Source organism: Myotis myotis, unplaced genomic scaffold (genome assembly GCF_014108235.1).
Source record: "Myotis myotis isolate mMyoMyo1 unplaced genomic scaffold, mMyoMyo1.p scaffold_m19_p_23, whole genome shotgun sequence".
Classification (NCBI taxonomy): Eukaryota; Metazoa; Chordata; class Mammalia; order Chiroptera; family Vespertilionidae; genus Myotis; species Myotis myotis.
Window position 1 is genome coordinate 3739761 of NW_023416328.1, and position 250240 is coordinate 3990000.

General features: G+C 46.7%; 1 protein-coding gene across 9 annotated transcripts; it reads right to left on the reverse strand.

The window, feature by feature from the left end:
• Positions 1–103000: 103000 nt before the first annotated feature.
• MCTP2 (multiple C2 and transmembrane domain containing 2) lies at positions 103001–233287 on the reverse strand. 9 transcript variants are annotated; one of them, XR_004975155.1, is made up of 24 exons: positions 233140–233287; positions 209014–209509; positions 204313–204375; positions 202609–202717; positions 193472–193614; positions 192628–192704; positions 191969–192080; positions 187108–187143; positions 176856–177020; positions 173732–173862; positions 168360–168546; positions 165051–165144; positions 161121–161223; positions 160219–160321; positions 151984–152085; positions 151001–151075; positions 148592–148711; positions 129747–129869; positions 126766–126807; positions 115780–115889; positions 113178–113287; positions 109213–109310; positions 105231–106617; positions 103001–104585 (listed from the first exon to the last, which is right to left on the reverse strand). XR_004975155.1 is itself a non-coding variant. In XM_036355545.1 (23 exons), exons 2-23 carry the CDS (start codon positions 209440–209442, stop codon positions 106549–106551), a joined length of 2601 nt encoding a protein of 866 aa, XP_036211438.1. In that variant the 5' UTR covers positions 209443–209509; positions 233140–233287; the 3' UTR covers positions 104996–106548. The 9 variants fall into 9 exon arrangements, 7 of the variants coding, with proteins under 7 accessions (XP_036211438.1, XP_036211439.1, XP_036211440.1 ...); XM_036355545.1 differs by lacking the exon at positions 103001–104585 and having other exon boundaries at positions 104996–106617; XR_004975156.1 differs by lacking the exon at positions 103001–104585 and having other exon boundaries at positions 106566–106617; positions 113138–113287.
• Positions 233288–250240: the final 16953 nt, after the last annotated feature.

Below are 250240 nucleotides of genomic sequence, written 5' to 3' on the forward strand. Positions count from 1 at the left end.
ATCGCTATCGGAAAGAGTTCTCTGAAACACAAGAGAATCACAAGTCTACGTTGATGAAATGAGCCAGAATCCCCTGTTTGACTTTTAAGACCCACCCCCTGTGGCCTAATTGCACCCCTATGTCTATCTTTACCTCCAGACCACCCTCCACTCTGAATTTCTTGCCCCTTTTTCAGTTCCCATATGCCTCATGCCTATCCTTTCTCTCCACTCCTCCCCAACAGTCCCTGTTGTATTAGTGCCTGGCTTCCTTACTGGGGCAACTCCTATTCATCCTTTAAGAGGAGAAGTGGAAATAGAAGACATTTCACCCAGGAAATGCCATGCTGTTGGCTGACATGGATGCCTGAGCCTCTGTGCTCAGTAGGCTTTATGAGGCTGTGTCTGGGGTTTGGGGAGAACAGTGCAGAAGACTAGCCATGTGTACCCAGGGGGAGGAAAGGATGGTCTGGCTCAAATGTTACCCCACCTCCATGCAACCTTCTCCAAACTGCCCCCAAAGGACTCATCACCTCACTCCTGTGTTCCTGCAGCATCTTGAAAGCCTCTGTTCGCACCACCTATAGTCATTGTGATTAGTTTCTGATGTATCTGTCCTCTCCATTAGTCTGTGAGCTTTTCTGGAGCGTATATTAGACATTGCACACTACATATTTGTTTGAGTGGATGTCTGGTTATTCATTGTTCTCTGATCCCACCTTAGTGTGGATCCAGAGCAGGTCTCATAAACTTCTACCCATCCAGCAGACCACCCATTTGTGTAAAGCAGGGGTGGGGAACCATTCTTCTGCCAAGAGCCATTGGATATTTATAACATCATTCTCAGGTCATACAAAATTATCAACTTAAAAATTAGCCTGCTTGCCCGGCCGGCGTGGCTCAGGAGTTGAATGTTAACCTATGAACCAGGAGGTCACGGTTCGATTCCTGGTCAGGGCACATGCCCGGGCTGTGGGCTCAGTCCCCAGTGTGGGACGTGCAGGAGGCAGCCGATCAGTGATTCTCTCTCATTGATGTTTCTATCTCTTGTTCCCTCCCCCTTCCTCTCTCTGAAGTCAATAAAAATACATGTTTTGGTTTTTTTTAAGGTAGCATGCTCTATTTGGTCAAACATGTCATTAGCTCACCCCTAATGCTTTGGTAGGGCCAGACTACATGATTTCAGGACCCATAGGCCAGACGTTCCCCACCCCTGGTATAAAGTATGACTGAAGTAGAACCATGCCAGACCATTCATTTATTTAGTATCTATGGCTGCCTTCATGCTACAACAGCAACAGAGCTGGGCGGTCACAATTGAGACCCTGTAGCCTGCAAAACCTAAGATATTCACTCTCTGACCATCTATATATATATATATATATAAAAGCCAAGCGACCAGAACAACGGAATGACCTGACCAACCAGAACAACCGGTCATTATGATGAGCGCTGCGGTGGCCAGGGATTGGTCCTGCAGCCGAGATCTGAGGTACGTGCCCTTGACCAGAATCAAACCCACAACCCTTCAGTCCATGGGCTGATACTCTAACCACTGAGAGAAACCAGCCAGGGCAAGGTGCCCTACTTTTAAGCTATAGGGCCAATCCAGTTGCTGTACATGGATTTTGTCAGCGCCCAAGGCCTCTAGCAGCTCAAGTGGCTGTGTGATCTTGCTCTAAAAGTTTTAATTCTAAGTTGATTGGCCCAGAATCAGAAAAACAAGAGGCCAGAAAAAGAACAGATGTATTTCTTTCTCTCCCTCGAGTATTATTTTTTTTCTGAATCCACCCTGGAAACCGAAGAAAAGCATGTTTTGATTATATTTACAAATTGATCTAATCATCCTGGAATGTTGGACTACATTTTCTCTTTGGAAAGGGACATCAATAGCGTGCCGCTGGGCATGGAGCTTGCTAGCCACCGGGGACTTGCTCCGTGGGGTACCAGGCACAAAGGGGCAGCCAGGGCAGCGATGGCTCACTCCTGCCGAGCACGTGGTCCACCAGCACGCAGGGGTCCTCCCTCACGGGTCTCCATGCACAGCGGGGACTTGCGATATTTGCCTCTTTAACAACAAACATTTATTGGAAGCCGGGATGACTGCAACCACCTTCTAACGGCCGTCAGTGCCGAGTTTCCTGCCCCTCACTCCATCCATCTTACTCGGCTCCCGGAGCCATCTATCTAAAACACAAATCTGATCATGTCACTTCCCCTTTTAAAAACCATACGTGCCTCCCTGCTGCTCAAAGGATAATGTCTTAAACCCTTTAGTAAAACTCACTGGTGTTCATGAGCTCACCCACCAGGTACCCCTGGCCAACCCATTATTTCCTTTAAGAACCCAAACTCAAGTCGCTGCCCTCACTCCTTCTTTAGAACTGCATCACAACGGATATATGGGTGTAGCCCCAAAATACTTAAAATGTCATGAGATAACGGGGAACCTAACTGCCTGTCTCTGCTTCTCTATTTTACACAACATGAAGGCGGAGTCTATGGCCCAATTTTGCATGGTAGGCGTCTGGTACCATGATCGGCAAAACGTATAAGCTCCGTAGATATGAATGGCGTACAAGACGTGGTGCTCCCACAGACACCGGACTGCCTCTCACTCTCAGAACCTTCGTGTTATACTTTAGCAACCAGTTTCTACTAACAGGCTTCACAGCAATTCCATTCTTTATCACCTGCAGCCAGGAAGGCATCATTCCTGCATCAGGACAGAATTAACCAATGGGGGGAAAGAGTCGCCTGAGGTGTGGGTGGAGCCCTCGTCAGAATCGGTGACCCTGGGCACAGTGCTTCACTGCCTGCGCCTTATTTATCTTATATTTTTAAATATATTTTTATTGCTTTCACCGAGGGAGGGAGAGAGGGGAAGGACAGAGAGATAGAAACATCAACGAGAAGAGAGAATCATGGATCGGCTGCCTCCTGCGTGGCCCCTACTGGGGATCGGGCCAGCAACCCGGGCATGTGCCCTGGATCAGAATCGAACCCGGGACCCTTCAGTCTGCAGGCTGATGCTCTATCCACTGAGCCAGACCAGCTAGGGCTATTTTTTTTAATCTGTAAAAGAAAACCCATATGACCACTAGGAGGAGCACAGGCAAGAAGGTAACACAGCACCTAATGCAATGCCCGGCACCCATGGGTCTTCGAGCAATATTCGCTCTTCCCCCCATGCAGCAGGGAGACGCTGAGTAAAGAACCAACCGGGGGGTGGGGGCGGGGGGGGGGAGAAATGTGTCGAACATTCGCGTCCTTGTGCCCCAAGGTCACGGGAATTCCTTCCTGCCTGGCCCTGGCTGCCCCCGCAGGGTTCTATCTGGCCTTTCTAGCACATCTGTCATTGTGATTTCTCTCTTCCTCTTTCCTCTTTCCTGGCCGTGAACTGGAATGGGTTCAAGAAGTTCTTTGCGGACAGAAGGCTCCAGTAAGGTGTCAGGCACTGAGGTTTGGGGCCCTGGGTGCTAGATTTTGACATCAGGGCAGATTAAAAGTCGGTTTCACTTGGGGTAGGCGCCCCCCGCCCACAGCCCCCCGCCTGACTCCAGCCCCCCGCCCCCCACCGCCCCAAGATCCTGCTGGTACAATTCAGGGCGGCGATGAAGGTCAGGATGGTCTCCATCCCAAACAAACCGAAACCCGCACCGATCAGCATAAGGTCAGGGGCCACAAGGAAGGCCTGACCATTTAACAGCGATATTTAAACACACAGACACACACAAAAAAAAAAAACTTGAAAAAGGCAGAATTGTTTTTCCCACACATCCAGGCACATCCCCGAGCTGGGAGAAAACGCCAAGTAAGCAGGAGAAACTTCCCTCCCATTATCATCTCCCTTCATCTGCTCCAAGCCTGGGAGCTGTGCGGGTTGCCATGGCGATGCCGGGCTGACCTCTCACTTTTTCCCTCTTTGCAGGAGCGGAAAAGGTAAAAAAAAAAAAAAAAAAAAAAAGGAGCCATTTGGTCTGCAATGAAAAGCAGCCCCCCCTCCACTACCCCCGTTAAAAGATGTTAAATCGCTTTCCCTTCGTCAAACCTAATGTTCCATAGCCAAGTTTAAAAAAAAAAAAAAGAAAAAGAAAAAGAAGAAGAAGTAAGGAGGAGGGGTGGGGTGGGAAAGAGGGAAGAAAGGAAAGGAGGTGTCAGAGGCAGAGACGATGGGCCTTGCAAGCAGCAGCAGCCACAGCGGGGCAGCCAGAGAGGAGCCTGCGGCAGGCCAGCCTGGTCCAACTTCCTCCCGGCTCACAGCTGGTGGCTGTTGCATTTCCTGGGACTTGCCCTGGCCCTGGGGTGCTGCCGGCCTCCGCTCCTTGCTTTGCAGTGGGAACTGGTATGGCTAGTCCCTTGGCTTTTTTTTTTTAACTATGTGGAAGGCAGTTGGATCAGAAAATCAAAATGTTGCTTGAACCCAGGGGCACAGCACAAGCCCATCGTTAGTAACGTGGTCCATGCACGAGCAGGCCCGGCCAGAACATGTGCTGTGGTTAACACGCCAACATGGCTTTCTCCAGCACCCCAGGCTGCTCCGCCCACCTGGCTGCCTTGCACTTGACCATTCAGAGGCCTGACAGCAGGACCGCCCAGGCCAGGGAGGCCTCCTGCCTGATGAAAAGCACAGGTTGGGCCCTGGCTGGTTTGGCTCGGTGGATAGAGCGTCGGCCTACGGACTGAAGGGTCCCGGGTTCGATTCTGACCAAGGGTACGTGCCCGGGTTGCAGGCTCGATCCCCAGGAGGGGGCGTGCAGGAGGCAGCTGATCCATGATTCGCTTTCATCATGGATGCTTCTGTCTGTCCCTCTCCATCTCCCTGCCTCTCTGAAATCAATCAATAATTTCTTTTTTTTAAAGCACAGGTTGGGCAGGTGGGAGGGGTGTGCAGTGTGTGCTGCCCAGCCTGGTGTCCTGGTATCTGGCAGGGCAGCTCCCAGGTGAGCCGATCTCAGACCGTCCACCTGGGGAGCACGGGCAGAGATGCGGGGGCCTTGCTCCGGCTCTGATGACTCACTGGTTTCACTTTGATGCACGTCTCTAAGCATGTGGGCTGGAGCTGCCAAACCCTCCTCTGATGAGACGGATGACCCTTCGTTATGAGCTGGGCAGGAGCTGCCCATTTCTCGCCACCAGGCGTGTGTCTAATCCTGTAACTTCTTGAGAGTGGTAAAATCAAGAGAACATTGGGAAAGAGTGAGAGTGGATTTCGGCAACAGGATGAATTCTCGTCAAGGAGCTATCCTCACAAGAGCCTGGGGCAACAGGCTTGGTTTTTTCAAGAAGGACGTGAGAAACCTCAATGGTCAAACGTGCGGAGCCAATTACCGATCAATTTCAAGAAGTCCTCCCTCAGAATGAACGAGACCAAGTTAGAACATGCACGCCTGGAAGGGAAAGAAATGCTGTCTGGATTCATTCACTCATTCGTTCCTGGATTCATTCACTCATTCATTCCTGGATTCATTCACTCATTCGTTCCTGAATTCATTCACTCATTCATTCCTGGATTCACTCACTCACTCATTCATTCATTCATTCATTCAAAGCATGTAATACATCTTTTAGTCGTATCTCTCCTAACACGGACAGCATTTGGCAAAGACTTGCTAGTTTAATAATCCCGGCTTCCTATATCATCAGTTTCCTACGACAATAAAACTTGCAGAACTCATGACATCTCTTGGATCCTACCTGAAATATGCTGCCCCTGAAATGTAGGCAGCAGGCCTACACACACACACGCACGCACACACACACACACACACACACACACACGTGTGCACACACATGCACACTTACCCTCAGCTGCGCATACGCACGCACACAAGCACACACACACACACACACACACAGTCCATATTTCTAATGAGGTCTCAGTGGTTGTTTTCCTCTCAGGGCCCACTGCTAAGCCCATGCTCCAAAGACAGCTTTCGTTGCATCCGACTCTCTCACTGGCTGGCAGTGCACAAAGTGTAAAGGGTTAATGCTTAATGCGCGTGCGTTTTGATCTGAGGTTCAAAACATACATGCAGACGAACACGGCCAGCCCCCTCGCCACGCACAATCCCTTCCTCTGCCTCCCTGCCCCCTGGGCGCCTTCCTCTCCACAATCTTACAGATCTCGGTGCGATGAGAGAGAGAGAGAGAGAGAGAGAGAGAGAGAGAGCGAGAGAGAGAGCGCTGCAGATACGTGACCGGCCAATGGTATTCTATGGCTTACAGTACAGCCTGAAGACGAAATCCCTATGAAAATAATATATCTCGTCCCCCCACCCCTTGCCCTCCCTCCCACTCCCCACCGGAAGCTGTATGCTTTTCACATTGAAACGTCGCCGGGGTAACCAGAGCCCCCGTTATCAGGGACCCCTAGTCACAAGGCATTCAAATAACATGCCTCTTCTGAGTCCCTCGTGCAGCGCCAAGGGGCTGGAATCATATGCATCTTTGAAAAGTGAGCTGGTGGAAAGCAGCCTCTACACCAGCGGTTCGCAACCTGTGGGTCGCGGCCCCTTTGGGGGTCGAATGACCCTTTCACAGGGGTCGCCTAAGACCATCAGAAAACACATAGATAATTACATCTTGTTTTTGTGATTCATCACTATGCTTTAATGATGTTCAATTTGTAACCATGAAAATACATCCTGCGTATCAGATATTTACATGACGATTCATCACAGTAGCAACATGACAGGTATGCAGTAGCAACGAAAATAATTTTATGGCTGGGGGTCACCACAACATGAGGAACCGTATGAAAGGGTCGCGGCCTTAGGAAGGTTGAGAACCACTGCTCTACACCGAATCAGTCCCCGAAAAGCCGCTCTCCCCCAAGGCCTGCATGGAACGGAACAGGAGGCCCTGACCCCGGGGGCACCCGGCCTCCCCCCTCCAGGGCCCAGTGCTCCAGAAAGAGCCCTGAAGTTTGTTGAGGAGTCGCCCATGCAGCCGGCCTGGCAAGCTGTCCTTCCTGGCCTGCTCTTTCCCGCCCCCATCCCAGCCCCATCTCGCAGCCGCACAACTTGGCAGGGTGCAGCACCTCTTCTGGGAAAGGCTGTTCTGCATCAGCCAATCGGAACTGCTGAGCAAGGTCACTTTCAGAGGCAGCTCTTTCCTCAGGCGGGCGGAGGCCCCTGGAATGAGGGGAGAGGGCCTGGGGCAGGGATCGGGTGGGAACGTCACCTGGGCTTCTCTGGGTGCAGAACTGGGACTTTCCACAGCCACCCACAAAGCGGCCTGGTAGCCAGGGAGCTGACAGGAACTAACACAGCAACACGATGTATTTGTATGACGTTTAGATGCACACACATGCACACATCTTTTTTTCTGCATAAGTAACAGCACTGGTTCCATGGACAATCACCTGAAACCAGTGTTAGAAGCACTGTTCAAACACAGGGAGGGTTTAAAATACAGACAAAATAAACACCCAAGTATAGCGTTAATTCTTGTGATATTTCTGTTGGAACTAGTTCCCTAAAATTACCTCTTTCTTATATATTTATTTTTTTAAATAATTCTTTATGGTTGAAAGAATTACATATGTCCCCTTCCCCCCACCCCCCCATTGACCCCCTCCAGCCAACCCCTGCCCTCCCCCCTTCCCCACCCCAGGCCTTCAGCACTCTTTCTGATATGTTTAAATTAAAATAAATTTGTGAAGGAAACTTGGGGGGGAAATATGGTTATATATCCATATTCCCCCCCCCCCAAGTTTCCCTCACAAATATACCTGGTTTTCTATCTTCAGTAAAAAAATTTTTAATTCAGTAAAATCAGTGGCTTCCGGTCTTTGGAGTTATTGCTAAGGAAGAAGAGAAAAAAGGGGGCAGACATATTTGCGATGCTTTGCGTTCCGCTGTATGCTTGTTTTCATTGAGAAGATTATAGAAAATACTTCGGAAGAAAAAGTGTGTTCTATTCTTCTAACACTGTTTTTCTCCATGTTCCAGTTTAAAGGTGCAATTGTTTTTTTTTTTTTCCTCAAAGCCAGTAAGTATTGCTGGAAAGGTTCTACGTTTCTCTGGCTGTGAATTTTTTTTTTTTTTTCTCTTTCTGTCCTCTCTTGATTTGATGCCAAAGTGTAGATGGGTGTTCTTTGCCTTGTACCCTGTATTTCTTTTTACTTATAAAAGGTCACAAAGTTATAAAAGAAGGAACGCTATCTGCTGGATAAAATTTGCCCTCCTCCCTTCCCTCCCCCACCCTCCCATCCCCCCGCAATGCACGAGATAAATGTTGAAAAGGACTGATAGGAACAGAAAAAAAAATGTATGGGTGAGTGAACTGTCTAAAATGTATCTTGCAACCTCATGTCATCTCTTTGTAGAAAGTACTATTTCACAAAGGTTGTAAGTTGTTGTTTTTTTGTTTTTTTTAATAAGAAGAGAAAAATTTCCAGGTAATTCTCAAGACCCTTGAATACCATGAAAAGAAACTTAATTCCAATCACTGAAAATTTTGCTTTCTGGGGTAGTGGCGATGGCGACCGAACCGTGTAACCTGACTGCCCTCTTGTGGATCTAAAGAGAAATCGTAACAGCCTGAAAGAATTGAGGGGCCGATCCAAGTGGTTGATTATTCTATCATCGAGGATAGGAAATCTACAATGATAAAGAAATGCCCACTTTCATACTAGAATCTGTGCGTGACTGTGAGTACTAATGAAGGAATTTGATGTCCCCATACCCCAGAACGAGATGCCTCCTAATTTATTTTTGGAAGGGGCAGCGCTTCTGATCTTTGAGGCCCCCATGTCCGGTCCAAGCGTGCAAATACAGTTGACGTGGGGAACAAGAATGACTTCGATATTTCCACTATTTTGGAAACACTGCTAGTAAAGTGAGCCAGACATCCATCCACCTTGCATACAATGTGAGGGAGGGACTTACAGTTCTTGAAACCTCTCCACGCAGCTTGTCAATAACCGACACCAGTTTTTAGAGATTTTTTTTTTTAAAAAAATTGAAATCATTTTTTCTCAAATAAGATAAACACGTAAGAAAATAATGATGTTTTAATGTTGTAATCAGGTAGGACCTTGCTTGGTATTTGGTTGGGAAACTGTCAACCGAATAATCATAAATCCACCCATTTCTTCCCTGTCTCTGTATTAGGCGATAACCATCTTACATATCCGTATCGTAATTAAAGATCGGTGGTTTTCTCTCTTTTTTGGCCGTGTAGGCCTGAAAAAATGGTATAGCAAATTCAGGATGATGGATAATTCTGAAGAGAGAGTCATTAAATGCCAACAGGGAAAAAAAAAAATTTCCCCTCAATTATGATCGTTGATACTACGTCAAACAGACAGAGGAAACCCTAATTCTGAGCTCTATTAAAATGCACTTATTTCAATTTCCAGTCGCTATGTATGTCCTATTAGCAGCCTGACATTTTGAGTAGGACACTAATTCATATGAATTGGGTTTTAAATGGAAGCTTTCAAGTCAACCTTCATGGAACAGTGCGTGTGCGATAAGCCCCGAATGAGCAGGAGAACAGACGAGGTGAGCCTTTCCCTGCCACGCGAGCCCCATCTCTAAGAGCGAAACCCCCGCACACGGCAAATTATAAGACGCGTTCATTTTCCAGGGCCTCGCCCATAAGGAACGGGCGTGCCGATCTCATCACCGTTTTCTCCGGAGACCTATTAAGTCCAGAGAAACAGATATAATTCCAGTCGGCAGTGAGAAAATTAAAGGTCAGGGGTGAAGTGTGTGTGCGTCTTGCTAGGTAGGTCTCGGCGGGCACCAGAGTCGGGGGCAGATGCCGAAACAACGCACAAAGTGGGTTCAGAACACACACAAAGTGACCCTGGCCGGTGTGGCTCAGTGGATAGAGCGTCGGCCTGCGGACCGAAGGCTCCCGGGTTCGATTCCAGTCAAGGGCATGTACCTGGATTGCAGGCTCCTCCCTGGCCAGGGCCCTGGTCGGGGGCTCGTGCAGGAGGCAACCCAACGATGTGTCTCTCTCACATCGATGTTTCTCTCTGTCTTTCCCTCTCCCTTCTACTCTCCCTAAAAAGCAATGGAATAATATCCTCCCGGGAGGATTAACAAAAACAACAAGAATGCATGTAACTGGGCAACGATGACACAGACCAGGGTTATCGGGAGAAGCAGAAGAGGGGTTCCCTGATCGGCTGTCTGAAAGGCGGACACGCTCAGGGGTTCAGCGGGGTCCTGTGTTAGAGTGGAGAGCCCCTTCCCCCCTGTGGGGCTCCTTGAACAGGAAGAGGGGAGAGAGCCTGGGGGAGGGGGGGGGGCTCATCCCCAGGCAGTTGGCCCCCAAGACACCCAGACTTTACAGTTAGCGGGGAATGTTTGCTCTGCACACACAGAGAGCTCGGACAGAGGGTGCTGTGGTTCCCCATCCAGCTGGGAGAAGGAGTCCCTGCTTTCAGCTGGTGCATTGCCTAGGCAACCAGAAAGCCATCCTGAGGTCCCATTTGGCCCATCCTGCTCAGGCATCTCGAGGTATCCACCGAAGAGCCCTGGGCTAGGAGTTCATTTCTTCACCCCATGCTCTGCCATCTGGGACCACCACGTCCACCAGGCAACCATTTCTTCTCGACCTCAGTTTACCCATCTGTAAAATGAGGGGCCCGGATTGGATGCCACTACCTGGGGCTCTTCCTCCGTGTGAAATCCCAGTAAAGGACGAAATCCCTTGTCACTGCCATTTAACGGTGTCACTACATCGGGGACCCAACTACCTCCATGAGCTAAGGGCATTCGTTAATTGTTTAGAGTTATAAAATGTTTTATGTCAATTCCTCCCACCCACCCCGATTGTAGACTGCACAAAATGACTGCAAATTGTTAGGTTTTATAGCTTGCTCACTTATGTAATAAATCTGGCATGACCTGAAGTCCGTCTCTCTCTCTCTCTCTCTCTCTCTCTCTCTCTCTCTCTCTCTCTCTCTCTCCTTTCAAGTGAATAGGTCATTGGTTTCTATTCCCACAGAAAACCCGGGAATAAAAGTCAAGTCACTGTGGTCCAGGGCTTCAGGGGAGAAATGAGAGACTCGACAGCATCTGCCGATGTGACGTGAACCAGGCAGCAGCGGGGATACTGGGTCCTCCGGTCTGGGGGCGGAAGCGAGGGTGGGATTGACGCTGAGTCCTTCGGAAGGAGGCCTGTCAGGTGTCGTTTCCTCCTGTTCTGCCGGTCAAAGACTTGTGACAATAGAGGCTGCGGGCTCAGCTGTTAGCTGTCTTGTGCCAGTGAGAACTCCCAGAGCCATGACAGCTGCGGGGGAAAGGGGGCCAGAGCTAGCGAAGCAGAGAGAGCGGGGAATCAATACAGATAAAAGATAATGCAAACCAAGCCGCCGTGCCTGCCTCGGTTCCGAAGCAACACCCAGGCCACCACTTAATGTGCTTGCCCTGATCCACTTCAATCAGTGGCTCCCAACCTTTCTGTGGCCACGCCCCACCCAAGCATCTCTAACATCCTGATGCCCGCCCCCCGTGACATATAATTCTTATTATTCAAAAAGTGAGCTCCTCGTCACGTGGAGGAAGCCTCAAAGGCCATGAACTTGGTCTAAACAAGCTTCCAAAGAACATGGCATCCACGAGAGAGAAAAACGAAAGAACGCAAGGACAGTGGAAGGACTGAGGAAGAAATCACTAAGAAACGATTAAAATAATAATAATATGAAGTGATTGAAAATATAGCAAATAAAGTTTCAAAACATATCATAGAGAACTGACCTGCATAAATATGTCATAATATGTATTTATAGACTGTCTAGGAGGCCCTTAGAACCAGGAGAAATGTAAAATATTCACTGTTAATAACGCATTCTCCAATTGCCCCCCTTAAACATCAAATTGCCTCCCTGTGGGAACCAATTCGGGAACCACGGACTTAAATCCATTGTGACTTCCCCTGATGGAGTTACAAGAGAATGTGCTATAATTCCTCAGGCCAGCGGTCGCCAACCAGTGGTCCGTGAGGTCCGAAGGGTTGGCGACCGCTGCCTTAGAACTTGTAAGCTCTACAAGGGCTGGTCTTTGTGTCTGCTTTGTTCACTGCTCGGCCTCCTGCAGTTCCCAACTAGTTGATGTGCAGCAGATACTTATGGTAGAAGTGGAGGTGAAGGTGGTGGTGGAGGTTGTGACGGTGATGAAAGTGGAGGTGAGGGTGAGGGTGATGGAGGAGGAGGTGGAGCCGATGAAGGTGGTGGTGATGGAGGTGGTGGTGGAGGGCAGTTAGGTCCTGCAATCTGGTAGTGGGGTGCGAGGTAGTGTGGGGGCTCCAGGAGGCATGCTGAACGGTTTCATTTGCTCAGCAAAGGGTTCTCTTGTCCAGAAGGCCTTTCATTTGTGTGCTTGGGGGCAGGGGTGGTGTGAAGGGTTCTAACACATGCCTAAAGCTGCAGTCTTCGGTGCCACCTGCAGAGGGACCACAGCGATGAGCAGAGATGCTGTAAGTATACATCTTGGTAAGAAGCAGGGATCTGGCCCTGGCTGGTTTGGCGCAGTGGATAGAGTGTCGGCCTGCGAACTGAAGGATCCCGGGTTCGATTCTAGTCAAAGGCATATGCCTGGGTTGCAGGCTGGATCCCCAGTAGGGGACGTGCAGGAAGCAGCTGATCAATGGTTCTCTCTCATCATTGATGTTTCTATCTCTCTCTCCCTCTCCCTTCCTCTCTGAAATCAATTAAAGGAGGAGGAGGAGAAGGAGGAGGAGGAAGAGAAGGGATCTGCCATCAAAGATACTCCCTCTGGCTTGAAATTTCCTAGGGACAAGGGTTGGCACATGTATGTGCAAGGAGAGGGAACCCAGGATATGTGAGGTGGGCTCTTGGGCTGCCTACAGCTATCAGATGAGGGCTCTGAATTCAAGGGTTACTAAGAAATGGTACCTTGGGGAGGTGAGAACTATCGCAAAGGTTCTCAAGGGCCTCCCCGAAGCTCTCCGTTGTCTGTGGCCATAGACACAATAGAACTCCACGTTTTAAAAAGTGGAGAGAACGCAGCAGGCCCAGATGTCTATAAGGAGCCAGATTATAAGGGGCAGGAAGTGAGTGCACCATGTCCGAGTGAGGACAGAGGCCTTTTTCAAGACGACAAGCTGCTTTTCATGTCCCTGAAGATGGGATCCACAATGTGGTGCCCACTGTGGGGATGAAGGAAGGCACTAAGATAGCAGAGTCCCTGGTAAAGGCAACTGGGGGTGAAGGTTGGGGTGAAGAGGAGAACAGAGACAGCAAGACAGCAGGGCAGGGAATTAAGTTTTCAGGCAAAGAGATGTGGCTTGGGGAGGGGGGGATTTCATATTTCATTGCTTTTCTTCTTCTTCTTCTTCTTCTTATTATTATTATTATTATTATTATTTTACCTCTACATTTTCTTCATTGGGATTCTTGGCTCCTTATAAGAGATGTAATCCACCCATATACTGTATATCTTTTGTTGTTGTTATTATTATTATTAATATTATTATAAAAACAGGAGCAAATGGAAAGAGGAATAAAGTTGAGACCGAAATTTTTGGACAAGGGAAGATGAAAGACCGACTGTCTTTTTTCTTTAAATAATATATTTTTATTGATTTCAGAGAGAAAGGGAGAGATAGAAACATCAATGATGAGATAGAATCATTGATCGGCTGCCTCCTGCACGCCCCCTACTGGGGATCAAGCCCGCAATCCAGGCATGTGCTCTTGGCCAGAATCAAACCCAGGACCCTTCAGTCCGCAGGCCAATGCTCTAACCACTGAGCCAAATCAGCTAGGGCCGACTGTCTTTATATGTGATGAGCAATGAGAACAGCAGAGAGAAGGTAAAAGACAAGAGTGCTGGGAAGAATGAGAAGAACCCAGCAATGCAAAGACCTAGGGCTGAGCTACCGGGAGAGATTTTTCATGCCAGAGAAGTTGTTCTACGTGGTCAAATTATGGGAGCACACTCATCTTTCCATGTTGCTCCAGTCCGCTGGAAACATGAGCACGGACAATGAACTGTCATAAAAAACTGCACACAAAACCTTTCCTCTTGGAGATTATAGTCATCACGGGCTCAAGGGATTAGCAAGAAGGGGGGGGGGTGCTTGAGAAACTTCAATAAGAAGAAAAATTACACTTACTTACACTATGCCTTTATAGCATCATTTCCACAGATTTAATGTAATGTGAAATTTCAAAAGGATGGTTCTGTTGGTTGACTAGAAATAGACTGTATGCAAAATACTGAGCTTTGTGCTAACACACAACCTTTTTTGTTGTTGTTAGTTCTCCTCACCCAAGGATTTTTTTTCCCCATTGATTTTTAGAGAAAGTGGGACAGAAGGGGAGAGACAGAGAGAGAGAGAGAGAGACATCGATTGGTTGCCTCCTGCAGGCTCCCAACCAGCGTGGGGATGGAGCCTGCAACCGAGGTCCATGCCCTGGGCCGGGAATTGAACTCGAGACCTCTCGATCCCAGGGCCGAAGTTCCTACCACTGAGCCACCAGCCAGGGCCACAACATTTTTCTAAGAAAAACTCTGAGGAGCTGGAAACCACACATGCACACTTCACAAAAAGAAAACGTCCTATGAGAGTGACAGGACACACACTCGTGTGCCAGCATCCGCCTCTTTATCTTTCCTCAAACAGCCCTGGAGCCCTGCTCTGTGCCAGGCCACACACTAGTAAGTGCTGCTGAGGAAGGAGTGTTACCCACACGTGATCCCAGCTGCCCTCGGACGTCCAGAAGGAAACGAGCTACTTCCTGGATGAGAGCTGGGATTGCTAGAGAGAGGCCATCACCTGTGCATCGCAGTAGAGCAGCGGTTCTCAACCTGTGGGTCGCGACCCCGTGGGCGGTCGAACGACCCTTTCACAGGGGTCGCCTAAGACCATCCTGCAGATCAGACATTTACATGACGATTCATCACAGTAGCAACATGACGGTGATGAAGTAGCCACGAAAATAATGTTATGGTTGGGGGTCACAACATGAGGAACTGTATTTCAAGAGCCAGACGGTTGAGAACCACTGCAGTAGGGCCTTTGGTTTGTGGTTTCCCAGCAGTCCACAAAAGGGCAGCCTCGCTAACCCGTCCTTCAGAGGCCGTGGAGGCGGGGCCCAGCCCCTGCCACAAACCATCTCCCGGTTTCTCCATGAAGACAGCCCCTCCACCCGGTACACACGCCGCGAGCGAGGTTCTCTCTGCTTCCGTATGTTTTCCTAGGGGCGCCCTCATCACAGCACGTTATGCAACCCGTATCAACATCGTGTCCCATCTGGTCAAGAGATATTTCCGACCCACTGCTCCCCTCTGCTCTTAGGGGAAGTATAATATGCACGTACCCGTGACCGTGCCCTGACAGATCAAATGAGAAGGTCTTCTAGCCAGAAAGCGCTAAAAAGTGCATGACAAACCAGGCCACTTTCTCTTATCTCGACATTTCTGTAATAGGGCCCGTTAAGGACCCCTCTTAAAGGTGGTGCACCACATCCCATATCAGCTTCTGTCTTGGAGTCCACTCCACGCATATCGGGATTGTTGCGTGCGTGGCTAAGCGGGCCGTGCCCGGTTTCCGCGGGATGGTAAGTGGTTCGGGTGGGGGTGGAAGACAGAGGCACAGAACTAGACCCACGCGGGAGGACAGGACAGGAGCTGAGGGCTGCAGAAATGTGATCTCCCGTCTTCGAGGCGAACAGAGCCCTGGGGAGATAATCCAGAGTGACGATAAGACAACCAAGTAGATGATCTTAGACGCTGATCAGTGGGATCATAGAGATCTATCAGTGGCCCTCAACCAGGAAGCCTAGGCTCGCAAGCTCACTCCTAGAATTTGAAAGAAAGACCAGCAGGACTCAAGATATGGAAGGAGGGAGGGAGGACCACATGGGCGCAGGAACCCAAAACACATGTCCATCGTCCACGTGGACCACCCAAGATCTGGGAGATGCCTGCAGCGTCCCCAGGAGGAAGGGGAAGCCGGCAGCCAGGGCAGGTACTGTGAGGACAGACCTGTGTGATGGCCCAGGAGGTGGGGCCCAGCCCTCCAGGGCATGGCGCACGATGCAGTGAGCCTGCCTGTGTGTGTATCTGTGCGCGGCAGCGATGGTGAGGGCAGGAGAGCCGAATCACATAGTGTTCACTCACGCAGATGACAGTCTTCTGGGAGCTGGGGGGAGGCTGAACTTGCAGGTGGCAATTCCGCTGTCATAGAGCCGTGGGCAGCAGCGTGCGAGGATCCGGCTGGTTTCCCTTCGCTTGGGTTTAATCCTGGGCTCTGACAAGTTATCACTAAGCCCTCTACCAGCTACCAAGTAAGCTTCCTTTTTCCTTTTCTTTCTTCTTTCTTCTCCCTTCTCTCTTTTTCCTTCTTGTTAATCCTCACCCAAGGGTATTTTTTTTCTATTGATTTTTAGAGAGAGCGGAAGGGAGAGGGAGAGACAGAGAGCAACATCGATGTGAGGGAGACACATCGAATGGTTGCCTCCTGCACAAGCCCCAACCAGGGCTGGGGAACCTGCAACGGAGGTACGTGCCCTTGACGGGGATTAAACCCGGGATCCTTCAGTCCGTAGATCAACACTCTGTCCACTGAGCTAAACCAACTAGGGCTCTTCTTTCTCTTTCTCTTTTTCCTTCTCCAGCTCCTGCTCCTTGACCTCCTCCTTCTTCTTTCTTAGATTAAAAAAATGTTTTTAAAATTTATTTTTCAATTACAGTTGACATACAACGCTAGAGTGTTCAACAGTGCGTAGACATCTATATACCTCACAAAGTGATCACCATCTAGCACCCATCGGGCGCCATACAGAGTTATTACAATACTAGAGGCCCGGTGCACGGATTCATGCACCGGTGGGGTCCCTGGGCCTGGCCTGCGGGGATCAGGCCAAAACCGGCTCTCCGACATCCCCCGAGGGGTCCCAGATTGCAAGAGGGCACAGGCCAGGCCGAGGGACACCACCAGTGCACGATCAGGAACGGGGAGGGACCGCAGGAGGACTCCAGGGCGTGGCCAGCCCATCGTACCCAGTCCTGTTGGGCCGGACCCCAGCAGCAAGCTAACCTACCGGTCGGAGCATCTGCCCCCCTGGTGGTCAGTGTGCATCACAGCGACTGGTCAAATGGTCGAACGGTCGGACATTTAGCATCTTAGGCTTTTATAGAGAGAGATTGTTCACTCTATTCTCTATGCTGTGCTTTACATCCCCCCACAAGCCAGCTCTCTTCTTAAAGAGTAAGGGTCCTTGTTAGTTCCTAGCTCCTTCTTGAGTAGCATTGGGCGCAAATATCCTTTTCTGGTAAGGACTCAATAAAGGTGTCCACTCCTGTCAGCCCACCATTGTTCATCCATGAGAAGATGACCAACCCTCTCAGGCGGTTCTATTTTCTTTGGCTTTTGGTCAAGCTCAGTTCTTCCACGCAGGAAGCATTGACAGAATCCTACTGTGCGCTTCACACTGTCCTAAATGCCAGGGTAACTATGGCAAACAAGGCATGTCCCTGCCCCTATGGACCTTCCCTGGTTAGAGTAAGAGGCAAAATATAAACATATTTTTTTAAATGGACAGGCAGTTTCAGTTCAGTGTGAGAGTGTATGCAAAAGTCCCTTTTTCAGTCCAGGGACAAGACTTGTTCAGAACAGCTTTCAAGAGGGATTAGGGGCAAATGTAGCTTTGCACACGCACTGCCCTTATTACGGGAGGGCCGGTGCCCCCAGGGAACAGTGGGCTATTTGAGAAATGGATTTTTGATTCTTTCAATGGGATAATACTTAATGGGAAATTCTCACAGACATCATGTGATGTACAAGGCTCATGTTACCTGATCTACGTAAAATGAAAATATGATTAATGTTCCGGTATTTGCGCCTCCTACGAACAACGCTCTCGGAAGAAGATGTATGAGTCTGCGATTACTTAGGCTGGCTAAGAAGGTGATCCCACAGAACCCCCGTTAGAAATAAAATTTTACTGTACTCATAAAAATCTATGTCAAACTTAATGCCGTTGAGCCGTGAGGGAAGCGGGTCAGAAGTGAGGATTCCCGATTTGCCTCTTCCGGTTTTGTCACTGAATGTCCCTTACTGCTGGCAGATCAGGTCTGTGGCCTCCGTTTCCTTATTTTTAAAAATAAGGGATCAACCTGGGTTTCCTACGAGTTAGCAAGGGCTGCGATCCTGTCCTAAAGTTATTCTGAGAATGGTGCTATCATTATTCATGATGAACTATGACTAAAAAAAATGACTGGGAACATCATGTTCTTTTTGATAAACCACTTCAAAACAATGGGTAGGACGTAACAAATTATTTGCTGTGGGGTAGAAATAAACTCCAGTCAAATGTAGGTGTTTCATGCCCGGGTGAAAGGGCGTCAAGCTACTTGTCTATTTACACTAAACACGTAATGACGAGGCCCATACAAGCAGGCATGTTGAAATGATACGCTGTTTACTTCACGTGGGTAAAAGAGACATGGTGTCCATAAGGTGGACTGCTTTGAAGAACAGAAATCAAAGGTCCCTCTGGCCAACACCTCTCTCCCCGTGTCCCACTTGGCCCCTAAAAGTCCCACCATCGTCTCTCGGGGATTCAAGAAAAATCCTAAACTCCTTACCTTCCTTCAACCTGAGCCTCACGGAACCCTGGGGGTTAGCCGAGATAACTCATGGACACGTGACTGGCATGCAGCAGTCAACTGAACATGAGTTCTGTCTTTCCTTTCTTGCTGTGGCATTGGGCTCCCTCCACAGCCAGGCCCTTGTCCTCGCTCTTTTTCCATGGTGCCAGTAGACGCCATGCCAACTGTAGGCGTGGCTAATGCTGCTTCCTCTATGTGGGATGTTCGTCTCCCTCCTCTGTGTTCATCCAAACCCAGTTTTGTCTGCCAAGGCTCCCGTCAGCAAGCGGCAAAGGCCTGCTCTGGCTCTCTTGAACTAAAAGAGGATGCGTGCCTGGCTGGTGAGGCTCAGTGGTTGAGCATCCACCCTTGAACCAAGAGGTCACCGGTTCCATTCCTCATCAGCGCACATGCCCAGGTTGCAGGCTTGATCCCCAGGAAGGGGCCTGCAGGAGGTAGCCAATTGATGATGTTTCTCTCTCGTCCATGTTTCTATCTCCCTCTCCCTTCCTATCTCTCTAAAAATCAGTAAAAACTATATTTAAAAAAGAGAGAAGAAAACAAAGTTCTTATGGGACAGTAAAATGATACCTACCACGCTCTCCCATAAAGGGGCTTTGAGCAACGATAGAAGAGGATGCTTCTGAGAAGGGGTTCTCATGAGAAGCTGGGAGGCTAGTCATGGAAAATGGGGTGGGACCCCAAGCTCTCCAGAGGCCCAGGCCACCCTGTAGGAACACTCTGGTCTGTACACCACAGCTTCAGCCTCTACAACCACCCACTGGCCCTGTCTCTGGACCTTGGCTCCACAGTCACAGCCCATGGATCATGCATCTCTTCGTACACCAGCCTCTTTTTCTCCCCCTCAAGGTCTCTTTCTTGCTACCCTTCCAATAGCTGTGCTGATACATGTTCTTCTCCCCGTGTGTGGGTCACGGGAGAGGCAGTGTTATGGCTGACGGAGTTCTCAGGCAGGAACGCAGGTCTAAATTTGGGTCTAATGAGTTGACCCTCTAAAAAAATAATAATAATAATATGGTCATCATAACAATAGGAACAGTCATCATAGCAGTAGTATTGGTAATAATAATAATAATGCACCTAAAATAATGCAGGTACAACAGATTACTTTTCACGACAGGGGTCACTGGGGGAAAAAAAAGAAGAAGCAAACACTTACTTCTAGAAGAGGTAAGAAGATTAATATTCTCTTACTTACAAAGCTACAAAGGTTATTTTGGGAAGCGAGGACCCATAAAATTGGAATCGGAGGCATTCTGTGACCTTGAAATCAAGCCAGAAGAAAGGTGACTTGGGGACACTAACCAAAACACATTGAGGCAGTCCCAGGGATGGCGGTGATGCCGGGGTAAGTGAGCTGTTGAGAGCAGGGGGAAGAAATAAGGCAGGAAGAAGGCTCCGGTCACCTACGGTGGATTCCCAAAGATCTGAGCTTTTTAACTCGAATGTTAGAGCTTCTAGTTACATATCATTTTGGTGGTAAATCAGAACCTTGTTTCTCTCAGTAGCTGTTCAATACAGGCAAATGGTAGTCGCCATGTTGACGACAGCACCTCTTTCAGCCAAGGTGCTCAGTGGCACCGTTGCTTTTAACTTGCCAGCAGTTCCTACTTCTGCCGACGTCATTTTATTTATTTTATTACTAGTGGCCCGGTGCATGAAATTCGTGCACATTAAAAGGGAATTGATTAGAGGAAATATTTTAATATTGCTATTTGCCCTTTCTCTATAATAGAAGTATCAGAGATGAAAGAAAATTAGTAAAATATATATGAAAATAATATATAAATTTCATAAATAAACAATAACAGTGTCATGTCCCCCGGCTGGTGCCAGGCAGGGGACACAGCCTCATGTCCCCTGGCCTCGCCATGCATGCAGTCCCGCCCACTCACACCTGCTGCACAGGCAGCCTCCTGCTGATTGATCGTTATAGTGTGAGGGTGTCACGACCATTTGTATATTAGCCTTTTATTATATAGGATTATCATTTTATTTACTTTTTTTTTTTTTTTTTTTTTTTTTAGAGAGGGGAAGAGAGAAAGAGAGAAACATCAATGTGAGAGAAACGCATCGATTGGTTGCCTCCTGCATGAGCCCCAACCAGGGCCTGAGCTGGGGAGGAGCCTGCAATCAAGGTACATGCCCTTGACCAGAATCAAACCCAGGACCCTTTGTTCCAAAGGCTGATGCTCTATCCACTGAGCCAAACCAGCTGGGGCTGCTGACATCATTTTAAATTCCCTTAGAAACCAAGCCTATTAGGAAGCACTCACCTTTATGAAGCATGCTGCTAAGCTCTTTGCATGCATCGCTCAATGTAATCCCATGGGGAGTGTTACTGCACTGTTATCATGATGTCTTCTTCCAGCCGCTCTCAGATGTTCTGGGAGACCCCAAAAGGGCTCCTCACTGGCTGGTCAGCTGCGCTCACCAGGTCTACACTACGCTGTTGTTTTTCTTGCCTGGGCGCTCCTATGTCACAATTCATCATCCACGTGGCTACTGGAAAGAGCTTCACCCTGATGCCACTGATGGTGCCACCAGGAGCACCCAGCCCAATGTTTAGGCTGAGGGTGAGACACTCGGATAGCCCATAGCCCTCCAGCTGGCAGACCCATGCCAGGTTTGAGGACATGGCGGGGGGACCGGCCCTCTTATCCACCCTGTGCCGTATTATTATGGGGGCTGGAGTACCTCCTTGTCACTCGGGAAAACAGCTGCAAGCTCCTCTTCCCACCCTTGACCCAAAAGGGTCCCCAGCGCAGAGGAGGAGAGCAGCAAACAATGTCCGCCCAGCACCAGGGCGGCCTCCCACCCTTTCCCAGAGGCGGCTGCTTGGCCTCTGGTGCCCCCGCCCTTTCCACAGAAAATCTCCCCTTTATCACTCGGAAGCCTGTTTGTGAAGCCTTCTGAGCCATATCTTTGTCTCAGGAAAGTAACCGGGTTTTGCTTGTGTGTGACACAATAGCTCAGTTAGCTGGGCTTCTGCAGAAGAGAAAGTCTCACCAACGATCAACTCCAGCGTCCATGTCTACGGAAGCAGAAATGGCTCACCGTGTGTGAGTGGCAGTTCTGCACGTGTGATGGGCAGGAGAGGTCCTGTGCTGGGTTTGTCTCCTTCGTCTCTTACCCACCGGGTTTGGAAACCCAAAGCCCTGCACCCAGGGCTTCTTGGAGGGCCAGCATCAGCACCCGTCTCTCTGGGTGACCTCCCCAGCTCCACGCCTCCCCGCTGGCTCCTGCAGCGTCATCCCCGTCCTTCTTGCTGTTGCTCATCATTTCTGGGATCATCTCCAGCGTGGCCTCTCGAGCAGCTTGCTTAGCCGCTGGTCCTCTGATGTAAACCTTCATTGAGAATTTTCTTCTGCCCGTTCCCCAGTCTCCTGGACTTGCTTCTAGGAATCATCACGGCTTCTTCTTTTTTAAAAAGATATATTTTTATTGATTTCAGAAAGGAAGGGAGAGGGAGAGAGATAGAAACATCAATAATGAGAGAGGAGCCCTGGCAGGTTTGGTTCAATGGATGGAGCGTCAGTCTGCAGACTAAAGGGTCCCAGGTTCGATTCCGGTCAAGGGTACATGGCGGGGTTGTGGCCTTGATCCCCAATAGGGGATCATCACTGATGTTTCTATCTGTCTCTCCCTCTCGCTTCCTCTCTGAAATCAACAAAAATAATAATAATAATAATGAGAGAGAATCATTGATCGGCTGCCTCCTGCATGCCCCCGACTTGGGATCGAGGCTGCAACCTGGGCATCTGCCCCGACCAGGAGTTGAACCAGTGATCTCTTGGTTCCTGGGTCGATGCTCAACTGCTGAGCTACACCCGGCTGGGCCATCACAGCTTCTTGAATCTACCTTCACGAAGATGAAGCCCTCAGCGTCCGTTGATCTATGCCCAGAAGATGCCCAGCTGCGCTGTCTACAGCCTCTTTCCATAGGCCACCTTCCAAGGCTCTCAGTCCAGACCTGAGCTCTGAGATTCATTGCCTGTGAGGGGAGGGGCTGGGTTTGAAGAAGCAGGGGCATCTGTAACTACAGTCCCTGTGTGTGCCAGCCAGCCTATCTGTTTGCTGGTGACAAGATGAGCCAGAATCTGGGTCAACCTATGAAATTCCATGAGGGGAAAGGGGCCAGGTACACACAAGTCTGTCTCCATTGCAGGAAATGTACATATCCTGCGGACAGTATGTCAAGAATATTATTCAGTTTACGGAAGGGAGCCTGCATCCACTCGTTCAGCCCATAAGTATCTTTGCTCTAATAAGCAGCAGTCATCGGACTAAGTGCAATGGAATGACTATGACTATGACTATGACTATGACTATGACTATGACTATGACTATGACTATGACTATGACTATGGATCTGTGAGGCTCCTGCCCTGAAGGTGCTGAGCATGAGGTAGGAGGTACCCGTCTCACAAGAGACCTTCAACGCTGGCATCAAATGGCAAACATGTGATCTGTGTAAATACCGTAGCTTTTAATTAACGCTCTACATCTCCACGTAGGTGACGCACAGCACAAAAATAAACAAAAGGCAAAGTCCCTGAGTTGAAGCTTTTAAGACTACAACCCACAACTTGGTGGCCAGATTTTCAAAAGGAAGCCATCATGAACCGGGGACTGGGAGGACGCCCATCAGATAGCGTGCTTTGTGCTGCTCACCTTACCAGCGTGAGATTTGCTTTCCTGGAGGGTAATTCCCACGTGAGTGGACGACCCGGACAAACCAGTTTAAGCGGCTACCAAGGAACATGCAAAGAAAACATCTGCTTCTCGCCGATCCCCACCCATTATTTTAGCTTCAGAAGAAGGAAGGTTAGGAAGTGTTTAGGACCATTTGGATGCCAACCGCGTTGGTCCCGCAAGCTGTCGGGGGGTCCCACGAGCCAACGGGTGGAATTTTGAACAGGTGACATCCCTCAGAGCTTGGAGACAAGTGCAATACAAACAAGATGACAAGCCTAAGAGAGTGGACACTCGAGGTGGAGACGTCTTAAAAAAACACACAAACTAAAACAAATGAGAATTTGGGGAGATATGATGTACGGCAGCAGAGGGAGGCATAAATGGGAGACATAACTCAATGTGGGAGAGAGAGCCAGGGAGGGAAAAAATCTCCTTCGTGTCGAATAGATCTTCTTTAGAGACCCAGCAGTCATGTTGAAATAAGTGAGTCAATGCAAGGAGGCCCCTTGGATGCAGAGAATGGCTGACAGGTACAGGAAGCCAAGGAAATATAGGAGGACGGTGCGACCTCATGATAAATATACGGAGAAGGGACAACGCCGCGCAGGCAAGGTGGGTCATGGCGGACACTCGCGGTTCCATCGCCGTCCTCTTGGTCCCGGTTTCCAAATTATCCAGTGACATGTGAAAGGCTGGAACAATATTGATGGTTGTCATCTCTGGAACTCGCTGCCCATTTTTGTTGTTTTTTTTTTTTTTTTTTTTGTCCAGTGCACTCATCCCTCCAAAATAAAATGAGATGGAGCAGAGAATCATAACACATGTGAGCTCCAAGCTCAGGGCTGCCATTTGCTGGCCATGTGGCATCGGACACCTTACTCAGTCTCCGAACCATATATTTTCTCCTTTCTTCACGAGCAAGCAGGGGTGTGGGAGTTTGGGCATGGAACGTGCACGAAACCTAGTAGTTGATCATTAAATGTTGCTACTGGCGTTGTCATTATTAATTCTTTTTTAAAAAATATATTTTATTGATTTTTTACAGAGAGGAAGGGAGAGGGATAGAGAATCAGAAACATCGATGAGAGAGAAACATCGATCAGCTGCCTCCTGCACACTCCCTACTGGGGGTGTGCCTGCAACCAAGGTACATGCCCTTGACCGGGATCGAACCTGGAACCCCTGAATCCGCAGGCTGATGCTCTATCCACTGAGCCAAACCGGTTAGGGCTCATTATTAATTCTTTTACGACGATGGGCTTGGGATTTTTCCAGAGAAGGAGTCAGGAGGATACTGCCTTGTCGCTACAAAGCGATGCTAATCGAACAAAATCGATTTGATCAGATGTTCTCCATTTTTGCCCCCCAAATATTTTTAAATGGGACAGGAACTCTTTGCTCCTTGAAGGTTTTTCTAAAATTTACCTAATACACCATCTGGAGTGAGGGCCTTATTCTTTGGTGGTACATAAATGTGACCTGAACTAGTTTATTCACTTTTTGTCTCTGGAATCAATTTTTAGCCACACTTTCATTTTCCTTAACAATCGTCCTTTTTTAAATGTAGGTTAAACTGGAATGTATCACATTATATAGGTTTCAGGTGAACGATATTATAAATCGACATCTGTATGTACTATGAAGTGAACACCACCCAAAGTCTAGCTGTCATCCATCCACATAGAATTGATCCCCTTCACCCATTATTCCCACTCCCCAACCCTCATCTCCTCTGGTAACCACCAATCTGTTCCCTCTCTCTCTCTGAGCTTGCTCTCGTTTCATTTTGCTTGTTTTGTGTCTTATTTTCAGATTACACCTATGAGTAAAACCGTAAGGTATTTGGTTTTCTCTATCTGGCTGATTTCGTGTAGCATCATACCCTCAAGTTCCCTTCATGTTGTTGCAAATGCCAAGATTGTCTTCTCTTTTTTTATAGTTGAGATGTATTCTATCATATCGATACCTATATCTATCCACCTATCTATCTATCCATCCATCCAGATACCACATTTCCTTTATCCACTCATCCATCAATAAATGCTCAGAAGTGGATTTGCTGGGGCATATGGTAGTTCCATTTTTTACATTTTTTTTAAGGAATATCCATACTGATTTCCATACAAATTTTAGAATGATTTGGTCTAGGTCTGTGAAAGATGCCATTGAACGTTTGATAGGGATCACATTGACCCCTGTACATTTCTTTGAATAATTATCCATTTTATAAGACTGGGTATGGGATTCTTGATTTTCCTAAACTGCCTAGTTGTAGTTGCACTCCCTTGCAAAAATTCTAATATTGTGCATTTTGGCTTTTATTCTAGATTAAGTCTGGCAGAAGTGTGTCTCTTATCGTGTGCCCAGAATCAGGCTTAGAAGTGTTTCAGAGTCAGCCCTGGAATTTATCAATTATATCACTTGAATTTCTTCTTTTCTAGTAATCACTGCTTTTCGCTTAGTTCTCAAATCCTTTGATGACCTTTTTACTTTAAAAAAAAACAACAAACACAAAAGACTCCACAAAACCCACTCAATTACAGCGGTGCTTTCAGTGTTTGCTGAAACAGTAAATAATAATTAGCATCCCTTATCGCTTACTTACTTCATACTGGGAAGTCTTCTAAATATATTATACGTGTTACCTATATAATCCTCACAGTCATCGTTAGGTAAGTACTGTTATTTTTTCTGTATTATACACGAGGAAACTCCGTCAAGCCAGCCTGCCCAAAGTTATAAGATCATAATAAGTGGTATAACTGGATTTCAAATCATCTGGTTCAAGGGCCCACGATTAGAGCCAACCTGTTATAAATTCAGTCTTATCTCTCAGCGATACGATTGCTTTTCCTTTGCTCTTGCTCAGTGCGGAACTCTCCCGACACAAAAACGCATTGAGATCCCATGGAATCTGAGAGCCTTCCTGCACCTCTGTTTGATTGCACGATCCATGAACGTGACCCATAGGATGCTGACGTTTCATCCTACAAGTGAGGAAGGCCGACAAGAGAAAGCCTACTCCGTGTGCGGTCATGCAAGCGATGGCGTGGGCTTTGCGAAGGCTCTGAAACCTCCTCAGGGTCTGCATCTGTGGTGAACCTCGAAGATACACGCCGTGTTCACCAAAATGCCAAGCGCTCTTGGATGGCTGGGATAGATAGGATGGAGAGGAGGGTCCGTACTCTCAGATCGTAGGGAAGTGTTTAATGAATTGCAGCTATCTTAGAGGCCCCCTTGCTGTGAAAAATGTTCGTTTGTATACTGTAATATTTCTTCGCGCCGTAAGTGGGGACCCAGTAGAGCGAGCAGTTGGGATTTAAGTTAATGAAACATACATGATGTGACTAGGATTTTATATTCTTAGTTGTGGAGATATTTGCCAATGTTTGCTGGAGGTTTGTGCACACAAATAAATAGCCTTCCAATTTGTTGTTGCTGGCCTTAAAACAGCAACGGCTTTAGAGCTTACTTAAATGTCTCTATTCACCCAGCACACACGAGTGGGGCAACAGAATATTTGTTATGTGTACGAAATGCTGTTTTCCAATACGTATGAAGATTTGTTGATTAGCAGTTGGAATAATGATGGATGTTGACTAATGGGATCTTTTTTAAAAAATATATATATTTTATTGATTTTTTACAGAGAGGAAGGGAGAGGGATAGAGAGTTAGAAACATCAATGAGAGAGAAACATCCATCAGCTGCCTCCTGCACACCCCTTACTGAGGATGTGCCCACAACCAAGGTACATGCCCTTGACCAGAATCGAACCTGGGACCCTTCAGTCCGCAGGCCGACGCTCTATCCACTGAGCCACACTGGTCAGGTCATGGGATCTTCTTTTTTTTTTCCTGGTGGAATGCGATCTTACAGAAAGTTCGGTGATGGGGCAGGAGGAGAGACATAGATGAAGCCCACTGTGGTGCAAATAGAAAGATACATGGAGGGTATTTAGGGAATTCTCAGAAGTTCACAACCATTTGCCTACCCCCCCAGGAAAGTGTGTGCCTCCTGGCTTCAATGCCCGTCTCACTCCCATAACTCAGTCCTATTTTTCATTATCTATCTTTAGAAGGAACAATAATATTATAAACCACAGAGCTGAGAAAGTTTAGGTTGTCTAAATCAATCCCTCCCCTTCCAATGAAGAAATGGAAGCCCAGAGAGGGCGTGTGGCTTGTCCAAGGTCACACAGCAAATGTCTCACAGTTCTACGCCAGCCATGGTCCAAATAGCTCTAGCACAAATTTCATCAGAAGAAACCATATTGAGGGTCTATGAAGGGGTAAATAGAAAGAAAAGCCCCTTTTCTCCCCCTCTTACTTCCTAAAAAAAAAAGAAAAAGAAAGGAAAAAAGAGGGCATTTTAGAAATGCTCTTTTGATGTTTTTAAAGGTCCCTGTGAGAGGAAGGAGTTTCTGTCAGAGTGGATGGAAGTTCCAGCCACAGGAGAACACTCTAGTTTGTAATAACTATTAAGGAGAAGAATAACATGATTTACCCACAGTGGGAGAGAAATGCTTTAGATTACTCTCAGTTTTTTATTTCGAATTGAATATTCCTATTCCTGCTAACTTTGAAATTATTCAAAATAGGGGAGGTGGGGTGGTCCATCAGGTCTTAAGAATGGTTCATTTCAGGACAATTTCTGAATTGGGTTTGAAAAAAAATTACTCCATCTATTCCACTTAATTTTGGCCCTGGGAGGAAATACATTAAAAATTTTCCACTCTACAAAAAAAAAAAAGATATGTTTTCCTCCCTAGGACACATAACTTTAAAGGGAACAATTACTTTCGACTTCAAAATAGAAAATCAGAAATTGCCTATGGAAGGGGGTCCATGCATCTTAATGCTATGGGGGAGATCTAATACAAACCTGAGACCTTTTGGCCACTTTTAATCACCATTTTGTGAAATGCTTTAAGAAGATAGGTGCTGGGATATGATGGAAAATAGTCTTTCAATACCTGAACACGTTGTGCAATTTTTTTTTAAAATCCTCACCCAAGTATTTTTTTTTTCCCAATGATTTCCAGAGAGAATGGAAAGGAGGAAGGAGGGGGAGAGAGAGATGGTAGGGAGGAAGAAGAGGGGTGGAGAGAGAGAGAAATGTCAATGCGAGAGAGACACATCAATTGGTTGCCTCCTGCATGTGCCCCGACCAGGGCTTGGGACGGGGAGGAGCCTGCAACCGAGGTACGTGCCACCCCCAACTCGTCCCCATCTTGTTTGATGCCTCACCCATCTGCATGGCCTGCCTGGACCAGCACACATTGCTTTTATGACCCATTAGCCCACACCCCTTCTTCCCCTCCTGCGTGGCTTTACCTGTATCCTCTCCCTTCCCACAGTTAGTGACACATGAGGTTGCAAGGTCTGAGGGAGAGAACAATTTTTAAAAATATATCTTTATTGATTTCAGGGAGGAAGGGAGAGGGAAAGAGAGAGAGAAACATCAATGATGAGAGAGAATCATTGATTGGATGCCTCCTGCACGCCCCCTACTGGGAATCGAGCCCGCAACCCAGGCATGTGCCCTTGGCTGGATTCGAACCCGGGACCCTTCAGTCTGCAGGTTTTATCTTCCTTGTACACTAGAGACTTTATAATCCTGCACCGCCCATTCCTTCCTTCCATTTGCCACTTGTTTTGTGTATAGACCTATGCACATGTTCATGTCGGTATGCACAGGTTCATGTCGGTATGCACTGACCTAGGAGATTCAGCGTGTCTTCCGTGAAATCCCCGCTTTGCCAGGGCCCTGCCTTCCAAGCTTCGCCATTTTGACAGGTGCTTCTAACACATCTGATCCGGCGGCAATCATCAAGGGAATAACTCACGTTGATATTCGAGGTAAAAAGCAAGGGGCTGGGTTACCAGGGACGGGGTGCTTGGTAATTTTGTATGATCACTACTGTAACTATTCCCAGGGATTGTCTGGGAACGTTTTGTGTTTTTTTTTCTCACCTGAACGCAAACATGTGAGATTCTAGAAGACATCCGGGGCTAATTATATAATGAAGCCTCGTCTCCAACCCCTCCCATTTAGATCCCTTATACTTGGTGGAAAGGTATCGCCTAGCAACAGTCAGCAACAAACTGCAGGGGGGAAAAATAATAGAGATTGCGCGCTGCACCTCTCTCTCCACTTGAGTCAAACTTGACAGCCAGTTGTCTGTGCCCTTTCTGTTCACATGGAAAAGCTGTGGTCTGCAGGCAAAAGGTACAAAGGCAGGCATCGGAGGGAATGGCCCTTGCTTAGACATAACCTTTAAGAGAATGAGCCAAAAAGTGAAGGACGCTAACACCGACGAGCCCAGTGCCGAAACCCAAGAGTTCTTGTGCAGTCGACTGGGGTTAAGGCTGCTGGGAATGATGGGGAAAATAAGACATTTGGTGGTGGGGGGCGGGGCGGGGGGGGGCTAGCAATCTGAATCTGTGCCACTAATTTACCCAAATATTCCCATTTTACAGAGGCCATAAACCATGAGCAATACACAACCCCCAGAGAGGGTTATCAGCGCTGGCGTCAGGCCAGGCCTTTAGGTGCGGTCTCATGCTCATGGCCCCCATCGCAATACCCGGAGCTTTTTGCAAAGCCCGGGAAAGGTCCGGAGGTCCCATCCATATTTGGGGGACAAGGAAACCAAAGGGTATAAAGGAAGAGCTTCCTACATATGGGTTGGCTCAGGATTCGGAGAGAAACCGTCTCTCCTGAGTTAGCGTACTAGTGCATGCGAAACATCCTATATAATAAAGATGTAATATGCAAATGGTTGTTAACGACCGGATCAGGGATCAGCAGGAGGGTGGGGCAGTGAGCTACAGGAGGGGGCAGCAAGCTATGAGGGGGAGAGGGGGGAGGGAGGGGGAGGGGAGCTACAAGAGGGCAGGGCAGCAGTCCGTGAGCTACTGGCACATGGACTCATGCACAGGGCTACTAGTCTGAAAATAAATGGGTTTTTCCTGTATCTCCAAGTATTCCTGTGAATTTTTCGGTCGCCTGGTAAGTTCCGTAACAGGAAAGCCAGCTTTGGATTGTGTGTGTGTGCGTGCCTTCTGGGTGTTTGAGATCCAGATGCTCAGCTTTCCCACAAAATGAATCTTGCAAACGCACCCTCTTCAAAGACTGGAGACACGGGAACCCTCCGCCCATCTACACAGCGGAAAACTTTCCAGTTCCCTGTCGGTTACACCATCCCTGCCCCTAGCAAGCCGGGGGGGAAGACTCAACCCAGTCATCTCGAGGTTTTCCCAGCTCTGGGCTGAGGGCAGGGGTCCCTTATAGCATAAAAGTAAACCTAACTTCTCCTGTGTCCACTAAGCAATGTTTTATGGGAACCCAGAGGCGGGAATTTAAATGTACTCTTTTTGACAATAGCCCTACTTAATCAACTCTGTACCATTTTTGAGTAAAAATACCCAAAATGAATATTTAAGTTAGATTTTTTTTTTTCTAATGGGTGTGGTGTGTTTATTGAGAAAAAAAAATGTGGCTGCCATTCTGAATAAAAAGAATAGAATGAATGAATGTTATATATCCAATGTACCTCTGTGGTTAAAAAAAAAAGAGAGAGAGAGAATATGTAAATGCATCCTGTTCTAAGTCACAAAACTGTGCTGTAAAGAAGTGTTTTTATATTTTGATAAAATAAATGGATAGATGCCGTGATGGCTAATCAAAAGCATTGCTACAGGGGAATGGAACTCTCCAGGGACTTTATCTAATAAAATCTGATTTTTCACTTTCTTTCTAGAAAGAAAGCATAGACTGTCTAATAGAGGATGGAATATTTCTTTCTAATAATAAATGATAGTATATTTATGTATATATATATATACACACACATATATATAAACACATAATCATTGTCATCTATTATTCAAAATACCATGAAATTCTTAAACAAAACCATTTAAATCGATGTCTATGTATTTTGACGTGCACACATTTCTGCTTCTGTGCTTGAGTGTGATGAATGAATGCATGCAGGGATCATGCATCCACACCTATGCACACACATTCGGTTCTCCTCACACTTTGTAGAGCTGTGTGTGGTTTTTTTTTTTCTTTTTAATTTAAATAAAAAGGTTAATCCGGTGTTCTTAAACTGGTGGCGTTCTAACCTCCCGTAGCATGTGTTTATCGTGAGTTTCCACCACCCTGAATCGTTCTGACCTAAGGTTACAGCACCGGCTCAGACTATCTCCAAGGGGGTGGAAACGGATGATAAGCAAAAAACACTTCATTCCGGTGTCTCGGGAATATGTAAGACTCTTCAAGTCCCCAAGAGGATTTTTCAGCATATCCAGAGGGTGAGGGGAAGGGGGGTGTTCAAAGCCAGAGGGTACTGCCAATCACAGCCCGTGTCACATAGCAAAGAGTCGAGCCCGTCGCCCCTTGCATCATGAGTTGGCTGCACATTTGGCTGGAGTCAGTAGAATACTCGGGGCGTCCCTCCAGGCGGTGCACCATCCAAGGTAAGGTTCAAGTCTTAATTGGAAACACTCACCTCTCACACAAGCCCACGCCCTTCCCATCCTGATGTCACAGAAGAGGGAGAGAAGGGTGGAGGGCAAGATACTTCCTACAACCACATTCTTAGAACATTCAAGACACCCGCCCACCTCAGCTGGGAGCTCAGTTTAATTTCTGACGCGCATGGGAACGGTGGATGTGGAGAGAGCAGGAGAAATAAACATCAAGCCTTGCAAGGGCTTTGTGTCATTGCCACCGCTTCCACACAGGTAAACTGAGGAGGGCGGGAAGCCAGGGAGAGGCCCCCTATGGGACGGCGGTTCACTCTTTCCCTGGTACAGATTACGCCCCCCGGGGCAGCTCTGACACCACGCGGGTGTGGCCAGCATCCCCGGAGGAAGGCCAGTTTGAAACTGGGATTAAATGGGAAGGAGGGCTCAGCCGCTGTCAGTAGTAAATGAGGGTCATTTATCATGCACACCCGTTTGCACAGCACACTCGTGCCCTTCAACTTTTCCTCCTCCTGAAGGCCAGCTTCCCGCCCCATTAAACGTTTAACTCTTGGGTGGCTGGCGTTTTTCCAGACTGACAAACGGATGAATGCATGCGTGTCTACCCCCTCCTGCCACCCCCCCCCCCCCCCCCGGCCAACCCACTCTCCCACTCGGCCCCCACCTTCCGGAAGATCCACGGAGAAAACTAATTATGCTTTCCTAAGTAGGCAGAGCACTTCTCTGTAGCAGAAGCGGGGACCCTCTGTTGACCTAACACGGAGCACTTCAAGTAAACTGCCAGGAGCCCCCATCAAATCGCCGGGAGTCATTTGGAGTATGAAACGTGTTAAATTATTCAAAGGGCTGAATAAGCATAAACAGGCGATGCCGGGCTGGCATTTAATACATCGTATGAGCCGCTCCTGTTCGTGCCAACCGCCCACCGCAGGGCACACCGAGGTGCACGCTCACGAGCGGGCGCACAGAGCGCGTCGCCCCCCGTCAAGACTTCTGCTCACCGTTCCCATTTCCAATAACGCGTCCCCAACCTCCACAGCTGTCTTCTATTCTGAAGCCAAGCGTGTTGAGGACTCTCTCCCAACTACGTCCAGAAACGTTCATGTTTTAAGTCATAAAGCATTAGATTATTTCTCCCCTTTCAAAGCCAGTGCGTAGTCCAGCGCTAACATCAAAAGGAACTTGTTCAAAGAAAGAAAGAAAAAAGATGAAAACCTCTAGGCTTGAAACCCTCAGCAAGTCCTACAGTTTGCATTCCCCCAATCTGGAACAAGTCTCCAACAAAATGAATTCTGAAAGAGTTCCCACGGAGGAGGAATTACGGTGACGCGGGCCCAAAATAGACATGTTGTTTCTATTTCTTCAAAATGGATGGGAGCAAGTCATCCGCTCAGCACATTTTTGTTTCAGGTCCATCATATGTTTACGAATAAGGAGGTAGAATAGAGGGTGGTATAGAGAGAGGTGAGTCGCAGGGAAGAAGGTACCACCAGCAATGGGCGTTCCCAATGACTTAGGTCATATGCATGTCAGTTACACCCAGATTCACCTACGTGCCCCTCCCGTGGGTACAACACACAACGGGAAAGGGTCTTGAACCTTTGTTTTGCGGTATAAGCATTGGCAGCAACATTTACCATTTACCAGGTTTAGCCACTGGAGGGTTAACCAACTCTCAACCTGTACTCCTGTAAAGATTAAGCCAAAAGCCGGGCCTGCCAGCATGGCTCAATGGTTGAGCGTTAACCTATGAACCAGGAGGCCACAGTTCGAATCCCGGTTGGGACACACGCAGGCCTGATCCCCATTGTGGGGTGTGCAGGAGGCAACTGATCAGTGATTCTCTCTCATCATTGATGTTTCTATCTCTCTCTTCCTTCCTCTCTGAAATCAGTAATACAAATTTTTAAAAAGATTAAGCTAACAGACACCAATGTAAAGTGGAGCCTCTAGCCGCACTAGATATTTTTGTTGTTTTTCTTTATAATCTATCCAATCAATTATTTTTCCATTTGCCTTGCTGGTTACTAACTTCTACACGTTGTAAGATGGGTTCTTTGTCCTTAAAAATACTTTTTACCTCTGAAAAATCCATCCCAAGTGCAATGCATTTGTCATGCGTTTCATCATTCTCAGTGTTTTTAATCATCTCTACTAATTATAATTATACATTTTCTTACTTTCATTTACACCAGTTCTGATCAAACCTGATAGAGTTCATATCTTTTTCAAACATCTCCAACTTGTGCCAGGTGCAACAAAAATGCTGTTAATTGCCTAGACTTACATGGTCTTGAATTATTTCTAGAACCATTTTCAGTTGTGGGCAGAGTTCATTTATTTTTGCTCTAGAAGATGGTTTTGCTTATGTCCACGAAAATGTATATGGTGAGAGCTAGTAAGTAGAGTCTGGGTTCAAGTTCACCCAATTGACTAGAAAGGAATTCTCTCTAGGTGAAGTATATATTATTAGCAAAAGGTCCAAAAGATGTACTGAAGAGTCACAAAGGTCCAACTGAGACTTGGCAAGGAGCTGACCTTCATACAAGCTAAAATGAGGGATTCTTGTTTCTTTTTTTTCCTCTCTGTCCTGTCTTTGCAGTCTTCTTTCTTCCTTTCCAACCTCTTCTCCTTCCCATTTCCATTGTTACAAATGCACTCAACTCCACACCTCCCCTTCTCTCCCTCCCGGCCCCCCCTCACCCCCCACCATGTCCCCTTCTCCCTGATCTTCAGTATTCTCACTGTGCCCCCTGCATTTCAATGTTGTTTCTTGCTTACATATTCTACATGGCTAACCTTCTTACCCCTGCTAGTAAGTAGCTCAATATTCCAATGCTTGGTTGCTCGAAGATGTCATTATCAAGCTTCTTTGTTGTAATAATATCCCGCGACTTAGAATATATTTTTCTACAACATTCAAGGTCTTAAAAGTTTACAAAATATCTTATAACATGTTTTCACATTAGTTTGCTATCTGGCATGTGAAGACCACAGAACTTGAATACATCAACCCAATCCACTATAGTTATTTTTTGTATTAAAATTATTATTTTTCATTTTCTTTTCATCTATTTGTATTGATTTCAGAGAGGAAGGGAGAGGGAGAGAAAGATAGGAACATCAATGATGAGAGAGAATCATGGATCAGCTGCCTCCTGCACACCCTCTACTGGGGATGGAGCCCACAACCTAGGCATGTGTCCTGACATAGAATCGAACCGTGACCTCCTGGTTCATAAGTCAATGCTCAACCACTGAGCCATGCCGGACACGCTTAAAATTATATTTAAGTAATTATTATACTATATAGGGCAAATAATGATAAACTTACCATTTGTTATATTAAATTATGTGATTTATTGACATTGGGTGGAATCGTAACCTCAGAGAGATAAGTATTTTTGCTGTGTTTACCCCCTTGGGTCTGTCCTCTCATTTTTGGCATGCTCAGGGCTGGGCACTGTGTCACTGCTTGTTTTCCTCGAATCTCCATCATAAAAATGATCCTGCGCTGATGAAAATAGTATTTGTTGCTTTTCCTCTTGCACAATGCAAGCCTTGGAGGGCAGGATCTTTTTGATGCCCCATTTACTGACCATTCAAGACGGCGGCATGACCTGTAAAACGTGTAGTCCAGTATACAGCTCACAGAAAATGGTCATTCACGATTTTTATCCAGGAACTGATGGTCGAATAGTGGTAGAAGGCCGGGCAGGCTAGGGGATGGGCTGCGAACGGTGTGGAAGAACGAAAGAGCCAAGTCCTACCTGAAGCATGACCCATCCATTCCTGAAAGCCCGCACATGGCTAACTTGGAAGGGGCTTAGGGTCATGAGCAGGTAAAGCCAGATTCGGGGTGAGGGCGGAGGGGAGGGGGACAGTAGATGTCCCCTGCGACACTTAGAGCAAGGAAATGACAAGCTATGACGATGTGTGTTTTAGGGGAAGAGCTTTGGCAGCACGTGGAAGGTTAGAAGCTGGAGGGCTGGGGGATGAGGCTTTTATCTGAGGCAGAGGCCAAGGGGGTGGAGGCAGGGGCGAGGGTTGACAGCCATGTTGACCGAACCCATCAAAATCAATACATTCTGATAAACCACAATCCCTGCCTTTCCGTTAGAGAAAGACGCCATTACTCTTGGTCTTTAGGAAGAAGGAAACGTGGTTTTTTGCACGGTCTTTTTGATTCCTGGTGGGAATACGCGTCGGAGATAAATGAGACTGTGGCTAGGCCGGGAGCTGGGGTTCTCCCACCCTCACCCCCGCTTCCCCCAGCGCCTCTTGCAGTTGGGAATTTTTCGAGCTTTGGAACAATCTCAGATTCTAATGAGTCGGGCCTGGCAGACAATTCTCTGATGCTTGTCTGATCAATTAAAACAAACAACTTCCAAAATCCATACAGTGAGTTCACAGCACAGAAATAAAAAAGATATCCCAAGAGGAACGGTAGAAACTCTATTACTGAATTTATTAAAAAGCGAACCAGACAGATCCTTTGCGGTTTCCTGCGGGGACCAGACCAGCGCTGGGAGGAGTGCAAGGGGGGTTTTCTGATACAGAGTGAAGGCTGCCAGGGAGGCGCCCCGAGCTCTTTGCTCCCGAGCAAAGCTGGCTGGAACCACTCTGGCATCCACATGGGCATGGCTGCCTTCTCTAAAATGCATACACAGGCCGCCCTAGCCGTTGTTGCTCAGTGGCTAGTGCACTGGCCTGCAGACTGAGGGGACCCAGGTTCGATTCCAGTCAAGGGCACATGCCCGGGTTGCAGTCTCGATCCCCAGTAGTGGGCATGCAGAAGGCGGCCGATCAATGATTCTCTCTCATCATTAATGTTTCTATCTCTCTCTCTCTCTCTTTCCCCCTCTCCTTCCTCTCTGAAATAAATAAAAGTATATTTTAAAAATAATAATAATCTATACTAATAAAAGGGTGATATGCAAATGGTCGGGACGCCCTCACGTGTAACGACCGATCAGCTAGGGGCTGTGTGGGCAGCAGGCACGGGTGGGCAGGGACTTGCAGCGTCAGGGACGGGGGCGGGGCCATGGCAGAGGCCTCCGTGTGCCTGCGCCAGGGGCCCGCAGGCCTCCACACACCTGCCGTGGCCCGGCCTGGCCTACCTCTTTGGGGCAATCCATCAACGAGCCCCAGATGGGTGGGCAGGGCCTACCTCTTTGGGGCGATGGATGGTGGGGCTCCCGCACTGTGACAGGGCACAGGCCAGGCTGGGGGCCCCCCTCCAAAGTGCATGAATTTCGTGCACTGGGCCACTAGTAATAAAATAAGATGCATACACAGGCGATCAGAAGGTATGAACCCTGACTAGATCACATCCATTTCACATGCAGGGCTGGCTCTTTCAGACACACACCAACATGTAGACACACGCCTGAGGGGTCCAGTTCCCCTCTTATTGGGGGCTGGTGGAATGGATGTTCCCTCAGGTCTCTGCAATGGTGCACACTGCAGTGTGCGTAGCTGCTGTCACCTATTTAAACACCGGTATCTCCCCTCCTGTGCTTGTTGTCCTCAGAGACGCCCTCTTCTTTGTCCCAAGAATGGAAAGGCCACCTTTCCCCACAGTCCCCAAAACAGCACCATGGCCAGGGCACTGAGGGAGGGCGAGGGCATGAGGCAGAGAGGGTTTAGCACAGATCAGGACAGGAATGAATGTGAACCTGAATACCTATTAGATCTTGTTTCCCTCCAGCGAAGCCTCCTCTTGGGAATGATGTGCTGTTTGGTTGGAGGGGCTTACTCTCCTCTGGGATTCGTTCCCTTTGTCCTCTTACCTCTCTCCCGTCCTTCTGAAAACCAGGCCATGTTGCCAAGGCAGATTTCATGCTGCTATAATTTGCATAAGCAGACAAATCCAATGGCCTTTGTCAGGACCCTCTCCTACAACTCCGTAGCGAGAGAGAGGAGGATGGGTGTTGGCAAAAGGTCCAACAGCTGGTTTTCCTAAACATAAAGCAACCAACTCCACAAGTTCCAGGCTGGAATGCTATTCCTCTCCTAGAATTCTACAGCCCTAACCGGTTTGGCTCAGTGGATAGAGCGTCAGACTGCGGACTCAAGGGTCCCAGGCTCGATTCCGGTCAGGGGCATGTACCTTGGTTGCAGGCACATCCCCAGTAGGGAAATGTGCAGTAGGCAGCTGATCGATGTTTCTCTCTCATCGATGTTTCTAACTCTCTATCCCTCTCCCTTCCTCTTTGTAAAAAAATCAATAAAATATATTTTTCTAAAAAAAGAATTCTACAGTCATTTCCTCCTCTTAAAAAAAAAAAAAGTTATTCTCTCCCTAGCAGTTTGGCTCAGTGGTTAGAGTGTCAGCCCATGGACTGAAGAGTCTTGGGTTTGATTTAGATCAAGGGCACACACCTCAGTTGCAGGCTCCATCCCCATCCTGGTTGGGGCACAGAGGCAACCAATCCATGTGTGTCTCTCTCTCACATCGATGTTTCTCTCTCTCTCTCTCTCTCTCTCTCTCTCTCTCTCTCTCTCTCTCTTCCCCCCCCCCCCGCCCCTTTCCACTCTCTTTGGGGAAAAAAAGTAATTCTTGATTTTAATTCTTCATTATTGATTCCTTGAACTCAGTCCAATATGGCCAACAGAGAACAAGCAAAAACATCCCCAGCCACCCCAGCGGGAAGGGTCATCTTCCCTCTGGACCATGACTTTTGGTTGAAACTCCTCATTCCCAGGGCCCATGACTTCTCTACCATTAGTTTGGGATTTTGGTTCTTAATAAGTCAAGGTATCACTCAAGTTTCTGATCACCCATCAGATTCTTGCTGGGACTAGCTGTGCTCACTCATTCATTCACCAGGTGCTCTTCTCCCTTCCGCCGGGAAGGGTCTTTGCACCCTTGAGGGCAGACTGCATGGGTTTCTCCTCTTGTGTGTGTTCCCAGGCACCTGCCGCGACTTGCATTAAATGCCAATTCGCCTCTAAATATGTTAAAATACGGGGCAGGGCTTCAGATCATCAAAAATTAAATGCACAAATAATTAAGGTAAAGTTTTTGTTTGAGAAGTTAGCACCTCAAAGGCCACATTTCAACACCAAGCTCACTCCGTTGTGAGCAGAGAAAATGACGATTTAATTATCCCCATATTGTCAATTAGGCACCTGTGACCTGTATTTTTTTATGATTTGAAGAAAACTCATGTAAAGCCAAGTTGAAGCTTAGTGACTGGGGGAATCTGAGTCTTTATGAATTAAAGAGAGAGAACTCATGCTTATAATCCTACCAGGTTATAACAATTTGTCTGTTGGTTAAATGCGGTGTCAAACTTACACGGCAGTTCCTTTTAAGTCTCTCTTTAATTTTAACAATAAAAGAGATTGGCGTTTTGATCCAACATTTCCAGCTATAACAGTGCAATGTTTTCAGAAGTCATTTGATCATTTATTTTGTAGTGCCTTTTTTTTTTTTTTGGATTCCCTTTGATGTCTCAGGTTGATTCTTCAAACAGAAATTCAAATTAAATTTAAATGAGACAATCTGATTTCCCAGGCCTGAGAGAGTTTTCACAAATATGAAAGAGACAATGAGGCAGCAGCCCAGTTGTTCAGCGGGACGGGGGCTGGAGGAAGAAGGTTGTAGGGCAGAGGATAAAAAAACGCTATCAGCTACAGTGAGTAGAAGACTCAGCATAAAGTGCTGAGTGCCAAGCCCAGGGCACTCTCCATTGAGTACTGGGTCTCTGTGCTCAACAGAGATCCCAAGACCACAAATCCCTATGACCTCCTGCTGTTCTAGAACCAGCTACAGTCTTTAATGCTTCAAAAAAAAAAAAGTGACTTGTCTAATGGACTCACAGAAAGTACCATGTCCTGCTGCTTAGACCCACGTAAAACAAAGGAACATCCATGTTCCAGGCTTGGCCAATTGCCTTCCTAGCTGTGTTTTCTTACGCAACCACTTTGTAGTAGATTAAGCATGCAAACCTTTTGCTACTCCTCTCAGTGAGATGTGGAGTTTAACTACCCATCCCTGAAATCTGAATTGGCCTTAGTGAGCAGTGGCAGAAGTATGACTTTCAAGCTAGTTAGAAGGAGGTTTCTGCCTTAGTCACATGGGACATTCTTTCTGGAAGAAACCAGGCATCGTTGGGGAAAAAATTCAACTCCCAAAGACTGCCACGCTGTGAGGAAGCCCAAGCTACACACGTGGGAAAGTCCCATGGAGAACGACACATGCCTGGCCAGTCCCACCTGCTCTAGCCATCCCAGCTAAGCTGCTAGTCGAGGGGGTAAGTCAGGTATCCAACTAATGCCAGAAATGAGGCCTCGGACATCTGGTCCCAGTCAAGTCATCCCATCCATATCTCCTCCTTCAAGCCTCCCCAGATGAGACCATAGTCACTGTGGTACAGAGAGGAGCCATCTCTGTAGAATTCTACCCAATTTTCTGACCCACCACATCTTGAGCATAACAAAATGTTTGTTGTTTTAAGTCACTAAGTAACACATAGAGAAGCAGAATACACTTGACAATCGACAAGCAGAACACGCTAAGTTCACCAGGCCTCCATTCCCTCTCCTCAAAAAAAGTGAAGGCAAGGATGCCTACCATAGCAGGCACTCACAGCTGCTCATAGCATCCTTTCTTCCCCTCTGGCTGAGCTCGCGTTGCCCAGCCAAAAGACTACATTCTGCAAACTCCCTTGTAGGTAGAGGAGACTAACTATGAGACTAAGTTCTGGCCAAAGAGATACAAGAGGAAGCCACAGATTACACACCTGGGCAATACTCTTAAAAGAGAGAGGATGTGGCCTTTATTTCAGCCCATTTGTCTTGCGTAGAATAAGATATGATAGCTGGAGCTCAAGCAGCTATCTTAAACCAGGAGGAGATATGCTAAGAATAGTGGAACATCAACATAGAAGGATGCCTACAGAGCCATCATATTTACTACTCTTCTAAATTTGTTTCCAGGAATGAGAAATAAATCCTTATCTTGTACGAGTGATTGCTATTTTGTGATAGAGGAGTCTATCATATGTAGTCATACCTAATGCTAATAGATGCATCTATCTCCCAGGACACATATGTTTCTCTATGTCCATTGTTATACCAGCATCTGGCATACAAGTAGATGCTCAAAAGACGTTTGTTGAATGGGCGGTTGGTTGGATGGATGGATGGATGGATGGATGGATGGATGGATGAAAGGATGGATGGATGAAAGGATGGATGGATGATGGATGGAAGGATGGGTGGGTGGATGGATGGATGGATGGATGGAAGGATGGATGGATGGATGGATGGATGAAAGGATGGAAGGATGATGGATGGAAGGATTGGTGGATGGATGATGGATGAATATATGTCTATTCCTACCTTCACTTACATGGACCAATGTAGCACATCTGAGATTTGCCCAGAATTGGTTGTCACTGTCATAGACTCCAATGTCCATCGGCCCTTAATTGCTCCGGAATCCCAATGCCGCTCTGAAACGTTTGTCTGTGTCTACTTCTTGTGCCTATTTCTCTAGTTTCCTGTCCACTCTCTTTTCCAGGTCCTCCAGAGCTTCTCTGGTAATGGACACTCTTTAAACAGAAAGATCACAGCATATACATTCTAGTTAAACACACCCTTCCCATTAAAAGACGTCCGGGACTAAACCAGTGATTGCTACCCACCCCTAAGTGTGCGATCTAAAAAAATGAGTATTATAAAAAAAATAAAAACAACAATAAAAGAGTATGCTACTCACTGGCAGTCATCTGGAGGGCAAATCATGGACAGGGGTGTGCAAGTGACTAAGTTGAAAAATAAGGTTGCCTTCCAAGGGTTAAACTAATTAAATCAGTGCATAATAGGAGGCGACAGAAATGACTTTGAGGCTCAGGGGAAAGTCACTTCGCTGCTGCACGGTTAGTAATATTAACACATCTGTGAGGAAGAATGTGTCAGCAGGAGGAGGTTCAAATAGAAATTGGAGTGTGTGAGTCTGTCGGGGGAGGCGGGGGAGGGAGTATGTGCATGCTTCTCCAGCAGTGTCCGGCAGCCACTGTAATTACTTGTTTAATGCTTGATTTATGCCAACGGTAATACTGAGATTGACTGACCAGAGTGGTCTTCACACCGAGCAGGCATCAAAGCCCTCACCCAGGGAAGAGATCGCTGGGCCCACCCCCCAGTTTCCCATGCAACAGGTCGGGGGCACCCAAGAACTCTGCACGTCTAGTTGGCTCCCAGCAGGTGCTGCTGGCCCAGGCATGCTACTTGGAGGACGACTTGGCGTCACTGGATGTTTCTCCAAGGCTCTGGCAAAGCTTAAAGCTGCAGCTCCACTCCAGTCGGATTTCAGAGAGTTTAAATGAAATCCCCCTTCCCAGCCACAATGGACACCACACGTGTGAGAACGGACATAAATCAAACACAAAAGGACTTGCAGGCCCTATAAAATGTGAAGCACTTACAGGCTTAGCATTTCAATTTCAACCTCTATAAGACTGATTATTTCACCCCAAGCACTGAGCCTATCACCGTGATTGCTGCCACCTGGTACGTAGTAAAATCTAGATATTGGCAGGCAAAATATTTAGAGTATCCATCAGTATAAGTCAGTGATGGCGGACCTATGGCACGCGTGTCAGAGGTGACACGCGAACTCAATTTTTTTGGTTGATTTTTCTTTGTTAAATGGCATTTAAATATATAAAATAAATATCAGAAATATAAGTCTTTGTTTTACTATGGTTGCAAGTATCAAAAAATTTCTATATGTGACACGGCACCAGGGTTAAGTTAGGGTTTTTCAAAATGCTGACACGCGGAGCTCAAAAGGTTCGCCATCACTGGTATAAGTAGTAGAGAGAGTACTCCAAAAATTTTAAGTTAGTTAGATATGCTTTTAGCACACCCAAAAATTTACCTGTGATAGATAGTTGTATTATTTACTGTTTATTAATTATTAGTTAATTTTATTAGTTTGTATTCTTTTATGTTGTATTCATTTGCTGCTTACCGTTAGTTTATTATTTATATAACCAAAGGATTATTAATAATACCTGATACCCATGTTTCAGAGATTGTACAAAGAAATTTATATATGTGTGTGTGTGTGTGTGTGTGTGTGTATGTTAACTTACTCCTCTCTACAACCTAATTTCTATTTTGTAGCTACGGAAACTGAGGACCAGAGAGGTTAAGTGACTTGCCCAAAGTCTCACAGCCATTAAGTGGCAGACCTGTGTTCCAATGCTGGCAGCCTGGCTCAAACATCTATTTCATTAATGACTGCAGAGTATAATAATTCAAAAAATTGGGAGAAGTGCTTGTGAGCATCAATTACCCACTAGGTGCTAATCCTTGTTTAAGGATTGCTTTTAAAATTCACACTTGGCGAGACCGTTTTATAAAATAAAACAAGCTGTAAACGGGCCTTATTCATATTCAGCATTATCTGTTATCAATTGCTCTTTAATATCACTTTGATGGTTTTATCTGCCTAGATGAATCCCTTTTCTTTTCTTTTCTCTTCTTTTCTTTTTCAGAGAACATGTTGACTCTAGCTAAGTCAATCTCCCCTGGCCTAAATGTACCCTCCTACTTAATCATAATTTGTGTTATTATCATATAAAGCAAACATTTATGGAATTGTACGGCTATGAGGTTAAGCCAGCCGTGGGCAAACTATGGCCCGCAGGCCGGATCCGGCCCGTTTGAAATGAATAAAACTAAAAAAAAAAAAAAAACCGTACCCTTTTATGTAATGATGTTTACTTTGAATTTATATCAGTTCACACAAACACTCCATCCATGCTTTTGTGCCGGCCCTCCGGTCCAGTTTAAGAACCCATTGTGGCCCTCGAGTCAAAAAGTTTGCCCACCCCTGGGTTAAGCCCTTAATTCAAGCATGTCAAACTCAAAGGCTAACACGGGCCAAATAAATGAGGCATGTGGCCCACGGCCCAGGAGTTTGACATGCTTACCTTAATTAATCCTCACCACACGTAGCCGCAGGGGTAAGATGCAATATAGTGTCAGTTTGCCAATAGGACATGTGAAGATTTCAGAGTTCAGAATGATGTCCTGAGATGATACGGCTGGTAAGTGGCACAGCTGAGTTCTAAACCCATCCTCTCCTCTGACTCAGAGGTACAAGCCTCTCCCCATCGCCCCTGGGAACCACACACACAGGCTTCGGAGAGGCATAACCGGGGCAGAATGGTACCCTAGAGGAGAGAGAGGGCACTGGTTCTGCCTGCATCCCCTCTTCCTTCTGGGGCCTCTGCAACCTGATGCACGGAGCATCCTTCTCTAGAATCCACTGTCTTGTGGTTAACAAAGCAGCAATTCATATGCCCTCTGAGGTCTAGCCCAAACCCAAGCTTATGTCTCCCCTTCTGGGCTGTTATGGAAGCCATCTCCCGTGGTCTTGACCTCCTTCCCTACTCATTCAGATAGGTCACCTCCATCCATGACTCATCCCTCCCACCTTCCTTTCCCCAACACACTGGCTCTGCAGACCCTTGCTACCCCTGCATTCCAGCAGCACATCGAGGCATACCATAAAAGCTCCATTACTGCCCTGACCGGTTTGGCTCAGTGGATAGAGCGTCGGCCGGCGGACTCAAGGGTCCCAGGTTTGATTCCAGTCAAGGGCATGTACCTTGGTTGTGGGCACATCCCCAGTAGGGGGTGTGCAGGAGGCAGCTGATCGATGTTTCTCTCTCATCGATGTTTCTAGCTCTCTATCCTTCTCCCTTCCTCTCTGTAAAAAAATCAATAAAATATATATATTTTTTTAAAAAAGCTCCATTACTTTGCAATGATTCAAATGTGGCTTTGCATTTTTCTCTCCTTTTTATCTACAGGTCTTTCTTCCAAACGTATTAGTAAATGCTTCCATGAGTGAGGCCTAACCTTTTCCTTTTTTTTTTAACCCCTAAGTCTCAATGAATTTAGCAGTAAATAACACTGCACATTTTTAAAGGAAGGGCTACCATTTCCTGTTCATTTCTTTTTTTAAATGGAGTTGAGCTATATTACAGTTTCTACCAAAGAGCAGCTAACACACTAACGTTTGTTAACATGTGCTGACTTAAAAATATACTTTTTAAAGAGTTGATTTTTAGAGAGAGAGGAAGGGAGAGGGCGGGAGGGAGGGAGATAGGGAGAGAAGGAGAGAGGGAGGGAGGGGAGGAGAGAGAGAGAGAGAAAGAGAGAGAGAGAGAGAGAGAGAGAGAGAGAGAGAGAGAGAGAGAGAAACATCAATGAGAGAGAAATATCAACATTGACGACTGGCTGCCTCCTGGACGCCCCCTACTGGGGATGAAGCCTGCAACCCAGGCATGTGCCCTGACTGGGAATCAAACTGATGACCTCTTGGTGCATGGATGGACGCTCAACCATTGAGCTACATCCGGCTGGGCCAAAACGTGCTGATTTTTAAAGCAAGCTAGAAGAGTGATGCCAAGCGTCCATTTCTGCCTCACCACGGAGGTCCCTGGACATGCATCTAAACGAGGTATCTGAAATTCTAAATACGTCCAAGGATCTGTTTTGCCCTCTGGAAGGTCTGACTCGGAAATGCTTCTCTCCCATTTTTTTTTTTTTCCATGAAGGTCATGAAGGACCAACGTGAAGACGAGGCTGAGGATTGGCTGGTGGGAGGAGGAGGAAGGGGGTAAAAAAAGGACTTTGCACGTCGACATTCAGATCGGCTGGACGGAATGTACAGGCAGCGGGGACTCCACCCGCTGGGGTCTGTGACGGCAGAGGAAGCAGCTGTTTTGTGGTTGTGGGAACAAAGGAAGTGTCAGGCCGGAAGGAGGGCAGGAAGCCACTCCTGCCACTCCTCCTCCCAGTGTCTGTCCCAACTGTTCCTCCTCGTACCAGACCTGTGAGTCCTTCACTCCATGTTCCCTGAGACAAATTAACGTGGTCAAAGAAGAAAAGGACAGACACAATTTTGGGGAACTAGTGGTTCCTGCTTCCTCCAGCTCCAATCCCCACCCGGCTGCCTCCTGGACGTGTCCCCCACCCCCACCCCACGCCCGCAACCCTGGCAGCAGGCCCTGAAACATTTCCAGACCAACGCCCCACTGTGGGAACGACATTTCTGTTCATTAGAGACATTGCATTTTCAACTCTCTGCCTCCCGCGTACAGCTTTAGCTTTCGCCCACACAAACGCCTCTCGCTCTCTTCTGCTTCCCCTTTCTCTCGCTCAACGTAACAAAAAATTATGTTAACGTATCAAGTAATTAGAGCTCTTCATGGGTGAACTCACCCATTGAGAGGAATTCTCTCGCGTATATGAAAAGGTGGCTCCATCACAACCTCAATTTTTTTCAAAACACATGATTTTCTGATTTTTGGCAGTAAGAGAACTAATTTTGTTCCAATACAATAGAACGTGTGGCCCAGCGCATGAAATCGCAGGCAACAGGCCACCTGTCGCCCACGGGTGGCCTATTTTTTTCTTTTTCCTTAGTAGCTTTATCTTTTTTAAGCTACCTTTGGAAGAAAAATCCCACTGACCAGAACAAGTCAGAGAGAAGTTAGATACCAATATTTAAATTTTTCTTCTTGTCTCCAATTTGTAATTTGTGTTTCTGACAAACAGAGTGAGAAGCCAGAACTAGAGAAAGTGAGAAGAGACGATGATAGGAAACTAGTAGAGTTGCCTCTTTTTATTTTTTTTTTAATTGCCTCCCTGTTACTTGAAGTGGGGGGTGGGGGGACCCTAGACAACACACTCAAGTGCATGTCTGCTAATCGAGTGGTGATGTGTTTGACTTTAATCTGTGCAACCAGCCCCCTCGCGTGCCCTGTGCAGATGCCAGGTCCTCTTAACGTCAGCATCCACTGGCCTCATTCTCATCCTCCGAAACACGTTCCCGGGGACAGGCTCCTAACCAGCCAGGACAGGGAAGCAGGCCTGAATTCAGGCAAAAGCACCGTTTGGTGCTTGTGCCCAAAGATTTAGGCAATTTTTTTCTTTCAATGAGGTGCTTCCGTTCTCCTGGCTTCGAGCTTACCCCTAAAGGAAGGTTGTGTTTAGGAAGTAACCGTGGAGAAAAGCCGTGGTCAGAGCCGAATGCGTCCATGTCGGGGCCAATTTCAGTCCTGTCTCCTGGAGGGGAGCAGGCACCGTGTGTCATTTCTTTTTCTTGTGAAAGAAAGTGAGGAAGCCAGGTCTCTCATCATTCTTGCTGCTGAGGAACCCGGGTGGACATTCAAGTGAATCCCTCGATGACAGTCGTGAGAATGCTGGCTACAGGAGGCTGGGTGAGGAGCTGTCCACTCAAGGGCCCCGGGGGAGAGAAGTCCATCTTGGCATCGAGGCAATGATCAGGATTCAAGAACACACACGTTGAGAAAGTCACCTCCTTCCTCATAGGTGTATCTGACGATTCCCCTCTTTGCTTAAGGGTCATGTCTCTTAAAGGCAAGGATACCCATCCTTAGCCAATCCTATATAATAAAAGGCTAATATGCAAATGGCTGTCACACCCTCACGCGTAACGACCAGTCAGCAGTAGGCTGCGTGTGCAGCAGGCGAGCACTGGTGGGTGGGGTTATGTGCGCAACCGGTCACCAGGAGATGCATGGAGCACCTCTGGGTCCCTCTCCCCACCCCCCGCCTCCCGCAGGCGGTGGTGGTGGCTCCTTCCCGGCTCCCACGGGCGACAGGTGGCCTATTGCACGCGATTTCATGTGCTGGGCCACACATTATTGATAACTCTGAAGTTGCCTCAAGGTTGCAGATTTCTCAAAAAAAGTAGAGCCCTGTGCCTAGGGCTCTGAGGGACTTTAGATGCCCGGTCCAACAGCATCATCTTACAGAGGAAGAAAGGGGACCAGGGAAGACTGGAGGCTAGGTCAAGGCTGCAGGCCTGGATGGCAGGGCTAGGCAGGACCCACCTAGCCATGAACCTTTGTACAGCACAAGGTGCTTTTCTCAACCAGTTTTGTCCATGGGGGGGTCTCTCGGAGGAGCCTGTAGGCTAAAACTGTGGGCCAAAGAGATGGATGAATGGGGACAGGAGAGGTTAGAACAGTGGTTCCCAATCATTTTTTGGCCACGTCCACCTAAGCATCTCTAACATCCTGATGCCCACCCCCTCCTGTCCCATATAGTCCTTATTATTCAAAAAGTGAACTCTTATTCACGTGGAGGAAGCCAAAAAAGCCAGTAACTTGGTCAAAACAAGTTTCCAAAAAACATGGCATCCATGAAAGAGAAAAATAAAAGCACAAAAGGACAGTCGAAGTACTGAGGAAAAAATCACTAAGAAATTGTTTTAAAAATAATATAAAGTGATAAAAAATAGCAAATAAAGTTTCAAAACATAGAGAACTGAAATGCATAAATATGTCACAATATCGATTTATAGACTGTATAGGAGGCCCCTAGAACCATAAGAAATGCAAAAAATTCACTGTTAATAACTCATTCTTGAATTGCCCCCCTTAAACATCAAATTGCCCCCCTGTGGCGGGGGGTGTGCCCCATGTTGGGAACCACTGGGTTAGAGGGAAGAGGGAAGAGGGAAGAAAGACAAGAAGGGTACAGAGGAACCTGTGTAGAAAAGCCAGAGCAGAAGTTTAAAGAGGAAAATACATAAATTTCCCTTTTCCACTCTCCCTTTTGTCCATGATTACTTATAATGGGGAGAATTGGTTAAACTACGTCTTTTTCTTCTCCTTGGACAGCAATAATTAGTTGTGTCAAAAAGACTGCTCAGATGACAATGAAGTGTCAATGAGAAAAAGTTGTGGAGAATAAACTATAATTATTCGAACAGTCATCTGATGAGGTGTTCTCTTCCTTGTCACCGTTGAAATGATTCATGAAGTTATCTGTGGGTGACTGCTGAAGAGGTTACTTCACATGTCTTAAAGCCCCTTTTTTCTTATGCCTTTCCATTTCCAGGATACAACAGTTGGTGATTTTTTTTTAAATGTTCAGTTTGGTTTAGATAGAAACATAGGCCAGTTAAGCTAATTTAAACTCCACGGTCACTTGCTCCTAACATTAACCATCTTAAAAAGTAGCAGCTTTCTTAAGTGGCCTAAGATATGAGCCATGACACCTAGCAATGCATTGCCTAAGTAAGTTCCTTAGAGCATTAGAGCAGTGAACATGCTCCCAGAAAAAGAGATTCATGGTTTTTAAAAATATATGGAGAAACAGCAATAGGTATATCTTCCACTGAGAAATCACCCGGGCCCTAGCCAGGTAGCTCAGTTGGGTAGAGTGTTATCTGGATACATCAAGATTTCGGGGTCCTTTCTGGGTCAGGGCATACATCTGAAGCAACTAATGAAGCATAAATAAGTGAGACAACAAATTGATGTTTCTCTCTCTCTCTCTCTCTCTCTCTCTCTCTCTCTCTCTCTCTCTCTCTCTCTCCCTCTCTCCATTTCTCTCTCAAAAATCAATGAATACATTTTTTTTTTAGAAAAATACAAATCACATGTTGCTTTGCATATTCAAGGTTCTGGGACGTTCCACATTTAATACAATTCTCTGACTCCATTTAATTCGGCATGTCTCAAACTTATTTTCCCCACTGCCTCTTTATTTGCCTTTGGGATCTGTGTGTCCCAGAAAACATGTTGGGAAATGTTGATTTAGCTGATGTGTACATAGTTATATAACTATGATCCACTGTCTTCCTCCAAACAAGAAAACATAATAAGCTGAAGAAGAACTGCATTAAGGGCAAGTGTTCTGAAAACTGGAATACCATTATTTTTTTTTTTTTTTTTTACCATGGAGGGAAATCATAGCTTTAAAGCAGGGTTCTGAGAAAATATACCTTGAAAATATCTTAGAGGGGAGTACTCTGACATAATTTAATGTTAATTCTCCACACCCATCACATACAGCTCTCCAGCTCCAACATCTTGCTCTGTAATCCCGGATTCAAACAAGTTCTGCAACAGGAGAGTTTGAGGTGGCGGATGGAAGAGGCATTTATAATCCCTACACATGGAGTTCAGTATTTGGGATGCATGTACTGGTTGGGAAGGTCATGTTACAAGGTTGTGTCTGTGAGCAAGGCACGGGGTGGTCTTTGAATGGCAGGGAATTCATTTCCCTTTTATCCTTTATTATAAAGGGGATCAGGTGTTTGCCCGTAAGAATTTCACTTGAAGCAACATGCAGTTCTATTCTGGAATATGCCCGTAGACTACAGACATGTCTGTTTAAATAAACATAAAACCGTGACTATCCTATAGCCAATGAGACAGTGGCACTTAGGAGCAGCGGCTAAAAAATCCACTCACTTTTTTTCCCCTCCTGAATGAACAACTCAACTTTGAGATGATCCAGAGATTCCAAGAATAAAGAAGAAATAATCCCATAAATTCTGATATTTACTTAAACGTTCCTAGGTACAGTTTGGTTTTGTGTATCTTTGGGGTTTTTTTATTGATTTCAGAGAGGAAGGAAGAGAGATAGAAACATCAATATTGAGAGAGAATCATTGATTGGCTGCCTCCTACACGTCCCCTACTGGGGAGGATTGAGCCTGCAACCCGGGCATGTGCCCTTGGCCAGAATTGAACCTGGGACCCTTTGGTCCGTAGGCCAATGCTCTATCCACTGAGCCAAACCAGCTAGGGCTAGATACAGTTTTTAATTTGTACGCTGTTAAATAGCACGTGAAAGAGGGGTTTTGTTTTGTTTTATATTTTGGTTTTTTTGTTTTTGTCAAAATACTCTGAGTATTGTTCTGAAATAGCACAGAACTAAAGAATCCAGGCCAGCCTTCCTTGCTTGGAATAATATGTATTCTTTACTTTTCAGCGTTTGGTTGTTCCCTCGCAGGACTGGAGGGGAATTATTAGTTGCACTAGGCTGGGCGTCCTGGCATCTACTTATTTTGAAACCTTTCATTTGTAGCGACAGCTGCAAGGTGTACCTTCAAGGATTTTGCTTTTTTTGATTTATGCTTTTATACGCTCAAATCTCAATTGAGATATCCTCGCTTCATTCCGTTTTCTGACCTTACACAATCAAGCTGGGGTGACCCCCAATCTCTTAGGACTGGGCTACGTTCCAAACCAGGTTACGGAAGGACAAGGGCAGAGAATCAAAGCCACACATCACCCCGGCCCCAAGGAGACACTTCACGGGAAGCCGCGTGAAGGCCGGCCAATCCGCAGACCTCATTTATTTGCCCGCGTGAGAATTCTCCACTCTCCACCCTTTTGAACTTCTGACATTATTTTTGAGTGAGTGAGTGTGTGTGTGTGTGTGTGTGTGTGTGTGTGTCCTGTTTATACCACACACAAAAGCCAGACAGATGCTCCGTTTGGCATGGAAATGGGCTTCGTGGAAATCAATGTTCTCTCTTTTCCTATTTCTACTTTATTTTATTTTTCTGTTTTTCCGTTCCCAGCGAGAATGCACACCGCTGACATGCGTCGCAGCTGCTGACACAGGAGTGCAGATTCCATGCATCTGTTTCTGGTGATTGTTCTCCTCCTGACACCGCTGTCCCCGGGGCCCAGGCAGTGAGGCGTGGCGGATAGTAAAAGCCCCTCCGCGCCTGGTCAGATGGAGACACAGTCCGTAAGGCTGTGTGCGGGTGTCTCTGGAAATCAGGCGAGCATGAGCGTAGGAGCACTTCTGGGCCCGACCCAGCTCCCATGTCCGTCTGTGGGGAGGACGGTTTTCACTTCGAGAGAAGCTCTCTGGAACAAACTGGGAAATCAACTGGATCTGTTTCCAACAAAAATCTTTTCAAAAACTCTTCTCTCCTACAGAATGCCCCGTCTGATTCGGGGGGAAGGATATTAAACCTGGTTCAATATAGATTTTTAAAAATGTGATTCACGTCGGTGTCAGAATGGCGCTTTCGGCAATTTGCAGCGCATCCCAGTTTGTGGCTGAGTGTGGAAATGGACGTTGAACACCGAGTCCCAGGCGTACACAGGATAAGCCTTCAATACCCTACGTTATTCTTTGTGTTGCTATCGCATTGAGCCTAATAACGCCCACTGTGAAATGAACATACAGTGGGGCCTTGACTTATGAGTTTAATTCGTTCCGAGACCGAGCTCGTTAAGGAGCTCGTTAACTCAACTTACTCTATCAACTCAATGCAAAAAATCAGCCAAGAGACAGCTGGTATCTCAAAAAACTCGTTAGTCAGGACACTCCTAAGTCAAGGCCCCACTGTATTTTTATAGCCCGGGTTCACACCGAGAAAACCGGCAGCTCATGGGGAACAAGGGTCTTGCCTCACCATGTCACACATCTAGGAAACGGAAGGACCTGCCACCATCTCTCTCCCATCAATGAGAGTGGCAATGACATCACTGCTACAGGGAGGCGGGCCCAAGGGTGAGCACCAATCTTTGCAGTTGTAAACCATGTTCCTGGTAGGTCTATGGTGAGCTGATACATCCATCACTACATGATCCCTGACAGGTGTTAAGTAACAACTCAAGTTTTGGCGCAGGCTATTTCTAAACCCCAACTTACGTCCTATTGAAGAGCTATTCCCCACAGTGAATGAGAACAAAGGAAAATTTCACCCTTCCCCTATTCTTTTTTCCCCCAAATATATTTTGATTGATTTCAGAGAGGATGGGAGAGGGAGAGAGAGAGAGAGAAACATCAATAACGGAGAGGATCACGGATCGGCTGCCTCCTGCACGCCCCACACCCCTGGGGATCCAGCCCAATTTCCTGACCCAGGAATCAAGCCGTGACCTCCAGGTTCATAGGTCGCTGCTCAACCACTGAGCCACACCGGCCAGGCAACACCCTTTCCCTTTTCAATCGTCCCTTGTCAAAGGTGTAAGGTCTGCTGAGTTGTTTTATGTATAAGGCCTTTGCTTTTTCTTACTGCTCACTCTTAAGGACACTCCGGTGCCAGGTGCAGTTCACTACAGCTGAGCTCACGGGGTCTTGATCTCGGCACACGGTGCACCGCGGCAGTGATTTATAAACCACAGCCCCACGGCATCCCAGGCCCCGGGGTGGATTGAGGCTGCTAAGTGAAGACAAGTGCTATGCATGCCAGCGTCAGGCCCGCACTGGAAACGTCCCTGAACTCATTTCCTGCAAGTGAGAATGGGAATGTGGTCCGAGGGAGTGTGAGGGGGGTGGGGGACGGCAAACCCCGTAAGGAATGAGGTTGATACCCAATTAGCTTCTTTTCATATGATGGGCTTAGGGAGGCCAAGTAATCCCAAGATGGCTCCGGTTATTTCCACGTTGGCAAAGAGGAACACGATCTCTTTTTAATCGTGTGAGGTCGGAGGAAGGAAGGGCAGAGGAAAGAAAGGGGAGAGAAGACCGAGGGAGGGTTGTGAGCCCAGAGAATTCCCTGGGCAGGAACACGTCTGCCACCACAACAACAACAAAAAGAAAGAAAGGAAATTAAAAAATTAATAACTTCAAGGCCTGATCGATAAAAATAATTATCATCAAGTAGGCCAAATTTTTCATGCAGCACTCAATAACCTCTTGACATGGATATAGAAGCAGAGCACTTGAAATGCACAACTACCAAAAATTCCCTCTTTTTAAACAAGACTTCCCCGCGCAAATCTCAGTGTGTCTTTTTTTTTTCTTCCCATCTTCTACGCTCAGCCGTTTGGTCTAAAGACAGTCAGGGAGCTAAATATATATTAATTAGAACTCTTGGGGCTGGCATCCGTGAGATACAATTATACCAAGCGGATGCCATTCCAGGCTCTGATAGCTTCATTTAAATTCCTGAATAAAACATGAAATATCTTTAATGAGAAACGAATAGAGTTGTCAGGAGGGAGTCGTTCCGATACTGTTGCTAGCTGGAGATGGAGAAGATGAAGATGTAATGTGAACACCTTCCATTTTATATTTAAAAAAATGATGGTTGTTGGAAAAGACCGATCCCTCTTCTGAGACGTCGGGTGTGCAACAAAAATCGAAACATTACAGAGCCGAACAGCACCGCCTCCTCCCGGGGACGTGCGGTCCTGGCACGCCTGTGACTCCGCAGACACAGACCTGCTCTGTGTGTGTTTCCAGGCACACACTCGCCGCTAACAGCATTGGCGAGAGCGGGCGCATCTCGCTCCCTAGAGCCCATCCCGGCTTCCTTCTGGGCACAATGACACAGCCAGAAACATATTTTGTTGAGAGTAAAAGAGACGTACAGATGTGCGCACTTATCGCCAGTTTCTGCCCTCTTCAAGACGGCCTCTGCTCAGTACGGAAGGACATGGGTTAGTGAGATCACAGGGCCAAGGAGATGAGGGCCACACATCTTCTTGCCTCCTCTCTCATCACGGGCCCTGGGAAGCCGGAGCCCACGCCCCAGGCTCCAGGGAAAGCCTATTCACCTGTTGGGCTGTGGCTGGGGTTTCCATCTCTTCTTTCCAGGGGCTGCCCCTTAGTCATGGTGTCTTTCATAATTAAAAGAGCAACACGCCACCATCCATTCAGGCTGCTCCTGTCTTAATCCATGGTGACCCTCAAGCGCTCTAGAAATGTTTGCAACCATAAGAGGTGCTTGCTACGCGTGCCATTAAAATGGGTGGGCCAGCCCAGCACCATGGTCAGTGGTTGAGTGTCCATCTATATGAACCAGGAGGTCACAGTTCGATCCCCAGTCAGGGCACATGTCACACCCCATGAAACTGATAAAGGAACAAAGGCACCACAAAGAGGTATCTCCGCAAAGATCAAAGCAAGAATATGAATGATAAAACTGCAAAACAAGAGACTGAACAGACATCCGGAAGAGTTCCCTTGTCCTGACACACTGAAGCAGGCTGCTCACATAGAAGAGCCTCAACATCAAAAAATAGCAAAGAAAATATCTTCAGTAATGACGTATGCCTAATGTTAGGCATTTGCCAGCCAGGTCAAGAGATTGGGAACGTGAACACCTGGTCCTAACCGGTGATTCCATGTTCTCATCTCTCTTATGTCCACAGGGTGGAAATTTAGTATCAGTGGGTCCCACAGGGTTCAATGTGAATGCCCCTTATTGACGGTTTCTTAGGAGACACGCCTCAAAATAGTCACTTGGGACCAGATTCCTCCCCTCAGCTCACTATCCTCTAAGCTTTCCTTCAAGTCTTCTCTTGGGTCCTCTGCATCCAACCAGCTAGCAAGCAAACAGTAAGAGCACAAAGAGAGCTCCTAAAACGGGGTGTTTCAGGAACCTCCATGGGTGTCTTTGCCAGGTGGGTATCCATCGTGTCCAGGCCCCTTTGCTCAGGCCCATCCTCCATCTGGACTCAGGGTGGGTCGGGAAACGTGGTTTACATTGAACAGGGGAAAGGGAGGAAACCAAATTTGAAAAATACTTGCAGTCTCCCCTCCACTAGACTTGGCTGTGGTTTTAGAGCAAGAAGCGCACCTCTCCAACGATCCTAGAAGCTGGACCTGGACGACCTCCAATGAGGGGACTGATCACAGTGATCAATTACTGCACACCGAATTACCTCAGAATGTAGTGGCTTTGTACAGCAACACTATTATACCACAGTGTCTGTGGGTCAGGTCCAAGTGTGACGTAAATGGGCCCTCTGGCTCGGGGTCACTCCCAGCTGTAATCAAGGTGCCAGCCAGGGCTGACATCAACTCTAGGCTCATCAGAGGGGTGGAGGTGCTTCCAAGTGTGCCGCACCAGCACGCCAAGGGTGAACCTGAGCGGGGAAGGGGAGGGGGGGTAGTGGGGGGGAAAGGTGGTGGTGAAGGATTTAGAAAAGGCAACAAGAGGATAAAAACTGGGTCTTGGTAGGATGCTGCCTCTCTGATGGAGAGACAGTGAAGCTCCTGCAAGCCAAGTCTTTATTTTATAGCCAGATTCCATGAGCTAAAGTAAGGGCGTGGTCAGTTAACAATCTTCTAATCTACCCAATACATGGACCTGAACTCTATCAAGCCCACATTACTCAGACAGGCGGGACCATGTGTTCGGACCATCGGTTCAAGCTGACAGCTATAGCCTCTGCCTATACTTGTGCTGGGAGGGCTTTGCCCTGCAGGCTGGGACTTGCACATGACTTTGCCATGAGAGGACTGTGCCCTCTCATTAGTCGGAGGCTTGAACCTGTCCAAACACTAGCCGTTCTCCACACCAAGTTCACTACTCAGCGTCTGCTGGGAGGATTTGGTTCATTGAGTTCTCACACTGAGGCCCTCAGTTCCTTACTGGCTCATCAGCGTTAGCCACCCAAGAAAGGCCTGGGAGAAAAGGGTAAGCAAGACAGACGTCACAGTCATTTATAACCTAGTCTCCCAAGGACATCCCTTCACAGGTGCCATAATCTGTTCATGAAAAGCAAGTCACTAGGTCCAGCCAAATTCAAGGGGAGGAGATTACTCAAGGGTGTGCATGCCAGCAAGAGGGGATTGTTACCAGAATAAAGGGGTCCTTTTGCCTGTGCGCATCAGGGCCCAACCAAGAGGAGTTTGCAGCCAAGAACGCAAGGGTTTATTAGTTGAGGAAATGTCGCCGAGCCCGGAGTCACAGGTAAGCTCATGCTCAAAGACCTGTTCCCTTTTCCCTGCCCTGATGGCTTCCAAGGGGTGGGTTATAGAGAGAAAAAAATCATTAATCATGGTGGCTAAAGGAGTTCGGGGTCATGAGTTCCCCTGATTGGCTGGGGCCAAGGCAGGGAGTAGGTGATCATTGCATCACGTCCGAGTGGCAGCCATGGTGTTGTTCTGTAGGGTTTTGTGAGGGTGGGATGCATAGGGTCACTCAGCCTTCAAGGGTTTGGGGTTGAAACACAACTGGAGTTAAGATGATTTCTTGCCCTGGCCGGTTTGGCTCAGTGGATAGAGCGTCGGCTTGCGGACTGAAGGGTCCCAGGTTCGATTCCGGTCAGGGGCATGTACCTTGGTTGTGGGCACATCCCCAGTGGGGGATGTGCAGGAGGCAGCTGATCGATGTTTCTCTCTCATTGGTGTTTTTGACTCTCTATTTCTCTCCCTTCTTCTCTGTGGAGAATCAATCAAATATATTAAAAAAAAAAAAGATGGTTTCTTCCACTTGACCCACACTCTGTTTTTGTGGTCAACAGACATGAGGCTTTGTTCTTAAGACAGCACCATGGATGCTGACCGGAATCTGTTGTCATAAGGGCTTAATGATTAAGAAAGGGAGTGGACAGTCAGAAGGAAGAAAGGGTCCTAGTAGAGAAGTAAGGTTTCTATACAGTTACAGGATTACCGAGAGCTGTTTTTAGGCGCTGCATACCACAGAGACCATAAAAAAGAAAGAAGAAAGCAAGCTGTAAATGCCCACACTATGGGAGTCCAGTTATTGAATAAGTCACTTAATAAACAGTGTAGGAAATTTGGTGATGGAAGGGAGAATGGCAGAGAAGATTTAGGGAAAGAGAGAAGTCAAGCCAATAAAAAAAAGTGTTTCCAGCCAGTGGAATACATGGGGTTAAACGGAAGCTTGACTTGCTGCTGATCTCCTGGAAAGAGCCAAACTGAAGAAGAAAATACAATGGAAAGCAAACGAGTGATTTTAGAGGGGGAAAAAAATATATTGCAAAGATTTCCATGGCGATAGTCACATCTACCTTGTGGGTAGCCGGGAGGATTCCGCAGGTCTCAGGGGGCGCTGAGAGTCATTTAACAAGCTCTCGGGGGACCTGCATGCTGCTGGTCTGAGGACTCGGCAGAGTGCCTGGCCCATGAAGACTCAATTAAAACGGCTCCTTTATCTCTGGGGTGCTCACACCTCAGCGGGCATGACAATGACCTGCAGGCTGTGTCCCCTTAGAGCTGAGAGTTTCAGATTCAGCAGTGTGGGGGCAGGGCCTGGGCTCTCTGAGGAGAGTAAATGAGGAAGCTATGCCATCTTCCCGCCCTCAGGACTGCACAATTGATAACTGAAAAGGAAAGTTTCCCCTCTCCTTTTTTTGGGGGGGAGGCTGTTTATAAACCCAGCGACCTCTAGTATAAGATACCTTGGAGCTATTAAAGCGCAGTAACAAATGCCTTAATTAGGGCCCAAACAGGGAGCGCTGTAAATCTCCAAGGTCCCTCCGAAACACCTTCCCTCCCTCACTTCTGCAGCCACAAGTCCCCTGTTCCTTTATAAACATCCCTGGAACAACAAAATTAAAGTCCTCCAAAAATGAGCTTATGAACATTAAATGCTATTTACGACTCCCCCGACAGAAGCTACAGTAGAACTCATTGTAATCTTGCGGCTTACTAAAAGTACTGCAGGTGACCGCTGGCACCCCCCACAAATTACTTCAAAGATCTTCAAAATATCAGCTCAAAAAATGGGTGAGCTCATGCTGTGCGTAGCAGGGACTGGGGGAGGCACAAAGTTCAGTAAGTCCTAGGTAATCCCTGCCCCACCCCACCCCTTAACAACCCCAGGAGCCCAGACCTCAGAAGGTAGCCAGATGCCGGGACTGACCAGCAGACCCTGAGCGACAGTTGAATGGATTACTCTGACACACGTTTCTGTGAAAGAGAAGGCTAAGGGGCTGTTTGGCAGGAGGCACCAAAACAGCCCCAACTGCCTGCCTCCTTGGGCTTTTATTGTCACAACAACTTGAACTCAAATTAATCTCTAGACACAATTAGCAGGGTGAGTATCCTTGAGAAAGCACATGCTTCTACAAGGTCGGGTCTGAAAGACTAAACAGAGAGATTCCTGCAAAAGACCCGAGGGCTCGGACTTTTTTGAAAAAGTCAAGGCAGGATCTGTCGCCTTCGGCAAGGTCTTCCTAAGAGGCCCTCGACCTTTAGGAGAATCCTCCTTCCAGACTTTCCAACCAAGTCCCGTGCTTCCCCTCAGCCAGGCGAACGGGAAATCGCTGGATCAAGTTCACTTCCAACCCAGGCCTGTGCATTGCTGTTTTCTCTGCGGGCATACTCTTCCCTACCAAGTCTGCCTGGCCTCCTCCACCTTCCCTCCAGTCTAACACTTCCACCTGGCCAGGTGTCCCACCTGTAAGAGGAAACATCTTTCCATGAGACAGGGAAATGGAGAAGGTTTCCCAAAGGCAGCTGGTGGCAGCTTGGAGTGGCAGGTGAGGAATAAGGAAGCATCTCCTCAGTGCTGAGGGAGGAGGACAAGTGCTCCAGGCAGAGAGGAGGAGCCAAGTGAAGGTGTGGGAGGCCTGCCAGGCCTTTAGATGTGTTGGTGGGAACGTGGTGCCTGGCCACACGGACTCTGAGGCTTATGGGGGGCAGACCATGAGTGTCATGTGGGCTGACCTAAGGGTTGGGACTTCCTGTGGAACTATGAGGCCCACTATGGAGCAGGAAGGAGGCATCATGGGTGTGTTTGGGGGAGGTGACAGTGAAGCAGTCGAAGAATGGAATATCGGGGCTCATGGTGGAGGAAGGGCTCCTGGCGGGGAGCCCACTGCACCCACGCAGGCAGGAGGGGGTGGGTCCCAAGCAGAGACTTGGGCAGCAGGTGCATGGGTATCGTTTCTCATTTCTAGTCCACTCACCGGAGATGAAGTCATGACCTCGCACATGTCTCTTTCATGTCTGCCAGAATGAGACTATGCCTGGACGCTTTGATCCCAGGTTGGAAGAGTAATTCTCAGCCCACATCCTTCCCTACTCCCGGGTTCCCTACATCCTTAGGTTCTTTCAATGGCCTAGTCATTCATCACCTGCCTATTTCCCCTTCTCTTAGCATAGAGACCTTCCTCTGTTTCTTGAAGAAGCCGCCAGCCCCATCTGCTGTTCCCTCTGCTTAGAACACTGTTCCCTGCGATTCGGGCATCAGTGCCTCTTTCCCGCCATACACCTCCCTGCTCCACTGTTACCTCCTCAGGGAGCCTTCATGCCCGGGGGACACCCTATCACCAGTGCTTTTTTTTTCTTCTCTGAACTCCCATCATCTAAAATGACCCAGCATCCTTCCTTATCTGTTCAAGTCCTTATGTATTCCCTCCCTTCCTTCAGTAGAATGGCTGGGTCATGAGAGCAGAGATTTTTTTTCCCTGATGGCTTTACTGCTTCCACCTCCGTCCCGACCACAATGCACCGCACACAGTAGATGCTCCAAAATTCCTACTGAACGAATGACCCGAGGAATCGGAAAGAGGGAGAGAATTAGAATGTGATGGGAGAGAGGGAATTCCCCAGTGGGGCCAGGTGGGGTGAGGTGAGGGTTAATTCTGCTGCAGGTGCCTCCCAGCGGATGGCAGTCCCGGCAGCGGGCACGCTCACATTTTCTCTGCGCGAGGAACGCATCCATGCGACAGCCTCTGCCTATTACAGCTACTTCAGAGACCAGACAGGAGGCATTAAAAATTAAACAAGAGAGGAGTCAATTGGCGGCCCATCTCGGGTTTATAGACAGGAAAATGCTTCGTGACAGGTGGTCTCTGGAACACGCGGTGGCCTGGGAGAGACGTTGCTCTGGATTTTATTTTTTAATTAACTTTTATTTTCAGTATTGAGTCCCTTTTTTTTCCCTGCCCCTGCTGGAACGGATATATAACATGATGAAAGGCTCACCACTGTTTCTGGAGCCGCCCAGGCCACCTCACCCCCTGGCGGCAGCGGCGGCGAGGGGAGGGAATCTCTTTAAAGATCACGGTCTCGGAATTCTAATGTTGCCAAGCGGCTGGCGTGCATTCCCATAATACGGTCCCCGACTTCAGATCTTAGGGCTGAAGAGGGCCGTTCTTCGCCGCTTCGCACTGACAGTCTCCTCATTACCCATTCCGAGCCCTGTGAAGTAGCATTTCTGCTAAAGATCGCTGCCATCCACTGCCAGACGCACCAGTGGGTTGAGTACATTTTATTCAGCATCTACCCACTGTGCATGAACAGAACAGCAGGCACAGTCCCAGTCTTCCTATGTGGCAGTAAGCTGGATATGTTCTGACTAACAGCAGAGCCATGATGAAGTTTTGAAGAACGTATACACACATACACATACATAACGTAGTCATTAATGTCAGTAAGCAAGTCATGCCCTTCTTTCCTACAAGTTCAGCTCTCCCAAAGCCATGATCTCGCCTGATTCTCACAACCACCCTGCGAGAGGCTGGGGCTCAGAGATGTTGAGTAACTTGCCTGAGGTCACCCAGCTCGTAAGCGCCAGGGCTGAGATTCAAACCCAGGCATTCCGACTCCGGAGATGGTGCTCTTAACTCCCTCACAAGACAAAAGCATATATGGGTGTGTCTTGGGAAATGAGGTCAGAAGAAAAACGAATAATTATAATTTGGGAAATGGAGCAAGAACCAGATTGCACAGGGTCTTAAGAAATCATTTGGACTTTATGCTGCAATAAGGAAATGTCGACATCTGAAGGAGAGAGGTCTCTGAATAAAAAGATTGACAGGACTCCACTTCATCACTGTATTTTTATTAAAAATTATGTATTCTCGTGCCCATGCGAGCACACGCGCACACACACACACACACACACACACACACACACACTTATTATTTGGCTATTATGTCCCTTCCTTTACTAGAATATTGTGTCACATGAATAGCTTCTAGTTCTCTGCCACATCTTCAATGCCTACAACAACATCTGACACCTATAAGGCGCTTTACTGAGGGAATGAACCAAGGACATGATGTTAAAAGTCTCAGTGTCACCCCAAGCTTGGATCCCTGGGTCCCTTGAACTACAATACGCTCCAGGCTCCCAACAAAACTCTCCCACAGTGATGGTGAGCAACATGGCGCCTGCACCCAGCTCCGTGCCAGTGTCCTCACCCCTTACCCCAGACCTAGAACACAGGTAGCCCAGCCTCAGGTTCCCTTGGTAGACAAGATGGCCTTGTTCAGGGCTGCTGACTTCAGTATGCTTCTCTGGACGACCTGCCCTGACAGGGACTCATCCTTGCCTGTCTTCTGAGCAGCCTCCCGTACTATATGCACCGCACAGCTGCATTGGAACAGTAGCAGCGGGAAAAGGGAAAACGAAAACCCCTCATCGGAACCCACCCCTCCCTCCCGACGCCAACCCTCGCTTCGCTGCCTCCTCTGTACCCGCCGCATTTCCTACAGAGCACTTAACCTTCCGGAGTATTTTTTATGCTCCATTTTCTGTGCTATGATGAAGGAGATGAAAGTAAATGGAGTTCACTTCGGACGGGCGCTGCCATCCCCCCACTGATGTGCGTCCCCACAGAGAGAGAGAGAGAGTGAAGGTGTTTTCAAATTAAAGGCATCTCAGAAAGTCAGGTAGGCAGCAACAGATGCCTTCGCAGGGAATGCCAAACGGGTAAAACATCTACCATTGATCTGGCCAGACAAGAGCATTTACTTAGCAACAAAGCAGACGGGGACAAGACGAGTGAGCCCCGTCTTGCTGACACCCCCCTGGGGGCCTGTGCTGCCCTTTTCCTAGCACTTATCACACTTAGCCACTTGTTTAAACTCTGCTTGCAAGGATGCGCTTATGGTTACTTATCCCCAATGCCGCTTAAGGCTTAAAACAAACAGTCAGTTACTGTTGATCACAAAGACACAATTTGGGGTGAGCTCCTCAGCAATGACACAGGTCTGCCCAGTTATGTTTGCCCCACTGGAGAGGATGGAGGGCCAGCCACCAAGAGGACCACTCACAGCTGGTGCGTTGGTGCTGAGGAACCAATCAGGGCTCCTGGCTAAGAGGCTCATCTCCTCTCAGGATGGGCCTCTTCACAAGGCCATTAGGTCTCCTCATGACATGAGAGTTGGTTTCCAAAAGCAACGTTCCAAGAGACAGAAGACAGAATCTGCTAAGACCTGGGCTCAAACGCTTACTGTTAAGAGTTGAATAGTGTCCCATTAAAAAAATGACAACAACAACATCAAAGCCCTAACCAGTTTCTCAGATTGTGAGAAACAGGATCTTTGCAAATATAGTCCAGTTAAGAGGAGGTCATGAGAGTAGGCGCTAACCCAGGGATGGGGGACCATTTTTCAGCCAAGGGCCATTTGGAGATTTATAACATCATTCAAGGGCCATACAAAATTATCGACTTAAACATTAGTCTGCAGCCCTAGCCAGTTTTGCTCAATGGATAGAGCATCAGCCTGTGGACCGAAGGGTCCCAGGTTTGATTCTGGTCAAGGGCACAAGCCCAGGTTGCAGGCTTGATCCCCAGTAGCAGCGATGCAGGAGGCAGCCAATCCATGATTCTCTCTCATCATCATTGATGATTCTATCTCTCTCTCCCTGTCCCTTCCTCTCTGAAATCAATAAAAAATATATTTAGAAAAAAAAGAAGAAATTAGTCTGCTCTATTTGGTCAAACATTTAATTAACTCTCCCCTAGTGCCTTGGCAGGGCCAGACCAAATGGTTTCTCAGGCCTTATTTGGCCTGCGGGCCGGACATTCCCCACCCCTGCTCTAAACCAATCTGACTGAGGTCCTACAAAAGGGGGGAATTGGACACAGACACACACATGCACCCAGAGAAGATGATGTGAGCACACACCAGGGAAACACCTTGCAAAGATAAAGACTGGAGTGACACGGAGCTACAAACCATAGCTTGCTGGTAAACCATCAGAAGCTAGAGGAGACGTGTGGAATAGATTCTCTCCCAGAATCCTCAGAAGGAACCCGCCCAATCAATGGCTTTCCTTGGACTTCTGACCTCCAGAAATGTAAAAAGGAATACACATCTGTTGTTTCAGCAAACCAGTCTGGGGTGCTTTGTTACAGCAGCCCCAGCGAACTAATACACGGAGACACATCAACCGTGGCCAACGCAGTCAGTCCCAGAGCTGGCCCAGATTCAAGGGAAATCTTAAGAGAAGCACCAAAAAATTCTTGGCCACCATATATATTTAAGGGGTTCTGGCTACCTTGATGTTCACTATTTCACCAGTGCATGAGACATAAATGGTGTACCATGACTATTGAAATAGGCTCCATGTTTTCTTTGTTTTTCTGACTCAAATTGATTTAAAGGTATACTTCTTAGTGTAGCAAGCTTTCTGAATAATCCTAGCTTTCAGTAAACAGACAAAAGGATACCATTGTGACCCGTGGTACTGCTTCATGTCTGCATTTCAATCACAGTATTTCTAAGGAATGTCTGGCCCTCCCCCCCTCTGAGACCTCAGCCACTGTGTATATACAGAGGCCAGAGATGGGTTGAAACTCTAGGGAGTTAGAAACTGTCAGAGCATCAGGTCTGCAGTGTTTCTACCTCCCCTCCCCATTAGTGACACAGGCAGCCTCTAGCCACCTGAGACGCTCCACTTGCAAAGCCACTGGGTTTCCTTGTAACTTGAGAGCTGGTTTCCGAAAGCCATTTCTGATCTGGTGTGCATACGATCACACCCAATAAGAAGACATTTGGTGGAATCCTCCTCATAAACTGACTCTTATTCTCCACAGTTCCCAGAATTAAAAAAAAAAGAATGACAATAATGAGACAATTAATTAGGCCTGACCAGTGTAGCACAGTGGTTGAACGTCGACCTATGAACTAGGAGGTCACGGTTGGACTCCAGGTTGGGGCACACGCCCAGGCTGTGAGCTCGATCCCCATTGGGGAGCATGTGGGGTGCAGCCGATCAGTGATTCTCTCTCATCCACGATGTTTTTATCTCTCTCCCTCTCCTTTCCTCTCTGAAATCAATAAAAATATATATTTAAAAAGAATGAGAAAATTAAGAGGAACAAGAATAGAATGATGAAGATGAAGAAGAAGAAGGAATAGGAGGGGGGAGCAGTTACGATGAATTAGGCCACTACTCTCTACCTGTTGCTTTGCCTAAGTTGCCTTGTTTAATCGCCACCACACAATTTTCACATCATAGGTATTATTCTCCCTCTGAGTCTTCCACCCAAAGCACGGGACTAGAAAATGGTGAGACCGGGATTCAAATTCAAGTTCCTAACCACTCTAACGCGTATGTTTCTCACCCCTGCCCTGAGCCGCCCAAGCAGAGCGGATGAACTAGCCTTCTACGACAGCGCTGTGCTCGCGTGGGGTGTCCGGAGGAAGGCAACCCAAGAAGGAGTCATTACAGGTGATGGAAGACCTGGGACTCCGGAATCCTCCTTCTCTATTTTGGGACACTCTACCTTATCCTCCCAAATCAAAGAGCAACGTTTCCCCACAGCGCATGCAGTCCAATCCCGCAATCTCATCCCCATTCACACACACACACATATCCTCAGTGCTATTCCTCTTCCACATGCCATCGGCGCTTGCTTAATAACTGTGGCCTCCTGGGGAAATCATGTGAAATGGATCCGTTTCTACAGTTTCTATTTAAGACGGACAAAGGCAGGACGAGAACGGGGGAACCTGTCCTTCCAGGAGCGGGTGGCCTTTTCCTGGCCAGCGTTTTTTTGTGTTATTTTCACAATGGTTCAGGTCCGAGAAACGTTATTCATTCTGCCCCCTCCCCCCTGCTTCATCTTCTTGGCTTGATACTTGAGGCTGCACAGTCTGGAGGAAGAAGGAAGGGGCAGAGGGAGGGATGGGAGACAGGAGGGCATCACTGATAAGAACAAAAGCCCAGCGAACTCCGGAAGCCCCTGAAGCCAGCCGCCAAGAGGAGCTGACTTCCAGCAACATGAAAAGGCCGGCGAGGAGGAGGATTACGGGAACTTCCTCTCTGCCCGGTGTGGCCTGGTCATAATGGTGTTGTGGTTACGCAGCAGAGGCTCGTAAAACAATAAATAAACCACAACCACTATGAGGAGGAGGTCTGCTTTCCAGCGTGCTCTGCTGAAAGCCAGGGAGGCAAGATTAACTTAGAGCAGCGGTTCTCAACCTGTGGGTCGTGACCCCTTTGGCGGTCGAATGACCCTTTCACAGGGGTCGCCTAAGACCATCCTGCATATCAGATATTTACATGACGATTCATCACCGTAGCAACATGACCTTTATGAAGTAGCCACGAAAATAATTTGATGGTTGGGCCACAACATGAGGAACTGTATTTAAAGGGCCAGAAGGTTGAGAACCACTGGCTTAGAGAGCAGTGAGCAGGAATCCTTACACCCAATGACACTGGGCAGGATGAGGGTGAAGAGAGGGGTGTGGGTAGGTAAGTTTTTAAGAAAAAGCACGGTCGTTGGGTCTCCCTGGATAATAAGCGGGTCTTGATTGAGAGTTAAACGCTGTGTTCAGAGCACAATTTTCATAGCAATGTCTGAGCCCAGTGGCTTCCAACCTTTCTTTAGCCACTCCCCACCTAAGCATCTCTAACATCCAGATACCCCCCTACCCCCACCTCCTGTGACATAGAATTCTTATTATTCAAAAAGTGAGCTCCTAGTCACATGGAGGAAACCTCAAAGGCCATGAACTTGGTCTAAACAAGCTGCCAAAGAACATGGCCATCCATGAGAGAGAAAAATAAAAGAACGGAAGGACAGTGGGAGGACTGAGGAAGGAATCACTAAAACATTGCTTAAAATAATAATAGTATGAAGTGATATGAAAAAATAGCAAGCAAAGTTTCAAAACATAGAACAGAGAACTGAAATGCATACATATGTTCACAATAGTATTTATGGTCTGTCTATGAGGCCCCTAGAACCGTAAGAAATGCAACAGAAAATCACTGTTAATAACTCATTCTCAAATTGCCCCCCTTAAACATTAAATTGCTCCCCTGTGGGTGCGTGTGCCCCCCGTTGGGATCCACTGCCCTAGCCCATGCTATCACGGAAGAACTCCTGGTTGCATCTTCATAATGCTTCCCTAGGTAGTACATGCATTTGAATTAATGAAAGAGGCGGAAATGAAGACCCAAGGCAGGCAATTCGACGTAACCGGTTGGCCCTTTAAAATCCCTCACTTTCCTAGCACCGTTTTTCTTTTTTCTTTTTTTAACTCATCTAAAATTTCAAAGAGCCTCTTCTAAGATAGACACAAATGACCCTATCATTTTAACAGTACAAGATGATAGGAGGGTTTAATCCTAAATTGTCCTTTTCTGAAATGTAAGTCTAACCAAACTGTAGGTCATTCGAGCTCTTTCTCAATTATCATATAAATGTACCCGGCAAATACACTTGTTATTTCAAATCTCCAAATCCCAATGGTTTCCCATTCAGTACCAAGTAATAGGCAGACTTTTTCGCCTGCCCTTCAAGACCCTCCAAGGTCAGGTTCCGGCCCGTCCCAGCTCTCAAGTTGTTCTCTTATATACTTTCCTAGGCTGCCTGAGATCACGTGGATATCTCACTGCGCTCCTCACAGACCAAGGGCCTCTGCTCACGGCGGAACTGCCCTCACGCCATGCCCTCTACCCCACGGTGCTTCCCAAGGTTAAGAGCATGAACTGTGAGATCGGAAAAAAAAACCTGGGATTCAAACTCGGTCCCACCCCTTATCAGCCAGGTGATTGTGGGCAGAGAGGGGCCTGACTCAGTTCAAAATGATGATCAGTCCGTCTACCTCAGAGGATTCTCGCACGGATGACAGGAGAAGGTGAACGCAAAGGATTGAGCAGCTCACTTGGCATAGAGACTACATAAAGCGAGGTTATTGTTGCTACACACAGTATCGCTGGACGCGGCCAAAATCCTTCAATCGGGTCAACACACCGTTCAAACACAGCCTTCAAGGTTACTCTAGTTGGAAGCCATTTCTTCCCCCTGCAAACGGAATGGCTTGAAGTTGCATCTCTAGAGATTTCTCACAGCCAGCCTTTTCACGTCATCACTTCGGTATATTCATAGAAATACCGAATGCTGACTCTGGTGTGGATCCCTACTCTAAGCACTTTGTCTCATCTCCTCTGTCCCCACGTAGAGCCTTGAACGATTACATTCCCCAACTGGCAGATGAGTAAACTGAGATACAGCGAGAGCAAGTCATTTGTCGAAGGTTGCACAGCTACGTAACGGTGACGCTGGGATTCGAGCCAACCAAGTAGGCCCCAAGGTCTCCCCTCTTAATTGAATCTCTGCCTACGCCTTATCGGGGTGACAGCGAGCGCACCGGGCATCTGTCCACAGGAGTCCTTGTACCACAATCTTACTGCGAAGGAAAGGAAATGGAGTTTAAGGTCATAGACTTGGCCTCAAACTCCCTTTTAGCCACTTGCCAGCTGTGCAACTTTGGGCACGTTCTTTCTTATTTCAAAATAGCCCATTTGCACAGCTGGAAAGTAAAAAAATAATCCTTGAAAGATTAGAAATTATATAGATAGATAGATAGATAGATAGATAGATAGATAGATAGATAGATAGATAGATAGATAGATAGATAGATAGATATCAAACACTTACTATCCAACATATGGTAGGTACTCAGCTAATATATTTTATTAATACCAGTGTAAAGGCTTTGGGTAGTAGGGATCATATTTTATACATTTTCTTTGTTCCTCTTCAAAGAGCTTCAGAAACCATCCCACACATTCCCCTGCCCAGAAGAGCAACTCAATATATATTTATGGCAGGAATAAATGAATGCATAAATGAACGCATGAATAAAGGTAAACAGATCTAGAAGAGCATGCAAAATGGTCCTGTTCGGCCGAGTCTGTACCTAAAAAAAACCTGACTGATGAAACAGCACACGCTCGTTTATGTTACAGTGACATTTAGAGTTTCCCTTCATGTAACAAGGGATCGCTCCCACCCTGAGGCTGCCCCGGTTCAAGGCCAGGGTCCGGTCTGAGGCGGACTGGAAGGCAAACAGCACCACCTACTGACCCGTGGTGTGCCACATCCCAGAAGGAGGCCCAACGTGCGATCTGTCAGGGCCACGCCAGAGCACTGAACGCCAAGTGTAAACAGAGCTCAAGAGAAACCTGTGTGATCACAAAAAGACAATGTCTGCAGGAAACAGAGGGTTCTTCTGCTTACCTTGACCTCCATCCTCTGCTCAGTCAATAACCGTCAGCCCGTGTCGGGGTGTCGGCGTGGCTGTGGGAGGCAGGAAGCCCCGCGCTCTGATCTCAGCCGCCATCGAGAGGCCACACTGGCGTTCTCTGGGCCTTGCTTGCTGCATAATTCGGCTGCCCTTCAGTGAGGAGGGTGCACAGCAGTGGAGGTCACAGCGATGGAGGTCAGAGCCTCTTCTTTGTTGTGCAGACTTTCAACGACAACTTGCAACAGCCGGCGATGACCTTGGATAGAAGGAAAAGACCATCAGAGCCTGGACTTCTCCGTGACTCACAAGCAAGCCACATTTGGTTCTGACCTAGGTGACAGTTCCTCTCTTTAGCATCTGCACATCATTCGCTGAGGAAAATGGTGGGAGAACCCAAACTCCAAGTTCTACTTCTGTTGGATCTAAATGAATCACATACAGCATCTGAACCAGGTCCTGGTGTGTCGTAGATGCTTCATAAATGCCCGGGACATGGATGAATGAATCACACTGGCCATCTGGCCTGGAAGTGGTGGGTGGTTCTCTCCCTTGACTGGTGTCCAGCGCTGCAAACCCCACTCAGATTCTCTCTACACATCACCCTGGTCACCTTTCAATACATGGGTCTCTGGCTCCACCTTTCTGCCCAAACAGTCTATGAAACGTGACCCCGGCCACCATCCTGTGTGATGCTGGAGGACCCAGACAGTAAAACCCTTCAGTAACATGAATCCCAACTGGTTTATTTCGCTGATTTATTCCCAGGGTCTAGAGCAGCGGTTTTCAACCTGTGGGTCGCGACCCCTTTGGCGGTCAAACGACCCTTTCACAGGGGTCGCCTAAGACCATCCTGCATATCAGATATTGACATGACGATTCATCACAGTAGCGACATGACCGTTATGAAGTAGCCACGAAAATAATTTTATGGTTGGGTCACAACATGAGGAACTGTATTCAAAGGGCCAGAAGGTTGAGAACCACTGGTCTAGCGAAAGGCTTCGAATATAGCAAGTTCTCAATAAATACTATTAGAATGAGGAATGGAGCGCCTTTACAGAAGGAGGTTCCAGGAAACGACCGGACGAGAGGACTGGAGGGGAGGAGAACGTGGAGGAAAGAAAGGCAGGCCCCTGAGGAGGAGGGTTGAAGAGCTGATGGGAGGGAGAGAAAAGGCCAGCACAGGTGTCCTCAGCTCAACCAGGAGGACGTCTCATCTTTACCACCTTCACATGCCCTGGCCACCCTGCGGTCCGTCCCCAATCCCATACTGAGTCCCCTTCCCTAGGGGACACCCCAGCAGAGCAGGGTGTCTTCGCTTCACACCAACCACCCTGTGGCCCAGGCCCTGCCTTCCAGATCGCCGTGAGCTCCCTCCACCTCGTGCCCCAAAGGGTCTTTCCCATCGCAAGCTCGTGGCTTCCCGCTGTCTTCCCATCTCTTTCCTCTGCTTTCCTCTGTCTCCTTGTACCTTTGCCTCAGCGCCTCTCTCTCTCTCTCTCTCTCTCTCTCTCTCTCTCTCTCTCTCTCTCTCTCTTTCCTCCTCTCTCTCTAAATCTTTGTCTTTTCCTGTCTCAGTGTCTGCCTCTTCTCTCCATCCCTCTCTGCCTTTCTTGCTCTTTTATGTGTGTGTGTCTCTAATGCTCTGTGTCTATCGTTGTCTCTATGTCTGTCTGTCTCAAACTGAGTAGCTCTATTTGTGACTACGCATTTCTCTCTCGGTCTGTCTGTCTTTGGGTCTGTTTTCTTCTTGTTGTCTCTCGGTCTCCGCCTGCCTGCCTTTCAGCTCTTTATCTGTCTTTCTTCTCTTTGTCTGTGTCTCTCCCTGTCTCTGTTCCTCTCCGCCAACTGGCTTTCTCTCTAGGTCCAGCCTCGTGGCGTCCAACACGCAAACCCCCTGTGTCTTCACTCCCCCTCCCTGAGGAAGATCCCCGGGGAAGGTGCTCCACACCCACTACTTTAGATGACGGGGTCGCAGCGTTCTCAGGGTGGCAGCCACACTGTGGGGGTGTGCAGCAGCACCCTCTCCACTCCGATCGCCCCGTGAAGGCCTGAGAGACAAGGCTCTGTGAACAAGTTAGTCGGTGACTGTCCGTGGAACGTGCAGGGAAGTCGCGGGCTCCCAGGTCATTGGGAAACTCCCTAACCCGTGCACACGGGCGGGCATGGCCTCGGGGCTGCCGCAGAGGGGGCCTGAGAGAGAACCATTAGGAAGATACTGTCTGTGTGCCCCCTGCTGATGCAGTCCAGGCCTTGGCGCGCTGACAGATAACTGGCAGCTCTCCCTCCCTGGCACTCCGCCTCCAGCCTGACAACAGTTTAACCCAAGGGTCAGAGGGCAGCCAGGCGCTATCTACCGACTGGCTGCGTCCCCTCCGCCTGGCTGAATTCCGCCTTCCCGTATAGACGCTGACAGGAGGGCCAACCCGCAGGGCTCCCGGCCAGGACCCAGAGGTGCCAAGAACCAGTTCAAACTGCCCCCCCGCACCTGCCCATGTTCTAAGGGAATGAAACTCAACACAGATTCCTTATTAATAACATACACCAGAGGGTACATCCTGAGACCCAGGAGATGAGAGTGACAGCACATCAATTTGGGGTGCGCCCCTCCCCACCCCCACGCACACACCAGTGTGCCTATCAAACCCGTGTTGCGATTCCGCAGCTGATTAAAGGCGAGGATTGAAACGCATCTTAATAACCAGAAAAATAACTTACCATCTAACATCTTGATTGTACTCGATTTCAAAGGGCAGCAAGATGTGTGGAAATGCACATATCTAATCACCAGTGGAATTAACAGATTTGCAAAAGTTATGCTTGAGAACATTATGTGTAGCTGTAACTCAGCATAATCAAATTCCCATTTAATTTCATTAATGCTAAAAGGCAGGCTATTTGCACAGTACCATTTTTTTCCCCCCGATATCAATTTTGGGGTTATTGTATAAGCCCATTTTTAAAAAAAATGCTTTCTTTCTCATAGATATTTTTAAAGCAAAATCACCTGCTTTCATAGCATGTGGTTCATCTATGTAAGACCATCTTCTTTCTTTTTAAAAATTTTTTCTATTGATTTCAGAGAAGGAGGGAGAGGGAGAGGGAGAAGAAGAGAGAGAGAGGGAGAAACATCAATGATGATGAGAGAGAATCATGGATCAGCTGCCTCCTGCACGCCCCCTACTGGAGACTGAGCCCGCAACCCGGGCATGTGCTCTTGACCGAATCGAACCTGGGACCTTCTAGTCCACAGGCCGATGCTCTATCCATTGAGCCAACCCAGATAGGGCTCCCCTCTTTCTTTTAACGTTGATCTTACAAACCAAGTGAGATATATGGAAACCAAGTTGGGACGCTACAAAAGCCCCGGGCTGCTTGTCCAGGAACTTGTGGCGTGCATGCTCTTTGCTTTGTGCTGCTCTCCTGTCCTTCTCCTCCCTCCACCACCACTCCCAGCCTCACTGTCAGCGATGTTGACGCTTTAGCCCAGTGGTTCTCAACCTTCTAGCCCTTTAAATACAGTTCCTCATGTTGTGGTGACCCCCAACCATAACATTATTTTCGTTGCTACTTCCTAACTGTCATGTTGCTACTGTCATGTTGCTACTGATATTTATATCGTAATATAAATATCTGATATGCAGGATGGTCTTAGGCGACCCCTGTGAAAGGGTCGTTCGACCGCCAAAGGGGTCGAGACCCACAGGTTGAGAACCGCTGCTCCAGAACAACGTTGTTTCATTGTCATGCAGCACAACGGTTAAGTGTTTGTGTACCTGAATTTTCAAAGGACTGACAGCCCTGTAGGTTTTTTTCTTATATCAGCATCACCACAAACACGTGAGTCATGTGTTGTGCTACAGACTATGATGGCACTAGGGGATAGGAATTGTTTAGCTCCGGTATAATATAATAGAGGCCCAGTGCATGAAATCTGTGCACTTGAGGGTGGGGGGGTCCCTCAACCTGGCCTGTGCCCTCTCACAGCCCGGGAACCCTGGGGGGATGTCCAACTGATGGTTTAGGCCCACTAAGCCGGCAGTCGGGCATCCTTAGCATTGCCACGGAGGCGGGAAAGGCTCCCACCACTGCTGCTGTGCTCACCAGCCACGAGCCCAGTTTCTGGCTGAGCAGTGTCCCCCCTGTGGGAGCACATTCACCACGAGGGGGCAGCTCCTGTGTTGAGCGTCTGCCCCCTGGTGGGCAGTGCGTATCATAGTGACAGGTCATTCCACCATTCGGCCATTTGCATATTAGCCTTTTATGATATAGGATGGGATTACCATTGTATACATGGTCCATCCTTGGCCACAATTAAGTAGAGCAGTGATGGCGAACCTTTTGAGCTCAGCATGTCAGCATTTTGAAAAACCCTAACTTAACTCTGGTGCCGTGTCACATATAGAAAGTTTTTGACATTTGCAACCACAGTAAAACAAAGACTTATATTTTTGATATTTAGTTTATATATTTAAATGCCATTTCACAAAGAAAAATCAACCAAAAAAATGAGTTCGCGTGTCACCTCTGACACGCGTGTCATAGGTTCGCCATCACTGAAGTAGAGTATTGTTGTGAGCATATATAGGGATGGGGGATGGGTGGGTGTGTGGGGGATGGGGGGGGGGGCAGAGAGAGAATAAGAAACCCTTAGGCCAGTCTGACTTTCTCCCTTTGATAGGGACTGGATCAGTTTTACTTGGATTTCCAAAAGATATTTGTTTCTCATTGAAGTGCAGTAGCTTTATCAGTATATATCTTGTTGTTGGGTTGTTCTATGTGAATCATGTTTCTAGGCACTGGGTGCTTCTTAAATCCATAGATCCGGGCCTATTTTACTCATGGGATGTGTAAAAATATTTCTCTTCCAACCATTTTTATTTCTTCTATTAACTCAGCTTCCTTTTTTAGAAACACCAATACGTGGACTGGATCTTCTTCTTGTATTTTTATTTATTCCTGTTTTCTCTCCTCCTTTTAAATCTTCATTCATCTCTCCTTTATATTGTTCATTTTAATCTATGCTCATCTTCGTTTATGTATTTTCAGCAAGGCATCTTTCCCCTTATGTTTTTGACAGGGTAGCCCTCATTTTTGTGATAATTTTCTTTCTTTTTTTTTTCTTTTCTTCATGCCACCCCCAGGGTTTGCCAGCTTAATGTCTTACCTGTCCCCTGTTGCCTTTCTACATCTTCCCTAAACACCTCTCTCCCTTCTTGACAGGCTTTACTTAAAAAGTGAAAGACCACAGTTTTACTAAAGTTTATTATTATTGTTGTTGTTGTTACTTTATAGTAATGTACTTTGTCAAAAATTTAACCTGCTTTAATTCTTGTGGCCAGTGTTCCATAAGTGCCATTTGTATTTCTTTTTTTTTTTAAATATATTTTATTGATTTTTTTACAGAGAGGAAAGGAGATAGAGAGTTAGAAACATCGATGAGAGAGAAACATCAATCAGCTGCCTCTGCACACTCCCTACTGGGGATGTGCCCGCAACCAAGGTACATGCCCTTGACCGGAATCGAACCTGGGACTCTTGAGTCTGCAGGCCGACGCTCTATCCATTGAGCCAAGCCAGTTAGGCCATTTGTATTTCTTTAGCATACCTTTTCATCCATTCATCCGACAAGTACCTGTTGACTCTACCATGTTCTAAGCACCGTACTAGGTTTTGAAACAGGTAAAACTCCTGAAAGTATAAGACACCATCTTCTCCCTTCCATCCCTTCCACTGTCTGTTCATGACATATGAAGAGGAAAACTGGTCACTGGGAAATATGCGATTTTACTTGAAATTTATAATGATCTTGTCCCTGACCTCCCTCTCATCTCTCTTCTCAACGGGCAACTCATATGTCCCAGGAAGAAGCTTGACTCTGCTCGCGATGATATGACAATGAGAGACAAGAAAGGAAACCGACGTTACAAGTGCTGGTCTTTCGGGTCAAGTATGGAAGAAATACTCATCATTTCTGGCTTCAAAGAGCTGTAAAATGCTTCTTTACCAACATTATGTTGAAATGCAACATCAGTGATTTCACTTTTCATTATGAATACAAAGCAAACCATCCAGAAAAATAAAAAAATAATAATAATAATTCCCACCATACTCTGCCTGTGAACTGTAGTCTGTGCTACAAAACCCACACCCTTCTTTTGACCCAACCCTTCTAACAGAACCCCGCGTTGACTTTGAGATTTATCTCCAGGATTCTGGTAACAAAGGCAGGGCCAGTGCATAAACTACAACCGCCATGACCACAACGTCTGGAGAAAGACTTGTAGAACGGACTCTCCCTATTCAATGTACACAACTGGCTGGACACGCTGGCGATTTATCGAAAAAATTAATCGGCCCTCCGTGTGACATTAATTAGCCTTTCAACAACAGTGCACTTTTACCCCACACCAACGTACACACAATAAATAGCACCGGCTTGCCTAACAATCAAATAAGGATGTGTCTTTCGTCTCGATTCAAATGACTCTGAAAGATAAGCAAGCCTAAAAAGCTAAACGGGGGAATAAATCCCCATCGATTGTATTCGATCTGACACACGGTTGTCTTTGGGAAAATAAAGTCACATTATTTATCTGTATTTCTCCATACACCAGGCATTAAGGCATTCTCCGCAAAGAGCATTAAGTGGAATACAATAAGGTTATAATGCACGCACAAATGAGACGTGGATGTGTCCAGAGAGAAAAACACTTCTCCTCGTGCTATGAAGGGTGAAGGAGTAAGGTGGGGGGGGGGCGGTGCATTTGGAGATTTGGAGATAGCAAGGAACTGTGATCTCAAATCACAAAGCTTGAAATATCTTCCTATATCCAAAGACAATTCCATCCACTGAAATGAAGACAGAGTGGTAGAGACACAGAAAGAGAGAAAGGTGGCGGTGACTGTAATGGGTCACGGACATATGCACTCTGACGTCAACAAAGTGTGGAAGAAAGACGATGGCAGTGAGAGCCTCGTAAAGTTATAGCCACACAGTGGACTCAGTCAATAATATTGCTGTTCGCTTCCCCTTGATTCATCAATCACAACAATCACAGGAATAGAAAAAAAATATGTCGAGGAGGTTAACCAAGGATGAGCACCTACGTGATGGAAATGGCACATAATCAAGTGTTTGAATGCCTTTACATGACGTCCAAGAAGGTACGGGGGTGAGTGACAGCAACAACATACATGATGGAATAAGTAACATACATGATGGAATAAGTAACATACATGATGGAATAAGGAAATAAGGGAGGCTCAAGGAATTCACATCATCATGGCAGATGGATTTGCCCTCCCTTTCCCCTAAGAGAATTACACATTCTTGCCCGTCACTATATGTCTAGCAGAGTCCTACCTGCCCCCACCACTCTTGAGAGGGTATAGTCACACTCCATTGATGTTGGGCCTGGTTATGCATGGACTTCATTGGGCCAATGTGAAGGAAAGAGAGTCAACAGAAGGCATAAAAGCCTTTGCTCAATTGGCTCTTGCATTTTTCCTTCTGCCAGGAGGATGTTCTGTCCCAGAGAGGGGCTGCCTAGCAGCGTGCACCCTGGAATGAGACACAAAACAGAGCCACGACCCCCATAGCCACCACAACATGGGGACGGTCTCTCATGATTGGGTCCAAGAACGGGGAGAGTGCCAATGACTTTGGGGCAGCGGCAGGGGTAGGAGCAGACTTCAGCAGATTGCAAATGATCGGGAGGTGGTGATGTGGAGGTAGCACACATAACAAGCTCTTGAGAAACGTGCCCATGAAGGTTAGGAGAGTGAAATGGTGGTAACTGGGGTGATGTGAGGCCCAAGGAAGGATTCTGGTTTCCATGCAAGGTGGTTCTCAAAGATGAGAGAGTATCAGGCTAGCTTATATACTAAAGGGGAGGTGGGAAAGTAGGGGAGATCATTAAGATATTGGGTAGGAAGGGAATAATAAGGCAGTGCTGTCTCTGGCAGCCAGAGCACGGGCAGATGGGTCTTCCTTTGATAGGATAGTGAGGTAGGAGCTGACGAGAGAAATAGAATGTTTGCTAGACTTTAATGGCAGCCCAGCTGAGGCAGGTGATTAAAAGATTATGAATTCATAATGATTCTAATCTGCCTAATTGTGTGATTCTCATCCCCCAGTAGGGCTTAATTTGGGGGATGGATGTGAGATGGAGAACACAAGTGGCTGGGCTCTCCCTGGACTGAGATGTTTTTGCTCACGCCGAATGGGCCAAGAGGCAAGGAGATAGGCATGTTTGCAATAGAATGCTTGCCTCCATGGAGCAGGATGCAAACACACTGAGTACAAGAGAGGCTAATTGACTGAGAGCATGGCGAGGGATCAAGGTTTGGCAAAATGCTGCAGTCGATGGACTTGTCAGAGTCTATAGGGCAGCGGTTCTCAACCTGTGGGTCGCGACCTCTTTGGCGGTCGAACGACCCTTTCACAGGGGACGCCTAAGACCATCCTGCATATCAGATATTTACATGACGATCCATCACAGTAGCAACATGACAGTTATGAAGTAGCCACGAAAATAATTTTATGGTTGGGTCACCACATGAGGAACTGTATTTAAAGGGCCAGAAGGTTGAGAACCACCACTGAAGGGTGACTTTAGGAAAGTCAGCTGTTTGGATTGGTGATTTCAGAAGGCTCCGCTAATAGGGTGCAAGGTGTGAGAGCGGATGTGGGCGGCTGAGGTGGGGAGGATGAGAACTTCATTGGGAGAAAGATAGGTCAAGGACGCGAGGCCAGGATTTTCACTGGTGAATGGGAAGGATGTAAGATGAAAGGGGAGGCTGGACTCCAGTCTCTGAAGTGGTCAGTGTTTGCGGAGGAGGGACCAGGAGGACAGTTAACGTTGAAATGGGGAGGAAGAGGGGGAAGTCTAGACAAGCAGATGGAGCCTCAAAGCACCAGAGGTTTAGGGAGGAAACGGAAGGAGAATCATCGTGGAGAAGCCGTGATAAGGCGCAAGGCTGACTCACATGCACCCCAGACTCTGTGTCCAAATGAGATCCACTTCACCGGGACTGAGTGTTAGAGCTTCGCCGTCTTTTGGGGAGGACACGATCACGGCCCCTTCTCAGTCACGTCCCCAAAGCCCTGTGACCCTGCCTTTCTAATCTATACCCTCTACACCTTACTCCTCAGGCTACTTCCAGGCCAGGTCTGTGCCTTCGTCTTTGCTGGTTATCAAACTTGATTCTTGCCCTGACCGGTTTGGCTCAGTGGATAGAGCATCGGCCTGCGGACTGAAGGGTCCCAGGTTCGATTCCGGTCAAGGGCATGTACCTTGGTGGTGGGCACATCCCCAGTAGGGGGTGTGCAGGAGGCAGCTGATCAATGTTTCTCTCTCACTGATGTTTCTAACTCTCTATCCCTCTCCCTTCCTCTCTGTAAAAAATCAATAAAATATATTAAAAAACAACTTTATTCTTGGTTCTCAATACTGCAAGCTCAGTGCCCACCTCTTCTTGTCTCTCTGTGTTCATTCCATGGACCCAGACCCAGTTGGTCATCATATCCAGTCCACCCCCACCTGCTTCTTTTTGCTCCCACACACCACTGGGTTCCGGACCCCCGACAGCCCACCTGTACTTAACAGCCCCCCAGCTTCAACTAACCTCTCGGCCATGAACGCCGATGGCTCAGACCCTCAATAAACCCCTGATGCCTCTGGCTGAGAACGGCACTACTGGCTGCGGTATTGCCTCACATCTTGTCTTCTTATTCAACTTCTGCCCAACCAGCTCAGAAAAATGAAAATGTAACACCACCATGTGCCAGGCAGGATGTTTTATTTTTGCACCTGATAAAACAGCTCCCACTTGGAATGAAATTCTTTTTACCCGTGGCTCCCCGAATTGGCTGCTGGAGGGGACGCTATTGTTTCAAGCAGAGGGTGGGATAGGAAGGGCTTAGCAGGCGGATGCCCTCCTCAGAAGCCCATATCCAGCTTCGCTGCACAGCTTCTGGGAAGAGGGGATAGAGAGGAAAGCAGGGCAGCTGAGAGAATCTATGGAGAACGAAGTGGCTCTACCTTACCTACCTTTCAATGCATTGAAACCGGTATCAGTAGCTTGTTAAATAAATTTACAAACTCTGACATGGTGGGAGGGGGAATCAGGGGCCACAGAGCTGGGACCACTTGTCAGAAGAAAAACAAAAACAAAAAAAAAGTGGCTTCCAGCAAAAGGTTCACAGATGCTGCCTTGTAATTAAATTTTTAAAATTTTAGGGTACAATCTTACAGACTCCGTACCTTACACATGAACGCCTCACGCCACATGGCGCCTCCCTCTGTGCTGGGAAGGCAACAGCCAGGGCAGCATTCGATGGCCTGTGATTCACTCTGTGCCCCCCACCCCCCGATCCTGTGCTTTGTGTTGCCAGAAACCAAAGAAGGGGAAATTAAAATATAACACGAGGTGTCCTGTACGGGTTTCAAACAGTTGTCTGAGCCAGGAAATGAGCCTGTGCTCTGGCAACTGGCAGAAGTGCGTTTCACAGGCTGTCTCTTCTGCTTCTGAGAAATCGGGAGTCAGTAAATTCAGAGAGATCTTGGGCCAGGAGCCCAGGGAACTGGGAAGCAGGGGGTTGTCAACCTCATCCAGAGAAAGGTTGTTTGAAAAAAGGACAAGGAGGAGTGCGTGAAATTCCTCGTAGCTTTCATGCCTGACCAAAGCACACGTTCCCCCTGAGCCCAAACATGACATTGGAACTCTCAAGACTACACTCCAGTGGCCACAAATAGCTGATCAGAGTTTGCAAATTAGATGGAATGCATTGGCCCTTCTTTGTCTAGACCAGTGGTTGTCAAACTGCGGCTCGCGAGCCACATGCGGCTCTTTGGCTCCTTGAGTGTGGCCACGAAGTTTCCATCGCACTGTACGTGCGCGCCCGCACATGGTATTTTGTGGAAGAGCCGCATTCAAGGGGCCGCAGTTTGCTGACCACTGGTGTAGACCAGTGTGGTTCCCCACCTGGGGCACACACCTCACAGGGGGGCAATTTGATGTTTAAGGGGAGCGATTCGAGAATGAGTTATTAACAGAGAATTGTTTGCATTCCTTAGGGGTCTAGGGGTCTCCTATACAGGCTCTAAATATATTTTGTGGCATAGTTATGCATTTCGGTTCTCTAATATGTTTGGAAACTTTGCTATTTTTTCATGTCACTTCATATTATTATTTTAACAATTTCTTAGCGATTTCTTCCTCAGTCCTTCCACTGTCCTTTCGTTCTTTATTTTTCTCTCTCATGGATACCATGTTCTTTGGAAGCTTGTGTAGACCAAATTCATGGCCTTTGAGGCTTCCTCCACGTGACTAGGAGCTCACTTTTTGAATAATAAGAACTATATGTCACGGGGGGTGGGGGGGGGGCATCAGGATGTTAGAGATGCTTAGGTGGGCGTGGCCAAAGAAAGGTTGGGAACCACTGCTCTAGAGGGTTAGTTTGACTGAGAAAAGCAAGCGGACCCTGAGGATTTAATATTGTGAAGAAGAGATCTAACCACCTTTCCTTTGAATATGAAACAAGGACACGATTTATCCTTTTGTGGTGAGGCCTGTGTTTCCCAAAGGGAGCCAAATTGCTTTCATCCTGAATACGAACCTATCGAGGGCGACCTGACACGTGGTTGACGTGGCTTAAGAAGCGGCGTTGGAGATTATCTGGGGGTAAACATGTACCTTGCTTTAGTATCCGGGTCAATCAGGGGCATGGAGGTGAAGAAGAGTCTCTATCTGGAAGGAGTTATTCCTAAATTTGGTACAATGCAAGGGAGGTAGGAACTCAAATTAGGATTTTAGTTCGGGGATGTCAGAATAAGAGGCAAAGCCTGACACTCTGAGGTGCAGTGGTTCTCAACCTTCCTAACGCCGGGACCCTTTCATACCGTTCCTCATGTTGTGGTGACCTCCAACCACAAAATTATTTTCGTTGCTACTTCATCACTGTCGTTTTGCTACTGTTATGAATCGTCATGTCAATATATGATATGCTATATGTGTTTTCCGATGGTCTTAGGCGACCCCTGTGAAAGGGTAGCTCGACTCCCAAAGGGGTCGCGAACCACAGGTTGAGAACCGCTGTATTAGAGGCTAGAAAACCCATCTGGAAAATTCCATGCCTCTACTTGTGAGTCCAAGGAAATGAAGGTCCTAACCTGAAGCCACTGACTTCCCTCCTTGACTCATAGGGACTGGGAGCCAGGAGAAGGCAAGCTGCTACACTGGATCATCTCATGAACTAAAAGCTAATGGACATCTTCTCTCAGGGACTGTCAAAGGGGTAGCATGTTGACAGGGGGCTAGAGGGCCCTACTGACGTCATTCGTCAGCTTGGTCTCTCAACCCAGGTCTTACTCTAGAGTGGAGCCAACTGTTACAATATTGCTGTTTTTCTGTGAACCTAGAGCCGTGGTCGGCAAACTGCGGCTCGCGAGTCACATGCGGCTCTTTGACCCCTTGAGTGTGGCTCTTCCTACGCCTTAGGAGTACCCTAATGAAGTTAATAACAATGTACCTACCTATATAGTTTAAGTTTAAAAAATTTGGCTCTCAGAAGAAATTTCAATCGTTGTACTGTTGATATTTGGCTCTGTTGACCAATGAGTTTGCCGACCACTGACCTGGCGCCTTTGTTTCTCCATTTTTGGTAAAACAGATTCTCAATGGAAGCCTAAGAAGCAGCCACAAGATTAAAGGATTTCTGAAATCTCCCAGGTGCTACTCTGGGCACTAAAGACTCAACAGAGGGTAAGAGGAAGTCCCAGCGTTGGTGGGCTTCTAGAGAAGGAGACAGGATGGTCAGAGTGAAAGACAGAGGTCTAAGAGAGTAGCACCTGTTGACTGTGGTGCGAAGTTTGGCTTTTCAGCACAGTGGGGAAGTAACTGGAGAGTGTAGGATATGAGAACAACATAATCGAATTAATGACGTTCCAAAGGATCACTGGGTTTGCACCGTGGGGTTTGCAATGGGCTATAGCAGAGTTGGAAGGATGGAGACCAGGTAGAGTGGTGGTGACGCAGACAAAACTGATAGTCCTTTGAGTAAGAGGATGAGGTGGAGAAGCTGACAACTGGTAGGAATGGGATGCATTTTGAAGGTGCATTTAACAGGCCTGGCCAATGGCATGGATGCGGGGGTGAAGGAGTGAGGCGTACCTAGGCCTGTCCAAGAAACTGCTAGGCCTGGTCTTCTAGAAGTCATCCACAGAAGGGAACAAGGAAGTCTGGGAAGAAGTCATCTGATGGGAGAGGAACCAGGAAGTGGTGGACATACCCCTTGATGACTCTGCCCCAATGAATCATACCCTTGGATGATCTGCTTCACTGAGGGTGAGCCAATGTGCCTTGCTTCTCACCAAATAGAGTGGATATTGGTGACAGGCGTGGATGGCATGCCCGTGATTACACTGCATGACAGAGAAGAGATGGGAAGCGTGCAGATGAATGAGATGGGGCTGACCTCCCACTTCCTCCTCAATTGCCAGAAAGACAGCAACTTACAGTGCAACCAGGGCACGGTAATTTCAACCCCCCCACCGAAAAGGAAGAACGAGTCCACCCGTCCACAAAACTGTTCCAATATGGTAATGGTATTCCGCATTAAGCAGCTCCAACAAGAACTTGTTTGTAACGAGTCAAATTTAGAAAAGACTAAACCTTTCATTTCCTTTTTTATTCCTGATGACAGCAGTTCCGTCTTCCTGAAGGCACTGACTTAATTTCTCACTTTCTCTCCGTGCTTCCCACAGAAAGGCCCTGTATAATTTCTCATTAAAAAATAAAAAAATAAATGAGAAATCCCTAGCCATGCAGCTTAATTTCCCCTCAGTAGACCACATATGAAAATTTAAAAAAAAAGAAAAGAAAAGGAATAAAATCAAAGAAAGAAGGAAAACATAAAACAAAGAAATAAATTAGAAGGAAAATTAATGAAAGAAAGAAAGAAAGAAAGAAAGAAAGAAAGAAAGAAAGAAGCTGCCTTTTTAAAACTTCTCTGAGTATTTATACCACTTTGTTTTTCATCCACACGAGGGAAATAACAAGAGGTCCTCTGATGAATGTTGCAGATCGCCATGGTTACGGTTCAGAGATGCAGCAAAAAGCAATTATGGTGGAACAGAAGAACGAAATGCATCTCTTTGTCAGAATTTCATAACAGCTGTAATAACACGAGAGCACCCAAATGAATGTAAAATAACTGAAATATTGTGGCATGTTAAATGCCAGCACATTAAAAAAATGTATTTCAATGTCACATTATTTAAGGCGACAGGAAGCATTAATTCCAGCGGCACCAAGGAGCTTGTTAAGAGATACAGGGCGGGGGAGGTAACCCAGCATTCACACAGGGAAGAGACTTCAACACGATGTATGAAATACAATGCTGTCTGGATTGGGGGGGGGGGGGAATCACAGGAAAGTACGAGAGCAAATTTAATCTGATATTCAGAATCGGTTCCCTTTATACATTATCGAGGTTAGTCCCCCACCCTGGAAGCTTCCACAGAATAAGAGCAATCGCCTAATGCTGTCCTTGCACTGTGAACTCCTAACATTTACAGTAATGAAAAGTTTTCCTACTGAGGAATGCTATTCCCATTTTATAGTAGTACCAAATGAGGTAGAGACACCTAGATTAATGTTTATAATAACATTAGAGGCCCAGTGCACGTAATTCGTGCACTTGGGGGGGGGGGTCCCTCAGCCCAGATTGCGAGAGGGCACAGGCCAGGCTGAGGGACCCACCGGTGCACGATTGGGGCTGGGTGGGGATGCGGGAGGTTGGCCAGCCAGGGAGGGACCACAGGAGGGCTCCAGGGTGTGTCCAGCCCATCTCACTCAGTCCTGATTGGCTGGACCCCAGCAGCAAGCTAACCTACCAGTCAGAGCGTCTGCCCCCAGGTGGGCAGTGCATGTCATAGCAAGCGGTTGAGCGGCCTTAGCATATCATTAGCATATTACACTTTGATTGGTTGAATGGATGACCGGACACTTAGCATATTAGGCTTTTATTATATAGAATACTAGGTGTGAGGATGAAGTCTTCAGCAGATAGGAGAGTTTAAGGATGCCGTTAGCTTCCAATGAGGGAGACTTCTCTCTTTCAACTTGAAAAGCTCAAAGTTCCAGGTTTTTTAAAGTTGGTGACCAAAGATATGGGATCTAACAATTACGAAAAACCACCTTTCTATCTAGTATTCTACAAATATCATTTCCCTTTACAGTGAAAAAGTAAATAATCACAAACAGATGGCATTATTCTAACACTCAGCCTGCGACTTCCTTTAACTAGAACCTGTGCTCACTTCCCAGCCCATCTACTGTCCCCAAGAACGGACTAAAAATGAACCATGAGCAATGCCTTGTATTCCAACGGCCAACATGATGGCTCTTTTTAATGGTCCAGTCATTCCAGACTTGCCTGTGGTTTCTCGCAATATTGACGGAGCTAGAAGAGAAGCAGCGGTCGCCGGGACCGGTAGGAAATCATCTTCACCAAGGAGAAAGCAACTCTTAAGTATACCGACTACTTCTCCAAAGATTTACAGCTTAGCAAGATAATGCTTTCATCTGTGCTAACTCGGTCTCCGTAACAACTCTGGGGCTCTGTTAGGGAAGACACTCAAATTCCTCTCCTGAACAAATGGCTCAACTAAAGCTCACAGTCAACAGCCATGTTTGGTGTCTGCACCCCTGTCTCTCTAATATGGACACACACACCCCTCTCCGCCCCCAAAGACCTCTCCATTTCACACCGCAGCTAGCCATGACTCATTCTTGCACATCCAAGGAGAACCCAGTCTCTCCAGTAGAATCCCACTGGCTAAAATCACTTAAACTTTTAGATTCCCTTAGCTTCTTCTTCCGGCTGTTGTTGCTGCCTAACAAAGTACCCCAAAACTTAGAGACTTGAAGTAATTATTTTCTTATGCTCAGGGATTCTGTGGACCCGAAACGGAGTGAGGGCACAGGGGGATACCTTGTCCCTCGATGCCTAGGGCAGTGATGGTTTACCTTTTGAGCTCGGCGTGTCAGCATTTTGAAAAACCCTAACTTAACCCTGGTGCCGTGTCACATGTAGAAATTTTTTGATCTTTGCAACCATAGTAAAACAAAGATATATATTTTGATATTTATTTTATATATTTAAATGCCATTTAACAAAGAAAAAATCAACCAAAACAATGAGTTCGCGTGTCACCTCTGACACACGTGTCACAGGTTCGCCATCACTGGCCTAGGGCTTTCTCTGGGATGACTTGAAGTCTGGGAGGGAGGAGGATGACGTAATGGCGAGGGCTGGAATCAGCTAAAGGCTCCCTCCCTTCACTTCCGTATCTGGTGTCTGGGCTGGAATGACTCAAAGATTGAAGCATCCCTGTGCTGCTTACGATGTGGCTTCCACACAGCAGAGCCGTCTCAGGATAGCTAGTCTCTCACAGGGCAGCTCAGAACTCTCATGCCAACATTTCCACAAAGCAGACGCCGCATCGCTGTTTATGAGTCAGCCTCCGCGCTCACCCAACAGCACTCCCTGGCTCTACCAGCCGTGGGCAAACTACGGCCCGCGGGCCGGATCCGCCCGTTTGAAATGAATAAAACTATTGGAAAAAAAGACCGTACCTTTTTATGTAATGATGTTTACTTTGAATTTATATTAGTTCACACAAACACTCCATCCATGCTTTTGTTCCGGCCCTCCGGTCCAGTTTAAGAACCCATTGTGGCCCTCGAGTCAAAAAGTTTGCCCACCCCTGCGTCTAACCCAAGCGATGGCACAAGAGTCACGACTTCGCCTCCACAGGAGGAAATGCCCAGGGATGGTACGGTCATCCTTTAACACCCCCACAGCTGTTAAGCAACAGCTGTCCTCACCTTCAGATACGTGGCTTTAACAAAAATGCTCAAGAGAAAGCCAGAGTCAGGATTAGCCTTCGAGTAGTTAAACCGAAGATGGAATGGTGTAGGGCAGTGATGGCGAACCTGTGACACGCGTGTCCGAGGTGCCACGCGAACTCATTGTTTTGGTTGATTTTTCATTGTTAAATGGCATTTAAGTATATAAAATAAATATCAAAAAATATAAGTCTTTGTTTGACTCTGGTGGCAAAGATCAAAAAATTTCTATATGCGACATGGCACCAGTGTTAACGTAGGGTTTTTCAAAATGCTGACACGCCGAGCTCAAAAGGTTCGCCATCACTGGTGTCTGGTGGTTAAAGTGTTTACATTAGCTTCCAACACAAGCTGCATGATGCGTGGAGTATAGACAACTGGTGAGTTAGTATTAGCGCCTCCACCTAAGACCTCAGGTGAGGGAGGGCTCTGCTTACTCTAAGCGGGTCCTACCTATTCCCACTACACCACCACCCATGTAAGCGGGAGGACGTCTACAGCCCTCACACACAGTCCCAAGTCTTCAAGGAGATAAAAGTCTTATCATAGACACTTTACAGATAAAATCAGCAAGAGAGTGAGTGGTGTGTGATAGGAGTCGGACACACCCTGATCCGAGCCATTACTTCTTCTCCGTAAAGTTTAAAAAATATAGATGAAGACTCGGCTGCATTACTTTTGAAATTGATGGAAGGCCAAAGTCCTAAGGGGGAAACTGGAAGTAAAACGTTTCACTGTGATACAGGGAAATGTTTTCATTGAGATTTTTTTTTTTTGCATGTGGACATTTGAGACGTTTTCACCCGGTGAACACAGCCATGTAGCCAGCTCTCGCATCATGAAAGAGAACTTGACCAGCATCCCTTCCCACCAGCTAGTCACCCTTCCCCCTGGTGGTTATATAGCATGAGCTCTTTGGGGGTAGAGATTTTTTTTAGTCCTCTCCTGAGGATATTTTTTTCCATTGATTTTTCTTTTTTTCCTTAGAGAGAGTGGAAGGGAGGGAGGGTCGGGAGGGAGCGAGAAAGAGAGACACCAAGAGAGAGAGAGACACATCAATGTGAGAGAGACACGTCAATTGGTTGCTTCCTACATGCATACTGACCGGGGCTGGGGATCAAATTTGCAACTGAGGTACATGTCCTTGACCAGGAATTGAACCCGGGACCCTGTGGTCCAGGGGCCGAAGCTCTAACCACTGAGCAACCAGCCAGGGCCGTTTGAGAATCTTTATAGACGATTATTATTTTTCATGAGGTTCATCAAGCTTCCTAATTATTCCCTAAAAGTTTAACCTCTTTACATCTAATGTTTGTGACATCTCATTACCTGTCAAAATGGTGTGATGACTGAGGGCCCATCCATGTTCATTTTACAATTTAAGGCTGTCTTTTTGTTTCGTCGTCTTGCTTTTTAAAGTCAAAGCTACTTCAGAGTATTTCCGTGTCAGGATAAAATAGGCCTGCAGTTCCTGTCTCGAACAAGCCCTCATTGTCTATATGACCTTGGGCAAGTCACTTGACCTTCCTGCCCTTTAATATTTTCTTCAGAAAACTTGGTGTAGAACTCCATAATCCCCAGGATTCTTTGTGTCACTGAAGCGCTCTGCTTTTAAGCCATGCACCTTAATCCTATGTCATCATACATTTATAACTTTAAAAGAAAGCCATATATGTGTGTATGTGTGTGTGTGTACGTGTGTTTGTATATGTGTGTGTGTGTGTATATATACACACACACACACACACACACACACACTCATTCCATAAGCCCCCTCTCCTCCAAGAGCCTACTGCTCTGGGAGGAAAATTGTGGTAAAGTCGGAATATTTGCAAATTGCAATGTTTAAAATGTGCTTGTTTGCCTATTTATTGACACATCAGCAACTGTCCATTGACTGCTGGGTGACTGCAAACATAAAAACGCTCTGTATCTGGGCAAATGTGGTCATGTTGCTATCATAACGGCTGAGTGGGCCACTCATTGGAGCTGCCTTCCCTTCTGCCTTTTAGCGGAATAGACTGAGGAGAAGGAGCAATTCCAGCAACTGCCCCTGCGGCATCTGCTGGGGCCAGGGCCAGGACTGCCCAGGCCTTTTTTGTGCTCCAGGAAATTGGGGAGGAGGCAAAAGGCTGGATTTTAAAACAAAGCTTTCATTTCCGAGTGCATACTGTGTGCTGCATGCTCCCGTCAGATAAGTGGGCGTGCCAAGCACCTTCATTAGAATCGAGGAGTATCCTGGGGCCGGAATCCACTGCACGGCATTCCTTTCGGTGGGTACAGCAAGCTCAGCTGCAACTCATCGAACTATTGGCGGACACGAGGCTGGACTGGGAAAATGACCTGTAAGCAGCACAGACTTCTGCGTCTTTCTCCTGCTTCCACAATCGATTAGTGATTTTCCCCTGCTTTGATATTAGAAGGGAAGAGAACAGTAATTGGTTTCTTATCAAGAAGAAATGCAAAGGCCTTAGCAGACAGACAGCAGAAACGCCCTGTGATTCCAGAGGCGGGACGTTAAAGCAACTGGAAGGCCATGTGAGTGAGCTAGCGCCAAATACCGGGCCGCCAGGGTCTCGGGCTGTCATTCGGAATTTTCGTTTGTATAGCGCATCTCCTGAGAGGCACATTGCAGTTTCTCTACCATGTCCGTCTTCCTAAATCTAACTATAGGCTCCATGAGAGAAGGACAAGGTTTCTCCTGTTCTCTACTATATTCCTGACGTGACGGGTGGCAAATGGTTTCTCCACCTGGAGTCACTCCATACTTTAATAGCTGGTCGTTTCTATTGGCTTGATCACTACAAGGATAAAAGCAAACGCACTCTAATTTCCTTAACAACAAGTCTGTCGTATGGTGAAGCAAGTAAAAGTGTTTTATAGGGACATTGCCCAAGGAATGTTCTGTTAAGGGAAATTCTTGGACGAATGTACCAAAGGATGTACCTCATTTTAGGACGACTCCTAAAAAAATATCTTTGGAAATTCGCCAGGAAGTTCTGCTTCCATGTTACCAGTGTTCCTTGGTAGTTTTGCTCTGATGTCGGAACAGTAAGTTTCCAAGGTCTTAATATATTGATTAGCTAAAGCCTATAAAATATCAACAAGTTAACCTGCTTTCTCTAGTCCTAGGCTTAATCACATGATCGCTTCTTAGGTTGGACGGGCATCCAACATTAGGGACAGACAGGATGCCCTGTCCCATGGCTACAGGCCACTATGGTTTCTTTCTTCCATAGAAAGGTAAAAAAATAATAATAACAAGTTATCATTAGGCCACTATTAAAAAACATTGTTCATCCCGGCCAGCGTGGATCAGTGGTTGAGCTTCTACCTATGAACCAGGAGGTCATGGTTCAATCCCTGGTCAGGGCACATGACCCGGTTATGGGCTTGATCCCGGTTGTAGGGTGTGCAGGAGGCAGCCGATCGATGGTTCTCTCTCATCATTGATGTTTCTGTCTCTCTCTAGCCCTCTCTCTTCCTCTCTGAAATCAATCAAAATATATTTTTTAAAAAACAACATTGTTCAAGTGCCACACTAAATAATATTTCTAAAAGTGTGAGTTAAAAGAGGCTCTTCTTGCCCCAAGCTGCCAGTTAACAACCCGGCCAAGGTTTAGTGTTTCGGCAAAGATAATGGTTTACTTACCACTGGCCTTCAAGTTCCCTTCCTCGACCCTCCCCCCCAAAAAAGGAGAATTTAACAAAGTAAAACTGGATCTGACTCCCCCGGTCTCCCCAGGAATAAGACACTGTCGATGGAACAGGAAGTGAGCCCTCACCAGACACCCAATGTTGGTCTCCCTCGTCTCCAGAACCATGTGAAATCCATGTCTGCTCTTACTAAGCCCCTCTGCTTACGGTATTCTCTTATAACAGCCCAATGGACTAAGACAAATGGCCAACACCATGAAAGATATAAAACGACGTCTAATGCATGATCTCGGGCTTTAGTGAGCCAGAAATTGAAGAGGCAAGAAAAACAGAAACAAAAACGAATGGACCATCATACGGAAATGTGCTGTGAGAAAAGTACCATCTAGTGGCCCTTCCCCGTGTTCCCACAGGCCAGGCCGGTCCCCCAGAAGTCCACAAGGCCAACTGTGGCAACCCACTAGAATCCTCCTTTTACTAATCTATAGGAAAGGCGATGCTATTGGGTAAGAATTCTCTTCAGTTTTGTTCCCTTGCTTATTTTCTCTAGTACTTTTGTCACCTACGTCCACTTGTCCTTTCTAAGACGTAAGCCGGCTGTTCTCAACCTGTGGGTCGCGAACAATGAAAATACATCCTGCATATCAGATATTTACATGACGATTCATGACAGTAGCAACATGACAGTGATGAAGTAGCAACGAAAATAATTTTATGGCTGGGGGTCACCACAGCATGAGGAGCTGTATGAAAGGGTCGCGGCATTAGGAAGGTTGAGAACCACTGCACAAGACTTCTTATTTAGCTCTTTTTTTAAAAAAAAAATTATCCAACTATTACTTATACAGTGCGCCCTACACTGTGTAAGACACTGGCTGTAACGGTGACCAGCACAGACAAGGTCCCTACTCTTACGGAGTATTTATGCTGCTGGTTAATTCCTCTTCGACTTGTGAGGTCTCGGCATAAACTTCACGTCTCATTGGAAGCCTTCCTTGACCCCTGAACCCCAACTTAGGGATATCTTTAACATGACAGTTTCCATAGACAACTTTCCTCACACCTCTTTTGTCATTGTGTGTTTAAGGGTCTCTGCGAACCAAGTTTATGTTTATCTTGCTCACTTTTTTTTTTTTTAATCTGATCGCTAAGCCGAATTTCTAGTAGACACAAACGACGTAATATTTAATGGCAGAGCTGTCATTTATTCTGTGTTTGTTATGTGCCTGATACTCTTCTACATACGTTATAGAAGTTAGCTCATTTAACCTCACAGCTGGCCCTTACATAATGGCGGGGGTTGTCCCCATGTACAGAAGGGTAAACTGAGGCACAGAGAGGCTAAGCAATAGCTACAAATAGCTAGTAAGTGACAGAGGCAGGATTCAAATCTAGACAGCCTGGCTCAGAGGAGGGATATGCTCTTAACTTTGTTTATTCACTAAATGAATAAGAGTAAGTGAAGGAGTGGGGAGGTGGCTAAAGTTTATAGCCATGGCTGGTTTGGCTCAGTGGATAGAGCATCAGTCTGTGGACTGAAGGGTCCCAGGTTCGATTCCGGTCAAGAGCACGTGCCTGGGTTGCGGTCTCGATCCCCAGTAGGGTACGTGCAGGAGGCAGCCAATCAACGATTCTCTCTCATCATTGATGTTTCTATCTCTCTTTCCCTCTCCCTTCCTCTCTGAAATCAATATATATATATATATATATATATATATATATATATATATATATATGTATATATATATATATATTTTAAAGCTTATAGAGGTCAAATTCATCTGTCCACGCCACATAGCTGGGAAGGGCTGGTGCTAGGGATTCACCGGGTCTCCGGACTCTAAGTTTTATGCGTTTCATGAGTGTTCCACGCTGCCCCTTCTCTTTTTAATTGTCTTAAATAAAAGCAAATGCATTTATTTTTGCTCTCCGTGGAGGTGGTTTTAATAAGCCTATTTAAATATTCATAATCCACATGCACACTCCCCTGCTGCGGCCGTCTGTGGTCCTTGGACAATCGTAAGTGGCCTCTGCTCTTTCCGGGGGAGGCCCCGATGAACGGACTGGCCCCATGTTTATCTCACTTCCTGTATGGTCAGGCCCTCAGAGCAGGCTGCGGGGCCAGGAGGTTAGAATCGGCTGTCACTGCCTCCAAAATATTAATTGGATGGTAAGATTTTTGCTCAACAGGCAGCTGGCTCCTAATCTCACTGGGAAAGTGCAAAACGGTGATAAAAAGTCTCAATTCTTGGAGAGATGATAATGTTTCAGAATATCTCAGCGTTAACCAATCTGGTCATTATTTTCTCCCCTCCTTAATTCTCCCAAATTCACATTCACTCAGCATCTTTCAATCCTTTGATAAGATGTTTAAAAAAAAATCTGATCCAAACCATATAGATAAAACCCAAATCTGATTCTCAGGTATTTCTCTGTCTTCTGCTGTATCCCCACCAAAATCAAAAACTGAGTTCAGGTCCCATAGGTTTAGCAAAACCTTCCTTAAGCCCTAACCGGTGTGGCTCAGTGGATAGAGCGTCGGCCTGTGGACTAAAGGGTCCCAGGTTAGATTCCGGTCAAGGGCATGTACCTTGGTTTCGGGCACATCCCCAGTAGGGGGTAGCTGATCAATGTTCCCCCAGGAGGCAGCTGATCAATGTTTCTAACTATCCTTCTCCCTTCCTCTCTGTAAAAAAATAAATAAAATATATTTTTTAAAAAAACCTTCCTTAATTAAATTTGTAATCTCAGTACATAAATGAATACTACTTACATATTTTTTTCTGAGTAAACTCTTACTGAATGAATAAATGAATGAATGAATGAAAAAAATGAATGCGTTATCCTATGCCAGTGGTTCTCAACCTTCTGGCCCTTTAAATACAGTTCCTCATGTTGTGACCCAACCATAACATTATTTTCGTGGCTACTTCATCACTGTAATGTTGCTACTGTGATGAATCGTCATGTAAATATCTGAAATGCAGGATGGTCTTAGGCGACCCCTGTGAAAGGGTCGTTCGACCGCCAAAGGGGTCGCGACCCACAGGTTGAGAACCCCTGCCCTATGCCTTCACTGTTCTCTCCATTCTATGAAGCAAAGGACAATAGATACTTGGTTTGGAGCACAAAGTTTCCCACCACGATTCCCACATTCATTAGCATGGCAGACTGGCAGGAGGAGGCCTGGTTCTCTTTGTGAAACACCATGAAATTCAAAATATTTAAAGTCACGTCGTCTTCAAACATACACGTTGCATTATCCTCCCACATCCACGGCCACTCCTCCTCACTCTCTTTGGCTGGTTCTGTTCTCCCTGCTATACCTTCCTCCATCATGGGAGTGTCCCTGTTACCTTCTAGTTCTCTTTCATCCAATCCCATTGTTAAAGCTCCCTCTATATGCTGATGATTTGCAAATTTTCATCAACATCCCTGACTCTCCTAACAGCATGCAACTCGTTTCTCTAACTCGCAGCACAGGATTCCTCTCCTAGCCTTTGCCATCTCAGTAAGTGGCCATTCCTTGGGTCCTAATCCCCGGACTAAGGCTGCCAAGTAAATCACAGGACAACCTGTATCCTGCACGTACATAGCATGGTAGTTTTGGCAGGAGTGTTGTATGCTGAAAAGGCATGGGTGGGGTCCGGCCGGCCCACCCCAATCGGGGCCCATTGGGCTGAGGTGGTTGGCCGGCCCCGCCCACTGGTCGAATTCCCAGTTGAGGGGAACATTTGCATATTAGCCTTTTATTATATAGGATTTTCTCTTCAACCATATGATTGGTATAATGTTTTAAGCTGTAGCAGAAACAGAGAAAAATCTTAAAGAAAAGACCAATCTGTGGCAAAGTTTTCAATAAACTAGGGGCTGCTACTGCAGGCTACAAAAAGCCAGTGCTTAATGGTGACTCTTGTGGCCCCCAAGACCGCAGTTCCCCCAGGGTGAGAAGATATTCAAATCTGAGTTCTCACAACTGTTTTTCCCAAATGATAATCCTTATAATTCATCATATTGGTAATATTACTACTTGGGGTTAGTGAGAGGTTGAAATGCTAATACATGAGAAGCCCTTTAGAAGATACCTACCATTTTATGATGCCCTCCCCCACTCAATGAATAGTAGTTAATGTTAAGTTCGCTATTTCGTTGTTCCACCGGAGACTATAGTATATCTCTTCACTTAACCAAATAATTTTTATGTCCTTTTATTCTTCCAGATTGTCTCCATACATGCTTGTTCACTGTCAGGTTAAACCCTAGACACTTTATAGCTTTTGCTGCTTTTTACATTTATAATCTTTTTTTTTTAATCTATATATATTTTATTGATTACAGAGAGGAAGGGAGAGGGAGAGAGACAGAAACATCAATGATGAGAATCATCAATAGGCTGCCTCAGCATGTCCCCTACTGGGGATCAAGCCCACAACCTGGGCCTGTACCCTGACCATGAACCTAACTGTGACCTCCTGGTTCATAGGTTGATGCTCAACCACTGAGCCACACCAGCCAGGCACTTTTGCTGCTTTTTAAAATGGTATCTTACTTTGTTTCTGTTGTGTGTGTGTGTGTGTGTGTGTGTGTGTGTGTGTATGTTTCAGAGTTGTCACTCCCAGTATAGAAAATGCTATTAAATTTTAAATTTTATTTTGTATGCGGAACTGTAAAAAGTAATCTTAAATTAGGGAGGGCTTTGTTAAACATAATGTCAAAGTCAGAACAGAATAAAAAACATTTGCTTGCCAAGAAACCCTTTCAAAGTCAAGAAACATGACAATTTGGGGGGAAATATTTGCTACATATATGACAGGAAAGGAATGAATGCTCTAAGTATACGAAACAGAAAGAAAATTGTCAAGTATGGGCTAAGAGCATGAAAAAAAAACACGATTAGAGAGGAAACAGAAATACCCAGCAAACATAAATTAATGCTCAGTCCTGTATGTAATGGAAGACCTGCAAGAGAGCAGGAGAAAGCGTTTTTGCATTATCATACGCATCGGCCGAAATTTAAGTCTTAGCCACAGAATCCCAACACAACCTGCATGATGCCAAAGCGACACTCCCGGTTCCGTCCGCTGGGATCCCTGGGGATGATTCTCGCCTCAGTCCCAGGTGGATCCAAGAGCTCACACCTTGAAGTCGCCGTCTCCTGTGAATTTTATTCTGCTTTCGTCCACTTGGCAGACAACAGAGCTGCCAGGAGCTCCTTCCAGCCTGGCAGACTGAGACGAAAATCGAACAGCTCTCTTCCGTGCCTGCCTACGGAACTGAGGGAAGACTCAACATCCTTTTGGGCCATTTTCCCATGCCCAATAGAGAGGGATGCTCCCCCAGGCAGAGGAGAGAACTCAAGGGGGGGGGGGCATTTTTCAAGGCACCAAAACCTAAAAACCACTATAAACAAACACACACACACACACACACCAATAAACGGATGGACCGTGGAGGGAGTCAGCTACGGGGTTAGGAAGTTGCCAAGGGCTGACTCTATTTCATTATTTTCTTTAGGGCCCTGGTGGCAGCGAGACCTCATTACGGAGAGTCACCTCCCAAGCCGCTACGGTGGACGTGGGGCCTGGAGCCGCTGGCCTCAGACATCACAGCATGGCCCGCGGAGAGAAACGTTGCTTGCGGAAAGAGAAGGAGCAATTCCATCTTGAGGGACAAAAGCAAGAATTGGAAAAGGTCTGCGCAGGGGAGGGGAGAGGGCCGGCGGATCCAAGCTCTGCAACGGCTGGTTTCTCAGCGAACGAGGTCGTCCGTGCTGAAGGTTCGACGCCAACCTGTGCAGTCGGAAGCGTGAGAGAGGCACACTGACTTTTCTTTTTTCTTTTTCCTTCTCCCCGTTAAATTGACAGGTTGGCGGCCTGTGTCCTTTAGAAATCCGCCACAGCGCCGCTCGGAAGTTTAATTCAGCCAGGGAGGCAATGAACTGCACGCAGGTCACCGGGAGCCTCGACTTTGACGGGGAAAATGTATCATTTGATGAAAAATACAAAGTGCGAGAAAATGGAGCCCGGGAAGGGGTGGCGGGAAGACTTGCAGGGACCAGATAGCGACATCTGCGTGCCCGTGGGATTTGGCCGAAAACCCGAATTCCCTGGGAGAACAGATGGGCTGCCTTCCAGAGTAAAAGGCTTTCCAATGGCAGATGGCCCTGGCCGTTCTGCATGGAGAGGTGAGGCCGCTAAAGGGGTGAGAGAAGTTGCTCTGGCCCTAACTTCTAAGCCCCTTCCCCTGATGTGGGGACGTCTGAGCACACCCAGAGGAAGAGGTGTGGGTGAGAGCCTGTCAATCATAAAAGGGGAGGAGCCGGGGGACCATCCTCTGTCCACGGCTTTGTCCTGGACTTGGGGTTCCACGGAGGGTGTCCTACTCCTTTAATACCAAGAAGTTAAACGTTAGCAGCAGGTGCCTCTACGTCTCTCTCCGCGTCCCTGGAGCTGCTCCTAAGAGGAAGGGCCCCTTGCCCTAGACCCGGGGTCGGCAAACTGTGGCTCGCGAGCCACATGCGGCTCTTTGGCCCCTTGAGTGTGGCTCCTCCTAAGCCTTACTTAGGAGGACCCCAATGAAGTTACTAACAATGGACCTACCTATATAGTTTAAGTTTAAAAAATGTGGCTCTCAAAAGAAATTTCAATCGTTGTACTGTTGATATTTGGCTCTGTCGACTAATGAGTTTGCCGACCACTGTCCTGGACCCGTGGTCGGCAAACGGCGGCTTGCGAGCCACGTGCGGCTCTTTGGCCCCTCGAGTGTGGCTCTTCCACAAAATACCACGTGCGGGCGTGAACGTACAGTGCGATTGCAACTTCATGGCCCAGGTGCAGAAGTCGGTATTTTGTGGAAGAGCCACACTCGAGGGGCCAAAGAGCCGCACGTGGCTCGCGAGCCGCCGTTTGCCGACCACTGCCCTAGACTGCCATGTGGACAGCTCTGTGAGAGTCACACTCCTGACCTCCCCGCAGTGCCTCCATCCACACACCTTCCCTTCCCAGGGAAGCGCCCACGGAGACCCCCTCCCAGTCTCTCTCTCTTTGGGACGGCCCCCTGTCCACAGAGAGTGGGCGGGCATTTGCTTTGTTCCCTGCTGCCCCCGGCCTGGCAGGAGCAGGCTCTGACCCTGTGTGTGTGTCCCTCACCCAAAGGATGTTGCACACGTTTGACCTGGATTTTGTTTCGTCTTCGGAGGCACTGACACTTCCAACTACAGTGGGGCCTTGACTTAGGAGTTTAATTCGTTCCGAGACCGAGCTCGTTAAGGAGCTCAAATTACTCTCTCAACTCAATGCAAAAAATCAGCCAAGAGACAGCTGGTATCTCAAAAAACTCGTTAGTCGGGACACTCGTAAGTCAAGGCCCCACTGTACTGGATAGATGCATTTTTTTTTTTTTTTTTTTTTGATCAAAAGCATGCCAACTACAAGAGGAAATCGCCCGCAGTTCAAAGCTTGGGTTTTACTTCTCAAAGGACTCGGTGAAACTGGATGGCCACCTCTCGTTCCAAAGTTCCTTTGAAAACGAAGAGACTCTCTCAGATCACGGGGACTGAACTACGTTGCAGCTTGGGGATGGGACCGAAAGATGGAAGAGATGAAAAGCTCAGTTTCTACAAATCTCTGGACAGAAGTGGGTGAGCATCTGTGTAGAATTAAAAAAAAAAAAAAGAAAGAAAAAGGAAAAGGGAGGTAGAGCCCGTTGAAAATGGAAAAAAAAACAATTAAAAATATATTGAAAGCAGAAAGAAAAAGAGAAATCGTTCCTAATTAATTCTGGCGCCCTGCTCAACCCCAGCCTCTTTGTAATCCTACTGGGGACATCTTTATTGATCCCGGCGCCCTGCAGCCCCTTCTGATGCTTATCTCAGCATAAAAACAGACTCTTGTGATGAGCAGTGATTTAATTACATGACAATCACCGTTAACAATGCATGGCGAATACCAAAAACAATATGCGGACTGGACTGGCAGTGATTAATGCAAGGAGGTGGCACTGACTTCCCCTAAAGTTTCTGGCTAAAATTCCATGAGTACTTTTCTCACAGGGGAAAAAAAAATAATAATAATATTCAGTAACTTGACATGTCCAGGGTGGACTTCATTAAGAACGTTTAAATTGTCGTAATAATTTTTTTTAAGAGGTATTGAATTCTTAGGACATTTTTTAAAAAATATATATTTTATTGGTTTTTTACAGGGAGGAAGGGAGAGGGACAGAGAGTTAGAAACATCGATGAGAGAGAGAAACCTCGATCAGCTGCCTCCTGCACACCACCCACTGGGGATGTGCCCGCAACCAAAGTACATGCCCTTGACCGGAATCGAACCTGGGACCCTTGAGTCTGCAGGCCGACGCTCTTTCCACTGAGCCAAACCGGTTAGGGCTGTCAAGTGATAACCTGTATTATATTAGTAGAACCTGTTTCCAAAACCGGAGAAATAGACCTAGGATTAGGCTTTTCCACAAAATCACGAGGCTTTAAAAGGCAGATAATTTATCTTGTCTCAGATCCTCAAGACTCACACAATGCTTAAGTCCTGTGGACCAAACAGGGGCCACATGCCAACCCCAGGAGCTCAGGGAAGGCCTGCATGGCGGTCTTGCAAACTCATCTCTTCCCCCTCATTCTCTTTCTCTCTCTTTCATTCTCTTTCTCTCATCACTTTTCATCGGCATGAAACGGCTCGATTTTTATCCACACACAAAAATCCCCATCTGACACATCAGAAGACCAAGGCAGAGTAAGGTTACGGGGAAGTTCCCACAGCTAGGAAATGAACTCGTCTCTTCGCCAAGCATTTACAACTTCTCTACAAAATGGAACCCAGCTAGCTTGCTTCCTTCCTTCCTTCCTTCCTTCCTTCCTTCCTTCCCTTCCTTCCTTCCCTTTCTCTCTCTCTTTAAATATATTTTTATTGATTTGAGAGAGAGGAAGGGAGAGAGATTGAAACATCAATGATGAGAATCATTGATCGGCTGCCTCCTGCACACACCCTACTGGGGATCGAGCCCAGAACCCGGGCAAGTGCCCTTGAATGGAACTGAACCCGGGACCCTTCAGTCCGCAGGCAGACGCTCTACCCACTGAGCCACACCGGCTAGGGCCCCGCTATATTTATGGCCTGAAGAACAGTTAGTAGGTGGTGGAGGAGTAGATGCCCACAGAACCTTCCCTCGTCGCGTATTAAAATGCAAGGCTGGTGTACGCTGCAGGGGCTCACCTCTGTGGCAAGTGACGAGGAACGCAGCCCTTCACGTCAGTATGACAAACCTATCAAAACGCGACGGGTTCCTCGGGAGACCGCTTCTCGTCAGCCTGACCTGTTGTCTATTTGCTGGAAAGCACCTGTGCCTCCCCAAATGTGCATGCCTCGCATCTCCCCCGCAGACCGAGCTCTAGGCCGCGAACATGGACGCGGACAGAAACGGACTCAGAAAGAACAGACATGCCTCTAGTGGCTGTTTCTTAGGTTCCAGCTAAGATTCCAATCTGCAACTCCCAGCTTCACTGGCATTTCCATGATGATACAGTTTCTAGCTTTATGGTTTCTAGTTTTGACTGCGCCCCCAATCCCCCCCCCCAAAAAAAAAGCTAATGCAACTTAACGGTTAAAATTTAACTACTCTTATTAAGATGATCAGTGATTTCAGGCTCTGTCAGAACTCATCAGGTCAGGGAAGGCAACCCAGCCAGAGACAGAAGGGAAATTAGAGCCCAGAACGCTGGGGGGGGGGGGGGGGGGGGGGGGGGGGGGGGAGGGACGATAAAAAACAAGCCATGTTTTTAAATCACTGCAATGACAATAGCTTTGAGGCTATCCCTACCCAAGTCTCCACTCTAAAAATCCAGGAAAAATAATGATAAGGCTGGACAGGGTTGGGGGGTGGGGGGAGGTAAGAGATCAACCGAAGGACTTGTATGTGTGCATATAAGCATAATCAATGGACGCAAGACCCTGGCAGGGGGATGAGGGCATATGCCGGGGGGTAGGGGAGGCTGGGAGAAGGTCAATTGGAGGGAAAAAAAAAAAGAGAGACATATGTACTACTATTTTTAATACTTTAAATAAAAAAACCCCACAAATATCAAACTGTCAATTGGATATCCGTTTGAAAAAGCAGTTCCTACAGCACAGCAAAATCGGTTCTAGATTTTTAGACCCACATGTGAACTGAGCACCATACGATGGTTTCCCCTACCCTCATCCTGGGGGGGGGGGGCACATTCCAAGACCCCCAGGTCATGCCTGAAGCCACGGACAGGACCGAACCCGATACACAGGCAGTCCTCGGGTCACGTCAGACTCGGCGTACGTCGTTTCGTGGTTATGTCGCCATCTCCCATTTATTTATTAAAAAAAAAAAAAAGTTCCGTCATTTCCACGTATGGACATGTGTGCTTTATGTGGTTTTTTTTTAATTATTATTTACTGTATTGACCACAAGTAAAGGTCAGGAATTATTATATTTCTTTAAATTTTTTTACTGTTTCACTTCATGACTGCTGTGTATGTGCTCCACTTAGGTACTTAGGTAGGTGGGTTCCGACTTAGGGCAAAAATCGACTTAACGTCGCAAGCCGTAGGAACAGATGTCCGACATAGAGGACTTACTGTATCCTATATTTTCTTATACATACATACCTCTGAGAAAGCTAAATTTATCAGTTCAGCACAGTAAGAGATGAGCAACAATAATTTAAAAAAAAAACACAGAATAACGCTATGCTGCCATACAAGTTATGCGAACGTGCTATTTTACAAAATATCTTCTTTTCCTGTACTCACCTGTGGGGAAGCCTCCAGGGTGAGAGGAAATGAGGTGACGGACCCAGCGTTTGGCTACTTGACCTTCTGAGGGTCTTGGGTCCTCTGAGGCCTGAGGGGGGGGGGGGGGGGGGGGGCCTAGCAGGACTGCCAGCATCACTACCCTGGCGCTTTAAGGCCATTTTTAAGTAAAATAAGGGTCACTTGAACACAAGTACTGCGATATGGTGACAGTCCCCCCCCATAACCTCCGGGCCGGCCTCTCAGGAAATAACCTGAAAAGGCCGGGACGCAATAACCGCGAAGCTGGAGGGGAAAACGCAGACGTGGAGGCGCCAGCCTACGCAGCACGCAGCACGTCGTCCCGCGAGATTTTCTCCCGGCCGCTGCATCGCGCGAGATTTTGTCACGAGATTTCTCACGCGGGATTTCATCCCGTTTGCTACCCAGAAGAGCGTGGATATTTAAACCTGCGCGTTGTTTATTGAATTGCTTATTTCTGCAATTTTCTTTTCTTTTGTGTTGTTAATTCTCACCCGAGGATATTTTTCCATTGATTTTTAGAGAGAGTGGAAGAGAGGGGGAAAGACAGGGAGACACATCGATGCGAGAGAAACACGTCGATGGGTTGCCTCCTGCATGAGCCCCGGCCAGGGCCCGGGGGAAGGAGGTGCCTGCAACTGAGGTCCGTGCCCTTGACCGGAATCGAACCCGGGACCCTTCGGTCCACAGGCCATCGCTCTGTCCTCTGAGCCAAACCGGCCAGGGCTATTTCTGCAATTTTCCGTTTAATATTCCTAGACCTCAGTTGATGGCGGGTAACTGAGATCGGGGAAAGCAAATTGCCTATGAGGCGACCACCGTTAAGCCTTGAGACCAAACACAGAATATCTTCATGACTCCAGACCAGCGGTTCTCAACCTTCCTAATGCCGCGACCCTTTCATACAGTTCCTCATGTTGTGGTGACCCCCAATTTCATGGTTACAAATGGAACATAATGAAAGCATCGTGATTCATCACAAAAACAACATGTAATTATTTATGTGTTTTCCGATGGTCTTAGGCGACCCCTGTGAAAGGGTCGTTCGACCCCCAAAGGGGTCGCGACCCACAGGTTGAGAACCGCTGCTCTAGACAAAAGTTCCTTAAGCAAGGTGCACAAAGTACATTCAACCGAAAACTTCTTTCTGTTCAAAGCTACCATTGATACAGCACAAAAAGCAAAAAGGCAATCAGACTATGGGGGGAAAAATGCTTGCAAAACCTCCACCATTGGGGGTCCGTTATTCCTATTCTAGAAATAAGGAAACTGAGGCTCCGGAAAGACCAGTGTGTTGACGAAAGACACCCAGGGAATTGTATCCCAGGACAAATCTTGGACTTGAACGGGTCTTTCTGGCTCCGGGTCACTGAGCTCAGCCAACTCCAAGCCAGCAACAATCAAACACGAAGGAACAGCAAGCAGGCGGAGAAGGGAGACCTGGCTTTGATTTCGGAATAGTCCAAATTTGGGGTCGACCAGTCCTCCGGGCTTTCATTCTCCCCTTTCAAATGAGGCCTACTTAGGACCTGTGTAACGTTTTTGTTGCCTTCGAATTAGAGAACGGGCAGCTATAAAAGAAAGTGGGTGAAACGCAGGTAGAAGATCAGGATATGGGGAGAGAAGTTGGAAACTCCTAGGGGTACAACGTACTGGGAAGTGTTGGGACCACAGGTGAATTGCATGCCTGCATACTCCCTCAGGACTATGACTAATCAAAATCGCGGCTGAAAACTAAGGTTAGGAGAAAAGGGGGCATTCATTATGAAAACGAAAGAGGCACTTCATTTGGAAACCATTCACAGAACAGCCACGATGAATACTCAGTAGAAATGGGCCGCTTGACCAAGTAACCATGTATAGCATCGGTTCTCAACCTGTGGGTCGCGACCCCTTTGGGGGCCAAATGACCTTTTCACAGGGGTTGCCTAAGACCATCGGAAAACACATATATTATTACATTTTGTTTTTGCGATTAATCACTGTGCTTTAATTATGTTCAATTTGTAACAATGAAATTGGGGGTCACCACAACATGAGGAACTGTATTAAAGGGTCGCGGCATTAGGAAGGTTGAGAACCACTGATGTATAGGAAGCAAGGAAAAGGACTGGGGGGGGGGGGGGGGCGGGTAGCCTCATCATTTAAAAGTCAGTCGTCCTAAAATTGCTCAGACCCAAGAGTATTTGCCCCCAGTATTTGCTCTGGCCCCCCCAAACCGTGACTCTTTTGAAGGGGTTCATGTAAAAATCAAGAATTGGAGCACAGATCAAAACCTTCAGCCCAAACAGACCCTGTTCATTATGCAAAATATCATGGTAATGGACTGAAACGATGATTTCTCAAAGTGCCTTGAATACAAATTACCATCAGTAAATGGTACCTACTGGGATGATTCCCTCTAGCAAACGAGAGGCCTGGTGCACGAATCTGTGCATGGGTGGGGTCTGGCCAGTCCACCCCGAATGGGACCGATTCTGCAGGGCCCACCAGGGGGAGGGGCTGAGGACGGTTGGCCGGCCGGCCCCGCCCCCTGGTCAAACTCCAGTTTGAGGGGATAATTTGCATATTAGCCTTTTATTATATAGGATTATATAGGATATGCTACTACAAATGATGAAGCTTACCCTTGAGAACAGTTGAGTGGAGGGTGGTTTTCTAGAAATAACCGTAAGATCTGTTTGCTGTTTAAATATAATTTGTACCAGATTCAGAGGGATCTCACAAAGTTCCAAGGTAAACTTTGCTGGAGAAAAACCAAACGGGTAGGTCGCAAACCACTTCTGTTTTTGAAGGTGGTGATAATGATAGCTACTACCGGGTCTAGTTCAAGACAGGTGCCTGGTCAGTCGGCAGATGGGACCAAGGTCGTGTGCTGTCCGGTTTTAGCCTCTTTATTAATGATTTGGAGGAGAAGATACTACAGTACAAATATTTCAGGTAATTTTAAGTGAAATTATCTACCTATCGATGGCACAGACACTATTATTCTCATATGATAAGGGACTTTTTTTCTCTAATCAGAGCCCTATGCTGGGTAACACTTAAATCAATCTGCTGTCAGAGAAAGTTCTGCTTGTCCTTTTTTTTTTTGTGGCTGGACCACTTCGGCTTATGCCGGCCTTTTGGGAGTAAAAATATAAAAAATAAAAACAAATTCAAGGCAAGCCTTAACCATTAAGTAGGTCAAAATTACCACTGCCAGATTGAAATCTGATGGATGCATGCGAAATCAGTCAGGCTAGAGCTATCTGTTAGGCAGTTCAACAAATGATTTCATGTGTTTTAACTTTCCTGACCATTGTTTTGATCTAGTAAAGCAAATACATGCAAAGGCAGGGCTTGTATGTATTATCATAATGAATTAAAGGAACAGGGAGAGAAACAAATCTCAGGGTTTCTCAGCTACAAAGACAGGCCTAATAAAATATTTCCCAGAGAAAAGCTTGATTAAATAATAAATGAGTGAATTCTGGGAGGGCGCAGGCCAATGACACTGGGCTTCCGGAAAACATTCTTTCTTCACCCTGAGGTTTCAAATGCAGCAAGAGGTTAACGTTGAATGTTTTGCCTGAGCCCACAGGTTTTGAGTTGGAGTCCGTGGACCAATTTTGAGAGATATGTAATTTTACAAACATGGATGTGTGTCTGCAGACATGGCTTATGGAAGGAGTCCATGAAATTATTTTGAGCCGAACGCATTTGAGAATCAAGATAGCGGAATCCCCTCCCCACCCCGAATTCCTTTATCTGAATAAAAGTAGAGCCTCCCAAAGGAACTCAGTTGTTTAAATTCCAACAGCAACCTGGGAAGATAGACTGTCATCACCCGAGACAACAAGAAAACATTGCACCTAAACAGATATTGCCTCGCAACCATCCTCTCTGTATTCTAAGGACACACCTGCTTTCCCTAAAAGTCATTTGCGTTCCCATGAGCCATTGGGACCTCCTTCCCTTTCTAAGAAGCCATTTGTCTTCCTGTTTTAAGTGCCTTTCTTCTCTTGTAAAGACAGCGTAGAAGCCTTTTTAATGCTTTAGTAGGTGATCAGTTAGTACTGATAAAAAAAAAAAATCTTTAAAAGCTGACGATTGACTAAACTGAATTTCACACATAGTAAGATGGCGTGGGACCCGTCTCTTTGGTTTATTGTGGAAAATTACTCCCAGCTCTTACACAATTTTAAGTGTTTATTTTCATTGGTTCTCTTTCCTGTTTTTTTTCTTGTTTTTATTGATTTCAAAGAGTGGAAGAGGGTGAGAGAGAGAGAGAGAGAGAGACCTCGACGATGAGAGAGAATCATGGATCGGCTGCCTCCTGCACGCCCCACACTGGGGAATCGAGCTTGCAACCTGGGCATGTGCCCTGACGAGGAATTGAACCCTGACCTCCTGGTTCATAGGCCGGCCCCATACAAATTCCTGGTGACTTACAAAAACCTTCGCATTGCACTTACAACTCCCATTCCGCTTTTGCGTCCAGTGTCTACTTAATCGATTAACAACTGTTTTCCACAGGCAGCTTTTAAGGGTTGATTCGGCCCAGCGTCCCAGTGGCCGGTGGTGGCCTAAACTTGACGCTGAGAATTCCAGTCGGGGGGCTGCAGAGGAAGCAGGTCTAGCTGACGATGCCTTCTGGTCAGGCAGTGTTATTTCATTTTGAAATTCTATAGAAAGAGAACAACAATGAAGCATCGGTTCCGCGTTTAAATAAATACGGGTTGTTTTGCCGCGGAACGTTTTCCTTCCAATGACTGATCCGATCTCGTATGTCTGTTTAAAAAACGCCTGACTGGGGCCCTTACGAAATGATAGACTAGGACAAAGGAGATGATAGCTGGGAGCGAGACAATGAGGCATTGTTTACACAGAAGACTGAGTAACTGGTTTCACAAAAGAGGTTCTTGGGTGTCTATTGTATGTACAACTAAGAGATTTACTGGAGCTTTTATAATTTCTGCAGGACTCCTTTCCAGCCAGCGTTATTAACGTGAAGTAAATCAACTCATGCAGAAATCTGGCTCGGCCGAAAGCAAACCCGGGAAGATCTAATCCGAAGAAAAACAGACACGGGGGATGATAAGGTTTAGAATCTTTGGCATGTTTCATAAACATTTTGTTTGAAGATTATTAAATTACAACCCAGAGAGGGAGGATGGGGGGGGGGGGAGAAACACCATAGTAAAACTCACTATTAAATCAGATCTTTTTCCCCCTCAAATTTCCTTTACAATATATATATTACATATACATATACATATATAACGGCACATACAAAGTATGTGTGGACAAATACAGTCTTTACAACTTACATGTCGCTTGAGAAGAAATTTTCAGATTACATATGTGCACAAAATTGGAACTTTTACGGGGGGAGGTTACTGTGAAATGCTGGGGCCGGCAGGAATCGGGGACTCTTGATGGAAGTGGTACTTTTCTAGGAAAAGGGCTGAGAGATGTATTTTTATCTCGGGTAACTTATTGTACCCTTACGAGGAACAAATGATCAGCTGGGGCTGCTAAAATATCTTCACTTTCTGCTCAAAAATGCGAGCAAATGAGGTGATGATGGCCCTTGGGTAAGCAGCCTCATGTTCATCCCTTGCTCCCAGGCCTTGACCTAAGTACTCTTGAGTTCATTCCTTCCTTCTTTGCCTCATTCATTCCGTCCCCTTTCCTGAAGCCGTCACATGGACATTTTAGTTCGGAAATAAGCACATAGTACAATCGGAAGAAATGGTGCTTTAAGACACCCAAATACTTGCAGGAACCCTTCACTTTTGGGACGAGTGTTCCCTTTTGACCTTCCTGGCACCCATTGCCAGCAACGGGGGTGAGGCAGGATGGCTCCCAGCGCCGGGGACTTGACTGAGATTTGGCATACAGATCTTCAGGAATCACGGCTGAACGCTTCCCCAAGGATCAGGGCTAATCCTGATCATTACTGAAAAATCTATAATAACAAAAGCATAGTATGCTAATTAGACTGGACATCCTTCCGGACGTCCTTCCGGACCAAGCTGGGGCTGTAGCCGCCTCGGCTGTGAGGGAGGGATGGCGGCAGCTGCCACAGCTGGGAAGGCCTACTCTTGCACAGATTTCATCCATCAGGCCTCTAGTCTGTTGATAAGATGCGTTCCTTGGGTAGATGGTATCTATCAAAGACGTGTTAGCTCAGAGGGGAAAAAAACAACGGACTCACAGGAACCATCATGGGAAAGGAGCGTGGGGGTGGGGAGCAAAAATGAGGGAATCCTCACGGGAACCGGCCGCTGGAGGTGTGAGCACAAGTTCAAAGTCCCTCTCGAATGTGAGGGGTCTCCTGGCTGTTCAGCCCCGCGGCAGCCTTGCTTTCTCTCCTCCAGGAGAAGGGATGTGAGTCTTTCAGTCTCCGGATCGCCTCCTCCTGCTGGGCTGGCCCGCTGTGCCGCTAGGACATCCACGCGTGTGCACGTCCCCGTGTGCGTGTGTGCATCTGTGCACTTGAAGAAGCGGGGAGACGACAGGCAGGGCACCATATGACACGTGTGTCCGAACGGCACTGACCGCGGTGCCACCGAGAGAGCCATACCCTGGGCCCCATCGCCCAAACCCAGAACGGGGTGCTGGCGGCCACGGGCGGCGCGGGTCCTAGAGCCCACTGCGCTTCTTGCGAAGGGGGCTCTGGCTGCTGCACGGCCTCAGCTCCGCGTACTGCACCTGTGAAAACAAACAGACGTGACGCTGGCGGTTCGGTAACCCTAGCTCCCCGCACCGTGTGCTAATGGCTCCCCCGGGGGCAGGCCGAGGCAAAGGAAGGAAGGTTCAAAGGTAATGAATCATTCTCTAAACACAGGAACATGGGGGGATTAATTACAGGAAGGATTTGAGGAGTCATGCATCATTTCTGGAAACCAAAATATTAAAAGCAGATTTTTTCTTTTTTTTTTCTAATGAGATGCGTGGGGTTCTTCTACCTGCCCTGGGCACTGCTGGGGGATTTCAGTGGTGTGTGTGCGCGACCCTTCTGCACCATAAGCAAGCTTCGTAACAGCCCCTTGGGAATGTTTGTCTTAGTATATGATACTTACTACAAGTTATTCATTTAAAAAGATCTAAAATCTTGGGGTGCGGGGGAAGACATATCTGCAAATGATATACCATTTATTTTGCCAGAGAGGGAAATAATGTTGAAATTGATACTGGCCCCAGACTTCTATAGATTTCTCTTAAAAATGAATTTCATTTCCAATGGAATGGCTAAAACATCTGTGATAACTATGATCGGGGGTGGGGGGGTGAGTCCTTAGTGGCAAACTGTCTATTGTGTTATTAGAAAGTGCTCTTGGTGATACACGGAGGGTCTCACTGGTGAACTGTACCTTCCTGGGACGTTCTTTTGTTGTGTTTCTGTGTGTTCCTGCCGACGCTAGCTGGATGGCCGCTCTGAGGGCTGCCGTGTGCGCAGACAACCCCTGACCAGGCTCGATGGCAACTGGCATGCTCCAAGGATGTGGGCAAACCCTCACAGTGCCACTCAAGTGCCTGTTCGCTGCAACCCTGCTGCTTTTGTGTGTGAGCTTGCACAGGCTGATGGCGGGATGGCTTTATGTACAGGACTGCAGGGCAGACCACCTGTGCTCACCGCCTGGAGCATTTGTGCCCAACTCTCCAAGGGCAGCAGAACCCATCGCTGTAGGTCTTGACCACTACAGCAGGTCAAGAGCAGATGCATGAACTACCAGTAAAGCTCGATGTCCTCACAGTGCTTTGTGAAGGTGCCCTGGGCGACAGGGGGGGACATACCTGTTGATCTTCAGTGAAGAACAAGCAAGGGCTAGGTGACATTTTTAAAAAAAAATTTAATTGATTTTTTACAGAGAGGAAGGGAGAGGGATAGAGAGTTAGAAACATCGATGAGAGAGAGACATCGATCAGCTGCCTCATGCACACTCCCTACTGGGGATGTGCCCACAACCAAGGTACGTGCCCTTGACCGGAATCGAACCTGGGACCCTTCAGTCCGCAGGCCGACGCTCTATCCACTGAGCCAAACTGGTTAGGGCCCAGGTGACTATTTTATAATCGTGCAATGCAAATGTCAATGAGTAAATTTATATTTTGTAGAATACATTTTTAAAAAATATATGTTGACTGATGTCAGAGAGGAAGAGAGAGGGAGAGATAGAAACATCAATGATGAGAGAATCATTGACCAACTGCCTCCTGCACGCCCCGGACTGGGAATCGAACCCACAACCTGGGCATGTGCCCTGACGGGGAATTGAACTAGTGACCTTTCGGTTCCCGGGTTGATGCTCAACCACTGAGCCCCACCCGGCTGGGCTGTAGAATACATTTTAATAGAGAATTATATCAAAATGAACGTTAAAGGGCTATAGCATCACGGAGTCTGTTTTAATCTCTAGAATTTGGAATGAAGGGGAAAGAAACGCTAGGGCTTCCCAGCCCTACATCCTGAAAGCCACCCAGCGTTCCCGAGCACCATCATGTCACAGCGGCCGGAAGACGGAAGTCGATACCTGTGTCTTCGGTCACCGTGATGCCGGTTCACGCCATGGCCTCCGTCTACCGGTTCTCTGATCCCTAATTCTCCATTACAGAGACGGCTGCCTGCCCCCTGGGCTGACAGCAGCCTGATCGGTGGGGGCCCAGATGGGGCCACTTGAGGGGACTCGCTGCTATTGTTCCCGTAGCTAATCTCTGTGTCTCCACAGAAACAGGACGCCGCTGGCCTAAGTGGCCATTCCCTGCGGATAATACTTCTGATTGATCTCAAATCATCTCACGCTGTCTCTGCCTCTACGCGCATTCGATTAAGTCTGGGCTTTTGCCCTAAGCAGCCCTCAATCTTTACAGGGGATGAGATACCAGGGGGGCCTAGGGGATCATCAGAGCCAACAAGAATAAAGGGAATAATCCCCCTCTCCCTTACTCCCCATAAAACGCCGGCCACCCCTTTTCGGACCTCCCACTCGCCCACGCACTGAGCCCATCTTCTCCTCTTTGGGGGCGGCGAGCGATCCCGACAGGGACCGAGACCCCAGCGTGAGTTCCAGACCGTTCTTAAGTCGCTCTTTTTCAGGATAATTTCCCCCAATCATCTCATGCTTTTGGGACAAAGGTTTCCTGGCCGCCTCCCTGCAAGCCAGGCCTCTGTAAGCATGTTTCCGAAGCGTGATCACAATTACTCACACGCTGGCACAGCCTCGGGCTCTGGGGCTGGCCAGACTCCCGGGGGGGGGGGGTTCTGGGGGGGGGCATTGATGGTGACCCCGTTTGTTCATTACGTACCTTTTGAACATCAGACGGTACCCTGGAGAGGAAGTCTAGTAGCTCGTTATTGTCGATGGCATAGGGATTTCGGAACTTCTTAGTAAATTTATTGATGCCTGAAAAATAGAAGAGACACAGGTTGATCTCGTCGTCTGTCTGTCTGTCTTTCCAACTCGCCCGACTGGGGGAGGAGGGGCCTTCGCAAGTAAGAAATTAGTGTGAAAACAATTCCTGGACCCCCAGCCAGGCCCACGCTGCCGTCATGCGGAATCCTTCACAAACGCCTTTTCTTGCAGGAAGGAAGGAGGGACTGCGGGAGCGGGGCCCTGCCTTCCCCGGCTGTGAAAATCCCATTACGATCCCAGCAGCAGGGCGGCAGGGACACCCACGGAAACCGGGGAGCTCATTGGCGTTTCGGGGCGACACTGATTCACAGCCTCCTCTGCCAGGGAAACACGTGTCCCAGGTGGGAAAAGACCTTCATCAGCCCAAACAAGTCACAGCTTGGGGGCCACGGGCCCAGCGCAGCCGTGGGAGGTGTGAGGCCCGAGTTGTGTGTGTGTGTGTGTGTGTGGGTGGGGGGAGGGGGCTAGGGGGGGTTTGGTGTTGTTAAAAAGAAGCTGCAGAAATCTATCTTTTCCTCCCTCCTCCAACTCATTTTCACAGGTTTCGCCTCTCTCCCTGCAGAACAGAACTCGACATGTTGATTGTACTTCGAGGCGGCAGGAAACTGTGAAGAGTTATTATTGGAAAAATTATCTTCCCAGGGTTTGCTAACTTAATTTATGGACGGCAGCCCCGGGGGGTGTGGGCTGGTCCAGGCAACGGAGTCCATGCTCATTTCAGCCGGGGCCATGGCGACTGGAAGGGGGCTCTGTGCATGGTCTCTCCTCATAATGGGGCTCCTCGAACCCCCTTCTGGCTCCCAGGCTGCTCCTCGCCTGCACCCACGACTCAGAAACGATATCCTTTTCAGCAAATGCCAACCCTCTTTCACGCTGAGTTTGAGAGGGTGAAAAATTAAGGTGGCCTTCTGAGGCTCTGCCACCGAGAACTAGTGTAACAAGGGTCGTGGCGGGAAGTCTTGTCAATTTCAGCGACGCGGAGTGAATTGTCGCCTGAGGTGTGCACCTAGACTGGCTCCTATTCCCCAGCCCAGGTCACGTTTCATTGTATGTGTTTGTTTTTCGTTTGTTTTTACTTTTTATTGATTTGAGAAAGGAAGGGAGAGGGAGAGAGAGAGAGAGAAACATCAGTGATGAGAGAGAATCATTTGATTGGCTGCTTCCTGCACGCCCCTTACTGGGGATCGAGCCTGCAACCCAGGCATGTGCCCTGACTGAGAATTGAACCGTGTCCTCCTGGCGCTCACCACTGAGCAACACTGGCCGGGCACACTGAACTGTTTAATGATCCCTAACACAGACACAGTTTGATGTTTTTCTAATTTCATTGATGATGACTTTACGTTCATCGAAGGGCGGGGCTTCCTGGATGGCCCTGTACCTGACACAATGCCAACCACCAGGCATTTCCTTAGAGCAGCGGTTCTCAACCTGTGGGTCACGACACCTTTGGGGGTCGAACGACCCTTTCACAGAGGTCGCCTAAGACCATCGGAAAACACATATACAATTACATATTGTTTTTGTGATGAATCACTATGCTTTCATTATGTTCAATTTGTAACCATGAAAATACATCCTGCCTATCAGATATTTACATGACGATTCATGACAGTAGCAAAACTAGTTATGAAGTAGCAACGAAAATAATTTTATGGTTGGGGGTCACCACAACATGAGGAACTGTATGAAAGGGCCGCGGCATGAGGAAGGTTGAGAACCACTGCCTTAGAGAGAGAGGGTCAGGTGACCATCTGCTTTGCAAATGGCAGCCAGGCCACTGTTCACGGGTAGATGGAAGTGAGGTGTTTGGGCCTTGGAAAAAGACGTCTTATAAATGATCCCTTTTCTCCCAAGTCAGAGCTGCACTGTCTTTCTCCCCTCTACCCCCACAGAAGCTTGATGTTTCTAGCTAAAACTACCCCCTCTCCTCCCCCCTCCCCCCTGCGCGTTCCTTTAAACTAAAATCCACGGGCTGTGTTCTTCTAAAGGCATTAATTGTAGCATGGGCTCTTTGGCAAAAGGAAACAGACAAGGCAAACCGACGCAGGGAGACAAAGGCGTGCGGAGAAAGCATACATCTTCTGTTGTTAATTATATACAGTGTGCGCATCTGGAGTTTTTGCAATGAACAGCCAGGCAGGGATAATACCCCAGCCGATCAAAACACCACATTCTTAGTTACTGAGAAGATTATAAACCTGCATCGTCGCTCCGATGCACCAGAGAGGGCAGGGGTAGCCCACAATGCACTGAGACTGACTACGGAAAACTTAGCTGGAATAAAAAGTTATAAGGCACTCGGATTGCAAGCTTCAAAAGCACGCCTTTGAAAAAAATATATATAGCCCTAACCGGTTTGGCTCAGTGAATAGAGCGTCCGCCTGCGGACTGAAGGGTCCCGGGTTCGATTCCGGCCAAGGGCATGTACCTGGGTTGTGGGCACATCCCCAGTAGGGGGTGTGCAGGAGGCAGCTGATCGATGTTTCTCTCTCATCGATGTTTCTAACTCTCTATCCCTCTCCCTTCCTCTCTGTAAAAAAAATCAATAAAAATATATTTAAAATATATATATATATATATTTTTGACTGATTTCAGAGAGGAAGGGAGAGGAAGAGAGAGATAGAAACATCAATGATGAGAGGGAATCATGGATAGGCTGCCTCCTGCACGCCCCCGACTGGGGATCGAGCCTGCAACCCGGGCATGTGCCTTGACCGGGAATCAAACCGTGACCTCCTGGTTCATAGGTCAATGCTCAACCACTGAGCCACACCAGCCGGGCCTGTCTGAGCATCTCAATATCTGAAGATCCTAATAGCGACGACGGTTGAGAACGCCGCAGCAGTCATAGGAGCCAAGTAACGGAAAACCAGGCCTGACACAGACTCTTGTGGGGAAAGGTGGATGGCTTCTCCCACTTAATTTCCTGCAATGCACCCTCCTGCATCAACTCACAGCCCACCCAGCAACCATCGCAAATTCTCACCAAGCTGCTCGGATTTTGGCCGACTGCTGGCCGGGGTAGTAAATCAGGTCATGCAATTTACTTCCAGTTTGCCATTTTGGTATCTGCTTTTTTAAAAGCAGCTAACCTGTATACGGGCGCACCATTTCCCCTGGTAAATTATACCTTCCTCTCCTTCCTGGCCCTCCTTTACCCCCACTGCTTCTGGGTTTAAGTATTGGGTTGGGCTGTTTTTTCCTCCAGGAGAGATGAAGTGTCAGGAGCAACCTGGCTACTTTCACACACTACGAAGGGCGAGGTGCAGATGTTCGCTCACTGTTTGAATAACAGTGCAAAGGCAAGGCTACGGGACCACAGCCATATATTATTCCAGGGGATTTATGGCTATGAAGGCCGAAGGGAAGTCACACGCACGATCCCGTTTTCATTGGATCACAGTTATGCAACAGCCCTTTCAATAGCGATGCTGATCATTCACCCAAGCTGGCCTTTTCAGGGAGGTCCTGGATTCCTGGTTGCCTATATGCTTTCTTTAAGCTCATGTTTAATTGCCGGCAGGAGCACATTGAAAGTTTACAGTCACATTTTAAAAAGTGAATAATAATTGGCCCTGGCTGGTGTGGCTCAGTGGATGGAGCATCGGCCTGCGGACTGAAGGGTCCCAGGTTCGATTGCGATCAAGGGCACATGCCCGGGTTGCAGGCTCGGTCTCCGGCGAGGGCCTGCAGGAGGCAGCCGATCAACGATTCTTTCTCATCATTGATGTTTCTCTCTCTCTCCCTCTTCCTTCCTCTCTGAAATCAATAAAAAATATTTTTTTTAAAAAATGAATGAGTAATTGGTTCTTACCTGGAATGGACTGCTAGCCAAAGGACCGGGCCACACTTACCCCAGATTAACACGAGGTACCGAAGTGGGACGAAGTACAGCGTGACGGTGGCGACCGCCAGCACCACACAGGCCAGGAATGAAAGGAACGGCACCGTCCAGTTAAACGTGCTGCAGGCAAACCACAGGAACGTCAATTACTGAGGCGGGAACAGCTACAGCGATTCATTGCTCACGTTTACTTCTTACTCATACAAGTGGAAACGGTCTATGGCAGCGGTTCTCAACCTGTGGGTCGCGACCCCCTTGGGGGTCAAACGACCCTTTCACAGGGGTCGCCTAAGACCATCGGAAAACACATAGATAATTACATATTGTTTTTGTGATTCATCACTATGCTTTAATTATGTGCAATTGGTAATCATGAAAATACATCCTGCATATCAGATATTTACATGACGATTCATAACAGTAGCAACATTACCGTTATGAAGTAGCAACGAAAATAATTTTGTGGTTGGGGGTCACCACAACATGAGGAACTGTATGAAAGGATCTCGGCATTAGGAAGGTTGAGAACCACTGGTCTATTGGGAAAGTTTCTTTGAAAACCCGGAGAGAAAGTCTGCCGGAACGACTGGGCACCGGAAAAACGTTCTTCAGGAGAAGGTCACCAGACCAATGGCCATTGAGCTTCCTGGACCTGACAGTTCCCAGGAGAAGCTTGGCTCTCAAAAGTGATTAAAGACTGCAATACTGCCCAGCCAGCGTGACTCAGTGGATGAGCATCGACCTAGGAACCGGGAGGTCACAGTTCGATTCCCGGTCAGGGCACATGCCCAGGTTGTGGGCTCCATCCCCAGTGTGGGGCGTGCAGGAGGCAGCTGATCCGTGATTCTCTCTCATCATTGATGTTTCTTTCTCTCTCTCTCTTTCTCCTTCTCTCTTCCTCTCTGAAATCAATCCTATATAATAAAAGCCTAATATGCAAATTGACCAAACGGCAGAATGACCGGTCGCTATGACACACACTAACCACCAGGGGGCAGACGCTCAACGCAGGAGCTACCCCCAGCTTGCAGGTCCCAGGCCAGCCAAGCGGGTGCCAGCGGGAGTCCTCCCCCTCACCCCCTTGATCACCCCACTGGTCGCCCCGATCACCGGCCAGGCCTAGGGACCCTACCCATGCACAAATTTCGTGCATCAGGCCTCTAGTAAAAATACATTTAAAAAAGAAAATACAGACCATTTTATGTAAATGCAACCCCATCGGGGGAGCCTCGCTCTCGGGGTTTTATGCAAGTCTTTTAGGTGCTGGTTGCCAATAGCTGGGAGAAAGTTTTCCGTGGTCCTTAAGCCCCGAATTACAATGGAATTCTGACAGAGTTACACAAGACAGTCCCCTGAAGTGCCCAGCGGGGACACGAAGGTCACTGTCCTCATGAATGGCCCAAGAAATTAATAGGAGCCGAGCCTTCCTGTGTCGCAGCTGGGCGAAACAGTGCCCCGTTCATGGCTGAAAATATGTCCTGGCCGTGGCCACCGCAGCTGTGCCGGGGCAGCCGGCCCTCGGAAGTGCTGCAGAGAGTGGGGGCCTGTTCCCGTCACTGCCCTCTTCTGCCGTCAGACACATTTCCTTGCTCATTACCAGCCACACAACAGCCATGTTTGTCTGCAAGAGACGTTCAGGCACGGAGATGCTTTCACCAAACACACGGCCTTCCTTCCTCGGGCTTGCCCCCACTCCACAGCCTCTCATCCTCACTCAATTATTTTTAAATATGTTTTTATTGATTTCAGAGAGGAAGGGAGAGGGAGGGAGAGATAGAAACATCAGTGATGAGAGAGAATCATGGATCGGCTGCCTCCTGCACGCCACCTACTGGGGTGGAGACCACAACCCAAGATGTGCCCTTGACCGGAATCGAACCTGGGACCCTTCAGTCTGCAGGCTGACGCTCTATCCACTGAGCCACACCAGCCAGGGCTCAATTTTTTTTTTCATTGACTTTTGCAAGCCACTCAAGTCCCTGAATGATCCGCCTCACCTCCTGGCATGCCATGACCATGGCCTATAGCACAGACACGCTAACTCACCTACACGTCCCTGTACCTAGCACGGTCTTGGGCTCTCAGCCTTGGTGCAATGGTCTGCACCGACTGAAGCCCCCAATCAACGGTTCTATGCCCAGCTGTCTGTCTCTCCCCATTCTCAGAGAAGCTGACAATTTGTTGCATCGTCAGCATTGCCCTCTGTCTCTCTCTCGTACATCTCTTTCTGGGCTGGTCCGATCTCTCCCCTAACATCACGTGGTTCTGACAAAAAAGACTCCTTTAAAATCTATCTGCTTCCCTTTTTATTTGTGAATAGGAAATTATTTTTTTTTAATGTAGTTTATCACCCAGCCTAAGGTCTTTTTGAGAGTGAGCAGGACACTATCCATCGTTATGCCGGGCCATCTGGTCACCCCAGGTCTGAGGCATTGCCCAACTGTGAGACTGACAGGCCCAAAGAGCACACCAGCCAGACTTAACAGGGCTTGCCTGGCACCCTGGCGGCAGTTTTGGGGTTCTGCGTCTTCTGACCTCACGCTCCCCACCCACACTCGCCCTAGTGGATGGCAACTCTAACCCAAACGCCACGATGCAGAGGTAGGACTTACTTTTTAATTCTTTCTCCAAAGGAAGCTACTTCCTCCAAGATGTTCTGGACTGTGGAAACGATGTCCTGTACCATGTAGATTCTTTCGATGATGCCCTTTTTCTCGGATTCCTAAGAAACGTAAAAGAGAGATTGGACGCAGTTACGCTCTCCTTATATTTCCGGTATAGAAAGGAGTATGGCCAGATTATTATGACCGGCCAGCTTATTATGACCACCCCATCAGTACAATGAAGTGAATTAGTTATGCAAATAATAATAATAATAATAATAATAATAATAAAACCTTGAGAGTATTTGCTTAGGAAATTTTCAATATTCAGTATTTTTGGAAGTGTCAATGAAGTACTGATGGGGTGGTCATAATAATCTGGCCAGTCATAATAATCAGTGTGTGCGTGTGTGTGTGTATACACCTGACATTTGTAGGCAAATTAATTATAATTTTGCGCTGAAGTTGCTAGAGGGCCAGATCATTATAAATGTCTGAATAGCACAACATACCTAAGTATCATTGCTGATCAAGTTCACCTTATCATGTTGATGGCGTATCCCAATGGAGATGGCTTCTTCCAACAAGACAATGTGCCCTGCCACGGTGCTCGTATTGTGCAGGAGTGGTTTCAAGAACATGAGGGAGACTTTACCTTGCTTAGGTGGCCCCCATAATCTGGCCACTCAGTGTATGTGTGTGTGTGCGTGTGTGTGTGTGTGTGTGTGTGTGTGTGTGTGTGTGTGTATACACACATACACATATATTATTGATTTCAAGGAAGAAGGGAGAGGGAGAGAGAGAGAGAAACATCAATGATGAGAGAGAATCGTTGATTGGCTGCCTCCTGCAGGCCCCCTACTGGGGACCAAGCCCGAAACCCAGGCATGTGCCCTGACAGGGAATCAAACCATGACCTCCTGGTTCATAGGTCGACGCTCAACCACTGGGCCACACCAGCTGGGCCGTAAGTATTGACTGAATCCCCAAAATGTCCTGCCCATCCATCCAGATGCAAACACTCTCCGTGTGCAAGCTTCCCGTGCTCCCACGATGAATGGAAGCCGCATGGAGCCAAGACCTTCATCTCCCCGTGGGGGCGATGCGTCTGCCAGGGAACTCTGTCATTCCCTTTGGCTGACCCTGGCTTCCTCTTTGTCTTCACCAGGCTATCGCCAGCTCCCCTGTGCCCACCCCACCCCCCGTCATAGTGCTTCAAAGAGGGTTCCGGCAGGGAACAGCATGGCATGTTGGCTAGGCAGACCCTATGGTTTCCTAGCACTGTGGCTTCTTAGTCAAACGCTGCTGCATTTAAAAAATGTATATTTTTTCCCTGACCGGTTTGGCTCAGCGGATAGAGCATCAGCCTGCTGACTGAAGGGTCCCAGGTTAGATTCCGGTCAAGGGCATGTACCTTGGTTGCAGGCACATCCCCAGTAGGGAGTGTGCAGGAGGCAGCTGATCGATGTTTCTCTCTCATCGATGTTTCTAACTCTCTATCCCTCCCCCTTCCTCTCTGTAAAAAATCAATAAAATATATTAAAAATATATATGTATTTATTGATTAACGCTGCTCTGTGGTCTCCTCGCTCTGTGATCGAGGCAAGTTCCTGATCCCTTTCTGAGTTGCAAATTTGTTATCTAGAAAAGGGAGATCATAGGGAGCCCTTGGAGAAGTTAACAACACATCAGCACTTGGTACACTAGGCACTTCACACACGTAAGCCTGTCCCCTGCAAGAATGCAAAGAGCCGGCCGGTGTGGCTCAGTGGTTGAGCCTCAACCTATGAACCAGGAGGTCACAGTTCGATTCCCGGTCAGGGCACATGCCCGGGTTGTGGGCTCCATCCCCAGTAGGGGGCGTGCAGGAGGCAGCCGATCCATGATCCTCTCTCATCATTCATGTTTCTCTCTCTCCCTCTCTGAAATCCATAAAATATATAAAGAGAAAACAAAAAGGAATGCAAAGAGACAAAAGGCTGAATAAGCAACTTTCAGTCCAGTCAAAACAGCCCTGGGGTTCATTTAAGTTTCAGAAGCAATGAACTTCCAGGGCAAGCCTACTCATGTCGCCCGGTGCTGCCTGAGCGTATCTGGCAGCTCTCTCGGCTACACGCTGGCTTTATTTACACGTTTCCGACGGCACCGGGGAATGCGGGGGTAACACAGTTTAGCAAACACAACGTTACATCTGCGGCTGCTACCCGATCCCCAGGAGGCCTGGCGGGGACCCATTCAGAAAGACAGACCTGCTGCCTCACGCGCTGATGTTTTCCTTACCATAGGACGCTTCCAATTATTCGAGGAAATGAGTAATAAAAATTGTGATAGCCGCTGGGGCCGTTCCACCAGCAAGCCACGTCACAGCGGCGGACAACGTATTTGTTAGATTTCGAGGGAGAGTGGATTTTACTTCTTACGGCTTTGAAAGCACACAGGGGCCTGAGTAAGAGTCACATGACTTAGGGTCTCGTTTACGGCATGATGGGAGAGGCGAGAGCACGGAACTTTCCAAGACCCAGGCTTTGGATTTCATAATGCTCCTCTGTTCTGTATAGAGCAAGAGTGGCACCTGTCGTCAGAAAAAGAATGAAAATGCCAACTCTATAACCTAAACATAGAGACTACATACAAATAAAGGCAAAATCACCATTTTTTTTCATTGTCCATTTGTTTCTAAAATGATAAAAAGAAACACACACACACACACACACACACACACACACACACACACAAAGAAAACCCGGAGTCTTTAGGCCAGCCGTGGGCAAACTACGGCCCGCGGGCCGGATCCGCCCCGTTTGAAATGAATAAAACTAAAAAAAAAAAAAAAGACCGTACCCTTTTATGTAATGATGTTTACTTTGAATTGATATTAGTTCACACAAACACTCCATCCATGCTTTTGTTCCGGCCCTCCGGTCCAGTTTAAGAACCCATTGTGGCCCTCCAGTCAAAAAGTTTGCCCACCCCTGCTCTAGGCTAAGTTTCGTAAGCAGCTGAAATAAGAACAGAGTGGACCCGTGTGTAACAGAGCTGTTGTGTGTGTGTGTGTTTTTTTAAAGAACAAAAATGAAATAAATCAAGAAGCAAATATTTCGCCCTGACCGGTTTGGCTCAGTGGATAGAGCGTCAGCCTGCGGACTGAAAGGTCCCAGGTTCAATTCCGGTCAAGGGCATGTACCTTGGTTGCGGGCACATCCCCTGTAGGGGGTATGCAGGAGGCAGCTGGTCGATGTTTCTCTCTCATCGATGTTTCTAACTCTCTACCTCTCTCCCTTCCTCTCTGTAAAAATCAATAAAATATATTTTTTTAAAAAAAAGAAGCTAATATTTCCTTCACGGCTCCATTGCCTTTCCCATGCCTCCAATGACTAGAGCAGTGATGGCGAACCTATGACACGCGGGTCAGAGGTGACACGCGAACTCATTTTTTTGGTTGATTTTTCTTGGTTAAATGGCATTTAAATATATAAAATAAATATCAAAAATATAAGTCTTTGTTTTACTATGGTTGCAAAGATCAAAAATTTCTATATGTGACACGGCACCAGAGTTAAGTTAGGGTTTTTCAAAATGCTGACACGCTGAGCTCAAAAGGTTCGCCATCACTGGACTAGAGGATTGTGGGAGAGAATTAACACCATCACCATGAATTTACAGCTAAGAATTAATTATATCATCAGTCTGTGACTTTAAATCTTTCCTACCTGTTCTGATTTAGGAAAACTCCTTTCTCTCTCTTTTTTGATATATGTTTTTATTGATTTCAGAGAGGAAGGGAGAGGGAGAGAGGGAGAGAAGCATCAAAGATGAGAGAGAATCATGGATCGGCTGCCTCCTGCACGCCCCACACTGGGGATGGAGCCCGCAACCCGGGCATGTGCCCTGACCGGGAATGGAACTGTGCCCTCCTGGTTCACGGGTTGACGCTCAACCACTGAGCCACACCGGCCGGGCTCATCTTTGTCTCTAATTACCTAAGCAAAACCAGAGACATAGTCCTGGAAGTACATCACAGCAGGAAAAACCTTTTTGACACGCTGAGACATTGCGTAGTATTTGTCACAGGATGCACAAGGTCCCCAAAAGCCATCCATGCCTCATTTCTACCCCAAGATCTCCCCAGTCATTTCAGCCATGCAGAGCCAAGAGGCAAACATAGAATGTTAGACTGCAAAGGGGGGTATGTCTGGGCTGTCTCCTCCCACTGCATAGTAAAAGCCTGCCATTTGAAGACATGCAAACACGATAAACATCGGAAATAGATAGAGTGGCATTCAGCATGAAAAAACACACACACACACACACACACACACAAAACAACAAACCCCTCTCAACATCTGTCATAACAAAGACCAAGCAGCAATATTTCTGATAACACAAGATTAAAAACGGGTCTTTCGGAAGCCTGGCTTACTGACTGGGAACTGTCTTCAGGCACAGAACCCATGAGATGGGTTGTGTGTGCACGGAGACACACACACACACACACACACACACACACACACACACGCACGCACTCAACTCCACGGTGCACGCCGTTTCCAGGAGGGAAAGAAAGTCATTGCTCTTTCCGGAGAGGCATCCCTCTCCAGTAGTCCATTTGCTTTGGGGAAATGAACAGAAAACAGACTGTTTGGGTTTTGAGTCAATAGAATTCCTAAGTGGATTTAAACGGCTCTCCCTGTCTGCTCATTGCACACCGCGCTCCCACGCTGACAGGTACTTGCCGGCGTGTGCTTCTGGCTTCAACATCTCATTAGGAGTTCCTCTCACCCACTGACAGGTGCCAGGCCTGCGACCACCAGGCAGGGCTGAGGCTTCCTGGCCCTGGAACTACTGCGGGTCAACACGCCAGGAGCTGCAGCTGCTGACTGACCAGGGTGCCCTTTCGTGTTGTTTGAGGTGGGGAAGTGAGGCGGGTGGAAGGAAAAATATGTGTGTGACCAAACAATGCAATAAGAAATTCTAACATGTTAGAATTAGAGAGAGAAACATCAATGATGAGAGAGAATCATGGATCAGCTGCCTCCTGCACGCACCCCCACTGGGGATGGAGCCCCCAACCTGGGCATGTGCCCTGACCAGGAATCAAACCGTGACCTCCTGGTTCCTAGGTCACCGCTCAACCATGCTGGCTGGGATCAAGTTCATTTCTCTTAATTCGGGTTTAATCATTTGTAGATGGGGGAGGTAGCTAATTTAATGGTTTATTTTGAATGCTGAGTGGGCTGAAACATATAAACACAGCCTGGAAATTGTAAACACTCTACAAATATTATTCTTTAAATCTAATTATACTGAACTAATTCTTACTGCAAATGATGTTGTTTTAAATTATTACTCTTGTGTCATTTATTACTTATGTTATTTTCCCTTGAGGAAAAATATGGTGCGTCCCCCCCCCCACCTTTATTGTAAATTATCAATTAGCTTCTAAACTCACTGGATAATTGGGACTTAGTGCAAATCACACTGAAACAAGGGGTTCCATGAGGAAAGACAAGAGGACTAGCTACTACCCTCAGAAAAACAATGACCTGTGGGTAATGGAGAAACAATGTCCAATGCAGTCCACATCAGCATGATGTAAAAATTTTAAGCAATGGGAAATTAAATATTTAGATTCGTTATCCTATATAATATAAGCCTAATATGCTAAGTGTCCAGTCGTCCGGTCGGCCATTCAACCAATCAAAGCGTAATATGCTAATGATATGTTAAGGCCACTCAACTTCTCGCTATGACGTGCACTGACCACCAGGGGCAGATGCTCCAACCGGTAGGTGAGCTTGCTGCTGGAGTCTGGCCAATCAGGCCTGAGTGCGACGGGCTGGACATACCCTGGAGTCCTCCCACATTCCCTCCCCAGCTGGCCAACCTCCCGCACCCCTCCCTGGCCCCCATCATGCACCAGTGGGCTCCCTCGGCCTGGCCTGTGCCTTCTTGCAATCCCGGCTGAGGGAACCCACCACCACCCCGGAGTGCACGAATTTCATGCATCGGGCCTCTAGTATTCTATAAAATCAGAGTCTCTGACTGTATTCTGTTAGACAGTGCACATTAGCTAACAGAAGGATAGATAATCCATCTGATTTAGAGTCTGGTATATCGTATTTCACAATATTTGGGAGTAAGATAACAAGTATAATCCTTACAGTAGAAATATCAAAGCAAACCCACAAGTGCCAGGGTTAGTGAGCCTGATAGGAAGTAGGATGAATACTGCCTCAAAAGGTCAGATTATGAACATTCCTGGATTACTTCTCAAGGCAATGAGGCCAAACACTCTTGAGAACGGAGGTTTCGTGTTGAAAAGGAAAATGGGAGCTAGTCAGCGTGTCAGGGAAAAGCCTGCAGGAAGTAAGGAAGCCAATCCCTTCTCATCAGAACATGCATAAACCGATCATTAAGAATTGGCTGGAATCCATTTTTAATATTAAAGTCTCAAAGCTAAGCTGGTATGGTAGAGATGCGAGCAATTAAATGACTTCATCACTAAAATTCATATTAAATCAAATTAAAAGCAGTTACATCAGAACGGCCATTTACTTCATTCCCCTGAAAATCATCCCTGAGCAGGTCCTCTACATATCGTTCCCATCGGCCCTGAAATGTGTAGGAAGATATTCAATTACTGTTCATCTTTCAAAGGTAGTCTTTGACTTTTTTATTTTCTTTTTTTTAAATATCTATTTTTATTGATTTCAGAGAGGAAGGGAGAGGGAGAGAGAGAGAAATAAACATCAATGATGAGAGAGAATTAACCAAAAAAAGAAGGGAAAAAAAAGGGGGAGGCAAAATTGTGGAGTCTAATTCGGTTCCTAATACAAGTCACTTCCATGGACTTTTAACAATGAGGAGGGAGCACGAGGCTACGGTGATGTCATTTTACAACAATCCCCGACGGAGACAATAAAAGGGTGACAGAGCCCAGGCCTGGGCCTGGTCTGTGCACGGGAGACAGGCGGGAACATGGGAAAGCGTCCGTCTCCCCAGGGAGCCGCGCCACGGGGGCCGGCCCGCTTTCATCTCCCCAGTTGTCTGCGCTGGTATTTGGTGGGAAGGGGGTGCTGGCAATTAAGGGGTGTCACTTGCAAGATGGATAGTTTGGAGAGAAAGGAGTTCCCTTTCTTCTTCTGGTGTGGAAGGAAACGACCCTGTGTTTACCATTTGTAAACAGGGCCCGTCTCGCTGGGCGCGTTACAGTTCCCAGAAGCGTGGTCTGTCATGTGTAACACGCACCAGGAGCCAGAAGGGCCACGAGAGCGAGCCCTGGGATACAGCCTGTGCGTGCAGCTCTATGAGCACAGCTCAGCGCTGGACGCTGACATACATGGAGAGAAATAATGGATTGGAATGTGGGTGCGAATGATGCGTGCTCCGGAGGCCTTACTGTTGACAATCCCCCTAGTTACAAATCTCTGAAAGAAGTGACAGTGAGCCCGGCTGGCGTGACTCAGTGGTCAAGTGTCGACCTATGAACCAGGTCACAGTTTGATTCCCGGTTAAGGACACATGCCCGGGTTGCGGGCTCGATCCCCAGTAGGGGGTGTGCAGGAGGCAGCTGATCCATGATTCTCTCTCGTCATTGATGTCTCTATCTCTCAATAAAAATATATTTTAAGAAAAAGAAGTAAGAGAGAGAAGATATGGAAGAGGACTGGAAAGTTCACCAGGCTCACCAAAGGCTGTGTTAAGCGGAAGAGGCATAACGTTTTCATTTTAGACGAATTCCTCTAGAACAGCGGTTCTCAACCTGTGGGTCACGACCCCTTTGGGGGTCGAACGACCCTTTCACAGGGGTCGCCTAAGACCATCGGAAAACACATATATAATTACATATTGTTTTTGTGATGAATCACTATGCTTTCATTATGTTCAATTTGTAACAATGAAAATACATCCTGCATATCAGATATTATTTACATGACGATTCATAACAGTAGCAACATGACAGTGATGAAGTAGCCACGAAAATAATGTTATGGTTGGGGGTCACCACAACATGAGGAGCTGTATGAAAGGGTCGCGGCATGAGGAAGGTTGAGAACCACTACTCTAGAAGATTTCACAGGAATATGAAATTGAAGTAGCAAAACAACCATGGCCGTGCTGAGGCTATTAAAGGCCCTATGATGTGGAATCTAATGAACAAAATAAACTGATGAACAAAATTGATCCAGAGACACAGAAGCATGAACAGCCTGTGGAATCTCAAAGGGAAGGCGGGGGAGGGAGGGTGGGAAGAGATCAACCAGAGAACTTGTATGCATATGTGCATCACCCGTGGACACAGACAGTGGGGTGGAGAGGGCCTGGGGAGGGAGGTGGGCTAGATGAGGTCAATGGGTGGTGGTGGAGGGGGAGGGGACTGATGTAATACTTTCAACAATAAAGATTTAAAAATTAAATAAATGAAGTCCCTCTGAAGATACTACACTCAAAGGGTCTCAAGAACAAAACTGCCCAGGAGGCAATGGGGGAAGACCGAGTGCAAGGCCCTCCGTGTGGGACAGGTTGGCATCACAGCTCCACGGCTCGTCCCTGTAGATCAGTGGCTCTCAACCTTCCTCATGCCGCGACCCTTTAATACAGTTCCTCATGTTGTGGTGACCCCCAACCATAAAATTATTTTCGTTGCTACGTCGTCACTGTCATGTTGCTGCTGTTATGAATCGTCATGTAAATATCTGATATGCAGGATGTATTTTCATGGTTACACATTGAACATAATGAAAGCACAGTGATTCATCACAAAAACAATATGTAATTATCTATGTGTTTTCCGATGGTCTTAGGCGACCCCTGTGAAAGGGTCGTTCGACCCCCAAAGGGGTCTCGACCCACAGGTTGAGAACCGCTGCTGTAGATGCTGTGGTTCGACTCAGTCGTCCTCGCCTGGAAAGGCTAGAAGCGCAGCCCCGATGGCTCTGCCTCCAGACACTGAGGCAGACCTGGAGACACCCAAGAGTAAGGTTTGACCTTGACAACCCATGGCCTGTAGTCCAAGGGCTGAAGTTGTTGCCTTTAGTTGACTGACCTCCGATGTCTCACTCATTGCCTTCCCGTCCCTGGGTGGGTCATTTAAAAATGGTTGGCCAACGGGAAAGAAATCTTCCTCACTTTCAAGCCTTGGTTAATAAAATGTAGGCTAGTTCCTAGTACAGGTTTAAAATAATTTCATTAAAACGGAAATTTTCATTTAAAACTGTGTTTCCGCCTGGCCGGTGTGGCTCAGTGGTTGAGCATCAACCCAGGAACCAGGAGGTCACAGCTAGATTCCAGGTCAGGGCACACGCCCAGGCTGTGGGCTCAATGCCATGCAGGAGGCAGCTGATCAATGTTTCTCTCTCATGGATGTTTCCATCTCTCTATCCCTCTCCCTTCCTCTCTCTCCAAAAATCAATAAAAACATGTTAATGAAAAAAAAAGACTTGTTTCCTTTGAGACGCCTTCCCAGCATGCACTGTGGCTTGGCTATCTCTACTTCTAATGTTCAAAGAGCTACGTCACCGGGAAGCCACTCAACATCAATTCATCAACAAGAAAGTTGCATCTGTGTGACCTTTTTTTTTCCTGAAAAAGGGCAATTTACTTTAAAAAGATATTTTACTACTTGATTTCATTATTTTGCTACGAATGATCATTTTAACACCACAAGTAAGGTTTACTCTGGAATCCCCTCAATGCGCTACAAATGGGCAAAACCATCTGCCTCTCTCGATCCATTTGAAGGCCCTCTGTGTCACGGAGCCGGTGTTTTTATATTCATTGCTCTTTCCTGGGCATTTTATATTGGATTCTAACTGTTAAGATCTCCCCCTCCCCCTCAAGCATCCGAAACGCTATACCATGCGTCTCTCTCAGCACCTCCCACCCCCCTCAATACCCACAGGTTCTGAGGACTGAAGTCCATTAAGCTAGTAGCATCGCATTTGGCATGTCCCTTTTTTTTTCATTTTATTCCAGAAGGTTTGTCTGAAAGCGTAATGACAACAGAAGCACCGGCTTTGAGAGCCTCTCCCAGGAGAAGGGAAAGGACAGATGTACCCAGACGGAGAGCTGCACGCGCTGCCAGCAACAGCTGGGGAAGTGACAGCTCTGAAGTGGGTGGCCACCCCGCAGCGCGCGGGCTGGAGCCTGAAGGAGGAGCACTGTCACTTGGTTTACTTGTGACTTCCCGGGCGACCCTCCGTCGACCTTCCAGACGCCACGGAGAAGCGCACCTTCGCCCGCAGCCAAGGACAGCCCCCCTCCCACTCTGCTGTTTTACCTTTTCAATATATTTGTATTGATTTCAGAGAGGAAGGGACAAGAAGAGACATCGATGATGAGAGAGAATCATGCATCAGCTGCGTCCTGCACACTCCACACTGGGGATCGAGCCCACAACCCGGGCATGTGCCCTGACCGGGAATCGAACCGTGACCTCCTGGTTCATAGGTCGATGCTCAACCACTGAGCCACGCCGGCCGGGCCTACAGCTATGCTTTTTCTACTACTTCAATTATTTCTCACATTTTGCCCCTTTCCATCCTCATTTTTACAAATGAATGAAAAGAAATAGATATATCTTAGAAAGGGATATCCTTTGTAAATGATATGAATATTAATCTGCTGGTTACTCTATAGTACAAAAAAATAAAAGCATCTGACACAACCTGGAAGGAAGCTATCTGCTGAAAACATGAATGTCCCGCCCTGGCTGGTGTGGCTCAATGGATAGAGTATCGACTTTCAGACTGAAGGGTCCTGGGTTTGATTCCGGTCAAGGGCACGTACCTCGTTTTCAGGTTCCCCGGCCCTGATGCGGTGCATGCAGGAGGCAACCAATCGCTGTCTCTCTCTCACGTCAATGTTTCTCTCTGTCTCTCCCCCTCCCGCTCTCTCTAAACATCAATGGAAAAATATCCTCGGGTGAGGATTAACAAAACAAAACAAAACAAAAAGAATGTCCCCTCCCTGTCGAGAGGTTCCGTGGACACTCACCTTGTCATCTTCATCCTCCTCGTCATCGACTTCCGTGCTCTCCTGAAAGGAAGCCCCATAATTAGTTAATAAAATATCAGCTGAAATGACCAAAGGCAAAATAAACTCATTCACATGAAAGAAAAATGTCTCCAGCCCTGGCTGGTTTGGCTCCGTGGGTAGAGCATCAGCCTGCGGACTGAAGGGTCCCGGGTTCGATTCTAATCAAGGGCACATGCCCCGGTTGCTGGCTCAATCCCCAGCAGGGGGCGTGCAGGAGGCAGCTGGTCAGTGATTCTCTCTCATCCTTGATGTTTCTATCTCTATTTCCCTCTCCTTCCTCTCTGAAATAAAAAAGAAAAAACATGTCTACAGCCCTAGCTAGTTTGGCTCAGTGGATAGAGCATCAGCCAGCGGACCAAAGGGTCCCGGGTTTGATTCCGGTCAAGGGCATGTACCTCAGTTGCAGGCTCCTCCCCAGCCCGGGTCCTGGTCAGGGCGTGTACAGGAGGCAACCGATCGATGTGTCTCTCTCACATCGATATTTCTCTCTGTCTCTCCCTCTCTCTTCCACTCTCTCTCAAAATCAATGGAAAAATATCGCCGGGGTGAGGCTTAAGAAAAAAATGTCTACAGAATCTAAGCGGTCGTCTTTTTAAAATCCAATCTGCAAAAACACCCTTAAGGAGAACGCTTTGAGAGTTCAGGGGCACCGTGGCAACAGCGCACACAACACGCCTCATCTCCATAAAACTTCGCGATAAACACAGCCATGAGGCGAGCGGCCTTGGACGGCGCCCAGCTTCCAGGCGGCTCTGCTGAGCTGAACTTTCTCTAAACACTTCTGTTCTCCTGACAGATGAAGCGGCCGCTACGTTAAGGCGGAGAGGACCGCTCTCGGTTTGTGCGGGGCTCACTGCGAGAGCGATTTCTCTGCTCCTTGGGGGCCATTACGGGAACATCAGACAGCAGAAGTGCGTGAGTCTGAGTATCATCCACCCCGAAAGTAAGTTAGAGGTTTCTTTACGGTTTCACAGTCCTCCTGGGGCTTCGGGTTTGGGTGGGGGAGCAGGTGAGGGAGGGAGGACAAGGCCTTGATCTGGACCAGCCGTGGGCAAACTACGGCCCGCGGGCCGGATCCGGCCCGTTTGAAATGAATAAAACTAAAAAAAAAAAAAAGACCGTACCCTTTTATGTCATGATGTTTCCTTTGAATTTATGTTAGTTCACACAAACACTCCATCCATGCTTTTGTTCCGGCCCTCCGGTCCAGTTTAAGAACCCATTGTGGCCCTCGAGTCAAAAAGTTTGCCCACCCCTGATCTGGCCTAAAGGGCGCCCTGCTTTCGTTTGGGGGGTCACAGCACCGGCTGTGATGCGAGCAGGTTGGTTCACATTCGTTTTAAATCCCTGTCTCTAGAACAAGTAAATTTCAATCATGCCGCTGCTGCAATATTTATTCATTTGTTATTTTATTTTTTAATTGATTGCAGAGAGGAAGGGAGGGGGAGAGAAAGAGAAACATCAATGATGAGAGAGAATCATTGATTGGCTGCCTCCTGCACGCCCCCTACGAGGGATGGAGCCTGCAACCCGGGCATGAACGCGCCCTCTATCTGGGAATCCAACTGTGACCTTCTGGTTCAGGAGTCCGCGCTCAACCACTGAGCCACACCAGCTGGGCCAGAGATGATTTTTTCCATCATGAGAACATGCTAAGGGAAACTCTGTGAAGAGGGTCCCCTTTTGCGTCTAGAAAAACCCAATGTGATGCTGATCTGTTACCAAGTCTCAAAGCCTTAGACTTTTGTTTAAAAAACTGCTGGGTTTTTGAACCTGGAATGCCAGGATTATACCATAAAAGAAGCCAATACATACAGGTTCCTGCTCATGGGGGGGGGGGGGGGGGGGGAGATGCCCTGGTGTGCGTGCGAGGAGAGAGCGAGGGGGGAAGAGCTGGGGAAGAAGGGCAGGGAGTGGAGGCCGGTGTCTCTGAGGGGAAGCCTTGCTGGCAAGTCTGAGAATCGCAGCAGAAACATGGGCACAGGAACAGAGGGACACATGCCCACACAGGCTGGGCCTTCCCTGGGAGTGGGCAAGCGTCCGAGAACACCCTGAGCCTTCAGGCCGGAGGTGAGCACTGAAGGGGGAACCTGGGTGGAGGGGCCGAGGCAGCCTCCAGATGCTCTGCGTCCCCTGGAGGGACTTTTCTCTCGTGGCTGACAACGTTCTTCACCTTAACCTCACGGAGCACAGAGGTGCCCCCGGACACGTGCTGCTGGCGCGGGACAGATGCCCGAGCACCACAGGGCTCTCTGGACTCTGAGGAAATAGCCCAAGACTCAGAAACACAGAGGAGACCCCAGGTGACACCTGATACAAGATCTCTACTACAGCCCTGGCCAGTGTGGCTCATTGGATAGAGCTTCGGCCTGCGGACTGAAGGGTCCCAGGTTCGATTCCGGTCAAGGGCATGTACCTTGGTTGCAGGCACATCCCCAGTAGGGGGTGTGCAGGAGGCAGCTGACCAATGTTTCTCTGTCATCGATGTTTCTCTCTCTCTCCCTTCCTCTCTCTCTCTCAAATCAGTAAAAACATATATTTCTAGCCTGGCCAGGGTGGCTAAGTGGTTGAGCATCAACCTATGAACTAGGAGGTCACGATTCAATTCCCAGTCAAGGCACATGCCCGGGTTGTGGGATCGATCCCCAGTGTGGGGTGTGCAGGAGGCAGCCGATCAATGGTTCTCTCTCATCATTGATGCTTCCATCTCTCTTTCCCTCTCCCTTCCTCTCAGAAATCAATTAAAAAATTAATATATATATTTTTTTCTATAAAAAAGATCTGTGCTATAACATGGACATATGTGCAAGGTGGATCCTCCAGGATCAAACCAAATGGACTTGGGCCATGATTTAGTGGTGGTGCTGACGGTGCTGGCTTATCATTGTTAGCACCTTTGTCTAGAGTCAAACATCAGAGCTATTGGCGTCTTGGCTTACCTGGGAGTCGTGGGTGCTGCTCGCCTTCCCTTTCGTGGGTTCGATGAAATTATAGGCAAAGAGCAGCAGCAACGCCAGGGGGATCATGTACAGCTCAAAATTCCACACCGTGGCCAGGAACACCTGATGGGAAGACAAGACCAAATCACTGCTTGAGAACACGGAATGGCAACCATCTTCCAAGCCTCCTCAGTGACTTCAGGGAATTAAATCCAGGACTCTCACTACAGCAGCTTTTAGAAACGGTTACTAACAGGCACAGGCACACACACACACACACACACACACACACACACACACACACACTGATTAATGCAGTTGTAGAGTTGTAGAACTGGTAGAATGAGGAAGAAACGATTGGCCAGGTACAGGCTGGAGCAGACCGATCTGGTCCCATACCTGGAAACCCCATTCCCTATCCTATCGACTCAGCTGTCTGCTCCTAGCTGTATTGTACCAGAACCGAGGGACGGTCGTATGCAAACACCCACGGTCCCCAAGAGGCCGGCCACATGCCAAATTTTGCCAACCGTAAGGCTTATTTTAACTGGAGAGGGGATTACTTTTTAAATTGGCTTCCAATATTTTAAAACCCAAGTATTTCAGGTAAGACATTCCAGATTTTCAAAGTCTCTTTAAGAATCTTAAAATCGTCACCCTAGCAGGTTTGGCTCCGTGGAGAGAGCACTGGCCTGCGGACTGAAGGGTCCCAGGTTCGATTCCGGTCAAGGGCATGTACCTTGGTTGCAGGCTTGATCCCCGGCCCTGGTTGGGGCAGGTGCAGGAGGCAATTAATCTGTGTCTCTCTCTCACATTGATGTTTCTCTCTCTCTCTTTCTCTCCTCCTCCTCCTCCCTGCCACTCTCCAAAAATCAATGGAAAAATATCTTTGGGTGAGGATTAACAACAACAAAAAAACCCATATATATACATATATATATATACACACACATATATATGTGTATATATACATATATACATATATGTGTGTGTGTATATATATATATGATAGAATTTAAAAATCTTAAAGTCTTCCAATATTAAGGCTGGATGGCCCCAACAAAATGATGGGCCAGGAATGCCCACATCAGACAAGCTACCTGCCCCATTTCTATCCGCCTGTGAACTTGGGACCCTCCCACAGAAAGGATGAGCGAGAGCTAGGGTTTGAAGCCAAGTGCCTCTGCCGCCATGGTCACCGGAAACAAGAACGCCACGAAGACACGGCCCTGCCTCCAAGTAACACGCGGATTAGCAGGACAAAGAGGAAAAGAACACTTGGCAATTATTTCACGAGGCAGGAGTGACATCTCGGGCACGTTATTTCCAGACTTAACGCCCCACTTTCCTTTCAAACTCACAGGTGGTCCCACAAGATGAAATACGGTAACTTGTGGTGATCAGCTGTCAGCTCGCCAGTGCTGGGAAAAAAGTCACTCATGTAACTTATCAACTTAGAACAAATTAGAGACTTTCAGGCCGCATTCTTTAAGGATGGAGTTTCTGCTGGTTTTACTTTCCCCTTTTGCATGTACGATAGGATTCAAGAAAAAACAACAGAAAAAAAGCGCTTCTAATCTGTATTTATACACAAGCTTCTTTCCTAAGTACATAATCTGTATTCTCATCTGAATATGAAACGTTTTAACATCCCATGGTTTGCCCGGCCAGTATGGTGCAGTGGGTTGGGTATCTTCCCATGCACGAGGTCACCGGTTCCATTTCCAGTAAGGCCACATGCACCAGTTATGGGCTGGATCCCCAGTAGGGGGGTGCAGGAGGCAGCCAATCAATGATTCTCTCTCATCAATGTTTCTCTCTCTCTCTCTCTGCCTTCCTCTCTAATAAAAACCCAAATCAATACAAATATATTTTTAAAATCCCCATGGTTTGCATCATGCTAACTGGACACCCTCTACATTTCTTGATGACTTTATTTAAGTGGGAAAAGTCAATCGCTCATCTATGGCCTAATAAAAACCCACACCACTCATCAAGGCAGAGCTGCCAGTTGAAAAAGTTGAACAGCTCAAAATGAAATAAGAAAGAAGGCATTTAATATGTTGCAACTGTTGGCTCCTTCCCTCCTAAAATGATCATAATTTCTGGTCAAGGATCAGACAATGAATTTCTCATTATGTGTTTTTTTGTGTTTGTTTTTTGCAGAAGCTGGTAATTGAGCAGTTGAAAGTCCGATTTGGGTAAATACATCTTCCACAGCCATCAGCAAATTCTCTGCTCTGATTAAAGGAAGGGAGGAAAGCATCCTCACACATTTATTCCCCCATAGAGCTGGGTATCCTGAAGAGGTCAAGACAAAAACAATTCCATTAAATGTACCAGCAAGCGTCTCACTCATTTCCGAAGCAGAATTGTTGGCACCGGAGCCACCCTCCGTGGTACAAGTCCGATGGGGCTCTAATTGTCCGCTAAGTGGACAGAGCGTTCTAGAAAAGTCTTCTCTGGCCCTAGCTGGTTTGGCTCAGTGGATAGAGCGTCGGCCTGCAGATGAAGGGTCCCAGGTTCGAGTCCAGTCAAGGGCACATGCCCAGGTTGCAGGCTCGATCCCCAGTAGGAGGTGTGCAGGAGGCAGCCGATCAATCAATGATTCTCTCTCATCATTGATGTTTCTCTCGCTCCCTCTCCCTTCCTCTCTGAAATCAATAAAAGAAAAAATAAATACACACACACACTCACTCACACATTCCCTCACGTGAACCATCAGTGGATCACCAGAATAAAAGCTCAAATGCAAACCCCGCAACTACCCGTTCAAGGTTTGGCCCGTTCTGTTAAAAAAAAAAAAAAATCTGTTGCACCATGAAAATAAATGTACAACCGAAATACACGCGAAAACAACCACCACCAGAAAGAAATCCCCGAAACAACGTTTCTGTCTAATTGTAAACCCCCAAAATGAAGAGTCAGATGACATGTAGAGAAGGGAGTCTCCCTCCACTTTTTTTTTTGTAGGATCCGATCCATGTAGGCACGGAGGGGAAACATTGGCAAAGGCCCTTGAAAAACCAGGAGGCAGATGTCCAGGTAACCGCGAAGCCAGGAAACGGTTTATTTTAATAAAGCTATCCTACACGGCGCCCCAAATCGGGAGTGGCAACGAGGCTGGGGCAAGTTTGAGCTATCACTACCTGTTAGCCCTGAAAAATCAATTAAAGTCACCCTTCCACCGAGAGTCCCTTTCCAGCCAATGAAAGTAGCTTCGCCCTGAGACTTGCATGAGTGGCTGCGGAGAAATGTACATGAAACCTACACTCCAGGTCCTGCATTCCTGCCCTGCCCACTTTCGTATAAACTAACCACCCTAAGACTAGCCTTTGGGGGCAGTGGTAGAAATGGGGGGGGGGGGTAAGGGGGGGGGGGGGGAGAAGGAGACAAAAAGAGAAACGAAAAGAGAGAGAAATCCCTGCTGCTACCCGTCTCATCCTGAGAATCATGTCTCCTTTTGGTGAATTCCAAAAATTTCTTCAAAAGCTCTCTTTTTTTCTCCCCCACCCCTCCTGCAGAAGACAGAGCTGTGCTCCATTTTCTGTGCAAGAGAAGAGATCTGACTTTGCGAGTTGAAAGGGAGGGCAGGGAAGCCATCCCAAGTGTTTTAGTAATTAAACGAATATGCATAATGAGCCATATGCCCAGAGGGCCTGTTCTTCATGTGGGCCAGATTTTTGTTTGAATTTTTAATTTTTATATACAGATGAGACATCCCGTGTCGGCGCCCGACAGCGTGAGGGAACATGCCATCGGAAGCAGAGCGAGGGGACGGTCCGCGCAGGGCCCGGAACAGGAGACGCGAGAGAAATTCGCTTCTGAAGATGTGGGTTCGAATGGGTCCCCCCTCGCCTGCAGCCCCCCACCCCCCCCCCGGCCCCCCCTCTCCCCGCCCGCTCTAGCAATTGTCATCTGCTCAGCGGCTGTAGGAGATTCGAATAACGAACACACTGACAGCTCTATACAGTTTGAATAAAATACAGTGGCGTCAGTTGAAAAGTGTGAAAATCCCATGGGGCAAACGAAAATTCTTTTTTTTTTAAATATATTTTTATTGATTTCAGAGAAAAAGGGAGAGAGAGATAGAAATATCAATGATGAGAGAGAATCATGGATTGGCTGCCTCCTGCACGCCCCACACTGGGGATCGAGCCTGCAACCCGGGCATGTGTCCTGACCGGGCATTGAACCATGAGCTCCTGGTTCATAGGTGGACGCTCAACCACTGAGCCACACTGGCCGAGCAAGGATTTCTTTTTTTAAAAAAATACTTCTACATCCATCATTCCGACTGCCATCTTGAATTACAGGAAATCCTCCCAAGGAAGCTACATAAATATAATATTGCATGCTCTAGGCCAGCTGTGGGCAAACTACGGCCCGCGGGCCGGATCCGGCCCGTGTGAAATGAATAAAACTAAAAAAAAAAAAAAGACCGTACGCTTTTATGTAATGATGTTTACTTTGAATTTATATTAGTTCACACAAACACTCCATCCATGCTTTTGTTCCGGCCCTCCGGTCCAGTTTAAGAACCCATTGTGGCCCTCGAGTCAAAAAGTTTGCCCACCCCTGCTCTAGGCCCATGGTCAGCAAACTGCGGCTCACGAGCCACATGCGGCTTTTTGGCCCTTTGAGTGTGGCCCTTCCTAAGCCTTGGGAGGACCCTAATTAAGTTACTAACAATGTACCTACCTATATTATAGTTTATGTTTAAAAATGTGGCTCTCCAAAGAAATCTCAATCGTTGTACTGTTGATATTTGGCTCTGTTGACTAATGAGTTTGCCGACCACTGCCCTAGGCCAGCAGTCGCCAACCACTGGTTTAAGGAAACCTTTGGAGCAACCAGCCTAGGCCACATATATTAGCGATGAGAATTAGAGAAACTCATACCACTTTAAAAAAAATATTGATTGATTTTAGAGAGGAAGGGAGAGGGAGAGAGAGACAGAAACAGCAAAGATGAAAGAGAATCACTGATCGGACGCCCCCCGCCTGCCCCACACTGGGGACCGAGCCTGCATCCGGGCATGTGCCCTGACCGGGAATCGAACTGACACCTCCAGGTTCATTGTTCATTGGTCGATACTCAACCACTGAGCCAGGCCGGACGGGCGAGGAATTCAGATCTCTCAATGATGCAACTGTGCACAGTGGGTAGAAAATTCTCAGGGCGAAATGCAGCTTTGGCCTCCTCATTTCTACGGCAGCATAGACTGTGACTTAAAGGGATTCAGTATCTTCTCTCACACGTACAGATCCCCAGTATTCCCCAAACCGCCATGGTAAAGGAATAGGTACAATCTTCCTTGAAGCTTTTCAGCCTCATTTAGAAAGTACTCCGTTATAATCAAAGCAACATAAGACATACAGAGTCTGATAACATTACTGCCATCGCCCCTGCTGGTGTGGCTCAGTGGATAGAGCATAGGCCCGCAAACTGAAGGGTCCCAGGTTCAATTCCGGTCAAGGGCACATACCTACGTTGCGGACTCGATCCCTGGCCCTGGTAGGGGCGAGTGCGGGAGGCAACCAATCGATGTGTCTCTCTCACATCAATGTTTCTCTCTGTCTCTATCTCTAAAAACCAATGGGGGAAAAAAAACAAATAAAATAAAATAACAAAAAAATGACGGTGTCATCTCTGGACACTCAGGATCCAATAATCATTCTCTAACACAGAGAAGAGCTTTTTATTTTATTTTATTTTAAATATATTTTTATTGATTTCAGAGAAGAAGGGAGAGGGAGAGAAACAACAATGATGAGAAAGAATCATGGGTCGGCTGCCTCCTGCACGCCCCACACTGGGGAAGGAGCCCACGATCTGGGCATGTGCCCTGAGTGGGAATCGAACCGTGACCTCCTGGTTCGTAGGTCGACGCTCGACCACTGCGCCACACAGGCCGGTGAGAAGAGAGCTTTATAAAAAACGTGTTTGCACAACATTTGAAATATACAAGGATGATCTGGACAAAGTCAGTAAGTCCTACATGTGGGTCAGTCTTGTACATGCCTAATTCAGGATCAACATTTCAGAATGCAGTGACTTTGTGTTTGTCTGTGAGTGTATGTCAGTGAGCGTGTGTGTGTGTGTGTGTGTGTGTGTGTGTGTGTGTATACATTGGTGGGGGAGGCAGCATAGAGGAAATGTTTCAAGTCCACTGTTCCCAAAGTCTTTTTTTAAAAAAAATATATATTTTATTGATTTTTAGAGAGGAAGGGAGAGGGCTAGAGAGCTAGAAACATCGATGAGAGAGAAACATCGACCAGCTGCCTCCTGCACACCCCCCACTGGGGATGTGCCCACAACCAAGGTACATGCCCTTGACCGGAATCGAACCCGGGACCCTTCAGTCCGCAGGCCGACGCTCTATCCACTGAGCCAAACCGGTCAGGGCTCTTCCCATCGTCTTTAACCAAAATAAGTGAAACGCGAAATGCCCCCATTGGGCATTAGGGCCTTCAGAAAAGACTATGAAAACAAACATGATGGAAAGTCAATGTCAACCCCTGGACTCTGTCCGGCCCCCGCTTCGGAACACAGATACGCCCCCGTTTCCACAACGTAAACCCCAGAACGGAATGCAAAGCATGTAGAGGGCAAGTCGTCATGGAGCTGTAAATAACTTCTCCTGCCTCCTTCTGATCCCGGCGGGGCGACTAGATCTAGTGGTCTCAGCGGCCAGACAGATAAACTCCCACGGCAGGCCGAAGACAAAAATTGACAAGGAGCGTCACCTTCCTGGCTGTTTAAATCCTTTAAGGAAGTGTGGGAGCCATTAGAGAGGGAGGGTAATCTTTGCAGAGTGCATTAACACTCTCAGACCTCTGGGACAATAGATCAGGCCGCAGACACATAACGCTTCCCTGAGGCTTTGCAGCCAGTGCCTTTGATCTCTTGGCACTGGTGTGTGACCACAGGTGTCATCTACTGAGGAGGCATCATTCCTGAGCACTGCTGTCCACTAGCTCTGGGGCTGGACCGCAATCAGGAAAAAGCAGGAAGCCCTGGCTGGTGTGGCTCAGTGGATAGAGTGTCGGCCTGTGGACTGAAGGGTCCAGGGTTCGATTCCGGACAAGGCCACATGCCCGGGCTGTGGGCTCAAGCCCCAGTAGGGGGTGTGCAGGAGGCAGCTGATCAATGGTTCTCATCATTGATGTTTCTATCTCTCTCTCTCTCCTCTCCTTTCCTCTCTAAAATCAATAAAAATATATTTTTTTTAAAAAAGAAAAAGCAGGGAAATCGCTATAATTTCAGCAATGTTTCTTGTATCTTTAAGATTAGGGCTAAACTTCTGGGCCATAGTCTTCACAACTGTCTACATATGTATATGTATGTGTATGTGTGTGTGTGTGTGTGTGGGTGTGTGTGTATATATATATATATATATATATATATATATATATATATATAAATTTCAGAGAGGAAGGGAGAGGGAGAGATAGAAACATCAACGCCCCCTACTGGTGATTGAGCCAGAAACCTAGGCATGTGCCCTTGACCGGAATCGAACCTGGGACCCTTCAGTCGGCAGGCCGACGCTCTATCCACTGAGCCACACCGGCTAGGGCTGTCTTACTATTTTTTCAAGCTACAACGTCCATTCTGAAAAAGTGACTCAGTCCCGTTACTATGTGTGGGTCATTTGATGAGCAAGGGGCCAGGGGTGGGGGGCATTTTCAAAACATTGGATGCTTTCTGTCTGTAAAATGAGTCACTGAGGGAAGGAACAACGCTGAGATATATGCAAAAGAAAGCCAAGAGGGGAAATCAAATAAACTCCTCGCACTGCACGCTGTTAAACCTTCATTTATCCTGCGGGCTACACGGCAGGACACTCTGCTCAGCCAGTAACCTACTTCCTGACAAACATCCTGTCCCAACGGCTAATCTCACGGTGGAAGCTTGGCCTTGACCATTTATCATAAACATTTTCAAGAACTGCTTACCACGATATATATATATATATATATACATACACACACACACATATATATTTTTTTTAATGGATTCAATGTTGGTCAGCTGCTAACAGAGCAAGAACTGAATATTCTTTCCATGAAGGCAGCAAAACAGGTTTTCTGAGGGTCTGACTTGCTTTCTGCTCTCCTCCCTCATGAGTAATTGGAATAGCAATTGAAATAGGATATGAGAAGGCAAGGAGGTTTCGCTTTTCTTTTTTCTTTTCTTTTTCTTTCTCTCCTTCTTTAATTATCAGAAATTCTGGTCCGACAGGCGTGGCTCAGTGGTTGAGCGTCAACCTATGAACCAGAAGGTCACGGTTCAATTCCCGGTCAGGGCACATGCATGGGTTGAGGGATCGGTCCCCAGTACGGGGTGTGCAGGAGGCAACCAATCAATTATTCTCTCTCATCACTGATGTTTCTCTCTCTCTCTTCCTCTCTCACCCTTCCTCTTTGAAATCAATAAAAATATATTTTAAAAAATAAGAAATTCTGTATCTAACAATATGGTATATACGGCCTTACTGGTTTTTAACTTCCCCATAAGACTTAGTGAAATGTTCAGAAGAGAGACAAGACTGAAATGATTTGCTCCAGGCCATCAGTCGTCTGTTGATGACACTCAATATCTAAAGCCTAAAGCATTTAAGCCAAAATAATTATATTTTCTTAGAATTAAGGCAGTTTCCCTCGCAAATGTGCACTGCAAAGGTTTTTAAAATGAGACGACAAGAAAAGAAGAGAGCTGAAAATTAGCTTTATGTTTAAGCAAAATCACTTTCGCCTTAGCATTTTCAGACCCAAACGTAAGAAAAAACTGCAAGTGAAAACAGATATAGTCAGAAAAGGCAATTCAAGAACTTTTGAACCTTAACTAGCAGCAAAGAAACATCTACTGACTGCTTCAACTTTGCTTTGACCATGTCTAATGTCCAAAATAAAATAACAAAAATAATTGAATAAAATGTTATCACAGCCACTATGCCTGGTCTGGTGTTTTAAAAGAAATTGTGCATGTTGTACGTTTAACTCTGGATACAATAGCTTTCAAGAAATGTGTGATCCTGCTCCGATTAAAACTAACCTTCTACAAATTAGCTGTGGGATGAAATGTCCTCTGGATACAACTGGATTTGACACTTTGATTTGAAGATGTGTCTGTGTGCGACACACACACACACACACACACACACTCACTCACTGAGCACATTGCCTAAGCAACTTAATACTGCATAGCAAACCATTTCATAACCTTACCAATGGCATAGGCACCAAATTTTTTGGCTATAGGTTGAGTAAAAATAAAAGGGGGAAAAAACAGGCTTAAAATGGTAATTTGTGCCTGGCCGGTGTGGGTCAGTGGTTGAGCACTGACCTATAAACCAGGAGGTCACAGTTCGATTCCTGGTCAGGGCACATGCCCGGGTTGCGGGCTCGATCCCCAGTGTGGGGCGTGCAGGAGGCAGCCGATCCATGATTCTCTCCCATCATTGATGTTTCTATCTCTCTCTCCCTCTCCCTTCTTCTCTGAAAACAAATATATATATGTATTTTTAAATGGTACTCTGCCATAGAAAAGCTGTATCCACTCAGCTGGATCTTCTTCCTTGTGCAGAGAGATGAACACAGCACAGAACCGCTGAGAAAATTATTATAGAAACAGAGGAACACTGCACAACATGAGAATTTCATTTTTTCACTAATGATTTCTGCATGGAGATGACTGTATCAAATTAAAAATAAATTGCTGAACTTAAAATCCCCAAGCAGCAGTCCACAGGAATTCGCCTTCGGGATTTTCGTCATTTATGAGTCTCTATCGCCACCTGCAGGGCTATCTTGAAAGTGAACTTGAGCAATGGGCAGGCTATTTGCTGTATTCCCTTTTTTACTTTCTTTTCTCTTTCTCTCTCTTCCCTTCTTCCTCCTTGTGTGTGTGTGTGTGTGTGTGTGTGTGTGTGTACGTGTGCGTGTGCAATAAATTTCCAGGAAAATTTCTTTTTCTTTTGAAAATACGTACACTAGTAAAAGTTTAAAAATCCCCAATAAAATGCAAAGTGAAACTCACAGAAAGAACGGCAGCTAATTTTTTAACAGCGAAACCCCCATCGCACTGTCCATTTTGCAAAGCTGCGTGCCGAGAAGGGAATGAGCCTACAGGGATTTCCTTAGGAAAAATGTGAGGGTGGCAATCCATGGGTTCCAAGGAACGCAGCTTTGGCTATGGAATTGCTTGGGGAAAAGTTTATCATTGCATGTACGTGCCTTAAACTAGAGCAGGGGGGAAAAAAAGGCTGCTATTAGTAAATTCATACTGAGTATACTGTAGCTCTTCAAATAAACCAATGTAAGATATTATTTCACGCCCTGACCAGTTTGGTTCAGTGGACAGAGTGTCGGCCTGCGGACTGAAAGGTCCCAGGTTCGATTCCGGTCAAGGGCATGTACCTTGGTTGTGGGCACATCCCCAGTAGGGGGTGTGCAGAAGGCGGCTGATCGATGTTTCTCTTTCATCGATGTTTCTAACTCTCTATCCCTCTCCCTTACACTCTGTAAAAAATCAATAAAATATATATTTTTTAAAAAAAGATATTATTTCACCACAAGTGCCACAAAACACAGACTAGCAGCAGCAGCAGCATGGTCATGCCAGGCACCTGACTTAACAACACCAGGTTTTATTCCTCCAGGGTGTATCAACCCTGCAGAGCAGTCCCTCGACAGACTTATAAAATATTCTCCAGCCCTAGCTTGGTTTGGCTTGGTGGATAGAGCGTCAGCCTGCAGACTCAAGGGTCCCTGGTTCGATTCCTGGTCAGGGCACATGCCTGGGTTGCGGGCTTGATCCCCGATGGGGGACGTGCAGGAGGCAGCGGATCAATGATTCTTTCTCATCATTGATGTTTCTCTCTCTCCCTCTCCCTTCCTCTCTGAAATCAACAAAAATGTATATTTTAAAAATATATACCTGTTTTCCAAATGTAAGACTGAAGGGGAAAAAAAGTGTTTTTAACCTTTAATAACAAAATGCATGGATACTGTGTGGATGCAACTCATAGGCACAAACCCAGGACTCCAGAGTTCATGGCCACAGGTCGCACACTGCAGACACGGTGGAGGGGCTGGGACGAGCCAGGAGGCCTTGGGAGATCACGTTACAAAGCCTTCAGTTTCTCCCCTGATGGACGAACATGAAGGCCCCTCCGATTTCCCGTTCTGACGGCTCTGTGCGTTTCCAGGCTGTAAACCAGTGGTTCTCAACCTGTGGGTCGCGACCCCTTTGGCGGTCGAATGTCCCTTTCAGAGGGGTCGCCTAAGACCATCCTGCATATCAGATATTTACATGACGATTCATCACAGTAGCGACATTGCAGTTAGGAAGTAGCCACGAAAATAATGTTATGGTTGGGTCACAACGTGAGGAACTGTATTTAAAGGGCCGGAAGGTTGAGAACCACTGCAGTTGCCGCGGGGTTTGGTTTTAACACCAATTGAGCAAAGCAGTGTATTTCTCTCCTTTTCCTTTCTATTTTTTTTCTTGGCAAAACGAAGCATCTCTGGCAACGAGCTGAAGCAAAAAATTTGAAAAAGCTTGGGCAGAAATAGAAGTCATTTTAAAGGGCCAGAAAAAGGTGGATTGGGGGTCTGAGGAAAATTCCAGGGAGATTATAAAGTCAGTAAACACTGGAGAGCAGGCGGGGGGACCTTTTTTCTGCCAAAGGCCATTTGGATATTTATAACATCGTTTGTGGGCCATACAAGATTATCAACTTAAAAAAATTACCCTGCTCTGAATTCCGTCAAACGTTTAACTCACCCCTAATGCCTCAGCAAGGCTGGACCAATTGATTTCTTGAGCCTAATACGGCCCGCGGGCCAGACGTTCCCCACCCCTTCTGCAGACAAACATGGCTTAGTCAGTGGTTCTCAACTTTCTGGCCCTTTAAATACAGCTCCTCACGGTGTGACCCAACCATAAAATTATTTTCGTGGCTACCTCATCACTGTCATGTTGCTACGGTGATGAATCGTCATGTAAATATCTGATCTGCAGGATGGTCTTAGGCGACCCCTGTGAAAGGGTCGTTCGACCGCCAAAGGGGTCGCGGCCCACAGGTTGAGAACCGCTGGCTTAGATGGTGAAGTCTTCAGTGGAATTTTGATTTGCCTTTGTAACTCTTTTTCCTAAAAGTGAAAGCCAGACTATCAGCCCAATGAAACATGTCCCCCCAGATTAGACCTATTATTGAAAAAGCCGACGACACAACCCGGGGACAGCAGGCGAGAGAGCAAACACACACCTTCCTAAATCATAAATCAAATGGCAAAACACTAAACCCAGCGCAGTCAACCCTCACCAGACCACAAAGAAAAGAAGGTTTCTCTCCATAAACATCGGAGTGGGCGGGCGGCCAGAATGGCTGCCAGGCTCTCTTGGAAGTGTCACCTGGGGTGGGTCTAATTACAGGCCCCCCAGCCAGCACGCCTGCCTCGCACAGCAACGAAAGGGCCATCCGCTCGCCAAGCCCAGCCCGAGAAGGGGGGCACAGGCCACCTGATGGGGAGCCCAGAGATCAGCCGGGTAGGCTAACGCAAGGACAGCTCGGAAACAAATGACACAGCTCGGACTGAAAAAAAGAAAAGAAAAAAAAAAGGCCGTATCAAATTAGCCAGAAATCAAAGTGCTGGGCATGTTGTTCAACAGGTCGAAACTGACGCAGGAAACTGGTTATAACTGCTTTCTCACACACCAGCTGCCTCCCTCCTCTCTCTCTCTTCCTCTCTCTCTCTCTCTCTCTCTCTCTCTCTCTCTCTCTCTCTCTCTCTCTCTCTCTCTCCCTCCTTCTTCTTCTTCTGTCTCCCTCCTTCCATTCCTCCATCTTTTTCATTTCTAATATTCTTTTCAATTTCTGTACCAGACAAAATGTTTGCTCATTCCCAGTATCCCATACACAAGCAGATGGAAAGGGAAGGGAAAGTACTCAGTTCTGTAAAAAATATGAAATTAAATCCGGGGCCTGTGGATCAGGGTTAGAGATCTCCCAGGGCCCTCCCTCCTCCCCCAGGTCTCCTTCTGCTGGTCACCTTTTGGCCATTTGGCTCATGGGCACCAACCCCTGGGGGGTGGGGGGACAGGATTAAGAAAAAGCTAGGAAAACGCACGTCCAAATGATGATGATGATGATGTTGTTAGTTGTCTATGGATTTTGCCCTCTGATGGGGTCCACAGGCGGTCAGAGCAGGAGTTGGAATAAAAAGAAAGCAGTGCCCAGCCCCAGTGGGTGAGTGGTTGAGCATCGACCTATTGGACCCAGAAGATCACAGTTCAATTCCTGGTCCAGGGCATATGCCCAGGTGGCAGGCTCGATCCCCAGGAGGCAGGCGATCCATGATTGTCCCTCATCATTGATGTTTCTATCTCCTTCTCTCTCTCTCCCTTCTGCTCTGAAATCAACAGAAATATAAAAAAAGCAAGGGTGTAATCTCTGTCCACCCCCTTCTTGTGTTTCTTCCGCGCTCAATTTGACCACAAAGTGGAGAGAAGCTGGAGGAAAGACTGGGGGAGGGAGGGCGAAGGAGGTGGGAATGGGTGCTGGGGAGAGAAGACTAGAGGGGGACCATAAGATGGATGACTGCTTATATGAAAATGTCATCTTTGCACCTCAGTGTCTCACAGTGTATGAGACGCTGGACAATAATGGTTGTGGAAAGGGAGGGAGGGAGAGGGCAGAACCTGAGGACAGTGGCCAAGCATTGGCTGGGTCAAGGAATGGCATGACTTCCCAGGAGTCTTCTCTTCATTCTCTGAACTTCAGGATCAAGTTCAGATCAATAGTCGCGATTCTCTGCACAGCAGAACCAGACTGAATGAATCCACTGGAATCTGCAGAAGGCCATAACTCCTCACCAGACCACGCACAGAAAGCAGAAAGTGTGCTGGCATCCCAACAGAAAACTCAGGGTTAGCATGATTGTGACAGAGGGTTCCCATATAGGGCTGGACCTACAGTACACAACGGGGCACTGACCATTCACCTCTTATCTAACGGGGCCATGTGGAGATTGGCATGTACCTAGGATTAAAAAATCCGGGGTTAAAATAAAATAAAGATCTAACGCTTGCTAGTCAAAATCAAGAGGCTCCCAAAATGCCAACTGATTTTACTCGGTGGAGCCACGATTCTGTCCGGAAGTAAAATTTAATTATGGAGCTGAAAATATAAACACGAAAATATGCTCAAATAGGTAAGACTCTCCTTTTACATTTTCAACAGAGAGTCTTTTAATGCAATTACTGTAATTTTATTAAATGGCATAATTAGTTAATGCCTGAGAAGTTGTCAATGGAAGGTGCAATTATGTTGTAAAAATTATAACCACAATTTGCAATAATGGATTGTTCGTAGAAAAAAATGCTGAGAAAAACATTTAACATATTTTGAAAAGTATATAATGTGGTCCTTTGTGGAAAGGAAAGTTTGGGAAATCATCTGAAATGTTAAATAAATCAAATAATAAGCTGTCAAATAGTTTAAGCATTTTATGTATTTATATATTTTGCATATAAGCATATAAAGGTATGCATTTAAAAATATTTTGCCCTAGCTGGTTTGGTTCAGTGGATAGAGCATCAGCCTGCAGACTGAAGGGTCCCGGGTTCGATTCTGGTCAAGGGCACGTGCTGGGGTTGTGGGCCCGATCCCCAGTAGGGGGCGTGCAGGAGGCAACCGACCAATGATTATCTCTCATCATTGATGTTTCTCTCTCTCTCTCTCTCTTCTTCTCTGAAATCAATAAAAATGTATTTAAATATATATATCTTCCCAGCTGGTGTGGCTCAGTGGTTGATCCTTGACCTATGAACCAGGAGGTCACTGTTCAATTCCTGGTCAGGGCACATGCCTGGGTTGTGGGCTCGATCCTTAGTGGGGGTGTGCAGGAGGCAGCCAATCGATGATTGCCTCTCATCATTGATGTTTCTTATCTCCCCACCTCTCCTTTCCTCTCTGAAATAGAAAAAAAAATCTTCTCCTCCAGGGAAAGTGATTATTGTAACTTTTTTCAGCTTCAGGGAAATCCTGTGGGTCTTTGAGCTACAACTGCACAAACACCTACCAAACAGACAGCGAGGTCTGCTTTGCACATGTGACTGTGACTTCCGGCGGACGGAGAAACAGCTGCTGAAATTTAATCATAGGCAGGTACATCTAGTTGCGAATACACTGGTGATAGGACTTAAAGAAAAGGTACATTTTTTTAGACAGAGCTAACCCACAAATATCTAAGGCTTCAAAAAAAATATTTGACCAGCACTATGTTAATAGTCCATGTGAAAACAGATTTTCAATTAATGTTGAAAATTAATGTTGTCATTAATGTTCCTTGGGCCACGGAAGGGATCCTAGACAAGCGATCCTTAAGATTTCATATTAAAATGGTTCCTAAACTGTACTCACAAGATGTTACACAGAGAAATGTTTTTGTTTCCCAAATGCCCCCTGCTTGTGTGTGTGTGCGTGTGTGTGTGTGTGTGTGTGCGTGCGTGCGTGTTGGGTTAGGGTTAGTTCTGTTATTGCTGCTCTTGCTTTTAAGTTATTTTTATTCTTTTTAATATTTCTTTCATTGATTTCAGAGAGGAAGGGAGAGAGAGATAGAGAAACATCAATGATGAGAGAGAATCACTGATCGACTGCCTCCTGCACGCCCCCTACTGGGGACCAAGCCCACAACCCGGGCATGTGCCTTGAACGGAATTGAACCCTGGGCAGGCCAATGCTCTATCCACCAAGCCCAACCAGCTAGGGCTAAGTTTAATATGAAATCATTTCTCAAAATTCTGGGATCTCTACACACGAAGATTTCTGAATATGCTAAATATGGGATATCATTGAGAAAGTCGAGAATTGTATTTTTAACTTTATTGGGGTGGGGGGGGGGGGCGTGATTGATGCTTTAAATTAAGCATCATATTACAGGCCCTGTCAGCTCTGAAGAGTACGTTCTTCATTTTTCTGCACTCAAAACATTCAGGGAAAAGTCACAGATGTGAGAAGCCCAGCTTTATGAAGATGCCCATTGATATATGGCAGATTTAGATTACTTCTTAACATCAAACGTCCAAGAAAAAATTTAATAAAACAAGGAATCTATCAATGCCCCCACAGACTTGCCTCCCTGGCTGCAATAGGTGTGGGCCTGCGGGACTGGCAGGACAGCCAACTACACAAACGCAGCCCTTTTCTGCAGCACGAGGGGGCCTTTGCTGTCTTAAATAATCTTCTGAGGATGCCATCTGTCAAATGAAGGCTGTATTGTCCTATGAAAAAATTAATGCATTTATGCCATAATGTATCTTTGGGTCTTTTAACATATAATATTGGGGTGTGAGAAATTTAAGTACCCGATAGAAAACCAACCAAACCAAACCAAACCCAAACACCCACAGATATAATTGATTCTATAATGCCCATATCACAATGCAACATTACCTTTTGAAAACAAATTCAATATATATATATATTCATATATATTCATATATATTCAATATATATATACAAATTATATATATTATATATTATATATTATATATTATATATTATATATTATATATTATATATTATATTATATAATATATATGTGTATATATATGTATATATATATATACATATATATATATATATGTATATATATTATACCAAACCAATAAAGCTCAGAAAAGGACATAAAAATGTCTAGAAAAATGTAGAGGAAAGAGAAAGACTTAAAAAACCTAATGAGCAAACTTTCCCATCATCACTCTAACAAAAACATTGAGCCAGCAGAAGCGTGGTTTGGTGGAATGCTCTGGCCACTCCAAGAAAGCCCAAATTTAATTTCTTACAATAACAACGGATTCAACAGCATACAGCAACATCCACACTTGTAGTGTATTAAAGAGAATTCAAGCGAACTTTCTTCGCTTACTATTGGGAATACAACCCCAATGTCTATGTGGGTAGGACTGACCCCATGGTAGGGGAGGTTTATGCTTGGACCGTCCAACAAGATTAAAGTTATTTCATGTCGGCCCATCCACTTCTGACCGGCCACCAAGTGGACTAGGTCTTAACAGACTGCTTTTCTTCCATGCCTGCTTTCATCAAGATATGATATATTCATACACACATCCACAGGAATCTAGAAGACGGATGGTTTGCTTTCACAAAGTCTTTAAAATTAACAGCCAGAATATACTAAACGTGATCCTGTAACATTCTTCCTTTGTGTCATCTGAAAACAGAGACATTAACATGATATTAACAGGCTCTTTCAAGTTATCTGACAAAACAGAAGGGAGAACAAAATTCCTACACCTTTGCCCTTAGCGTGTGGGGCTAGTGGGACTCCCAGGACCTGGAGGAGAAGGAAAAGCCCCCTGGGGACTGCTTCACCCAAGGGTCCTCTTCACACCTGTGGAGGGAACCCTGACACACCGCAGCCCAATCCTATATAACGAAAGCCTAATATGCAAATCAACCATTTTGCAGAATGACCGGTTGCTATGATGTGCACTGACCACCAGGGGGCAGACGCTCAATGCAGGAGCTGCCCCCAGTCCGCAGGCCCCAGGCCAGCCAAGGCGGGTGCCAGCAGGGGCCCCTCCAAATGCCCCACAAATCGATCCTGATCACCAGTCAGGCCTGGGGCCCCTACCCGTGCACAAATTTCATGCACCAGGCCTCTAGTTTCTAATATATAAAGGCCTCCAGCCAGGCCAGTGTGGCTCAGTGGTTGAGCATCAACCTATGAACCAGGAAGTCATGGTTCCATTCCCAGTCAGGGCACATGCCTGACTTGTGGGCTTGATCCCCAGTGTGGGGTGTGCAAGAGGCAGCCAGCCAATGATTTTCTGTCATCATTGATATCTCTCTCTCTCTCTCTCTCCCTCTCTGCAATCAAAAAATATATATATTTAAAACTGAAAACAGCGTGTTTAAGTGAGCACTTTCTACCCCAGTACCTTCAGCACAGCCCAGAGAGAGAGGTTATGCCTGCATCATTCCTACTTGATTCTGTACTTTTTCCAATGATGTCCAATGAAAACTACCCCCCCTCCCCATAGAGTGGGGCCTCCCGCAGTCTCATGAACCCAGGGATCCTTGCAAAATCACAGTCTGGAGCCCAGCACGAAGAGCACCCCTTTATTTTCTGTCCCGCGGGCCCCCGAGATTTGAGGGCGACATGGCAGCCTGCGTCTGCACAGGGAACGGCCCAGCAGAGGGAACAGACCATGCACCCCCCGTCCAAGCTCCGCTCCCCATCAGAAGTCCCCACACAAGACAACCTGGTCCCCCTCCTGGGGTGTAATCTTTCCTCAGATCAGCCCGGCAGCCCATTAATCATGGCTGTCATTCTCCTGCATGACCCCGGGCAACAGAGCTGTTTTGCTACAACTCCCGGTGCCAGAAATGAAGCTCAAGAAAGAGGAAACGCTCTGCTCCTGGCAGAGGCCGGCCGGGGTGCCCACTGGAAGAAGCCACCAATGGTGCTGACTTTCCTTTTTTTGCCCAGAACATTCCATGGAAAGTTTGTAAGAGAACTCGGGTAGGAAGTGGAGGTAGAGAGGCTGAAGAGGAACCCAACATGTGACCGAGGTACGTGCCCTCATCCGGAATCGAACCTGGGACCCTTCGGTACCCAGGCCGGCGCTCTAACCACTGAGCAACACCGGCCAGGGCCCATTTAGGTTTTTCAGTTTCCTTCCAGGTGTGAACTGTTACGAGGTTCTGTGTTGCATTTTGCTTCCTGCCAGTTAACATAAAGCCCGTGTTCTGCACGTGAACTTGGGCCCCGGAAACGAACAACATGAGCCTGAGAGAGGCCGCTCACCACAAACGCGATGGAGCTCCTCAGCGTGGACTCCCACTGGAAGCAGCTTTTCAGGAACTGGAGTGTATTCCATATCGCCATGGTGATCCTTTTCACGCGGTCCACATCTCTGGATAAGATCTGGTCGGAAGACACGGGAAACAGAGAAGGAGATTTGAATGCTCCACGCAGTCAGTGTGGATCAGGCAGCCTGGTCGTCTCCATTGTATTCTGTATTGCTGCCCATTAGAAAACAGGGGGGAAAAGTCCTCGGGCTTCTTCTAAAATTCTTTTTAAAGTCCGATCATCCAGACAGGAAAAGGGAATGCGATGCATTGGATGGCACCTTTGATAGAGGAGGAGCTGTTTGAATCGTGTTCATCACCAAACTGAGCTGGAAGAAAATGACAGAAGCCAGGCATCTGGGTAGTGTGAGTGTGTGTGTCTGTGTGTGTAAGAGAGAGAGAGAGAGAGAGACAGAAAGACAGAGAGTGGGAACAAGTGGCTACCTATTTAGTTTAGAAGGAAATGGACAATTTATAATAGCAATGTACAGGCATTTTAACTAATCGGGTCTAGAGGAAAAAGTCTATAGGATCCCTAGCCGGTTTGGCTCAGTGGATAGAGCATCGGCCTGCGGACTTAAGGGCCCCAGGTTCAATTCTGGCCAAGGGCACATGCCGGGGTTGTGGGCTCGATCCCACCCCCGCCCCCCCCCCCGCCTCCCGCCAAGTACGGGACATGCAGGAGGCAGCTGATTCATGATTCTCTCTCATCATTGATATTTCTCTCTCTCTCTCTCTCTCCCTTCCTCTCTGAAATGAATTTTAAACAAAGTCTACAGGCAAGGCTAGCTCTGGCAAAGGAATGCGGTTCTCCCATCTCCCAGCTGCGTGACCTTGGGCTGGTTTCTTAACCTCTCTCTTAGGCCCTGGACCAATCTTGACTGTGGAGAGAGCGCTTGTCACATAGTTAAGTGCTTTTAAGCATTTGCATCGGAAGCAAAAGTTCCGATCTTATGAGAAGGAGGGGACACCTAGTGGAGAGAGGTACTTGGGGAGGATCCTAACAGGCCCCAGGACCCCAGCCCCACCCCCTGGCGCTCTCAGAGCCCGAAGCCACCCCACCACGCGGTGGTCCCTGTTTGGCAAAGGAAATGTCTTTTCTCCCAGTTGCAGGCGGATTCGTTTCGGTTTGTTTGCCAAAGCAGCTACCCCACCTCAGGGTTTAACTTTCAAGTAAACAGAGCCCAACAGGCAATACTAATACTAATAAAAATAAAAAAATAAGAGGTCGCCTCCGATTACACCAAGTAAACATGACAGCCCGCGTTACTGCAGACGAAGCAAAACACTGGGACGTTCCCTCCAGAGGGTGGCGGGGGCCTGGCCCGAGTGCACCCAGAAGTTCATGGGAAACAAAAGGATGATAAGACGCCCTCTCTATGTAACGGCTTGATGTCATCCACAGCTGCTCACCCCACAGGACGCGGGGGAAGCAATAAATACTTTGAAAAGGGGACACTTTGTTCTGCGTTGCAGGACGACAGAGGGACAATAGGGACAGAGCGAAACCCCGAAGGTTGTCTGCACAGGACAGGGAGGGGCCCGGAGATAAATGGGAGAGTCACGCCTGACAAAGCATGTGCCACTTCCCCTCCTAGGCTCCGGGCCTCACTTCTGGTTGAAGTGAGGACAGAAGAATTCAGGGCAACAGACAGAGAGAGACAGGCCATTCCGAACGAGGGGAAGTGGCAGCGCCCCCCGAATTCGGGCAATACGAACGTGGTAGGAGAAGCTGTGGGAGTCCCAGGCTAGAGGTCTCTAAAGATCCACTGGGTTAATTTCTTTATGACTGGAAAGGCCAGAATATCTCCCCGAGACGCTGAAGGACGGGGACAGACACGGCTGCGGTTAGAGGAAGGTGGGCAGGGCACGCAGATCTGGGGAACGCGTACGGGGGCCTGAGGCTAGGAATTCTGTTCATAGGATGATTCAGGAGGTTAACGGAGGGCTGACACCTTCTATCTCATCCAACAGATATCGGCTGCGTCTTTCCCTTCTTATTAAGCTGACTGAAGTCCTTGTTTTGGGAGAGAAGGGGGGTGGGGAGGAAAAGGAGTGGAGAGGTGGGGACTGAGAATGACAGAAGAGATAGAAATAGAGATAAATTAGATAGAGATATAGAGGTGTAGAGATAGAGATGGTGATAGAGGTAGAAACAGAGATAGAGATAAAGATATAGAGATAGAGATAGAGGACAGGAAAGAAAAGGAGGAGGAGGAGGAGGAGGAGGAAGAGGAGGAGGAAGAAGAGGAGGAGGAGGAGGGAGATGGGAAGGGGAAGGGGAGATGCGAGCATGTAATGACAGCCAGCACTCCAGGTCCCGCATGCTGAATGCACCCACAGCCAGCTCGCCGCAGAGACCTACCTTTTTGGACAGCTTGCGGCTGTCTTCCACAAAGCGCTTTTCCCTGGGCGTAAAGGTCCTGATACTGGCTTTGACCTAGAAAGACATCCTTGTTAAAAAGGGAGGCATTTCTGTGAATTTCATTCCTCTCCTTCTCCTCTTCTTCATGAACCGGAAGGACCGGGAAACCAATCTGTTATACCCCTAAGGCCCTGGTGGGGAGTGGAGAACGGCGGTCCCCCCGCGCTCTGCATGTGTGCATGTGTGCGTGTGTGGGGGGCGTGTCTCATTGCATGAACTTCACTTGGGTGGGGGAGACCAGATCAGGTCTTGGAAAGCGACAAGATGTCTGCAAACCAACGGAGGTATTTAAACCACTGCAGAGATCAGCTTCATGACGTTCTCAGGCTAAAGTCTCTGAATAGGAAAACCTCCCTTCACGTCCAGTTTTGAGCTATGTTTTCACCAGTCATACCTGGCATGCGAAAATGAGCTTCTGGGTTATAGACCTATTTTGTACAGAAAAATCTCATTTCCTCTCCGTGATCTGGAAAAACAGGATGAATACCAGTTGAGAACTGGAGTGTCCAGTACGGACTTGATGGTTGAAGGGTTTTTTTGTTGTTGTTGTTTGTTTTAAATATGTTTTTGTTGATTTCAAAGAGGAAGGGAGAGGGGGGGAGAGAGAGAAACATCAATGATGAGAGAGAATCATGGATGGGCTGCCTCCTGCACGCCCCACATGGGGAACAATCCCGCTACCCAGGCATGTGCCCTGATTGGGAATCGAACTGTGACCTCCTGGTTCATAGGTGGACGGTCAACCACTGAGCCACACTGGCCGGGCAATGGTTGGGTTTTAAAATACTGTTCTCTTTCTCTCTCTCTTTCCCTCTCTCCTTTACTCTCCCTCTGTGCAAACCTTCTAAAACATTTTACACAGATTTGAGTCTCTCTTAGGCTGGCCACCTTTCCCATTAGGTATATGGCCCAGTTAGACTTACCGGATTATAGATGAGATCCATCTCCAAGTAAATGACCCCTTTAAAAGCTTGTTCTAAATCTTTATTCTTCAATACGTAGCAATTCGTTTGTCCATCTCGAATCTGTTGTAAGCGATAGATAAAATACAAACATTTGCTGGGGTTTACACTAAACAAACTCACAGAGTTGAGGATGCAAGACGCACACACAGATGAAACACCTATTAGGCAAATATTAACATCATCTTAAATCAACTTGTCATCGTAGAGTGCTCTTACAGTCGATTAAAAGCTAAAGCAACAATTACCAGGTTGATACTGATGATCTAAATGGAAAATTAGTGGCCTAGATGATTACTGCATTTCCATGGGCTTTCCTTCAAAAATCTCAGAGGTTATACATTTCTATTTATTAAAACAAGATAAATATTCTACAAAATCCCTGGCCAGTATTCCTCAAGACGGCCAAGGTCATGGGAAAACGGAAACTCTTGGGAACTGTCACAAATCGGAAGACTTTGGAGATAAGACGACGAAATGCCAAGTGTGGCAGGTCCCCTGGGCTGGATGCTGGAACAGAAAAAGGACATCACTGGGAAAGCTGGTGGCATTCAAACAAAGGCCACAGGTTAGTTAACAGAAATGGACAATGTCGGGTTTTGTGGAATTTTAGTTTTTGTTGTTGTTCTTCTCTTTCTCGTTGTTGTTTAGTTTTGACCAGTGCATCATGGGCATAAAAGCTGTCAACATTAGGGGCAAGGAGGAGAGAGAATCACGAATCGGCTGCCTCCTGCACGCCCCCTACTGGGGATGGAGCCTGCAACCCGGGCCTGTGCCCTGACCGGGAATGGAACTGTGACCTCCAGGTTCATAGGTCGATGCTCAACCACTGAGCCACACTGGCCGGGACAAGCCATATTTTCATTGACTATTGCTGTCACTCCAAGTGCTCGGCACAAGGGTTCTTATAAACAGCGGTGGAAATGAGTCGAGTAAGTCAGGGCGGGAAACAGAGCCATTCCACCTTACAAGGGCGGGGTCACCTTCCTTCCCGAAGTCACCCCACCTCGCCAGATTGAATGGGTCCTCCACAGAGAGATGGCTTTCCTGGCCGGCGGCGAAGAGGAAGGGGGTGCCCCATAAAGACCTAGGTTTCCTTCCGAAACGGGTTCCAAACAGGATTCGGAGCTTCCTCTTGTGTCCGCGGTCTCACTTAATGAATTGTGGGTGTGAAAGTTGAAAGAAATAAATATAAAAGCGGCGTGACCGTTTGCCAAGCTGACTGGCGTCCAAGTGAGCTCTGCCTCGACCCACAGGCATTGTACGCTGTTATCTTAAAATTTCCATGATTTCTTTAGGGTCAGGGGAGGTCAAACAGAAGAACAAGAGGAATCAGTATAAAAAAAATATTTTATAGTAAAAGAAGTTTTTTTGTGTGTGTGTGTTTTGTAGTTTTTTTTTGGTGCGTGTGCATGTTTTTTAATTTGGTAAATGATCGTTTCCTCTTTCTCAATGTCCTACCATTGTGTCAGCAAAACACAGACTCCACCTAGGGACGTTAAAGTAATCAGACTGTCCATTTCCTTGGAACGCTGGGCATTTTTATTTAACACACAGCAATTCCGCAGTAATAAAAAGGCCTCAGATATAATTAAGGCTATTCCTGTTTGGCACTTGAATATCATATTACCTTCAAATATATAAATTACAAGTTGAAACATTTTTTTTTAAAGTTTGAAAAATAACAGAAAAAAAAATGAAAGTTTCTCTGAACTTCCAGAGTTCTTCCCCCTAGATGGAAACTAGATAGAAATTTGGCATAGATCCTTCCTAAGTTTTTATTGAGACTTTACATTCATAAACTATACGGACTTTGCAACTTCATTTTAGCATCTGTCAATATGATTCGGATTTAAAAGTTTATAGTAGTATATGGATCTGCCTCATTTCTTTAAAGTGCTATAAATATTCAAAATATAAATAATTCACACACTTTCTGAATTTTCCTGTTGATTCCACTCTATCTGGCTGGCTGCTAGAAGAAAAACCTTTGGGGAAAAGGTCGCATATAAGGGGAAGAGGAAATATGCTACTTTGTAGGTGGAATAGGCTGGGTTTAGGAATAGATCCATGTGTTTAAATATTTAGTATTATAATTAAACACTGAAAATAATAACCTATTATTACAATGGGGAATGTTTCCCATATATTTTTTATGCATAAATGATTTTCTGTATTTTGATCAAACGTTTTCTAGGATAGAGTCCAAGAAATGGAATGTAGATAGTTCATGAATATGATCTTTTTTTAAAAAAAATTTATTTTATTGTTTAAAGTATTACAAATAGTAGTACATATGTCTCCTTTTTTTCCCTATTGACCTTCCCCCCGGCCTCCCCTACCCCCCATCACATGCCCTCACCCCACCCCCAGTGTCTTATATTATTCTTTAAATTCAAAAGATAAGAGAGTGAAAATATATACCTTAACATAAGACTGAAAACCAGGTGTCATTCACAAGCCATTTCTGTGTACTTGTCACTGTTTTCCCTGATTGTTTCACACCCACCTCTGAGACATATAAACTTTTTAAATTCACATTTTACAGATTAGGAAACTGAAGAACAGAGAAGTTATGTATCCCCAGAAATAAATCCCTAGAGGTGGAATCGCTGACTCACAGGATATGTCTATTTTGATGGCTTTTCCCTCCTACAGCACTGTATCAATTTATACTCCTAGCCTCTGTGAACCAAACCAGCCATTTCCTTACAACGCTGGGCACCTTTATTTCATATACAGCAATTTCACAGGAATAAAAAGGCCTCAGGTTGTTCTAATATCTACTCTTTTTATAACTAATGAGACTGAACATTTTCTCTCCTAAGTTTATTAACAGTGGGCCGTGGTAGGACTGGGAGACCAGACAGACTTAGATTCAATTCCCACGTCTGGCATTTAGCATCTGTGCGGCCAGGGGTAATTATATCTCTTCAAGTCTCAGATGCTGCTCTACCATAGATACCCAGAATACAAATGCTCCAAGATACATGTATGTTACATCTTAATCCACTTTATCAAGGTGCCTTCTACAAGGCTTGTACCAAGTCATGCTCTCTCTGATAGTATTTGAGAGTCCTTTTTCTTTTTAAAATATATTTGTATTGATTTCAAAAAGGAAGGGAGAGGGAGAAAGAGAGATGGAAACATCAATGATGGGAGAGAATCATGGATCGGCTGCCTTCCGCACGCCCCTCACTGAGGATCTACCCCGAAGCCGGGGCATGTGCCCTGACTGGGAACGAACCATGACCTCCTGGTTCATAGGTCGACGCTCAACCACTGAGCCACACCTACTGGGCGAGAGTCTTTTCCTATACTTAGTGCTCACTCCTAGTGAAAAATCTTTACTATAGGTGTCAATCTGACTGCTTAAACTAATTTAATGACTTGATGTAAAGGTGATGAAGGTGACAGCTTACACTGTAAGTGCTTACGGGATGCTATACAGCAATCACTTTACATTGGCCAAACTATGTAAACCCTCACCCCAAACCTCCAATGCAGGTATCATGATAATTATCTTCATCTCATCAAGAAGGAAATAGAAACAGAGAGGTTTAGCAACCTCGAAAACCACACAGCCCGATAAGGAAAAAGACCGGATGCCAATCCAAGTGGCCTGCTCCCTCGTCTATTCTCCAAATAATCATAATCTCGTCTGAATAAAGCACAAGCCATTCATAGGATTATTAGTTTAACTGTTCTGATCCCTACCTCTTCAAATTAACGTTTCTGCTGGGTAGACACGTCTTTTCTTTATTGATGAAAAAAAAACACACCTTTTCTGTGTTGGTGATATTATTCATTTTTTTTTTAAGTTTCCACTCATACTCCTCAATAAAATTTAGGTGTGTTATTCCTAGTGATCCCTATATTTCTTGTTCTTTCATAATTCCTAATGTGTTTTTCTCTTTTTTTTCATAGCCTTGTAAATGGCTTGCCTGTTGAATTACATTTTACAGAAGTAATCACTTGGATCTGTCAAATACACCATGTCCATATTTTCCATGTTGCTCACTTTTTCATGTCCATTAATTCCTTTCTAATGCCCTTAGTTTTATTTCCTTTTGCTGAGATGCTTAAATGATTTTCAGCCTTCGTTGTTTAATTATGAAAACATTCAAGTTAAGAATTTCCTCTGAATAATACTTTTGGCCCTTCTCTGCGGTTGTTTTTTTTGTTTGTTTGTTTTTTTCATTGTTATCTTTTTATTTGTTCGAGGAGAAAACATCCATTTCCAAGTGGGACATAATGTAATCGGGTTATTTTTTAAATTGCTCTGAATGAAATCTGAAATTAGAACGACCGTACTTTCATTCATTATTGAATTGAAATATAACATGGATACCTAAACATACATATCCCTTGGAAAGTTTGGTGTATTATCACAAAGGGAACATTCCTAGATAGCCTTTAGGAATCCTCATGGAATTACTAAGTCCTCTTTCCTTTCCCAAGGTAATTCTCCACGGTTTTTAAATGTACTATTGCACTGTTCCTTTCTAGAGCAGCAGTTTTGATATCTACATGAGCTACTTGGGATTTTTTCCCCCCAACAAGTGTTTTGATACTTGTTTCACTTTTGTTATTAACTTCTGTTTTCCTAGTACTGTGATCACAGTAAAGTCTCTTTTTTTAAAAAAATATATTTTATCGATTTTTTACAGAGTGGAAGGGAGAGAGAGAGTTAGAAACATCGATGAGAGAGAAACATCGATCAGCTGCCTCCTGCACATCTCCCACTGGGGATATGCCCGCAACCCAGGTATATGCCCTTGACCGGAATCGAACCCAGGACCCTTCAGTCCGCAGGCCGACGCTCTATCCACTGAGCCAAACCGGTTTCGGCATAACGTCTCTTTTTATTGAGGCATTTGGGACCTACAAGATGATCAATACATGAACATGTTCAATGGGAATTTGATCAGAATATTTTACATATTTACGTGTGTGTATGCACACACATGCATGAATTAAGCTCACTGCTCATTCTCTAAAGTTGGAGACCAATCACTTTGGTGCGCCTAAAATGCATCTGAGAACTTGCTAGAAAAGGAGACTGCAGCCGGGCCGACATGGCTCAGTGGTAGAGCATCAACCTATGCACCAGGAGGTCATGGTTCGATTCCCGATCAGGGCACATGAGGCTTGATCCTCAGTGTGGGGCGTGCAGGAGGCAACCGAACCATGATTCTCTCTCATCATTGATGTTTCTCGCTCTCTCTGCCTCTCCCTTCCTCTCTGAAATAAAATATATATATTTACACATGTATTTATTTTTTTTATTTTAAAGGAGACTGCAGCATCTCATCCCCAGAAATTCAGTAGCTATGGGATGGTGTGGGGGGCCTTTCATTATTAACACACTCTGTGCAACTTGGACTTTCAAAATTTGGGCTTTCAAGAAATATCACAGCCTTATTTATTTTTTCCTTCTGATAATTTTAAAGCTGAATAGATCATATGTGTGATCATTCTGTGATTCTAATTTTGTAATATTTCCTGTATCTCTAATACCACACACACACACACACACACACACACACACACACACACACACTTCTATGCAAAATCATTCACAAAGACCAGTGGTTCTCAACCTTCCTAATGCCGCAACCCTTTCATACAGTTCCTCATGTTGTGGTGACCCCCAACCATAAAATTATTTTCGTTGCTACTTCACAACTGTAATTTTGCTACTGTTATGAATCATCATGTAAATATCTGATATGCAGGATGTATTTTCATTGTTACACATTGAACATAATGAAAGCATAGTGATTCATCACAAAAACAATATGTAATTATATATGTGTTTTCCAATGGTCTTAGGCGACCCCTGTGAAAGGGTCGTTCGACCCCCAAAGGGGTCCCGACCCACAGATTGAGAACCGCTGACATAGCCGTTCAAGTGTGTTATAACCTTATTGATACTGACATTGGCTCTTTGAACCCATAAAACAGCCTCCTCTGTATGCCTGACTTGTATTTACAGTTATGTCATTGCTTTTGTTCATCCATTTCTGTATTACCAACCTTGTTGAGGTGTTCCAAAAATGTAGCACTGAGGTTTCCTCTTTGAATCACTGTAAGAGGTTTTTCCATCTAATAGAAAAGTTTAACCCATTCAACATCTACCATCATGCGTGCTATGTTGAGATTTATACACGCCATCTTCTTGTTATAGGACATTAAAGAAATCCTGCTGATGATTCATCTTCCTCCCTTAGCGGTCTATCCTAATCACATATCACCCACCCTATAAACTATACACACCATATATATTACATATGTTTCGTGGTAACTCCAGCATGTCAAAGCTACGCTCATAGTTTGCAGGGCCAAGAGAGAAATTTGCCTTACTGTATATCTTCATTTATGTATTTCAATGGACATACTGAACCAAAATTAGGCAAGGAGGAGAGCTGAACATTTGTGTTCAAAAATCACCATGTGAGCCCTGCCTTGGGACTACTTGTAATATTTTTTAAATTTAGTTTCCCATATATAAGTATTAACACAAAGTAAAAGATCAATGTTATTTATTTTAATGGCCAAGATTTCAGCATTAACCACAAAGCAAAATGATGGTGTAAATGTGTCCATTCTAATGTGCAAATCTCATCACAGGTGCACCGTGGGCAAATACGCGATTGGAAATGCAAATGGGGACTTGCATGGACATTTCCTATTCGGGAGAAGCAATTACAGGAAATTTGTCCCATAAAACTAATTCAGTGAAGCTGCTGCTGGTGCAGCTCGCGACTGCGCACATGGATTCACAGAGGAAGCTAAAGGCTGCGTGAGGCGTGCGTCTGATTACAGATTCACATGCTGGCGTGGATTGCACTGAGAATTAGAATTTGTTTCGAAATGTAGGGCCTCATCATGCCGCAGACATTCGGAAATAATAATAATGAGATGCTCTTCTTGTTTTACAGAAATCTGATTCTCAAAGCCTTCCTCGGTTGGCCCATTAGATAATTCTGAGAGGGTAAACATATCCTATGTAATAAAGAGCTAATATGCTAACTAGACCGAACAGCCGGACGACCTTCAGGATGAAGCCGGGGCTGCAAAGGCTGGACAAGGCTGCGAGGGGCTGTGAGGGCCGGCCAGGGCTGCGAGGGCCAAACCCACTGCATGAAATTTGTGCATCGGGCCTCTAGTATTTAAAAAAGAATGACCTAGATCGATGAGAAAAATCCAGCCGGATTTTCAGGACAGAATTAGGACCGCTTAGCTGAGGATAGACATGTTAAATAAATCTACTGAATCAGATAATTATTAGGAGATGGTGTCTAGCCTGGAAATGTTTTAAAACTCTCCAATGGTTACACTATTTTCCAACGCATATTTACTATGTTATCAACCAGAAGATTTAAGGAATAAAATGTTTCCTGTTAGAAATACTTAGCGTTTTGGCATATTTTTCATTAGAATTATCTCTAGACCAGTGGTCGGCAAACTGCGGCTCGCGAGCCACATGCGGCTCTTTGGCCCCTTGAGTGTGGCCACGAAGTTTCAATCGCACTGTACGTGCGCGCCCGAACGTGGTATTTTGTGGAAGAGCCACACTCAAGGGGCTGCAGTTTGCCGACCACTGATCTAGACGTTAGGTAGAGAATCAGTTCAGTTGGAGAGCGTGTGCTGCAGGAAGAGCCCCCATAGACCCTCTGAGGAGCTGATCACTTCCCCAATTTATTGATCAAGGAATCGGAAATCAATCTGAATAGCAACAGCCACACCTTGCCTGACCCGCGTGGCTCAGTGGGTGAACACAGACCTATGAACTAGGAGGTCATGGTTTCAATTCCTGGTTGGGGCACATAACTGGGTTGTGGGCTCCGTCCCCAGTAGGGGGCGTGCAGGAGGCAGCCAATCAATGATTCTCTCTCGTTATTGCTGTTTCTATCTCTCTCTCCCTTCCTCTCTGAAATCAGTAAAACCATATTTAAGAAAAAAAAAAAAAAAGGCTGGTCAAAAAGGTTTGGTTGGTTCAATCATATTGGACTGACACAGCGAGAAAATGATGTCACTTTATATTTGAAACTACTGGAATAAAACAGTTGTTTCCGGCTAGAGTTTCAAGTGTTCTCCTGGCCCAGGTTGAAAAGATGTAGTAGTTTAGACCATAGAAAGTTGTCAACCGCACAATGACTCACAAACTGTGTATTAACAAAGGCAACTTACGGACAGCAAGGGAATGGAGACTTTCCCAAGGAAATCCGGGGGTTTGTCGCCGTCCTCATCAAACACTGTCACTTCCAAAGCATCGTGGACGTCTTTAACACGGCTGCAACGAGAAACACACCACGGATCACATACAAACACACACACACACACACACACACGCACACACACGTGGAGTCGGTTCCGTGAAGAACTGAAAACACGGTTTCACTAATTAAGTCTGCACGTCCTCAGAGTATAAAACTACCATTTAATTAAACTCCAAAAATTAAATCAAACTGACGATATTCCCAAACCTTCCATCAGAGCAGATTCAGTCATCCATACGAGAAAAGGCCAACTTTCTTACTAGGTGACATTTTCCGTGTCTGCGTGCACGCAGGGTGGGGCCGTTAAAGAAACAGGATGGAGAGGGAATGGCAGACAGAAGGAGGAGGGTAGAAGGATGGTGATTTCAAAGTAGCTTCCGAGTAAGAAAAGCAAAACGAAGATTCTTTTTAAATGAATGAAGAATTCACTTAATAAGAAAAGCAAAACTAAGATTCTTTTTAAATGAATGGAGAATTCACTTAATAAGAAAAGCAAAACTAAGATTCTTTTTAAATGAATGAAGAATTCACTTAAAAATCAGTGGCTAAATTCATTGCTTGCTGCCCTCGCTGGTTTGGCTCAGTGGATAGCGGGTTGGGCTGTGGATGGAAGGGACCCGGGTTCGATTCCGGTCAAGGACACATGCCCAGGTTTCAGGCTTAATCCCTGATCGTGCAGGAGGCAGCCGATCCATGATTCTCTCTCATCGTTGATGTTTCTGTCTCTCTCTCCCTCTCCCTTCCTCTCTGAAATTAATAACTTTTTTTTTTTTTAAAGATGCCTTCGGATAGTCCAGAGGCTACAGGACTTACAACGTGAAAACTTTGTTCCACTCGGGGTTGAGGGTCTTGTAGATGGTGTGCGTCTGCAGCCGGTCATTGCCCAACTCCAACAAGCAGAAAGGGTCGCTCTTCCCTGGAAGGAAAACACAGACGTCGGTCAGAGCCACAGGGATCTCAGACGGGACAGAGGCCAGTGAACCAAGGCCACGCGCTTCCCTGACGGTGCCACTGTGCTGGCTGAGAGGTGAGAGCGAGCCGTCTCCCCCGCAAGCCGCGTGGGAGCCGTGGGTCCTGCCAATGCTGCAAGTGTGGCATCGTTTACAGGCTGGCACTGACACGCAACCCGGTGCCCGGGACCACACAGGTGGCATAGGAGCAGGTGGTAAATTGTCACGTGAGCGAGTCCACTTTTGTGTGGTTGTTTTTACGTGTTTATTGATTTCAGAGAAGAAGGGAGAGGGAGAGAGAAAGAAACATCAATGATGAGAGAGAATCATGGATCGGCTGCCTCCTGTAAGCCCTCCACTGGGGATCAAGCCCACAACCCGGGCATGTGCCCTGACCGGGAATCAAACCCAGGATGCATGAGTCTGCAGGCCAATGCTCTATCCACTGAGCCAAACCAGGTAGAGCTGGTGTTTTCTTTTAAATCAGAAGCTCATCTCTGTTCCCTTTTTAGATTCTCTGTGAGTTACTATAGGTCCTTATTCTTCTATAACAGGAAGCCTACAATAGCTCACAGGCCTCCCATGGTGTGATGGAAGCAGGAAAAAGTATAAACATGGCTATTTAGGAGTTAAAACAGCTTTGCAGGGAGTGGCCACACACATATAGGAGCCTATGTATTCAATACATTGTGAGCACATACGCTATATGTTTGTTGCTTGCAAATGAGCAAAACTTCAATCCCAAAAAGTCAGTTCCGAGTTTTTGCCTTAAAAGAAGAAAAGCTTGCATGGCCGGGGTGGCTCAGTGGTTAAGCACTGACCTATGAACCAGGAGGTCACAGTTCGATTCCCGGTCAGGGCACATGTCCAGGTTTTGTGGGCTCAATCCCCGGTATGGGGCATTGTGGGGCAGGAGGCAGCTGATCCATGATTCTCTCTCATCATTGATGTTTCTATCTCTCTCTTCCTCTCCCTTCCTCTCTGAAATCAATAAAATATATTTTAAAAAAGTAAAGCCCTAGCTGGTTTGGCTCAGTGGATAGAGCATTGGCCTGCAGACTGAAGGGTCCTGTGTTCGATTCCAGTCAAGGGCACATGCCCAGGTTGCTGGCTCGATCCCCAGTGGGGGGGCGGGGGAGGAGGCAGCCGATCAATGATTCTCTCTCATCATCGATGTTTCTCTCTCTGTCTCCCTCTCCCTTCCTCTCTGAAATCAATAAAAAAAAAATATTAAAATAAGTAAATAAAAATAATAAATGAATGGCCCCAATGTTCCCCAATGGCACGGAGGAGACACATACATGCTCAGGGTCTGTGCTCCACCTGTGTTTGCAGGTGACGCATCCAGGTGACCTCGGCCACAGCCAGATGCCGTGTCACCTTGACAGTTTCACGGTGTTTTAGCACCTCGCACTCCATCGCCTTTGCTCCGTCCGACCCCACTTGACAATTCATTGACATGCCTCGAACGGCAAGCGGAGGTGTCTCATTTAAATAATTTTACCTTTATATGAGTTACAGAAGTGGGATGACAAGTAATAAACGGATTTTAGAGGTCATTTCATCCATCTGACAAATATTTATTAAGCATGCCCTTAACGCCTAGCGCGGGACCAGGCCCTAATGTACACAGGCCACCAGGTCATTACCTTTATGGAACCCTCATAAAAGCTCTGCTTTTTTTAGCAAATGTCACCTTTTCCATGAAAACTGCCCTCATGTTCCCGGCCAGTGGGCTGCGTGCTCCCACCTTTGATCCCTGGCTGTGTATTTTCCCCGTGTCTCCTACATCCCACATCTATGCATCTCTGTTCCGTAGTGAGCCCTGTATTTCGCAGAAGCAGCCCGAGGCAGGCAAACCCAACATATGTCCACATGGGCCAGTGACGGAGGACAGCGGGGACGTTGCAGGCTGCTGGGGACGGGTGTCGGCTGGAGAGGGCTATGCTTTACGCGGGTTCTCATTTAACCCTCCAGGAGGTAAGGGATGTCGGTGCAGAAGAGGAAGCTCAAGTTCAAGGAAATCTAATCTGGTTGATTAACGTCTACAAGGAATTCACAGCGCAGGTGAATTTTAACCAAGGTTTGGGAGGGGACTGATCTGTTTAGCAGAAACGGGTAGGTCTTTCTTCATGAGACAGGGACAGATCGGAGCCTTAAAATGATTAACAAGATAGCCTGGCCGGCCTGGCTCAGTGATTGAGCGTCAACCTATGAACTAGGAGGTCACGGTTCGATTCCCGGTCAGGGCACATGCCAGTGTGGGGCGTGTAAGAGGCAGCCGATCAATGATTCTCTCTCATCACTGGAGTTTCTATCTCTCTGTCCCTCTCCCTTCCTCTCTGAAATCAATAAAAATATTTATTTAAAAAGGCACAGAGCCGGAGCTCGTTTGGCTCAGTGGATAGAGCGTCGGCCTGCGGACTGAAGGGTCCCAGGTTCGATTCCGGTCAAGGGCATGTACCTGGGTTGCGGGCACATCCCCAGTAGGGGGCGTGCAGGAGGGAGCTGATCCATGTTTCTCTCTCATCGATGTTTCTAACTCTCTATCTCTCTCCCTTCCTCTCTGTAAAAAATCAATAAAATATATTAAAAAAAAAAAAAAAAGGCACAGAGCACCTAAATGGAATAAAGGCAAAAAGTAAATTATGTTTATATGGAGGTACCAGAGAAAAGTCTTACCAAAAGGTTAATTTAGCAAAGTCATGACACGAAGAATCCATAAATATCCTGAAAGCTAAACGCTCAAGTACATTATCGAATCATAGCACAATTATTTGAAAAATAATAATTTGGTGAAGAAATTGTTCCTTCCGTCAAAAAAATTACTTATCTGCATCTTATTTTTTCTGCTCCTCTATTTATCAATTTTCAAATGAAGTGCCACAAGAATTTTTAAAACATGCAATACTATTTAATCAGGGGCCCTGACCTCTTTTCCCTGAGATTATCAAATTTTTAAAAATGACAACAGCCAACACAACAATAGCCACCTGGTGTGAATTCCCTGTATTGAGCCATAAATATCATATAGGTCATATAACGGAGCTGCATCTTATTGGTCATGTCACCTAATAAGGTTGCATCTGACTGGTTAATTCCTGGTACCAGAAATCCTCATATACACAGTACAAATATAGGCACCTGATTTTTTAAAAAAGTCACTTTGGAGCAAAAAGGAAATCAATTACTATCATTTTTCCCAGTAAATCAATCCAAATTGTACCTGTTTTTTTTGTCAGATCAGCAAAAGGTATAATATATTTTTTGAATTTCAGTAAATAGTTTATGTGTGCCATGAGATGAAACAGGTCGAAAACCGCTGCTTTATTTGGAAAAAGCATGATTGCTGTGTACGTGCTTCTACTTATTAAAACACTAGAGACCTGAGGCATGAAATTCATGCAAGGGGCTGGGCCCTTGCTGCCCAGCTTCGTCCGGAAGGTCGTCGTTCCTCTGTTCGGTCTAATTAGCATATTAACTCTTTATTATATAGGATTTTGCTTTGCCATAAGATGACATAAACGAGGGCGATAAATAAAAATAAAAATGCAGCCCTAACCGGTGTGGCTCAGTGGATAGAGCGTCGGCCTGTGGACTGAGGGGTCCCGGGTTCGATTCCAGTCAAGGGCATGTACCTTGGTTGCGGGCACATCCCCAGTGGGGGGTGTGCAGGAGGCAGCTGATCGATGTTTCTCTCTCATCGATGTTTCTAACTCTCTATCCCTCTCCCTTCCTCTCTGTAAAAACTCAATAAAATATATAAATAAAAGTGCATGAAAATGGTTCCTACCTGAGAAGTCAGCAGCTAAGAGGTCCACAGCCTTTAAAACCTTCACTTGTAAAATGCCGATGTCCTTCATGTCTTTCAGGGAGTTCTGCAAACACTGAGGAGAAAACACACACACACGTGGATCACAGACGAAGCAGCTTTCTCCTACCCCCTCATGCCACAGCGCCCCCCGGGAAAAGCTTTCTCCATGGATCGCGGCCTTTCTCAGGCATCCGCCCGGAAGCCTCGCACGGTGCACCGTATCCGTCACCGGGACACTGAGGCATCGACAGCAGCCAGATGACACGCGCCTGGGAGTTAATGAACTCCAGCTCCGAAATGAACACATTACACACACAGACAATCGGCTTTTAACACGGCCCCGTGGCGACAGCGCAGGCATCCCGCCGGGAAGATGCGTGTGGAGCGGCAGCCCTTCTCCTCGTGTCCGTCTTTCGCTGTAAGGAAACTTTTCAACCACCTGGGAAGGCACCATTGCTCTGCCCTCGTTGGTGCGAACCTTATGGTGAACCAGAGGGCGACACGTGGACCCTCCGTGGACGGTCATTACCGCGGGAAAGAGAGGAGGGATGGAGATGGAGAGTGAATTTTCTGGTCCACGCTTTAGCCACGTTGCATGGGAGACGGAGCATCCAGCATCGGGTTTGCATTTGCATTTATGCTACTTTTTCCTTTGCCGAGACTTCGACACGGGATGGGGCAAAAGTAGGTTTACAGTCGTGAGGATGCGAAACATAGAGTTTATTCTTGCATTATAATTCATTAATTATTGTAGTAGTTGCAATATAAACAACTGTTAACCTATGTTGGCCCACCTGGTATATCTACTGATATACGGCATTAAGTAAATATCTATCCAATATACCGTCTAATTCTTAAGCATGTATACAGCCAATACTCAGAAGTCTATGTACATTACGTCCTTCAAAACTGAGTATCAAAGAGATATAAGCAGATAAAATCACTCGAGCGCTTTCAGCCACACTCACTGAACAGGATGCCACTTTCAAGCCTTTGGATACAGTATTTGTGCCATCATCAAATAACTAAAAACCTGCGAAAGGTTGATCCCGGGGACTTATCACAGGATTAAAAAAAAAATCCTTGTCACTGAAGCATTTCAGGGTAGAATAATAAAAGCTTCATAATAATTAAGGTTTGCTTACCCTCACATGCACTGTTGCTAAGAACTTTCTAAAGCTATTTCTGATCTGCATTTTCAACAAAAAAAATAACAAAAAAAAGAGTAGCGTTTAAGCTTAAATGAAAACATATTAAGTGAAATAATTTTCAACTTTGAAGACTGTCTATTCTGATGACATAAAGAAACAAATCCAACCCAGCCCAGCCAGTGTGGCTCAGTGGTTGAGCACAGACCCAAGAACCAAGAGGCACTGGTTTGATTCCCAGTCAAGGCACATGCCTGGGGTTGCGGGTTTGATTCCCAGTAGGGGGCGTGCAGGAGGCAGCTAATCAATGATGTTTCTCTCTCATCGATGTTTTTATCTCTCCATACCTCTCCCTTCCTCTCTCTCGAAAATAAATAAAAACATTTTGTTTTTAAATCCAGGTGTCTGAAACTTGTGTCTTGTAATACAGCATTCTTTTCTGATGCATATCAGAAACAGCTTTAGAAAGTTCTCAGCAACAGTGCATGTTAGGTAAGCAAATCTTAATTATTATGAAGCTTATATTATGAAGCAGCTCACTAACTAAAAAAAACTGTAGCCCTAGCCGGTTTGGCTCAGTGGATAGAGTGTCGGCCTTCGGACTGAAGGGTCCCGGGTTCGATTCCAGCCAAGAGCACATGCCTGGGTTACAAGCTCGATCCCCATTTGGGGGCGTGCAGGAGGCAGCCGATCAGTGATTCTCTCTCATCGCTGATGTTTCTATCTCTCTCTTCCTCTCCCTCCCTCTCTGAAATCAATAAAGAAATATATAAACAAAAAAATTAAAAATAAATACTGTATCTCTCTTGATCAGCCTTTTCAAATCTCTTTTCAATTAGTACTCTGGAAATCTTGAGGCATTACTTACAGCAGTCATTATGATCTCGTCTAGTGCCACCTTACAAATATATGACACACCTCATGAACTTGGTAAAATTTCCAAGTTATCCATGGGAAAATTGGAGGAAAGTTTTATTTTTCATCACCAATCCTTCACTCGTTTACCTAAAGCCATCCGAAAAAAATATGAACAGTGGATTGTGTCGAAATGTCTTTGGAGGACGCCAACCTTGCCTGCAGAATGCGTGTTAACAATAAGATGTGTGGCCACAGCATCTTGTACTCCCGAAGACGGAGAATTTTTCAATTAATCAATACACCTGCCCGGGGAAGGGATGGGAGGCACTGAAGTTTATGCCGAGAATAATATTCCCATTAAATAAAGATTCGTCTTTGCTTCATTTTTATGCCCCTTTCCTAAAGCGTGTCTTTCGTGGGTGGCAACAAACATATTGATTTACACAGAAGATGAGATAAAAATGGAATGCAAATAAAGACACCGAGAAAGCCAGAGGACAGAGCCATCTGATTTAAAAGCGCTGCGTGGACTTCCAAGCACATGGCAGCGACTTAGACAAAATTCTCAGATGCCAATATTATCCCGGGTCGGGTAGCACAACAGTCCTCCCTGCCTGTGAAGGGCTTGGCTTGGTAAGACACAAGCACTGACTCACTTGCATCTAGAAGGTTCTGGAAAAGTATAACACTGTGACCATGAATAGTTGCTTTAAAAAAAAGCTATTTTGTGATGAACGTGTATTAAAATTCCCATCCACCTGCACAGACCTGCTAAACAGTAGTTTGTCTACTTGAGGACTTCAATTTCCTCCAAAGACTTCCTAAAAGCTACAAATTCAAAATCCGTTGGTTGGCCCGTAGAATAGCAGGAGGGTAAATTCTAACCTGCTTCCACCTTCTCACGAACACATTAACCTCTAGGTCTGATGTCTTGTTTTATGGGACACACCATTAAACTTTGGACAAAGATCTCTTTCTACACAGTTTCTCAGTTCATGGACTTTGGTGCGACTTAAAAGTGGGGGTGGGTGGCCGGCTGGTGTGGCTCAGTGGTTAAGCATCAACCTATGAGCCAGGAGGTCAGGGTTCAATTCCCGATCAGGGCACATGCCCGGGTTGCGGCCTCGATTCCCAGTGGGGGGCGTGCAGGAGGCAGCCCATCCATGATTCTCTCTCAGCATGGATGTTTCTATCCCCTCTCCCTTCTTCTCTGAAATCAATAAAAACATTTTTTAAAAAGTGGGGGTAGGGCCGGGACGGTGTCGCGGGGCAAAGCACTCACATAGCGCTGGGTGATCTGCTTCCTCTCGCTGGGGTCCGCCAAGGGGCACACACAAGGGTCGGACATGGAGACCCCCCCGCAGGGCGTCAGCGTGATCAGCACCAGGAGGGCCCCCAGGCAGCTGTCCAGGGGCAGCTCTAAGCAGTTGGCTTGCTTGAGTGGGAGCGAGGCGATGTCCACTTTACATCTGCAAAAGCGCACACCGGAGAGAGGAGAGTGAGGAGCTAAGCCATGGCTACTTGGGGGCCTCCGAAGAACCTGTTTATTTATTACCCAAACCGCATTCTACGGGGCCTGGGTTTCCTGGGCAGGGAAGGTCGAGAGGGCTCCCCTGGCTTAAAACACTCACTCCTAGCCCAACACCCTCAAAAATGAAGGAGAGGAGCCCGGCCAGTGTGGCTCAGTGGTTGAGCGTCGACCCATGAACCAGGAGGTCACTGTTCGATTCCCGGTCAGGGCACATGCCTGGGTTGCAGGCTCGATCCCCAGTAAGGGGTGTGCAGGAGGCAGCCAGCTGATCAGTGATTCTCTCTCATCATTGATGTTCCTATCTCTTTCTCCCTCTCCTTTCCTCTCTGAAATCAATAAAAATATTTTTTTAAAAAATAAATAAGTAAAGTGTAGGAGAGGAACGGTAAGGAATGGAATGGCAGATGGAAAAGTGGAGTCAGATCCTTGCCCAATAAGGTCTGCAGAAAGACAATGAGGTCAAGAATTAGGGAGAGCCCTGTCTGCGTGGTTCAGTGGTTGAGCATCGACCCATGAACCAGGAGGTCATGGTTGGTTTGATTCCCAGTCAGGGCACAGGCCCGGGTTGCAGGCTCGATCCCCAGTGTGGGGCGTGCAGGGGGCAGCCGATCCATGATTCTCTCATCACTGATGTTTCTCTCTCTCTCTCCATCTCGCCTCCTCTCTGAAATCAATAACAATATATTTAAACAAAAAAAAACAGAATTAGGGAAAAAGGACTTTACAAGTTCAAGTATCATGGCTCTATGGGGCTTTTCTGCACCATGTCTTTTTCCAGCAAAGAGAATAAAGGGTTCAAAAACAATTTAGAAAAGACCAGAGATGCGTAAGTGGGAGAGGGTGAATGAAAAAAACATTTTCTTCCGGCTGAACGCCGGCGGGCGGGCGGGCGGGCGGGCGGGCGGGCGGGCGCGTTTTTATTCGCACCGATGTGTTAAGGTGCTTTCCTCACAGACGGGTTCCACGGGGCTTCCCCGGGCGGGCCTCTTTCTGGACAAATGGAGCATGAAGTGCTGCTGACGGATGCCACTTCAGCCGCGCGGCTCGCGAAGGCGGGCCCCATCTGCTATAAATGGCGTGTTTTCCGTCTCTTCACAGCCAATGTTCTGGGCTGTTGAAAACCTCAAGCACATTAAAATATGGAAGCAAACACCACGAAGGGGGGCTGAGTGCTAGGCGCTTATTTGCTTTAACACTGAGAACCCTGGGTTTGCCTGGACCACACCTGCTTTGCTGATGCTTAGAAGGGCTGCGGGGTGGGGGCTCAGGTTGGGGGTGGAGGCAGGAGGGAGGGAGGGAGTGACCTGTGTGGAGTCCCAGGGGTCCTCAAACTTTTTAAACAGGGGGCCAGTTCACTGTCCCTCAGACTGTTGGAGGGCCGGACTATAGTTTTAAAAAAAAAAACAACTATGAACAAATTCCTATGCACACTGCACATACCTTATTTTGAAGTAAAAAAACAAAATGGGAACACATACAGTATTTGTATTTGCATGTGGCCCGCGGGCCGTAGTTTGAGGACCCCTGGTTTGGACAATCATTCAGAGTATGCCGCATTCAGATCTTAGAATATCTAGTCAATAACAGCTCCAGGCCTGGCCAGTGTGGCTCAGTGGTTAAGTGAAGACCCATGAATAAAGAGGTCATGGTGCAATTCCAAGTCAGGGCACATGCCCGGGTTGTGGGCTCGATCTCCAGTAGGGGGCGTGCAGGAGGCAGCTGATCAGTGATTCTCATTGATGTTTCTCTCTCTCTCTCTCTCTCTTTCTCTCTCTCCCTTCCTCTCTGAAATCAATTAAAATATATATATTAGTCTATATATAAAGAAAGGAATATAGGCCCCTCCCATATTGAAAAGCCCATGGTTTTATTTGTCTAAAGAAAACTAGGCTAAATCACTTATTTTTTCCTTAGCAGCAGGCATATATTAAAGCTATGCTCTGCGGCCCGCAGCCAGTTAATGTGCTGAGATAGCATTGTTTCTGACCTCCTGCGCACGCCTTTCTCCATTAATCCCACCGCATTTTATTGTTTTAATTCCACACATAATTTTACCGTATCCGTCAGCCCAGCCTGCTCAAGTGTCCCTTGCCATGATAGCTTTTAACCTCGCTCATTACCATAATTCTATGTTTTATATTTCAGGCTGGCCAGCTTTTAACTTAAATGCAAGGGGCAGGAAAGAGTGCTGTAGTGTTCGAAGCCGTAAATCTCAGAGGCTAAGGAAGGGGGAGGGGGGGGCCGGTGAACAGGAGGAAAACGGGGAGCGTGTCAAGCGTGGCTGTAAAAGCAGGTCGACGACATGGGAGCCATTTGTGCAGGGAAATATTCCATCCCTGACTCTCCACTGATAAACCGGTGGAATGTCAGGGCCCCGTCGAAGTCACCCTGTGGGACCCAGAGGCAGCCGGGGCTCCAGCATCCTCCTTCTTGAGTTGCCCAAGCAAAAGTAAGTCTAGAAGATTCCATAACGAGTTCATCCCTACAATCGCCTTGAAATGTAAAATACGTGTCAAGAACACGATTATTTTTAACAATTGGTAGCAGTTTAAAATGGGAGAGTCTACAATCTATATTCTTGCCCATTTTGTTTAAAAGTTGGAGCAGGTTAGACTGGCCGGTGTTACTCAGTGGTTGAGCGTCGACCTATGAAGCAGGAGGTCATGGTTCGATTCCCGGTCCAGGGCATAGGTCAAGGTCAAGGGCATACACCTGGGTTGCAGGTTCCATCCCTGCCCCACAGTTAGGGTGCGTGAAAGAGGCAGACAATTGATGTGTCTCTTTCACACTGATGTTTTTCTCTCTTTCTCCTCCTTCCCCTCCTTTTCACTCTCTCTAAAAATCAAAGGGAAAACATATCCTCAGCTGAGGATTTTTATAAAATATATATTTTTATTGATTTCAGAGAAGAAGGGAGACGAGAAGAGAGACAGAAACATCAGTGATGAGAGAGAATCATTGATCAGCTGCCTCCTGCACGCCCCCATTAGGGATCAAGCCCACAACCTGGACATGTGCCCTTGACTGGAATCGAACCTGGGACCCTCCAGTCCACAGGCTGACGCTCTATCCACTGAGCCAAACCAGCCAGGGCAGGTGAGGATTTTTATTTTAAAAAAAGCAACAGAGAGTGCTCAGGAGACCGTTATGACTGACTCTCACTGTCAAAGGGACTCCTGATGCGAAAAGGTGTTTCCCAACATTTGGGAGGTCAGATAACTGAGCCTTGAAATGACAACAAAGAAAAGAAAATGGAAAAAAATAAGTGAAAAATGTAAAATAAAAAACTGTAAGGAGCGTGTGCGTGGTATGTACACGCTCGCCCCATCTCCCCGCTAACTCTGAGGATCCGTCTGCATTTCAGGGTACGTCTCACCCCACTGGGAGGTTCGCTGCAGCTAATGCCCTGTATCCGGCTCCCGAGAGATACTTTTGTGATCTCTTTGACTGCGGGAGAGGAAAAAGGAAAAAGATACAAAAAAAAAAAAAATCCTTTAAAATCCATAAAAAGAAAGGACAGAACGGCCACTAGGACAGGCACACAAACAAGAAACAGCTGAAGCCATAAATAAACACCCGGGTGACAACACACGGCCTGAAAGGGACGTCGGAAAAGAGCGTTTCTGTCCGAAGACACCTCACACTCACGGGGAAAGCACTTCCTGTGACGTGGGGCAGCCCTGACAGCACAATGCACGGGGTGAGAGCGAGAGGGTGTTGCTCTTTGTACCGACACAGCAGGTCGGCCGTTCATCACTGAGGGCCTCGTTCCCACCACTTGGAGGACAGATCGGGACACAGAGTGCTCTGCGGCTCACTGACGTCGCGGATCCCTGCCCGGGGCTAGCACAGCGTTTCTGACCCCCCCGTGGACGGGTGTTGGCGGGGCACGGGCATGTCACAACGGTGCCCAGGGTCAGGGTGATGAGAAGGGTCTGAGGTGTCGGTCACCCCGAGTAGGTGAAGGAGGGGGAGAAGGGAACAGACTAGAAATCGGACCCACAATATCCTGAGAGTGTGGCAGGACCTACTTTCTTCTGTTTTGATCAATACTACATGGCATTGCCCAGCCACGTGGCTCGGTGTCTGAGTGCCGACCTATGAACCAGGAGGTCACGGTTGGTTTGATTTCCCGGTCAGGGCACATGCCCCAGTAGCGGGGCTCGATCCCCAGTAAGGGGAGTGCAGGAAGCAGCTGATCAATGATTCTCTCTCATCATTGATGTTTCTATCTCTCTCTCCTTCTCTCTTCTTCTCTGAAATCAATAAAAATATTTTAAATAAATAAATAAATGGCATAGGATTGCATAAAACGTAACACTGCCTTGTTCAATTCAGAACATATATAGATGTAATGTATATAACTAGAGGCCCAGTAAATGAAATTTGTGCACGGGTAGGGTCCCTAGCTAGGCCTGGCTGGTGATCAGGGCTGATTGGGGCCTTCTGGCTGCCGGCCAGGGCCTCCCTCCCCAGCTGCCAGCTGCTGGCCAGGACCTTCCTTCGTTCCACACCATCCCCTGGTGGTCAGGGCATGTCATAGCAAGCAATCAGTCCCCCAGTCAAACTCCTATGGGGGTAATTTGCATATTAGGCTTTTATATATAGAGATAGGACAAAGGATGGGAAAGAAATGGAGATAGATTGACATTTCTTTTTTCTTTAAAATATATTTTATTGTTTTTTTACAGAGAGGAAGGGATAGGAATAGAGAGTTAGAAACATCGATGAGAGAGAAACATTGATCAGCTGCCTCCTGCACACCCCCTACTGGGGATGTGCCCGCAACCAAGGTACATGCCCTTGGCCAGAATCAAACATGGGACCCTTGAGTCTGCAGGCTGACGCTCTATCCACTGAGCCAAACCGGTTAGAGCTAGATTGACATTTCTAATCTCTCTCTCTCTCTCTTCCTCTCTGAAATCAATAAAAAATACTAAAAAAAATACTAAATGCCACTGACCAATAAGTAAATAAAACCTGCCCCCAGGGGAGGTTCCAGCGTACTTCTGGCTCCCTGGGGTGGGCAGGTGCGGTCTGACCCCAAGCCCAACGGGCAAAGACCAGCCTCGTGCAGAAGGCGCGGCGCACGTTCCCACCACGAGAAAGCAGAGCAGACTCACGTGCCCAGTCGCTCCTCGTGCTTTTTGCCGTCCTTTCCCCAGACCTCAATGTCCAAGATGCCCATCCTGTCAGAGAAGTAGTGAAAGTCAAACTCTTCCCGCCACTGCGGATGTGCACTCTTACACAGTGTCTAGAAAACATGCGGTTACAACGTTTATTGTCTTCGCACTGCCATGCGTCGCCACAGCAGCTACACATTTCAATTCATCGTTCTAAACGGCAGGGGCAGGAGCTCGGGGTGACGTGCCTGTCTGTCCCTTTCCAAGTGAAACTTTTCCCCTCTGGGGAAGGAAAGGGACTTGGAGGTGTTGGGGAATTGGCAAAAACATCACCACTCTTTTAGCCGACCCCCAGATGCAATAGTGGATCCCACCAAGTTAGAATGAATAGTTACCACATGAGAAACCATAACTTTTATATATATATACTATAGGCCCGGTGCATGGATTCATGCACCGGTGGGTCCCTCAGCCTGGCCTGTGGGAATCGGGCCAAAACCGGCTCTCCGACATCCCCTCGAGGGGTCCCAGGTTGAGAGAGGGAGGTTCTTGGGTGATGCACCCTGGAATCGGGCTCCCTCCTCTCTAGTTCCTAGTGCATCACCAGAGAACTGCAGCTGCCAAGTCACCGAATTTCGGCAGCTTCTGCGCTGAGCGTCTGCCCCCTGGTGGTCATTGCATCTCATAGCTACCAGTCGGATGGTCGCTTACACTTTTATATATATAGATATATGCATGTATATGACATATCTCAATGGATGTTTTACAGCTGTCCAGTGTTACAGGAAATATATTCATTGGTTCATGAAATCATTTTATTGGCACATCCATTCAGCACTGGCTTAAGAACCATATAAATGAACAGTTTGGGGTCCTGATTACTATCTGTCAGGTGCATTTCACAAGAAACCCACGAGTTCAATCGTTCATCGCTGCCTATTTTTTTAAATCCCAGTTTGCTGACTCCAGTCCCTAGAACAGCGGTTCTCAACCTTCTGGCCCTTGAAATACAGCTCCTCATGTTGTGACCTAACCATCAAATTATTTCCGTGGCTACTTCATCACTGTCATGTTGCTCCTGTGATGAATCGTCATGTAAATATCTGATCTGCAGGATGGTCTTAGGCGACCCCTGTGAAAGGGTCGTTGGACGGCCAAAGGGGTCGCGACCCACAGGTTGAGAACCACTGTTCTAGAGGGAGAGAGAGAGACTGGCAAACCCCGCTGCCGCTACGTTTGAATATGAACGAGGGTGGTTTGAAAATTCCGCAGCATTTCTGTGTTTTCCGAGTGGGACTCCAAACGGCCCGAGTGTTTGAATCCCTGGCAGGGTTTATCTCTTCTGTTTCATTTACATAGAGATTCAATTTGTGGCTTAAAAAGTGGGCAGGAATGCTGGTCCCTGAGTACCAGCCTCAACGAAGGGCACAGCATCCACCATTAAATCTTAGTGCCCGCTAGTACCGCATGGGCCAACAGGGACCAGCCGGCCCTGCCTGTAGCCAGCATCACATCACGTAACATCACTTAAGCTGGTGGTCACACTGGACTTAATAGGCCAGGTCACAGAATTTAGCAACCACGAAGGAAGAAAAAAAAAAAGGAACTACTAGACCACAAATTAAATGCAATATCCCCCAAGAGGGGGCAGAGCAGATATCGGACTAATTCTCCACTTCACCTTAGCTCCAAAGGGCTAAGTGTGCCCCGTGATGAATAATTTTTCTATAAATCCTTCGCCCGGCCCCGGCAGGCTAAAGGGACCTCAGCCAGAGATGTGGTTACCCTGGATACAGTCTCTGGGAGGTATGGCCTCAGACTACCTGGCGAATAACATCGGCCTATTTCTGCCGGAACTCGCCCTCGATTTTTCACATTTTTTTTTTATGAACTGATTCGTCAGCGTGAGCTTCGATTCTCTAGTCCTCGTCCTGGTGGAAATGACGCTTCATGTTTGCTTTTGCGCTGAAATTTGTTCAGCAGAGACAAACTCTTGGCTACTAAAGCATTTGCCAACTTGTCTGTGTCTGTTATGCCTTCCACGCGGCAGAGGCCGATCTGCAAATATCCTGTTTTTGAAAACCTTCCCCTGATGTTTTTTTTACGATGTGGCTTTTGGCAAGGGGCTAAACTTTCAAGGACCCCGCTTCCCTCCATCCATAAAACATAGAACAGACTCCTGTCTGACACTTATGTAAAACTAATTAATTACCATGGTTTGGAGACTACGGTTTTTGAAATAGAAACCACACCAAATTAGTAAGATTAAAAATTAAATGGAATTCGGATCAACAGAATCAGATGACTGGCTTGGAAAGGCAGCTAAAAATGCCAGGGTTTCTGTTCATAACAAATCACTTTTAATACGTTAGATAGTTTGGTGTGTTTTTGTAAATCATAGCAAAAAAAAACCCAAAACAACCCCCCCCCCCCATTCCAGCAGCACTCAAAGTCTATTTTTGCTGTAAAAACTAACAAGAAAGAGAAAGAAAATTGTATATAATTTTGAAAATACTTTTAGTTACTGCAAAACTGTAACCCAAGTATAACATATATTACTCGTTTATTTGAAAGCGTTTCTTTCCTTTTCCCGCATCCTATGAAACACGGTTTTTGCTTATTTTCAAAACACAATAAATCACGCATTCAAAACTATTATTTAATGAGCTTTCTGCAGCTCTAGTTACTGGATGGAACTAAACTCAGCAAACACTCCTACTAATTGACGGCATCCGTACTGTTATTTTGCTTTCTGGAATAATCCGAACATAGTCAAGACGCAGCGGTTCTCAACCTGTGGGTCGCGACCCCTCCGGCGGTCGAGCGACCCTTTCACAGGGGTCGCCTAAGACCATCCTGCATAGCAGGTATTTACATGACGATTCATCACAGGAGCAACATGACAGTGATGAAGTAGCCACGGAAATAATTTTATGGTTGGGTCACAACATGAGGAACTGCATTTAAAGGGCCAGAAGGTTGAGAACCCCTGGTCAAGAGGGTTAAAAAGAAATGACTTCTATTCTTGTAGACATGGAGCGTGGGGAAACCATTTTTTTTTTTTCAAAAGAAAAAAAATAATCTCTTTGAAGATGTTGTTCTCCTTCAGGAACGGCCAACTCACCTTGCTTTTGTACCTCTGATCGCCCAGTTTTAACAGGACAAACATCTCTGCCACATTTCCCACCGAGACGTTCTTTCCTTCCAGCAACGCGATGCTTATGGTCCCGTCCCAGAGCTGGTTCTTCCTCAAGGCCTCTGAGAGCCGGAGGCTGCGGATCACCGAGGACTAGAGCAGAAAGCGAAGGGGAGAGATGAGCTCGCTGGTCATTCCCGAGTGCGGCGCTGGCCATCACAGGCGTTCCCGCGGTCAATATTCGATGACAGGGAGCACGCCTGCCCGGAGAAAGGGCTGCTACTCCTCACGGGCTGTGCAAACCTGCAGTCACAGTTACGGGATCTCTTTCTCCAGCCCTGGGCTCGTAGCGAGACAGGGAGAGATGGCACTGGCTTTTGGCACTGGCCTGTCCTCCGACCCAGCTCTTGGGTAGGCATCCTTCACCTGGGCCTTTGGCTATTTTAACAATAGGAAGGGAAGAGAGGCACTCTGGGAAACAGAGGTATGAGAACAAGGCATTGCTTTGCAGGGAAATGAAATATCTATGGGCATTCAGAAATAGTGGTGTGTGTTTTTTTAAATATATATATTTCAGAGAACAAAAGAGGAGAGAGAAAGAGAAAGATCAATGATGAGAGTCATTGGTCAGCTGCCTCCTGCACGCCCCCTACTGGGGATCGAGCCCGCAACCGGGGCATGTGCCCTGACAGGGAATAGAACCGTGACCTCCTGGTTCCTAGGTTGTTGCTCAACCACTGAGCCACACCAGCCTAGCAGAAATAGTGGTTTCAAATTTATCCTTCGCACTTGAATCTGTCCCCACTCCCCTTTGTTCTTTTGTTCGTTGGGCGACTACTAAAGAACTCATGCCCTTGCGAGATTCCTAACTCCAGACAGAGCCTGGGATTGGCCAGCCAGATGAGCTTTGCAGATGGGGGGGTGAGGGGAGGGAGAGGAAATAATGTATAGAGGACTTAGCACAGGGCCTGGAACCCAGGCCAGTTCAGTGACTATCAGCTTATTTTGTTTCTCTTCTAAATGATGTTACTCACGCCCACTCATACACACCTTAAATCAAATGTAGAAAAAGGGCAAACATCCCCTACTAGTAAATTATCAAGTGGACAAGCACACTTTAATTTCCATTATGTGAGTTTCCAAACATATACAAAGGTGGAACGGTATATAAAATCTCCACGGATCTATTCACCAGAGTCAACGATTTGCCAACCTTATTTCATCTATCCCTTCACTACTTGCTTCTGGCTGAAATACTGGAGAGCAAATTCCACATTTGTGGTTTTTTGTTTTTTTTTGTTTTAAATATATTTGTATTGATTTCAGAGAGGGAGAGGGAGATAGAAACATCAATGATGAGAGAGAATCATAGATGGGCTGCCTCCTGCACGCCCCCTAGTGGGGATCGAGCCCGCAACCAGGGCATGTGCCCTTGACCGGACTCCATCCTGGGACCCTTCAGTCTGCAGGCTGATGCTCTATCCACTGGGCCACACCAGCTAGGGCCCACGTTTGCTTATCTATAAGCACGATGCTCACAAAAGCAGCCATAATTCCCTTCATATCCTTAAGTACCCAGAGCCTCTTTACATTTCCCTGACGGTCTCAACCATGTCTTTTTTTGCGGTGAGTTGGTTTGGGTGCGAATCCCAACGCGACCCACAGACTGCATTTAGTTGGCGGAGTTCATTTATGCTCTCCGCTCAATAAATGAAGTGGTGCAGGCACACGGCTTTCTCTGAAGGAGAAATAAATGGACTGAGGAATGTAAATGGCGCCGAGTATCATAGGAAAGCAATGAATTTCTAACGCTATAGATTCATCCTGTCACCGGCTCCATAGATCTTCCAGGCCGTTTAGACACCGATTTGCTGGGACGCCAGTTTGTCACAATTTATCACAACAAATGGTACGTCAGGGCCGTATTAATTACAGACCGGCTTACCTCATCCGGCACAGGTCGCTCTGCCACTCCGAATAAAGGATGCAACGAGGCCACACCAAGCATTCGGCTGATCGTTTTATAACCTCCTTAAGCACTGAGAGAATCTATTCTCCCAACTTCATATCCATATCGCTGTTCTCATACAATGCACACACATGCGTACACACACACACACACACACACACACACACATGGCTTTTGGAGGTGCTGAGACAGAGAAGGGAGGGCAGACAAGAAAAGAATTAATTTTAAAGAGAAGAAAAATCCCTCTCCGCTGGAGAACATAATAAACCTTCTTTGGTAACTTCTACCTGCCCTTGGGTTGTGGATCGAATATACTCAGAATGAAAGTTGATAAAATAGCTAAAAGCTAAGTTGATAAAATAGTTAAAAGCTAAGCATATTTTTAAAAATATATATGTTTTAGAGAGGAAGGGAGAGGGAGAGAGAGAGACAGAAACATCAGTGATGAGGGAGAATCATTGATCGGCTGCCTCCTGCACGCCCCCTACTGGAGATCGAGCCCGCAGCCAGGCATGTGCCCTTGAACAGAATCGAACCCAGGACCCTTCCGTCCACAGACCGATGCTCTACCCACTGAGCCAAACAGGCTAGGGCAGCAATTTTCTCCATGTTAAGAGCCACAAACACCATCACAATCTCTAGACAGACAGGCAGACACGTATATAAACATCTAAGTGTATGTGTTTCTACGCCTATAGGTGTCCGTACAGATGTAGCAATTGTCTAAATACATGTTAGAGCTTATTAAGCACGCAGGCTGCAGGCTTCTCCCTTCACAAAGGAAACGGGACTGTGATTCATCTGCCCCGCTGCCATTTCCTGTTTTGCGTGTGTTTTTCTTCTGAAACTCTGACTTGCCAACCAGCACACTAATGCATGGCCTGTCCTGTGACCATACTTCAAAGCCCCGACAGATAGATTCCTCCCTCAACACTGAAGCGATTTCAAAACCCTTTTTATAAAGAAGGGAGGCCTGTCCACCCGAGATCAAAGGGCATCCCTACAGTCTGGCAACCGCCTAAGAAAAATGGCCGCGCTCCCATGAAATATGCCCTTAAAATAATTCCGGGGCTTGGTATGTCCTAGTTTCAAATGGGTTGTTTATCTTGGACGGGCTTCTATCTAACTTGTCCAAAAAGCAGCCCCGCTTAGCTCGATGAGCTCTGTGAAAAGGGGATCCACAGCCGGTCGTCAAGGGGGCCCCGGAGAGAGGTTCCATCTGGCAGGACAGCCTGGGAGGGCGCGGAGCAGGCCTCCAGCGGGCGCGGCTTGGCTGGGGCTCCCGGGCCGGCCCGGCCGCGGACACCCGCTGCATTACAGCGTAACATCTGGATGATTGCTCGCCGCGTCCCTGGGAAGTATCCGCTTTCCATCAAAGCCTTTATCTCTCTCTCGGTCGGACTTTGAACATTTCGGTCTGTAACGCAGTCGTGTTGGATGTGACGGGCTCGCTCTGTGCTGTCCAAGATTTTTTTTTTTTCCTTCCCCTCTTACTAAAGGCAGGCTAGGAAAAGAGCCGTATGCATTGCACAGCTCAGAGAGAGAGGGGAGCATAAAACCTTGCCCCAGCCGGTGCGGCTCGGTGGATAGCGCGTCGGCCTGCAGACCAAAGGGTCCCGGGTTTGAGTCTGGTCAAGGGCAGGTACCTCGGTTGCAGGCTCCTCCCCAGCCCAGGCCCTGGTGGACGAGGTTTGTACAGGAGGCAACCAATCGATGTGTTACTCGTACATTGATATTTCTCTGTCTTTCCCTCTCTCTTCCACTCTCCCTAAAAATCAATGGAAAAACATCATCGGGTGAGGAATTAAAAAAATCACACCTTTATTCTGTGTATTTCACCCTAAATACTCCTGCCCACGCTAAGGTTATCTATAATAATAAAAGCGTAATATGCTACTTAGACCGGCCGGAAGCCAGGGCTGTGAGGGCCGAGCCCCTGGCACGAATTTCGTACATCGGGGCCTCTCGTGTCTAAATAAAGTTTCATCTGCTCCCAACGCATTCTGGGATATGTGCACGGGCTTTTAAAAAAGTTTCTTAATTAATTGAACATTTCTCTTCCACCCTGGAGAGCTGGGATGAAGCTCAGAGCCGTCCGGCCATCCCGTGTGAGCCGCGGGGCACAGCCCGGCTCGCCGATGCCTTTGTGGTCTTCAAACGCCCCCTCTCCCTCCCCACGATAAATCGACTCCTCTGCACTCACTCTGTCAGCTCAAGGGCTCAGGTTTGCACGGGCGGCGGGGCCGAGCCTGGGAGTGAAATTTGTCATCTTAATGCCGCCTGGAATGTGAAGGGAGAAAAGGAAATGACCCATCAAAGCAGAGGCCGGCCCCACCTGCGCCGAGACAAACACCCCGAGATACAGCAAAGTTTCTGGGTCCTGACCCTAATTTCTCAGCAGACAGAACGGGTAAAATATGGGGCATCGGGGTTTTGTTATGTTTCTCCTTCCTCCCCAAGGATCGGAACCTTTTACTATTTCTATGTTGATTCATTCATAGGTTCTCTCTCTCCCTACACCCCCCACCCCCCGTTGCCCCCACAAACCCACAGCATTCTTCCAGATAGTGACTTCCCTCTGAAACACACCCATTATTACTGGTGAAAACAAGGTGTGATATTTAACTTTGACATATAATGACTTTCATTAAGAAACCAGACAGTTTGGCCCTAGCCAGTGTGGCTCAGTGGATAGAGCTCCGGCCTGTGGACTGAAGGGTCCCGGGTTCGATTCACGTCAAGGGCACATGCCCGGATTTCAGGCTCGATCCTCAGCAGGGGGCGTGCAGGAGGCAGTCCATCTATGATTCTCTCTCATCACTGATGTTTCTATCTCTCTCTCCCTCTCCCTTCCGCTCTGAAATCAACAAAAATATGTATTTTTTTAAAAAAAACGAATAAATGGCTCTTACCTGGAATGGATTGCTAGCAAAAGGACCGTGCCAAACTTGCCCCAGATTAAAACGATGTACTGAAGTGGATTACAGCTTGACCAATATCAAAGTAATCCTTTGGGTGTAATAAAATACCAAAAATGTTTTTTTTTTTAAAGATAAAAATTAAAGAGGGGCAGTGAGGAAAGAGTTTCACGAGATTTTGCTGGTAGGTGCCAAAGACTCGGTGGGTACGTTTTATATCATCTCACTCCTGGAAATATAAAAATGTGCTCCTATCTCGCCCATGCATCTTATGGTATGACGCTCATTATTTTGTCTACCTCGTTGTAAGAAAGCAAGCAGTCCATGAAAACAAAGGCATGGAAAGATGAACTTTGTAAGTAAAACGACAGGAAAGCAAGATTGCGGCTATGTCGGCACTATTTAGAAACGGTAAGAACCCTGGGTGTCTAAAAGATTTCCCTGAAATATTTCTGTCGTGTAAAACTACTGCTCATTGTCAACAGCTTTTATAGCGTGACATGAGGAGAGCCATACATGCGAGCAGAACACCGCCTACCCACAGTCCCTTATATCATCTGAAGAGGATCCTGTAGGCATAAATCCACCTAGAGCTACACACAAATCTGTGTAAGAATATGAAGAAAGCCTTTTAAATCCCCCACATGGACATGGACAGGAGATGAGATTTATATCTGCAGATGAAAACGCTAACACAGCCCCAAGGGTAGGAGCAGTCTGTATGTACAAAAAATATTAGCTCTGAAAGTTGGATATTCAGTTGACTATTTTGTTTAAGTATGAGGGAATATCATCGCTCAATTGTCACACTTAAAAATAAAAATTACGCCGAAACCGGTTTGGCTCAGTGGATAGAGCGTCGGCCTGCGGACTGAAAGGTCCCAGGTTCGATTCCGGTCAAGGGCATGTACCTGGGTTGCGGGCACATCCCCAGTAGGGGGCGTGCAGGAGGCAGCTGATCGATGATTCTCTCTCATCACTGATGTTTCTCTCTCTCTCTCCCTCTCCCTTCCTCTCTGAAATCAATTTAAAAAAAAAGAAAAATGCCGGAAGCTAGGGCTTGGCCCCTCTAATTTGTACTGGGATCCAACAGGAAAAGAAAACTATTTCTGGTATTGAACACGGAGGGCACACAACAGAGAGCACTGTTTTCACAGCTGAAGGAGAGGCTGAGAAGCCAAACAGAAATCAGAAAACCTTGGGGAAGCACAGTAGGGAGCGTCTACGACTCCTCAGCTGGGCCAGGGGCGGTGGCCTTTTCCTGTGATGGTCCGGACAGTCAGCATTTAGGCTTGTCGGCCACTAGGTCTCTGTCCCAAAGACTCCACACGGCCACTGTCAGCCCCAGACGGTTGAATATATATGTTTTTTTTATTGATTTCAAAGAGGAAGGGAGAGGGAGAGAGAAAGAGAAACATCCATGATGAGAGGGAATCATGGATCGCCTGCCTCCCGTGTGCCCCCTACTGGGGATTGAGCCCGCAACCCGGGTATGTGCCCTTGACCAGAATCGAACCGTGACCTCCTGGTTCATAGGTCGATGTTCAACCACTGAGCCACACTGGCCAGGTGCTTGAGATGGTTTATACATCAATGTGCGCAGCTGTGGTCCAATACAGCTGTTACTTGGGAAAACAGACACAGGGCTGAGTTTGGCCCGCAAGCTGACATTCTAATCCCCTTGGGCCCCAGAGACCAAAAAAAAAGAGTAAATACTAGGTTCAGGGTCTCCCGGCTGAAGCTGAAAACCAGCTGGTCTGGCTAATGGGAGATGCAAAACGTAGACACACCTGACCTCCCCCTCTCCCACCCTAGGATCCTGCCGATTCCTCCCACTGCACACAGCCAGCTGGAGGCCAGCTGACAGAGTCCCGGGAAACCCTATCTGCGGAGATCAGCCTCTGAAATAACAGAGGAACAGAGATAAAAGGATGTGAAGTCAAACAGGGCAAACGTGGACACCGCTAGTCAACTAATTTCATACAGAAAAATGTTAGACCAGGACGGGGCACAGCTCTTACCTTGGGATCGCTGACATATGACTGCATGAAAGGGTGTGGGTCGAAAGAGGGGCTAGGAAAGAATATACACTTATCTCGGTGCGAATTAACCGAAAGTAAAGGGAACGCGTAACTAAAGGGGTGCTGTACTCGGCCATCGTACCTGTACAGACTCAAATACCTCAAATGATAGCAGGCAGGTGTGTGTGTGTGTGTGTGTGTGTGTGTGTGTGTACGTGCGCGCAGATTTCTGAATACACTCAGTAATTCATCCATTCCATTATTGCTTTTTTCCCATTAAACTCTTGCTGTAAAAGAAGTGACTGCTGTTCACTTTTTTATCTCTATAACTGTTGCACACATTACAAAGAGAGAAGCAAGGTTTAGAAACAGATGGATTCACAGCGAAGATTATATGTAGCCAATATTCAAAAGGAACCCTAACCGGTTTGGCTCAGTGGATAGAGCGTCGGCCTGCGGGCTGAAGGGTCCCAGGTTTGATTCTGGTCAAGGGCATGTACCTGGGTTGCGGGCACATCCCCAGTAGGGGGTGTGCAGGAGGCAGCTGATCGATGTTTCTCTCTCATCGATGTTTCTAACTCTCTATCCCTCTCCCTTCCTCTCTGTAAAAAATCAATAAAATATATTTTTTAAAAAATAAGTAATAATACAAGGATACATTCTGTTTCATATACTCGCAACCGTAACCCTACTTTTGCCAACCTCTGTAGTTTAAAAATACCAAGAAAGGTTCATCAGGGTACGTGTTTTTTTTTCTTTTCTTTTTAATCCTCACCTGAGGATATTTTTTCCATTGATTTTTAGAAAGAATGGAAGGGAAGGGAGAGACAAAAGAGAGAGAAACATCGATTGGTTGCCTCCTGCACCGGCTGGGGATCGAGCCTGCCCTTGACCGGAATCAAACCCGGGACCCTTCCGTCTGCAGGCCGATGCCCTATCCACTTGGCCACACCGGCCGGGGCTCATCCGGGTATTCCAACAACTCTTACAGAGGAATCATCACAGCATCTCTAGACTTTCCCAGGGACTCATTTTCATGAGCCAAATGAGAAGCCCGTCGCATTCGCCTCTCCAAACGGCACAGGCCGAGTCGTCAAGAATCAACCGGCCAGTTGCAATTCGTCGCCAATCCTAGATCAACTGCATCTCAACTAAAGATCATAAGCAGCTTGCCGAGGGCTGTGTGCCTCTGAGGTTTTATGAAACACAGCTACGCGCTCTGGACATTTACAATGGCCCTGAGCCCAGGGCACTAAAGTCCAAATTCTAGATACTATCATGGAAGGGACGGAAAAAAAAAACACCAAAAAAACACAAACAAACAAAAACAGACAACAGCTCAGTGTGAGAACACAGCTCTGGAGCCGGGAAATAAATACTGCTCTCCGGGCCCCTGTGTGGCTCCCATATATTTGATATCTTTATCCGGGCCGTCAACATTTTCTCTCTCCTCCTTCCTTGCTGGGCCCATTCTTCCATAACCTCTCCTGTCCTCCCCAGCTACACTATTCCCCAGGCTCACAATTGCTCTTCCCAGCCTTTATGTTCTCCCACAAACTGCCCGGGCTGGTCCGCAGGCCGGGGCTCCCTAACTACACATGGTTATTGATGTCCAGGCCCGTGTTTTAGTGCGGCACAGAATCAATAAACTGAGAAAATACTGCTTTGTCAGGCTTCGCCGGGGCATGCCGGGAACTTTTACTGCCTGGGAGGGTTACAGCAAACTCTTCAATGTGGGAGCGCCAGGGCCGGCCTGCCTCCTGCGGCCAGAAGCGAAGTTCTTCTCCCCTCTAGTGACTATAAAGGGAAAAGACAAGAGCGTGGAGGGAGTTCTGAGACGCTTTCACATTATTTATTGGCCCTTCGTTTCGAACAGGGAGCCGGAGGCTTGGGCACCGAGGGAACTGGCAGGGGGACAACACACCTTATCATGGTTCTTTCTTAAAGGGCTCAACATGCAAAGGGGATATGCTTTAGGAAGCATCGGGACCTGGGATGCCTTTGAATTTTATTTTATTGATTTTTTAAAATATATTTGTATTGATTTCAGAGAGGAAGGGAGAGAGAGAGACAGACATCAAGGAGAGAGAATCATGGATCGGCTGCCGACTGCACGCCCCCTAGTGGGGATGGAGCCCGCAACCCGGGCAGGTGCCCTTGACCGCAATCGAACCCGGGACCCTTCCGTCTGCAGGCCGATGCTCTATCCACTGAGCCAAACCAGCTAGGGATCTTGTGAATTTTAAAAGGCAAGGTTTGTAAAGTGTGCCTGTCTTCCTAAATGACTAGGGCTGGTCAGGTTACAAATCTCTCCGTCGCTCTCTCTCTCTCTCTCTCTCTCTCTCTCTCTCTCTCTCACACACACACACACACACACTCACTCTCTCGCTCTCTCTCTCTTATAAATTCACAAAGCCTTTGTCTCATTCTCCTTATTTTACACAGGAGGAAGCGGCTGAAACACAGTGAGGTCAGAAATCAGAGCTGGCATATGTATTTGTGCAGGTGTTTGCGTAAATAAATGCATATAAGTAACTGACACCCCCCCCCACGCCCCCCCCCCCCCACGCACACATAAACCACCGCCATCCCCATGTGGGTTATTTCTCTTTAACAAAGCAGCCCGGCTGCTAAATGAAGTTTTAATTTTTAAAAATGTCTTGTTGGTTTCGTTTCACACTCATTTAGGCATGCAGTCACTTAAGTTGCAAGGTGCTAATTTCATAACCTGATAACTCAGAATGCATTTCTACCTCGGTACCGACACTTTTTCACACATTGGACAGCCGTGGACATAACTGCTTAAGTATAAACTAACCATGTAAAAAAAATCACCAGTATTGGTATTAAGAAATACCTAAAGAATCTCACCAAAAAAGCAATAAGTGGTGGTGTTGTTTTTTTCCCCCCCAGAAGTTATAAAACACGTAAAATCCTTTTAATTTATATTTTCTTTGTCCCTGTAACACCAAAGCTAATCTCTACCTAACGGTAAATAACTTCCTAAAAGACTCCATCTCGCTGCGCGACACCCCGAATAATCTAAACTTAATGAAGTGGAACGTTCCAGCGTGGCCGGGACATATAAAATGTCACCACCAGAGCAAGGGGGCGTGAGTTCCAACATCTGGCCGTGCCCTGATTGAGTGAAATTTTAAAAGGGAGGTTGTGTCCTCCGGCTGAACAGCAGGGAGAGGAACAGAACCCGCTCCCTGGGAGGGGTCGGCGGTATGACTCACGTGCGCGCTTGTGTTTGTAATGAAGGTGAACTCCTAACCCAAGGATGTAAATAACACATTAAACAAAAAACAAAAAAACACAGTGGTATTTACCTTGCTTCCACTTATCCGCTTGCGATTCGACCAACGCTGAGGATGGCGTCCATTGAATGGTGAAGGAGGGCAAAAGGAAAGAGAGAAACAGAACCGTTAGCCACATAAAGATAGCATTCTACTAGCTAGAATAATGGTAAAGATGACATGGGAATGACGGACATTCCACCTTTGTCTGAGGTTACAGAGAAAGCACGTGTGAGCAAGGAAACGGTTAGAAACAGAGAGAAATCACGTATCTGTGGCCGTTACACCATTTGTTCACAGTACTTTCAACAAGGAACGCCCAAGGTCATAGAAATCGTGCTCGGTCCGTACAAGTCCATTTACGCGTATGTTCTGCAACGCCTGAAAACAGTACAATTTCACCTCGAAAAGGCAGAGTTCTCCTACTTGAAATATTCAGGTGAGGTTACAAAAATATTTAAAGAAATTCAGGGACAATGTGCGTTCATGTTTAGGTTTCCAGAGTTTTAGGTACTAGAAAAATAATTCCATTTCCCTCCACGGATTAAGTCTCAATTTAAAAAATAAAAAAAAAAATGGAGTCATTCCTACACAATGAAGAAAAATCGGCTAACACAGCTCTGAGGGAGAGAAGAAAAAATTTCTGAACAGCAAGGAATTTCTCCACCGGTCTGTTTGGCGCTCTCGTGGGTCCTGCTAAAACTAAGGCTGCTGGATTGCGTAGACAGTTAAAATTCTCTCCTAGCAAAATCCTCTCGTTCCCTCCATCACTGCCCAGGACTGTGGCTGGTTAGACACCTAACTGGATGTTCAAACTCAGATAAATTTGGGAGATTACAACTCAATTATGAGCCTAATGGAGCAGCCCACATTGATTATTATTGCTTAAGGAAAAAACACCTTTAGGCAAATGACCTGTCCATGTCACCCATACATCTTCCCAGTAAATTATAAACCAGGCAATATATAGTCTTTGGGGGAAATCCACTTATATTCTAGTGACCAGCAACTAGAAACGTGGATACGGAAGTGACTTGAAAATATTCTTTATTTTAAAACACTTCTGCTGGTGCAACTTTGAGTTCAGCATGAAGCACATGACATGGAGTTGTAGATACTACAACCTGGGTGCTAAAATCAATTCTTTTTCGTATTATCCCAGTAACACAATGACATGTATTTCAACCCAAACACACATCAAAATTAATTACCATCTTAAAGGTACACAAGGCTATTTAGGGCCTTTTGACGTATGATTCTTTTGATCTCTATAATGACCATAAAATGGATATGGATGTAAGTGCAGAATGACTGTTACTGTCTGCTTACTACAATACGAAAGCTACCATATATAGAGTGCCCACCCCATTCCAAACTCTGCATCTGATCATCTCAATCTTCGCAAATTTGTAAAATAACCTTTTTTTTTTTAATCCCCATTTCACTCATGAGGAAATTGTCGCTGAGAGGCGTTGGGTTAGTCTGTGAATTTGACCTGCTCGCTTCATTCTCAAAACTCGAAAATGTGGGAGCCGGGATTCAAACCCAGGGAGTCGGATGACAGAGGCTGTGTTTCTAACTCCAATCCTATTTTTGCCAAGAAAAAGAGATACCAGGTTGGTCAGCTTTCCAGCCATTCACTGCCTTACCTTCTCACTGTGCTCTGCCCACATACACAGCAATCCATGCCTAAGGGTCAATTCATAGACATTTTGCACAGGTTAAGGTTTTTGTCAGCTTGGTTCTAGAGCAACAGCGATTGCCTCAATGATGACGGTAAGAAATATGGGTTCAACACTGAGAATTCAAACTGAAATCTCTCCATCAGACTTTTAAAAAAAATTGAATTTATAAACAAAATATTCCCTATCAATAAATCACTGTCTTCCCAGTTTCGTGTTATGACTCCCATTTAAAAAACCTAATATAAAACTTTAGTAACTTAACTCAATTTTAAAAAATCCTCAAAAGGGAAAACACTCCATGAAAATACCTCCCTAGGTTCATGGACCATGTGTAGAGTCATCATTCATCAAAAACATCCACATCTTTGAAATATGGGTTGAAATTGTTTACTGGAGACAAAGAGGAGCCCCAATAAACAACGTACCATTGGTGACAGATTGAGCTAGAAGAATTGACTAAGGAAATTCAGAAACATCTGACTCAAAAATCAGTAAAACTATGTAAAATTGTCAGAGCTTCCCTATCAATTTGTTCAATAAATATTTATTGAGTATATTTTATTTAAAAAAAAAAATCCTCAGACATTTCCTTTTATACCCTAAAGGTCCCTGATAGGCACTTTGAGTCGAATAATTAACTACCCACAGCCCGGGATAAATTGTTCCTTGCAGGGGTACACTTTGGTCAAGTACAGAAACAGAAAAATAAAACTACCATTTGGAACGAACGAGAGCAGGCAGGGTTTTTTCCCTGCGTTATAATGCCCGCATAAAACATACACAAAATAAGTATTTTGCACACTAGACCTCTGCCAGGCAAGCAAAGAACAAAGAAAATGAGAAAAGTACATGAGCGAGCACATATCCAGCCTGAAAATTTCTCAAAAACAGCAGGCGGGGCCCGGCCAGTGTGGCTCAGTGGTTGAGCGTCGACCTATGAACCAGGAGGTCACGGTTCGATTCCTGGTCAGGGCACAGGCCCGGGTGGCGGGCTCCATCCCCAGTGTGGGGCGTGCAGGAGGCAGCCGAACAGTGATTCTCTCTCATCACTGATGTCTCTCTCTCTCTCCCCCTCTCCCTTCCTCTCTGAAATCAATAAAAATATAATTAAAAAAAAAAATTGGAGAGCCAAACCAAATAACATGACAACTGTGGCTACTTTTAGGACTCTGAAAAGATATTCCTTGAGATGCTTTATATAAAAAACAACAACTACAAAAACTCAAGCTGTACTGAATATTAATATCTCTGCCATTTGAAATAATTTTTTTTAATTCTTTATTAGTTAAGGTATTACAAATGTGTCCTTATTGAAATAAAATTTTTAACTAAGGTAGCATTACTTTCGAACTCCAAACTTTGGCAATATTTAAATATATTTTAAGGGTCAGCGTCACTGCTAAACATAATCTAATCTGTCACAGGAAAATTTACAAGGGGAATAAGTATGCAGCTAGTATGCTGCTTAAATATGCAAGTGTTTTCATGGGGAAATTATCCAACTTTACCAACACCCCACATACACATGTAAGAAATTATTGGAACATATCAGCTAGCAATTGCTCACCCACGTGGCAAACGATGCTGGCTCACATTCATGTATCTGAACCCGGCATCCAGCTCAAGTGACTGGTCGCCTTCTGCTCACAGTGACACTGACTCAAGTGCCAATACTGTCAAGACTGAGAGAAGCCACAGAAAATTCCTTCTTCGTGACGTTAGCTAGAAAAATAGATTCATTTTTCAACAGCAACTTGAAGACATTTCAACATCCAAACGTCAGCGTTAAAGAGGCCTCAAGTCTGAACGCTGACACTTTTTAAAAAATCGATGGATTTTTTTTTTTTCTCCGTCATTGACCAGTAAGTCCGCGTACGGTTTTGAATTAAAAATAGCAACTATTTAGCTGACCCTCTGGCATTTGAAAAGTCACAGTGCTGTGTTCCTGCTTCCTGAAGCTGTTTTTCTCGGGTCACCAGTAAATCAGTCATGATTTTCATCGTGAAAATAAGTTACAACGACAAGCGAAGATGATGTCAAAATGAAGAATACTCTTGTCGCCGACCCCAGTGACTCAATTTGAGAGGCATTAATGGAGGCCTAATGTATAAACAGGCCCGATTTGAAACACGCTCCATTTTCACACAGCTTCGTCCCTTTTCGAGGAGGTATTTCGGCTGGCTTCAAAAATACCTTTTGAATAAAGTGACAACCAAAGATGCTTTTTGTTCTTATATTAATTCTTGGAGTCTCGTTATATGCTCTGAATATAAAATAAGATTACTACTTGCATTCACCTATGTGCTCAAAATGACAGAACCCCAGCCACAGCATCACAAAACCCAAAGCTGTGCTGGTATTACAGGAATCTGCACCAGGTTGTGCATTAGCTGGAAATTTCTATATAACGGACCACAGAACATTAAAATCTCTATCCTCCCAAAAGTACTCTCCGTAGAAAACTTGGTGGCTAAAAGAAACAGAAACGGAAATGCTTCAAATATATACTATACTTGGTCGCCTTAATAATGTACAACGCAGTAATTAAATCCTGGAAACTGCTTTTCGTAACTGAACAATACCCAAGTTCTCTAGGACCTAAGGAGATGGTAAGTAAAAACCTGAACACGTAGCAAAATTGTATTTCAGATGATCTGCTAAGAGCAAAGCCACACACACATTTTAGTCATAGCAGCGCTATCTATATCCCTAGCCCAAATAGGGAGAATTCTTTTTTTCTAAATATATTTTATTGATTTTTTTACAGAGAGGAAGGGAGAGGGACAGAGAGTTAGAAACATCATGAGAGAGAAACATCGATCAGCTGCCTCCTGCACACTCCCTACTGGGGATGTGCCCGCAACCAAGGTACATGCCCTTGACCGGAATCGAACCCGGGACCCTTCAGTCTGCAGGCCGACGCTCTATCCACTGAGCAAACCGGTTAGGGCATGAGAATTCTTAATTGATGTTCTTTCCAGAGATCCAAAAGAGAGGATATATATGTATGTGTGTGTGTGTGTGTGTGTGTGTGTGTGTGTGTGTATACACATACATACACACACCACAGATAAGTTCTTTAAGTCTCTGCTAAATTATTTGTTTCCCCCTCAAAACAATTACAAAAAAGATCAATCCATCTGGTCGCCCAGTGGTCCAGGGACGAAGGCAATGGAGGATTTCAAGAAGAACAAAATGGGGATACTCACATGTCTCTTAAAGTCACCCTGTTTCACGACGAGGTTCAGATTTAACACAATCACTCCCATGTCGTCTTCTAAACTGTTCGGGTCTTCCAATTTTAAAATATGTTCAGTCGTTCTACAAGCAAAAAAATAGAAAATCAACAAAAAAACCAACGAATAATGTGAGCACTTCCTGGCAGTCCTGTGTAGTCTTATAATGCATCAGAAACCCATGGTAAAAGCCTCCTAGCTCTGAATAAGGGTTAGACACAAGTTTAAAAAGCACCAAATTCAGGAGATAAAACAACCGCCTTCAAGGCAGAGAAATTGTGTGGCATTGCCTCATTCAACAGCTGGTTAACTGCTTCTCACCTTCTCCCCCCACCCCCAATAAAATGTAAATACTTGTTTTAATTTCAAGTCAGGTAGGTGAACAGAAACCTGAATATTAACGAGTGAGAGTAAAAAATGCAATGCACACGGTAGCATATATTATGGAGGACTTCATATCTGACAAGTACGTTTGGGAACTGAAAAGCAAAAATCATGCATCTAAGACATGTTCAGCCCTCTTTCACAGATGCAGACTTTTCTGTCATTTGATCTAAGCACATGCCAGTTAACATGATCTCGAGTTCCCTCTAAAATTCATTCATAGCTATGAGAAGGTAAAAGTACAATACCTGTTCAGCTCAAGTTCGCTGAGGATGACAAACGCAGAGCCCATGAAATCAGATGTAGTTAAATCTCGATCATATACCTTTAAAAGCGGGCCAGGAACACACATTAATGCGGTAAAGCCACGTCTCTCAGATTATTCATACATGTAATAGGCTGAGAACTTTACATTCAGTCTTCTAGCTCTAAAAATAATTTGCATAGTACAGTTCAAGAGGAATTTCGCCAAGCTGATGGAGAGGAGAAAATTATTCTAACTTGCCCATTTTGCCCGAAACAGTAGCAGAAGAATATACGTTTAAAAGGCAGTGTTCAGATGCATTCAGACGTTATGCACAATGGACTACTCTCCGTCGTCTTAAACGGGCTCTCATTAAAATTTAGTATTTTCCATGGTGAGTTAGGTCTGCCAATTAAATAGAAATTTGCTAAATATTCTCTAGCAATCTCCTCCTGCACTCAACTCAGGCAGTTTTCACCCAGATGTTAGAGCAATTAATGCTTACAACCAGGAGCTTAGAGCTCTATTAAGTATAAAGTTATTCCTAATGAGAGAGGCTTTAGGACGCGTCGCTCCTGAACTGCCGGTAATAATTCTTCCACATCCGGTAAGTTTAAGTACAATCAGTGAAGATGCGGTTTCCACGCGGATGTTCTGTACAGTCTATTATCTCATGGGTCTGAAAGAAATACACGTTGCCGGCGAGGCAGATAGACAGCCCTATCCCTGCTAGTATTTTTAACCCAGCGCTTAAGAACAATAAAAGAATGAATTTGGGGAGGCTCATTTTGAAGAGGGCAACGATCGGCCTACCAGAGCAGATCTGAAAGCCATCTGTGATTGATTACCTTCACACGGAGCTTCTGATCAAGGCTCTGTATGGGCAAGACAACGATCTCATCCCAGACGGGGTTCAAGTTCTTATATATGACTTTACTTTTGTACAGCGTCTTCCCGTTCAGCTTAAATTTCACGTAGGGATCGCTGGTGCCTTTAAGAGAGAAAGAGAGCGAGCTAGACAGGTTTTTTGGGTTTTTTTTTTTCAAATATACGCGAACGCCTGGGATCTCTCCATTAAGTAAAGTTTCTTTCCACACTCCCCGGGCTCAAAGCATTTCACTGCGCGCCCCCAGAATAGATCTGTCCCTGAGCAACCCCGAAGGCCCAGAGGTGGGGAGCAGGGACATACGAAACAATTTGGGGTAAAGGATGGATTTGTCTCTGCCGTCCGTGGCGGAATATAAATGGGCTCCTTGAGCTCTTTCTGTCTTGTTTCATTGGGGGCATGTCATCACTACACTGCCCCCCAAAACTCCCGCAATCATATCCACTGGCGACGTTGGGAGTCCTGGGGAGAAACCCACCTCTCTTTAAGAAGGGCAGGGAGGCAGTGAAAAGGGAAAGAAACCACTTTTTGGGGTGTTTCTTGTTTTGTTTTGTTTTTTCAAACATTTGTCCAGATGGCGGACTCGACAGAACCCTGTAAGTCAGAACATAATCGTAATAAATCAATCAATCTCTGGGACCCCTGGCTCAAAAGATGGGGCGAGGGGATGGAGCCTGGAACCAGGGGGAGGGGGGTGGGGGGTAGAGATTAAATGGACAAAGTTGCCATTCTTTGCTGCCTCCCGCACCTGCAGGGAAGCAGGGAGCATTGTTCGACCCCGGCCAGCTGAACGCCACACCAGCCAGGCCCTCCGTGGGCCGGGGCGGCACCCCTGACCTGCCCGCCCCTCCCGGGGAGCTTTGAATCGGACGCCAAAAGAAATGAATAAGGTCCCTCCAGCCACGGTGTCCAAAGCAGAAAAGAGGGCCGATGACGGGCCCTCGTCCACACTTCTGAGATCAATGGGGGGGTGGGGGAGGTGAGAAATGCCTGCCAATTATGCCTGGGTTATGTGTGGTGCATGTGGGTTACATGCATGCAAGTATGCCATCATGCCTACGACACGTAACAGAGACAGGAACACATGTGCATTAATACCTGGTGAATTACGACTAAAGAGGGCTTAAACGAACAGCCAGCTGGAATGGCTACAAAGGAAGAAAAAAAATCGAATTTGGTGTTATATTATCGTAATTAATTGTGAAACAGCCCAAGCCGGTCTGGCTCAGTGGATAGAGCGTCGGCCTGAAGATTGAAGGGCCCCGGGTTCGATTCCGGTCAAGGGCACGTGGCCGGGTTGTGGGCTCGATTCCCAGCAGGGGGCGTGCAGGAGGCAGCCGATCCATGATTCTCTCTCATCACTGAAGTTTCTATCTCTCTCTCCCCTCTCCCTTCCTCCCTGAAATCAACAAAAATATATTTGAACAAACAAGAACTATGAATAAGTACACAAAGACCCCGATTTACCACAGTAAATAGCCTAAGTGTATTCGATCAAAAATTAGGGAAGTTACTCTGTCATTAACATGGGCCAAGCTGTTAATACCCATCATGAATTACTTGAATCGGTTACCTTTTTAACTCCATTTTTTTCCACGTTTCTATTTAGCTGCAGAACTAAAAACTAGTGAAAAATGAAGGTAATACCTTTCCCAACTATTTTCACCCAATGCCACGTGCCTGTAAAGCAGTGGTTCTCAACCTTCTGGCCCTTTAAATACAGTTCCTCATGTTGTGACCCAACCATAAATTTATTTCCGTGGCTATCTCCTAACTGTCATGTTGCTACTGTGATGAATCGTCATGTAAATATCTGATATGCAGGATGGTCTTAGGCGACCCCTGTGAAAGGGTCGTTTGACCGCCCAAGGGGTCGCGACCCACAGGTTGAGAACCGCTACTGTAAAGCAAGCTGTTACGTGCATACTGTGTCACAAGCCTTACTAGGCGGGCACAGGGATCATTTTGATGTCCGTCTTCTAATCTCGCAAGGCTACTAACTTTAAAACAAAGAAAAGAGACGACAAGGACCCACGCAGCCATATCAAGTGTCGCACTGTGAGTTTGGCAACACGGGGCGGGCAGAAGCCCAGCTGCCTTTAGTTTAAACACGGACACACACACACACACACACACACGCACACGCACACGCACATGCACATGCCAAGTTAAGTGCAGTTCTGGGCGGGATTGTAAAAATGAGCCCATTCACAGCCACCACCCTGTGAGCAGTCTGCCCCCCAACACCCCACCCCCTGCAAGCCGGGCTGTAACAATCATTCTGGTATCTCTCTATATATAAATAAATAAAAAGTGGAGGAAAAACTATAATAAAAAGAGGCCCTTAATTAAATGGAAGTGCCACTGTGGGATCAGGGCTTCATGCTTGTCAGCACTCTCTCCAAATAAACATCTCAAGCCCAGGCCTCGCGGGTACCCCCTTCTCCCCGGCAAAGCACCCTGGGTAATCCCCAGGCACCCTGACAGCCACATAATGTCCAAACTGTTTCACGGGTGAATGGCGGCCGTCGCGTGAAAGGAGATCTTCATGTCTGGGATTCGCCGAAGGGGGGGCCGGGCCTTACGGAGCCCGGCGAGGAAAGGGGGGGTCAGGTCCGTCCAGCGCGGCGTTAATTGTTCAGGAAAATCCGAGAAAGGGGGGGCAGCGGGGTGATCATTTTTTTTTCTCTCTCTCGGAGCCTAAGTGCCTGGCTGTCAGGGATGAAACATCTCAACTAGGCAGGCTCTACAAAGGGGGCAGCCGCTCCGAAAGGCAACTCCCAGATTATACAGATGACGAGATGACACCTGAATGGGTGGACTTTAACCTTTTTTCACTGGGAGCTTCTCCGTCTACAATGAGGCTCTTGGGAAGGAGGAGGCAGGGTGGGGCCTGGGGAGGGGAAAGATGCTAAGAGGCTGGTGACGGTGCCTCCGGGCTGGGGCTGCCACTGATTCTGCCATGTGGACCCCATGGAGTGACACAACCTCCAATTCCCAATACCAAGGCTGCCCAGCCAGTGTTGCTCAGTGATTAGAGTGTCGGCCTGCGGACTGAGGGTCCCAGGTTCGATTCCGGTCAAGGGCATGTACCTCGGTTTCAGGCTCCTCCCTGGCCTGGGCCCTGGTCGGGGCATGTGCAGGAGGCAAACTATTGATGTGTTGCTCTCACATCGATGTTTCTCTCTGTCTTTCCCTCTCTCTTAAAACAAAATATCAATGTCCCTAGCTGGTTTGGCTCAGTGGGTAGAGCATCGGCCTACGGACTAAAGGGTCCTGGGTTCGATTCCGGTCAAGGGCACGTTGGGTTGCGGGCTCAATCCCCAGTGTGGGGCGTGCAGGAGGCAGCCAGTCCATGATTCTCTCTCATCATTGATGTTTCTCTCTCTCTCTCCCTCTCCCTACCTCTCTGAAATCAATAAAAATATATTTAAAAAATAAAAGTAAAACCAACAACAAATGAATAATGGTACTGCCTGTTTTTTCTCTATTTCTAACATTGGAGTAAATCATGTTTTAGGGACCTACATTTCTAGTTCTTGGTCAGGAAAATTCTTGTTCAGATCCCCTGCCCCTTTCCCTACGGGTGTACGGTTCACGATTTGCTTATGAATTTGAATGGGTCCTTCATTATGGAAATCAGCCATCGGCTCTAGAGATCACGTCATACTCTGTTTAACTTTACGTGACTTCTTGCAATAAGTAATTTTCATTTTTACTTGGTCAAATTTTGGCCAAATTTACGGCACTGTAGTTTGACATTCTGCTTAGAAGCAATTTTCTCTACGAGATTTTAAATGAGTTCCACCATGTTTCTTCCACTGATTTTGTAGTTTTTCTTTCTTTGTTTTTTACACATAAGCCTTCGGTCCATCTGGAATGACTTGAGTGTGAGGAGGGAAGGGAATTCAGGTTTGCTGATGAGCAGGAGAGGAAAGTGATCAGCACCAAGCTGCAGAGATATAAATCTGGCAGCAGCTTATAACGCAGAAGGCAGAAGAAACTGGCGGCAGCAGGGGAACCTGGGAGTTGAGAGAACACAGCACCGGGACACGGAGCACGTGGAAGAAAGGGGCTCCAGGCCCCAGATGGGAGAACCCGGAGTTTCACATGGAATGTTCACCTCGAGACATGCTCCTTCGTGGAGGGAGAGGGTGACGTCCCCAAAACCACTGGGAAAGGCTCTTGACCATTTTCTCACTTAGAGCTTCGCATCACAGACTAAGACATTCAACTCTGCAAGAGCTGCATTGAAGACAGACAGTCACAACAACAAAAGCTGAGAACTTTTCTACTCTGTATCTCATAAAATTATTATTATTATTATCATTTCTAATCCTCACGCGAGGATATTTTTCCAATGATTTTTAGGGAGAGTGGAAGCGAGAGGGAAAGATAGAGAGAAACATGGATGTGAGAGGAACACATGGATGGGTTGCCTCCTGCAGGCGCCCCGACCGGGGCCCAGGCCGGGGAGGGTCCTGCAACCGACGTACTTGCCCTTGATCAGAATCAAACCTGGGACCCTTCAGTCCGCAGGCCACTGCTCTATCCACTGAGCCTAACCGGCTAGGGCTCTCATAAAGTTATTTTAACATCGAAAATGTTTGGCTGGGACCATCTATGAACATAATATTAAACTTCTCTGATTCAAAGCTCTGGAAGGTAAATCTTATGCCCAGAATTGCCTGCTATGCATGGTGGATGTCACAGATAGGTGACGCGTGAATGGATGAACTCTGAATGAAGATGGGAATGGTGGATGTAAACCCCAGACCTCCCTTTTAGTGATTGTATCACCTTTGGCAACTTAACACATAGCGGACCAGTAGTTTCATTGCTAGCTTTACCCAGTGGCCAGATAAGTTTCTATTGAACGAGTACAAAAAACTGAAAACCAGCCCTAGCTGGTTCGGCTCAGTGGGTAGAGCATCAGCCTGCAGAATGAAGGGTTCCAGGTTCGATTCCGGTCAAGGGCACATGCCGGGGTTGTGGGCTCGGTCCCCAGTGGGGGGCATGCAGGAGGCAGCCGATCCATGATTCTCTCTCATCATGGATGTTTCTACCTCTCTCTCTCCCCTCCTCCCTTCCTCTCTGAAATCAATAAAAATCTTTAAGAAAAAAAAGCACATCTGACAATCACTAAGTATTCATAACCCTTGGCCACCACCCTACTCCAAGCCTACGGTGACGCACTGAGGATTCCCGAGCACTTTGCCACTTAAACTGGATGAAAGTAACAGGCAGCTCAGCGAGAAGGACACACGACAACTCAAATCCATCCTCAGGAGTCATCAGGAACCATATTATTTGACCCGTCTTGTTCTCATCTGGAGATTTTTTGAGCAGCTGCTGCTGCCCTCTAGTGGCTGAAGCAGTAAGTTCCAGCCCGCACAGCGGCCAAGTGCCTGCCTCATTCTAAATGGACGGACCCCTACAGAAACCACAGAGGGCATTCTGGAAATTGAGAGGGAACTTCTCCTGGGTCACATGGGGAAGAAGAAACTCTGTTTTTCTTTGTCGAGCAAAATCTCTCTCCCTCTCTCTTCCTCTCTGAAATGAATGAATATATATATATATATATATATATATATATATATTCCCAAAATTCACACAAGATTTGAATTTTGCATGAGCATTAACAACAACAACAACAAAAATAAAAGCCTAATTTTACTTGGTTTATTGAATCAGATTCTAATATCTGTTGCCCTTTGATTTCAACCCCTTCAATTTGATAAGCATTACCAAGTACCAATGATGACCCAGGAGCAGGGACAATAAAGACCAATGAAGACCACGGCTTTGCGTATGTGCCAGCAAAGCCGTGGAGGCCATTTACCTGATGTGCTATTCCATCCATAACCCTATACTGTATACTGTATGAATCAATAAAAAAATTTACAATTTTTAATTATAAAGCTGTGTTTTCTATCAAAATTACTTCTTGCGTGAATTTTGGGACACCATATATACATATATAAAGAATTTTCCAGAGCTTCTTTCAGAAATTGGGTTTTGGTCAATTACTCAAAAATTATTACATTACAGGGTCCACCCGTGGGCAGGGCTTGTTCAAGGTGCCTTTGGGGTTCTACACATGGTGGGTCCATCTGGGGAGGGGGGGGCGCAGTCAGTTGTACTCCGGAAGAAAGTTCTAGAATATTTCAACCAGGATGGCAAAACGGAGAGCGCGGCCTGCAGACTGGAACGGAGAGATCCTTTTATATCACTGTGAGTGCAGAGGAGCTCCTAGAAGCAGCAGCCACCACGTGCAGAACACGGCCAAGGGAGAGCCCAGGCCGGCCATGTCCCCTTCATGTCATGTCAGGGGTGCCACCTGGTGTGGAAATCGGCTAGAATCGAACCTACTTTGCCTTCCCTTCAGGAACAGAGACTTTGTTACTGACCGCGGACCACCGGTTGGCGACTGCTGGTCTAGACAGCAAGAAAGCTTCAAGATCTTCTCATCAACCCACCAGGATGCACAGTCCCAAAGCAAAGCCCAACCACAAACATCTCCCGAGGAAAGACCTTGGTTTGGGGACACGCTGAAGGCTGTGAGGACAGACATGGCCGATGGGCGGTGATCGGTACCAACGTGGGAAGGGAATAGAGAGAAACAGGTTTCAAATGCCAGCTCCCCTCGCGTGCTGTGCGCCTGAGCAGGCTACCGAACTCAACGCGTGGAGGAGAGCCCACCCCCACCTGAGCTTCAGGGGGAGCGTCTGCATCTCTGAAAGCTTCAGGTTTGCTCTGGAATGACCGTCTTTCAGAGATGCTGGCCAGCTGTGGTTGGGTCGCTCCCTCACAGCACCCAGTGGTCTCACGCCACCTGGTGTTCAGAGAAGGTACTCCCAGGTGAAGCGAACCCCAGATTTTTTGCAAAATTACCTTTCTATACAATTAAACTGTGGTGTGGTGTTGGCACCTGAACAAAACAGCACACCCGTGGGAATCAAAGAGAAACCCTAGTAAGTATTGCATTTTAATGTGCAATTAAAAAGTGGCAATCGAATCACTGGGGAAAGGAAAGTTTAGTCCTAGTTAATTAAATAGCCATTTGGCAAAAAAAAGTAAAACTAAGTCCCCACGCTGGGCCAGAAATCAAAATAAACTTCGAGCAGATCAAAGCGATAAACGAAAACTGTCAAACCGTGCAGAAAAGAGAATAAATACTAGGTTAATGTGCCTCTCTCTCGAGACACACAGCGCCTTTCTAGGTACAAAAACAAAGAGAGAAACTCTTTAGAACAGAATGTAAGACTCGAAAAGATTTTAGCAACAAAAAATGCATAAACAAACTCATTGTATACTAGAGGCCTGGTGCACGAATTCGTGCAAGGGTGGGGTCCCTTGGTCTGGCCAGCGATCAGGGCCACAGGCTGGCTGGGGTGAGGGGCCGTGGGAGGTTGGCCGGCCAGGGGGAGGGGCCGCAGGAGGCTGGCTGTGGGAGCGCACTGACCACTAGGAGGCAGCTCCTGCATTGAGCGTCTGCCCCCTGGTGGTCAGTGCACATCATTGTGACTGGTTGTTCAGTCGTTCGGTCGTTAGGGTCATTTAAGCTCTTATATATATAGATTACCATGTGACCCCAGACCCCACACACATCCTCACAAGTCCCCACAAGCACGCACACTCCAGGTGAGTCCTCAGTCATTGCTACCTGGTATCCAAGCTGGTATTCACACCTGGGTGGTCTGTGTCCAGCACCTATGACCCTTACCTGCCGCCCATCATTCCCCGACGAAATGATTTCGCGGGCCAAGGCCCGCAGGCCGGACATTCCCCACCCCTGGTCTACACCAAACAGGAAAATGATTTTTTTCCTGCCCATGTATTCTTCCTGGAAGGTGTTCTAGAAACAACACTCAACTCTACCTGTGCCGGGAACAGAGAGGAAGAACAGGCTGCTGGAAGCATGGTCCCGAATCTCCATCACCTAAAACTCACATGGACCCTCAACCTTCCCGCCTACAGCCAGGTGATGTTTCTGGCCCTGGTCAGGTCACATTGAACGCCTTCCAAAGAACTTCGCTTTCCCTTTTGCAATACTGCAGTGTGGCCACCAGAGGGCACCAGCAACCCAGCCTTCCATGAGTCCACAGTAGGAAGCTGCTCAATACCCGCCTTAACAATAAGGGAACACATAGGGCTCTAATGCAAGGGCTCATTCTCCAGGAATTAGTGCTCTAGGATTTACGGGGAGCTGAGCATCTTTCCCAGAACAAGAGGCCTGGAAAACAGGGCTGTTGGCATGTGCGCCACCCACTCTGAGACACAGTCCCAGTGGCCAATAGGGTAGGTCAGTATTACTGTGAGGTCAAGGATTTGGGGGCAGGAAGTGGCACTGCCATCTACCTGCATGTTGGATAACTTTATAATAAGAATTATTCACATCTTTCTCACGGATAATTGAAGTAGGACCAAGGGAACACTTTCTTGTGTGGCTGCTATAGGCTGGGCATCAAGCCATTACAGTGAGCTTAGTTCAATTCAAACAACTGTAAGTATATGGTGGTGATTATCATTATCACTAGAAGCCCAGCTCGCAAAATCGCACGCCCCCACCCAGCCACACACAGCTCGCCCCGCTCACAGCCCCGCCCACCTACGTCGGTCTTTGTTCATTATGACGTTGGGGCCATGGGCTTTTTATATATATAGATTATTCCTAATTTGCTACTAACAAAGGATAAAAAGGTTCAATATGTTTACATAATTTGCTGCAAATGCCTTGGTTCCTGAGGAGGCTTAGATTTGAGGCCCTGTGTGTTGCAAACCATGCTGAGATAGAAAGGGCTGGCCGCCTGTCCGGCCGCCGGCATGGCTGAGTGGTTGAGCCATCGACCTATGCACCAGGAGGTCACGGTTCGATTCCCAGTCAGGGCACATGTCTGGGGTGGTGGGCTTGATCCCCAGTAGGGGGTGTGCAGGAGGCAACCGATCCATGATTCTCTCTCGTCATTAATGTTTCTGTCTCTTCCTCTCCCCTCCTCTCTGAAATCAATTTTAAAAAGTTTAAAGAAAAAGGTTGGCTAACCACATTGACACAAGGGTGGAGAGAAAAAGGCTACAAAGAGGAACACGGGGCCTTACCGCAGCGGTCCCGGATGACCAGGTTCCGGCCCTCCTTCAGGTGGATGGTGAGGAGGTAGGCGAAGGGGCTGGGCAGGTTGCTCACGCCGTCACTGGCTTCCCCGAGGGTCTGCAGAGGTGGAGAAGTAAGGTCAGTGGTCTGGGGAGAGAATTTCCGAAACACTCCTAATTGTAACAGGGGGAAATGGTCACTCCAATGGCCAGTGTTCAAGATTGAGCTCCCACCGGGCCCCCAGCGGGACTCAGTGGTTGAGCGTCGACCTATGGACCAGGAGGTCAGGGTTCGATTCCCAGTCAGGGCACATGCCTGGGTTGCGGGCTCGATCCCCAGTGTGGGGTGTGCAGGAGGCAGCCGATCGATGACGCTCTCTGATTGCTGATGTTTCTCTCTCTCTCTCTCTCCCTCTCCCTTCCTCTCTGAAATCAATAAAAATAATAATTAAAAAAATAATAATAAAATCACTTCTTTAAAAAAAAAGAGTCAGCTCCCACTCACTTTGAGAACTTGGTAACACTTGCTTGGTTAACATGTTCTCTATGTTTCTCCCCAGTGGGATTCCGTCAGAAGTCAGAGGCAGCCATGGTAACATCCTCACAACGTTAACTGTCTGAGAAGAATGAGATCAGTGGCATCTGGATCACCCTTCCCGTCATTCACTGAGGGCCGGGTGCTTTATTCAGTCACTCACAGGGAAGCCCAAGAGAGGAAAGAGCACTCAGAAGTGAGGCTATGCCCTAGCTGGTGTGGCTCAGTGGGTAGAGCGTCGGCCTGCGGACTGAAGGGTCCTGGGTTCAATTCCATTCAAGCGCACATGCCCAGGTTGGGGGCTCAATTTCCAGGGTGGAGCGTGCAGGAGGCAGCCGATCAATGATTCTCTCTCACCATTGATGTTTCTATCTCTCTCTCCCTCTCTCTCTTCCTCTCTGAAATCAATAAAAACATATTAATAAAAAGAAAATCATTTCGGTACCTAACCACTCGGCTGACAACCCACTGAGCCTGCCCGTCCATCCGACATGTGGTCCTCGTCTGTGTCCACATGGGACACACGGTCTCTGTCCAGTGCCCCCCCGCCCCGTCTTTTACATGCTTTTCTTTCATTCCCTGACCCCCACTATGGCGTCTCTCCCACTCAGCCTCACAGTCTCACCTCCCCACAACACTGTTCACTCCCCTCTCTGGGATTGGATGCATCGACCCTTCCAGGCCACCATGTCCAAGTCCAGTCTAGTTTTGAATATTTATTCGGTGGATGCCATTAAAGTTTGGAACGTGAGGTGTGCACTAGTTCAAATGTCTGCCATTCCAAAGAGAGAGGGCAGATGCAATAACTTATTGTTCACCTATTTGACCTTCAACTTCATCGATCCTGTGGCTAAGGCCCTTGCCGGTCGGTCTTCTTTGGAAAGTGTCCCCACCCCTGCTTCAAAGCACTTTGAAAATGGCTTTTGTCTCCTGTTCTGTATCACCCGATTTCATAGCTTCTCTGTATTTTTAGAAGAATCTATCCCAGGCTCGCAAATCAATAGACACTGGATTAATCTCTTCCAGCTATCATCTGTAAGGCCCGTCTTTGTAAGGGAATACCGTGGAGCATTCGTTAAAAAGAAATGAGGCCAAGCAATGCAGACCCGAACATGCAGTAAGAAACATGGATAACGGGGACGTGTCGCGTTTATTGGTTCTAAAGGAATGTCACTCACAGACTGTTCTTCAAACTGCTGGGACGTTGTAGACGCATTGAGATCACCACTTCCACAGAGCTTCTGTCAATAAAAAGAAAAGATAACCCTGCTTTAAAATAAAATAAAATAAAATGAAATAAAATAAAATAAAATAAAATAATAAAATAAAATAAATAAAATAAAATAATAAAATAAGATAAAATAATAAAATATAATAAAATAAAATAAAAATAAAATAATAAAATAAATAAAATAAAATAAAATAAAATAATAAAATAAATAAAATAAAATAATAAAATAAAATAATAAATAAAATAAAATAATAAAAATACATAAATAAGTAAAATAAAATAAAATAATAAAATTAAATTAAATAGATAAAATAAAATTAAATAAATTAAACAAAATAAAATATAAAATAAAATAAAATGCAAAAGAATACCAACCCACAAGGAAATCCTATGTCAGGTCCTTCCCTTGGGAATCTGCCATTTGCATGCCCGGTTTCAGGTGTGTGGGCTGCCTCCCTGCCTGGCAAGTCCAGAGTGACTCAGTGAAGTCCCCTGGCTGGGGCCTCTGCCCTCTTAGTCATTGATCAGAGCGGAGATACGGCCCAATCTGCTTTCCCACTGGCCGCTCGCCCATCCCTCCAGCAACAGGGCCATTCTCCCGGGTCCCGCCCAAGGTGGGCAAGTCCAGCCCCCAGCCATCAGGGGGAGCGGGCAGCGCAGGAACCCGAGAGCCAAGCTCCCTAATTAGGTAGAAAACATTTCAAAATGGGAAGGGAAAGACCTTCCCCAGAACAGACCCTCTTGGGTCTGGCACCTGTACAACCAAAAAGCAGGAAACTCATGTTCATTTTTTTTTAATACATTTTTATTGATCTCAGAGAGGAAGGGAGAGGGAGAGAGAGAGAAACACCAATGATGAGAGAGAATCATGGATCAGTTGCCTCCTGCACGCCCCGTCCTGGGGATGGATCCACAACCCGGGCATGTGCCCTGACCGGGAACAGAAACGTGACCTCCTGGTTCCTAGGTCAACGCTCAACCACTGAGCCCTGAGGGCTGGGCAGTTCTTTTCTTAAATGTTACATCTCAGAAGCGGCCTTTCCCAGCTGTTCTGTTAAAAACTGAACACCTCGCCCTGGCTGGTTTGGCTCGGTGGATAGAGCGCCGGCCTGCGGACTGAAGGGTCCCAGGTTCGATTCCGGTCAAGGGCATGTACCTTGGTTGCGGGCACATCCCCGGTAGGGAGGGTGTGCAGGAGGCAGCTGATCGATGTTTCTCTCTCATCGATGTTTCTAACTCTCTATCCCTCTCCCTTCCTCTCTTAAAAAAAATCAATAAAATATATATTCTTTAAAAACTGAAAACCTCTGCCCCAGCACCCCCAATCTCCTTTCCTGCCTTATTTTTCTCCATTGAATTGATTGCTCTGAAAATATCTGTAGCCTGCCACCTTTCAGAATAGGGTCTTCATGAAGAAGTGGGTTTTTGTCTGCTCTGTTGATGGCCGTGTTCCCAGGATCAGCACATAGTAGGTGCTCAGTAGCTGGGAAGGAGGGAGGGGAGCAGGAAAAAGAGGCCAGGTGCTCCGAGGAGGGGACGTGGGGTACGGCTGACACGCCTGTGGCAGGAACACCATGAAGTTGAGTCATGATTTCTGAGCTGGAACAAAAATAGTCAAAGAACACGTGATTGACGTGGGGAGCGAAGGACGCGCCTGTCTCATTCCGCGCGCTGCAGGCTGCCTCTCCTCTGTGGTTTGTCATTCTGCGTCTCTGTGGTCACTGAACTGAAGCTCGGTGGTTGCCAAGCAGCTTCTAGAAATATCCCACTAGGGCTCTTTTCTCAACCGCTCAACTCATCCACAGAAGCGAGAGCGAAAGCTAGTCGTTTAAAACTCTGACTGCAAGTAAAACATGAGGGGAGGACGTGCCCCATGGGGAGATGGCATGGGGACGATGGAGAGGCAGTGATCTTTCCGTTCATGATTATTAGTTATTGATCATGATGAAATGCCCATTCAAACACTATCATTATCCCTGCTTTTATTATTATTATTATTATTATTTTTACTGATTTTAGAGAAAGAGGAGGAAGGGAGAGAGAGAAAGAGATAGACTCCTGCACGCTGCCCCCTGCACTGGGGATCAGCCCCCAACCTGAGCATGTGCCCTGACCAGGAATCAAACTGGCAACCTCTTGGTGGGTAAGTTGACGCTCAACCACTGAGCTACACCGGCCCGGCTTTCCCTGCTTTTAAAAGGGCACAGTGGACACAGAAAAATAATGACTTCTTTTGATAACCAACTTTGTTTGGATCACCAGCTGTGGATTCCAATTGGAGGTTGTTAATATATCTAAGCCAAGAAGCCCATCCTATATAATAAAAGCCTAATATGAAAATTTTCTCCTCAACTGGGAGTTCAACCCGGGGGAGCGGAGGGGCACGTCCGGCAGCCGGGGGAAGGGAGGCCCTGGCCAGCAGCCGGCAGCCACTAGGAACCCTACCGGTGCACAAATTACGTGCACTGGGCCTCTAGTTAAATCAAACGTAACAAGAAGCCAAGATGCACGTAGGTCCATTATTCAACCTGTTACCTCCTTCCTACTGACCTAGTTTAATAATTCACTTAATTTCCATTTTGATTAGTGGAAACACGTATTTCCAATGTATAGGTACAGTAACAAGCATAAAATTGTTACAGAAAGGATTTCATAAGTGTTGATGGCAATGAAAAAAAGAGTTAAGTGAAGTCATTTAATGGGTAGTGGTGTCTTAATATAGTAACGCTTCCAAGTGAATCAAACCACAACATCCTCTGAAGAGCCACGATGCCATTCCCCAATGAAAGTGAAATATATGGCCCTGGCTGGTGTTGCTTGGTGGTTAGAGCACCCGACTGTGCAGGAAGGGTCACGGGTTCCATTCAAGGGCATGAAGCTGGGTTGCAGGTTCGTTACCAGGCCCTGGTGGGAGTGTGTGCAGGAGGCAACCAATCGATGTGCCTCGCTCACATCCATGTTTCTCTCTCTCTCTCTCTCTCTCTCTCTCTCTCTCTCTCTCTCTCTCTTCCCCATCTTCCCTCCCACTCTCTCAGTCAATGGGGAAAATATCCTCTGGTGAGGATAAAAGAATAATATTAATAAAATAACATAAAGGGAAATATGACATAATTAATAGGCTTTGGTTCCAAAAGTAAAATCAAAAATCCCAGTGGAATAACCAGCTTTCTATGCAGTTATCACAATGACCTGGAATAGAGAAAATTTAACCCCTTTCCTCAACACTGCAACCTACATCGGTGCCTTTAATGGAGGAATTTTTCAAAATCTGATTAAAGAGATCATCAAACCATGACTGAATAATCTGGTGATTATACTTACATTAAACTCTTCTGAGAAATGTAAGATTTGCCTCATAATTCTATTTGGCTGTTTTAGCTGATTGAAATACTGAGGCTTTGTAAAATCACTCTATTGGTAAGCATTTGTTTCCGTTGGATTTTTTTTGTGTTTTTTTTTTTTAGAGAATGCAGGTGAAGTTGCCCACAGGTAAGTGCACACAACATACACACACACACACACACACACACACACACACACACACATGCATGTACATGTATGAAATAGAACAGAATTCAAACTCCTTGGAAGTCAAGGGGAAACATACATCTATACATTTCTAGGAGCAGTAATATGCATGTTTTATCTACATTAGGACTAGGCAATGGTGGGGGGAGAGAGAGAGAGAGACAGACAGACACACACTTAGCAAATTTAGAGGAAGAGTGATGCTCTTACTTTGCCAGGAGATGGAAAAAAAAGGAAAACTCATCCAATAGGGCTTTTAATGCCTTAAAGTGTCCGAGAAAGGGTTTTTGTAATAGTTTCAAAATACACAGAGGTCAACCCCAAAACTGATGGGAACACTTGGTGCGATCAATACACCGATCATTTAAATTCTTGTAAATGACACTGTCTCCATCCAAGCTAACCACGGAAATAATTCTTCATCTGGTTTTCCACCAAGGGCACTCGGTGCAATGAGAAAGATGAAAAAAGCACACAGATCATTGTGTGGTGAGGGCCTGGGCAGGGCGTGGGGGCGGGGGCAGGCTAGAAGGGGTTACTGGGGGGAATCAGGGGACATATGTAATACTTTCACCAAGAAAGATAAATTGACAAATAAACAAATATAAAACTAGATAAATAAATTGATTAAATTAAACATAAAAATAGCCTGGCTGGCATGGCTCTGTGGCTGAGCATTGACTTGTGAACCAGGAGGTCACGGTTCGATTCCCAGTCAGGGCACATGCCCAGGTTGCGGGCTCCATCCCCAGTAGGGGGCGTGCAGGAGGCAGCCTATCAGTGATTCTCTCTCATCACTGATGCTTCTCTCTCTCTCTCTCCCCCTCTCCCTTCCTCTCAGAAACCAATAAAAATATTTTTAAAAATTAAATAAATAGCTCTCTATATAAAAGCCTAACATGCAAAGTGTCCCCTCCGTATTCCAACCAACTGGGAGTTCCATCACTCACTATGATGTGCACTGACCACCAGGGGGCGGCGGGGGACGAAGGAAGGCCCTGACCAGCAGCCGGCAGCCACTAAGGGACCCTACCTGTGCACGAATTTTGTGCACTGAGCCTCTAGTAGATAAATAAGAAGGAAAAAAGCAATGGGACAGATGGTGCTGGCCCAGCCTCACCTCTGGATCCTCCAGAGCATTCTCTCCCGGGGGCGCCTTCTGGAGCAGATCAAAGAGGCCATTGCTGGAAGCCCTCCTGTCCGCGGCCGGCGAGGCGAAGGTCTCCTCAGAGTCCGTATCCGCCGCGTGCAGGTGGCCTGCCTCTTCCTGGCTCCAGTCCAGCTCTTCTTCCGACTGTTTCAAGGAGCTGCTGCAGCTCTTGGACACGATCCCTGCCGTGGACAGGCTGCTGGGCACGGAGGTGTAGGACGACTGGGCCCCCAGGAGGTCAGGGACCGAGAGGCTGAGGCGGCGATCCAGGCAATGCCGCTCCCCTAAGTCTGGGGGTTTGTCGGGGTGCTTCTTCACCTTCTTTTTGCTCAGGTTGAGCAGCAAAGGCCTGGTCCGCTGTTTGAAGGAGCCCCAGACGGAGGGTTTATCCAGATCCATGGCTGCATGAAGACCCCGGAAGTGGCTCCGTGAAAGAGGCCGCCTCCCCTGCAGAGCTCAGTGGCACCTAGAAAACAGAACATAAGGAGAAGGGACATGAAATGTCTCTATGGCGTCAGGGCCCAGGAAAATGGGAAAGGTGACTCAAAAATGGTACCCTTTCCGGTAAGTGATTGAGATGGAAGAAACATCTGATTGGTCACATCTACAGAGAGCAGGAAAAGCTTAGAGAACTGAATTTTTAAAGATTTTTTTTTTAAATTGAAGAAGTTACAGAAAAGTCAAAGCAATGAATGAAATGATTAGGTTGAAACACACACATACATATAAATGTTTCATAGAAAGATGGCTTATTTCACTCAGCATAATGCCCTCCAGGTTCATACATTCTGTTGCAAATGGAAGAGTTCCCTTCTTTTTCATGGGTATATACTATTCCACTGTATATATAGGGGAGGGCAAAAGTAGGCTTACAGTTGTGAGTACGCAAAACAGAATTTAGTCTTGTATTACTATTAATTATTGTATTCTTCTCCCTACGAACAACTATAAACCTACTTTTCCTGCCCAGTATTTGTAACACATTGTCTTTATCCATTCATCCCTCGATGGACACTGAAGTTGTTTCTGCATTTTGACTACTGTGCATAAAGCTGCAATGGACAAGGGAGTGCAGATATCACTTCGAGATACTGAGCTCATTTCCTTTGGATAAAAACTCAGTAAAAGGGGAGCTGGATTATACGGTATATATACTTTTAATTTGTTATTTTTTAACTTTTTTTTAATCCTCACCTAAGGATATTTTTCCATTGATTTTTAGAGAACGTGGAAGCTAGAGGGAAAGACAAGGAGAAATACTGATGTGAAAGAAACACATGGATTAGTTGCCTCCTGTACAAACCCCGACTATGGCCCGGGCCAGGGATGAGCCTGCAACAAAGGTACATGCCCTTGACCAGGATCGAACCCGGGACCCTTTGGTCCACAGGCTGATGCTCTCTCCACTGAGCCAAACCGGCTAGGGCTAGCTGTTAATATTTTAAGGAAATCCCTTACTGTTTTCCCTAATAACTATACCAATTTATATTCCCACCAACAGTGTATAAAAGGGTTCTCTACTCTCCTCACCCATCAGCACTAGAAGCAGAATGTCTCTACAGAACAAGAAACCTATGCTACCGGTTTTCATTTATGGAGGGACAGTAAGCAATCCACTTCTTCAAACCACTGAGGGCGGAAGGAGGTCTCTACAGGAAGCGGTCCCAAGCCACGGCACCTAATGGGAGTTTCAATCCGTATGGTTCTCCCCCAGACATCCTCCCAGCTGGCTGCTCGCAATAGGCCAAACGGGAGAAGGAGAAATCTTTTCAATATCAGCCCACGTTTCTGAGGGAATGTGAACCACAACCACCATCTGAGCAAGAAACTCAAGAAAAGGGGAGGGGTCAGGAAATAACAACAGCTTAAGCCAGTGGTTCTCAACCTTCCTAATGCCGCGACCCTTTCATACAGTTCCTCATGCTGTGGTGACCCCCAACCATAAAATTATTTTCGTGGCTACTTCATCACTGTCATGCTGCTGCTGTTATGAATCGTCATGTAAATATCTGATATGCAGGATGTATTTTCATGGTTTCAAATGGAACATAATTAAAGCATAGTGATTCATCACAAAAACAGTATGTAATGATATATGTGTTTTCCGATGGTCTTAGGCGACCCCTGTGAAAGGGCCGTTCGACCCCCGAAGGGGTCGCGACCCACAGGTTGAGAACCGGCTTAAGTAATGTGCACTGGACTTCTTCAGTGACACAGATTCCTATGATTTTATTTATTGATTTATGTTCTCATTTTTACCATTTGTTTCTATATTCTTGGCGTTAATTGGCTATTCTTTTTTAAAATTCTTGACATGGAGAATTAGATACTGATGGTCAGACAGTATTATTTTCTCATTTATGAATTTAATACTATAAATTTCCCTCTAAGTACTAAGTGTGTTTACAACTTTTGATATGTCGTATTTTCATTACCATTTAGTTAAAAATCTTTCCACCTTGCCCTAGCTGGTTTGGTTCAGTGGAGAGAGTGTCAGCCTGCGGACGGAAGGGTCCAGGGTTCGATTCCAGTGAAAGGGCAGATGCCCGGGTTGCGGGCTCAATCCCCAGTGGGGAGTGTGCAGGAGGCAGCTGATCAATGATTCTCTCTCATCATTGATGTTTCTATCTCTCTTTCCTTCTCCCTTCCTTTCTGATATCAATAAAGATATATATTTTTTAAAAATATTTCCACCTGGATGGTGTGGCTCAGTGGTTGAACATCAACCTACGAACTAAGAAGTCATGGTTCAATTCCCAGTCAAGGGCACATGCCCGGGTTGTGGGCTCGATCCCCAGCAGGGGGCGTGCAGGAGGCGGCCGATCCAGGATTCTCTCTCATCATTGATGTTTCTATCTCTCTCCCTTTCCCTCTCCCTTGCACTCTGAAATCAACAAAAATATATTTTAAAGAATATATATTTCCTACATTTCATTTGAGTTCTATGGGGCATACAGGATGTTTGTTTGTAGTGCTTAATTTCCCAAACATAACGGATTTTCTAGTTATGTTCATGTTTTGACTTCTAACTTAGCTCCTAAGAATTAAGTCAGGGAGGGAAAATCCCTATGTTTTCATTCCTCTGCAGTTGGAGGCCTTTTTTCTGGCACAGCTTACAGTTACTTCTGCAGCCGCTGGGCTCTGTGCATGTCAATTAATTGAAACTGATTGACTGTATTGATTAGATCTATGTTCTTCAGCTTCCTCCCTGTTCGATCAGTAAAGAGGACAGGTCTGAGACACAGCCACGGTGTTGAGTTGCCAGAACTCAGTGAGGAAAGTGAGAGAGAGGGAAGTGTCCGGATTGAGCCCAGCTCCACTGACGAGCAGTAGGACCATTTGCTCAGACGCCCGACTTAAAGGGCTATTCTGAGCTCAGCGCTGGCTTCTCTGTGTTGGGGAAGTTCAAGTGGAGAAGCCGCGTTGGCAGCTGGGCACATGACAGCGGAGCTGAGAGGGAGGTGGGGTCTAGAGATAGACTTTGCAGAGACGGGACTGGCATTCAGACGCTAACGGGGGGCGTGGAAATGCCGAGAAGCGCATAAAACTGAAGAGACAGGAATGAGCTTGAAGGAACTCCGGCACCTCACAGTCTGCTCACGTAGGATCAACTCGCAAAGGAGACTAAAAAATTTTAAAAATAACTAACACAGCTGGAGAGCGGGTGGGAGAAGCGTGGTGTCACCTTAAGACAAATAAAACAAGACAAAGGAAGGGCGTTCTGTAAAGGAAGTGGTCAAGAACATGACAAGTTTGCAGGTTAGCTGCCCTCAGTCCTGAGCCCACCAGTGTGGTGCAACAGAGATGATGGGTGATCTCGGTATGACCTGTTCCGGTGGCTTTAGGGGCTAGAGAATCTGACTGAAATCGGTCCAAAAGGGAGGGGGAAAGGCAGACAGGGAGGCCACAGACAAGATGACTTCCTAACAGTTGGACTGGAAGAGAAGATGGATGTAGGTTGGTCACGTTAAGGGGGTTTGATCAGGGTTAGAGTTAGGCAGATGCCACACTCTGGACGCTAAAGGCACCAGCTTCTTGGGTGACAGTACTCAATCAGTAACTACTTGACGGGCCCAGCCGGCGTGGCTCAGTGGTTGAGCATCAACCTATGAACCAGGAGGTCACGGTTCGATTCCCAGTCAGGGCACATGCTAGGGTTGTGGGCTGGATCCCCAGTGTGGGGCGTGCAGGAGGCAGCCGATCCATGATTCTCTCTCATCATGGATGTTTCTATCTCTCTCTCCCTCTCCCTTCTTTTGTGAAATCAATAAAAATATTTTTTTTATAAAAAGAAACCGTGAAAATTCATACTGAGAGATCAGTTTTCAATCAGTCTGTATAAGGCAGGCCTTGAAAAGATATAACTCAAGATACTCAAAGCTGTAGGAATAAATCTATGTTATTATCTAAGATATTAATTATGCTTACGATTGAATTTCGTCAGAACTTGAAAATTAGCAGAATTTGAAACCAAGCCCAAATCAGAATGCCATCACTGAAAAGATATGACGCAAGACAACCCGTGCTGTAGGGATAAATCTGTATTATTATCTGCCTCAAACAGTAATTATGCTTACAACTGGATTTGAAGAGAACTTGAAATTTGGCAGATTTTAAAACTAAGCTCAAGCAAGCCTAATTGCTTCAACAGGCAATTCAACAGGCTTTCGATGGGCACTTTATAAACAGCATCTGATCCTAAGAGACGAAGGCATGGCAACGTAGCTGGAGATAGTAAAAAAAAAAAAAAATTTAGCCCTGGCCAGTTTTCTCAGTGGTTAGAGCATTGGCCCATAGACCGAAGGGTCGAGGGTTCAATTCCCAATCAAGGGCACATACCTTGGTTGTAGGTTCAATCCTCGCCCCAGTCAGGGCACAAGCAGAAGGCAACCAGTCAATGTGTCTCTCTCACATCAATGTCTGTCTCTCTCTCTCCCCCCCCCCCCCGACTCTCTCTTTAAAGATCAATGGAAAGAACATCCTCAGGTGAGGATTAAAAAGAAAAACAAAAATGTTTTTATCCTAATCCTGTATAATAAAGAGCTAATGTGCTAATTAGACTGAACAGCAGAACGACCGTCCAGAGGACCTTCCGGACGAAGCCGGGGCTGCGAGGGGCCGAGCCGCTTGCATGAATTTCGTGCACTGAGCTTCTAGTAGCTTAATAATATTAATAACAGTGTTCCAATCGATCCCTGATTCAGTGCTGAAAATCCATCAAGTGCTGAAAATCCGTCAACTAGACTTCTCTTAACTCCTAAAAGTACAAGGACCCATCACATCTATATAGAAAACAATGCCATATGTGCATCTTTTTAAAATAATAGTCATTTTCCCAAGGCTGGCTCCACGAAACCAAGTCCCTGAAATCAGGGAGCATTTATGCTGAAGGAGGAGATGGATAAACCTTGTAACAAAAATACAAACCAATGGCAGGGTATGCACGTGCCATCCTGTAAGCTGCTGAGGAAGAAATAGGAAGCCAGCCGAGGGCAGACACCGGGGTCCTCCCCAACCCGTCAGCCAATCACAAGTCGTTTTCAGCCACGCTGAGGGCTACATGGAAGTTTCACAGTAGAGACAGGTGGATCATGGCCACGAGATCTCAGAATCGTCCAGGTGTGCTGCACAGGGAGAGACCTGGAGGGAGTGTGTGTGCGTGTGTGTGTGTGTGTGTGTGTGTGTGTGTGTGAGCACCCATGTGTGTGTGCCTGCATGTCTGCCTAAAGACATTTAAAGATATTATCTAGCTTAACTGAAAGAAATCCTTGCAAAGAAACTGTGGACAGAAGATAATCCTAACAACGCAAAATGGGCAAACGTATTAGAGTGGTAATTATATTCCTACAATGGGCTTTATTTCACAAACAATGAAGGGCTTTAGAACGTTAGCGATGACATGCTTAACCACATTGCCTTAGTAAAAATGAGTATTTGATTATTAATAAATTGGGTGAGAGCAAAAGGTTCTTAATAACCATAATAGGTTTTTAAATGCTTATATACTGCTCATTTCAGCTCCACCTCACCCTTCCTTTTTTAATCATCTTTATGAAGGCATCATCTACATAACCTAAAATGTACCCATTGTAAGTGTGCGAGGGAATAGCAACTTGTAAATTTCCTGAGTTACGCAACCACCTCCACAGCCTACTCTTACAAGTCATCCTGCCCTTTCAGGGTCTTGTTTAATGCAAATTAGAATGTGTGTGTTATACTCGCTCTGAGCCATGTGTATGCAATCTCCAGGTAAATAAACGCAGACGCGTACAAGTGCAGACAAGCGGGGGATGTGTGCTTAAATATTTAATAATAGAGAAGCGTGGACTAAAAGATGGGGTGGCTTTAGGAACGCCATCACAACATCCCCTCCAGTCCACGTGCCCCCTCCTAGAAGCCACACTGTTCTCCGTTCCCTTATCTGCCTCTCCAGTGCTTTTGCTATCGTTATGGAAAACTCAAGGCCGCCTTCTGCACTCGGAGCTGCGGGCATGTGATCCCCGATAAAATCAGAGGGGCAGCAAACACACAGTCCTTGTAGAGACAAGTGTTCTGGCAATCACATCATCAGAGAGGAGGCCCCAGCAGAGTTCGTGCCTGGAGGCTAGACACGCAGACTTGAAGTTCAAGGAGATGACGCACCATCTCCAAGGTTGAACGACAGACGACAGATCAGCCTACATAACTAAGTACCCATCAGTAGTAACCTTAAATGTAAATGGATTCAGTGCTCCAATCCAAAGGCGCTGGGTAGATGAATGGATACAGAAACATGACCCAATTATATGCTGTCTACAAGACACCCACCTCAGGACAGAAGACACACACAGGATGAGAGTGAAGGGATGGAAAAAAAATTCCATGTAAATGGAAATAAAAAAAATGGGAAAAAAAAAGCCGGATAGCAATGCTCATACCTGACAAAATAGACTTCAAAATGAAGGCCATCACAGAGACAATAAAGGCACTACATAATACTAAAGGCATCGGTCCAACAAGAGGATATAACCCTGGCAAACATATATGCACCCAACAGAGGAGTACCTAAGTATACAGGACTTTGGGGGAGAGATCGACCGCAATACAGTCATTGTAATCGACTTTAACACGCCACTGACATCACTGGATAGATCTTCCAGACAAAAACTTAACAAGAAAACAGAGACTCTAAAGGACACACTGGATCAGATGGGTTTCATTGACATTTATAGAACATTTCACCCCAAAGCTGCAGCATATACATTCTTCTCAAGTGCATATGGGTCATTCTCAAAAACAGACCACATGTTAGGACACAAAACAAGTCTCTACAAGTTCAAGAAGACTGAAATCATACCAGGCACCATCTCAGACCACAATGGAACGAGATTAAAAACCAGCCACAGTAAAAACAAACCTCAAAAAACATTCAAACACATGGAGGCTAAATAGCATGTTATTAAACAATGAATCGGTTACCAATGAGATCAAGAGAAATCAAAAACTTCCTGGAAACAAATGAAAATGAACACACAACCATCCCAAACCTCTGGGACACAGCAAAAGCAGTCCTGAGCGGGAGGTTCATAGCACTACAGGCCCACCTCAAAAAGCAAGAAAAATTAACAATAAACTATTTAACCCTATAAAAGGGGGGAGTGGTGAAGGGGGGTTAGAAGAGGTCAATGGGGGGGGAAGGGGAACATATGTAATGCTTCCAACAGTAACAATTTTTAAAAAATTACAGCCCTAGCCGGTATTGCTCAGTGGATAGAGCATCGGCCTGCGGACTGAAGGGTCCTGGGTTCAATTCCTGTCAAGGGCACATGCCTGGGTTGCAAGCTTGACGCCCAGTAGGGGACGTGCAGGAGGCAGCCGATCAATAATTCTTTCATCATTAATGTTTGTATCTCTCTCTCTCCATCTCCATTCCTCTCTGAAATCAATAAAAATATATTTAAAAAATAAAGAACAGATCAGCATAACAGGCAGCTGAACATCAAGGGGTCCCATGAAGCAGCCGGAAAAAAAATGGCTCTGTCCTAAACATAGCAGGCACACTTCCTAAGCAATTGCTTTTATCTCAAAGATAGTGAGAATCAGGCCTTGCTTTTTTGGGGCTGGTTGGAACTCCGGCCAAACTGAGAGTCCGTCTCTCCCTAACCTAGTGTAATATGGCCTCATCTCCACCTTTTCTTATGAGAACTTGGCCCCTTAATTATTTTCCTTACCTGCTGGAGGAGAGTTTTGTTGTTGGTGATGGTGTATAATAAAAGCCTCAAGTAAAATAAAAAGGAAAGTTGAATATGGATAACTGAGTTGCTTACTATTGTGGGCTGATGTGTGGAACTCTGCCTAAATACGTGTATGTAAGTCAAGATTCAGCCCCAAGTCTAAGGGCATATTGCATCTTGCCTGCTCCTGAAACAGGCTTATGGTCACAAAGATTGAAATCAGAGTCCATTTTGCACCACAAAGAAGAAATAATAATCTCGGTTTCTTTTCCCATAAAGGACTTATATGCACAATTCATTCTGCAACCAACGGAACATAATACAAACCTTTTCAAATATGCTTTATGGAGCCGTAAATATCTTAAATGCATACTAAATGGGGCATTTAGACACTGCAGCTTGCCCTTTTCCCGGTTCGTTTTTATTGAGATACTACAAACCCATGAGTAGGCTGGGAGAGGGTGTCCCCAGAGAGGGGCCGGCACACCACGGGGATTGCGTAGAAAATACTGGAACTTCCATTCCGACTGACCTAATGCGCCCTTTGAATTCCCATTTTTGCGTCTGTTTAATAATACATGTAATATCGGTACCACCGCAAGGTGCATAATTTATAAGGGAAGGATGTACACTCACATTGGGTGTGCCTGCTCACTGGATGTATTATGAAAAAAAAAGAATGGGGGACATTTCAAAAGCGCTTGGCGCATTCAACCCTTTAATCGGCTGGAAATACAATACTAACCTGCGAACGCTAAGAAAAGATCAGTGTTTCCCCTCCAGGCAACGACTATTTTCAGAACCGCGTCTCTCCTTTCAGAAAGAAGTATCAGGGAATGAATACAATACCCACCAGACAAGCTGAAATAGGCAGGATGCTTGTTTTTAGGAGGGAAAAAAAATTGCAAGTGTGATGTAAAGAGGGTTTTCGGTAAACACTGCTGTCACCACCCCTAAAGGTTGGTTCTCTTGGGGACCCCGTTAAGCATTCATTTCAACAATGCTCTCATTTGTCTCAAGTTTATTCTAACATTTACGGACTGCATTATGGTGCTTCCTCCAGCTCATACATTTAATTTGCATTTTCAACAGCAGACACACAGGACTTCCTGTGCACATGCCCCGGTGAGGAGGCAAAGGTAGGAGAAAAAAAAAGATTTGCATCTCCTTTGAGAGCGGACTCACTCACAATTAGAGCCCGAATTCACACTCACAACATTAAAAGCAGCCCATGTAGCTGGTGATGGGAAGCCGTATTTAGCTGTGACATCATAAATAACACCCGGGGAATGGACGCGCTCAGGGGACCGCAGCACAAGGACAGGTCAATATGCAGAAATGACCATAAATATTCTTCAAGTGGCAATGCTGCCAGAAACGAAACGACTTTTCCTTTTTGGTGCTCCCGGGTCGCCGTAGTTCTTCTGCCCAGGGCTGCAGGTGCAAAACCTACAGGAGATAAGGTTGAGTTGGGCCCGATCTGTCACCAACCGGGCAAGTTCCTCTCCTGAATGACTCCCAGGGTTGGCTTTCCACTCCCAAGGTTGGATGCCGGTCAAGGGCACATGCCTGGGTTGCGGGCTGGATCCCCACTGGGGGGCGTGCAGGAGGCAGGCAATCAATGATTCTCTTTCATCATGGATGTTTCTATCCCTCTCTCCCTTCCTCTCTGAAATCAATAAAAACCTATTAAAAAAAAAAGTAAAAAAAAACCCAAAAGACACCTTTTGGATGACATTATAATTATCGGTGCATTAGAGTGGGAAACAGCACAGAAAAGTACAAAGGTTCGTTAGAAAGTCATGGGATTTAAATATCCTATGAAAGAAGTACCCATAATACCCAGAAGCAATTAGAAAGGAATAACACGAATATCTAATGCTGTGGAGAAAGCATTTGTCGTCAGAGATCTGCCATAGGGGCACCCAAAGCTCTCTATCCCGTCACCCTCCCCACCCCACCCCCAGCCCCCGCCCCAGTCTCTGTGCGCACATGTGCAACCCTGATTTCTACAGTTTGAAACTGGGGCTATTGAAGGTGAAAGTCAACAGCATCCTTCCTTCCGACCATAAAGAACCACGTTCGAAGCAGATGTTGATTTCAACCCTCCCAGGAGCTAAAACACCAGGTTTTTTTAAAAAAATATATTTTATTGATTTTTTTACAGAGAGGAAGGGAGAGAGGAGCCAGAAACATCGATGAGAGAGAAACATCGATCAGCTGCCTCCTGCACACACCCTCTACTGGGGATCTGCCCGCAACCCATGTACATGCCCTTGACCGGAATCGAACCTGGGACCTTTCAGTCCGCAGGCCGACGCTCTATCCACTGAGCCAAACCAGCTCTGGCCAGATTTTTTTGTTTGTTTTTAAGCTGCTGAAAAAAAAGTTCATTTACCACCCTGGGATGTTAATGGTTCTAATCATACGAATATGGCAAATAAATCAGATCTGTGACATAGAACCTCAAGGAACTTTCGTACTGCTCATGTTTTTTATGAGTTAAAAAAAAACCCACAACCTCATAAACAGTAACGAAGGAATAAAATAAAATACACAACACCCATTCTCCTAAGGAACGCAGAGTCCAGTAGGATGAGAGATAACAAAGCAATCAAAGTACAGGACAGTGTGAGCTGTGAGGTGTTTATGAATGAGACCGTCATGGAGCACACAGTAGGCACATTAACCTAGCACAGTAAGGGCCTAGACCAGTGGCTTGGCAAACCGCGGCTCGCGAGCCACATGCGGCTCTTTGGCCCCTTCAGTGTGGCTCTTCCACAAAATACCACGTGCGGGCGCGCACGTACAGTGCGATTGAAACTTCATGGCCCATGCGCAGAAGTTGGTATTTTGGGGTCCCCAAGAAGTTGTAAATATATGAGATTCGGATTTTAATGTCAGACCCCTCAAAAAAATCTCCCAATTGCCTTTCCCCTGGGTATCGTAGTTTTCTTGTCTTATTTCGATGGCAGGCAATTCTACCTAGTTAGGAGAGACGCTGGCTTCTACTTACAAGCTTAGATTGTAGGTTCAAAACTTTGGAATTAGAAAAGATTTAAGCTTTTTTTTTTTTTTTCACTTTCAGAGACAAGAAAACTAAACAAGAGACATGAATGGAAAAATTGTGGTTTATACATTTCTCGTCTCTGTGGCACCCAGTGCAGTGATCGGCTCTTAGTAGAGGCCTAATTAACATTTATTAAATGGAACTAAAGGCCAAATGGCTAATTAGGAGAGATACACGGCTAGAATCTAGATATTTTGACTCTCCAGGAAATACTTTTCAATGACAACTCAAAAGTTATGCCTTGCATATGCAAACTGAAAAAAAGAAACGATACTCAATGTCATTAATCATCAGGAAAATGCAAATCAAAACCACAATGACATACCACCAGACACCCGTTAGAATGGTCACTATGGGAAAAAAAAAAAAAAAAAAGTGCTGCCCCGCCACCGTGACTCAGTGGTTGAGCGTCAACCTATGAACGAGGAGGTCACAGTTCGATTCCAGGTCAGGGCACATGCCTGGGTAGCAGGCTCCATCCCCAGTGTGGGGCGTGAAGGAGGCAGCCGATCAATGATTCTCTGTCATCACTGATGTTTCTATTTCTCCCTCCTCTTCTCTTCCCCTCGAAATCAATGAAAAAATATATATTTGTTTAAAGTGTTGGTGCTTTGGAATCCTTGTGCAGTGTTGGTGGAGTGGAAATGCAAAATGGTGCAGTCACTATGGAAAACAGTATAATGGTTCCTCCAAAAAATCAAACATAGAATTACCCTATGTTTCAGCAATTCCACTTCCGGGTATACACCCCCCAAGAGAGTAAAAGCAGGGACTCACAGAGGTATCTGTGCACCCATGTCTGTCAATCAAACAGAAGTCCTCCAAGGGCCACTATTTTCAAATCATTTCCCAGAGCCATGCTTTGGAGGCCCTTATATACATATCAATGCACTGCTTTTCATTTGGATAGGAAACTTGCTAAACCTGACCCTGGGGACATTTCCTTCTGCTTCTCGCTCTATACATAACTGATCCCCATTCACACTGAATGATACAAGGGGGGTTCTCCCCCCCCCAAAAGATCATGTTTGTGCTAAAATTGTGGGGCTGTGCTGTCCCCTTTGCCGTCTTAGCCCCTTCATGCTGAATTCTATAAATATGCGTAAAAACCAAAATGTATTCTTCCAGAGGCCACTTTTCTCTTAATTTTATGACGGTTCCCTAAGCGATTTCACCTTGCAGAGCTCATGTGATTTAATACAAAGACCCTCACCAAGCTAATAAGAGGGAACACGCACAACTCTCGGTCTCCGTAGCGAGGTACAAATTCACTTCGATAAACTTCTTGTGAAGGTTATTCCATGGTGTTAGCTCTTCCGAGAGCCCAGTGATCTGCCTTCATGTACTTAGAGTATTTTAGAGAAAATCCACACAGAAATACATGGCCCACTGGCTCCAGGGCTAACTCCCAATACAAGCTCATGGGGTGAAATATGGAATTATTCCAGGTGAGGAACAGAATGTCTTGCCGTTTGCACAAGGTGACAATTGGGTTAATGCAAACTACAATGGCACTCCTAGGCTAGGAGATTTAGTGCAGAATGCTCACTATTCAGTGATATGTTTGTAGAGATATACGCACATCATAAAGGGAAATATAGACACACACACACATCAGAAAGGGAAATATAGACCACTAATCCCCATTAATGCCGCCATTAAAATTTAAATCTCCGATGCTGGACAGCCACCCGGAAAATGATTTATGATATAACTGTAAATGGAAAACACACAAACTATAAAATGGCACCTACGCTATGCTTACAGTTCTATGAAGTTCTGTGTAAGTATGGACTAGAACAGTGATGGCGAACCTATGACACGCGTGTCAGAGGTGACACGCGAACTCATTTTTTTGGTTGATTTTTCTTTATTAAATGGCATTTAAATATATAAAATAAGTATCAAAAATATAAGTCTTTGTTTTACGATGGTTGCAAAGATCAAAAAATTTCTCTATGTGACACGGCACCAGAGTTAACTTAGGGTTTTTCAAAATGCTGACAGGCCGAGCTCAAAAGGTTCGCCATCACTGGACTAGAATATAAGGAACATGGAAACACTTTTTTTTTTTCTTTTAAGTATATTTTTATTAATTTCAGAGGGAGGGAGGGAGAGAGAGGGAGAGAGAGAGAGGGACAGAAACATCAACGATGAGACAGAGTCATTGATAGGCTGCCTCCTGCACACTCCCCACTGGGGATCCAGCCCGTAACCCGGGCATGTGCCCTGACTGGACATCGAACCATGACCTGCTGGCTCATAGGTGGAAGATGCTCAACCACTGAGCAACACCGGCCGGGCTGGAAACACTTTTCACGGTCGTTTTTTCAAGGCAGGGAATATTTGATTTTTTCCTAAATGTTTTATTTCTGTTCCCTTTAACACTGACATCATGTGCTTGTGTAATAAATAGCCATAAAAAATAAAGGTAATGTGTGCAGTGGTATTTTCTGTTAGTGTATGTTTTCCTCCAGCAGGAAGGAAAAATCCCATCCAAGATGTTCTTGGATAAAACGAGGTTTCTGATGGCCAGCTCAGCTCCCCTGAGGCAGCTGCCTGAAGAGCCCTTACTGCCAAGGATCGGGAGGCTCAGTGGGAAGCGTGGCGCCATCAGCCTGAGTATGGGCTCTGGGCTTCCGGAGGTAATTCCCGAAGGAACTTCCCCCCCGTTTTCTACCGTCTCTCATGCCCTGCAGATCAGCTAGGGAAAGACTCGGAGAGATCCGAACTATCAGAGCAAATCTCCCCACTGAGCTAAAACACTGCCCGATGAAGCTTTTAAACATGAAGAATCATTAGGTTCTGTTAAGATAGGCAAGCATGACACCTTCTAGTTCATTAAGGCCAAAATGAAGGGTTTCAACCCTGGGACACACAGAGCAGCGGCTGGAACTCCAGAATTCAGAGACTTTCCTGGAATTTCGGTTGATATGGGTCTTGGGGACCATCTAGTGACTCTAGTCTTATGTCTGAACACCTTCACTGGGAACCTGGGCGGAGTAGGAATGTTAAAAGGAGACATTCCATGGCTTGGAATGCAACAGTAAGGGGGGGGGGGAGGTAAAACTCAACGGGGTGACCCCATACAAGCGACTCCACTTCTCAGAGCCTCAGTATTCCTTTCTATACAATGGGGATGAGTTTACCTAGCAGATTCCTGAGAGAAGCAGGCATGACTTAGCGATTTAGGATGTTGAGCGCATGCTGATAAAGCTAGACACACTGACCCGGGCTGGACGCTGGGGAGGAAACAGTTAATAAATATCTGAACACCAATCTGGGCCACACCTATGAGTTCACACTTTTTTTTTATGTCACATAAAGAGTTCATGATATTTAAAAACAATTCATCACGGGGGAGGGGGTGGGAGCGGCCAGGGGAGCTCTGGGGGGGTGGGGGGGGGGCGCGGAGGAGGGGGCGGGAAGGAGACTCATGTAACACTTTAAATAATAAAGAATTTAAATTTTTTTTAAAAATAGCTTTTGTGCCCGAAGATTCAGAAAAATGACGGGACATTTTGCTTATAACATTGTGCAAAGGTTTAAATGAGAAGCTGGGAAAAGCAAACAAGATGTGTGGCTGAATTATCAAAAAAAAATAAAAAAAAATAAAAAAAAAACCAAAGAATTCATCATGGACCGGCTCGGTTCTGCATGTTTCCCGGTTCAATGTTAGCACAGGGACCGTCTCTTATTCCTGGCTCGCCCTGCAAGTCTCCCCGCCAGCTCGGGAGATGTAAGAGAACGAAGGAAATGTCAGAGGAAGCTTACCTGTTTAGACAGGCCTAAACGGCTGCAGGCAGCTTCCACTGAAAACTCCCGCAAAGTTCAACACACAAAACTATGTCGGAGAAAGTGCACACACACACACAGCAGGGAAAGGGAAGGAGGAGCATGGAGGCGGCCAGGAGCGGGTCAAGGCTCCAGAGATGGAGAGACGTCTATGTTCCAGCAACAGACAAGAAGATTCCAGAAAAACATGGCCCTGTAGGCCAGGACGTGCAGACACATTTGACTGGACAGACTGTGTCACCAACGGACCACGTGGGAGGGTAAGCCGGCCTTCGGCACCTCTGGGCTCCAACTGTTTCCATCAGAAGGTTGAAGAGTTGACCCCAAAAGTCATTTTCAGACTACAAAGCTAATCTTCACCCAAGGATATTTTTCCATTGATTTTTAGAGAGAGAGGAAGGGTTGGGGGGGGGGGGGGAGAAACAGAGAAACATCGATGTGAGAGGGACACATCAAACTGCTTGCCTCCCATATGAACCCAGGATGGAGCCTGCAACCAAGGTATGTGCCCTTGACCGGACTCAAACCCGGGACCCTTCAGTCTGCAGTCTGATGCTCGATCCTCTGAGCCAAACTGGCTAGGGTGAATTTTGTAGATATAAAATATTTTGCATTGGGCACAACACTTCTATCTATATAAAAGGCTAATATGCAAAGTGTCCCCGCAGGAGTTTGACTGGGAGACCGAGAGTTCTATCGCTTGCTATGACGTGCACTGACCACGGGGGCAGCAGGGAACAAAGGCAGGCCCCGGCCGGCAGTCGGAAGTCCCTGATCGGCTCTGATCGCCAGACAGGCCTAGGGACCCTACCCATGCCCAAATTTCGTGCACCGGGCCTCTAGTATAACAATCCTGTTGGTTGTTGTCATTTAAGTAATGGTGTTCTTTTCTGATCTATTACCTAAGTCCGCAGACTCAACCCCACATCTTTCATAATGCTAAAAATAGTTCCCCAACCACCACCAAAAAAAGAAGAAGAATTACACAAGAATTATTTTTGTTTGTTTCTGGTTTGGTTTGGGGTTCTCTGTTTGCTTTTCTGCTTTATGCATCGTCACCTCGGTTGCCACTCAGACCTGAACATGGTCACGGCCACACAAATAGGTTGAATCCTTTCTTTTTAATTTTCCTGACCAGTTTGCAGACGAATATTCTCGTGAAAACTCCTGTTTATCAGCTGCCTTTCAATAGACAAAGTTGAAACAGGCTACCCTAAGCTTTCAGTTCCTCCAAAGCAACCACCCATTAATTATATATAGAAGAATAGGGTTAATCTACGATGAACATAAATGATAAGTGAGTGTTTCTAATAAAATACAAAACTGAAGAGGTTCGCCCTAACCGGTTTGGCTCAGTGGATGGAGCGTCGGCCTGCGGACTGAAGGGTCTCAGGTTCGATTCCCGTCAAGGGCATGTACCTTGGTTGCGGGCACATCCCCAGTGGGGGGTGTGCAGGAGGCAGCTGATCGACGTTTCTCTCTCATCGATGTTTCTAGCTCTCTATCCCTCTCCCTTCCTTTCTGTAAAAAAATCAATAAAATATATTTTTTAAAAAACGAAGATATTGGATAGCAACCATTTGACCGTGTGACAATGATATGGGCTCAGATTCTAAAAACCAGGCCCTGTCCAGGTAGCTCAATTGGTTAGAACGTCGTCCCCATGCAATGAGGTTGTGGGTTCAATCCCCAGTCAGGGCACATACATACAAGAAGCAACCAATGAGAGATCAACCAAAGGACTTGTCTGCATGCATATTAGCATAACCAACGGACACAGACACTGGGGCGGTGGGGGCTCGTGCTGGGGGGTGTGAGGGGCCGGTGAGGGGTTGATGGGGGAACAAAGGAGACATATGTGATACTTTAAACAATAAAAAAAGAAATTTAAAAAATACAACCAATGAACGCATCCATAGGTGGAACAACAAGTCTCTCTCTCTCTCTCTCTAAAATCAATCAATAAATTAAAAATGTTAATAATTCTGAAAAACAGCTTTCAACAAACCCCTTGCCAGGGCCCTGCCCAGGCCTGTGGTGTTTGCTTTTGCAAGTTGAGGGCTGTCACCCACACCCCAGCTGGGCAATCAAAGGCATGAAAGGCCAAAGGGAGTGGCCATTCCTCTCCACCCTCCGAAGAATGAGCGGAAGTCAACCTTCCCACCTTCCCTCGTCCCTCTGCTGCCAGGCCGGGCACAATGTCCATACGTCCCTCGTGACCTGCTTCTCCCCGCTCCTCGAGAATCCACAACATTCAATTGTTGATATTATTCAATTCATTGACTCGTTCAGTTGTCGTGTCAGCTGTCTTATTCACCCGGTTGATAGTCAATTATTCAAGGACCAACCCAAAGACGGGCTCCCCCGGATCTCTGTATGGCCAACCTCCTGCCTGGGCTGTAGACCCTTAGCCCAGCCAACTGTCCACCCAACACCAGGCATTTCAAACCTCCAATGTCCACAAGACTCATATTCCTCTCTGAAAACAGCCTCCTCTCGTCCTGAGTTGTGTTACTGGCACCAACCCAGGGGCCCAAGGCAGACTTTATCCCCGATGGTCCCTCTCTCTTCTCACCCCCCTCCACCTGGTCACCTCTCATCTCCCAAACCCTCCCACCCTCTGCTTCCTACTGCCTTCAGCCGAGCACTGTAACTTGCTCCTAAACTAAAACTCCTTTTTTAAAAAATATATATTTTTATTGATTTCAGGGAGAAGGGAGAGAGAGAGAGAGAGAGAAACATCAATGATGAGAGAGAATCATGGACCGGTTGCCTCCTGCACGCCCCCTGCTGGGGATGGAGCCCGCAACCCGGGCATGTGCCCTTGACCGGGAATCCAACCGTGACCTCCTGGTTCATAGTTCAGCACTCAACCACTGAGCCACACCGGCAGGGCTATGGTAACTTCTGAACTCCTCTCCCGCCACCGCATGGCCAGAATCAGGGCATCTAACCCAGTCACCCAAATCATTGCCCAGCAAGCAATTCCCTGTTGCTGTCAAGGGATCAAGTCTATCTGGTTACCACTGTGTTTGCTCTGGTGCCTAATAGTTAACACTCAGCACAGCGAGGCCAGCAACAAATGACCCCATGAATGAACGACTGAACGGACGAGACAGCTGGTGCTCCCAGAATTAAGCTCTGCCTCCGGCCATAAGCTCAGATTAATGTTTGTCTAAACATTTGTCAACTGAAGTAGAAGACACGGTCACCTGAGCTTCTCAGCCAAAGGCAAACCATCTCTGAACACACTCACATATATGCTGGTAGCCACAGCTGTATCCTCGTACTCAGGCTGCCTGACAGGATGGGGCTACTCTGTGATAAATGTACAGACTCGGGGGTGATAATTATTTCTTTCAGGAAAAAGCAAAACAAAAAATAATTCCTGAAAATGCAAGACACAGTTCTCCTAGGTTCTTTCAAAACACACCATCGCCACCCTGGCTGGTGTGGCTCAGTGGATAAAGCGCCGGCCTGCGGACTGAAGGGTCCCGGGTTCGATTCTGGTCAAGGGCACATGCCCTGTTCTGGGCTCGATCTCCAGTAGGGGGCATACAGGAGGCAGCCGATCCATGATTCTCTCTCATCATAGATGTTTCCCTCTCTCTCCCTCTCCCTTCCTCTCTGAAATCAATAACAATAAAAAATGTTTTAAGAAGACCTTAAAAACACACACACCTTCACCTTCAAGTCCCCTGTGCCGTGGGCAGGGGGTTGGCCTTTAGCGTGAAACCCCAGCGTTCTGAAACAAGGCCATGTCCATTGGCACCCACTGGGGAAACCCGGAAGCCCACAGTCACGCAGGGAGAGAGGCAACTCGCTGTTGTGCAACCAGCTGTACGCAATCGTGTCCGTTCCCTTGTGAAACTTTAAACATTTGCAGGAGGAGGAAATGACATAACACCCTTCCCCTCCAAGATTCTGGCAGCTCCTCCCTAAAGAAAAACGAGTGGCCCTCACCGGTTTGGCTCAGTGGATAGAGCGTCGGCCTGCGGACTGAAAGGTCCCGGGTTCGATTCCGGTCAAGGGCGTGTATAGGGTGTCCCAAAATTCACGCAAGATTTGAATTTTGCGTGAGCATTAACAACAACAAAAATAAAAGCCTAATTTTACTTGGTTTATTGAATCAGATTCTAATATCTGTTGCCCTTTGATTTCAACCCTTCAATTTGATAAGCATTACCAAGTACCAATGATGGCCCAGGAGCAGGGACCATGAAGACCAATGAAGACCACGGCTTTGTGTATGTGCCAGCAAAACCTGGAGGCCACTGACCCGATGTGCTATTCCATACATAACCCTAGACTGTATACTTTATGAATCCATAAAAAATTTACAATTTTTAATTATAAACCTGTGTTTTCTATCAAAATTACTTCTTGCGTGAATTTTGGGACACCCTATACCTTGGTTGCGGGCACATCCCCAGTGGGGGGGGTGCAGGAGGCAGCTGGTCGATGTTTCTCTCTCATCGATGTTTCTAGCTCTCTATCCCTCTCCCTTCTTCTCTGTAAAAATCAATAAAATCTATTTTAAAAAAGAAAAAGAAAAACGTGTGAACCCCAAGAGGTGAGCAAGGGCCTCTGCCAGCTCAGGACTGCCTTTCCCGTCAGCCCCTGGCCTGCCTTCCAGACCTCCCCCGAAATACCAACACAGGACAGGGACCTCCTGCAAGCTGCCCCTGGGGAGGCTGCAGGGGAGACCCCGGCTGCCTGCACTGGGTCCTTACAGCCTTGGCACCTGGGACACGCCCCTCCCGTCTCTGTGCCTCAGTTTCCTCAGGGTGAAATGGAGGTGATCAGAGCTCTGCCGGGTAGGACTGTGTTAATGATTAAAAGAGTTAATAATAATCAGCACACTGCCAGGCCAAGCCCAGTAAATGTCAGCGACAGGAATGTAAATGTAACTCTAGCACAATCATGACACATTAGCCCCATATTCATCTTCTTCCCTCCCTTTCCCTCTCCACGGGACAGGACGGGGTGGGGTGGGGGGGGTCATGCCCTCCCAGTTCTTTTAAACGCTAGGGGCGTTCCCATTCGTTAGCTCCAGAATCATCTGGAAGGAAGGCCTCTCATAGGTGGGGCTGTGACATACATTTCTAACCCGGTGACCTCGGGTGTGTGGGTGCTGCAGATTTGCAAGGCACATTGAGAAACACTAAGGGCCTCAGTGCATCCGTGGAGGGGGTGCGGGTGGGGGTGGCCCCAACCTCCAGGGCCCTCCACTTACCCGGGGCCTCTCTGCACACCCGGGGGCCCTCCACACACCCCACCCGGGGGCCCTCCACACACCCAGGGCCTCTCTGCACACCCGGGGCCCTTCACACACCCCACCCGGGGGCCCTCCACACACCCCACCCGGGGGCCCTTCACACACCGGAGGGTGCTCAGGGAAACCAGCTCCGTGAGCCCGGCTGGCATGGCTCAGTGGTTGAGCCTGGAGCTATGAACCTGGAGGTCAGGGCGCATGCCCCGGTTGCAGACTCCATCCCCAGTGGGGGAAGTGCAGGAGGCAGCTGACCCATGACTCTCTCTCATCATTGATGTTTCTCTCTCTCCCTCTCCTTCCCTCTATGAAATCAATAAAAATAAAATAAAATAAGATAAATAAAATAAAATAATAAAATAAAATAAAAAATAAAATAAATTAAATAAAATAATTAAATAAAATAAATAACTTAAATAAATAAATAAATAAATAAATAAATAAATAAAATAAAATAAATAAATAAAACAAATAAATAAATAAAATAAAATAAGAAACCAGCTCCGTGAGACCAGGAGCCCCCTGGCAATCGGACTGGCCTGCCTCAGTGCCCAGGACACAGAGAACCCTCCACAAATGGTGCCGGAAAGGATGAGATCTGAGAGCCCAAGGCACCCCTAGAGAACCAACCCCCTGGAGACCAGCCCAGGGGCCTCCATCTCAGACTGTTGGCTGGACTGGAAGTGCCCCACCCCCATGAGCCCAGGACCCCGGGTCCCTCCGCCCCAGCGAGCAGTCTCCTCCATGTGCCCTGGGCCCTGAGTCCTTTGCCTCCAGGTACCTGTCACTCTGGGAAGGGGATGGAGCGTGGCTTCTGCTTCTCCCAGCACAGGCTGTGGCCCGCCGCGTGCCCTGGGGGCAGGGGAAGCCAGCTGCAATCAGGAAGCCCTTGTTCGTAAGCATTTCTGGTAAATCGCCCACAAAGATTTCAGCAGAGACAGAGCCCTCTGGCGAACTGTCATCTCTCTTTCTCTTCCTAAAGAAGGATTCCTGCACCCTGTGCTCCAATGACAGCATCGTAACCAAGCCACCCACACCTTTTTTTTTTTTACTATATATATCTTTTAATTGATTTCAGAGAGGAAGGGAGAGGGAGAAAGAGAGAAACATCAACAATGAGAGAGAATCATTGATCGGCTGCCTCCTGCACATCCCCCCACTGGGATCGAGCCCACAACCCGGGCATGTACCCCGACCAGAATCGAACCCAAGACCCTGCACTCTGCAGACCAATGCTCTATCCTCCAAGCCAAACCAGCGAGGGCCCAACCACACCTTTATAAACACCTTCCAGGCAGGATTTTAAATGCTCCTAAACAGGAGTTCAAGGTGTGTTATCAAGGTCACGGTCAAAAGCAAGACCCAGGCAGAACAGCCTGTCTGATCCTCCCAACATAGGCATAAAAACTTGCTTCAACAAAAAACACTCTCTTCAACTCCTGCTCCTAATCGTATATAATAAAGAGCTAATATGCTAATTAGACGGAACACCAGAACGACCGTCCAGACGACCTTCCGGACCAAGCCAGGGCTGCGAGGGCAGAGCCCCTTGCATAAATTTCATGCACCGGGCCTCTAGTTTAAGTATAAAACCCCTCAATTTTTGTGTGCAATCAGCAATGATTATAAGGGAGGATTTAAGAAAGCAAGTGTTCTCCGGGTCAGGAGATATTAATTAAAATGCTAGGCACTATTTTCATGCTCATCCCATACAACAGAGTCATTTTAATTGGAAAATCACTTTTGGGGTGTACACACACATAAAGAAATTGTTAGCTGTTATAGATCTGGTACTCACAGACTAAATTAGGGATCTCAGGATTTCTTTCCAAATAAGTTGTAGCAGTCTACCTTTCCAGAGATAGATTTAAGGAAAAATGGATACATCTTTGCATATAAATATTAGCGATAGTTATCGATATCTGATTATAGATTTTTACATAAACACAACGTCCTTCCTAGGAGACACTGTTCTCTATTCACTTGGAAGCTATGGAACAAATCACGCTGAATTATGTAAAGTCAAGCTGATTTATATAATTTATATAAACTTACAACTTATATAAGTGTGTATAAATTATAATATATATAAATATATGATATAAAATCAAGCTGACTTATATATAGTATCTAAGAATTGCAAATGTATAGATATTATATAAATCAAGCTGAATTAGATAAAGCACATGAATAATATGAAAATTCGCTGTGACTTCAATGCATGATCCACAAGGATATATTAGGGCCTTAAAAATATGTTAAGGAAGACACAGAATAAATCTTATTAAAAACAGCTGTTCTTGCCCCAGACTGGTCATGGTTTTAACCTCACGAGTAGAATGAAAACAGTGCTCGTTTTATTCATGAAGTTACTTTAACTCCCAGCATGCCGACTGTTGGATGAATGTGAATTTAAATTCTCATTGCCGTGCAATCGTCCAGATGTGCCATCTCACAGCGGCATGGAAGAGAGAAAACGCATGGGTTCCACAGCCAGAAATATCCACAATGAATTCCCAGGTCTACCAGTTACCTGGAACCAAATGTCAGCTTCTTCCCTGCCTCAGTTTCCCTTCCATACAGGGGCAGTAATAATATCTGCCTTGCATATTTTATGCCAGGAGATAAAGGGCCTAGTGAGGGCCCTGGGCAAAGGGTTGATGCTTAAAACCTTATTTAAGGGTGGTTTGGGTCCTCCTTGTCACTTTAAATGCCAGGCCAGGCCGATGACCTTCTTAGCTCTACCTCCTTAGCTGTGCCTTTCAATGCTTCTGACCTTCCATTCTTGCGACATGGAAGCAAACGCTCAATGAACCCTTTCTAGGTCTCTCTAAACCTCCACCTGCCCGGAAGGAGTGTCCTGACCCTCCCTTGTGTCAACACCTGCGCACACCTGCCCTGCTGGCTCAGAGGTCCCCCCCCCCCGCCCCCCAACAGACGCACAACAAATATTTGCTCAATGGAGAGGCTGCTGACCCGGGTGGAAAATGGATGCGAGTGGAAGTCACACTCCACGGCCCTGTTTGCGACTCGGGGTGTCGCTGAGGCAGGTTTCCAAGCCGTCTGGTCCCTGGAAGTGCCCTCCGCAAAGGTCACCCCCGTGCGCGCTCTGGGGAGCCTCTGGGCGCAGGAGCCGGTCCGCAGGTTCGCACCCGCTTTGGAGAAACGCGACCATTTGTAAAAGCCACCTGCGCGCTATTTGCCTACCAAATGGCCAGCGCGCTGGCGAACTCGCAATTTCCCCAACTTCACCACCATCACTTTTTTTCTTTCTTTTTCTTTTCTAAAGTGACGGCGCATCGGAACCCCCGCAGCTGCCAGACGTTCTGCTTCGGTGGCGCCGAGCCCAGGTCTGCGGAGGGGACCAGAGAGGAATCTCCGGGTCCCCCCTGCCCCCCGGGCACCGCATCGGACCCCGCCCCAGTGAGGGGCTGACCTCTGTAGAGTGTCCCGACGGTGGAGGTGGCGGTGGCGACCCCGCAGCCCGCCCCGAGGTGTCCTATCCAACGCGGGCAGGTCCCCACCGCCGCGTGCGCGCCCGGCACCCGCGCCTCGGGGTCCCGCCCCCCGCGCTCCGCACCCTCAGGCCCTGAGCCAGCTACTCCCCGGCGGTAGCTCCTCCGAGTCCCCTCCCCGGTCCCCATGTCGGCGGAGAGGGGAAGCCCCCCCGCAGGAGGGAGCTGGCAGGGCCCCCCGCGCCCGCCCGCGCGCACCCAGGTGAGCCGCGCCCCGCGCCCCGCGCTCACCTGTCCGGGGTCCGAGGCCGATCCCGGCTGCGCTGGGGGCTCCGTGCGCCCCTCACGTGCGCGGGACCTGCGCCGCCGTCGCCTCCGACGCCCGGACGCAGCGGGGCGGGGGCATCGCCGGGGCCGCCCCACTTCCTCGGCCCCCGCAGGCAGCCCCGCCTTCGGAGGGAGGAGGCGGCGCGTCACCTGGCAGCCGCCCGCGGTCCCAGAGGAGGGCGCGCCCGCCTGCGCTCCGGCTGATGCCAGAAGCGCCATCGCTGGGCTCTGGGCGCTGGGCTGGGCGCAGAGGGAAGGGTGATGAGGGCCCTGTGGTCTGGGTTGGCTCCTTGGAGAAGGAAGGTGTGTCCAAAAGTATGGCCGTGACTGCGGGAGCGCAGGTCGCCGCGCTTTAGTTCAAAAGGCAGGCAAGGGGACAGGTGTGGTTTGCACACTTTAAGGCGCTTAGGAGTTTGCCTTCTCTGATCCTCATAGATCCGTGCCGCCATAGGTCCCTGAAGGGTCCATGGTGACATAGCAGCCTCCTTTTAAAAAAAAAAAATTATATATATAATTGATTTCAGAGAGGAAGGGAGAGGGAGAGGGATCAATGATGAGAGAGAATCACTGATTGGCTGCCTCCTGCACGCCCCACACTGGGGATGAGCCTGCAACCTGGACATGTGCTCTTGACTGGAATCGAACCAGGGACCCATCAGTCTGCAGGCGGACACTCTATGCACTGAGCCAAACCGGCTGGGGCTTGCAGGCTCCATTTTTACCACCATGACCCTGGCAAGAGGTACAAAGCCAGGCAGCCCCTAGAACTGGTGCTGCATGCGCACGTGGTATATGACATGGTCATATTTGATTTTCAGACATGAGTGAGGCAGTTCATAACACCCCTGGTTTCAGCGGAGGAAACTAAGGCCTCAGAAGCACGAAATAACCTGAATTAGGTTAGCAGCAGACTCAGAGCAACCTGAGGCCTATGACACATCTAGATTTTTCCACTGCTCCGGGAAAGGCCGCACCTCCTACCTTAAAGGTAACCCGGGGAAATGAAGGAAAGAACCCGGCTGGTGTAGCTCAAAGGATTGCGCGTCATCTCATGGACCAAGAGGTCCCAGGTTCGATTCCCCATCTGGGCACATGCCAGGGTGGTGGGCTCGGTCCCCAGTGTAGGGCGTGCAGGAGGCAGCCGATCCATGATTCTCTCTCATAGATATTTCTGTATCTCCTCCCTCTCTGAAATCAATAAAAATATATTTTAAAAAAAAGAATAAAGGAAAGAAGAGAATGAGCCTTAAGGAGAAACAGCAACCACACCTTTAAAGCTGACTAACAAGGGAATTAAAATAGTAAGTGAACCCACAATAAAAGCTTTTTCCTTTTAACTCCGCTGCTGGGCAGTTCCTGTTCTGTGGTCCCCGCAGCCCGACCGCAAGTCAACATTGACTAACAGCCTTTTTCGATCATCAGATGCTAAGGAAAGTGAAACATCTGCAGACACAGAACTCTAAGGCCAGGCCTCGTTCCCCTCGCCGTCACATAGCCTCAGCCCAGCTTTAAGCTAAGCCCAGCTTTTTTTGTTTTTAATCATCCAAACACAGTATCTGCCTCTTTCTAGTCTGTTTTTGCCAAGGAAGAGTGGAATAATGCTGTTGCTTTAACTAAGTCAACTTCCCTACAAAACCACAAGCTGCACTTAGAACAGCAGTGGGACTCGCGTGGTGATAAAATATTCACTGCTCTGATGTTACATTCGATTTCTTCATTGAAACAGGTTCTGGACCAGGTCTTATGTTATAGACACTGTCAATGATGTCATAATTGTTACTTTTAAAAAATAAAATCTGCTTTTTTAAAAATATTTTTTCATTGATTTCAGAGAGGAAGGGAGAGGGAGGAAGAGAGAAACATCAGTGATGAGAATCATTGACCGGCTGCCGGCACGCCTCCTACTGGGGATTGAGTCCACAATCCGGGCATGTGCCCTGACTGGGACTCGAAACAGTGACCTCCTGTTCATAGGTTGATGCTCAACCACTGAGCCACACAGGCCAGGCCAAAATCGGCATTTTTAACAGGTGGTCTTCTCTGCCTTGCCTTTTGAATTTTCCACTTCCTAACAGGTATTTGGCCTCTGAAAAACAACTCTATTGTCAATATGATGAGGGAAGTGGAGAGTTCTCACCCTCCATGCCTCTATTAGTGTCCTACCAGATACAACTGTTTTATGTCTTAGACAACACGTGCATGGCTGCATGGCAATCTAATAATTTTTTAAAAAATATCTTTGTATTGATCTCAGAGAGGAAGGGGGAGGGAGGAAGAGAGAGAGACAGAAACATCAATGATGAGAGAGAATCATGGATGGGCTGCCTCCTGCACACCCCCTACTGGAGATCGAACCGAAGCCTCCTGGTTCATAGGTCGGCCCTCAACCACTGACCCACACGAGCCAGGCACAATCTAATAATCCCACCCGTGTTTTGAGATCTGAAATGGCAGGGGTGCCTTCTATGGGTCCCACGTGTGCTCCCTGGCTGTCAGAGATGATGACACACATTCAGAAACCGCAGTGCAGGTATGCTAGCAATGTCACTGCGCATCAGCAGTTTATATAGGATGTGTTGCCATGGCTGTAGGCGCCTAGGATCTAGCGCATGCGTGCAAGGCAACTTCTCTAAGAGAGAGAAGAGCCTGTTTGCCAATGCTTAGAAGCCAGAGCTCCGACCCCTCTCTGGCCCCAGGAAAGCAGGAAGGGGTGCCTGTGTCACCCGGCCCGAGCTGGGCGTGAGTCGGTCCAGGCCAGAGCTCGGGGCGAATCTTGTGAGGATAAGTCTCTCCAACGCCCAAGAGAAAGGCTTCTGAGATCTGCTAACAAGGGCATGCGGCGTTGGCACCTGCATCCCTCACATTTTCCTCCATTGCTGCTGCTTGTCACTTCTGGGCCAATAAAAGCTAAATAGGAAAAACAAACAATCAAGCCCAGCTGGTGTGGCTCAGTGGGTTGAGCATCAACCTATGAACCAGAAGGTCATGGTTCGATTCCCGGTCAGGGCACGTGCCCGGGTTGCAGGCTCGATCCCCAGCAGGGGGCGTGCAGGAGGCAGCTGATCCATGATTCTCTCTCATCACTGATGTTTCTCTCTCTCCCTCTCCCTTCCTCTCTGAAATCAATAAAAATATATCTTTTTAAAAAAAAAAGAAAGAAAAACAACTGAGATATAAATATGTAGGTCTAGACCTCGCAGGGTGTGAGGCCAGTGGGGTGGTCCAGGTAACAGGGCGTCCATTGTTCCAATGGCAGATGGCGAGTGCGTGTTATCAGGAAACCTATGTGCTTGGTTCACGGCGTGGAGGAAGTGGCATGGCTTTTATTGTTGGTGCAAAGAGTTTTTGTTATTATCTTGGCATTTTCCCTGCCCTATACGCGTCATTATGGAAAGCACAGCCCCTTTTTATAGTAGCAGGTGTGGGGAGACTACATTTAGTGACTCAGTCCAAACCCAACTCAGCCACTTACTGGAACGAGCTGTGGGCTTTCTCGCAGGTGGCTGGTAGGGATTCAGGTTTTTTTTGTTTGTTTGGTTGGTTGGGTTTTTTTAATAAAGGAGTTGCCCTGACAGAAAAGGAGTCTTTCTTCCCAATTGTTTAGAAAGACGACTCAATATAGAGCCTTTCTTTGGCAACCAACACCAGCGTTTCATTGTCTTATTAATAATAACCTTATGTAGTAAGTTTTTTTGAGTGCCTAGACGTATATTGAATATTAGCTAATGAGCTGGAAATGTTCACAATTAGTAAGTTGTTTGATGTTACACTTTTATGGGCATCGGAGCTTTTATGGGTAAGAATTCCATGGTCAGGATGGACATCTGGTAATCGTTGCTTTTAAAAAGTTAAAATTAGTCCCAGCTGGTGTGGCTCAGTGGATAGAGCATCGGCCTGTGGACTGAAGGGTCCCGGGTTCAATTCTGATCAAGGGCACATGCCTTGATTGCAGGCTCTATCCCTGGCTGGTTGGAGTACATGCGGGAGGCAACCAATCGATGTGTGTCTCTCACAGCGATGTTTCTCTCTCTCTCTCTCTCTCTCTCTCTCTCTCTCTCTCTCTCTCTCTCTCTCTCCCTTCCTCTCTGAAATCAATAAAAAATAAAATAAATAAAGTCCTGGTGACTGTATTGAGATGATCCAGGCAGAGGTTTTCATTCTGCCCCGGAATGCAAAGCCAGGCCTCCCCTCACAGCAGCTGGAGGGTTTACAACCTCCGGGTTCTAATAACACCACCGACTTTGTTTCCGTCTCTGATTTGACTCCCGGATGCTCGGAGTGGCTGCCGCTGTCCCAGATCCAGGAATGCTTTTTGGTCCATTGTGTAACAGAGGTGTCTTTTTCGACCTCGTTTTCCTAAGTCTGAGATGAAACTGGAGGGATTGCTCGGACCAGAATATTAGGATAATGACCAGTTCTCATGCAATACAATATCCATTCAGCCCGGCCGGCGTGGCTCAGGGGTTGAGCATAGACCGATGAACCAGGAGGTCAGGGTTCGATTCCCGGTCAGGGCACATGCCCGGGTTGTGGGCTCGATCCCCAGTGTGGGGCGTGCAAGAGGCAGCTGATCCATGATTCTCTCTCCTCATTGATGTATCTCTCTCCCTCCCTCTCCCTTCATCTCTGAAATCAATAAAAATATTTTTTTTAAAAAGAACGTGCCAAGCTCTACGGTAAATATCATGGCAATGAGACAGGCCCTGCCTTCTGGGACCTCACATTTCCGCGAAGGGCAGAGACATGGAAACAGTCAGACAGTGTCCGAGGGGGAGGAGCTGACAGCGGCTCCTGCAGGCCCAGCCGGCGGAGTAGAGTCAGGGACAGGAGGGCAGGTAGGAAAGGGACAAGGCAGCCAGCAGGCACAGGGACTCCACGCAGCCCCAAGTCGAGGAGGGAGATCCCCAGGGGTGACCTGTGCTCACATCACTGGCAACAGCACTCCCTCAACCAACGGGAGAAGATCCATCGGAAGCCAGACTTGTTTAGAGCTATTTCCATAAATTATTCACAAAGGCAATCAGAAAATTAAAATATAGCTGCACAGGGAGCAATCAGAACAAGACTCCGGGTGGAAGACTCTAACACATTTTGGACTTGCCGTCGCCAGTCGATCATGGTGACTGCCCGGGACGTATAATTGGAATAAGGTTTCGTTCTTCCGGCCTCCAGTGATGGCTATAATGATGACCTGCAAGGACAGCACAGAATCACTGATGAATGGGTGGAGGAGTCGTCAGGACACGCACGGGGCTTTATTAAGTGCGTAATAACCATGTTCTCACGCTGGCTTCCCCTACAATTACCTGCTTTACAGTTTGGGGGTTTTTTTTGGTGCATCTTGATAATGACTATTGTTGATACTTCCTAAGAAAATGTGGACCCAAAATAAAAATAAAAAATGCTAGTAAGGAACATGACTTTAAAACTAAAGGAGCCCGGCCAGTGTGGCTCAGTGGTTGAGCATTGACCTATGAACCAGGAGGTCACGGTTCCATTCTGTGTCAGGGCACTTGCCTGGGTTGCGGGCTCCATCCCCAGTGGGGGGCGTGCAGGAGGCAGCCGATCAATGATTCTGTCTCATCATTGATGTTTCTATTTCTCTCTCTCTCCCTTCCTCTCTGAAATCAATAAAAAAATATATTTTTAAAATATATTTCATTGATTTTTTACAGAGAGAATGGAAGAGGGATAGAGAGTTAGAATCATCGATGAGAAGGAAACACCGATCAGCTGCCTCGTGCACGCCCCCCACTGGGGATGTGCCCGAGGCCAAGGTACATGCCCTTGACCGGAATCGAACCCGGGACCCTTGAGTCTGCAGTCCGACGCTCTAGCCACTGAGCCACACCGGTTAGGGCTAAAAATATATTTTTAAAAAATACTAAATGGATTTCTTAATTTCCAGTCCACTAGTGCCCAACCTTTTTTTCTTATTGGGAAACACCGAACTAGACTGAAAAGTATACATTCTACATAGGGCTTGCTCTTCTCAAAAATAACTCTGCTTAGTCTGAACTTCCTATTCAGCTGATTTTTAAGACGAAGAATGGGGAGGCTAAAACCCAGTAAAATGCAGAATAATATTTTAGGTCATTTATAGGGAAGAGGGTTTCTCAGCCGGTTCTCTCAAGATCAGGGCGTTGTCTTGAACTTTTACAATGACCTCTGCACCCACCCTCGGAATGGCTAGTGACCCGTCTCCTTATTGCCGGTGGTGGCTGGGGAAACTGAAGAATTTGCAAACTGTGGCCCTATTTCCGGTCCCTCTCAGTTCAAAATCCCAGCCTTCTATTGCAGACTGAGTATGTTTTGCCAGGGGACGTCATTGGTAACATGCCCCAGATTTCCAAAAGGGTAAGATAGGGATCCGATTGCAGGCTGACTCAGATGAAAACTTTCTGTGGCTTTGTGTTTGTAAACCCTTCATTCTTTTTTAAAGATATTTTTATTGGCTTCAGAGAGGAAGGAAGAGGGATAGAGAGAGAGAAACATCAATGATGAGAGAGAATCATGGACCGGCTGCCTCCTGCACGCCTCCTACTGGGGATCAAGCCCAGAACCTGGGCCTGTGCCCTTGACCGGAATCGAACCCTGGACCCTGCAGTCCCCAGGCTGATGCTCTATCAATAGAGCCAAAAGGGCTAGGGCTACACCCTTATTTCTTATAGACTCCCTTTCTTCCTAAGTTATAAAAACTCATCACTTTTAAGAATCAAGCAAATGCCAACATCCTGTTACCTCACCTGTACAAACTGGATTTCAGTAGATTACGCAAGTTCCAATTTTGTTAAAGCATCTCTCTCTCCCTAGCTGGTTTGGCTCAGTGTCTAGAGCAGGGGTGGGCAAACTTTTTGACTCGAGGGCCACAATGGGTTCTTAAACTGGACCGGAGGGCCGGAACAAAAGCATGGATGGAGTGTTTGTGTGAACTAATATAAATTCAAAGTCAAAATCATTACATAAAAGGGTACAGTCTTTTTTTTTTTTTTAGTTTTATTCATTTCAAACGGGCCGGATCCGGCCCGCGGGCCGTAGTTTGCCCACGGCTGGTCTAGAGCCTCGGTCTGAGGACTAAAGGGTCCCGGGTTCGATTCCCCGTCAAGGGCATGTACCTCAGTTGCAGGCTCGATCCCCAGCCCTGGCCTGGTCGGGGCGGGGCGCGTGCAGGAGGCAACCAATCAATGTGTCTCTCTCACATTGATATTTCTCTCTCTCTCTGTCTCTCCCCCTCCCTTCCACCCTCTCTAAAAATCAATGGGAAAATACTCTTGGATGAGGATTAACAACAACAAAGCTTATCACTCTGAGAGTGGGAGTCAGAAGGAGGAGGCTCAGAGGGGCCCGGCCCTGTTGCCTGCTAGTGCTTTGTGTGGCTCTGAAATGCCATGTTAGCAAGGGGGGTGTCGGGGGGCTGTGTCCCCAGCGTGCTGGCACCTTCCATGGTCACCTGGTGGTGACATGTGGGAGCAGAATCAGCAACACCATGAAACATACGACTGACAGGTAAAGGGTGGAAATTAGAAATGGAAAGGCAAGTGATCGATGAAAATGTGGGGAAGCAAATTGGAGTTTAAATCGGCGAGGCAGCGTTATAAACCATCAGGACCATAAAATCAGAAAGTCTGAAGGTAACTAAAATGACATCAAATGGGCCCGGTATAATCCAAGTGCCTACTGTGTGTAGCTGTAAATCAGATAAGACGTAGCTGCCACTGCTGGAAACACAGCAATATTTGTCTGTTTTCTTTTTAATATATTTTTTATTTCAGAGAAGAAGAGAGAGAAACATCCATGATGAGAGAGAATCATGGATCGGCTGCCTCCTGCACGACCCACACTGGGGTCGAGCCCGCCACCGGGGCGTGTCCCCTGACCAGGAATCGAACCGTGACCTCCTGGTTCATAGGTCGAGGCTCAACCACTGAGCCACGCCAGCCAGGTTGAAGGCTGCATCTTTGAAAATGACTCCCAGGGTGGGGACAGTGGGCAGAAGGTACATTCCTGGGAAGCAGAGAGTCTCTGATGGCCTGGGCCCAGCTCAAGGGAGAACCGGTGGTCACATTCTCTCACTGACTTTCTCCGACAATGGAGTCAAAAAGATGTGGAAATGAACTTGCAAATAGATGCAAAACCACCTTTTCTGATGGGGGGTGGGACATACTTGTTCCTCCACTGGACAGAAGTAATTTGCATGACTCTTCCCAAGAATTATGTGGCATTGTTATGAATCATCTAAATCTTACCAAGTTATTGCCCTGATTGGTGTGGCTCAGTGGATAGAGCGTCAGCCTGTGGACTGAAAGATCCCGGGTTTGATTCCAGTCAAGGGCATATGTCCAGGTTGCGGGCTCAGTCCCCAGTGGGGGGCGTGCAGAAGGCAGCCGGTCAATGATTCTCTCTCATCACTGATGTTTCTCTCTCTCCCTCACCCTTCCTCTCTGAAATCAAAATATATTACCCATAAATGAATACGTAAATAAATTTTACCAAGTTATAATATAGTTCAAGGGCAAGGAAAGGCTACAGTCAGGCAATCTGGAAGGTTCTGTTGTAGACGATGCCTAGTTTTCCATGGAAGTGCTTATGTTTCTCTGCACCTTAATGAGAAAAGATATTAACAGCCCTCACCAGTTTGGCTCAGTGGATAGAGCGTCGGACTGTGGACCGAAGGGTCCCGGGTTCGATTCCGGCCAAGGGCACGTACCTCGGTTGCAGGCTCCTCCCCAGCCCAGGGCCCTGTCTCTCATATCGATGTTTCTCTCCGTCTTTCCCTCTCTCTTCCACGCTCTAAAAATCAATGGAAAAATGTCCTTGGTGAGGATTAAAAAAAATAAGGTAGTAACATGTATCGAGTACCTATGTGTGGTCACAGGGTTAAACGGAAGATGAGTGATTAGTACCTGATGTTATCATTAAAACACGCCTCAGGTTATAGGTTTTATTTAGATTTTTGCCCGTGTTCCCATGAATGGGCCTTTTATCGTCCCAGGATCCAGACGCAGGGACCCCATCCTATGGAGCCGTCTCTGCAACCTCCTCTGGTCTGTGACGGTCTCCTTGTTACTCATGACCTTGGCGGTGCCGAGGAGTCCCGGCCAGGGGTGTTGGACAAAGTCCTCCCATCCGGGTTGGCCTGTTGTTCTTCTTTTGATTAGAAGGAGGTCTGGGTTTTCAGAAAGATGCCTCTGGGTGGAATGCCTTTATTTTCACATCCGATCGAGGGTTGCACGAGGGTCCATGATAATCAGATATCCCCGGTGATGTTTGTCACGTACTAGAATTTCTCTGAATGTTTAAGAATACATCTTGGATTTTGTTTGGGTTTCTTGTTGTTTTTGGGTGTGTTTTTTTTTTAATACTTTTTAAATTTATTTTTATGTTTCACATCTGTATTGTTGAAAGTATGACAGATGTCCCCTTTTCCCCTCCACTGAGTCCTCTAGCCCGCATCCCCCCTCCACCACCGCCGCCCCAGGCCCTCACCACCCCATTGTCTGTGCCCATGGCGTATGCACATATGCACGCAAGGTCTCTGGTTGCTTATCTCCCACCCTCCCACCCACCCTGGGTCCTTTAGGTGCGGGAAAATTTGGACTAGAAACGCCTGGTGATTTCCCAGGCTCTTTCTCTGTTGGAGTTGAAGAATGAAATCACAGAGGGAGGATGGTATGGCAAAGGTGGAAATTGATTGAGAAACAAGAACAGACTCCCACGTGGGGAGGGGGAAAGAGAACCGCTAAGTCCCTTTCTCCATGGCTTATAAAGGCTGCAGTTTTTTGTGCCTTGATATCCCCTCTGATTGGTCACTATTCCCCTTTGATTTGGTCACCATAGCAGCTCCTGAGCTCAGGTATCACATGATGTAGGTGAGGTTCCCTCTTTCTTCTCAGATTGTTCTATTCCCTCTGAGCTTTTCTTCCTCCCTCTTTGAGTGAGGGGCTTCCTTCCCTTTATTCTGCTGCTCCCAGCTCCCTTGTCTTACGGAAATGTACCTTCTGCTGTTCCCAGCTCCCTTGTCTTATGGAAATGTACCCTCTGCAGCTCCCAGCTCCCTTGTCTTACGGAAATGTACCCTTTGCCTTTCCCAGCTCCCTTGTCTTACAGAAATGTACCCTCTGCAGCTCCCAGCTCCCTTGTCTTACGGAAATGTACCTTCTGCTGCTCCCAGCTCCCTTGTCTTACGGAAATGTACCCTTTGCCTTTCCCAGCTCCCTTGTCTTACAGAAATGTACCCTCTGCAGCTCCCAGCTCCCTTGTCTTACGGAAATGTACCTTCTGCTGCTCCCAGATCCCTTGTCTTACGGAAATGTACCTTCTGCTGCTCCCAGCTCCCTTGTCTTATGGAAATGTACCCTCTGCAGCTCCCAGCTCCCTTGTCTTACGGAAATGTACCTTCTGCTGTTCCCAGCTCCCTTGTCTTACGGAAATGTACCTTCTGCTGTTCCCAGCTCCCTTGTCTTACGGAAATGTACCTTCTGCTGTTCCCAGCTCCCTTGTCTTACGGAAATGTACCTTCTGCAGCTCCCAGCTCCCTTGTCTTACGGAAATGTACCTTCTGCTGCTCCCAGCTCCCTTGTCTTACGGAAATGTACCTTCTGCTGCTCCCAGCTCCCTTGTCTTACGGAAATGTACCTTCTGCTGCTCCCAGCTCCCTTGTCTTACGGAAATGTACCTTCTGCTGCTCCCAGCTCCCTTGTCTTACGGAAATGTACCTTCTGCTGCTCCCAGCTCCCTTGTCTTATGGAAATGTACCTTCTGCTGTTCCCAGCTCCCTTGTCTTACGGAAATGTACCTTCTGCTGCTCCCAGCTCCCTTGTCTTACGGAAATGTACCCTCTGCAGCTCCCAGCTCCCTTGTCTTACGGAAATGTACCCTTTGCAGTTCCCAGCTCCCTTGTCTTACGGAAATGTACCTTCTGCAGCTCCCAGATCCCTTGTCTTACGGAAATGTACCCTTTGCAGCTCTGTAGCCCTGTGCTTTTCCCATGGACCCCTTCATTTCTACCATTTCCGAAACCTGCCTATTTCACCCCTAAAACCCCTTTCATTTTCCTCAGGAGTGTGGAGAGCATGAAGCTATGGGGGCGGGTCCGGGCTTCTGCTCCTCGCTGGCTGCTGCCACCGTCCGTGAGTCAGCAAGCTGAGCTGGCTGCTCCCTGGCCAGGATCCTTGTCTAAACAGGAAAGGGCGAGCAAAACCACCAGCCCTGTGAGTCGGGGCTGGGTTTGTCCCTGCACAAGCCAGAGCGGGAGGAGAGCTCGGGCTTCCAGTCATGTGCAGAGGAAGTCTGCACAGTCATGCCTCGCCGCCCCCCCCCGTCCCCCCCCGAAGCAGGGCCCATGATCTGAGCAAGTGTAAGGCCCCATCGCAGTGACTTAAAGGGACCAAGTAAGTTTCAAAGTGAAGGTGACCCAGCTGTGTCTCAGAGGCTCACCCCTCCCGGTCCTTGTATTTTTATATTTTTCGTCCAATGTTATTGATGGTTTTATAAGAATCTCTGTGGCCCTCTTTTCAAGGATAAAAAAGATCCCATCTCAGACAGACCCTCCTAGATAAACTCATGTGACCAAGGTGGGTTTTGCTTGCTGTTTAGTTTTTTAAAATATATTTTTATTGACTTCAGAGAGGAAGGAAGAGGGAGAGATAGAAACATCAAGGATGAGAGAGAATCATGGATGGGCTGCCTCCTGCGCGCCCCCTACTGGGGATCAAGCCCGCCACTGGGGCATGTGCCCTGACCGGGAATCGAACCGCGACCTCCTGGTTCATAGGTCGACGCTCAACCACTGAGCCACACCGGCCGGGCTCCACTGTGTCTATTTCAAGGGTAAACTCGCAGAAAAACTAAAATATCTGCAGGAAACGGTGAGGAATTTGTCACTGCTCAAACCTGGTTGCTCAGCCTGGAGCTGAATCTAATAGTCATTTTGCCAGAGATATGTTTGCAGCGAGACAGAGAATAGGAGAAATGCAGCGAGGATTTATTGGACAGGCAGGAAGCAAACCATTTCTGCAGGGCGATTGTTCTTCTGTAAAACACGGTCAGGGGAGGGAGAAGGGAAAAGCTTAGAATTGGTGTCAAGCTCTTTATTCCACCGTTTGGGACTGGCCGGGAGAGAAATGAGGCTATTGATGATGCATCACTCGATGGAGTCGACGAGACTGAGGTTATGGATAGAAGCTCTGAGCAGGCAGGGCTGAGTGAGGACTTCGCTGAGGTCTGTACACTTCCGACTAGAGTTTGCCAAATAGTTTCAAGAGCTATTCTACCAGAATCCCCTCCCACTCCCCGAATTTGATACACAAGCTGACTACATCCTCAACCAATTCTATGAGGATATAAATGTTACAAAATAAGAACATATTACTCCTCCCTGCCTAAGATTTACAGTGAGCGGCCTTTTTCCCGCCTGTTAACCGAATCTGTGATATTGGGAAATATTGATCTCCGTTAAATGCGTGTTAAATTGCAAATGTACAATCAGGCTGGTAGGCTGTTTCTCCCTGTTTCATGTTAGGAAAAGAAAAGCTGCCAGTACCGCACACATTTTTTCAAAGACAGGCTTTCATACGGCATCTCAAAGAGTGTTCATTATTCTCCTGAGCTTTGGGTTGAATCAACAGGTATAATTTGGGACAAAGATGGCAGCCATAGTGATATTCTCTTTTCAAACTGCGCCCAGGGTGCCCACCCTTCTGCTGCTATTTGGGGGTATTTATAGCTTTTCTCTTCACTTTCCATTTTCGTGTCGATTTAGGCATGTCCCGAGCAGTGCTCGCCAATTCATGGGGAGTAAAAATGCAGATTATAGGGGTTTCTGAAGTAGAACCCACGGCACAGACATCTAAGAAGCCCCCTTGCTGATTCGAACACAGCCAATGAGGATGCATTTGGGAATCAGTCATCTAAACCATCTCAGAGGCATGGACACCTTCTCTTTGTCTTGACAAGACCTGGTTCTGTTTTGGGGGGCAACAATCAGCCTTCGTGTCCAGCAACCACACCCTATGACGTCACAGACATTGAACGGAAAGCAACACTACTATCCACAGGTGAGAAGCCACTGTCAGCAATCACACATGAGTAATTAGACGGACATTTCAGCAATCCTGGTTTGTGCTGATGGGTTCTTTTATATACGATGAAACGCGTTCTTACAAAGTGATTTTATTGGGAATGCTTGAAATGCCTTCTCGGGATTGCCCACCAGATGGCAGGCTTGAGAATGCATCCGCAATAAAATCATTGGGTGGGAAAGTGCTGCCACCTGGTGGACACGCGTGAGAATGCATTGCCGGCATCCCCAATAGAATCATTTAGTGTCAGTCTGTTTCCTAACAGAGCAGTGTGCAAGATATAAGATGTAATTGCCTGCTCATGAAAAGCTGTTGATTTTATAAGCGTTCTAATAAGGATATAAAAGCACAGTCCAATCACAGACCATGAGATACTATTAAATATTTCTAAAGGCTGTTTTTAAAAGTTTGCTATTAAAGATTATCGATCTCAAGGTCAGAAAAAAAATCATTTGGTGTGAAAGTGCTGCCACCTGGTGGACAAGCCTGAGAATGCATTGCCAGCATCCCCATTAAAATCATTTGGTGTGTCAATTTCCTAACAGAGCAGTGTGCAAGTATAAGATGTAAATGCCTAATTATGAAAGGATGTTGAATTTATATGAGTTCTAATAAGAATATAAAAGTACTAGTACAGTCCAGTCACAGACCATGAGATACTATCAAATATTTTTAAAGGCTGTTTTTAAAAGTTTGCTATTAAAGATTATAGATCTCAAAGTCAGAAAAAAAATCATTTGGTGTGAAAGTGCTGCCACCTCGTGGACAAGCGTGAGAATGCATTGCCGGCATCCCCAATAGAATGCATTGCCAGCATCCCCAATAAAATCATTTGGTGCGACGTGCTGCCGCCTAGTGGACATGCGGGAGAATGCATTGCCACTGACCCTAATAAAATCAATATTGATTTAATGACAAGCAAATATGATTTTATTGGGGATGCTAACAATGCGTTCACCAAATGATTTTACTGGGGAGTGCTGAAGTGCATTCTCACGCATGTCCACCAGATGGCAGCATGACATCACCAAATGATGTTACTGAGACTGCCCAGCCAACCCCAACATTTCAAGTTTGGTTTTCTTTCTTAGAAAGCCCATTTATTTTTATTTATTTAAAAATATATATATATCTTTATTGATTTCAGAGAGGAAGGGAGAGGGAGAGAGAGAGAGAAACATCAAGGATGAGAGAGGATCATGGATCGGCTGCCTCCTGCACGCCCCACAGCCCACCGGCATGTGCCCTGACCGGGAGTGGAAGTGTACTCTCTTGGTTCATAGGTCAAGGCTCAACCACTGAGCCACACTTGCTGGGCCTTACAAAGCCCATTTAATCTCAGAAATAGTCATCACTAGAAAAGACCGCAGATTTCTATGAATTACTTTCTTCAAAGAGTGCCCACAAAAGTAGTATTCACTATTTGTTTTTAATTAATATTGAAAGTGTCCCCTCAGATTAGTTTCTTTGGTTTTATTGGTAGGGAAATCATGTTTCTACTTGTGCCATACAAATATTTCCATAAATAATAATTTCCATAACATTTATGTGTGGCTCATTTGTACTTGTCTATATTAGAAATTGTCTTGACAGGGTGTAGGGGGAACCTCAAACACTACATGAATACTTTATAAGCCATAAAATATTGAAAATCAATGTCTCCTCAACATGCCCCCCTTATGTCTGCTTTTCCAGGCTTTTGCTATGCATATCAAAATACAGCAATAGGAGATCACTGCAACTCTAAGTATTCACGGTTTATTTTCTGAAAAACGAATAATACTGGCTTATAACTCATGTTTTCAAACAGTAATATCATTTGATGAATTGATTAATATATTGATTGGGTTCTTCCTCTTGGCTGTCTCAATCCATGATTTATCAGTAGGGACAGATGCTATCCTCATCTTATTTCTGTCTTTAATGAAATATTTCTGGCTTTTCACAATAAGTATAAGGCTGGCTTTGGTTTAGTATGTGTGGTATTATTTAACACGGAGAGGAACCATCTGTATTTAAATGAAACAATTGGTATTTTAAATCATGGATGGACATCAGCTCTTATTAAGGTGGTATCTTGATTTCTGTGACATAGTTATGACTTTTTTGACCTTCTACTATGGTTATTTCAATAGATTTCCTATTCAAGATCTGTCCTTGCACCTTGGTACAAATTTTATTTCACTGTAATATTTTTTTAATAGTGTTATGTGGAAATTTGTTTGTAGTGGGATTAGCCTGGGGTTTTCTTTTCTTCGGTATTTATGCAGACTGTGTAAGATTTGGTTTTAAAATTCCCTGAACTAAGACCCTACGTGGTCGGTCCTTCCTCCGTGGCGTGAGGCTCTCGGGTTTCAGGCCTGGTTGGTGCAGAACAATCACAGGTGCTGCAGGATTCTGGCCTCATAAACATGATTTCGAATGTTTTTTCATTTTTCTCTGGAACGTTAAAATAACATCAAGATAATCTTGGATATCAACCACTTGACAGTGTGAGAGGAATTCTCACCATTGGGCCGGGTACTTTTTATGATGAAGCTCTTTGAATGCTTTCTTATTCATTTTAATGTTGACTTGGTTTTAAAGCCAACCTTCCCCTCTCCCCCCATAATTCAAATAAGTGGGCAGGATTGAGAAATGCAGTTTAGCTCTCTATCTCCTCTTCTTTATTTTTTAAAATATATTTTTATTGATTTCAGAGAGGAAGAGAGAGGGACAGAGAGGTAGAAACATCAATGATGAGAGAGAATCATTGATCGGCTGCCTCCTGCACACCCCCTACTGGGGATCGAGTCCGCAACCTGGGCATGTGCCCTTGCCTGGAATTGAACCTGGGACCCTTCAGTCTGCAGGCCGACGCTCTATCCACTGAGCCATACCAGCCAGGGCTCTCTCTCTTCTTGAGTCAATTTTAATAAGTGTCTATATGTATTTAAAACACGTGTTTCTATGTTTATACCTGCATATTATACACAGATCTGTTTATCTGCTTGATTTAGCTGCTTGTGCTATAGATATCATTTTCCAAATCTCATGGAAGACTTTAAAATCGTCTATTTTTCTAATTTCCTACTTCTCTGTTTTTCGGATTTGCCTAAAGCAAGCAGAGATTTCTGCAACCCCAGAACCCAGCAAGTCCCAACTGTGTTTACATTCTTTCTTGCATATTTCTTCGCCCAGCAGCGCCTCAGCCTTGAAGAGTGTTCAAGAGTCAACAGGCTTCTTTATATCGGCCTGGGGGAGCGGTAACCCAGGCAAACAGCATGTGACTCCCAGCTCTGGAAAGCTAATATTTACCACCTCTTGCGTCCCTCACTCTCAAAATGTTTGCCTCTGAAAATAATGTGAGAACGAGTTTGTCGAGGGGAAGTCAAAGGGGGAAAACCCAACAGTCCAATGGTCCTCGCTCTGGGTGCCTGAGACCCGGATAGATCAAAGGGGCACCTACAACACCTGTGGTTTGTCCTGCATCAACCAGGCCTGTCACCCGAGAGCCACACTCCTCGGAGGAAGGGCCACTTAGGGTTTTAGTTCAGGGAATTTTTTAAAATGTTTTTATTGACTTCAGAGAGGAAGGGGGAGAGAGGGAGAGAGAGATAGACATCAATGATGAGAGAGAATCATGGATCGGCTGCCTCCTGCACGCCCCCCCACTGGGGACTGAGCCCACAACCCAGGCATGTGCCCTTGACTGGACTCGAACCTGGGATCCTTCAGTTCGCCCAGGAAGGAGTGGCCTCCAGGACCGTCTCAGGCCCTCGGGAATCTTTGAGGTGAGCTGGGCTGGGAGACAGGAGGCACGCAACCTCGTTCTGGTTTAACTGTGTTTCTGCTCATGTTTCACTTGAACAAAGGTTGGTGTGGGCTTCTAAAAGCTTGGTAACCTCACATCTAATTGTCAAGGTACCCATCTTATTTGGTCAGTCGGTAGCTATGAAACCTTGGGGAATGTTTAAAAATATATTTTCATTGATTTCAGAGAGGAA

Bases quoted from the DNA above. Each gene is read 5' to 3' on its own strand.
- MCTP2 (XM_036355545.1), bottom strand. From the start codon at position 209,442: ATGGATCTGGATAAACCCTCCGTCTGGGGCTCCTTCAAACAGCGGACC. The intron at 152,086-160,218 runs GTAAGTTGCCTT...CGCTTACAACAG, and splicing joins TCTCCATTCCCTTGCTGTCC to ATTCGAGATGGACAAACGAA. The intron at 113,288-115,779 runs GTAAGTCCTACC...GTTTGCCTGCAG, and splicing joins TTTGGAGAAAGAATTAAAAA to CACGTTTAACTGGACGGTGC.